General features: G+C 38.5%; 3 protein-coding genes and 1 long non-coding RNA gene across 5 annotated transcripts; 2 read left to right on the top strand and 2 right to left on the bottom strand.

Moving 5' to 3' along the window:
• Window positions 1–406: 406 nt before the first annotated feature.
• cx23 (connexin 23) lies at window positions 407–8,685 on the bottom strand. 2 transcript variants are annotated; one of them, XM_035421108.1, is made up of 4 exons: window positions 8,601–8,685; window positions 4,790–4,883; window positions 3,146–3,328; window positions 407–2,354 (listed from the first exon to the last, which is right to left on the bottom strand). In XM_035421108.1, exons 2-4 carry the CDS (start codon window positions 4,826–4,828, stop codon window positions 1,959–1,961), a joined length of 618 nt encoding a protein of 205 aa, XP_035276999.1. In that variant the 5' UTR covers window positions 4,829–4,883; window positions 8,601–8,685; the 3' UTR covers window positions 407–1,958. The 2 variants fall into 2 exon arrangements, with proteins under 2 accessions (XP_035276999.1, XP_035276997.1); XM_035421106.1 differs by lacking the exon at window positions 8,601–8,685 and adding an exon at window positions 5,035–5,260.
• nmbr (neuromedin B receptor) lies at window positions 6,542–23,852 on the top strand. Its single transcript, XM_035421105.1, has 3 exons — window positions 6,542–7,662; window positions 10,380–10,725; window positions 19,197–23,852. The coding sequence occupies exons 1-3, from the start codon at window positions 7,232–7,234 to the stop codon at window positions 19,575–19,577; spliced, it is 1,158 nt and encodes a 385-aa protein (XP_035276996.1). The 5' UTR covers window positions 6,542–7,231; the 3' UTR covers window positions 19,578–23,852.
• A 74,042-nt stretch (window positions 23,853–97,894) lies between these two features.
• LOC118230543 lies at window positions 97,895–223,109 on the bottom strand. Its single transcript, XR_004765869.1, has 4 exons — window positions 222,972–223,109; window positions 209,801–209,915; window positions 139,679–139,792; window positions 97,895–97,933 (listed from the first exon to the last, which is right to left on the bottom strand). It is a non-coding gene; the product is annotated as an uncharacterized LOC118230543 (long non-coding RNA).
• A 47,167-nt stretch (window positions 223,110–270,276) lies between these two features.
• On the top strand, window positions 270,277–272,780 carry cited2 (Cbp/p300-interacting transactivator, with Glu/Asp-rich carboxy-terminal domain, 2). Its single transcript, XM_035424224.1, has 2 exons — window positions 270,277–270,501; window positions 270,882–272,780. Exon 2 carries the CDS (start codon window positions 270,890–270,892, stop codon window positions 271,604–271,606), a length of 717 nt encoding a protein of 238 aa, XP_035280115.1. The 5' UTR covers window positions 270,277–270,501; window positions 270,882–270,889; the 3' UTR covers window positions 271,607–272,780.
• The last annotated feature ends 15,578 nt before the right edge of the window (window positions 272,781–288,358 follow it).

Below are 288,358 nucleotides of genomic sequence, written 5' to 3'. Positions count from 1 at the left end.
CATATTTATGCTAACTAATCCAACTAATCCAATTGAGCATGTTTGAGCATTTTGCTTTATTAGTTAAAGTTAAATATTTGTGATCCCTCCTCCATTTGTGATCCCTCCTCCAAAGTTGGTTGGTTTAGAATATTAATACTTGCGATCATCCATGGTGTTTACTATATACTACCTTACATTAGGTAATAGTAAGAAGGCTGATGAATTGGATAAGCTATTAAATCTGATGCGATGCATCCCTAAAACTAACAATTACAATGAACAGAGCTTGGCCACATGACATAATATAAGTGTATTCTGTTAAATAAGGCTCCTCCAAATGTATAAGAAAATAAAGGGACACCTATATAAACAATTGGCACACCATTTCTAATAAACATTTTTTAATTTATGAATTTGCAGACACTTTAATGACATAAGAAAATGAATGTTACCTTAAAAGCTGAATGAACAGACATGAAAGTTACACTGGAATTAGTATTTAAAAACTACACAGAACAAACAGTCTGAACGTACCCGGTGGTCATAAAGTTTTCCCCTTTAAGGCATGTTTTAAGCATACTATTATACATTAGTAAAGTCTGGGGACAATGACAAAGACTGGCGATCATTATAAATGTAACAAAGACTGGACTAACAGACATAATTTGAATTTGGTTTTGCCTGACAGTTACCTAGTGATCTAACAACATCACCTAAAACAATACAATCACTAAAGCACAAAAAAAAAGGTCCAGCAAAAACTTTTGGGGAGTGTGATTCAGGTTTGCAACATAATACCCAGATTAATGCTACTGATTAAAATGTACTTTAGCCTTAGTAGCAAAAGCTAAGGGGACAAACTTTAAAACAAACCATTACAAATACCAGTGCACAGTATGCCGTATTGTACCTGAGATGATACATTTAGCTGAAAATAATAACAAAAGTTGGATGGATGCCTGATAATTACTTACATATACCAAGAAACAAAATTCAATGAGTAATCATTTTCATGCCGATCACTACACATGGATCAATTCAAAGGCACCATGCATAAAATACAGTCTATGAGTTGGGCCAGGAAATATAACACAGTCAAAACTCCAGGTATCCAAGCACACTGTGACCAGCACTTTTTTGAGTAAACTGAAACCCAGGTTCCCAGACATATCATAAAATTAAGCAGCACCATATGAAAAAGTCCTAATGTACCTGGCAGCATGGATGACCATGCATTTGACTGTTTTGGTTCATCTTATTTCCCAACAGAAATAATTTCTGATGACTAAAAAATCAACTTGGGTGTATTTGAATTTTAAACTGAGTGGGAAATTTGATGGTGGGAAGTACTAAATTGTTTAAAAGAAACTACCACTTCCACTCTTTTCAATGACTTCTTCAGAAAATCAAATAGTTATTATCATTTTAAAATAGATATTTTTTTGCATTTTATTCGCTTCAGCAATAGCTAATTTCTTTAAAACTATTGTACATTATTGTACACGTCAGAGAATAAACAAATTTACTTGCATTTCAGATAGGTATTGACTAAGATCTGATCATGATTTGATTATAATAATGGACACACTATATGACATATTGTCTGCATCACTGAATGAACCCTCAACAAAGACTCACAATTTCCGTTTGAAAAAACTAATATCACATACAACAACATGCTTCCTAAACATATTCTGGGATTTTTTGGAGTTTAAAAGCTGCACAGTTTTAAAAAAAAAAGGTAATATATCTGCAAATGTAATTTTTTGTTTTCCTGTAAAACCTCCAGAGTTTTAAATAAGTTTCAATTTCAAAATTATTTCTACAAAAATTGTAGAATTTTGTAGAAATAAACAGCAGAGGTATGCAGTTTGCGGTCTTTGTTTCCATGCAGAGACCTGGATTAGGGACATGGAAAAGCAAGGAAGAGAGCATTTATTATTTGACCTATAACTCTGTAGTGAATAACATGCAGGTCATTGACTGGTCAAATAGCCCAATCTTCTACAGAGTATCTCAAAAATCTCAGCTACGCACAGCACCACTGTGATTACAGTAAAGGTGTACATTGCACTGAGGAAGATGGTCTTTTCAAAGTGTTCAGGCACCATGCACTTGGTAACGTTGAACATTTTCTCCAGGGCGCTAGCGTCACACATGTAAAGTGGGTGCACCTGGAACCCGAAAAGATGACTCTGCAGCCAAAATGCTATGATCTCAAGAATGATTCTTAACAGGACAGAGATAATGTAAAAGACAGTGTATTTGGGCCGTTGGAGGATTTCTTCCTGGTCAATATTTTTACAGGCTGCATACAGGTGAAAGACAGCTCCAGGCACCAAAACAGTCACTAGCTGCAATGCCCAGAATACCTGCAAAAAGAAAAATACGTTCTGCTTACATCAACAAAGATTCAAAAACTTATTACGTACATCTTAAGAGTATCACACAATTATAGCAGGAGTGTTATGAGTTGATGTGAGCACACCTTTCAACCAACACCTGTATTTTACAGAATACAATGAATGGGAAATAAATTATCATTTTAAATTCTAAATTTACTTATATTTATCGTGGGGAAGGTCTGCCGTGAGCCAGCATATGAAATGACGTAATACTGAACATTGATAATGACAGATAAAAAGGTTTCGTCTTGACATTTCTGTTACAATAATTCATATTTTGTAATAAAATGTAATATTTACGTACAGCCTTTTGTTGTTTAAAAAGTACTCACACAGTAGCACTGTGTAGTTGCACAGCGCACCAAGAATAAAGATTCATTACGCACTAGGAACAGAATATTCAAGCCTTATAATATTTTGCCTATATCTAAAGTATTTAACAAAGTGAAAACTCATAATTGTATTTTTGACTGCATATGGGCATGTCATTAAATATTCACCATAACCACATACTGCACTGCTTTATGCCTTGGTTGAAGTGTTCTTGGAGGTAAGATGCTAAACAGCAGTAATACTTGCCACGTGACATTTCCATTAACCCTCTGTGAAGACGTTGCAATCTCAAAATACATTTTAGCATTTAAAATGTATGTGTTTCAGCAGGTATTATAAATTATAGCATAGCCTCACGGATGTTGTATTTTTTGGCTTTTGTACGTTGCTGCACACGACACCCGGCACGAAGGTACTTGATTTACCTGAGGTGTAATTGGCCTGAATTGGTTATAACAGTAGAGGTTTAGCTCCCGCCTATCGGGGTCGCAGCTGAAATGTAGAGCCTCATTGCCATAAACAGCAAAGCCCAGGACCCCAAGAAAGAACATGCGCACGGAGCCAAAGAACAGAGTGTGGAACTGGCCAATCACAGTTGGAGGCCGGAGCTAAAGCACAGAAAAAAAGGGAAAAAAAGAACACTTTGACAGACAGGTCGTATAATGGCAGCACAACCCATCGACATGATTTATATGATACCCGTGCCCACACGGACAGCATAACATAGCCTACGTATGGCTCAATAGGGAAAGCGACTTTATACAGTTGTGTCGTACTGCTAATGCCGGTATTATACTGTATCTTCATGTTAGGTTTCACTTAAAGCAAGGGGTTCCATTATTTTCAGTTTTACACAGCCGCTTCCTTTCATGTAAATCAACAAAGGTGCTAATTTCAACAATTCCCTGTCAATTAAACGATTACAGGTTAATTGTTACCGGTAGGCTATTTCAGTAATATTTTAGATATATGTGACACAATTATAGTCTCTCAAATAGGAAGATGATGAACATCATTCAGCCATTCAAACTTGGGATACCTAACGTGAATAATGGTAATATTTCTTTATCGTCTTCATAAGAAAAAAAAAATTAAATAACATATAGCATATTACCTTTCATTCTACGCCACACCTGAAAATATGTAACACCTTCCGCATCATCTCCCGCAGGTTTACTTATTTGTTGATCGCATACTTACACATCCTTCATAAAAGTTCTTGATATAATTTAAAGACATGGCTTGGCCGCTGTTCTCCCAGTTAAATTATATGGTGGCGCTTTCCCTTCATTGCCAATATGCTGGCATCAGGGAACTCGTGCTATAATTCTGTAGCTCCTAATGACCTTTTGCTGTAGAAAGCCCTTGTCAATGCATATTTCTCTTTTATCCGCGGTGCCTTCATCAATTTACTCACTCAGTACAAAAAAGAAAACAAAAAGGAACAACAAAAGCGTGGGACATGTGGTCCAGTCATAATCCCCGTTGAACTCTGTCAGCGAAAAACAACTCTTGCACAACACAATGGGCAGCGAGAAAACATGCAACAAAATACAAAGCAACTGTAGAGTACATTATTGGAAAGCCATATATACTCCGACATTTTATAATGAATTAAATCCTAGTGTGTTAAACACCACTTCAACATTTGACTATATGAATCACCATTAAGTGGTACGTCCCTTATTTAAAATACTATTTAGGTAAAATGTGATCTATTTTAAAGCACGTATAACTTGAATTACCATCTTATTTCTTTAAAATATTGAAAAGACTATAAATAAAAAATAAAATAAAAACTTCGAAACCATTCGTTAAAGAAAAAAAAAACCCCCGTTATAATCGTTTATTCAAAATACTGCACAGTTGCAGAGTTGAGCCAGCGTAAAAGAAACCTATAACAAGATATCCCAGTTAAATCAACGCTGTACACACCCTGAAATGTAAGTACTTGTGGAATAGCCCATGATTCACGAAGTTGTCGCCGGATCTCCCGCCTCGGCAAACTACAGGAGTCACCATGTTAGAGCAAGAAACGTTCATGTAAAATTAAAATTAAGTCCACACACCAACCGTAATCCAGGCGGAGTGTTGTTTATTCCCCCCATTCAATCAGAGTTTGGGTCCCGTCCTCATGCCACTCTTGCGCTCCGAGGGAGAGACCTGGTGAGAGAGTACCATTGTGGAACCGCTTCTTTTATTATGATAAGTGCTACTATGACACGAATAAAAGCACAGACCAATTAGCAAAGCATCAATCTCATCTGGCATTTGGCGTGGTATTTAGAGAATTATAGACAGAAGCACTAATTACCTAAATAAAGATAACAAGGTCCTGCAAGCATTCAGTCAGAGGGCACGTGGTCCATGTGACGCAAGCGCTCATCTCCCGTTGTGCTCATCACTTGACATAAAAGCCACTGCATTTTGGGGATTCTGGAGCATGTCTGTGTTTGAAGAGATTTCCCCCTACCACCGTATTTTTTGGCGAGTCCAGCCATCCCCCACTCCCCCTTTTTCTCTCAGTCTGAAACCGCCAGTTGTGCATCTTGAGACACCAAGGTGCAAAATTGGTGCATCTCTCAAAGCTGACAAGTAGTAACCTTTAGGCACTTCGTGCGTCACGGGGAGGAGCTAATCCTGCAAAGGAAGCAGATTTAAACCCACTCTGTCCTCCCGTTTGCTGCTGTGGGTTTTCGTCGCCAGCAGTGTCTGGGCTTGAGCACCCATTGACTGGTCGTCTCGGGAGACTAGCCCTTCCAGCATTTAACGATTTATTGCAAAAGCAGAATCAACACACTTGAATGTTGTTCCCGGAAAGCTGGATTGTCCAAAATAACAGTGACGGCAACACTTTGTCAGATATTGTTTTTCAGTATAAAATCATGATTGTGATCATCCATCAACCAAACATAAGTTATGTTTGTACCCGTACAAGACTAAATGAATACACTACAGTGTAGCTTATAGATATTTGCATTTCATTCACCCTATTAGGCCTATATGTTGTTTGAGTGGTATTTTAGTTAGAATGAGCAGTCAAATGCCCAAATAATGACAGACTGCGTGACCGGAGTTTGGGTAACAGAAGTTGTAATACATTATTTAATTTGTACAACTGGCAGTGTATGTGTCTGTACACATACAGGGGCATACATACAGGCACAACGTCTGTTTAACCCCTGATATGCTGCATTTAACCTACCTGTAGATGTCAGTAAACTATGAGAATGTAAACACTATACGTTGCACAGTAATCAAACATTTTAAACATGCATGGTCTGATTTCTGAACGATGTATTTGTCTTCTAACAGGAGGTGACTGAACATTTGATGAAGATAACCTCCATTCTGATTAAGAGAAAACAATACATTTCTTTGTTTGTCTACAAAAATTTTGAATTGTACATATTTGTAACTGATTACGACAGATCTTTCAAGATGTCAGTATTAATGTTTTCATTAATAGCGATGGTGCGTTATGATTTGCCAAAAGGATTTTCACAACTTTTTTGTTGTTAATTTAAAACTAAATACAATGGAACTTGCAATTGAGTTGCCTTCCATCTATCGTTGTTCAAACAGCCCGAGAGATAAGGATGGAGCACCAGAAAACAATATCGGTGCTTGGGATCAATAAAGCATGTCCTTGGGTAAATTGGACTAATTTCAGCAATCATGCTACGTTTTATAGCCTAACTCCGCTGAATTAGTGTTCAAGAATGTGAGGCAAGCAGAGGTTGTCGCCAGGCAATAAAATATGTTACATCTATTTAGGCAGTGCTCTTCAATTTCGTCTTATTCTCCGTGGAAGTCGGCTCCTCCTGGCACTGTTTGTTGCTACCCTCTCCTGCTGCGTGTTTTTTCTTCCTTCACCAGTTTTCCGTGATGACCAAAAGAATAAGCCGGGGTTTACACTGTTTGTTGCCAGAGACATTGAGAGGGAATGTCAAAATACCTCAACTAACGTCGTTCATGGAATCAGGCAAGCAATTGGAATAAAGACGAAGCTAAACAAATTTATTCGTCATAAGTAGACTTTCAGAGCAATTTAAAGTAAAATAACATACATGCCACTGGCTGGATAGCTCAAGTGCTTTAAAAATGTCCCTCTTGAGTCGTGGAATCCATGGCAATTTAAGGAGGACAATGACCGTTTATTAATACAGGGCAACTCGAATATACTACAGCCTACCTAATTTCTACACAAAGTAACACGTGTGAAATCGGTTTTTATAGCATCACCCTTGCGCGTTCTTAAGTGGTTCCTCCTTCTCCGCTATCTCATTCAGTAAAAGTCAGCTGCGCTCAAGAGACGTCGCCGAGGTGGGAGAACATTTCAGTACTTTCTTAAAAGGACAGCGCCGGAGCCTCAGAACTGTTATGCAGATCACCAGAACGAGAATAAACTAGTCTCTCAGCAAGTCACTCGCTTATGAAACATATGTCTTTCGTTTGACAACAGTTACGTGCAGTGTATTTGAAATATTGTATTGCCATTCACGGCATAAATGGACATATTAGAGCACTTGACCATGGATAACATTTTAAAAAACTTATCTTCGCTGTCTGGAGATTCATCTTTCTTTTTTAACTTTACCGACGATGTGATACACGACGACAGGGAAACTATAGATTTTATTATTAGATATGTGATACCCTCCGTGTACATTCTCATCATAACGGTCGGATTGCTGGGGAATATCACTTTGGTGAAAATATTCATCACTAATAGTGCGATGAGGAGCGTTCCAAATATTTTCATTTCCAGTTTGGCTGCCGGAGATCTTTTACTTTTGGTTACTTGTGTTCCAATAGACGCCTTCAGGTACTTCTTCGAGGAATGGATCTTCGGCACCGTGGCGTGTAAGCTTATTCCTGTGATTCAGCTGACTTCTGTCGGAGTATCAGTGTTCACACTAACCGCGCTAAGCGCTGACAGGTAGGTGCAATATTTCTGAAAACTGGACAGGAACGACACACCTGCCATTACTGAGAAGCAGATCTTGGCTACATTTTATAGAATTCTCACTCTGTGCAAAACTTGGGCAAACGATAGAGGGACTGAATAAAAGGCTACATATTTCTGTAAGCAAAACGGTAACATATTTTGCAGAAAAGTACTGTGTGGAACTGCACTGTGTTTGGTCAGTTAACTATACAGAACGGTCAATGCAGATTAGGCATGGTGCTGTGCAGTTGATGAAGCGGTGCAAAAGATGAAGAGGGTCGGGAACCCGGGACGCCCTTTGCACCACATCACATTTCATCAGCAATCCGATAAGGTAGCCTACTATGGACCAAAATTCGGCGCATCACGGCACGATTAATAATTCAACCGTTTTATTTCCACAACCATTCAACCGATATAAAGAAATTAAGCTATAGGCTTGTACACAGAAAAATGCCCAGTGTTAATTCTATTATAACATAGTAGGCTACATATGAGTCCAATAGGGATTATATGTAGGCTACTCTGTAAGAGTTGATTCAACACTGAACATTTTACTGTCTATCGGTGCATTAGCTAAAAGGCGGGCTACTTAACGACCGATATAAATATACCAAATCCTTACCACAGTTGCTCTAGACATAGGCCTAAGCCCATACGAAAAGAGTTTATATAGAGTCCCACAAACTGCCACAATATAGCCAGCCACCAGCTAAGCAACGCTCGCTCGCTATGATGCGTCACATAAATGACAAGTATGCTCCCTCTTTCAGTTGATGCGTTAGAAGATTGACTGAAGACAGCTAAGAATCACCAGGATCTCTGTTAGAAATCTAAATGTTAGAACATGGATTTATGCATTTATAGCATGTGTTCTGCTAATAATACTAGAATAATTCAACTGTGTGATGAACTGCAGCCATACCCACCTGGGGAATCTCAGAGCATTCAGAACTGTGTGTACTTGCTAGAATGCAGCTCCATCATTTCAAGCATCATTATGGTTGTGTGTGCTACATTCCCACTGAAAAAAAAAAACCCCCAAACAAAACACACAAACAAAACTATCAAGGCTTTCAGGCATCACAAGTCTTCACAGATACTGCTTCCCCTTTAACCTTATAGTAGCTCTTGAGAAGATCTCAGGAAGCAGAGAAGCACCTAGTGACAGATGGCACCGGTGTGATTCCAGCTCTGCCGTGAAGACTTTCCAAAACCCTCTTCGCCGCTGCATTAACGGCTCCAGCAAAAAACAGATGAGCAGATCGATGTAGTGTCATTGAAAGTGTGTGCGTTCGAAAAAACCTTCGCCCCCCCTGGAATGTCTGCCCTTGAGTCATGCACTTGAGCCCCGGCCGTAAGAAAATGACCTTTTCTAGAGTCTGTGTACTTCCTGGAAGCCTGTCTCATGTCATTACTCACCCCTTGCATCCCTAAGTGTTGGCAGGCTGTATGAAGCCGCATGTGGCAGGGCTAAGTGAGATCGGGAACGTTCACAGACGACGGGACTCTGACTATGTGGGTTTCCACTGGCAACAGTGAGCTTAATTCCTCTTGACACACAGCACATGCATTCTGACATGTATTTTATCAGATGCTCTTTTTTTTGTACCCCCCCCCCCCCCCATCATATAAATATGTTGTCAGGTCAGGATAAGGTACCTGAGAGAGAACTGGAGGTTGCAGAAGAGAGACACAAACTGATAATACTCCCGCACAGATTTTCAGTCCGAGGGGAAGGCTGTGTTGACAGCCAGATAAAATAATAAATTGCACAGTCGTTCTTATTCTTCACACCATTTTAGCATATAATCACATGCTGTAGAGTTGTGGAAATTAGCAATTTGTATGCTGACCCATCTGTCTGTTTTAAGCATTTAATCTTATTAGCAACTCACTTGGCCATTGCTCTCGAGCATGAAGCAAAAGCATGTGAACCCAAATGTAATAATTGCATATGTAAGGCATAATTTTGCATTTGGGCATCGAGTAGCCGCGGTGGAGTCTTTAGTGCTTAGCCATATGCACCACAGGCAGTGTAGACTGTGACCTTCAAAGACTATAGGCACAGAAGAAAGAACTACCTGGTGGTAATGTACAGCCAAGGTGGATGCAAATGTCCTACTGCCATTGTGAATATCTGTCCAGAATGCATAGCATGAACGCTCAGAAAGAAAAGAAAGAAATGTCAGAAGACTATTTTTCCATTGATGTTTAAAAGCATTTTATGACCCATTTCTGTTTCCACGGAACTATAATGAATTAACTTAAGTTCAGTCTTAGCTACTCCTGTACACAAAGAGGAGGGTCCTTACAGTATGTTACATCTATACCATATAGTTTATGATGGTTCATTAGCCAGATAATACAGTTAACTGATAACTACATTGCGTAGACCAAATAAATTGGTAGTTTATGTAATGGTAGGTAATGTATTTGTGCAGTAACGCGCCAAAGGGAATCCACTGAAGTCTTCAGTGATGAAAATAATATTATTGGCAAATGGGCATGCACAAGTGCAATATTAAGCTATTTTACATGTCTGAGAATTACATGGGAACTGTACAGTATGTACCATAGGGGAAATTGCATTGCGTTTTTTTCTGTCTTGGACAGAATGCCATGCAATGCATTCAGTTTGCCATTGCTGGTACATATTGAATTCACTAATCAATTTCAGATTTTTTTCTCCCTTTCTTTTTAAACAGGTATAAAGCAATTGTGAACCCCATGGACATCCAGACTTCGAGCGCTGTTTTCTGGACCTGCTTGAAGGCCGTGTCCATATGGCTAATCTCCGTGCTGCTGGCTGTCCCGGAGGCTGTCTTCTCCCAGGTAGTCCACATCCAGGACAAGAATGTCACCTTTACCGCCTGCGTGCCCTATCCGCTCTCCAACGAGATGCACCCCAAGATCCACTCCGTCATGATATTCCTGGTCTACTTCCTCATCCCCCTGGGCATCATATCCATCTACTACTATCACATCGCCCGGACGCTGATCAAAAGTGCCCACGACATGCCGGGGGAAATCAGCGAGCACACAAAAAGACAGGTAATGCCACGCCACCACTTGTTTCGTGCCAGCTTCAATTTGGCCTTGGTCCAGGAAATGCCCTCTGGCCCTCTAATAAGGGCCAGGAAACACATGGCATAGATATCCTAAATGTCAAGTGTTTGTTATAATAAGGTGTGCACTTTTAATAAGAGCTGCAGAAATGCAGAAAAGGAAATTCTGAGTGGTATGCTTTCTCAGGAATGAATGTGTCTAAAGGGCTGATATTTGAATGTACCAGCTTTTTTGCCACAAAGATTTTTCATTTATTAATTTTTGACAAAGATCCTTCAACTAGATTGAAGGTTTCAGGTGGACAAAGCAGATACACTTTGTCATCAAAAATGTCTAACTTAATTTTAATTTAGAATTTTGCCTGAAACGTAAAACTTTGTGGGGCATTGTTAAAGCGCAATAAATAAATTAATAAATAAAATAAAAATACTGTAAATTTCATTTTATCAGCCTTATTTCAAAGCCTCTCTACCAAGCGGAGCTAACAGGTAATAGCTAGCTACAACAGCACAGCGTTTTAGATGTTAAATTAAGAAGTTATGCTAAAAGAAAATGTTAATATTTTCAAGAAAGAATAAATATAGCTTGCTAAGATATGTTTACTGTGGTGTACAAATGGAATAACCTGAAATTCTGACAAGACTACCTCTAACTGCTTATGGTATCTTGTTTTCATTATTATCTGGAGTCTGGAGGAGTCAGGGGCAGTATATGGTTAGGTATGTGCTTTTTTGTGCGGTGCCACACATTTTGCTGTGTGCTCCACCTTATTTTTGGAAGCAAATGGATTTATTTCAGGCATTTAAAAATGAGATCAGTCAAATGACAGACAAAATTAAAAATTAGGATTCATGTTTGAGCTTAAACTGGCATAGCTCAATTTTTAAAATTCAGATGTTTCAGGTGGTTTTGGAGTATCCCCCCTCCAAAAAGATAAAGATGAGACAATGAAACTAGGTATGACAGAATATTTAAAAGCAAACCATAAGTCCTGCTATCTTTGACATAAGGTGCAACTACTGCAGAAGAAAACAAAAACCACCAAAAACATTGGTAAAAGTCATTGAAGAGGCAGTTAGTCCAAAATAAACCAAAAAGCATCCTCTTTTAAAATTTTAGTTTCTGAGAATTTAAACTGGCAAAGCTTCAAGGCTTATTAACTGGGAAGGAAATATATGTTGCTTATTACTGATGACCTTAGTGGCAGCCATGTCTTTGGAATATTACTGGTCCCATTGGAGTATGTTTCATTTCAGCTTTGGGGGAGACACACTGCTGGGCCACCTAGTCTCAGATAGTCAAATGTCAAGTCTCACAGATGTACTAGTCAGTCTAGAAATGAATTCATATGAAAATATTAGAGGTGGCATGTCTCCCTGTATCCACCAAAACCTATGAATATGGCCAGTACTATCTGGTTTATCTGTTTGGTTCTGGGTCTTGTTTCCTGATAACAATGGAACCTGAATGAAAGGTTCTCCTGATTGCTCATGGTTGTGTACTTTAGATTTTTTTTTGCTTCCTCAAACTTTCCTTTCACAGATGATCCCCACAATGGATGTCTTGTCAAGGCTACTGCTGTTCAGTCCTCTCATATTGTAAAGAATGGCAAGTCAATGAAAAAAGAAGTTATCATTTATTGGATCATATTATTATTAGTGCATGGGAGAGATTGCAATTGTATGTCAGATTTTCAGAGAAACACCAATGCTAATAATTAAATGCATCAATGTTAATGCATTTCAACAACAGCCAGTCAACATATTTACATTATTTCATATTACCATTGGCATGTGACCAACTAAAATTCTTGTTTTTGCCAGACATTTTTGAAGTTTGTGAAAAGGAATGTGAACTCCGCGCTAGTTTTTCCCTTGAATGGACATTACCGATACGTAAAATAATAACTGTCATTGACACCAGAAGGTCATGTGACCTTTTTCTCTAAGAACCCATGCTGTGAAAAATCCAGTAAAACTGGGACCAGAACAACCCTGACGGTGACAGCATCTGTGAGAACGAACTGTGTCATCACAAATTATCATTCTCTCTCATCTCGTTCTCACTCAGAACATATAGATCATTTCTTTCCACATTCCCCTTTATGGTTAAACGTGGATTATTAGCATCCTTATCCTTATGTAATTAGATAATTAACTTCAATCCCGTGTGAGTCATCAAATCGGTGCCATTTGCATGCAATCTGGACAGTGAAACATTATCAGCCAAAAGCATGATATTTACATTGATCTTCTGATTCCGGCTGTCTCACATCAACTGCATAGCAAGGCTTTGGATGGCTGCACACTCCTAAGAGGAAGGGCAGACAGCATTAATCTTCTTTGCACAGCTGAGACGTATTTAAATGAATGAAATTGTGCAGTGCCTGCATCTGCCACCATCCATTATAATGGAAAGGCTGTGGGTAAATACTATATGCACTTTTCATTAAGGAATCGAATGCGGAGCATGAACGATTCGCATGCCCAGGCCTTGCCCACACAGTCAAGCACAAAGATGTGAAATGGCGAACATCTTACAGCAAAGACATTGTGATTTTTTTCATGAGGTGGCCAGGGGGATCACAGACTCATTAATGGTGGGAGAGCGGGGTGCGGCGGGGGTTCACACACACACTATCGTTATATTAGCCAAGGATAATGTGCTATTTTAGGTGGAAAAATAGGGGTGGCATCTGGGGTGGCCAATCAAATTACACTGCTGTGAAAAAGTACTGTATTTGTCTCCTTCCTGATTTCCTTTATTATTGCATATTTGCCACACGTTTATCTAATGAAAAAAAGTTATCAAACACCCAAATCATCCATGTGAATAAGGAATTGTCCTTTAGTTACTTGATCAACCAGTTAACCAAATTTAGATTCAGCCGATTGAACACAGCTGTGTGGTCATCTATCCATGAGCTGAAGCTAAAGCATAATTGGGTCACACAGCAAGACAATGATCCAGAACATAAAAGCGAGTCCACATCTGAATGGCTGAAAATAAACAAAATTACATTTTTGAATGGCCTAGACAAAGCCCTGACTTGAACCCAACATAGATGCTGTGGCAGGACCTGTGCAGTTCATGCTCAAAAACCCACTCACCTACCTTTTGGATTTAATGCAGTTCTGCAAAGAAGAGTGGGTTAAAATTCTTCCAAAGCAGTGTGGAAGACTGATGTCAAATTATAGGAAGTGTTTGGTTGCAGATGTTGGTGCTAAAGGTGGTTAGACTGACTATTAAGTGTATTAGGGGGCTATTACTTTTTCACATGGGTGATATGGGTGTTTGGTAACTTTTTTTTTTCATTAAATAAATGAAATAATGATATTAAAAAAGTGTTTTGTGTTTACTCAGGTTTCCTTCATCAAATATTACATTTTGCCTGACAAATATGCACTAATAGAGGAAATCTGGAAGGGGCAAAATGCTTTTTCACAGCACTGTAATACATATATTAAGGTATATAAAATGTGTGGCCAACCCTAGTCCTGGAGTATTTTGGTTTTCATTTTAACTCAGTACTTCACTGGCTAAGCAAACTGTTTAGTTACAAAATTGCTTCACTATGGTTCTCATTTGTGAGACTTGGTGAAATTTTCATTTACGATTTTGGCAATCAAAGGAAAATTTGTATTTCTAAAAGTTACATGCATCACACGTGCAGTTCTGTGATAAATCATGTATCCCAAAAATCCATTCTCAGGCTTGAGTTCAAGATCCTCAACCCTAACTACCCTTATGTGATGGACTGTTTATCATGTGCAAAGAAGTGCACTAGATGGTGAAACATACTAGCATGCTAAAGGACACATTTTGTCACATCCCCCAAGCTGGTGGAGTCATTTATGGTACAGAACAGCAAAAAAAAACAGTTTTTATATGAAAATTATACAATCATTTCATTGCTTATACCAACATTGCATAATATGCAGGTTAGGGTACTCATTTGATGAATTTATGTCTGCATGTCTAATTAATTTTATGTGTCAGCTGAATCTGTGCATAAGCCTTCCATATTATCACATTATGTTTATGAATATGTGCTTATGAATTTTTTATGACCTACAGTATATTATATTCTTTCATGATGTATGAACATACACCCTCACTGCAATGGTTAATTTGCATAGGCTTCTGTAAGTAATAGGTAGTAGTCATTTACTCTATATGGATGATTGTATAACATTAACAGCATGCTTGCTGGGAGATTACTCTTTGCCTGCTGCCTGTTAAAACAACATGATACTGTAAAATCATTTGAATAACTGCTGCATGCTTGCCACATTTCATATCTGATTTAGCAAAAGATTGAAACATGTTTCTGACGTGCAAGACAAATTTTCACTCGTTAGAAGGTCTGTCGAGACCTTTCCATATCAAGGTAAAATGAATAGGTTGAATACACAGGTTAGTGTAGAACTGAGCACACACACACACACACACACACACACACTCACATCTGTACATATGCATAGTCGATGAAAAATACTTGAGTTCCTTGGGTCTAAACTGGTTAAGACTCTCCAGGACCAGCAATGGCTGCCGCTGGCATGTTGTATCGAGCAAAAAAAGACACTTGCACGTCTTGTTTAAGCCGATTGCGAACCACGTGTAACCAAGTAAAGGGGATACAGATGAGGAGAAAAGCCAGGTGTTATCAAAATTATATTTTGTACCCGAAGCTCTCAAATCCATTTGAAACGTCAGACGGATGTTTAAACATCTGTTCATCCGTGGCTTTGTTATTATACATTAGACTGTATAAATTCTTCATTATCCTTAGTGACAGATTTACTGTTTATTTTCATATATATTTTGACCACGGCCATTTTATGCCTCAACATCAAACAAGAGCTAAATGAATAAAAACACAGCTCTTGCAATGTCAGTTTCCCAAGCATGCTGAGAGTGTATAATCAGATCATTAACTCTTCGTGTGCCGGCCCAGTCTCTGAGTGGCTGCGGCAAAGTAATTAAGATCTGTCACAATTTTGTTTCGTCTTAATAACCAGCAATTTATGTAGAAGATGAGAGACAATGAATAAAGCTTACTGGCTGTTAGTCTTGGAAAAAAAAAAAAATTCAAACTCATACAAATGTATCATGTGCAGCTTGATTTGAAACACAGGGATTCTTCCAGTTTCCAGAGCAAAAGTTTCTATACCTTTGCTGTGCATTTGAATAAAAGGAGCTGTGTCAACTCCATATACCTGTGAATCATAGCACCCATTTACAGCCTGACTTCACTGCGAAACTAGCTGTAAATAGCACATTAATTTGTTGAAATTAAAATGATAGTTTGCGGCAACGCTGCATTTGCATAATTACATTCAGTTAATACTCACTTAACCTGAGAACAAGAGTGCCTGAAACTTTACACAAGATGCGTCTTATGCTGCTCCCATAGAATATTCATACATTGGGGCCATATTATAAGTATACAAATAGCTGGAGAATCAAAAAATGCAAATCAAAAGAGGCGTTTGCTCAAATCCAGTGGGCGTGTAAGTATCAGTTCCAGTTATTTAGTGGCTCTAATGCAAGAAAGTGTAAAGAAAAAAATAAAAAGAGCATGACTGTGTAATTGAGGTTGTGGCTGTGTAGAAGCTAATTAGGACACTTTTTGCTTTTGTATGAGCGGTTGCATCACGATGTTATTTTCCTACGTGTGTTGCTGACGTGTGTTCTCGGTGTCTCTTTCGCATAAGTAGCTGTCCATTACGAGAGCAGCAGATGCTTTGTTTGATATTGCAAGACCTCTGAAGTGTTTTGCTCATTACTTACTAACTAGAGATATGTGAAGGCATAATGATGAGATAAGGAACCATTCAGCAAGCCATTTTGCGTAGGCAATATTTAATATATTCCTAAGCCTACCTTACTTAGTTGTGCAACTTCTGAGACCTATTGATGTGAACAGAATTTTAACAGGACTGAAAGTGTTGAATTCCACTCTGCATTTTATACTCTGACCTGATCTTTGCTCTAACACACACTGCTTGGCATGTATATGTTCAAATGCACTATTGACCTAAATTCATAGGGTTCGTACAATGTATTCAGAGGTGTCCATTTACACAATGTTTAAACTTGAAAAGTGCAGCGAAAAGATACAGTAGCATCAAAATATTTGGATAAGGAACCGCCATGAAGACGTCAACACCAAGAGAAAATAATTATGTTGACACCAAATACCATACCAGGAAAAAGCACTCCGTGGATATAGAAACAGGATAAATCGTGAGTTTGGCAAAAAAAATAAAAAATAAAATAAAAAAACTGTACAGGTTTAATTCACGATTGTTTGTGATATTTAAAATGGCTATGTTAAGAAACTGAATATGTAGTTGATATCAATGCTTATGCTGTATTTGCTGGAATCAGAATAGTGAGGTTCATCATTAAATTATCTGTCCGGCCCATATACTTCCTTGCTCAAGTCAACACTTATTCTACTTTAACACATTTGATATACCATTTTTTAAATGCTTTTTTCCACTCAATTTGCTCTGAGCTCCTGGCAAACACTTAAATGTAATAGTGGATGAAGGCAAGGAAAGCTTATCTTCAAGTGCACACTTAAAGCATATTGATGAAGGATGGTCTGAAATGGGTGATTCGCTCAGTAAGTGAATCCATAAAGTGTATAAAAATAAAAGTCACGCTTAACTGACAGTGCATAACTGAAACTGAGGAAATACATGTGATTAGAGGCTTGATTGTGTAATGAATGATAAAATAAGTTATATCCTAGTGTACATCTTATCACACATACACACACAAAAAAACTCACACACACACACACGCACGCACAAACACACACACACACACCTTGTCAATATACATGGAATGAAACAGCAATTTATTTATTTATTTATTTATTTATTTATTCATTATTTTACTGACAACATGATAGTTCAATCACATTGTATTTTCAGCCACCTTCATCAGATACTGAATTATGACATATCTGCAGTATACTGAGCAACTGAACAATCATTTTCCCAGCTGCAAATCCATCATCTTATTTGTATTCTCTAACCTAGTGTATGAATTCAACACTACCGTGTGAAATGCAATTAAGTGAAATTGAATGATCTATCAGTGGGTGCAGATTATGCAGCTAATGGGTATGCCTCTTAATCAAGTAAAACAAATGAAACCCCCAAGAGAGCAATGAATAGTCTAAAGTAAGATCCCCTAATTTCAGCTCTGGAGCCACAACTGTTTGGTTTTAACCTTTTTAGAAGTAATCAGACCCCATTGCATACACAAAACAATTTATAATTCCATTGCCAGAAGGGTGAAAGTTAATTTACAAAATAATCATTCAGGTTTGAGAAGGGCATACTTGATGATTCTGTTTTCTCAATTACAACTAAACTATGGCCTGGTATAATATTATTTTATTTTATTTAAAAAAAGAGGATTTGAGGACCTGAAGTCCTGTGCTTAAAAATAAGTTGGGGTCAAATGATATGATTTGCCACAGGGGAACCTCCTCTTGTAAATTTATGTTTAATTACAAATTTTATTCAGTTAAACTGAAATGTGTGCACTTGAGTTTACAGTAATTACATGCAATGCATAATGTGTTAAAAATACCGTTTTTAAGCTCAGTATTTTTGTTGCCATGCCATATCAGATATGGACCAGTAACCTTCAGCTTCATACATTATACAGCGTCCTGTATGATTGTGCTTCCTGACACGTTTCCCAGCAAGGAAGAATGGAATGATGTGCATGCAGTCCGGAGAGGATTAGCAACATCTTCAATGAACTGGGATTAATGTTGCACTTAATGAACGCACAGAATGTTAATGTAATCATATCCTGGCTGGTGCTATAAATGAACACTGAGACTCATAATAATATGCACTGATGAATCGTGCAAATGGCACCTATCCAGTTAACGTGAAAGGTGTTGCAAACCCATGGTGAACTTTCTATATATGTCCATTCAACTGTGAGATACTGTATCTGTGTCGCAAGAATGCTCCCCAAACATCTTAAAATGCATTTATTGATCCAAACACTTAAAGTCACAATAAATATTTCCAGGTGTGTCACATACAATGTTATGGGTAACATACAATCGTTTAGTCATGTAAAAAGCTTTTTAATGCATGCAATCTGTCATTTTATAAATGTTCCAAATGCAAGTATTGAAATGCCAGATTCATTTCAAATTGCTTTGTGCTATAAAACTAACATTGATATCATTTACATTTCAAAGGGTTTGGAATAACAGGAACAATAAAAACACCTGAATACTGTGTTCCTTGTGATTTAAAAATATCTGAAAGACATACTGTACACTTTGGACATTTTTACCTTAAATACCTGTAACTGTTGCAGACACCGAATGCTTTATACTTACAACACACACACAAATCTTACTTATTTAATGATTTATTTAACGTTTTATGTTCCTTTTCCCTCCCCAGATGGAAACGAGGAAACGGCTGGCGAAGATCGTCCTGGTTTTCGTGGGCCTCTTCGCGCTGTGCTGGTTCCCCAACCACGTGCTCTACCTGTACCGTTCCTTCAACTACCGCCGGATCGACTCCTCCCTCTCGCACCTCATCATCACCCTCCTGGCCCGCGTGCTCAGCTTCTCCAGCTCCTGCGTCAACCCCTTCGCCCTGTACCTGCTGAGCGAGAGCTTCCGCCGGCACTTCAACAGCCACCTGCACTGCCGGCGCAAGCGCTACCCGGAGCGCACCATGAGCTACGTGCAGAGCACGTCGGCCGTCCGCATGACCTCCATCAAGAAGAACGCAACCCCCCCCGCCGCCAACGGACACAAGCAGGAGGTCTCGCTCTAGGCGGTTTCGCTGACGGACTGGGCCGAGATTCCGAGAGCGAGGATACGCTGAGGCCGTAGCGAGCGCCACCCTCCCGTTTGCTTTGGTATTTCAACCAATGCAGAGCGGAGTGTGCGCATCGATGGAGAGGACTACCTTCTGGACAGTGGCTGCTGAAATTTCGTGTTTGTCTAAAAAATTAACGACTCGGCTTAGCCTAGTTAAATGTAAATTTCGAGTTACCACATGTCAAATCAATACAAAGCACATCGATATGTTCCCCGGTGCAAATTGCTGCTTGTTTCCAGCTTGGTGTTAAGCCGTTCCAGCTGGGTTTGAAGATCGTCATGCTGGGAACAAGATGGTTGAGATAGCAACCATACTAGCAAGACCATGACCAGCTTGGTACAGAAAACAGACCATCATCAAATTCCAGATGGTACTCAGTAGGAGCAGAAGCTGGTTCCAGCTAGAATCCATCTTAGGCCGGTAGCTGGAATTTCCACCAGGATTATACAGACATCATATTGCTAACATCAAGAGAGGAGGTAAATACAACATTTTCTTTGGACACTTCCAAAAGCTTTCAGTCAGTACCTTTTTTGAATGTCTAAGTCAGTCAGGTTTACATAGCCATCTTCGGCCAGCTTAGAAATTGGTGGAAGACTATAATTAATCAAGGAATCATAGCAATGACAAAGCTATTGAGTATCTTGCTCCTTGACATAAGCCATTCTGAAAGTCCATTTCCAGGAAATCTATGTCACTGTTTTGAGCTTGTAAGCATGAAAATGCTGCAAATGTATTTATATATATTCGGAATGACGAGAAAAGGTTAACAATAATAGCAGGATGTGTTTGGCAGTGATGATATTTGCTTACAAATTTTTGAAGTGAAATGTATCTGTTAAAGGAACATCAATGAATTAGAATAAATAGTATTCACTGAATGTCAACCAATCTTAAATAGGCCTTTAATTTTATGAGCTGTTTTATGTGTTTATAGTTAAAATGTCACATTACAGCCTTTATATTCTTAATAATTAATTTATCATGCACATAATATATGGATGTATAAAAGAGGTTCCACAGCTGCAGAAGAAGCAGTCACATTTTCATTCAAAATGATTTTTCTCCTTCTTAATAACCTGCGTATGTAATTAGAGGCCAGGGCCACATCATCAAGTGTTTATGGGATTCAATTATCTAATTATCCAATTACAGTACTCTAGGGTGCATCGAGTCGACGGCATAGCATAATAGGATGTACACAACGAGCAGTCCTTGGATGTTTCTTGTGGACAAATAAGACTGATGCTGTCTTTTGAGAAATGTGCATTTTCAGTCTCCTGGTACATATGTGCCAAAGAAAAATGAAAGCATATCTAATTTCCCTGTGTTATCTTCTGTGACCTTTTCAATTTATGTGAGCCATTTCAGCACTCCATTACCATCAGCACCTCAAACTGGACAGATAATTGACGGTATGTTGTATTAACATTATCATGAAAGCAACAACTATGAAATTGCAAAAAAAAAATAAAAAATTATAGTACTTGTTGGTTCTGAGAGTTGGTTCTCATCACAGTGATTTACACTTATTTGTTTTAGTCTGAGATGTACATTCATTGACACAAAAAGAGTATATAGTGGACTTGCATGCTTATATGCATGTTGCTCAAAGTAATTTTACTAGGGTACCATCTAGAGTGATCTAGGGTATTTTACAAACATTCACACAACAAACACAGTACACAAACATGCAGGCACACTAAAATGTCAATATTGTGTTTGATACAATTTACACATGCACGCACGCACACGCACGTGTGCGCACCCACACACACGCACACACACACACAAACACCCATATTCCTTGTTCAGTTTTTTTATTTTTTTGCAGTACTTGAATGTGAATGTCATGTTTATGTTTTAAGTACCCAGAGTTTGAATCACAATGCTCCAGCCTCTGCATGTTTGTTAAGTTAATGATATGTCTTTATAGCATACCTATAGGGCACTGTGGAATTATAAAATATATATATATATATGAAAAAAAAACTTACATAAAATTTTCAATGTTATGTTGCTGAAGCTAAACAACTGTCATCTTCACATGTCTATACAGAAAATGTACTTGCTTGTACAGTTTATTGTTCATACCTGGTTTATGTTTAGTGATGTAATGTGTCATCCGAGGTACTGTTGTTATGTGCAGCCATTGAAATGTCACATCATAATGAGAAAAAAAAGGCACATATCAAATGAAACCACACACGCTTATTGTTCCATTGAATTTAAATAGATTTGTGATATTGTGTATGGATAATTTCATATGCCAGCTTACTGTTATTTACAGTATTATTCAGGCTGCAGTTGTTTAGTGATAGATACTATTTTTGTAACTGAGGAAAGTCTATTGTACTACGAGCCAGGTATGGATTGCCACTATTTAGTTTTGTGGCAACAATGGCTTTCCCTGCATGTATTGTAAAAAAAGGGCTCAAAACTGGTTTTAGATTTCTGTCATGCATATGTTACTGGCAATGAGCAACAGCACACTGTGCAACTCTAAGAGGTTTTAAGAGTCCAACACAGAACATATAGTGCCCTCTAGAATTATTCCCTCCCTTCATAAACTTGAGTGAACAAAGCTACATTAAATAAATAGTACAGATAATAATACAGTTTAGGTATTACAGAATAATAGGGAGATTTTATTATTTTATACTAATACAATTGCTCTGAGGAAAAAAAAAAACATATATATATGGCTACTGGTGGGTCTGGTCAAAATGCTAAATTTTGGTTTCATCTGGCCATACCACTTGGTTCCAAAGGAAGCTCAAAACCTAGAGCTATTTTCATTAAATGCTATATTTATATATACATGTGAATACATCATTTCTTAAAATGAATTAATAAAGAAATTGATTCTACACATAGAAAAATACATATCAGTTCTATAATTCAAAGGATATGTATACCACAAAGATTTGCTATGATGACTGCTTTACATTACTGGTTGACATTAGGAAGGTAAGGGCTGGATCTATTCACATGTTATTATAGTATGACAACGATGTTGGCCTGTATGAAATTATTACATTGTATAAACACATAATCTTTCATTGTCTTAAACAATAAGTATCATAGCTAAAGGCATACTACGCAGGATTTTTACCTTGAAAATATTATAAAATATCCATGCGAAAGCATACCTATGATGCACTGCCAATCTCTGTCTTTATTCACTTTCACTGGATTCATGCACCTTCACCTGTATTTGTTATTGTAAAATGTGTCCAGGATATTTCTGGGCAAGGCACCCTTTGCTGTGTGGGGAGGGGTGAGTGTGGCAACAGAGTCTGTGGTGTGGGATCAAATCTCAGTGAAGTGTTTGTTGCAAGCTAGCTAGCCACTGCCCAGATACAGCAAGGCAATAGACAAGCCGACAGGGATTCTTCAAAAACTAGAGTTAACCTTGGAATTGCTTTTCCTCGATGGCGTCAGGTGAAGTTCACCAAGGGGATGAAAACTAACATGGAGTTGGCTTGTTTTCTGTTGGACATGTAAGCAATGTTACCTCTAGCTATCAAGCTAGACCTGCCAGACATCCAGGTTTTGACCGGAACGTCCAGTTCTGAAATTATTTCCAGTTCATGTTCCTGCGTAATTCATGAGAGACATTTACCAGTAGTTTCTAATGAATTTGTGTGTCAGTGACTCAATCAGGTATCCTACTCGGTGGGCGGGGTTGTAGACGGAGGAGGAGACGTCTTTGGTTGTAAACAGAGAACCACGGAAAGGCTATAAAATCCTGCATAGTATGCCTTTAATATGTTTCAACATCATATTTAAAAAAATTCCTGTAATGATAGCTGTGTCATCACAATGGTATCACAGCAGCATTAAGTCATCATTGGTTAGATGAATATAAATGTTCATTTTAAATTCCATCGATTGGTTGTTTTTGCTTTTGTACAGTTGTGTTATATGCCTTAATTCAGCAGACTTTGTACATTTGTTATAGTGCAAGCACTGTTTTATGGTACTGCAGCATGTGTTGACAATTGATATTTTTGTTGATGCTAAAGATGTTAAATGGATTAAGTCACACCCACGCTAAATGACATATTCCTATGTAAAAGATTAAAATAAATATTGATTTAATACAGCTTTGAATATCTGAATTCATTTTTATATGTATATTCTGTAACTAAATGACAGGTATATATTCCCAGCGCACTTTGTAATTCTGTATTTATTCAGTTCCACAGATATGCTAAATCAAACTGTCCTCATTTTATTCATTTCAATGCACGTCTAGTTAAACCTGAGAAGCACTGGAGATAATGAGGATCCAGTAAATTAAACAAAATAAATCTTATCTCTATCTCCCAGCTGGGGTTAGGGGATTCTTTACATTGTGTGGTTTTCATTTCCACATGCATGTGAACTACCAATGGTATAATGAATCTAATCTTTAAGCAAAATGATCTTGGCTTAATTTTCAACATGGATTTCAATGTAGGTCTACTTTCTGTTACTTGCATAATAATATTGTAGATTTATTTCATTTTTTCCATCCATTGTACTATTTATGAAATGATAAACGCTATGAAAACAAACTTAAGATGAATGACTAAAGCCAGATATGCAAATGTTTACTTTTCAGGTAACCAATTATGTTAGCCTGCTATTGAGTGGAAAATGTGTATATTCTATATACTGACACAAAATCTAGACCAGGGGTGCCAATTCCGTTCCTGCAGGGCAGGTGTGCATGCAATGCAAATTTTTGCTATCACCAGTTACACTGGCCAGATAATCTAACGAGCTGAACGTGAGCCAAAGTAGCTAATCTACAGGGGCTAAATGAGCTAATTAGCAGAATATATCTGACTTAACCGTAGATGAGACCACAATAAGATGTCTCATACAGGGACACACAACAGGCTTCAGCTGTCATTCATGAACTTATCAAGAAATGTAGATGAAATATTGATGACTAAATCAATCCATCTGTTATCTATACCCACTTATGCACTTATCCTGGTCAGGGTTCGGGGGGGGGGGGGGGGGCAGGGGGGTTGGCGGGGGGCAGCACATCATTCACACAGGCACTGACACACTCATACCAAACTGGACTTTCCCAAATTTTGCCCTTTTTATTTATGAAGGCATTGCCTAAATGGCCCCATTCTGCAGCAGCAGTAGCATATTTCTACCCCACTGCGGCACGTGTACATTCATGTTTTGTGGATTCCTGTAACTTTGCCATTTTGACATTTCCCCTGCTGTTTGTGGAAATTTTGTTTGCGTGGTTGCCCATAAATTAGCACTATGGATAATATCTGCATTCTAGCAGCCTTCTCATCAGATTCATGAATCCTTATAATATCTTTGAGGTGGAATAGAGTCAGGTCATATTTTCACTGCTGATTACATAATACAGTGGAATTATATGTTTAAATTCCTGCTTTTTTTGTTGCCATTTTTAACATCAATATTTGTTCTATACACTAACTAACTAGGTAGCCAGCATTACCAGTATCCCAAGAAATAGCAGGTCTACGAAATTGGATTGCTGCACTAACCCAGTGGTTTGAGTTGTAATATCACAGAATCTTGCATGTAAATTAATATTGCAATGTAACAGTGCTATGCATCAATGGCCATTCATAATATAATTTATAAAACTGTTTTCGACAAATCATCTGATGGTGAACTGATCTGATCTTTGCTTATGCATGACAACTGCTTTTTATCCTACAATATCCTTTAACTTGGCAGGTGGTATACCTCCCATCTGTGTGAAACAAAAACCACCCATCTCAAAAAATGTAGCTAGCTTGCTAGCCAACTAGCTCAAGCTAGACGTGAAGTTAGTCATAGCTAGCCATTAACCATAGCTAGCTATGTTACTGAGACCTGGGCAGTTAATATGCTAAAAAGATTATTGTGAGTAGCTGTTATTAAATGTTGATGACTTGAGAATAGTATTGCCATTTATCGTAGCTAAACACATTAATTAAATAATAGACTACAACTTAAATTGTTGATTGAACAGTGCCCATTATGTATTCCCTGCTTATCCTGTTGCCTGTGTTACATCTAAGAGACGTGTAAAAAGCAACAGATGTACGGATTTTTAATTGCTGAAAAGGTATAAATACCACATCCCGCATATAAAGAAGAATGGATCATAATGTGACAATGTAAACAACATATAAACATATAAACATGTTGTTGCCTTAAATTTCAAGAACTGATGTTTCATTCGTTTACCTGTTGTAATTTGAAAATGTTTATATTGCAGGCCATTTGTAAAGAATAACAGAAGGGCCCTATGTGTAAACGAAATGTCAGAACTCAATTTCATTTAAGGGGGTTTACCTTACCTGTACACAAAGTGATAATAAATTATCTCAGTACGCCCACCATTCTCCTATTAAATTAATACAAACTAATTATTTCTCTGTTGTTGGTCTTCATCAATTAATCTGAAGACTTCATGAATAACATTACACTTTACAGATGAAATAATGAATAAAAGCTAAGCATGGCTAGATTGAAAACAGACCTTCAAAGGAGACAGTTGCAAAGTGCTGCATCTCACTAAGGAAAAGAGGCTTTTTCACTGATGAACAAAGGTCACTAAAATGTATGCAGTCTGGAAAATGATACAATGCTTGCTATTTGAGGCTTGCAAGAATGAAAAACCTCATTTTTCTCCCTTTTGTGTTTCCTTGCACCTTTGTCATACTTCAGAAATAAAAGCTGTTGAGCTGTTGATTAAATCTTCTGATTGTGAGACGTTATTCGACTGTCTTTTCATATGTATGTCATGAATCCCCTTTTCATCTGTGCCCAAAAAAAAAAAATATTTGGAGCAAAGGTCTCGGGTTTAAGACAAATCATCATCAGGGCAAATCCTGTATGCTTCCTGTGCTGTAATTAAACTCCTGTTCACAGCAGAAATAAAAATCTAAATCCAATTAATTCCAATTTACCTTTTAATTAAGACTGACCACTTTCTGTGTTTGCTTTGGAAATAATTCCACTTCTATCTACATGTATCTCATTTATATTCTATAAAGGCCCTTACAGGTTGTGATTAATTTCCCTTTAATCATTAGTGGAGAGCATTGCTTGGTGTAATCCTTCTGTGGCCTTCCCCACAACAAACTCTCCATTTTAACTAGAAAATTTTAGAAACTACAGCTTCCCGTTGGCAGCAGCCACTATTTACATTTTTTTTACCAGTATACTTATTATCTTGCTTATGAAAAATGGCTTGAAGCTTCACTCGAGGGGCCTTATCTGAGCTGGACAGAACCTTGACATTTATGTTTGAAAGCTGCGTGAACACAGAAAGCAGTTAATAACCAGACCCCCCTCCAACCTCCCTCCCCCACCAAAAAAGAAAGACCATTAGTACCTGAATCACTTTTTAACCATCCATTTTAAATTTTCATTATCATTATCCACTCCATGAACATTGTTGATGAGCAGTGGGCCCCATGCCTCGTCCGAGACAAGGAGAATTTTCTTACCTCAGAACGCAATGGCGGAAGATGGGGCTTCAAGGTGATCTAGCATGACAGTTCTGTATGTAACCTGCTCTTCTTTATGTCTGTTATAGATAACTATAAAAGAATACACATTATAACTTTTCAACTGGAAATCTTCCACCAGTATGAAACAAGAAACAAGGTATGAGGCAAACTTTTTTTTGTAATGAGACTGTAACTGCAATGGCATTCACTGTAAAGAAATCCACATTCAGAGAGTTCAGGGCTTTGTCTCATTGCACATTGAAACTGAATATGTATTCTATTTCATTCTTTGATGAAATTAACATAAATAGTAAATTACACACTGACAATGCCTGCATTTTGTGTACCTCAGAAGGAACCTTTTCTAATTTTGGAATCTGTATAAAAACAATTTTCCAAGCAGGAATACTGATATTAGAAAATTAAATTTAAATAATTTAATTAATGACGTGCACGTTTGACTTCATTTTGGTTTTCAATATCACCATTGAGCTTATGAATGTACTCTATTATGTGTTCAATTTACAATGACACATCCATTGGATTTTAATAGGATGGAAATAGCATGGTGCATCTATAGTAATGAAATAAGCTTTCATATAAATTCAAATTAAATTATGAAAATGTCTTTTGAAATCTTTGCAAGCGATTTGACAGAACAAATGTTCAATTACTACTAAACTATCACATTAGAACACTTTTTTTACTCTCTGGCTGAAGCAGCTGAATTTGTTCTCCCGGACAGGCCACTTCACTAATTCATTTTGCTTACTTGCAAATGGATCGCATTCACCGCAAATTAATTAGAAGTGATCGAGGTAACGACAGGCTATGATACATGGATAACCAAATGCACTCTGCAAAGGCTTACATTTAAGTAGAAAAGTCCCTTAGCCAAAACGCACCAGAGCACATTCGCAGTTGTCACTGTGAATGTGTTTGTCCTCCTCTGACATTTCCTGTGAAAACTATTGAGGCGTCTCTCATTATTCATGGGTTACTGCGTTGTCCCCTCTTCAGGCACTGGAGAAGTACACAAAACACCCAGCCCTCAATAACCCCCCTCGTCTATGTCCGTTCAGTGCTAATGTCTACTGACTGAAATTCATTGTTTGTGCCCCTGCGTATCAATGTAAAACACTCTTCTTTTTTTAGACATATATTCAAGCCTATATTCAAATTAAATATCTTAGGAAACAAAAAACAAAAATTCAAATACTGTATAAGGTTTTATTTTCAAGGGACTGTTAGTACTCTACAAAGGGCAAACAGCTCAGCTAGCCTATACATGACTACACTGCATTGCTGTATGGAAGTATGTAAAATAACAGTATAACAAGCAGTTTCCTCTAGTGCTTTTCCGTTTATTTTTTTTCCACACAACCTTATATACACTTTCATACTGGCATTTGTCAAAATTACACTCCCAGTAATGAGTGCAGGGAGAAGAGTGGAGGTTCTCTTATGTTTTACCAACTATGACAAGTAATGCAGTTTAAACTGTTCCTCTTAGACTGTGGATATGTAGACCTAGATCAGTGTGTTTTTGGATATTTTCCACCATAAAACCTAGGAGAAGGAGTCATTTGACAGCCTTTTTGCAAAAACAATTCTCCCTGGGAGGCATAGCCCTGACCCCCCCAAGAGGGACATTCACCTGAACACCTCCAATGACCCAGCAACCAAAATACAGCCTTGTGTCCCTGTTTGTAAATAGGATGTTCTAGAGAGCTTTGTTCAGGCAAATATGTCACATACTAAACCACAGACTACTATTGTCAGGCTGTTATCAATTAGCTGGTTGGTGCAAATGAGCTTTGAAAGTTGTGAGTCAGGTGACTTGCTGCTATGTGCCAATGCATTCAGTGTGTCTTTCTTTACTTTCTTTACATTATGATAATCTTTTGCCTGTCAGTCACTGTGCATATAAAGATATTGGTTCTATCAGTATTATTATGCAGGATTGTAAGGAATGAGGAACAACCTACTGCTTGGAGGTGCTGGACAATTCGCAGCATTGCAAAAGAGAAAGCCTCAAGTATTCTCTTCTATTTGCAGGTTCTGACTTCCAGTGGCCATTCATTAATGATGCTCTGGTCCCACAATATCGATGACTATCAAACGCAGTGGGAAAGGTTATCCTGTGGGTGGCCTCCCCCATCAACCGGACCAGTTTCTCACTCCAGGGTGGTTCAACTCCGCTCCGACTGGTCATTAGGGAAGCGCCTCCTAATAACCCCGTGGTTAATTACAGCTTCTGATGAATTACGATTTGATTTGACGTAGGGAGAACTTCGAGGCCTCAAGCTCTGATCTCACAAAGACGATGCACAGTGTAAAATGGCGGCCTAAAATACAGTCGACAATACATGTAGGTCAATGTGCAGCTGATAAAGGACAGTTAAAGAGGGATCAATGAAGGTTAATTAAAATAGAATTAGGTCAACTTGCATGCAGAGATTGATGTCAATCGTCTCTTGATCAAGCGATGTACCAGTGCACAGCGAGTGAAATTATAAACTCCCATTTAACCAAATCCAGCATCCAAAATATACGGGCACCATGAGACTGTCTGAACCCTAGGCCAGAATACTATATCCAGACACTCTACAACTGATCGAGCATCTGGAGTTGCGACTGTCCAGTGACGGATCAGAAAATGGTCGGTGTGATTCACACTCATTGAGCACACCGTGCGTTCACGTTGGGTTTCATCTGGCAACGCATTACCGCCTAATTGGCAGATTTAGCCATATAAATCTTTGGCAGTTCACTTCAATAGCTCCCCCTTTTGTGGTTCTGTCAGAACAAGAAGGGCAACCTGCCCAAAGCCTGACAGAACCCCACAGCACGGCCAATCATTTCCACCAAGCTGTTGACATAATCAGGAGGTTGTATCCGGCAACAGACTGGTCATTAGTGAATGAAATGGATGGAGGTTAATACAATGAGTGGGGAAAAGAGTGTACACACTTCCTGCAAATAGAACAAACATAGATAATGGGATCCACTGAGTATCATGTCATGTCCAATTCATCCAGTTTAATTGGGATAAGCAACAGGGTTGGGGTGATTTCCATTTTAATTCAGCAAATTCTGGAAACTAATTGAAATTGAATAACTGAAAAATATGTACACAGACCAGCTTCAAGCATTCTGTTATTCGATCCTACTGTTAAATAAATAATTTGCTTTGAAATCATTTGCTCAAAACACAAAAGATATGCATTTCAGCAATCCTTCAGAGTAAAAAGAAAGTCTGCACACTGTATATGCTCCCGAGTGATGTGAATTTATTAACACCAGACTATAACGTTTCAAGCCTTACAAACAGCTAAGAACCACACTCTTAAATACCCATACCTGTCAGATGATCTCTGTCGCACACATAGTGGACCACTGGAAAGACAGCCATCTTAGAAGTACAGAATTGACACAGAGAAGTAACAGAGGTACTTACACAAATATTTACAAAGCCACAATTTATTCAAAAAGAGACCATTGAATTTGAGAGAGAAGTTGGTGAGATCTGATTTACTTCAACCCTCTCAGTTTCATTTCCTAAATTCTGTTCGTCATGGCAATTATAGGAGTTTTGAGTTGTGCACAGTGCCCTTTTACTCTCACAAATATCAATAAATGAAAAGGTCTAACAAAAACAAATCCTGTCTCTCTGACTCTGAAATCAGCCACTCCAAATTTCACGACGCCTGAATCTTAACAGCCAATCAGGACATCGCTCTGCCCTGCCTGCCTGTCAAACCAGTTGTGGGTTCACAGCACTGCCACAGCAGACAAGGTGGGTGGAGCACAGATAAGAGCAGAGTGGAGGTAACGCTACTACACTACTGGGCAAAAGAAAATGGGCCATGCCCAAAATGGCAAAATCTTAAGCTAATGGTCTTAACAACAAATCATTGGTCAGAAAATTAGCAAGAATTAAATAAATGCACTCCTGAGACCTCCTGTGCCACCATTTGCTTGTTTACTTTTGCTGCAGTGAACTGTTTGGGGAAAAGCTAGAAACAGGGAAATTCACTTATGCAGTAGACAAATTAACATAATGTCAAATAAAAGAGTCATGTTTTGTATCTGGTTGCATTTCATTTGCATGCCATGACTTCCTGATGTCTGTGACCTATCAACATCATCAGAATCTGGATATCTTATTTTCAGGTTGTCCTACAAGCGATACAAAAACTCTTTGCATTTGAATGGATCTCTATGGGAATTGGGGGGTGGGACTAGATTCAGCTGTAAATTATGCTGATACAGTATGGAACACATTTGTTGACTAAATGGCTTTAAGTCATCAAGGGTCCAAGGTATCAAATGAGCCTCAAACCACTGTGCTGCTGCCAAATATGCAGTAGATACTACAAGCAACATTTGGTTTGAAACCATAAGAAGCATCATAGACTCATGTGTAACCATTATTTTTACATTAAGAATAAAAAGTATTACAACACATCCCTGAGGTGTACCAGCATCCAAGGTTATGGGTTTTGACGCTTTTGGATTTTGACACTTTTTACAGGCTATGTTCAGAAAGTCCCATATCCAAAGGCACAAAGGACTGCTTATGTCTAACTCCATGTCTATGGACGAACAGTTCCTGGGAAATGGTCTTGTTGGAAGCTGAACTGAATTAGACTGAAATGTGTTTGTGTAAGAGTATTCAATAAGAAACTTTAGCCCAAAGCCATAGCAACATCAACTAACCCCATTTCTGCCATATAATATAGGGAAATATGTACTGAAAATGATCTAAACTTGTGACACAATGCACACTGGGACTTTGTCTCAAAATCATCTTACAGGTATCTGATAGAACTGCATTCCACACCAGTGCTGTGTGATTTCACCTGTCACATAGAGAATATTAAGGGTTGCTGTGAGTTGCAATAAACTACAGTGGGGCATCATTAACAACAGCTCAGAGATATAAATGTGGTAAAGTACCATGAACAGAGTAAATTTGAATGACAAATTGAGAGTCTTTGCTACTCAGTTTATATAAAATTATCTTCAGCAGATGATGAATATTTATAAAAAGCTCAATTCTTTGCTCAATTATAGTTACTGTTTATGATTATGGCCCACGAAAGACAGCTTTAGAATAAATGGAAAATTTCTCTTCCTACGTATTATGATGTGCGCGAGCACACACACACACGCATAAACACGCACATGTTCATGCACACCTGCACACACACACACACACAAACACCGCCAGCACTAGAGTTGGGAAAATCCACACTCAGGTGTGCGCTACCATCAGGGGGCATGTCTCATACTGAACAAATTCCGAAAATAAATGTCAAATGTGCACACAGTTTGCACATAACAAAATAAATAAAGTTAACAAAAATAAATGTTTAAAAAAAAAAAACCATAATCAACTATATTGGACTTTTAAAATACACTAGATAAAGTCCAGTAATACTTTGCTGTTCTGAAAAGAACATCAATTGTGGCCTTGCACCTTGCATTCATTGAAAAACCCAAGAGGCCTACATAGAATTTAATCACAGAGTGAACATTCTCAGAAAATGAATGTGTAGACCATTCCAAAAGCAAACAAACATAATCATATCAAATTTGTTTTTCATGGTAATTTATGTAATGATAATGGAACATAAAGTCATCACTGAGCAAGAACAACAAATATTGAATCAATTTTATTTTTGCAGTGCCCAATAATCCCTTTAATCTGGCGACTCTGTGTCTTTCTCAGCCATTAAATAGGAAGCCAAGTCCCATCTAGGAAGGTGACTTAGTCATTTGATTACCAATTGCACTGCACTACACCACAGATTCACACAGCAGCCATTATGCTAAATGTTTAATGGAAGGCATATGACAGAAAGATGCAGCCAGAGTCTGTGTTAATGGAGAGACACACAGGATGAAATCCATTTCTCTTTGTGCCTTTCAACAATGTTCAGTTTTTCAGTATCAAAACAGATATAATGCAAAAAACAAAAACCCCACTGACATCAAAATGACTAAATTTCTGAGTGTTAATAGTTGACCGCCTTATGGATTGAAGGATGGGAAGTCTCCCAGAAGTGCACAATATGAAAAACTAAGCTTACTTTACTGACCTCGAACAGATTCTCCGCAGGTCAAGAGGATAAAAATATAAGCATAAAGACAAAGGAGCATTGGTTGTTATTTTAATGGAGCGCAAGAAAATTATAATTGAAACCCCTGGCTTAGCCTATTAAAAGAGGAGCAGCCTGTGATCGCTTGAAAACTTCAAAAAGCTGACAGTTGTGGCAGCTTAATACGAACGTTAAATTTAGCCATCTGCACAAATGGATTCCCAATCACTGCTGGGAATATCAAAGGGCTTAAAAGGCTAAGTGCTTCGAAGGAAAGACATGACTCACTTTTTTGTACTTACAGTTTCAAATTGTGTCTGTCTGGCGTGGAGGCATTTGTCACAGTGCTTCTAATGCTAATCAAAATATTGACATAAAAAGCAGCTCTGTATAAATAAAGAATTTAGTCGGCCATTCAGGAAATGTAAAACAGCAATCAATGGTGCCCTGTCCAAATAAAATCAGAGTCAATCTGAGCAGAACTTTTCACAGTGTTGATATCTGCTGTAGAAATTTGTCCTGAATACACCTTAAGAGAAGCTCTTGTTTTCAGCACAGCCGAAATACCTTGAATGGATAAATGAATGAATGAATGCATAACACGGTAAAAAAATTACATGTCTTCATGTTGCAGGCCGCCATAGCAAACAATGCCAAATCAGGGCTCCCTGCAGGAAAACCATTTGTTCCCATGATAGCTCATACTGTCTCACTGCGTTTGACTTCATGGAACAACATTTACTAATTTTGTAGTCCAGATGGGCTGTTTCTTGGTGGGCACCAATGATAAATATAACAGTGGGAAACCCTGCTAAATGTAAATGACAAAAATACTTTCTCCCAACATGGTTTGGTGAGACCGAACAGAAAGACTCAAAAGGTCCACATAAAAAAAATGACAACGCCCATACTTTGTTATGGTACGGCCATGTCTTACAAGCTATCTTTGCTCATAAATTCCTGAGCATTTTAGCATGATTGTAGTTCTCTGTGAGACCATTAATTCTGTGACATGACTTCAGCACAAGCACCACTGATTACAGTTACCAATGTTGTTGACACCGCTGATTGCTATTTAGAATTACAAATGATCAGTTTTATCAGCGTATGTGCTTATATATTCCAAAACCTTGAGGATTGTTTAAATCTTTTTTTAGTAATTCTGCATTCAGATTCAGCTCCCAGCCTTGAACAAATCAAAGCTTAGAATCTTTCAGTCTGATACGTTCAACAAATGCCAGTTATTAACATAGAAATGCTTTTTGTTTAAACACTTGAGTTACCTTTTCAAAAACTTGCATGAATACAATTCAAAGCAATTCTATAATATGGGACTCAAAAGTTCTAAAGCTTAACATCTCAAAATGATACTGGTTGCAGATAGCAACATACTGTAATTTTATGCTTTCCAAATATATGCAGTTTGGCTGTCACTTTATACCAGAGGAGACCCTGAGTAGGCCCTTTTGTTTATTGATGTTGACAGAAAGAAGAAAGTTGTTGCCAGTGTCCTAATGGTGTGGTCAAAAGTGAACAACTCAGCAGGTTGCACAAATTAGACGGCAGATTAATAAAAGTTCTTTCCGCACATGAATTTTTGGAACATATCTCTTTTTAATATGCAGCTTCCCCTCTTTTTGGAGTCACAGTAAATGTGATGTGAATTAGATCCGATTTCTTCTTCAAATCCTAACATGCCTCCATGTCGAATTAAGGACAACATGTTCAGTTTTACTTTAAAAAAGTCTCCCTTTGTATCATAATTGTACATTTGTAACACGAAAGTACAAACGTTGACACAAAATATGATGAAAACATTACAAAAGTAGTACCACAAAAAGTGGTATTAACAGATCCTTACTCAGAATGTAGTAATATACTTTTGCTAAACTGTACAAATACATTTTTCTCCCTTCCCTAAGCTGCAGATAACAGAGGAAAAAAAAACTTATCCACAGCTCCGTTTTTCAAATGCAAATTGCAGAGAAAATGGGAGATTTCAATCCCTATAATTAGCACAAAAAGCTTTTAGCCCTCATCCAAATGATCACACTAACGATTCAGTTCAGTATGGTATTTAGTATAGCAAGTAAATAGGGTACTTCACCCCTATGTACACCAATAGAAAAGGCATGGTATTAGGCACAAAGTTTTCTGCAATTGTCGTATTTATAAGGAGAGACCTACTAAGAAAAGTCCATTTTATGTGTCAAAATAGTTCAATTTCCATGCATTCCAGATGAAAATATGTATTCAATTCATCCACATCCTTGCATATCATTAAAAAAATCTGTAACTACAACACACTCTAAAACACCTGATGCGCGCAACATGCACACATCCAATTGCTGTTGTGTGTTGTCTTCCAGACTAGCCATAACGTAGCACTGAGTGAAAAAAGAAAAAATGTTCCTTGGATTCCATATGTATGAACTCAGCAGAAGAGTTCATGACCAGATCATGAGACCTTCTGAGAGTATATTTTCTACCTGTGAAGTACTGTATCAAATACAGTGTGTTGCAGGGCTATGGGTGGCTAATGATCGCATGGTGAACGGACAGAAAAAACAACAAAAACATTTGGCTTTCTGCCATTAATTGCCAATAAAAAGCCAACACAATGGAAACCTCCACCAAATAAGGAAAAGGCAACTAAATGCTTCTCTGGCAAAGTAATAACAAACACTTACATCCACAGACAGCACTTGTCCATCACACCAGTTCTCTCTTTTAGGCCTGAGCACAAGGCCTTTTATTAGGTCCAAAGATTAGGCAACAGACCACAGCTGTATTGTCAACAATGCAGCACAGCTGTGGCCATACCTGTGTGTAGGACTGGTGCTGCCCCCTAGTGGACAGCACCCAACATTCCTTCCTGACACCACAACAGGAAATACAGATGGAAGCAAATAAATGGTTGTGGTTTGGAAGCACTTACAGAAAGAAACCAACCCATTTCTTTATTCAGTTTAAATACAACCTATCAAATTTACATAATTTAGAATGGATTATGAATGTAGAATTTGGAGAATGTTAGTTATCCTGTGAGCCTTTTGTATTTGTAATTTGCTTTAACAGTTAATAAATACTTAATAAATAATCTACTGAGATTATTTGATTCAAAGATATTGACTTGAACATGACTTGTTTCTTTTCACTATACAGTATGTGAATACGTGTCTGCTTTGATGTTTCGTGTTTTACTCATGACTTTGTGTCTTCACTAAATACAGCCTACAGGATTTACACTTTCTCCATGTCACATGACTGCAGGCAATGCCCACTTCTACCACTTTAAGAAACGTGGCATCTGGACTCTAAACCAGTTAATGTATGCGGTTCAATTTCCTTGTCCTGGCAAAGTTCCCAATCTCCCCCAGTCAGCACACTTCATCATCTTTCAGTTTAAATGGCTAAACTAATTCTTGCCTCTCCATCTCATTGGATGCGAGTTGGGCATGACAGGGAATTGTCATGCATCATCCTGGAGACTTCTAGCAAGACTGGGGATTAGGGGGAAAAACCCCATGCAAATAATATCCTATTTACCATAAATGTAATTTACATCCAGGACAGGAACTTGACAGGAACTACATTTCATATGCTTTTTATTTCTTAATTTTGATTTCGGACAAAATGAAGATTCATTTTTTTCTTCACAAACACTGTAAATTTTGGTGATCACTGAAGTTCCAAAACTGTCATTGTATGTGCAGTTTGAAGGCGACATGAATGGCATAATAGTGTATTAGTACCTTTTTGAAAGGTACTAATACACTATCACTGTAAAAATAGGTGATCATTAAATTGTTCACCGTATCTGTGTTGCTAAGGTAACCCTGGTACTCAGAGTACTGCATATGAGGTGCTTTTGTAAGAGTCTGAAAAATACGTTTTGCTTTTTGTTGCACATGAGAAACATGACAGACAAATATGGACATATAGCCTGTCCCCGAATAATAATTTTCAAACACATCATACAGGAAGCGTAGGGGTAAGTAATTACTTATCATTGTTGGGCATATGGTAGTCTAGAGTAGTATCTACTCAAAGGTATAAACATTACGAGTCTAACGTTTAATCAACGTCAACAAAATGTTCAGTAGAATCAGTGGTGAAAGGTATGCAAAAATCCATTTGCAAACCAGGGCCCTTCTGACTGCGAGGCATTAGCTGAAAATGGCTGGCAAATTGGATGTTTAGGCGGGGAATCAATTCAAAGATTATTATGTTAATTATGCTTTAAAATAAACCAAGTTGATTATACCTGATATAATGGGATTGCAATTCGAAGACCACAATATTATTAAAGACTTGGGTACATTTATGTTACATGCTATTGGGGTGCGTACACAAGAATAACTAACAAAAAATAACAAACTAATAATTCTCCCTCTCAGGTCGAAAGTTGTCAGAGTGAGAGGTGATATGTGCAACCACATTACACTGCAAACCATGCCTTGAGAATCTGACCACTGCATAAACTGGTGTGTTCCCAGGGAGCTTTATCACAGCTATAGAAAGTGCTGTTCCCAGCCAGTCGGGTGCGAGGCTCTTCAGACCTCTAAAGATGTGGCCCTCTGTGTTCTCTGGCTAGCTACCCATCTAAAACACATGAACATTGAACATTGATGTGGAGATACTGGAGTTTTCTTACGTCTGGCTAGCAAGCTAACTAGCTAAAAAAAAAAAACTATGCAACTACACCAAGTCTTTGGGTATTTGTAGCTGAAAAGACAGAAGCAGGAGGATGTGACTCGCTAACTTGATTGCTGGACATATTTCTGTGCAAGAAAGTTTCACTCCTGAAATCCTCTAATGTAGACAACCCCTGACAAACAAGCTCTCTACAAAGGCCTTCTCACTGCAGGCGTTGTTTTTCGTTTCCACGGTGCAGTAGATAAGCTGGACTGTGCTGCAAAGAGTTCTATGAAATAGCTGTTTTGAATGTCCAGTTGACCCAGCATGTCTATAAATATGAGAGCAGGCATATATACCACATACAGGCTTCAGCAAATTGCCATGTGGTATACATGATATGCACGGCCATCTGCCTGTCAGAATAGAATATTTATCCAAGGTCTGGTACCAATGTATTTAACATTTACAAAATAATTTTCTTTCATAAATGGCCAGATCTTTTCTGGGTATAAATCACCAGATTTATCCACCACATCTTTGAGGGTATTATTCTGTAATCTTAAATTACAACTGTAAGGTATTATAACTAATCTTCTCTCGACTTTGTATCAGATAAATGTAATCACATACCCTCACCCCTAGATAAAAAATAAAAAATAAAAATTATTCCACCAACTCCAAAATGTTTGCGTCTTTTATTTTCTTATCTAAAGTTAATTACTGGTGTCAATCTGCATGTAATTCAATAACACTTGCTACACTAACAACAGCTGGCTGTTCTCTCACATATAAAATGAAGATATATTTGCTATAGATATCTCTCCACTAAAAGCAAAAGCACTTAAAATGTAGGCATTTTAATCTAGGAAATACGCCCCTGTAAGATTGGATTTTCTAAGTGGATTTTCTAGTTAATAAATATAGCGTGTTTCGTACATTATTTTAAATCTAAATGAGTATTTGAAGGAAGAGTGATTTACTCCATGTTCATTAGAAGGCTCACATTCTGTGTAATCCTTCATAATTTCAACACTTCGGTTAAACACAAATTATGCGGGCATTAAAGCCATGTCTTTACAGCTTTATAATGAACTCTTAATATAATTAGTTATCTAGGCAGAGTTTCCATGGAGTTTGTAAGGCCCACATACTGTATATTGTCCTGAAAGATTAATGTGAATGCTATAACAGAACAGGAACTGCAACAATTTTGGCTTATGCTTGCCATAACTGGTGATTTTAGGTTTTATAAGATCCTTAGGAACACCATTGTCATACATCAAAATGTTTATGACACAAATGTGATATTATATCCTTAAATCTGACATTAAAAGGTGATAGGTGAAAGGTGATGGCATCACCATCAAAACTTTCATTACCTTATATCTTAGATATTTATTATAAGACGTTTATTCATGTTTACCAGCTGTTCAAATGTGCATTGTTTGTCTGTTATTAAAGAGAAGTAAATCAGAAACATTTGCAAACACAAACATCTCCTGTTCACACATGCTGATTGTGAAAAGGTTCATGCAGCTATAGTGTGAAAAGCATTTGTCAGCAGGTCTCTTGTAAATATTCTCAGTCAATTTACTCGACCGTGGTAAGCCAACAACATAAGAAACAGTATCTTACAATTACAGAACAACAGAGAACGTTTATTCAAATAAAAAATTACACGAATAAAGTCAACTGAATAAATTGAGTCCAATCCCTGCCACATACAATTCTGAAGACATGTGCTAAGTGTCTATTTATACAGAGATTCTTATCAGATTCTTATTAGTAGCAAGTGAATAAAATATCTGTTAAAGTCAAAGGCCCAAGAGCCCTTCCATTGTATTGCCATAAAAGTGGGTCTAGGTCCCTTACACGACAATTCATGAATTTTTATTAAAATGAATACAAAAGCAGTGCTCTGTTTCATAAAAATATTCATTTTCATATCAGGGGGAAAGGGAAAGACATTCCTGATCTATTTTTTTGTGTTTTTGTTTAACTAAAAAAAAAAACTGTCCATGGGTTTAGATTAAAAGTGACACAAAATGTTTTCCTGATTCTTATCTGGAATCCCATTAATTTTCAGGTTTCAGGGTGAAGGTCAAAGAGGCACTTTATGTTTCTTTTCCTCAGCTTTTTGCTAAATTATTCTGCACCTGAGTCTCTCCACCAATCCCATCGCACAAATGAGCGCACTGAATGTGCAGAGCAAGTTTGGTCAGGAAACTCTTGATTCTGCCGACCAAAGGTCAGCCTCAGCAATCACATACTCCCGCGTTTCCATAATCAACCAATCACATACGCACAACCCATTTTCTCATACACACCCAATCACATGCACTCATCTCCAATGGAGTGCCTTTTCATAAACCAGCAGTCAGACCTCTCCAGTGCTGCTGATTGCCTGTTCTACTTTTGCATGCTTTCTTACTACTGCACAGAAATGCGCTTACCCTCCACCACCCCAGCTACCACCTGTTGTTTTGATGTGCTTCTAGGAACGAGTGGGAAAGGTGGGGGTTGGGGGGGGGGGGGGGTCGATTTGGTTATGTGGCTATTTGTAAGCCAACAAGAAAATGAAACATTTAAAATTAAATGATTGCTAATGAACATATGATATGTAATGATCATTACCACATTGAAAGCTGGTGTGGCCATGGAAGCCCAACATACCAGTTCTTGGAAGATCTCTACAACATCCAAACTTCTGGAAATACTCTAAACTTCCTGCTTCAGGAGAGGAACATTTCTGTATGCTAGAGCAGGGATTTCCCCAGTGGTGCTCATCCAGTTTGGCTGTGGAGCTCCTAGAAGAAAATAGGAAAACAACCCGCACAAGCCCTGAAAGTCAATGAAATGCGCTTTTCCTGACGCCCACCTGAAAATGCATCAGTTTCACCCTCACTGACACAGTTCCAAAATTCATTACCCTTAATATGACTGGGCATTGCTTCAGGCAGTGAAAGCAATGAGAAACAAGCAACGTGCTGCTATGCAATCTCCATTCAGCATTGCAGCCTGTCAAGCAACCCACAATATGGGACTTATAATACATAGGAATGCTAAAAAAAAAAGTGTACTAAATTTGTGATGTCGATAGCATCTTAGCCTCTTATCAGGAGCAACAATGTCTTTTGCATTCTCTCTCCTTTCATTATTTTCAGGGCCAGAAAAAGCATATGAATGAAATCAAAACAAATGTCTACCACATTTTGTTTCAGTAATTGGTAACACAGATCAACAACTTATCCCCAAAGTTGGTGATTTTAGCATAAAGGGACAAGACTATTTTGAGTAGCTGCAGTACTAATTCATGTGATCTCTTGGACAGAAAAAAAAACAGTTTGAAGAGAAGCAGGGGCTGTTTGAGATTATAATATTCATAACCATGATACATTCTTACTGCACAATATAACATTACCGTAAGAGTATGTTGATCACCCACAAGCCTTCAGTATGACTATAAATTTGGTATCGCACAATTCTACATGTTATCTTGTAAAGTCCTTCTTGTGTTAATTTGTGTGTCCATCTGATAGTCCTGTTTTATTTGCTTCACAATAGTTACATTATATTACATATTACATTTTAGGCATTTGGGATTAGATCTTATTCTGAGCATTTTACACAGCTTCCATTCTGTTTAAATCTACTTAAACAGTTGAATCTTCACTTCTCAAGTTTTTCACCTTCTCTATTTTCATGTTTATTGATTTAATTTTCTGTGACCCTGTATCACACAGTACAGTATATGTTATTGGCAGGTAATTAAAAAAAAAATCTTACTTGTCAAAAAGGATAAAGAACATATGCATCTTGTTTTTACTTCATTTTCATATTTTGGGTAGATTAGTGCATATGGCAGCATTGGTTTGACATCCAGCTGAAATCTGAGCTAAAATAAACCCTTGCCTTTGGGGAACATATGTCCCTCTGTTCAATATTAACATGCGAGGGCACATAACCGCTTTGGTTGTCATCAAAGGTAGGAGTGTGGATTAACGGATTCACTCATGCACATTAAAATGTATCTCCTCTGACATCTTGTAAGGTCATTTTCCGTGTTCTGAGAAGAAGAACCACCGGTACTTACAAAACATTTTTGCAAAACAGTCATTCACAACAACAGAAAACAGAAATTAGCAGATTTAACAGGCCGGAATTCTGTTACACCTGGGTTTAAACAAAAATTGCAAACCCAATTTCAAGTTAAGAGTGAAATACAATGAGCATAATATTCTGAATACATTGTCCTCACATTTTAATCAACAAACTCACTGTTCAGGCCTACAAGGAATCCAGAATAATCAGCAGGTGTATAGCATTCCCGAATTGCCATATTGCTGAACATTTGTGATTCATGATTCATAACTGAAGCACAATAGCTCAAATTTAGGCAAACGTATGGAGAGGATCTGTTAGTATGAACATGTGCAAATTCATGGTCACTACAAGCAAATACAAAACAATTTCATCACATCTCCAAAGTCAGTGCCTGTTTCTATTTGCATTCATAACGTAGCAAGCAAGAACACACAAAGGTTCATTCATTCTTGTGTTTACGTCCTGATTTCCTGGGGCAGAAAAGATGATTTCCTGGAAAGTTCAATTACGTGTCTTTGTAATGAGCTAAAGACTCGCGGCACAATGACAGTTCGGGGATTCTCTATCTTTCATATACGCTACCCAGTTCCTCATTCTCTCAAATATATCATTCTGCGGTAAAGATGAGGTCCAGATAAGAGAGATGGGAGGGAGGCATTTTGGGTGACAAACTAGCACAAAGAATCTGTGTGCTGCGCACGGTGTTAATGAAAATCCTTGAAGGAAGTGATTGCTGCGTCTCCAATTCATCCTTCCGCTTTCATTCGGCCCTCTGTTGGGCATTCTGTGGGGTGTCAGGTTTCAAAAGAAATGATTCGCCCACAAGCCTACAAAAAGTCACTTTCAATTATTTATTCTCTTATAGTGACAGGGGATCAGAATACGCGAACATTTCAGCAAAATTCCTTCTTCAGAGTATGCCAGGCTTCAAGATAGTGTAAATTAAAATAAAAACATCAATGGTCAAGAACAAAAGATTTCTGAGTTCTAACTGCGCTCTTGCGGTTTTTATATCTTGTACCATTCCACCAGGAGGACATTTTATTCAAGATGAGAAAACAAAATTACTAAATCAAAAGCATACAAAAGCCAGACCAAATACGCATTTCTAGATATGTTCTAGCAAAATGGTTATCGGGTCATGAACCAAGTATATTTGTACACAGTCAAAATACCCAGAGGCAGATGTAATGACACTGTCTCTTCCTTTGTTTATTGATAAAAAAATAATTTAAAAAAATGTAAGAGAAGTAAATAAAGTAAAGTACCCTGCTTTGGAGCATGCTTGAGACTTGCAGTCAGAGGCCAGGGACAGTAGCTGTAATCAAAGTTTTTTGAGAGTGAGGACTGTAATTTGATTTTAAATGATCAGAGATAACTTGGGTATTTTCTAAATACATTTCTATACATTCAATCAGCAAAAACAGGAGGTAGAAATTATTTTCTGAAGCAGAGTAACATGAACAAAGTGTGACAAGCAAAAAAATAAAAAGTGAGAAGAACACGGATGAGGTGTCATTTGTGCCCACTGTATGGGGAAGGAGGGGCCTGTCCATCACGCAGAAAAGAAACAAGTATAAAAGGAATGTTCGTGATGTCACTGCTTTCCCCAAAACATCAAAGAAGACCAAAGTGAGCGGGGATCGGGCTCTGATGTGTCATCTGTCGGTAGAACACCACATTCCGCATGCTGAACCATTTCAGAAAAAATCTGTCTGTCCCTTCCAGACTCACAGAATGGGTAGGACTATTATGATGCACAAATGCGAATGGATCATGTCATTTATCCATAAATAGAAAATACTACAGCCTACTGTCTGTCACTTGCAATCTACAGCTACATTGCATATCACAAGAACAACATCGCCAGAGCCATTTGGAAAATCGAGAGAAGCCTTTATGAGTCAACTCTTTATATGAATTTATATGCTTTTCCCTCTGGTTTGAATGGAGCAACAAACTTTAAAATTGCAGGTCATTACAAAGTTATATAAAAATATCTGGGGTAACCTTTGCCTCACATAAATGAGTGGGATTAAACACGCATTTTGTCTTCATTTTAATATGCAGTGGCTTCACTAATGGGATTCAACCATAAGATAATAATAAGAATAACACAAGCAGACAATTCATTTGTGCATGAAATATGCAGCTAATAGCTTTAATGCAACTTTGCATTTCATAAAAGCCTCAGAGGTTAGTGAACATTCATACGAACCAAGACTGTTGTTTCAATTTCAGTCAGTGTTCATTTGAAGTATTTTTTAATGTTTTGTATGAATGTAACATGACAGTTTATGCTTTATTAGCCTCATCTTGAAAATCCCACACTGAGACACAGCAATCACTCATTTTAATGGGATTTTAATGTAAGTTTAACATTAACTTCTGGTTCTTTTTGTGTGGTATTTAATGGCACAACACAAGAGAAATAATCATTACATTAGATAAATATGACGTCCTTTTCTCGTTGGAGAAGGTCTTTAAACTTTGGGGATTGTGCCAACAAACAGTATAACACCCCTGCTTTATCTTTAAAGTATACAATGGCATTTCTAATGGAAACAAAAATGACTTGACATTCTGTCATCAATACAGTACTGATGCTGTTACACAGACCACGAGAATGTTCACCATAGAAACGAGTGGACGTCTGGTAGAGACTTTTGACCATGATATACATAAATGGATGATTCAATGAAATACCTTATTTATGCACCATTTTTATGCATTATTGACATGGTTCATTAGGGTGAAATATCTTGCAGATATTTTACACCCAATCAATTTTTACAGTTGGTTATTATGCTTATGAAGTTCAACAGGACAATGTACTTCAAAGGCGCAACTTCAATGTCCAAGGACAAACTGACTGTATCGTGTTGACTGCAAACTTCTTTCACCACCATTGCACACCAGCAAACCAGTGAATAATTAAATGCGCCAATATACATTGAACAAGGGTAAAATGTGAACTATGGGGTAACTGATTTATCAAATGCAAAGCCATAGCCTCAGTCAATCAGTTATTGCAGACAAGGGACACAACCGACTGGAGGCTCCCCCATCACTGAAGGATTAGTTTGGCAAAGAGTGGCATTCTAACAATAGCACTCTGTTGATTGGAACATTTTTTTCTCTCACTAGAATGTTCCAGAATGTTCCGTCAACATTTAATTCACAGGTATGTCAGTGCACATCTCACACACAATTTTTTTTTGCATTTTTCTTGCACTTGACTTCCGTGTCACAAATCTCCTTGTCGCCCCTCATTCATCTGGATTAACAAAACCGGCAAGGACAAAATTATATTCACGATTTACAACAGCTGAAGCCCACTATTGTAATTCACACTGTCTCAGGTGTCAGTAAAATAATGGTAAGCTACTGCAGAGGTTTATTTATTTCTTTATGCACACCTTCCCAAAATCATAACGATACAGAAAGTTCAGCAGGTGTCCCAAAACAGCTCTAAAATGAGTTCATAAAAAAACAAATTGTGCAATCAAACTGCACCGCACATGTTGAATCAATTTGTTTGTTTGTTTTAGATGATTAAATATTATTTTTGGAAAAATACTAATAATTCCCTTACATCTGTAGAATGGATCAGATAGTACATTTATGTAAAAAAAACTAGTGTCTGTGTTTTTAGTAAGGGACATTGGAAAAGGCATTCATTATATATAAAAAGTCAGTTTGTGAATATGTATGTCTCAGGGAAGTATGGATGCCAATTAATCTTGGGTTATACATTTTACATTTTACAAGTTAGAGATGCATAAATGAAAAGTGAACATAGGTATTTGCAAATCAGTAAGCTTTCTGTAACTAGTTTTGCAACATGAATAATACACTACTAATTCTTCATGTAAAATGAATTCACCTAATTTTAAGGCAATTGTCTTGAATAATATTTCTTATGAATAAGTGCATGAGCAACAACTCCACACCATGCAAAAGAAACACTGAAAACTTTTCCTCAGTCAGATTCATATTTCTGAACTGAACTATTTCTGGAAAAAAAAAAAAAAAAAAAAAAAAAAAAACTACTGTGGTATAGCAAAAAGCTTGGGGCTCCCAGGGACAGGAAATAGTGCCCCTGGCAACGTGCCCTCTAGGAAGCAGAAAATAATTTTTTACTGCACTGAGTCTCATTATTAAATATCTTTTCTTGAGGTCCTCTGCTCACAAGCAAAACAAATACGAAATGGACTAACTCCTAGCAAAACATAAAGTATGTGCATACCGTAGAAAACTTTGAAACTTTGTTTTAGTTTGTAACCTCATCCACTGGAGTTTACTTTCTTGCCCAATAAAAAGGTGAGCTACCTTATAAATTGTATGTTTCGTATGCCACCCTGGATAAGTGCATTTGATAAATAACTATAATATAATATGAAGACAGAAAGCCCAAGCTGTTTGAATAATTGAATAATTATAATTGGTCAGGTGACTTACGATGCACTGGAGTGGAAGTACCATGCATTAACGAAAGGTGCAATTTAGAGTTGTCACAACAGCTACCAAAATAATGAGTTGAAACATCTTCTTTCACTTTTATATCTTAGTAATGTCTTTGAGGACCCATTACAATGATATCCCATCAGTGAGATGTCATTTATCCCTCTGGAAAAAGCTTCCACTCCCTTAAAACAAGAGCATCAGTCGTGTCCTTATCCTTTGGTGGGGGGGGGGGGGAGGGAGCAGAATAATTCCTAGCTTCAACTTCAGTTGATGTGGCCAAGTGTTCACTGACTGGCAGCTAGCCTCTCCATACATCCAGTCGTTTTTATAAATATGTTCTCTCTATAAATCCATAAATGGGATAATGTATTTGTCACATTAAACTTTTCGCTGGAAATTCATAATTGATCTCATTTATTATCCATGTATGACATGACAGGGAATTCATGTAGTCTCTCTTTCTCTCTATCTCAGTCTCTCTCCCTCTCTATATCTCTTTCTTTCACTCCCTCGCTCGCACACAGACACACGCACACACACACACACACACACACAAACACATGCACACACACACACACACAAACACATGCACACCCCCAGACACCCACCCACACACACACACACACACAAAGATGCAGTCCAGTCCAGGTGGTGAGTGGGGAAGTGTGAGGAATCATTGGATATGTTGATTTTTTCATTGAAAATTAATTATTCAGTAATAAATAAGAGAAGAAATACAGTAGAGTCACCATCTTTTGACTCTGGCTCTTGGCTCAACTGAACCAAGTTAGTTGCGCTAGGTTACTATATACTCTTATCCAGAGGAACTTGCACATTACACATACCCTGCTCAAGGTTATAACAGTAGCATCCTGACTGAGGATCAAACCGCTTGAATTTAAAGCTGAGTTTCCCAACCGTCATACTACACCACCTGCCTAGATAAGAGCAGCTACCAAACAGCCCTTGTGCAAATTTAATGAAGGCTGCTGTGATACAAAGTTTAGGCCACTGAAATTTAACTCAAGGCCAAAATGTGGGGATGTGAAACTGCATCACACGCTCAGGATTAACTGAATAAGAAAACCCCAGTGCAACCGGCTCAACACAAGTCGGGTAGTGACAACGAGGGAAGAGAGTGAATTTCATTTGCGTTAGACATTTGCATTTGACATGGCAGAGGGAACAGATGCCCCGACATAGTCCTCTATCGCGTCATGGCTGGACACCTTCTGCGCATTTAAATTAACCTCTGGAAGCTAAAGTGGATTCAAGTGGAAAAGACGGTACCGTGTAGCATAATGGATAATGTTATACAGTCCTTTCGCTCATAGCAGACAATGCAGGGCAATTTCTTTTCATAAGAGGGCTAAAAGAATCTTAAGTACATGCATATGATGCAATCTGAAGTGTCTTCAGATAGTCCTGTATCTTCAAGCATAAGAATCTGTAAGTACTTCATTTATCCATCCCTCTGGTCTTGAGGGCTTTGCAAGGCTACGGTGGCGATGGTACAGGAACTAAAGAACAAGTAGAGCGACAGAAAGAAACTTTTACAGAACCCTGGATATCGTTACAAAAAAAACGCGGACGTAAATGTCACACCGCTTCAAATGGAAAGTACAAGATCAATCTAATAAAGTGGAACTATTCAGATTCAAGAATTTGCTTTCAAACATTGCTGAAGTGGGCAAAGTCAGCAGCACTGTTTTCATTAAACTACTGGCTTTTGTTTATTTGTAACATGAGATTGATTTGTCCTCAGGGACCTTCAGCATAGGGCTGAAAACCAAATATAAGAATATACTGCACATAAAGATAGCAGTGAGTGTACAGCAAGCTGAATTTATATTCCTGAACTTTAAAAAGCAGAAATTTTCATCCCATTGCTAAATTACTCTCAAATAGGGGTCACCGTCTCAGTAATGCTGTGATGTGTGTGTGTGTGTGTGTGCGTGTGCGGATGCGTGCCTGTGTGTGTGCATGCTTGCGTGCGTTTTTGTGTGCGTGCATGCAAGGCAATCATGTGTGTGTGTGTGTGTGTGTGTGTGTGTAAATTCTGGTCTTTGGAATAAACTCCCTGGGAGTTACAATCAACTCAATCTGAGTGTACATGTGCAATCATCAAATAGGTTCTGGCCCAGAGTTGAAGCTGACCTCTTGCGGAAGTTAAAATATCACTTCCATACAGACCTTCGTCACACACTCATATCTACAATTCAGAGTATTCAGTTAGCCTGACCTGTATGTCTTTGGGCTATGGGAGGAAAACGGAGTACCCAGACGAAACCCACATAGACACGGGGAGACCATGCAAACTCCTCACAGAAAAGCCTTGGCCTGGGACCTTTGTGCTGTAAGGCTGTGCTATCCACTGCACCATGGTGCCACCACGCCTGTCATTCCCTCGACTTGTCATTGGTCTGGAGTCAATAATGCTATCCATCTCCCGAAATAATACGCCACAAAGAATGAACCCTGAACACAAGCTGGAGTACATGTCCAAAAATAAACTCCAAAAATCGAACACTCTCACACTTTTTTGTTTTTTTGTCTAACTCCAGATTTTGTCAGTTCGGCGACACCATTTTTTGTTGTTTTGGCTCTGTACTCCAGCACATTGGATTTGAAATGAAACATTGAATATGAGGTGAAGTGCAGACTATCAGAGCTTTAATCTAAGGGTATTTACACCCACATCCAGCAATCCAAGGTCAGAATTACAGCCTTTCACATCTGTTTGACATGTATAAATGCTCTTGAACTGAGTGTATTCAAAGGGATGCATTGAAAAGGATATGTCATGCTTTTTTCCCATTCAGTCAAAAAGGACAGTGGCCAAGGATGTTTCAGCTTTCACATGATGTGAAGGCCACTGACGAGTGAGAAAAAGAGCTGAATCTGTTTCATTGACAGAAATCAAAAAGCTCCTATAAAAAAAGCTGAAGCTTCAAAAAGAACGAAGCTCAAAGCATGGTTCTCCGTAGTATGGTTAAATGCAGCCTTGTTTTTGTTGTGAATTTCACCTTTTCTTTTTTGAAATAGTTCATAGCATTAGAACTCACTTCTGTGCATTCCTCCTTTATTAGATGTTTTCAGTTATCAAGAAAAAAAACATGGCCGGGAGCATCTCTTCACAGAAAATAAAAACCTGATATTGTACTATAAATCTGATTATGCAAATAGATATATTATCTATTGCTCTGCATTTTGGCATTAATGACAATGTATAACAGCAATCGCATCCAGTCTGATTTAGGTCATGCTAAACATGGTGTTGTGTGCCGGAATGAATGCAGGCAGAGCACAGCAATGGTGCACTGTGCATTTTAATGCAACATTAACTTTTACATTTGCAAAAAGCGAGAAATACCAAGAGAACTCCGCATTTAACATTGAAATGAACTGTATGACCTCAAGGTGCATAAGAATTGAAGATAATGATTCAGGAATATCTAGATAAAATCTTTTAGCTTTTAAAATATTTTTCATGCAAACTCCACATTACCTGGGAATGCAAATAGTTTTCATCGAGTGGGTCTCAACAAAAAAAGAGATACATTTTTACTTCTGATTTTATTTGATTTAGTCATTTTTAGAATGCTGGGCCCCATAACTAGGAGTTTCTAAGTTTAGTTTCAGTTTCATTCAGTTAATCCTAGCCATTAAAACTAGTGAGCTGCAATGTGTCAACATCTAAAGTTCAGTCAAAGCAGGCTGCAACCTGCTTATAATTCTCCAGTCCCTGCTGCCTTTTTCTAATCATGCCTATTGGTTACTCAAAGGCAGGGTAAAACTAAATCGCAAGCAAGCTTATTTCACAGGAAAAGGATAAATCGCATAGACCCAATAGATCATTCATTCGCTCATCCATACATTGATTTTATGATTTTTAGATAGCTAGGCTAACGTGAAGTTAATGTAAACAGTCACCTCCATAATCGGACACAAACACTCCAGCTACAAAGCCTTACAAATAAAGACTATAGCTACCTCAGTTACAAGATTTAAAAATATAGCTATATATACAGTATATAGTTTTATACATTACAGTCATAAAGGGAAAGGTACTATTACAGTATCCGAGCACTGAAATAAACTTAATATTGCTTAATACTGGCTGTATCTGTCTGGTAGTTGATTCAGAGCAGTAGACTCGTCTTCTATTTTCTATTCGAAACAGGTGATTTTAGTAAGCCTATGGTCTTTCGGTCCATTTCTCTGACTGTTTTTCTTTTTTCTCAGCCTCATAATGGATTCACTGGCACAGCTCTGGTCCTCATGTTGACGAACACCACTAGCAGATTCCAAAGGCAATCAAAAGTCTAGATTCAAGGTTAGACACAGAAACTTCTCTTATACCTGCACCAAGGAAGCAACTGAACACACTTGACTCATCAGAAACACCTGTGAAACCATCTGTCCCAAACATTATAGTGCCCTGAAACAAGGGGCACTTGTATGTATGCATATATAATTCTTGCTTTATTTATTTATTTATTTATTTATTTATTTATTTATTTATTACCGAAGGTATACACTTAAAAACTCATGTCACGATGCCCTACCAAGATGCACTTCAACCAATCGTATCGTGTGTTATTTCATTCTGAGTGGCTCCAAATGAAAACCAATCAGATATTGCCCTGCAAATGAGCCAGTAAACAATTTACAGAACAGCTCATTTCTCCAGCAAGTAGTGATTGTGTAATTCTGTAATAAAAGCTGCTTTGTATGTTATACACTGTATGCATGCAGTCATTCCAGGAAATTTACTGCGTAGATGTCAGGCCGATAACAATTCTCATTTTTAAATGTTACTCAATTTTACATCAGTCCCCTTAGCATATTCATTTACATGCCTATCAGCACACAGGTGATCAAGGTGAAATTGATTTACTGAGCATCTGAGCCATTACAAAGACTATGACCCTATGACCAACTGACAACAATGACAAAGGCTTCACAAAGGGAGTCTTAAGTATTGTACAATGATTGTGTTTGAAATTCCAATTAATTTCAATGTCTTTAGGGACTGGACTGCTGATTAGTTCCTTTGTTTTGTGTTACATATTCTATCAAGGCCAACATCGTGTGCTCCCTAATAGCAGTGCTTTTAAAAGAGGTTAAAAATGAAACCTTTTCAAGGCAGCCAACTTTACTCACTGAAGGCAATTAATGGGAAAGAATTACACTGTAAGTAAACAGAGTCATTCACTTTAATTTTGAAATTATAGAACACCGTTCAAATGAAACCAAATGCACAATGTGGAAAATGGGACGTTTCACAAATATTTAAATCCTACAGTACACCTCTGAAAGAGTTGCATTTAACAGGGAACATTTATCTGTTTATCTTTGTCTTTCATCAAGGATTGGGGAATCCTGGATTTATATTCATATCACTTGGTAAATTACAATGAGAAAAATGAGAAATATCTCCACTACCTATATGTCCTTATACTCAAAGGGCAAGCACAGTATAGTGCAATAATAACTATATGCAGCTATTATTCATTCACATATCTATCAAACATTGACCATTAGTGAGTCCAAAATAATGTATTGTACAATAAAAAGGGTGTATGTATTGTATGTGGATGTATTTGGATATATCTGGGGAATTTGGCCACCAGACATATCCAAACATATTCCACATCTCTGCTATGTTTTATCTAAGGAAAAATAACATTAGTGTATATATTCCGGTATATATTCCTGTAATATATTATGATCTTGTCTAGGGAGGCACAAAGGCTAGATCTATTTGCATTCTGTGTTTTTGTGAGATCGTTTTCCAGAACCAGCAAAGAGAATTAAATAATTTTACATCTTGGTGTGAGTTGATGAATGCTGTCTGCTGAAAAGGCAAAGCAGCAGGTGAGAAGATATAATATATCAACCCAAAGTATTCTCAAAGTGTCACAGTGAATTGCCTGTCCTTCCTTGAATCAACATTCCTCGTACTTAATATTTAGAATATGTGAGCTAAACCAACCGAGAGTAAACAGACTAAGCAAAGGGACAGGCCAAAGGTATTGCAATCATTTAAACTAAAACACATACATCCAGGTGCAACTGTACACTCAGAGCCTAATTATCTTGAAAATACAAGAAAATATTAGCACACAAGACTATTTTATGCTCAAAAAAAGAATAAATTAACTGTTTTTCTTTTGTTCGCAGAACAACCGCAACCACCTATTACAGACTCTTCACACTGTTTAATTGTACCTCAGTCTCTGAGCCAAAATTTTGTCACTTGATGCCGATAGGTAAAAGCAGTAATACGTTAAGACATACATGGCCATACCAAACAAAGCAGCCTAGGGGTACGAGGAATAACTGCAGTTCACTCCACTGTGAAGGAGTAAAGGAGCCTACATCAGACAAAAAAGCAGAACGGAACATAAAAATACAGCAAAAAGACAGCAGTGAGATGCTGAGATTAATTCGGCTCGCTAAGAGCTTTGTCGCACACTGCCAAAAATCAACCCAACGCTGCTGGCAAGTTGATGTCACAAGATGTGGCAGGTGCGATGGTAGGACAGTGTAAGCCTGCTCGTTAATTTTCTAAAAAAAAAGATTTCCCCTGCTTGTTTTCATTGGTACAGAAAAAAGGCATGCTTTTATCACTATATTATCACCTAAACGCAACACACTATCTTATGTAGGGCATGGACCTGCATGCAGACACATATGCATGGTTTCTATGAGCAACAAGAGCGGCACAATTTCAGACAAGTGTCATCCAAAAAAAATATGGCATCAAATATAAAATAAAGTGGCATCAGAAAAAATGTATTGACAAACTGACATGAAAAATATAATATACATTTTCAATATTCTGCCAATTTGATGCTTACAAAAATCTCTCACGCACATACATGTGAACAAGTACACACTTTTTGAAATCACACAACTGCCGGTACAGTAACATTTACAGTATATTATGTGTGATATTGTGTAATTGTGACAAAAACGGTAATTGTTCCATCCCAAAAGCCTGAATCAGACGTCTAGAGGGGTGGGAATCTATGTTGGGAGATGTTTTAATATAAACGGACTAGGTTAGCTCAGTTTAGCGCCAATATAGCTCAGGTTTCACCTGGATATAGCCTGGCTAGGCCCTAGTTGGCTAGAAAACCTTCACTTTTTAACCACATGTAGGTGAGGTTTCACCTGAACACCTAGGTGGTGTTTCATCGGCTTCTCACCGCAAAAATGTTCACTGGGATATGACATCTTTCCATCTTGTTCTCCAGTTGCTCAGGGCAGCTATAATAATGCTAACGCCTTCCACTTGTCGATCAATACAATTTCTATCATCCCGAGACCTGGCAGTTCATTTTTTCTCTCCTGTAGGGTGTCTCAGGTCTTAATATCAAGGACCATATATTCTTCTATGCTGAAAACTACACTACCGGGGACATTCAATAAAAAAAATAAATAAATAATATTTTTGGAAACATTTTCACTGCAACACGTTTTTTGCCATCCAAGGCACTATTTTTTTTTTTTTTTAATTAAATACTTTCTTTTCTGTTGGGCCTTGGGAGGAAATGCAGTTGTATTCTACAGTGTTTTTCTGCAGCCATATTCACATTCAGTAACCTAAACCTGCTGTCGGACACGTGGAGAATCTGGTATTGTGAGATTTCTCGAGCCGACCGAAATCCTCTCTTAGAGAGCGCGGCCATTCGCTTTGTAGCGGCTTTCGTTCACGGCGCGGTTTGTGGGTCTTTGTGCTGCAGCCGTTGCCGCGTGTTTGAATTTTCAGCTCCGAGAGCAACACAGTGTTCCGAAGAAAGAGGTGGGGGGAAAAAAGAGAGAGGGGGGAGAGAAATCAGACGTGTGAGCAGGCACGAGGACAGGAAGAGGCTCAATAAATCTGTAACATGTCTCCCTGCCTCCCTGTGCTCTGACTGATAGCTTTCATTGCAGTGCTGTGCTTCTGTCCAAAGGAAATTCACACGCTCAAACTGCCAACAGGCACATTACTTGTTGTGACTCTGTGGTGGCTTTTATTGCTATCCCACTGCATTTATTTTTTGCCATGTTTTCCTTTTAATGCGAAACGATCAGTCGCTATTCATAATTCGCAACTTCTTACAGCACTAATTCATTTAAAATTGAATTCTCCAGTCATCCATTTAGAGAATGTTTTGTTATTTTTCTTTTTGTCCTTTTTGCTGATAAATATTTCATGTGGACTGCCCGGATTCAAAAGTCTCTCTCTCTCTCTCTCTCTCTCTCTCTCTCTCTCTCTATTATACCACACTGGCGCTTGAGGAGAAGAGGTGACACATGCTTAGCAGACCAAGTTTTTAATTGTGAAATCTGTGGAAAAGATCTTGCAGTCACGAGCTAAAGGGGAAAACCATTTTCAGAAGCGTGAATTTAAAGTACATTCGCCTCCTTCTGACTCTAATTATATACTGTCATTCATATCTACAGATATTCTATGATAGTACGTCTAAAATACTGAAAAATACGTAACTAAATGTCAGTGAGTACATCTTATGAGAATATACAGCACCTCATAAAAATGAACTGCACCACAGACAACCAGAATTATTTAAACCTCATCGAAACTGAATAGCTGATACCTGATATATGGAGGACTGTTAACACTTTAATGAAGGTGGTTATTGATGTTATACATTTGTTTTGGTGATAAATAATGATAAAATGAAAGCTCTAATGCAGCTCATGCAATCTCACCCGAATGTGGTGAATATTTTTTCCCCTTCGAACGGAATTCAATGAAACAACCACAACTGTGTTTTAATTTGTCAATGTAATATGAAAGAATTAGTTTGCTGTTTATTCTTTTGAAAGACAGTTGCAGATGAGAGAAATATTTGCAGTGAGATCAAAATAAGACCAAATATTTCATAGCAACAAGCAGCATATGGATTATATATAGTCAACAGATAAATTTGTATATTGTGTGTGTGTATACTGTATATATATAGGACAGACACCAGTGATCTCATTTTAATTATATTGTATTGTTTTTAGAGATTGATTTTCCAACTTCTGCTCATATTATTTAAGATGTTTTCATAATTATTTTTTTCTATTTTGTTTTGTTCTATTTTCTACAAAATTTGCAATCTCTAATTTTTGCCCTAAAGTTGGTGCGCTGTGTCACCCATGCATTTGCAGTAATCACTGCACGCATGTGTACCACCCTGATTCGCTCACCCAAAAGGCAATGCAGACTTACAGGAGAGAACTGGTGAAAATGGAAAAACTGTTAGCAGAGCTAGTGAAAATGGAAAAAAAACTGTTAGCCTGGGTGCACCTGGCATGTGGTTGGGAGGAGCTAATGCAGTGTAACCAGAGGAACCCAGGCAGACTTAAACCCTCCCTACCGCTGGCACTATCCAAATCATAGAAGTCCGATTGCATATCTGAGGCTCAAACCTGCGACCATAGGATCCAGCCTGCTTGTGCAACATGATAACGTTTCGCCTTGCAACTGATTATTTTGTTTATCAAACTAATAACTGTTAGATCACACCTTGTTTTGTGTTCAACTACAGGTGGCCATGGAGACAGGGGAGATTCTAATTGGAATTACGAGCTACAGCCAGTCACTGAAAATGCAAGGCCTGTTTCAGTTTATCCTTTTAATTAGCATTGCTTAATAAGTGAGCAGAAATAAACTGATTCACAATTTATTACACACGCGTTATCAAAAAGAATTCCCATTTTTACCAATTAACTTTCAGTTCTGAAAACTGCCAAAAGTAAATACATTTCCAGGGAAAAATTCAGGATTGCAATACCCCTGTGGCCTTAACTTTTTTGCATCATCACTCATTCATTAAAACAAGTTTTTGTCTTCATCTACAGTCTTGGCACATGCTAATTTTGTCATACTAATATTGCAATCATATAGCATTAACAGATAAGTAATGACAGACCATCACACATTTGGGTTACTTAATTTTGTAATACGCATCATCATCCCATTGTATCTCGTCTTATTATTGAGGTGACTGGAAAACAAGGTGATTAAATGATTAAATAAGTTTCATCAAGACAATATGTAAACATTTTCTAACAATTACAAAATATAATAATTATTTTTTATGCTTTTGGGATGAAAATACACTATATTATGTACTCAGTTTCTTGTACAGTTCAACTTTATAAATGACAGGATGTTTTATACACAACGGATAGCAAGCACTAAAACACTTAGTAGTTCAGGAGTTGAGGAAATGGCTTTTACCAATAAAACATTCTTTTTCTTTTTCTCTGGCTCTCTGTCGATTTCTCTTTTGCCTGGCCACAGGACTGTAAGATCTTTAACCTTTAAAAAGAGCACTGTGATACACATTCAGGCACACCAAATTATAAACATTGAGCTCTAGAAGAAATGTAAACAGGGAAATCAAGGGGTGATATTGACTGGTCTTCTCCACGCCAGTTGAAGAGCCAGGGAGTTGTAAACATCTTCAGAATGCCCTAGCATTATTGTTATGTTAAACGTGTTAGAAATACAGCTTGTATGAAATACGGCAGCCATACCACCACAATTCCTGATCCTGCCAAATGGCTGAAGATAAGTAGGTGTGCATGGCAAGAACCTCCATAGGAGACTTCATAACAAAACATTAGGCTCATTCCAATCGCTTATTTTCACTACATTTATTTTTTCCTCTTGTCCTTTCCTCACACCTTAGCTGTACCCCATGGAGGAAGCAAGGTAAGAATGCGAGGAAGAGATACGAGGACTGAGGAATCGAGGAAACGTGTATGAGACAAATGGAATGTCTTTGTTCAGTCAGGCATCAGTTTTGAGTCAATTCAGTTACAGACATGGCAGATGTGGAGAGGTGGATCTGCAGGTCAATCATTTATATGTCAAGCCAGCGTTCCAAAAAAAATACTTGCACTTGTGTATCCTCACTGGAATATCCTTCGGGAGCCTCCTTGCTCCCCCAAAGAGCATTTAATGGATTGGAACGTCCTTACAGATGACGGACCTCAATCGATTTCTGGGTCAGGCGAGGACTGAGGAGATGAGGACGGATAAAAGAAGTGACTGGTATGATCCCAGTGGTTCTGTTGTTGGTTCAAGTAGTGTTCTGATTCACCTTTGCATAGCTGGGAGAGGCAGGAAATGGGGATAAAGGATATGGAGAAATGTGGAGGTAGACAGAGGAGTACAGGTAGATGGAGGTTGATTCACCATTTTGTAAGCATCAAATGAAGCCTTCAAACCTGAACAATACATCTGTAAATCATCATCATCACAGAGTACTGAACTTAGTTCCCAGGAAATACCATGATCAGGATATCATAATCTCCAGAGAGGTCTGAAACAGAGATGTCTTTGGCATACACAATTAGTTTGGATGTTATTTTAGATTAGAAGTAGAAAAACGTTTGCCATTTTGACCCAAGCAGTTGCATACACACAGCCCATAACACACTTGTATTAAATTACTGTGCCCCGAAGACACACACTGTACACATCGCACGGCATGAGAGACTGCCAGACCTCACAAAAACCCCAGCTGGTGCACAGAGGTCATTTAAAAACGAAAACAATGATTTTTACACTGCAAATTTATCCAAAACAGCCACAGATCTTGTACAGTGTGGCAGAACGAAGGTCAAGGAGGTCAACCTTGCTCACAGTGTAGTGCTCAGACTGGGCTCTTGTGATTGACAAGTAAGCACTCCACAAAGACCGAATTCCCTTTTCTTTTCCTCCATTTATATCTCCTGGACTCCAGGCTGTGCACGCTGAATGTAATAAATGATAGATGAGAAAAAAAGACAAAAAAATACAGAGCGCTATCCGCAATTTCACAAGATTATGGCATCATTCTCTTTCTATTGGAAAACCGGAGAATTGTTAAAATCTCAGAATTTTTTACTACCCAAACAGACAACTGGGAAGCTACAGAATGCATAGGGTTTATGTGTTTTTGATAATCATTCCAGTCTGTTTTGGGTTGCTTTGCCTGATGAACAAGGTTGCCAAGTGTGCCACCATTAGCGAATGATACCATTTTGCTTGATTGTATTTAAAATCGAGGCTCTCTCTTTGTGTTCACATGAAATCAATATGGTTATGATGATGAAAGCTGGTGCAAGTGCAATGTAATAAATTAAAAAACTATTAATAAAAATAAAAACTTCAGTATCTGCTGAGAATAAGGGCACAAAGCACATGCTAGCGCATGGTTACACATTTCACAGCTCACTTCATGCAGAAAACAGCATCTATGCATGAGCATCAGCATAGTAAAACAGCCTTGTTTTCGTTTGGACTTGACTGAGTGTTTATGTTCTTAAAATAGCATCCTAAATCTGTGTTATAATGGCAAATAATCGTTGTGACCTGCAAAAAGCATAATGCTATGGCTCTGGATGCATTTAAGTTAAAAAGGAGTCCACTTTAGTGGGGTAATTCTTGATAAAATGTCAAGTGACATTTCTGTGACAAAGTCTCAGGGCCATTTTGAGTCTGAAGGCAAATTATGCGCCTGTGATTTGTAGCTCACTGACCACAATTCAATTGGCAATCATTGTGAGAGCCAGGGCAGAATGGGCCTATTTCGCATTCAGTTGGTTTTGCTTGTAAGTTTTCAGTGTAAGTGCGTGGAGATTATTGAATATACAAGATCACGTCAGCAGCTACTGAGCCTTCAGGACCGCAAGAGAAGATATGGACAGGGTTTCATACTGGTAAATTAGACAAGCATGCAAATAACCCTTTTTTCCTGATAAAAGTTTTCATATCTGGCCTCCAAAAATATAGTATCTTTTAGGGTAGATTTTTGAAGTAAAGCAAGAAATGAGAAAATAAATATTGTCCTTTTTTACCACGTCATCAAACTCATCCAAAGGGCTGAAACATGACTTAATGTTGAAAAATTAATTTAAAAATGCATTAATTTAGTTTTGTAAACAGTTCACTAACTCTTTAGATAAGCAGATAACTCATGTATTTCTGGAAATAAAAATAAAACATTTTGTCTTCAGTTTAACCCTAACATAACATATTGAAGACAATAATCTTAATGTGAGAGCCTACTGACTTTTTTATAACTTATAACTCGCATTTTAACAGCATTGCGTCAATGATAAGAGTAGGACCTTGACAGCAAGGAAAACCAACCGACAAACGCACCAGATTGATAAAACCTCACTAACAGGTGGGTTTGTAATGCAGAGATGTACGAGTCATACTGTGGTAAATTAGTTATAATCACAATTCAATTACACCACACAGGAGCACATCACTCTTACTCTTTGTACTATTTGTACTTTATACTATTTGTTTGTTCCACTCTCCTTTAGTGTACGTGGGCGCATATGTACAGTATGCATATGTAAGTATTTGGAAGGTCATTCTACTCTGATGTCCAGCCTAGTTATACCCCTGTTGTAGGGGGGTTAATTGGGGGTTACAACCAGGTGTTGTATTCCTCTGGGGGAAGGTGCCTATGGTAGATCTGTCTGAGAGCATCAGCAAAGTCTTTTGGGTCCTCATTAAACCCCTGTTTCCTGTCCATTGCAACTCTCACCCTTGCAAAAGTTCCAGTGGGAGTCTGGAGTTTCTTTTTTAGCTGCTCAGAAAAGGTTGGGTCGTAAAGGTCCACATAATTATAAGTCCATTCTTTCTGGCTTGAGCCCAGGGTTATCCTCACAAAGTTTGTGAGTTTGCTCTCATCAGTCTGAAGGCCTATGTCCTTAATACGATTCTGGACCTCCTTACGGTAATATTGCACATGCCTCTCGGGGTTGGTGGGGTCAAAGGGTGAGATCATGCTGGTTGCCATAAACATCAGGAGGGTAGTGGCCTTGTCTTCAGGTTAGCTTCACCGAATGGTAGCTGGAGGTACCTGGTCAAGTGGATCTTGATCCCTGACTCTACACGTCTTGAGTTAGGACTGGCCGGTCAAAGAGGGCTCCAAGGTCTCTAGGGGGGCATAGCTATGTGTCACTCCTGGAGATCTCTGAAGTCCTCTCTAAGGTACACCCTCATCCAGGCTTGCAGATCCTGATTCTCTTTCTGAACTGCCTTGACTCGGTCTCGTAGGTTGTCTGTCAGCCGGTTCTTGTTTCGCAGATCCCCATCCAGGTCGTTGACAGCTATTTGAACCCTTTCCATTTGGGTGCCCATTTGTCTTTGTCTCCGACAGTCATAGGTTGAGTCATTCCAACCATGAGGTGTAGGTCGTACCTCTGGTTCTGCTATTTACTGCTTGGTCCCAGAGTGTTCCATTTTCGGCCTCCAGTTCGGAAAACTGGAGTTCTAAATTTTCCCTGAACTTTTTCTCCCTCTTGAGTTCCTCCAGAGTTTCTTGAAATATCTCTGCTGTGTCAGGCTAAGGTTTTAAAGTATTCCCTTTGCTGTTCACTATCTTCCAACCTAGGGTTGAGTATTTGCACTTTCTTTTGCTCTGCCCCACTGAATTCTTTCATGTGCGCGTAGGCATCCGCAGCCTCGTCCCTCTGCTGTTCAAGTTCCTTTTGTTAACTTTTCTGTGCCATTCCACATTCTCTGGGCCATGTGTACGAAGGTGAGCCCAATCCCAGCAACACAGGACCGATCTTTGCTTTGAATTTCTTGAAGAGTCCAGGTTCTCCAGGAGTTGGTTTTGTAATCCAATACGGTTTGGGACATCGCCCTCTCATCACTTGGCAGCAGCCAATGAAGGGCCTTTATTTGTAATACCCAAGAGAAGTTCAGAAAACTTCTGCAGGTGCTCACTCACCGGGATGGTCATGTTGTAATCCACAAACGGAAGGATGGTGGTCCCCTTGGGTGTGGGTGTGATGTGAACATGCCTAGCGTGTGGTGTGAAGAGAGTAACACTCATGCCTCCTTAGGGGTTTTATCCCTCCAGGGACAGTTGCACTAGTTGGACTGGTAGGGAGAAGAGTTTTCTGCCTGCTAGTTGTTAGCAGTTGGCCCGTTGATTTTAAGATATTCATGAATGTAGATGTAAGAGGATCATCTGCATTTTCAAAGTACAAATTTAAATTCACCTAACATCACCACTTTGTCATAGCTTAAAGCTAAACTAATCATGAATAAAGCCAGAGTATGGGTCAGGAGGTCCGTAGACAGTCACCATGGCAATAGGCTGGGGAAAAGGCCGTTTCTACCATCATCAAGCAGAGAGGTTCATGACTACACTTCTTTGCTGCACCGAAAAGGATAGAAACTGGAGTACTTTACTGACTGAGAGATCGTCTTTTCCATCAAGCGCACAGACTCAAAATTACTTTTCGTGACCTTCAATTGCCTCACACAGATGTTCTTAATGCCGGCATAAATAACAATTTGGGAAAATTTATGTTTGCCCTTAGCCAGCACTTTCAGATTTCACTTTATGTGGGTCACTCTAGCACCAGGAATATAACTGATTTTAGTCACTGGTTTAAACGCTCTCGCATCTCAGACTATGGAGTCGCCAATTAGTAACATTTTCTCAGGTTTCCGTTCTTCGACCGGTGTGTCATTGAGTGAGGTGAACAAGTTAGAAAGTTCCGGAAGAGGGGGTTGAGTGTGTACCATAGACTTCTTGCCACTACACTTCCTTATGCTGACCTATTTCACTTTTTGTATCTGGGTGTCGGTTAGTTCAGTAAAGGACCCCTCTAGACGTTTAGATTCGGGCTTCTGATTCAGATGTTCTTAAAATTTCTGCCTACCTGTGGCACTTTTTTTAAAGTACAGATGTTTGGCCTCAAATCTCATACACTACTGAGCTCTGGGGAGCACCATACTCCAGAATCAAGCAAGGATAGTCAAGTAGTATTAAGTGTACCTTTGGTACAAATGCATCAGGAAAAAGACCTTTCAAATCTGTTAAATTGAGGTAATTAACAGATCTTAATTCGTCAACCAATTGACACTTATTGATGGTGTAAGAATTATTTCTCCAGTTTCTCTAAGATAAAAAGCTGCCACATCTTCCTAAAGTGTCAACTTTTCTGCTGCCTTCCCAGCTATGAGCCTCTCAGAAATTGGTTTGCTTGCAGGGTCATTCTCTCCAAAAGCAAAATGTGCTAAAACATTACTAACCTCCTGCACACTTACTGTTTTTTTCCTTGTAAAGGGCCCTTAAAACCAATTTCAAGATATGAGGAATAAGCCCTTCAAGAAAACCATGCATAGAATCTGATGGAAATGCTTGTGACACTTAAGTTATGTAACTTACTAAAATCACAGGAGCTTGTTACTCCACACAGAGAGCTGGTGCCTGGATCTTCTGTGACACACTGTAGATAATAGCTGTGTCTGGTGTCTGTAAGACACTATCCTCTCCTTTTGTGTTTCAGACACATCATTAAAATGGAATAAGCAATACCTGTAGACTCGTCCGTTGCTAAGAGAATCACTGAAACCTGCAGATTGTGCAGATACTCTTATAAGAATTCCCTTGACACAGAGCTGTCTGTCTTCCCACAACAGTTTGATACCTTCACTTTGTAATTTATGAAGATCTAAAATAAGCGGTTCCAGAATTTTGTCTACTCTATATTGTTTCAAAATTCTTCACAAGCAAGAGCAGATTAATGTGCTTCAATTTAGCTCTTTACTTTGGGGTAAATATTGAGAAGAAAAAAGGAGAGACTTTGTGAAATAATCTTCTTGAACCATGAGGATTTGCAGCCTCAAACTCATTGTTGTATAAATTAATTCTGAAAAAGAACAAATTTCTCCACAATTACAAATTAAATTCTTGCAAATTGGACCATTGTCAAAGTCTGTTAAGGCAGGTGCAGTCCCTATAAAAATGTCCTCTAAAGTTGAGTGGTCTTGAACAATCAATTTTAATATGCCTAATAATGGAATATACGGGAAAGAGTCTTTTATCCCTTGAAAATCAGCTCCCAAGAATGTACTCAACTGCTTCAATCAAATAATAATTTTTTCAGTGCAGTACATATCAGGTTTATAGGTACAACTTAATGCACAAAAACAGGGGTGCCCAATATGTCAATCATGATCGACCAGTTGTTTACAGAGACCATGTTGGTAGATAAGACAAGACAAGAAACACATCATTTAAAATTCAATGACAGAAAAGATACACTTGACTGACAAGAAATGTGGCCCATCTGCTGCTGTTGACAACTTTGTCACATTGAGTTACCAGTCGTTCGCTCTCCTTGTGGTAACTGGACAGCCCACCTAACGATCAGGAGGACTTGCTGGAGTAGTGCTGTGGGAATGCAAGTGAACAATAGGCCAGAAACATGAGTGCGGGACCAAGAAGGCCTACAAAGAAACCAAAACCTTACCACATCCACGTGGAGGGAGAGGAAGATTTTTTTTCACATTCTCATCTAATTTATGTGTTTGCTTGATTGCCAAATCAGCATCGCCACGCCAAAAAAAGGAAATACGGAAAGGTGATTCAGAGCAGATCTCAAAAACAACGCCTTATTTCTCGGCCAAAAGCGAGCTTAGAGAGAAGACAGTCAAAGAACTGAGATCTTCGTTAACTGTTCAACAGTTAATTTTCACACAGCCCTGCTTAAAAGCAGAGGCAGCCACAGGAGCATCATAGCATTTGTCATATTATTATTAAGCACAAAAAATGGATGAACAAATGATTAAAGAGGCCTTAGTCAAGGCAGCAGACTCATTGTTCCAGGATTTAAAAAAAGTGAAATAGTATCCACTATTAAAGCCAGTCAGCAATTAAGAAATACAGTTATGCACATTTCCGAGAGGACACATTTCCCGACTTCCTTAATTATCACTGCATATTATAGTATAACACACCAGCAAGCATTATGCATGATAATGCTAAGTCATGGATGTATGTTAGAAAATAGTTTGTTCAGTTCATGCAAAATCTCTCAAAGGCAGCTGGTTTGTGCTTTCCTGCAGGAAGCTGACTCTAGGCACACAGATCTCTTGCCGTACAAAGATATGAGATGGGCCCTTCAAGCGCCAACTGGAATAGCAAATTCTAAATGATATCTTTCCTCTTTAACTGGATCACTGCCTTCAGGAAACCAACCTGGATTCAAGTACACATTGCAATCAAAATAAATGACAGTGATCATATTTCAGTGACCATCCCCCCCTCCCCTTTTTTTTTTAGACCAACACATTGAAATAAGATTGAGCAGAGCTAGGAAATATATTAGGTTTTCAAATCATACTTACAATGGGATTTGTGTTACAGAGGATTGAACAGCAATGAATTACTTCAAAAATGTCCATGAATTGTAGTAAATGGCTCTCAGACAGTTTTCTTTGGTCTCAATCTGTTGTTCAGAATACGTACAGGCTGAAGCCATGACCATGATGCAGACAACATGTGGTTACTCTTCTTAAAATTTGAGGAGGAATTGATGGCAATTTAGTGTTCTCAGAAGACAGACAAAAGATGTATTGATGCGCTCTGCATTCTCTTGGTATAAAAACCGAAGCACGATTTGTTGATTTATCATATGTTAGGAGGGATATGTCTATGAAGCTATACCGTGTCATCCTGAGCTATCATTTCCATCAAATCATAATAATGATAAAATTTTAAGGCCTTTATCATAAAGAACGGTCTTTAAAGTCTCTGATGGGAATTCATCTATATATTTACATATCACCCACAGTAAACAAAATGTTAACTGTAGTATTCTAAGACTCACAGTATTCTTGATGTCACTTTCAAGAAGTGGCAGCCGTAATATATGAATACAGGAACACATTGGCTAGAAAGATCAATAAGGTAGACTGGAGTGACACAGCTCCGGGCAGCAGCACTGATCACCGAAAAATGTCAGCCAAACCCAACACGAGATACATCGACTTCGACCCAACACTAGATACAAATAAACTATACTGTAGTCTGTACTGTACTCACTGAAGTCATTATTGATATAGCATTATTAATTACATTTGATAGATATTTAAGAATCTAACCCAAAGACTCAAAAAGAGTGTGTGCGTGCGTGTCCGTGTGTGTGTGTGTGTTTTTAGCATATCATCAGTGGATGGGATCAATTTTAAACTTTAAACCTTATCCTTTAAAAACTTTTTTCTCAATAGCAAAGTTTTTTAAAGCACTTCTACTTGATTCGAAAGCCATTCATCCAATCGCTAGCAAACTGGAGAAAGAAAATCTAGGTTTATGGTGTTCAGTTCAGTTTATGTTCATGCTTAAGTTCTACTGAAAAGAAAATGGCACTTTGCTGTAGTGTGACAAATTGCAAGGGGTTAACGTTGGTGAAGGAAATAATTTATTTTTATCGGCAAGATAAGGAAGAGTGGAAACACTGGCTGACTGCAATTGGGAACGGCAAATATCCTCCAGATACACCTGAGACTCTAAAGAATGTGTCACCCATATGATTTTGAAGAAAAAATTTGGGCAAGACAACCAAGAAACCATCAACACCCTCGGTCAACACCCCCTTTGCCTAGTATGGCAGTATCTCCAAAATCAAATAGCCAAATTACCTCAAATTATTTCATTTAAAAAAATGAGAAACAGTAGAGGTGTACATCATCATGACGTATACCTCTACCGATTTCACACCTTTCACCACCAGTATTTCTGTGCAGAGATTGCTTTGGCCAGCTACTAACTAAGAGAGACAGTTACTATGTCTAAATGAGGGTAATGTTGTTTCGCGGTGGAATTCCCCTTTAAACAGCAATAGTTATTTATCTGTTTTATATACAATGAGCCATCCCCTTGCTGAATCCCTAAATGTCAATGTTTTGGCTACTCAGGTAAGTGTTTCAAATGTAACCCACTGTAAACACAAGAAACATGGTGGGAGAAAGGTCAATGCCAGACTAAAACAACCAGATTCATTTTGAAGGTGACATTTTAAATGCTAAAAGCTGTTTCTCTTACTTCAGTAAAAAACAGAATGAAACATGGATATTGTGCACATATACTTGGGTAGAAACAAACAGCATGTGAAATATAGAGCTATAAATGTGAGATACCCATTACTGAGCAGTGAATGATGGAAGAACAAAGAATGTAGAACCATTTGCATGATTGGCAACAAAAATTGCAAACAGGATTAAGGTAATTAAAGAATGATAAGTACATTTGGAAACCGATAATTGAGATGATTGAAATGATTAAGAAAGAATGAAAAAAATAAAAAAACTACTCGACACGAAGCCCAGCGAGGAGGTTTCATTAACAGAAGATAATGAAGTTGACTAAGGGGCCTGTCTGTATGATGTAAAGTCACTGTCAGAGCCAGAGGAACAAATGTGAAGTCAGACACTATGGGAAAGCCTAGTTTAATAAAAACTGGTTTCACATTGCCTCGGGGAAGATCAATACAGGACTATGGGTTCATCAGTCTGGAGTGATGTATACACTCTAAATGCATCCTCCTATATAGGCAAGCCTCGGCACTGTCATTTAACAGTGAGGAAAATTGTATCTACAGCAATTGTACAGTCAGTTCTCCCTCTCTCAGAATAAAAGAGAATATAAATGCCTGTTGAGATCTGTAGCAAGTCATGGTGCAGCACCACTTGGGGTCGTGGGGGGGGGGGAGGGGGCGCGGTAGTGTGCGAGCGAGGTAATGTGGGGGCGGTGGTTTGGGGCTGAGAGAGGGGGGGTGGGGGGTGGGAGAGAGAAAAGAAGCATCAACATCAAGATGCATCAACACTGACCTTTCACTTTCTTTTATAAAATTACACCCCCTGGGGCATAAGTGCCTGCACTCTGGACTTTGCTTCTAGATCTGTATAACCACAAACATTGTTAGACAGTTGGCAATGTTTGAGCTTCTTGTCCATTTCAAATTGCTCATGCTGTTCGTGTTGGGCAGAAAGACCTTTTTGCCTGAACTGCTAATTCTCCCTGCGGGTTTTCAAATGAAATAGCAATATGGTTTGGTACCAAGAAGGCTATGAGCTCAGTTCTATGGCAGGGTCCTGTTTTACCCTATTGTAACAATAAATAACAAACTTCTACATATTTTTGAAAAAGAAAATATAAAAATGATTGCAATTTGTGATTGTACTGTATGTGCATTTATTTATATTGGTTGTAAATGTGTGTGTTATGTGAGGGTCATCTCTCTTGCCTGGTTTGTACATTAAAATGACATACTGTAGCATAAATTTGAAATGCCTTGCTAGATATGTTTATTCCCATAATATTATTCGTATTGCTTTGTGCCACAAAAATAAAATGTGCTCTTCAAATGTCATTTTTGGCTGGTCTTCACTTGGCAGGTTAGCTACATTACTTACTTAAGCCTAGCTGACATGTCCCACAACCTTAGATTTTTACACAGTTTTAAACACTTCCTCGTAACCTCCAGCCTAACTCATGAACCAAAGAGGGATCAATCCCACAAAAGCCCACGCATTGTGCTATTGTGCCTGGCCAGCATGGTAGTATAATAGTTAAGAACCTGGTCTTATAACTCAAAGGTTGTGGAGCTGTGTTTATACTCTTGAGCAAAGTACTTAACCCAAATTGCTTCAGTAAATTATCCAGCTGTATAAATGGATTCTGTGATCTGAGCAAGGCGTACAATTCCTCGCTCTAAGAGTGCCTGCTAAATGTTGAAGGATGACAATGGACTGGCTTCCTTAAAAGAAGCCTGTAACTCTTTTCTGACCTTGAAATTAAGGCTATCATGTGCGCATGAGTCCAAGCTTATAAAAGAGAGGGGCTCTCATTATGGGAGTCCTAACCCGTTTGGACAGTTCTTTGCATCCCATTGCATTGATATTTTTTTATGGTAGAACTCATGCACACATACACACACACACGCACACACACACACACACACACCAACAACAACAACAACAACAAATTGTTGTATTGTTAAACAGACAAACAAAAAATATGAATCGTCAACAATGAATCGGTCTCATGTGAAGACTAAATTTAGGTTTGAATTCAATTTGGCACAGCGTCCCATGCTTGTTTGCATGAGGCCATTTTGTATTTGGCAAAAATCCTTACAGATAAAAAATCTGAAATACAATCTTGGCTGGCAAAGTACTAGCATGGAATCACGTTTTGAAACACAAAAAAGACTCAAATAGAATACAATTCTGTGTGCAGTATTGTGACGGCAAGGCAGCAACAAAGTAGTTTGATGCCTGAATCGTCAAAGCAGAAAAATGTAAAAGTTTTATAGGGCTATAAATGCCCATAGCCATGGATGGCTCCATCCTTCTGTGTTTAACTCTAACACATCACAGAATCGATCCAGTCTAGTGTGTATTATGTTGTGTATTTAAATTCCTGCTGGAACATCTAAACTGGCAGCTGGTCTAGTTGGCAGTTTGGTTTTGATCATTTTTCACAGTAGCATTGTGACCATTTGCTTTTGTTTTCGGCTGTGTGGTGTTACTGCTTTGGCTTCACTGGTACAGTAGATAAATGACATTGTGTTGGTTTGGGATTTTAAATGGGATGAGACTAGCATCACTGCCTGGGTTGAAGAGTATTCTCTTAGCCCCAACAGTGAAGCTTCCTGTTCCCCTGATCCTGTGGTTAGTGTTTAGTTTTCTCACCCCTTTCAAAAATGCAGAAACAAAAGACTTTTGCCCTTTTCAGTGTATGAGTTTATCCGTCACTGCCCTGTATGATGGCTGTACCAAACAAATGTATACCTTTGTGGAAATGGATTTGCATGTGGGTTCGAAAATCGAATGCTATTTATTATTATAAATACATGAGGATAATCCTTTTCCGCTGCACTTAGAGATCAATGGAAGTGATTAGGTAATTTACTGTGAAAACCGACATGGCTTCCAAAAACCAAAAATAATTTCATAAAATAAATTCTGCCAAGTTATTGTCATTGTAATGCACATTGATGTTAGTCTATGAAACAGGTTTACAGATGGAGACTCAGAGGCTGCTGGGCTCATCCTTTTATCTCGTTAAGTTCCAGCTCAAGCGTGTAGAGGGGACGCATGCAGGAGGTCCAATCTCACTGCTTTTAACATGTCTGGCCCATTCATCCTGAACATCAGCTTTTCTCCTCCAGCTTAATGTCTGGGAGAAAACAAAATGGTGTCTGACATCGTATGGAGGAGAGCGGACGTTATACAAATGATCTGCGGTACCTCATCAGTGTGCATGTGCAGGTTAAAAAAAAAAAAAGTATTAAATATTTTTTGCTCCTTTCAAACAATCACAATGTTTGATACAAATCGCACTTGCCAAGCTGCGGTTTTGAATACTGGGATTGATCTTTATTAAATGGAATCCGGATTTTTGGATTCATTGGCTTTGAAGTGCATTATTGCATGATTTATGAGACGTGTGGTTGATGCATTCTTGAATCATAAAAAAGTGACAATGATATTCTCGAGATTAAATGATACATCATTGCACAGAATGGAAGCTGGATGCAATATATGCTTTGCATTACACAATGCTAAGCGTGTACACAGTCTACACTGATGTCCATCATCTAGAGCAGCCCATAGTATCCATTATTTATTGATCTCTAATCATTAGCTGATCAGGCATCAGTATTTTCTGCCGTGTCTGAATTGTGCCTCTATGACAGCTGTACTCTCCTAATGGCTGTGTCACGGTGGACTGAAATTCAGTCTGCCAGCAAGGTCCGTGGAGGAGACCTGTCTGTGTTTTCTGACAGAGAACACTGCGGCAATGAGACTGGCCTAGTAATACAGTTCAAAACCAATTTACTGTAGGATTCAGTACTGAATCCTACAGTAAGAAGAAAGGTTTTTCCCCAAGTTGATTCATTTGGTAGATATACATTGTATTTCATGCTTACAAATCTATAAAATGCACCGAACTGACAACACAGAGCTGTAGGATAGATCACAACACAATGGATTAGTGCACAAAGTGAACTAATCAAATTGTGATCGTTAACACTTAAGTTTATGCCTCTGTCACATTTTGACATATTCCTCTTGAGTTCAAACTGAGTGACACTACACAGATTAGTAATATGTTGTGTAGTTGTTTTATAAATGGATGGTAAATGGACTGCATTTATATAGCGCTTTTATCCAAAGCGCTTTACAATTGATGCCTCTCAATATAGAACTCTCTTGTAAGCAACTACTGCATCCCAGGTTTAAAAAAAAAAAATGTATTCACAGATGTGGATTGCATTCTAATGAAAGAAATGTAAAAATATATTCATGTATTTTATTAACAAAATATGAGCAAAGATGTTCTTGATTTTTTTAAACAAAAGTTAAATAAAAATTTGATAAATATAACTCCACAGTGAAAAATCACTTACCTCATTTTATGATTTGGCCACAGTCACATAACAACATTACTTTTTAATACATCTGTCCAATGTTAAAGACAAGTCTTTTTCCCCTTCATTTCCTAGAGAGACACGTTTTGACGCACTCATTCTTGTGAGTTTGCAATCATCCTCTCTCTCTCTCTCTCAATGATAAATTATCTTTGATGACTTTGGAAAGTTTTTACGGGGTGATGTTTCAGGCCCGCAGACTATAATTTCATTCATTTGCCATACGATTCGAGCTGGCGGCAGAACAGTTCCTTTTGCCGGCCAGTGGGAGGGACGGACGGTTTTTTCACGTGGTCCTATTGGGCCCCGTTTGTCGAAAAAAACATTTTTCTTAAGGCTGCAGGATCGCATCTGAAACGTGAACAGCAACAACCTAAAAATACATGTTTTTCATTTTCATTTCAGACGAGGCAGATGGAAGTCAATGGAATGTCATGGCAGGGCTTGTCATTGCCCGCCTGGACCACTGGGGGGGGGGGCACTTATGCAGAGTTCTTTGACATCAGCGGGCTTTCACTGGCCATTGATGTTCGGCATCGCATTAGTAATACTTGGTTGAGAAATGAGGGCAATCAAGACCGCAACCAAATTCTGCACTGTTCCTGCGCTATTTTAAGTCTGGCAATAGCCCGTGGAGTTCTGGATGATCTCCATTAACTACGTGCTCGTACGTCAGAAGCTCTCCAGCCCATCCACGCCAGTGAACCAGCAGAACTGAAATCCACCTCCAACCCTTTTAATTCACTAATGCCGTTTTCTTACTCTGATATTTGTTTTGATTTAAAGTGGCCTGTTCCAGTAATGTTGCTAATCTTTATTTAAGTGTCCGAATAACGAAGACCCAGATGCTTCTGTTGTTCTTGGCATCCTCTGCTGTTTTCACGGTCGAGGCTCGCCTCATTGGTTTTCATGATTTCCCTCCTCTCGATGTGCCTATTCGCCAGACTATTGTCTGTGTTTTTTATTTTTTCATTTTAAGTTTTTTCCTGCTACAACTCTGAACGCCTAAATAAACCCAGTAAGGACTTACAAAACAAGCAATGATGAAAAGGATAAAAGGAAAATGCAGAAAGATATGGGACACCCGCAGCGATGTTATATCCCAGAAATGGCTCTTCTTTAAGTGCATGTCCCTTTTTCCATCAGTGATCTGAAGAACTACCACAATCAGATGACTTTATGGCTTTGATTAGTGAACTTGTGTCTTTGCCTTATATGCAAAGGCTATTAAAGTGCTGATGTGTAATTTTAGAAGAGTGCCAATTTCAATAAATATACCGCTGAACACCTTGCACCAGCTCTAGAAGTGCTCTAGACGTGCTGCTTCAACACAAAGGGGCAAACAGTAAACAACAACTTCAGTGCTGAATAATAAAATTTATTCTGCCTGCACTGTCAAAATTTTAATTTCTGGTTTTTGTTAAGTGCTGCTTTCACATTGTGTAGCATAGTTTCATCTCCTGTTTCTGAGAAGGTACACCTGATAAAATTCTTAATTTATTTTCTGCTAGCTCTCTCCAATTTTTATTAGGATTTTTTAATGAATTTCGTTTCTAATTATTTTATTTCTCTGCCCTGACCAAGATCTTACAGAATAGTGTATAACTGTTTAAAGGTAAGCTTTATCTCAAATTGTTGCAAAATTAATTTTGTTCTTGAATTTTGTTGTTGGTGTTGTTGTTGTTGTTGTGTGTGTGTGTGTGTGTGTGTGCGTCCATGTTTGTGTGTATGCATATGTATGCATGCACATCTGTGCGTGCACAAGGCAGACACGTACTATTGACAAACAACCTATTTAAGCAGGCATTAGAAATCCTTCAAAATAATGTCTGCATTCCCTAGTAACAAAATGTATGTTAACCAAATGTATGTTTACAATTAAGAAAAATAATTATGAATTTATGGGCTGAAGTCTCTGTCGACCCCTAACGTTTGCGATCCACTCTACTTCAACCTGTCACCTCTACTTCAGCCTCTCCTGAATGAGACAAGTCCCATGCCCCAGGTGACATGACAGGTGACAGATGGGCATGGGAGATTCTTGGCACTCGGTATTCCCGAGGCAATGCGGGTTAAAATTCCTTGGCGTGTTTGCCTCCCACCTCTCTCCTCCGCTACAGCAGCTGCCCCAGATTACGGGAGAACGTGCCTCTCAACCCTCAGCGTCACGTATTTCAAACCGAACGCCACTGTCCTTTTCCCACCTGAATTGGGAGGAGTGCCTCATAATTGCTGTGTGTTTACACGGGAGCCCATTTGTCTCCCTAAAAGCTGTTTTACATCCTCAAAGGGGTCGTGCAGGAGCACGTAAACACCCGATTCTATGCCCAGCTGCATTGGTAAGTTGATAAAATATGTCAGACCTGTGCTCCTGCATGTCAGTGCTGTGATCATCTGTGGAGCTTTTTGGCTTCTACATGAAACCGGGTTGGCCCTGAAGGGTCCTTTTCCCTCTGCAGAAATGTCTTTATAATGACATACACAGGTAATAAATATTACTGAAATCATAGATTGATATATAGAGAGTCCAGCCCTCACCATACACCAGTAAAACATATGCTTCATCACACCCATCAGCTTCCACAGTTATTTCAACCAAAACACAAGAAAAGGACACTGGGATAAGACACACAGACAAGAGGACTTGTTAAGTCAAGCCACAGACAAGTTCAGAAACCAGCCAATTGGAACAGGCCATGAAACAGTGTTAATACCGTTAAGAATTCCCCTACCCTGACCACTTCTCCAAAGGGTGAGACTAGCCAAGTGAGAGAATGGAGCTCTGAACATGTAGTGGCTTGCAAGTACAGTAACTTAATGCAAGAGAAATAGGCCAGGGACACATAATTCAGACTGACTTTGGATATGAGTAGAATACAGTAAGTAAGTTGAGAGAGTAAGTGCAGTTAGTATATTGAACTCCGGGTCTATTCTAAGTCTACGATGATTATTTCGTCTAGTTTTAATATGCTGGAAGTGCAATTGCCCCTTGCATATTTTGGTGAGTAGCAGGCCATGGCATGGGTTGAGCAACATCGGTAGCCTGTGGGAAAACACATGGAGGACACAGAGTGGATTCTGAGATAGAGGAGGGTATAATTGGAGGGAATCAAAGGTGACAGACCATTTGGTGCCTTGAAGGATAGAAAGAGCATCTTGTACCCCGTATAAGAACTGGAATATGGAACGTGGGGTACAATTCCTTCCCGTGCTCTGGTGTCTGTAGGCGTGTGTGTACTCTAGTTTATTCAGCAATTTGGTTGAGAGTCCCCACAGAAATGTATTTCAGAGGTCAGGCAAATACGAGGGACAAAACCATTGCAGGGATGACCTTACACTTGCAAAGCTTCTCAAGCACAGATATTGGCAGTTGAGGCTTCAAGTGGAGTTCAGGGTAACCTCTAAACTATGGACTTCTGCTCAAGCCTGGACCACAAAGCCTTTGATTACCGTGCTAAAATGGTCCAGCTTTACGGAATGGACTTGCTTAGCTACCAAAATTTCTTATATGTTACTGTTTAATTAAAGAACAACAGATCTTCAGTTCTTCATACAGTTCATAAAGAGGTATGAAGAACTGAAGATCCGTTGTTCACCTAACTCAAGATTTTAAAGCAGCTAGAGCCACCTTGAAATTTTTTACAGTGATAACTGGTATCCGTCCACAGTTCAGTACTATTGATATACAATTAGTGGTCGGAGATTGGGAGTGACTGAAGTAGCATGTATTTGTATATCATCAGCGCAGCAGATCTACCTGCTCTAATCAATGAATAATCAATGCAAGGGGGAAGAAAGGGAAAGGAACCAGGCAGCTCCATGGTAACACGACACAATGACGTTTGGACATCTGCAAAACGAAATGTTTCAAACTAGCAAACGGTACAGCTCTGAACAGACAGCATTCAGTGCATATGAATACATATAACCTATGTCTCCTTACAGCACTCAGTCTTGTGGTACGCACTATGATTAATTGATATTATGTTTAATCACATATGCTTATGTTTAAAACTACAATTCAGTGACAGAATGACAGAACAGACAAACATCAAGTGGAATTACTTGAAGATGGACATACAAATAAAAAGTATAGTATAGTATGTAGTCCTATAGTATAGTAGATGGTCTCATCAAGGTATGTATATGCTCTGGAACATAGACACATTAAAAAAGTCTATAATAACTGAATAATTATACCTTGCAAGTGGTTAAAACACTTTCAGACTTAGAAATCTATATCTTGCAGATACGCATTTTTATCTGTATTAATTATATGACACCGATTTCACTTGAATGGAAATGTCCAAGTCCAACCCACACCCACACAATGTGTTAAATAACCAATTTAAAGTACAGAAACACTTTCAAATTGAGCCCCATTTCAATATGAAAAGATAGGAGATATTCACAGGAAGGGAATAATGAAGCTATATTAAATCTCACTACTACATGAGAGCTGACAATGCATCATTGTTTTGAACAAACAATGGCTTGCTACCAATGGTAAAATAGCAGTTCCTTCAAATACATAACAGAGGAGGGGGATTTTAAGGACACTGCTCCATCCTGTGGCTGCTGGTTATTTGTGGGAGTCTTGCTACCTCAGGTGAACAATATGGCTGACATCTCCCACTTCATTCATCCTGGCTTGACGTGTACATTTTTAATGAGAGATCTTCAAGCCCATAGAGGCTTATTTTCACCATCCAATCAAATTTATATTTATTTATTTATTTTCATGTAAGTACTATATTTTACACAAATAATTAAGAAATGTTCAACTGTTGTTGTTGTAGCTCATATCAATGTAACAAAAGAGGAATTACTGTGCTTCATTTTGAATACGATTGGCCGATAAGTTCCGGTCAGTCTGAAGAAATCCTTGAACCACTACATCTATTTTACCCATGGATGCCGGATATTTATCCCCAAGTGGAATAATCCCGACTACACTCCACTTACTTAATATCAGCATGATAATGATAATATAGCCGTGACTCCTCGGGAATAAACACACAGCATAGACTGAAACAACAATGCATTGTGTTCCGGATGCTCCATTTCCGACAAATAGCACCATGCTTCAGCAAAGCTGCACTGACCCCATATGGTCACTGTTGAAAATACAGCCTTTAAAAGCCATTTTAATCCACTTGCTTTTGTTTCCTCAGCACTCTCGCTGTTTATTTTTCGCTCCAGTTCACTTCTTTGTTGTTGCAATGCAGTACACCCAGTGTTGGTAAAATGTGAAGTAACTGGAGTCATAAATCAACTATTTATTTTTGTATTTATTTTGTAAAGATTAATCTTTTTGTATCAAGTGGGTGCCTAGTGCACTGGTCCTCACTTCTGATCCCAGAGAGCCCGCTGCCTTGAGTAACAGAGCAATTGATTTGTTAAAACAGTTGATCGCACAGCTAACTCAGGTCATCTGGTTCCTTGGGTCTGAATCGGTTTTCTCATCTTAAGGCAAAAACTAAAACCTGCTCTTTGGCTCTCCGGAACCGGGATTGAGGATCACTGACCACGTGTGAAACTGACACTTGCTAGCAACTTTTTTAAGAGAAAGAACTAAATAGTAAAAGCTAAATGGTTACATTCTGAAATAGTTTATAAAGTCCATGAAAAATACACTGATGAGCTTACAATGATTATTATATAATATAATACCATATAATATAGTTTTGATAATAAAAAAGGACAACTAGGAAGCTTGTTTATTTTGAGTAGACTTTATTTCTTGGGTTGGCTGATGTTTCAGCATAGATTAAGCATGCAATGAAACATCAACCAACTTTAACATCATTTTGCGGTGATGTCAGCCAACTCCAACTTTTTACGGTGAATAGTCTGTGTCAGTTTTCATCTGTAAGTTTTTAATGGTCTGTGGAGTCTGTAGTTGTAGAGCACCCCTCCCATTTGAGTTTGAAAGCAGAAGGCACATAAAGTTTATACAGTCCCTCTGAATCACACAACAGATTAACCTCTAGCGTCCCTTTGTTATCCTCACTTCCCTCAAATGATGTCTGGGAAAGGATCTCTCAACAGAACAGCATTACGGCATTCATCTGCCATTATGTCGGTCAGCCAGCAGAGGGCACACTCCACACTGGATCAAATTCAGGCTCTTGCTAAACAGGTCTATTTGATTGGTGTTCATGTTCTGGCATAAAATGATTTGTTGGGGGAGTTCGATCATTTGTTATCTTTCTAAAAAAAAAAAAGCTTACTGGTTTTTGACATTAAAGGCAAAATATTACATATCACAGCCTGGATTAAATCTTGCTTATAGTGCTGAAAAGCAAATTCAATTACTCATTCTATGTAAAATCACTAAATCTCTGGCTGAGGTTTTGATTTAAAACTTTGAAGTATTCTGCAGTATATATATAGAAAGCAAAACATGAAATACTATATGACAGCAAAAGGTAACATTAATTGATAATTTTGTTGAATCATAATTGCCATTAAGGAAGCAAGTTCGGTTTTGCAGCTACAGCTTGTAGTGTGCCAAAACATTGATGTATTCAATGTACAGTAACTCGTCTTAATAAAAAGAAACCCAGTAAAATGAATTCTGTTATTTTTCTTTCTTTGTCTCTTCTGACTGCTAGGGGGCACTCCAGGTACATTTTAAAAAACCTATCCCTGCCAGAGTGAAATGTGTTTTAAAAAAATACTGCAAGTTCCGTATTAAGTCATTTCAATGCCATTAATCTTTCCAGAAAAAAATAAAAATAAAATCAATATACAGACATGGAACTCATTGACAACCAAGAGTACATTTTACTTTTCTGTATTTGTCCAGGTAGCACCTCCGCTCGAAATGCGATTCAAAGCCTTTAATGCTTTTGTTTCACAGCTTGCCTTCACAGATTGACCATATGTGCCTTGGAGTTCTCACATCTAATCTAATTGACTCATTCTCTCGGCTCATAATGGAATTTAATGTGGGGGAAGCACACACACACGACTCAGAACAAACTTTAATAGGTTGGCTGAAACAGTACACGGTGCGGCTGTCATTTTATGAATGCTGCACTGCCACCAACAATTTAATATGATAAAAGCCTTGAAACACCTAAGGAAATCTTTCTTTGCTTTTTAGAACCATCAGGCTCTGAGTACTGCTTTGACTGACTGGTAAAATCAGGTACTCTAAAAAAGGCTTTTTTCAAAAGGTTGTATATTTCAGGTGAAGGTATAATTTATGGTTTGATGTATATTTCTTCATCTTGTTATGACCTCAGGACAAGTGAGATGTGTTTTCAAATGGCTAAAGCTGAGCACAATTTTACAAGCTTTATTCTTTGTCTCCTTGAACTCTGATTCAGAGGTTGCCTAGCAACAGTGACAGTAACAGCTGGGACAGCCTTGATCTTGTTGTTTAAACCATTAAAAATAGGTGATGGAAGGTGGCACCATGGAAACAATAACAGGGCTCTGAAGCAGGTGTCTATACTGGCACACTTCAAGTCTGAAGATGTCACAGACCCCATCTAATCCTCATTTCCACAAATCATTTCAGTTTCAAGGGAACCGTGTGTTGAAACTAGCTCTGTGAAATATTGCATGCAATTAGGTGTGTTTAGCTGTGAAAATTGTCCAGCGGCATACAACGATGAAGGCATTTTGCACGCACACTTCTAGACTGGGGTGTTTCGAATGAGGCGTGATTTAAAAAATAAATATGTAAATTTAATAAATAAACAAACAAAATCTCATTTGTTACAGAAATCCCACAGTAAACATTTACTTTGGCAGGTACTATGATTGCATTATATCTGACAAAGTAGCAATCACAACAGAATATCTGATTACATGAGCCAGCCAAGCACTCAAAGAAATAACAAGGTATGCAAATATTATGATGTATATATTATAGTGAATTTTATGCTTGATGCTTAGCTGACAACTGCAGTATATCTTGCTGTTGCTGTTGCTGTTTTCTTTACAAGTCATCCCTAGCCATTATTATACTACATACTAGGAGGAAGTTAAAGCACTTTTACTTATCATCCCATATCAAATTTTTCTAAAGGTATCTAAACTCAACAGCGTCCATCAGTCTCCTGAACAGAACACGGTGAGCTCTGTGTGTTCCCTCTCCTCTGCAGCGATGGCCTTGGAGATGCACTTTAGCTCTTTCGCTTAAAACCGCGAGGAGAGGCGGTAAAAAGGCTCGCAGCTGCAGGAAGGCTAATGAGGCGAGCGTCGCGTTAGCGTCGCGGCGCTGAGCCCGATACGGCTATCTGACTCAAAGTGACACGCGCTGCCAAGTGGCTCCTGGGAGCACGACTGTAAAATGCTTCTCGGTGGAAATGACTGTACATTGATCCATCCCTCCCGGTCTCCATGACTCCAGAGGAAAACAATGTGTCTGCACTGATAGGACTGTCACAGGAAGAGGGGTATTTCAGAGTGGTTATAATCCACTGGGGTGGGGACAGGGGGGGCAGCGAAGCCTTGTTTTGAGTAGTGCGGTTCATGGTCAAGATCTGAAAAGTGCTGCCCCAACACACACAGGTGCACACATACGCATGCACACATGCAAGTATGCACACATGCATGCACGCACGCACACACACATGTACATAAACATATACACACACACAAACTATGAGTGTTCGTGTCCAACACAAACACACAAAAAAACACACACACACACACACACACACATGCACACACACACACACAAACTGTGTTTATGCTGATACCAACACAAATCCAACACAAACACACAGAAACAGACACATGCACACACATGCACACACACACCCACACATACACGCACATAAACACACACATACACACACACACAGGTATGTTACCAGTCGTTTTTGGAGAAAGTCCTTCTTTCATACTATATTTTCATAGGTCAGTGACAGTACTTTTATGAGCCAGTTTACCACAGATGGTATGCTGAAATTCCATTTATACTTTAAGTGTAAAAAACATACCCCGAGGTTACTCTTATATTTGAATAAAAGGGATTCAATATTGCAATAGAAGAAGCTGAAAGTTAATTGTCTGTAGTAACAAACAGATGTTGCTAGCAGTCAAATCTTTGGGGACAACATTTCTAAAAAGTAAATGCACCGTTTCAACAGAAACCTTGTTTTGTAAACTTCATTTAATCACATTATGTGAGAGCACACTAACTTTCTTATGCAGGACTGCCAATGGGAACTTCTGTTGCCAATGAATTTTAAGCCTTAAAGAGGACACATATATAAATCAAACATGTCACAGTGTTTCTTTCTCTCTCCTCCATAATTTAAAATCTCCAATTTTGCCCACCACTCTCACAACAACAAATGCAGTTGAAACTCTATTTTTTTAATCAAATGTGCTACTGAAATGTGTCGTTTGGCCCAAGGACGTATAGAGTACGAGAGATTTATAGCTACTTCAGCTAGCCACTTCAGCTCGCTAACAATTTAATTTTTAGCTCATTAAAAGAGCGGCAGTAAATATCACAAGGGCGGGGAAATCCAGGATCGCCCGACTCACGGAGCAGAAGGAGGTAGGAAACCGTCGTCAGACGCCGTTGAGTTAAATGGAGTACATGCGCTCTGAGGTGAGTGCTAGGGGTGTACACACACACATCTGAGAAGTGTAAGTCAAAGGAAGTACTGACATGTATTTTGAGCTGCTTGATCGCCGAGACCATTTTTCATGCGGCTGCAGCCTACAGCTCTCAAACTGAGACGAGTAGAAGCAAAGGGAAACAAGGACACCGAGAACAGCGGAGGAAAGCGATATGTTGACAAACACGCGGGTGCCACTGGAAGGGTGCCATGATCTCCACGGCTCCTCCAACAGAACTCAACTCAATTTATGGCAAACGATATTAGCTTATAACCTTCATCGGTTGGTTGGCAGGCGTAACAGAAGACGTATAAATAAAAAAAGACTCAATAAATCAAAATTTCACATTCTGTTGAACACATGAACATAGTACATGACAGCATCAGGTCAACACTATTGGAACCTGTCCAGTATCTGGCCACAGGAACTACTGGCTTATAAGTAAACTGTTGTTATCATGCTCATCCTGTCATACATTTTCCTTGCATCTAAAAAGCCCAACTGAGTCAACCACAACAACTCTCATTCAAATATAAGCTGACGATTCAAAATCAAAGGGAGCACACGTGTCCTGTACACTTCTATGCTCCAGAATGTATGAACCTGTGTTTTCATCAACCATTTCATGCATCTGGCTTTAACCATCTGCTAGCTGGCTTTGAACCATTTGTCACAATCGGAAGATTTATAGCTAGTTACACTAATACATAAACTGAATCAAATGTTGCCCCTCTGTTTTAACACTAGACCAGTCAGGGCCATCAATTTGACAGCATGACCTTTTAAAATTTAAATTACCCTGGCACTGCAAAAGATATTCAGTTGCCTGTTCATGTCTTTTGGCTAAATATGCATTTAATACCCCCGTGCCTCACTTTATACTAGAACTACCCAGAGCTGTCAAAATGATGGCTATGTGATTCACATTGGATGTCTGTCAAGCCTTTTAAAATTCTACTCATTTATTTTGTGAAATTGCATCTTTTTTGACCACTTGCTCCATTTCACAAGCAACAGTAAACTATATCCATCCAATTTCTCTGATTTGAAGACTAGGAGACCATATTTGAATAAGAATCTTACCTTTCACTCATCAAAAATCGAAGCACAAAAATATTTCAGGCATGTGTAAAGAATTCTGGTTCTAATAATCACAGCAATTGCTAACATTTCACCCATTTTATGAACATAGTTGAATTTGTAAAAAAAAAAAAAAAAAAACAATAAGTCAAAAGACCCAATAGGTGCTCACAGAATTGAATGAAACTACAGCTAGATGTGTAAATGAATGATTGTGGTACCAAGACAACAAAGTGTTCATTAAACCAACCAGTATATGAGGAACCAATGATAGGCAAAACAGAAAACAGAACCACAGGTGTGCGTAGGCATGTAAAATGTCACAGGTACAGAACCTTGTTGAAATACACTACCCACAGGGCAAGGAAAATTACCCAACATAGTCTTTAAATGTATTTCGTAACATATCTAATATGCTACTAGCCTTGAACCTGTTCGGTCTGATGTACGTACGTACAGGTATTTTATTCAACATAATTTAATTACAACCCGATTAAGGAAATGTGTGTTCCCAGGGATGCTGGGATATAAGCACATAGCATCTTTGTCCTTCCGAGTCACACTTTAAATGGCAAATATCCCCCAAGTAACATATTGAAAGTACATATCTGCAATTTCTAAATGACTGAACAAAGATATTACGGCAGCTTTTCAAAAAGACTAATTTCATTTGCTTTAGATTATACAACTACAGTACATGATTTTAAATTTGTCCTACCAAAGGGGACACTGAATACCTTTTTATTTTTTTACTTTTCTCTGTCATCATCCAAAAATATGGGGCTGCTAAATCATATATTTATTTATATCGTCAGCTGCAGGGTTATTTTTATAGCTTTGCGTTTAAACAACAAATACTTCAAATTTGCCGTGGAACTGCGAATGAGAAGTGCAAAATGTAAATTATATTTGACAAGCAGTGACAGTTTATTTAAAAATGAATGAAAAGTAAGTTTGTGTAAGAAAGCATTCTCAACAGTGGATAAACACGTACGCTTGAGTTTAAGACCGAAAACACCATCAAACATTCCAATGAAAAGTATATAAATACCTGTAAACATGTGTGCTGCCAAGTAGCTCATCCTGTTAAGGCACTGTCGCAGTTAATAAATGAGCCCTAATTACAGACCATGCCAGTGCCAGCCAAATATGGCTGGCAGCCACAGGACAATGCACAGTTGGCAGCAGCATCACCCAGGGAAGTGGGGGGGGGGGGGCATGGTCAGTTGCCTAGAATGACAGTGCCACATTGCACACTAGTGACCTGCACTGTTTAATTGGCTCCTGCAATCCGTCTGTCAACCTACACATGACGAGTCTTCCTCTGACTCGAGTCTATGTGAGCCTGAACTGTGACATCACACGCTTCTGAGCATAGCAGCTCATGTGGTCTGAACACTCCTGCATTGATAGTGGAGGTTGCAAAAATGACCTATGCAAGAACAATGCAGCAAGAAGTAATTGCATAATCCTTCACAGCAGCAGAACAATTAAAATGTTAAAAATGCACACCTTAGCTGTTCTAGCGCTAACCCACATGTGCACAACATTGACTACAAGAATGATTGTTAGTACAAAGGAGCAAACATATGCTAAGCGTGTGTAAAGAATTTTAAAGAGATATAACGGGTATAATGCTGTGTTATTGATTGCCGATGTTCTCTTGAATTACAAGCAAATGCACAACACAAGCCTGATGCAGAATGTGCGCAGCATGCTAATGACTGAGCTATCACTGAACTGACAGCAAAATGAGACAACATTTACTGTAGCTAAACAGCTCCGCTCACTTTCTCCAAGTTAAGTAGATTACAGAATAGTGCTCCCACTTACAGGAACTATTCATACGAATGTTTTAACATAAAAAGCAGTATTTAATGAGCACAGTATTTTTTATTTGATATTTATTCATTTATTGTATAGAGAATACATGTTTGAATTCCCATACTATGAGAATTCTGGTAAATATCTTTGAATCAAAATGTGTTTTGTGTCAAAATATATTTTAATTTTTAAAAGGTATTTGACAAAGTATCAAAAGAAAAAGCAATTTTTAAGCAGAAATCAGTTGGAATTAATGCAATACAATTCAATACAATGAACAGCAATAGGAAAGATTATATGTGACCAGATTTGAGGAATAGAGTCCCCCAGGGATCAGAGTTAGGACCTGTGCTCTAATTTACATATTTACTTAAATAACCTTGATAGAAACATTTTTAAAAAGATATTTAAAGAGAATCTGGAGCTGGGCAGAACTCTCATTAGGCTACAAGTTTCAAGGTGTGGACATGAAGGAAAAAAAAGGAGGCTGTATTATGGATAATACATACAGAGGCCATTTCCCAGTTCTAGACATTATAGGAGCATGCATATAGATGATCTTGATAAAGTATGAAAAAGCAGAAGACTTGTTCTAAGAAACATAACATAGTGAAGACAGTTGTGACCTACTTGGGTCTGGATTCACTCAATAGTTGTCCTTCACTTTAACTTTATTTAAAAAGCAAACAAATACACAAACAGGAAAAAATGATAAAATAAGGATTATGCATGAATATGAAATTCAACCAGCCCTGGCCAGGGCCGTATGGTGCACAATTACAACTAGTGATACTGTATAGCCTTCAAAACCACAGTAAAAACCTCATTAAAAAACATGAGCGCGAGCAGTTTGTCTCAAGAAGGGGTGCAAAGAAGAACTAGCCACCTGGACTCTAACATATGCTCATGCATTTTAAAGTGCAATGCATGAAGGTGCACTTGATTTACATTATCGTAAAATTCTGCATGATAAAAGATATGAAAATACACCAAATTTGTCATGTGTAACTTTAGGGTAAGTCCATGCATGAAAAATAATTCTGACAAGGGCAGTCAATTTAATGTGCCCTGTTCCCTTTTCAAACATTTTAAATGACTATGGTACGGTAACTTCAAAAATACCCAATATATTATGCATTTGAGATAATAAATTGACCATATTGATTTACATAATAAATGCCCTTACCCTAGAATTCTACGATTCAGTATTAAATATGCTATTTTATAAAGATCTGTGTTTTCATGAAGCAATTCGGGTTCAAGCTGCTTATCCAAGGACACACCGACAGATTCCCACAGAATCGCCGGTATTGGATTACAACCTGCCACTTAAAACATAAGTGCATCTCCATAGCCACTGTTCCATTTATTCTTCACACGGTGAAGCAAAAGTGAGTAATAATGCATTTCCAGCTGGACCAAGGTGTCCCAGGTCAGCCGGTGCTGGGAATTCTCGTCATTTAAATTCAACGTCCGCTGGGATCCAGTTTACAGTAACCGGTGGGAATAAGCGGTCCTTCGCCACATACAGGAAATGCAGCATTCTGTTTATTTTCTTACCTCCGTGGCCTCTGCTGGTCGATTCGTGCAGTTAGGGAATTACGTCCCATAGCTAGAAATGACCAGGTTCTCAGAGGCAGTCACTGGGCAAGGTAGAATAATTTCAGTAAACAGACAGCGAAATAAGTTGGGAATACGGTATTTAAAATGTAAGCTGTTTATGTAGCCGTGGGAAAGGGCATCTTCTTACGATGCCAGATACTGTTCGGCTCGTTGCGTTTGAGGTTCGACACAATGTCCCAGAAAGAGAAATCCCTGCACCCCAAACTGAAGAATGCAGAAGAATGAATACTCTTTCTCTGCTTGAGTTATTCTCCTCATATTGTCCCCTAGCATGGAGGGATAGGATTTGTCCAGCAGGGGTGGTGATCACAATCTGTCGATCCCTATCAACAGATAACACGTAACATCGGGCATGGTCAGCTGTGGGATTTATCGGGATGATGTCGGGACAGGCGCAGGATGAAATCGCACCATTTTCCCCAGGCTCTCCAGACAGTGATCGACTGAGTGATCAGGATAAATAATTGAAGAGACATTTTCCCAGCAATAGTGTGTAAAACAGGCGGAACGTTTTACTATTTACTTTATTTAAAATATTTCCTCAGATATATCCGATTTTCAGAAGTATTTCTTTCTTTCTTTTCTTTGTACATCAGAATGTTTATACACATTTTCATAAATGGTGTTATTTTCCCTGAAATAATAATAATTATTATTTTTTTATTATGCCAAATAATGCATTATTTGTACTGCAATTATATGATTCTTGTCTTTCTAACTCTGAAATTGATTGCATTTACACAGATAACTCACAAAATGCCATCAGCGTTCTTTCAGATTATAAAAATGACAAAAAAACTGTTGTTTTATCCTTTTCCCACCAGTAGCAATTCAACAGAGATTCCAAACAGTACACTCGGTTAGGCTGAAAGTCAAAGCACATTTCTGAGGAGACAGCAGTAATGTTGATGAGCAAGCACAGTTGGGCCAGGAGACATTGCTGCGCTCATCAGATTTATCCTACCACCAACGACTGTGTGTGTGTGTGTGCGTGTGTGTGTGTGTGTGTGTGTGAGAGAGAGAGAGAGAGAGAGAGAGAGAGAGAGGGTACTGTGCTGCATTTTCAACTGTATTCCAGCATTTATAATTATATAAATAATAAAATGCTCTTCAATATGTAAAATAAAATGCTCAGTTAGGTTTACATTCTTACATGTGTTATATGTGTTCCTCTTTATTTAATATATATTGATTCATAGAGAGCTTTAAGGATACTTCATTGACATTTGACAATTGGCACACCCTCTTACTCTTCACATAGCACCTATTCTTTAGAAATACAACCGGTATGTCTTACTACACTACAAGAAACAATTTTATCACAGAGTTTAGCAGACCATAATTCTGGAACTGAAATAAGCTATCATTTATTGAGTGAGGAAAAAAAAAAGATAAAAAGAAAACTCCCTGATGTGAATTGAACGATGCACGCTAAATTACCTTTACGAGTGGTTAGGAACTGCAGCTTCTTTCCAAGGAGTCAAAGTCAGAACTCACTTCACCACAAACACTTTACGAAAGAAAGTAAAAGTTTATTGCAATCGCACTGGGCCAGCAGGGAGATCCCTGAAACACAACACAAACCACAGCAACCTTCAGTGTACTGGTCATCGGTCCTGGTTTACATAATCTCTAAGGGCCTGACATGATACACATGTCCCATCTTATCAGTTGTTGAGAATCGATCCCAGAGGTACATGCTTTATTTAGATTTTTGCTCCTATTCCTTGAACAGATCCCCATATTCTATTGGTGGTTTGCTGTTAAAGGAACCCATCAGTAGGACCAATCAGACGTTTCTTGCACTTAGGTCCAACAGAAGCTGAAATTGACTTTGAAGCCATTTATATACACAGCTCCCATAGTTGTGAATGCCAGCTTGCTGACGTGATGAAATGAAATCTGTCCTTATTTAGTCTATTGAGATTTCACTGCCTTGCGAAGTGAAGCAGCACTTGATTGAAGCTGAACACTGTAGGCTTTATTCTCCTGTGAAGTGCTTAGCATTCTTTCTAACTGACACTGGCATGCAGAATATTCGTCCTTTGTAATGCCATCTTTTTTCTTTTCTGTTCGACCCGGGGAATGTTTTTAGCTCTTGGCTTTGAAGTGATTCTCGGCGTTGTGATCTCAAGGTTATTCTTCTGGCTCGCCATTAATCCTGTCATATGGCACCTCCTGCTTCAAGCCTGTGACTCCCTGAAACATTAGCAGGAGAACGGGCCACAACAATAGCAGCTACTCTTCCTCTGCATTGTTCACCAGAAACAAAATAGCTGTTTTTCCCAGCAGATCTTTCTAGTTTCTCATCGGTAAAGCATGTACACACCTGCCCCCAGTGCGGGAGAGCTAAGCGTGTTCACGAGGTGTTGTTCTTTGATTGAGTGTGTTTCATTGTTTTTGGAATTGACACCAGACCTGCACCTTCCCCCTGATTGGATGAATTAAACGAATCAGTATCAATGATTCACAGCTACACACGGAATACATGCTTTGTAATAATTTTGCATATATCCGTACACATTTCCAAGTGAGCTTTTGATTCTTTATATAATGATTCATTAAATGGTAGCTTGAGAAGTTCTTTGAAAATTTGCCCATGGGTTTCTCTGTAATTATCATTTAACATGTACGGCTGATTGGAACTTAAAATTAATATAGAGCCTTCAGGGGGGAAAACTTAAAAAATTAACTCCAGAGAAAGTGGTTTGTTGGACTTCCTGAGAACACATCAAGGCTTCCGAGGGCTCATTTATAAGCCTGTGTGGCAGGTCAGACTAAATACTTTCTACGGGGTATTGTTTTCCCATAGCCACCCCCGGTGCCTTTTAAAGCAAATAAAATTAAACCAGCGTACACAGAGCCCAGAAATAAATAACCTAGTTTGCCTGGGCACAGTTCTCTCTCTCTCTCTCTCTCTCTCTCTGAGTCTGGAATGATTTCCCTCTAAGAGAGAGAGAGAACAGATTGAAATATCCCCCCTGTTCGCTCTTCAGGCAAAATACGAAAACCAACACAGCCACCCAAACCGAATCTAAAAGTGTCTCCTGCCAAGCATGTCTAGCGTTTCAAAGCCAAGTTGAATTTAGAAGCAATTATGTACTCTGGTAAATGCAATGGAATACTTAGTAACTTAATTAAATGTCCATGCCTTATACCTCTGGAAGACTAGTCTGTGGCTTGGCATCGATTTAGCATGAAAAATGATACTGGTGTCACCCAGCTTCCCAACCCACATTTTCAGATAAAAGCAACCCTCACAGTCAGCCACTTAGAGCTGATAGTCAGGATAGACACAAATGACAGAATTTCATTTTGGATTACAGTAACAGCTGGCAATGGAGAGGGAGAAGCAATATTTTGAAGTAAATATTCATAAGACCTACTGTAAGGTGCGCATTGATTATTGACAAGACATTTTTTGTGCTTTAAGTTGGAGCAATATGAATTACTCACAGAAGGCGAGTTTATCCCAAGCAAACACTGGTTTCATCCTGGATAAGTCCTGAGGTTGTATTCGATCCCTCATTTCGACAGAGAGAGAGAAGCGGCTCACTTCTCAACTCAAATTAAAAGTTATTTTAAAAGCAATGTTTTTTTTTTTTAATGAAATGGCAGGGGTATTTTAATCTATTAGGAGAGATAAAATTGCGAGGCATCAACAGCTCGCGGTGGCATGCGGAGTCTGAATTTCGCGCACACGTGCGGGTTAAGTGGGGACTGCGGAATTCTGCGGCGCATCATGGATTCTGCTGTATCTCCGCAGCGTTCCCTGACCTTTAAATGGAATTATAGCTGGAAGCTCAGCGCTGTATAAACAGTAGCTGCGCGGAGACAAAACACTATTCGGGTTGGGCATGACTCAGTCTGTCCTTCCGCTGAAGGCCTCGCGACGTCACTCACGCCGGCTTTGAGGAGAATATTTAGCAGGCATTGTTTCGAGAATCCGCTAATGTATTAACAAAAAAATGGGATGTGCAGGTTGTCCCTCCAGGGACACTTTAGAAAAAAAAATGCATAATGACAGATTTTATTCATTTATTCATGAACTCATTTTTCCCCTTTTTTTTCCCTGGAAGGACAGCATTTTTAGTTTTGTGGCAAACCTACGTCCTTTGCTATCACTGAATAAAAGCACGTATTTAGTTAGATTTATTTAAAATGCGCTGCAGGCAATGATGCCATCGGAAGAAGTCTGAGTTTGCATCCAATCTCTATTTAACATGCCTTCTGCAGTTAGCCACATTTACCCAAGCTAACTCAGTCAGTCCTTTCTGTTGAGGGAGTAATGGTAGTAACCTCCTAACAGTGTTCTTTAGCCACACGTTTGCCACTTACAAGACACGAGTCTTGATCCATGTGCTGAGTACTAGAAGAATGAAGATGTCAACACAGAATTATTAAAAAGGGTTTTCACAAAAGCCATAAAGCATCAGCAATGACAAACCAAATAACACATGCATATCTGTAGCCATTGGGAATGTTGATTAGCACTGACTACAGATCTGTGGCCCCCCCAGAGATAAACATTTATTGTGAAAAATCAGAAGGCATACACAAGGTGTGTTTTCCTGTTTGCAGATCAACAAGAGCCAAATGTGTTTTCCAAGAGAGCTTGACAGTCTCATTCATGTTTGAATATGCACCGGGAGTGTGAAGTCAATGACTGGTAGGCACAGTGGAGTATCATTAGAGATGTGAGCGCAAGCTGTGCCTAATAATGTTTTGTAGGTGCTGCGTAGCATACAAAGAGAAGCTCAGCCTTATGGAAAAAGATGTAGTGAATGCATCAGTCTGTTATTCTTAAAAGAAAATGCGTCTTGGAAGTAGAGCTGCCTGCCACACAGATTGATAACCGCACACCAACGTTTGCAGATGGGCCCACTGCCAAACCAGCTCTGTGAGGGGCTTATCGCTCCCTCAGTCAGTTGAAAAGCCAATATGAAAACATAATTAAAAATCACTCGTTTATCAGAAGAGCCTGAACATTTGCAGGCGAATTCCCCGGTCATAAATAATTATAGTTCAGAAACAACCTCGATATATGAAAAGGCCCTGATACATACATTGCATCTATCTTTATTGACGTGGACCAAGCACTGATGCCACACCGATGCCTGGAATTCTTGATAACTGACTCGGCACTGACCCAAATTAAGTCTTAAGTATTGGGCATATGCCAAACGTCAAAGAACACTGTTGATAGGTTCGAAAAGTTATCCATGGAAACCTAACCCTTAAATATGGAGAAGAGTACAAACCAATCCTGAATAGCTTGTTTCTATCAAGCCTCAGTAGCACAGCTTCAATATCTCCAATAACCTTTTGAAAATTAAAATTGAAATTCATATCTGCTGCCAGCACGCAGATTACTGCACCAGCAATATTATTTGATCAAAGTTTGCTTTCATCTTGGTTTTTTAATATGGTAATTTATATGCTGTTCAATAAAACAGCTGTATTGTAAATACGTGTGCAATTATTTGGAATTTCTGGATGTCCTGTGTAATGAGTGTACTGTGTAATTTTGGATGTTATGTGTTACAAGGTACCTGTTTGACCTGATTTCTATACATATTGCAATGAACTTGCTTCAAGATCAGTCTTTTTCTAATGACTTCATTTCCTGCCACTAAACTCCACTTTTAAACTTCATTCACCTCCTTTGCAGCCATTGAGTTGTGCCTCTACTTGGCACTTCCACGTATCTCTATGCCTCGATGGAGCACCGACTTGCTCCCTTGAGCAAGGCACTTAACTTGAATTGCTTCAGTAAATATTCAGCTGTATAAATGGATTGCATGAAAAGCTAAGCTGTGTAAGTTGCCCTGGATAACAGCGCCTGCTAAATGCTTAAAATGTAGACCATGCCACACCTCGATCCTGATTCCCGTGAGACCTGATCTCTTAAGCAAACACTGAATGTTAAATGCATGAACTGTACAAGGCTGATTTGCACAGAACCTGATGTGATGGGCCTAAACATTAATCTAATACACTGTTATATTTAATATTCATAAAATTAAAGCTTATTCTGGCTGCTGTATAGGTAATATGACAATATTGCACATTATCATTTTTGAGAAATACTTCTGGAAAAAAAAAAACTTGATTCAAGCAAAATAAAATATATTTTCCACCATTAGTATAAACATTTTTACAAGAAAATCCTCAAAATAGAAACAATTCCGGAATCATCCAGTATTACTGGAAAGTTAGTGTCTGAACACTGATTCATCCAGTAATAAAGAGCATTTAGGCATTACATGTTTGCCAACCACGGGTGCCTCCACACAATCCAACTACACAAAGCAGGAGCACAGAGTGACATTCCGGTTCTCATTAGCCAAACGGATTTTGTGAATATAGCACTGTCCATTTTAATTGCCGCACACCAAAGTCCTCGTGACCCTCAGTGTGTTTGGAGATCGTCGTGGCACCGAAGAAAGGAGAGGAGAGGAGAAGCAAGCATTGTTCCACAAAAGAGATCAATGCATTCCTCGCGCACTGTTGTGAGCTGGTGTGAACGAGGAAAGCCTTTCCCACCGCCTGTCACACTCTGAAAACTTCTTCATGGGTCAGACATGTGGAAGAGCGAAGCATAATGAACAAATTCAGATCTCTGCCAACTGCAAAATAACTCCCATTGTACTGCTTCTTCATGGCTTTTAGTCTTCACATCGATGACAAGAATTAGACCTTTTATGCGACGGCTCGCACAATGCCGTTATTGAAGAAAGTGCAGACGCAATATATAAGTAGTGACTGATGATGCATCAGCAATCAAAGTTACAGTGTTTGAAATGTCTTCTATGACTCTGCTTGTTTGATAGAAATTATGATGTCATATAACCAGATGATGTTATATTAGTGAAACTTCAACATAAATACATGTTTTTTTTAATAGGATAGCTGCCTTAAAAAATAAGAACACCAACTGGTTCACAGAACTAGACTATATAACTGTAACAAATGCATAACTGTGCTGATTCTGAAGTACTATAAATGTAAAAACACATATTTAACCCATCATTTTTATTTATGGATTATTCAGTCAGAGAAAGCTCAAGGGGAAAAATGAAGAAAAAATGTATTTTCAATTCTTGAATTTCTTGAAATGACAAAACAAAATAGCCTTGAAATATATCATTAAAATGTATTTACAGTGACCCCAATCTGTTACCAGGAGGCATATTCTGCATGTGATGCAGAATGGAATCAGTCATAATAAAGTTATGCTAATGTAATTTCTATATTATAATACTGCCTTGCAAAACAAGTGTGTGTAACAAAATGGAGTTTTATTTATCAAGGAGTATATATAAAAACTCAAGTTAGATATACAACTATTAAACTACTATAATCATGTACACAAGAGTAGGCCAAGCCTCCTTTTGGTTAAGTTTTAGTTCAATTCATCTATTAAAGGCTAATGTAGAAACTGGACTGGAGCCAAAAACTTTGATTAAATTCTTTGGCTTTGTGTGTCTCAGCCAACAGATTGCCAAAGCCTTAACTAGAAATGTTTAATATGCTATACAGACCTGAAATTTCTTATCTACCTCATTTAGAATATTTCTCTACAGATCTCATGGTCTAATGTCTAATATAAAGGATCTGTATGAATGAACAGATATATAGTTACAGAAAATCCAAATCGATGGCTTGTTTTCTTGTGGTCATTGTGAATTTTATGCATTAAATGAGGTGGCAAATGTTGTTAAACTAAACTTGTTTGATTCACTTTCCTTTGCGTCATAAATAAATCAAATGCATGATAGTGGGAAAGAGAGATGTAAGGCACTGATTATTTGACAGTTTCCTGTCTCAGTCATGCACCTATGGAACTTCTGATGCAACATCCTAAAATATTGTTTTATCCCCTCTACAGCACCTACTGTCTATTTCAGGGGTGTGTCATCTCTCAAAGAAAAAAAAAAAAAAACATCTGCTTCTCATTTTCTTATAAGTAGAGGTCTGAACTTATGCGTCAATATCTGTTACAACACTAGGATCTTTTGTCTGTGTGTCTGCCAGCGCACCTACTTGCTGTTTATCTCATAATAGACCATTACATCTTCGGAGACACAAATGAGCCATTACAGGAGCGGGAGATGGAATGGGCCATACATCACAAGGGACAGTAAGAGCTGCCCGATCGGTTCCTGTTGAGCCCCTGCCCTCCTTCTCATCCCATTTGTCCCTTAATGCGTCCGCTGTTTATTTAACCACAATTATCCACCCAATGACCCTGCATGATAGCATACTAGCTCCACTTCAGGGTTGAGGTCCCATTTGATAAAAGCAAGTCCAGTTTCAATTAGGTTACGGATGTCCGTATAATGCAGTCTGGCTTGGCATTCTGAGAGCATCTAAAATGTGATGCCAAATTAGTCTTTTTGTCTTCTTTCGATATTTGTAGTCATAAGAAAATGTTTCTTTTGAAAACTAAGGGAATTCTGAGTTAAGAGGAAACATTGACCAAGTCAATTGAGTCAAAAATGGCCCTCAAGGAATATATATCAGCATAATTTTCATAATTGTTTAATGAGCTGAATGTGTAATCCTCCCAGCTCATTAAGATAGATTTAGTTTTTAAAAATATGTAAGGCCTCCCAATAAAAGGCTTCTGTTTTAAAAATGGAATTGCAGTTTGGTGTCATGTCCAAAAAGGAAGAGCCCTGGGCACAATTACATGTACAGTAAAACAACAAAATTCCAAAAAGACAAGGTTCGGAATTTCCTAGAAAATTCTGTGCAGTTACCCACATTTTACAAGGCATTATCTACTGCAAGTTTTGTTACCTATATACTTTCACGAGTCACGACTGTGTATTAGTGTTATGATAATCTCATTTAAATACTGTGAGGTTTTAGTTTTGTAATTTCCCATTTGGCCCACATATCGTCCCCAGCGATGATGACAAATATCAATAATAACGCTACTGCTATTGAAAACGACAATAAACATCTGCTCTCCAATTATGAAGAGACTGCCACAGAAAGCCCACATTTCTCCATGATGATTCATGAAATGATTCAGTGAATTACACAGTGGTTCATCTCACTCACTAAGGTAACGAGGATTGTTGTCCATTAACAAAACGATGCAGGGACTTTCTGATCTAGTTAAATCAACTGAGCAGCTGAAGTTGAAGGTAATTACACAAGGGGTCAGGCTGCAAAATTAAAAGTTCCCGATCAGCATCATGAAGGTGTTGAATAAAAATGCAGGTTGGGAAAATGGGAGGGGAAGGGGGGGGGGGGGGCATAAAACTTGTTTGAAAGAAACGGATCCATGTCAAGCTAAATGTGCACTTCCAAAGGCTAACTATAAATAAAACTGTACAGCATATACTTGCCTGTTCTCTCTGAATCTCAGAATTCTGAAACCATGGGGTCTTAATTTTACCACATCTGAAGGTCTGCCAGACAAACCTCAATTGAATCAAAGCGGCCCAGCCATGTGTAATTAATATCTGATTAGACAGATGCGGAGGACAGCCAGATCTCCCTGATGTAGGAAGGATGAGGATGGGAGTCGCTGGTTGTCACCCCCCCCCCCCCCCCCCACTCCCACCCCCAAACCCCCCCTTAAACCCCCCCTCCTCTGCTTCTGGGTAGACTCCACTCCACGGCTGACTGATCCCAGGCAGGGAGGAGGGGGGGCGGGGGGGGGGGGGGGGGGGTTCGTGGCGCTTCGATCCCAACCAACCTTTAATTAGCCATCAGGAATGGGGATGACTGGCCCTTTAAGGCCCTCCCCCCCTGCCTGCCTGCCTGTCCTCGTGCTTCACAGCTGCTGTAATATCGATGGGAGGTTAAAACAAGAACTCATCAGCGCGCCTTCCTGATGCCCGTCTATCTGTTATTAGGGAGTGAGCTGGCAGTTTGTCAGGTGGCTTCCTGAAGAGATGAGGTTTCTCCACTCTCTTGTGTGCTGTCATTATTCACAATGGAGCCCCTGCTTGTAAGAGAGTCTCACATTATTGTTGTTATGTTTGCTCTTCATTAGAGGAGCCTCTGAGAAAGAAAAGGGGCCAAATTTTTTTAGGGGTAAAAAATAAAAATAGAAACAATAATTTTATAAGGAAGCATTTTTGGTCGAATCAATAAATAGGTTGTGCAAGGCATTACCAAAAATAAGTCATGACATCGGCTTTTGACAATTTAATTGTATTGCCACTTTTGTGTTGATAATGCTCATTTCAGCTGTATACAGATTCCTCATTTAAACCATCTGAGTTCTGTAATAATAATAGTAATAATAAACATTGCTTCATGTGCTATTGTGAACATCCTGGTTTATGTTTTATTTTTTTAAAGAAGCTGAGGGGCTTTGAAAGGAGGTACGCATTTGGGTGACCTACTTTGACATTTGTTCTGGTTCCGGACTCCAGCGTGTTTACTGTCATCCGAACGGTAGGTCTGAATCTGTCTCCCCCGTAAACGAGCCTATCTTCAGATTACCCACGTTCCCCGGAACAGCGGGCACAGCCAGACAAATTATTTGTGGAGTGTGTGTGCCATTTCAGTTGCCAGGGATGTGGCATCTCTAAGCATTGAGTTAGACCATTATTCCTTCATGCTGTGAGGTGCCTGACAGGAAGAAGCCCACATTTTGCATAAACTCGTCCCCCTCTTGTTCGAGCACGAGGATTTATCGAACTTTACAACCACGATCGTGCATTTCTGTAAATAATTGTGGCTTTGTGGTAAACGTAACAGTTGCCAACACATTAATGTTACGAGCCTGATGCATGGCATTTTACTGTCATAGTCCTAATGAGCGACATCATCAACATAAATGTCATTTATAACCAGAAAACTAGATACATAATAGCCACAGGAAATATTATGCACTTTGACCTATTTTATTTTTCACAGGGAAAACAACATAATTTCCCAGGTTACGGCATGACTTATCATATTTAGTTTCATTCCATTTACATTTTTGATTTTCTATAAAAATCTGTAATTAATTCCTGAATCTAAGCACACAATAATGCATTTCTACTCAAACAGCACAGGAGCAACTTTCTTATTTCCATATGCGTTTGAATAAAGCATGTTTGAGAAATAGAGGATTCATTTATATTGATCGAAACAGGCTAGCCCGCTATCTTGTGCCTTCTGTTAAACATGACGTTTCTCACTCATGCACTGTCAAATACGACTGTTTTAATTTAACAGTTGAGCGTAGCGGTACTTGAGAAAGGTCTATTTATTCTCAGATGATGCAGAACAGCATTGTAACCGCAACTGCAAATGCAATACCCCCTCACCCCGCCCCCCCCCCCCCCCCCCACCCCCAATCTATGATCACACTCTTTAATAGCACTACATGTCTGGGCCTTGATTTGATTCACAATTCTCTACATGGCCCTCTGTATGATTGAGTTTGACATCCCTGCTTTAAATAGAGTGCTGCATTTCTTCATATGCTCAGGGTGAAAATGGTTTTTAATGAACAATTTTTGTAAAAATGGACATTAATGCTTAAAATGATTTTCATGATTGCACTGACTCATATTAGACATTTTACTTTCATCCAGTTTCATCCACTGTAATAAAGACACTATTTTACCTGACTTTCCATTTCATCCAAAAAAAAAAAAACAACAAAAAAAAAACTAAAATTTAAGATTTAAAAAAAAATGCTAGTGCATTATGTTCTTTGAAAACGTGGGGAGCCTCGCTTCTCTTGTAATAGCCTGTATGTGCGTGAAAACAAACACACAGCAGGATAGAAGCCTTTTTTCATGGCTGCTGTCAAGCCAAAAATGGGGTATGTGAACCCCTTAGTCTGATACGTACCACATGATTCCTGACTCGCAGCAGACTCAGTAGCGATTGTCAAGGTGACACACACACACACACACAAACACACACATTACGGCTGGACCGCTGCTGAATTGTGGGAGTTAGATTGACACAGCACGCGCCTTCTGAGGAATTATATTGTATGTCACCACCTCAGGATTCAGCAAGGATTTTGGAGCCATATTGAGTCACCCACAGTCTGACTAGTCACTGATTCTCCCTTATAAAGGAATTAATAGGCTTGGAATGGTTCTATTTATAAGAGAAACACACAAATTGTGTTTCCACAAAACCTGACCAACTACAAAATATCCCTTGAAAAATGTCACAATTTCAATATAAATCGATGCTTAGTTTCATAAAGACAAAGCATTCACCTTTATGAATTTTTGACTGTACTATATTGAAATGTCTCTTCTGATGTGTCACCTTGGCTTGCTTTCAGATGTTGAATTCTGAGCCCATCATACCAAGTAGCCTGCCACTGCTATTAGCCCATCATTACCAAGACCCAGATTATTGTATATTACGTCTAAGAACATATTGTAGATATTAGTGAGACTCATTTTTAAATTACATAAATATGCCTTCATGGCCTAGTTAGTTCAACAGAAATGTTATAAATGGAAATAATTGGAAACAGGAAATTTGCCAATTGACTGCAGTGTGCAGTATTATATTTTTCTGATGGCTGACACTTATAACCACCCACATCACTTTCTAGTATCTATAGGTCTTTCACTTTGGTCTTGTCAATCATCAACACCTGGTATTATGCTGTAAAGTAACATCATTAAGCATCCATTTTAAAGAAAATAAATACTGCAGTATACCCACAGCTGCTTATAAGGGATTTACCTTTAGGCAAATTTGCAAACAGTTTCTTAAATAAATAAAACTTAAACAAGCCTTCATTATAATGCCATAGCCCAATTAATGTTTCATCTTCTGCTTCTGTCTAGCACAGGGAAGGTAAAGTACCTATTTCTGGTTCAGAGATTTTCACCAATAATCAAGGGAAAAGTTGGGAAAACTCGCAAGGTCAAATCAGGCCATAAACTACAGCTCTCAGACTCACAGTGATAGTTTCATTTAATTTGTCTCGCCGTTCCGTATGCCTTTAATATATAGGACAACTCCAGCCTGATCCTTGCCATGAGAGAGTACTGCAGGATCAACAGGTTATACCTGGCACTTCACTGAGCAGTAATGACTGTTCCTCTCAATCAGGTAAGTGCAGCTTGCAGGTCTGAGACGTCTTCTGGCGAAATGGCCGCATATCTCAGCCAGTGTGCTGCAGAGGGAAAATAATCGGTATACGACCGTACACTGCAACAACCTAGCTACTTTCAACGACTGCCATTTCCAGTGCGTACTTTTCAGTGCTCTCCAACCCAGTGAGAGATGTTTCAGAGATGGGTTTACAAATGTAACTGGGCCATTTAATACTTTGTAAGAGGATAAACAGATTACATTACATTACATTTATTTGGCAGATGCTTTTTATCCAAAGTAACGTACAATAAGTGTATACGGAAGGTCATTGGAAAAACTACAAAACTCAGGTCCGATAAGGTACAATACTCATTACTTAACAGTTATTCATAGCCATGAACACATTAAGTCCAGTTCACACAGCATATGTTAGGTCAGAGAGTAATGTTTACTAAGTCAATCTAGGAGCTATGACAATCTACAACATCAAGATAATGATATAAAGTAGAATATACGTTCTGGATGGATCATGGGCAAATCACGAGAAGCAACTGGAGGCAGGACATTGATGTCCCGGGCAAGTTAGGTTAATTTTAAAGTTAGCTTATTAAGTTAATACTTTAATAATTACTAGCTTCTTCTTTTTTATTTTATGCTTAACCTTTATTTAACCAGGGTAGTCACATTGAGATTAATTGCTCTTTTGATAATGAGCTCTGCGGCCTATATGTCCCTGGACTGTGGGAAGAAACCAGAGTGGGAAACCCACACAAGCACTGGGAGAACATTCCAGCTCCACACAGAGAGGATCCAGCCACCTGGGACTCAAACCCAGAAGCTCCTTCTCACAAGGCAACAGTGCTAACCACAGCGCCATCGTGCTGCCCAAACAATTTCCACAAATCTCACGCAACCTCATTAGGGCACCACCTTATTCAGACGTAGTTTCATCATTATACGGGGATTCCAGTAGGGCAACCAACATTGCAGTAGGAGAAATTCTACATTTCCTGCAGGGGAGTAAACTTCTTGCTTGTGTTTAAATAAATTCCAGTTGCATCATACATGTTTACAATTTGCTGTGCAGTCTTGGGGGAAAATGCAAAAACAAAATAAATACATAAATAATAATAACATCTTTTCCCAAATCTCAGTCCAAAAATATTGGAAATTAATGTTATTTATTTAAGCAGACAGAATACTGCTTGTTAATGTGAATGCAATTATAGTGCTGTGTTACATACAATACACTTATTGTCCGTACCTAACATTAATTATCCTCCCCCTGCCAGCCAAATGCTGCTGTACCCCCCTGGTTCATGCTTGCCTTGTTACTATCATTATATTTAGCCCTTTTATGAACAGGTCACATTTTAAAATTGATACATGTGACTGATTTTTGCAGTGGGGGTGGGGGGGGGTTAGGATGAATTTTTCAATTTAATTAGCTGTACTAGTGTGTTTACCAGTAAAACAAAAAATCCATAACAATCAGTTTGGTCATTGGAATAAGAATTTTGCTGTTTTCCTTTCTTGAACTCACTGAGGCAAACACACATTTTATTTGTCTAGAAGCCATTTATAGTTCCCTTTATTCCCTGCAGCCATTGTATGAGCGCACAATTCTGGGTGATGTGACCACACCAGTGGGTAGGCTAAAAATATACACTGCCTATTGTACATTATCCCCCACATTTAGCATAATTTTTAGTACATAAAACAGTTTGCTGTCGGGAAATAATAGCTTTGATTTTATATGAAAGAAAAAATGAAACAGCAGACAAAGTGCAGTGATGACGCAAACAACATTACAGAGTGTAGCCCCTGTGAAGCTGTTCGTTATAATAACAAAAACACTGAAAAGGGCACCAGTAGAAACCGATTTTATACAATGTATAAATTCTCTATCTAAGTTATCTGTGCGGGTTTCTCAACTCTCCTGTCATGTCCATATGTGCATTTTCCAGAAACACATAAAATGAATCTTGAAATGAATCTCAGCACATGTAAACAAGAAACTGTAAGGACTGGGCACCATTTTGGATCAACAGGTCAGACTGATGTCATGATCACATGATCACGGTTGAACAGACTGATCACATGGTGAATGGAGGCAGTATCTCACTTCCTGTCCTATGAAATGGGACCCTCCCATCTCTGTTTCACTCTTTGCCATTCTTCTTTTCTTTTAGTGGCTTTTCTACAGACAGCGCAATGGAGATCCAGAGACAGTGCCCAAGTCACAGTTTGCTTGGACAAGCCAACACCACACGGAACCATCTGCGTAATCATGATTTAATCATTCATTTTATGAGACCGATTAATTATGATATATTTACAGTATATTATTTATATCTGCTGCATTCCTTGGTGCCTATGTGCGAACACATTTTAATTATCTATCCTCACTAATCTACAATTTGTAGAGGTGTTTCCCCTACATTATGGGGCCCTGTGTGAGGATTGTTAAAACAAACACATTTTGATTATCTGTCCTCACTATTCTTCACAAAGGTGTTTTCCCCTACATAGCTAACATGTATGGTATTCTAGAGCCAGAGATGTAACTGAGCTAAGGTCTGTGTCACTGAACCTAGTAACCAGTTAGAAAGAAGAGAGAAACAGTTCTGCCAGTAGACAGCAGGAGGATAATTGACCTAAATCAAATTTATTGTATGTATGTACACTCAATATATACATGGTATTTTTTTTTTATTAAGCAATCAAATATATGTGCTGCAGGTAAAAACTTTTCTTTTCCTGAAAACATCCAGCACTGGGTCTGATAATAAAAACTGAAGCCTCCATTTTAACCAGTTTCCTCAAGTTGCACATAAATTCTTTTAACCATCTGCTTACGTATTAGCTTACTCTTTCCCTCACTCCATGTGCTGGCTGTATATTTTATCATTAGTTTAACCAGTATAACACAGAAATTGTATTGACTACGCCCTTCCTGAAAAACAGCACTACTACAGGTTGCATCTAGAAAACAGCTGTGCCTTATAGTCCAATAGCACAGCCGTGGACTGTTCCAGAATATAATCCTAAAAAAAGGGGAAGGAAATAGCACACTGGGTGTTTAACAGATGGTGGACAAATTTCAGTGAGAAATCACTTCTAATGTTGTATGCAAATAGATAAAACAGATAAACTAAATAAATAATGCCCTGACAGCAAGATCCAACCACATAGGTGTAAACAGAAGGAGTGCTGGGAAATGCTTCATTACATTTTGTCAAGTGTTAAGTTGTTTTGAATCTAATGTAGAGAAAACATTATGGAAGCTTTAAAAAAAATAAAAAAAAGTTATTTCATATATTTGTGTGCACTCTGGTATACCTATTTAACATTTCACATTGTGCTTTTAAAAACTCATTTCGTGCTACATTTTCCAAGATATCTGTTCAATAAATCTGACTGCATCTGTATATTGTCTATTATTCCCTTGTTTATGAATTGTCCTTAGGAACATGTACTGCATCATGCTCGGTGTCTGGAATAAACAAACTCTATTTTCCATAGAGGTTAACCACGAGTGTGTGGGTCTCAATTTTAATGTCAGCTGTAATTAATGTTCTTAGTAGTGGTGGCAGCCATATGTCAGAGCATCTGTCCACTCAGTCATTGAGCCCATTAAAAGTCTCTGAAACAGCCCTCAGAAGCAACTTGTTTGTCCAGTACAGAAGGAGTCAGCACTACCCTCATTTTGTATGGACCACATGCCTTGACTTTATTTAAAACTAGTGGTTTTTGACATCTAATAGTTACAATTACAGACAAGTCCCATTTTCAGAACGGCCATGACAAAATTTGTGTAATGTAGACCACGCCTGGTATGTAAGAAAATAAATCTGTTTATCTTGTTATTTGCTGGCTAATTTATTATTATTTTGACAAAAGCAGTACATCACATTGAGCCACAACTACATCAAAAATCCAAATTGAGGTGCATCAATATTTAAGCAGTAATTACATTTCATTTAAATGAAATATACAGGTCGGTAATCTAGTGTGTTCATTGTACAGACATACTTGGCCATTACAATTCCTGGACATATATTTGCAACTGGTTTTATGACCATCTTGCATTTTCAAAAGATTTGACGGACCATGCAACCTCACCTGCACCCAAAAACCTCAACTGAGCCACTCACTGAGATGAGTCTTTTCATCAAGAATCAAGAACAAATGAATAGACAAGAATATAAAAAATAAATTATTACATGACAGCCAGTGTGCACATCCACTTTGTGGAATTTTCAGCACAAATACACTCTAAAAATAAAGCGTTTCCCTTTCCTTAAGAAACACCCCCTGTCAAATTCTCAGGGATTACGAGCACTGCGCTGTGCTGTGATGCCAACCAGCTGTCTCCTCAGCAGAGTCTCCAGTGTTTGAAAGGTTATTGCATCAGGTTGAAAATAATACCACTCTGCATACTTACAACCATGCCTGAAACCCGTAAACCACACTCCATCTCCCGCCATTCCAGAATGTAGTTCGGGAAGTATGAAAATGGCATTTTCAACAGAAAAAAAATGGCTCAGTAAATGTAAACTCCTTCACAGAGTGATTTAACATGCACATTCTCACAGGTTAAGATACAGTGAAGTCAATCCCCTTTACCTTCAGGGAAACAGGTTTAGAAACGTTGTCCACAGAGGCATCTAGCTTTAAAAAAAATAACCACCGAGACCATTATAACCATTATGTTCAGTCATTCCTGGAAGCAGTACAGCTCTACATTTTTCTCTCAAGCAGGGAATTGGGAAGGAACCCCAGACATAATTTTGGCAGCCGCCTGTTTGGCTGTGACAGCACAGCTCATTGCCTTCTCCTGCATATCTCATCAAATGCTGTTAGACTTTTCTACTGTTTCTAATTAGCCCATGTCAGTCTTGAGTCCCTGCAAATTTTTTTTGAATCAAGACATGGAACGCTGTGCCTAAACTAAAGGGGTCTCCATAGAAAAACATCTCTCATGTATCATTTTTCTTATAAATTGGATATGGCAGGATAATGCAGCCCTTCTTGAAGTCATCACTGGACTTCCTCCTCCACGCTGACACGGTTTCTTGGTGCAGGTTATAGGTGGTGAAACGGCGCAGTTTTTATGGAGCGTTATGCCTTTCAAAACAGGCATCAATTATGCAGCTGCATCATATATTTACTGTTCAGGAATGCCAAAATAAGAGAGCTCTTTTTACATTTTAGTCATGATTAACATTTTAAAAAAAAGATATGCGCATTGTCTGATTTTGTCAAATGATACACTGGAAACAGATTTTTATCTCAATCACAAGAACATTTGTGTGTGTGCGTGTACGTGTGTGTGTGTGCGTGCGCGCGTGTGTGTGTGCGTGTGTGTGTGTGAAGAAACCCGTTTGTTTTGTATTGTCAAGCCATGATTAATCACTGCAGCACAACAAAGACAAACATTTACCTTACATGTCAGATAATTTCATTGATGCTACTTGTCTATTTTTTAAAGGTTACATTTAAATAAATGCCGCTTTGTAGGCTTTCTAAGCAGCAAAGTGCGAATCCCCCATGAGCCATAAACAACTATGACGAGGGGACGGTGTGCTTAAACCCAACCAGCGCATAATTCACAGGAGATCTATCCAAGTGTATCAGGCACATACTGTAAGGGCAAACGCGAGCTACTGACTGTTGGCTGAGCGCTGCATTAAAACGTGTTCTGTCAGAAATGGAAGGGGGGGGGAGTGGGGGGAGGGGGGGGGGCTGGCTCACATGGGAGCCATTCCCAGGGCATGCTGGTATAGCTGGAGTAAAACAGATTCAATGTCAGTTCAGGGATAGACAGCGCCGTGTTACAAAGGAAAGCTGCCTCTAATCAAACACAGAACTCTCAGATTCAGCTGGGATTTCAGCATTTGCTTGCCTGGTTGTACTCAGAGGTCAAATGGTAAAGATATTATGTTTGAATGTTTGAAATCCGAAGACAGACAGAATTAATCATTCTTAAAAAAATATTACAACAAAAAATAACAGTTCACCGACATCATTATAATACCTGCTGTTACCTTTACTAAAGGCATTGTAAAGCCTTAACATGCCAGAATTATTTTTTCAGAATGGTTAAAACAAACAAACGAAACACTGATGAAGCATAATGAATCTCAACTGTTGTGCCAATACTTCCGCTATTACAATTCATGCTTAAATCATTTTTTATGTTTACAAGACCTGACAGACTAAGTCAATTCACAATACCTCGAGACATCTCATGTGAGTGCGCATTCATCTCGCATGAATGTGTAACTGCTTCCAGCAAACCTTCCCACACTATATGTGTATTATACTAAAAATGTGTCGACACATTGCCTGTTTCCCAGCCTTTGCCTGAAATTTTACATCGATACTCATTACGTTCTGATGGCTTAATAGCCTCCTGTGCTGCTGTCCTTTATATGACTGCTTGTCGGGAAATGCATTTTGGCTTCGGCATTGTGACTGAGAGACAAATCAAGTATTCAAGTGCGTCGCTGCAATGTAACCCAGGGAGTTGTAGTATCGTCTCTGTCATAATAATCAACTTGGCTTAATTCAGTGGCTGTTATAGTTTACATTTTATTACACTGTGAGGCTTGTTTTGCCCTTGTACATTTCATAACCTAATTATGGTTCCAGAACATATGCTTACCAACAGTCCAATTCATTAAAGGGTCTACCACATACCAACTGATTTCATATAATTATTTTAAGAATGTTGAAACAGATACAACAGGGCTGGCTCAATTTGAACCGGTAATAATGCTGATGTCTCCTCATATGTTAACATCACGTTCCCAGTCATCCCAGCATTATTTTAATAGGCTCTGTTTCTTCCAAAAACAAAAAGGAACCATTAGCTGGCCAAGACACCTGCTATTGGTTTTTGAAAAGCTTAGAGGTACAATATCCATATGCTCAACCCTGGCAACACCACAGACATACCCCTTTCCCCTCTATTTTTAAACAGAGTTCAAGTCAGATGTGGAGACGCAAACTCAACACAGCTGTAATTGTGCACTTGTCATGCTAACGTGCTAACGGTAGCATCAAACGATCACGAGATCGTTCTCCTTCCCCTGACAAGACAAGCAGCTGAGGTTTATGAAATGCAAATCACAGAAACAAGTCGATAGGCTTCGCCGCGGCTGATAAGCAAAGAGGTTCACTGCAAAGGCATTGCTGGAAATTCATTAGCTTACGTTGGGGGAAACCAATGTCATCAGTGTGGGCTGCTGTTGATTGAACCGATAATATGTTGTCGGATAGAATTACCAAGGAAGTCAGAGGGCTGTAATTTCCATATTCCTATATAAATAAACAGGATGTCCATTACAAGTCTGGTAATGAAATGCAGTAGCCTACATCCACATGAATTTCCCCCGAACAGGACAGCATTTATTACTGCAACGGAAATTAATATCAGAACTAATATGATGTGCATTTTATATGCACTGGACTGTTTGAATTGTATTTTAAAGAGTACTGCAGACAGAAGTACAATAACCTTGAAAACAGTTGCCAGTATCATCACTATGAATAATTTGAGCTTCATTAGGAAGGGAAGCAATTGCTGTTTGAAGACATTGCATCTTGGAGTATAAATATGTCTTGTGGTTATACCATTAGCATGATTTGTTTTTCATAGAATATTTCTGTTCTTATGACCGCTGACTGAAATCGTGAAACTGTAACAATAGCAAAGTAGGACAACACAACAGCCAGTAACACTTCCATGAAAGTGGTCATAATGACAGTAACATTACCATGACCTCTCATGAAGTGTCATGTCCATTCATAACTATGACATGCGATTGTTATTACACAATCTGCAGTTTGTGTTATGACAGAACTAACATTACCTGCATAGAAGGCTCACTGTGGCAATGGGTGTCATGACACTGATTCACCATAGCATGTGAAAATGACTTTTCAATAATTAGTTGAAAGCTATGCCACTGTCTGCCAGCTTGCCAAATAGTGTCATGCTGTAGCAAGGGTATGTCATAGTTATAAATGGAGATGGCATTTCATGACACATATTTTTCCATGGTAATGACAGTCATTTCCATGTCATAACGACCACTGTCAAATAAGGTGTTACCCAAAAGTCTATTTTAAGAGATACCTAATAGATATCGTTCCTTTGACTGGATTAGCCATTTATATGTGACAATGGAGTCCAATATGGAATATTACAGAATTACAGCCCTTTTAATACATAGTCCCCACATTTTAGGCAGCTAAAAGTAATTGCACAAATTAACATAATCTTAAATAAAGTGATTATATTTAGTACTTGGCTCCAAATCCTTTGTATTCAATGACTGTCTGGCACCCATAGACTGAATTATGGAACCCATAGACATCACCAGATGCTGGGCATCTTCCCTGGTGATGCTCTGCTAGGCTTGTACTGCTACTGCAGCCATCTCAAGTTCCTGTTTGTTTCGGGGGATTTTTGCCTTCAGCTAGTGAAAAGCATGTTCATTTGGATTCAGGTCACATGACTGACATAGTCAAGAACATTCCACTTTTCGCCCCTAAAAAACTCCTTAGTTGTTTTAGCAGTACCAGGTCATTGACTTGCTGCAATGCACCTTTGAGGATTTTGAGGCATTTGGTTAGATCTCAGCAGATAAGATGTTTCCGTACACTTCAGAATTCATCCTGCTGCTGTTGTCTGCTGTCACATTATCAATAAAGACAAGTGAGTCGGTTGCAGTGGCAGCCATACATGCCCAAGCCACAACACTACCTATACCATGTTTAATAGATAAGGCACGCTTTGGATCATGAGGACTTCCTCTCTTCCTCCACACAATTTTCATTCCATCACTTCAGTACAAGGTATCACACATGTCATTAGTCTATAAGTGTTTGTTCTATATAGTTTTTTTCAAATGTACATTTTTCAGCGAACTCTAACCTGGCTGTTGGGTTCTTAAGGCTTGCCAGTGGTGTGCATCTTGCAGTGAACCTTCTGAGGTTTTGCTTGTGCAGTCTTTGTTTTAGTCTTTGACACAGCTATGCCACCACCCTGGAGAGTGTCCTTGATCTGTTCTGCAGTTGAAAATGGGTTCTTGCTTCATAACTGAACGTATTCTTTGGTCATTCACTGCGATGGTCTACCACATTGCATGCTAATTCTGAGCTCACCAGTGCATTCCTGGTTTATAACAATGTAACAAACAGTTGATTTTGAAAGACCCAATGTTTTGGCTATGTTTTGGATTGATTGATTCAGATTTTTCCACCCCATGATGGCCTGCTTTACAGGCATTGACACTACTTTGGTCCTCATGTTAAGGGACATGAAAAACAAACTCCAAATGCAAATTCCACACCTAGAATCAGCTCGAGCCTCTGCCTGAACTAATGATGCAACACTACACACCTGGCTGAGAAACAGCCGAGCAGCCAATTGTCCACTTGCTTTTGGTAAAAATGGGGGGACTATATATAAAAAGGGCTACAATTTTGATATGGTTCATCTGATATGGGTGTAAATACCTGCAAATTAGAGCTGGCTGATTGTGCTGCTATCCAAATACTTATGGGCTGCACTTAAAGGAATAAACAGGCCCCCAGTACACTCTGTTACTGGAAAGTTCTTTCCAGAAACTACTATAATACACCCATTTTGGCAGACCTATTTTCTGCCAAATCCTTTTAATAATTTTATATGTCATATGCCATAAAATATTTACACCGGTGTTGACACTGGGTTGAAAGAACGGTGGGGGGTAGATTGTATAGCAGAATGCATCCCTCTGGGATTTCAGGACAGCACGGCTGTCAATCATTCCAGAGTGACATTTGGCTCATTCAGCATGTGGTAAACTGCACTATAGGTATTTGTTTCCCTTGGAGAGAGATCTACAGAAAGAACAATTAGCAAGCAAATGAGGGAGTACAATATGCATATTAAGTATTGATGATGGGGGAGTGTGCATTTAATCTGGTTTAAAAAACGGAATGCAAATAAGACAAGTGATCAACAGTCTGATCACTAGAGACTACCTCTGTTATGTTTGTCCATAAATTTGTAACACTGTTGACTCGCTGTCATTTAGAATTACATTTTTTTTTCTTTTTTTCATTTTATTAGTTTTTTTTTCCCTCCCCCTTTCACAAATTTAATCTCAGGAACAAATCTATTTTGAATGTAATTGTCCGGATATCCCCTGTCAAAGATGGAACAACCCACTTCAGCCTTTTCAGTGTCTCAAAACAAATGAACGGACATCACGGGCATGCAACCATTTTGAGGAGACAGCGACTGAGATCAAGGCATAAGCAAGCGCTGGCCGACGCACGAAATACTTACACACATGAATGTTCGCCCACCGGTCACACCTGTTACTATACTAAATTAGAATAAACACCCTATGACGGACAGGCAGCCTCTCCAGGTTGCTGTCCTACAGCGCCTTTCCCTCTGCTTTGTCCAGGTTGGCACCGGCTCACCATATCCTTGCCAGCACCGTCTGTGGCTGCATAACCCTGATGGACAGTGCATAATTGACCTCAGTGTTATTAGTGTGGTTGCCTTTGGCAATCACGCTACTATTATCTCACATATTATTATTCTTTATTCTACCCATTTTTTGGACCTCTACTCCTCCCAGAGTTTTCGCACCACATACACATGCGATATGTCAAATCGAGCAGCTTCATCGGGAATGGTGTGCTATTACTTTGTGCTATTACATTGTAACCCTAACCTTAGCGGTAACCCTAACGCTAACCTAGCTGTGACACTAACCCTAACCCTAGCTATAACGCAAAACCTAACGCTAACTGTAACCCTAACCCTAAATCTAGCTGTAACCCTAACCCTAAGCCTAGCTGTAACCCTTACCCTAGCTGTAACCCTAACCCTAACCCTAGGTGTAACCCTAACACTAACTCTAGCTGTAACCCTAACCCTAAACCTAGATGTAACCCTAACCCTAGCTGTAAACCCAACCCTAACCCTAACCCTAACCCAAGCTGTAACCCTAACCCTAACCATAGCTGTAACCCTAACCCTAGCTGTAACCCCAACCCTAGCTGTAACCCTAACCCTAACCCTAGCTGTAACCCAAACCCTAACCCTAGCTGTAACCCCAACCCTAGCTGTAACTCTAACCGTAACCCTAGCTGTAACCGAAACCCTAACCCTAGCTGTAACCCTAACCCTAACCCTAGCTGTAACCCTAACCCTAACCCTAGACGTAACCCTAACCCTAACCCTAGCTGTAACCCCAACCCTAAACCGAGCTGTAACCCTAACCCTAGCTGAAAACCAAACCCTAACCCTAGCTCTAACCCTAACACTAAGCCTAGCTGTAACCTAAACCCTAACCTTAACCCGAGCTGTAACCCCAACCCTAACGCAGAGGTCACATGCTAAATGGACAACCACTCTACATCCTTTATAGTTCCTGATTGATCATTGTTCCGTAATCCTCTGAAGAAGCCTTAAGGGGCGAAAAAAAAAAAAAAGCTTATTGTCCCCTAGCATAACCCTAACCCTAGATGTAACCCTAAGCCTAACCATAACTGTAACCCCAACCCTAACCCTAGCTGTAACTCTAACCCTAACCCTAGCTGTAACCCAAACCCTAACCCTAGCTGGAACCCTAACCCTAACTGTAACCCCAACCCTAACCCTAGCTGTAACCCTAACCCTAACCCTAGCTGTAACCCCAACCCTAACCCTAGCTGTAACCCTAACCCTAACCCTAGATGTAACCCTAACCCTAGCTGTAACACAAACCCTAACCCTAGCTGGAACCCTAACCCTAACCCTAGCTGTAACCCCAACCCTAACCCTAGCTGTAACCCTAACCCTAACTGTAACCCTAAACCTAACCCTAGCTGTAACCCCAACCCTAACCCTAGCTGTAACCCTAACCCTAACCCTACCCTTACTCTAGCTGTAACCCTAACCCTAAGCCTAACCCTAGCTGTAACCCGAACCCTAACCCTAGCTGTAACACTAACCCTAACTGGAACCCTAACCCTAACCCTAGCTGTAACCCCAACCCTAACCCTAGCTGTAACCCTAACCCTAACTGTAACCCCAACCCTAACCCTAGCTGTAACCCTAACCCGAACCCTAGCTGTAACCCCAACCCTAACTGTAACCCTAACCCTAACCCTAGATGTAACCCTAACCCTAACCCTAGCTGTAACCAAAACCCTTTCCTTAGCAGTCACCCTAACCCTAGCTGGAACCCTAACCCTAACCCTAGATGTAACCCTAACCCTAACCCTAGCTGTAACCCTAACCCTAACCCTAGCTGGAACCCTAACCCTAACCCTAGCTGTAACCCCAACCCTAAACCTAGCTGTAACCTTAACCTGCTGAACACAGCCGTGAACTTGCCTCGACCCTCAGACTTATCGTTTTCATAACCCTAACCCTAAGTTGAGCCCTAAAACGTAATTGAAGCCATAGGAACTTCTGAAAACATGTGATTACTCATTTAAAATTGTGGAAAAACTAAGTCAAGACTGTGAATTCCATAGTACCAATGCTAAAAAATATATTTGAGGCCTTAAAAAAAAAAATGTTTTCCCAGAAAAAATATGTATATATTCCATAGCTTGTTATGGTCATAGGTACCTATACTAGTATATACAAAATTTTTGGCTCGTCCAAAATCGAAAAAGAACCAATGTCCCAACCATTCTTTAACCTGCTGAACACAGCCGTGAACTTGCCTCGAACCTCAGACTTATCGTTTTCATAACCCTAACCCTAAGTTGAGCCCTAAAACGTAATTGAAGCCATAGGAACTTCTGAAAACATGTGATTACTCATTTAAAATTGTGGAAAAACTAAGTCAAGACTGTGAATTCCATAGTACAAATGCAAAAAAATATATTTGAGGCCTTAAAAAAAAATGTTTTCCCTGAAAAAAAATGTATATATTCCATAGCTTGTTATGGTCATAGGTACCTATACTAGTATATACAAAATTTTTGGCTCGTCCAAAATCGAAAAAGAACCAATGTCCCAAACTTTCTTTAACCTGCTGAACACAGCCGTGAACTTGCCTCGACCCTCAGACTTATCGTTTTCATAACCCTAACCCTAAGTTGAGCCCTAAAACGTAATTGAAGCCATAGGAACTTCTGAAAACATGTGATTACTCATTTAAAATTGTGGAAAAACTAAGTCAAGACTGTGAATTCCATAGTACCAATGCTAAAAAATATATTTGAGGCCTTAAAAAAAAAAATGTTTTCCCAGAAAAAATATGTATATATTCCATAGCTTGTTATGGTCATAGGTACCTATACTAGTATATACAAAATTTTTGGCTCGTCCAAAATCGAAAAAGAACCAATGTCCCAACCTTTCTTTAACCTGCTGAACACAGCCGTGAACTTACCTCGACCCTCAGACTTATCGTTTTCATAACCCTAACCCTAAGTTGAGCCCTAAAACGTAATTGAAGCCATAGGAACTTCTGAAAACATGTGATTACTCATTTAAAATAGTGGAAAAACTAAGTCAAGACTGTGAATTCCATAGTACCAATGCTAAAAAATATATTTGAGGCCTTAAAAAAAAAAATGTTTTCCCAGAAAAAATATGTATACATTCCATAGCTTGTTATGGTCATAGGTACCTATACTAGTATATACAAAATTTTTGGCTCGTCCAAAATCGAAAAAGAACCAATGTCCCAAACTTTCTTTAACCTGCTGAACACAGCCGTGAACTTGCCTCGACCCTCAGACTTATCGTTTTCATAATGCTAACCCTAAGTTGAGCCCTAAAACGTAATTGAAGCCATAGGAACTTCTGAAAACATGTGATTACTCATTTAAAATTGTGGAAAAACTAAGTCAAGACTGTGAATTCCATAGTACCAATGCTAAAAAATATATTTGAGGCCTTAAAAAAAAAAATGTTTTCCCAGAAAAAATATGTATATATTCCATAGCTTGTTATGGTCATAGGTACCTATACTAGTATATACAAAATTTTTGGCTCGTCCAAAATCGAAAAAGAACCAATGTCCCAACCTTTCTTTAACCTGCTGAACACAGCCGTGAACTTGCCTCGACCCTCAGACTTATCGTTTTCATAACGCTAACCCTAAGTTGAGCCCTAAAACGTAATTGAAGCCATAGGAACTTCTGAAAACATGTGATTACTCATTTAAAATTGTGGAAAAACTAAGTCAAGACTGTGAATTCCATAGTACCAATGCTAAAAAATATATTTGAGGCCTTAAAAAAAAAAATGTTTTCCCAGAAAAAATATGTATATATTCCATAGCTTGTTATGGTCATAGGTACCTATACTAGTATATACAAAATTTTTGGCTCGTCCAAAATCGAAAAAGAACCAATGTCCCAAACTTTCTTTAACCTGCTGAACACAGCCGTGAACTTGCCTCGACCCTCAGACTTATCGTTTTCATAACCCTAACCCTAAGTTGAGCCCTAAAACGTAATTGAAGCCATAGGAACTTCTGAAAACATGTGATTACTCATTTAAAATTGTGGAAAAACTAAGTCAAGACTGTGAATTCCATAGTACCAATGCTAAAAAATATATTTGAGGCCTTAAAAAAAAAAATGTTTTCCCAGAAAAAATATGTATATATTCCATAGCTTGTTATGGTCATAGGTACATATACTAGTATATACAAAATTTTTGGCTCGTCCAAAATCGAAAAAGAACCAATGTCCCAACCTTTCTTTAACCTGCTGAACACAGCCGTGAACTTACCTCGACCCTCAGACTTATCGTTTTCATAACCCTAACCCTAAGTTGAGCCCTAAAACGTAATTGAAGCCATAGGAACTTCTGAAAACATGTGATTACTCATTTAAAATTGTGGAAAAACTAAGTCAAGACTGTGAATTCCATAGTACAAATGCAAAAAAATATATTTGAGGCCTTAAAAAAAAATGTTTTCCCTGAAAAAAAATGTATATATTCCATAGCTTGTTATGGTCATAGGTACCTATACTAGTATATACAAAATTTTTGGCTCGTCCAAAATCGAAAAAGAACCAATGTCCCAACCTTTCTTTAACCTGCTGAACACAGCCGTGAACTTGCCTCGACCCTCAGACTTATCGTTTTCATAACCCTAACCCTAAGTTGAGCCCTAAAACGTAATTGAAGCCATAGGAACTTCTGAAAACATGTGATTACTCATTTAAAATTGTGGAAAAACTAAGTCAAGACTGTGAATTCCATAGTACCAATGCTAAAAAATATATTTGAGGCCTTAAAAAAAAAAATGTTTTCCCAGAAAAAATATGTATATATTCCATAGCTTGTTATGGTCATAGGTACCTATACTAGTATATACAAAATTTTTGGCTCGTCCAAAATCGAAAAAGAACCAATGTCCCAACCTTTCTTTAACCTGCTGAACACAGCCGTGAACTTGCCTCGACCCTCAGACTTATCGTTTTCATAACCCTAACCCTAAGTTGAGCCCTAAAACGTAATTGAAGCCATAGGAACTTCTGAAAACATGTGATTACTCATTTAAAATTGTGGAAAAACTAAGTCAAGAATGTGAATTCCATAGTACCAATGCTAAAAAATATATTTGAGGCCTTAAAAAAAAAAATGTTTTCCCAGAAAAAATATGTATATATTCCATAGCTTGTTATGGTCATAGGTACCTATACTAGTATATACAAAATTTTTGGCTCGTCCAAAATCGAAAAAGAACCAATGTCCCAACCATTCTTTAACCTGCTGAACACAGCCGTGAACTTGCCTCGAACCTCAGACTTATCGATTTCATAACCCTAACCCTAAGTTGAGCCCTAAAACGTAATTGAAGCCATAGGAACTTCTGAAAACATGTGATTACTCATTTAAAATTGTGGAAAAACTAAGTCAAGACTGTGAATTCCATAGTACAAATGCAAAAAAATATATTTGAGGCCTTAAAAAAAAATGTTTTCCCTGAAAAAAAATGTATATATTCCATAGCTTGTTATGGTCATAGGTACCTATACTAGTATATACAAAATTTTTGGCTCGTCCAAAATCGAAAAAGAACCAATGTCCCAACCTTTCTTTAACCTGCTGAACACAGCCGTGAACTTGCCTCGACCCTCAGACTTATCGTTTTCATAACCCTAACCCTAAGTTGAGCCCTAAAACGTAATTGAAGCCATAGGAACTTCTGAAAACATGTGATTACTCATTTAAAATTGTGGAAAAACTAAGTCAAGACTGTGAATTCCATAGTACCAATGCTAAAAAATATATTTGAGGCCTTAAAAAAAAAAATGTTTTCCCAGAAAAAATATGTATATATTCCATAGCTTGTTATGGTCATAGGTACCTATACTAGTATATACAAAATTTTTGGCTCGTCCAAAATCGAAAAAGAACCAATGTCCCAACCTTTCTTTAACCTGCTGAACACAGCCGTGAACTTGCCTCGACCCTCAGACTTATCGTTTTCATAACCCTAACCCTAAGTTGAGCCCTAAAACGTAATTGAAGCCATAGGAACTTCTGAAAACATGTGATTACTCATTTAAAATTGTGGAAAAACTAAGTCAAGACTGTGAATTCCATAGTACCAATGCTAAAAAATATATTTGAGGCCTTAAAAAAAAAAATGTTTTCCCAGAAAAAATATGTATATATTCCATAGCTTGTTATGGTCATAGGTACCTATACTAGTATATACAAAATTTTTGGCTCGTCCAAAATCGAAAAAGAACCAATGTCCCAACCATTCTTTAACCTGCTGAACACAGCCGTGAACTTGCCTCGAACCTCAGACTTATCGTTTTCATAACCCTAACCCTAAGTTGAGCCCTAAAACGTAATTGAAGCCATAGGAACTTCTGAAAACATGTGATTACTCATTTAAAATTGTGGAAAAACTAAGTCAAGACTGTGAATTCCATAGTACAAATGCAAAAAAATATATTTGAGGCCTTAAAAAAAAATGTTTTCCCTGAAAAAAAATGTATATATTCCATAGCTTGTTATGGTCATAGGTACCTATACTAGTATATACAAAATTTTTGGCTCGTCCAAAATCGAAAAAGAACCAATGTCCCAACCTTTCTTTAACCTGCTGAACACAGCCGTGAACTTGCCTCGAACCTCAGACTTATCGTTTTCATAACCCTAACCCTAAGTTGAGCCCTAAAACGTAATTGAAGCCATAGGAACTTCTGAAAACATGTGATTACTCATTTAAAATTGTGGAAAAACTAAGTCAAGACTGTGAATTCCATAGTACAAATGCAAAAAAATATATTTGAGGCCTTAAAAAAAAATGTTTTCCCTGAAAAAAAATGTATATATTCCATAGCTTGTTATGGTCATAGGTACCTATACTAGTATATACAAAATTTTTGGCTCGTCCAAAATCGAAAAAGAACCAATGTCCCAAACTTTCTTTAACCTGCTGAACACAGCCGTGAACTTGCCTCGACCCTCAGACTTATCGTTTTCATAACCCTAACCCTAAGTTGAGCCCTAAAACGTAATTGAAGCCATAGGAACTTCTGAAAACATGTGATTACTCATTTAAAATTGTGGAAAAACTAAGTCAAGACTGTGAATTCCATAGTACCAATGCTAAAAAATATATTTGAGGCCTTAAAAAAAAAAATGTTTTCCCAGAAAAAATATGTATATATTCCATAGCTTGTTATGGTCATAGGTACCTATACTAGTATATACAAAATTTTTGGCTCGTCCAAAATCGAAAAAGAACCAATGTCCCAACCTTTCTTTAACCTGCTGAACACAGCCGTGAACTTACCTCGACCCTCAGACTTATCGTTTTCATAACCCTAACCCTAAGTTGAGCCCTAAAACGTAATTGAAGCCATAGGAACTTCTGAAAACATGTGATTACTCATTTAAAATAGTGGAAAAACTAAGTCAAGACTGTGAATTCCATAGTACCAATGCTAAAAAATATATTTGAGGCCTTAAAAAAAAAAATGTTTTCCCAGAAAAAATATGTATACATTCCATAGCTTGTTATGGTCATAGGTACCTATACTAGTATATACAAAATTTTTGGCTCGTCCAAAATCGAAAAAGAACCAATGTCCCAAACTTTCTTTAACCTGCTGAACACAGCCGTGAACTTGCCTCGACCCTCAGACTTATCGTTTTCATAATGCTAACCCTAAGTTGAGCCCTAAAACGTAATTGAAGCCATAGGAACTTCTGAAAACATGTGATTACTCATTTAAAATTGTGGAAAAACTAAGTCAAGACTGTGAATTCCATAGTACCAATGCTAAAAAATATATTTGAGGCCTTAAAAAAAAAAATGTTTTCCCAGAAAAAATATGTATATATTCCATAGCTTGTTATGGTCATAGGTACCTATACTAGTATATACAAAATTTTTGGCTCGTCCAAAATCGAAAAAGAACCAATGTCCCAACCTTTCTTTAACCTGCTGAACACAGCCGTGAACTTGCCTCGACCCTCAGACTTATCGTTTTCATAACCCTAACCCTAAGTTGAGCCCTAAAACGTAATTGTAGCCATAGGAACTTCTGAAAACATGTGATTACTCATTTAAAATTGTGGAAAAACTAAGTCAAGACTGTGAATTCCATAGTACCAATGCTAAAAAATATATTTGAGGCCTTAAAAAAAAAAATGTTTTCCCAGAAAAAATATGTATATATTCCATAGCTTGTTATGGTCATAGGTACCTATACTAGTATATACAAAATTTTTGGCTCGTCCAAAATCGAAAAAGAACCAATGTCCCAAACTTTCTTTAACCTGCTGAACACAGCCGTGAACTTGCCTCGACCCTCAGACTTATCGTTTTCATAACCCTAACCCTAAGTTGAGCCCTAAAACGTAATTGAAGCCATAGGAACTTCTGAAAACATGTGATTACTCATTTAAAATTGTGGAAAAACTAAGTCAAGACTGTGAATTCCATAGTACCAATGCTAAAAAATATATTTGAGGCCTTAAAAAAAAAAATGTTTTCCCAGAAAAAATATGTATATATTCCATAGCTTGTTATGGTCATAGGTACATATACTAGTATATACAAAATTTTTGGCTCGTCCAAAATCGAAAAAGAACCAATGTCCCAACCTTTCTTTAACCTGCTGAACACAGCCGTGAACTTACCTCGACCCTCAGACTTATCGTTTTCATAACCCTAACCCTAAGTTGAGCCCTAAAACGTAATTGAAGCCATAGGAACTTCTGAAAACATGTGATTACTCATTTAAAATTGTGGAAAAACTAAGTCAAGACTGTGAATTCCATAGTACAAATGCAAAAAAATATATTTGAGGCCTTAAAAAAAAATGTTTTCCCTGAAAAAAAATGTATATATTCCATAGCTTGTTATGGTCATAGGTACCTATACTAGTATATACAAAATTTTTGGCTCGTCCAAAATCGAAAAAGAACCAATGTCCCAACCTTTCTTTAACCTGCTGAACACAGCCGTGAACTTGCCTCGACCCTCAGACTTATCGTTTTCATAACCCTAACCCTAAGTTGAGCCCTAAAACGTAATTGAAGCCATAGGAACTTCTGAAAACATGTGATTACTCATTTAAAATTGTGGAAAAACTAAGTCAAGACTGTGAATTCCATAGTACCAATGCTAAAAAATATATTTGAGGCCTTAAAAAAAAAAATGTTTTCCCAGAAAAAATATGTATATATTCCATAGCTTGTTATGGTCATAGGTACCTATACTAGTATATACAAAATTTTTGGCTCGTCCAAAATCGAAAAAGAACCAATGTCCCAACCTTTCTTTAACCTGCTGAACACAGCCGTGAACTTGCCTCGACCCTCAGACTTATCGTTTTCATAACCCTAACCCTAAGTTGAGCCCTAAAACGTAATTGAAGCCATAGGAACTTCTGAAAACATGTGATTACTCATTTAAAATTGTGGAAAAACTAAGTCAAGAATGTGAATTCCATAGTACCAATGCTAAAAAATATATTTGAGGCCTTAAAAAAAAAAATGTTTTCCCAGAAAAAATATGTATATATTCCATAGCTTGTTATGGTCATAGGTACCTATACTAGTATATACAAAATTTTTGGCTCGTCCAAAATCGAAAAAGAACCAATGTCCCAACCATTCTTTAACCTGCTGAACACAGCCGTGAACTTGCCTCGAACCTCAGACTTATCGTTTTCATAATGCTAACCCTAAGTTGAGCCCTAAAACGTAATTGAAGCCATAGGAACTTCTGAAAACATGTGATTACTCATTTAAAATTGTGGAAAAACTAAGTCAAGACTGTGAATTCCATAGTACCAATGCTAAAAAATATATTTGAGGCCTTAAAAAAAAAAATGTTTTCCCAGAAAAAATATGTATATATTCCATAGCTTGTTATGGTCATAGGTACCTATACTAGTATATACAAAATTTTTGGCTCGTCCAAAATCGAAAAAGAACCAATGTCCCAAACTTTCTTTAACCTGCTGAACACAGCCGTGAACTTGCCTCGACCCTCAGACTTATCGTTTTCATAACCCTAACCCTAAGTTGAGCCCTAAAACGTAATTGAAGCCATAGGAACTTCTGAAAACATGTGATTACTCATTTAAAATTGTGGAAAAACTAAGTCAAGACTGTGAATTCCATAGTACCAATGCTAAAAAATATATTTGAGGCCTTAAAAAAAAAAATGTTTTCCCAGAAAAAATATGTATATATTCCATAGCTTGTTATGGTCATAGGTACATATACTAGTATATACAAAATTTTTGGCTCGTCCAAAATCGAAAAAGAACCAATGTCCCAACCTTTCTTTAACCTGCTGAACACAGCCGTGAACTTACCTCGACCCTCAGACTTATCGTTTTCATAACCCTAACCCTAAGTTGAGCCCTAAAACGTAATTGAAGCCATAGGAACTTCTGAAAACATGTGATTACTCATTTAAAATTGTGGAAAAACTAAGTCAAGACTGTGAATTCCATAGTACAAATGCAAAAAAATATATTTGAGGCCTTAAAAAAAAATGTTTTCCCTGAAAAAAAATGTATATATTCCATAGCTTGTTATGGTCATAGGTACCTATACTAGTATATACAAAATTTTTGGCTCGTCCAAAATCGAAAAAGAACCAATGTCCCAACCTTTCTTTAACCTGCTGAACACAGCCGTGAACTTGCCTCGACCCTCAGACTTATCGTTTTCATAACCCTAACCCTAAGTTGAGCCCTAAAACGTAATTGAAGCCATAGGAACTTCTGAAAACATGTGATTACTCATTTAAAATTGTGGAAAAACTAAGTCAAGACTGTGAATTCCATAGTACCAATGCTAAAAAATATATTTGAGGCCTTAAAAAAAAAAATGTTTTCCCAGAAAAAATATGTATATATTCCATAGCTTGTTATGGTCATAGGTACCTATACTAGTATATACAAAATTTTTGGCTCGTCCAAAATCGAAAAAGAACCAATGTCCCAACCTTTCTTTAACCTGCTGAACACAGCCGTGAACTTGCCTCGACCCTCAGACTTATCGTTTTCATAACCCTAACCCTAAGTTGAGCCCTAAAACGTAATTGAAGCCATAGGAACTTCTGAAAACATGTGATTACTCATTTAAAATTGTGGAAAAACTAAGTCAAGAATGTGAATTCCATAGTACCAATGCTAAAAAATATATTTGAGGCCTTAAAAAAAAAAATGTTTTCCCAGAAAAAATATGTATATATTCCATAGCTTGTTATGGTCATAGGTACCTATACTAGTATATACAAAATTTTTGGCTCGTCCAAAATCGAAAAAGAACCAATGTCCCAACCATTCTTTAACCTGCTGAACACAGCCGTGAACTTGCCTCGAACCTCAGACTTATCGTTTTCATAATGCTAACCCTAAGTTGAGCCCTAAAACGTAATTGAAGCCATAGGAACTTCTGAAAACATGTGATTACTCATTTAAAATTGTGGAAAAACTAAGTCAAGACTGTGAATTCCATAGTACCAATGCTAAAAAATATATTTGAGGCCTTAAAAAAAAAAATGTTTTCCCAGAAAAAATATGTATATATTCCATAGCTTGTTATGGTCATAGGTACCTATACTAGTATATACAAAATTTTTGGCTCGTCCAAAATCGAAAAAGAACCAATGTCCCAACCTTTCTTTAACCTGCTGAACACAGCCGTGAACTTGCCTCGACCCTCAGACTTATCGTTTTCATAACCCTAACCCTAAGTTGAGCCCTAAAACGTAATTGAAGCCATAGGAACTTCTGAAAACATGTGATTACTCATTTAAAATTGTGGAAAAACTAAGTCAAGACTGTGAATTCCATAGTACCAATGCTAAAAAATATATTTGAGGCCTTAAAAAAAAAAATGTTTTCCCAGAAAAAATATGTATATATTCCATAGCTTGTTATGGTCATAGGTACCTATACTAGTATATACAAAATTTTTGGCTCGTCCAAAATCGAAAAAGAACCAATGTCCCAAACTTTCTTTAACCTGCTGAACACAGCCGTGAACTTGCCTCGACCCTCAGACTTATCGTTTTCATAACCCTAACCCTAAGTTGAGCCCTAAAACGTAATTGAAGCCATAGGAACTTCTGAAAACATGTGATTACTCATTTAAAATTGTGGAAAAACTAAGTCAAGACTGTGAATTCCATAGTACCAATGCTAAAAAATATATTTGAGGCCTTAAAAAAAAAAATGTTTTCCCAGAAAAAATATGTATATATTCCATAGCTTGTTATGGTCATAGGTACATATACTAGTATATACAAAATTTTTGGCTCGTCCAAAATCGAAAAAGAACCAATGTCCCAACCTTTCTTTAACCTGCTGAACACAGCCGTGAACTTACCTCGACCCTCAGACTTATCGATTTCATAACCCTAACCCTAAGTTGAGCCCTAAAACGTAATTGAAGCCATAGGAACTTCTGAAAACATGTGATTACTCATTTAAAATTGTGGAAAAACTAAGTCAAGACTGTGAATTCCATAGTACAAATGCAAAAAAATATATTTGAGGCCTTAAAAAAAAATGTTTTCCCTGAAAAAAAATGTATATATTCCATAGCTTGTTATGGTCATAGGTACCTATACTAGTATATACAAAATTTTTGGCTCGTCCAAAATCGAAAAAGAACCAATGTCCCAACCTTTCTTTAACCTGCTGAACACAGCCGTGAACTTGCCTCGACCCTCAGACTTATCGTTTTCATAACCCTAACCCTAAGTTGAGCCCTAAAACGTAATTGAAGCCATAGGAACTTCTGAAAACATGTGATTACTCATTTAAAATTGTGGAAAAACTAAGTCAAGACTGTGAATTCCATAGTACCAATGCTAAAAAATATATTTGAGGCCTTAAAAAAAAAAATGTTTTCCCAGAAAAAATATGTATATATTCCATAGCTTGTTATGGTCATAGGTACCTATACTAGTATATACAAAATTTTTGGCTCGTCCAAAATCGAAAAAGAACCAATGTCCCAACCATTCTTTAACCTGCTGAACACAGCCGTGAACTTGCCTCGAACCTCAGACTTATCGTTTTCATAACCCTAACCCTAAGTTGAGCCCTAAAACGTAATTGAAGCCATATGAACTTCTGAAAACATGTGATTACTCATTTAAAATTGTGGAAAAACTAAGTCAAGACTGTGAATTCCATAGTACCAATGCTAAAAAATATATTTGAGGCCTTAAAAAAAAAAATGTTTTCCCAGAAAAAATATGTATATATTCCATAGCTTGTTATGGTCATAGGTACCTATACTAGTATATACGAAATTTTTGGCTCGTCCAAAATCGAAAAAGAACCAATGTCCCAACCTTTCTTTAACCTGCTGAACACAGCCGTGAACTTGCCTCGACCCTCAGACTTATCGTTTTCATAACCCTAACCCTAAGTTGAGCCCTAAAACGTAATTGAAGCCATAGGAACTTCTGAAAACATGTGATTACTCATTTAAAATTGTGGAAAAACTAAGTCAAGACTGTGAATTCCATAGTACCAATGCTAAAAAATATATTTGAGGCCTTAAAAAAAAAAATGTTTTCCCAGAAAAAATATGTATATATACCATAGCTTGTTATGGTCATAGGTACCTATACTAGTATATACAAAATTTTTGGCTCGTCCAAAATCGAAAAAGAACCAATGTCCCAACCATTCTTTAACCTGCTGAACACAGCCGTGAACTTGCCTCGAACCTCAGACTTATCGTTTTCATAATGCTAACCCTAAGTTGAGCCCTAAAACGTAATTGAAGCCATAGGAACTTCTGAAAACATGTGATTACTCATTTAAAATTGTGGAAAAACTAAGTCAAGACTGTGAATTCCATAGTACCAATGCTAAAAAATATATTTGAGGCCTTAAAAAAAAAAATGTTTTCCCAGAAAAAATATGTATATATTCCATAGCTTGTTATGGTCATAGGTACCTATACTAGTATATACAAAATTTTTGGCTCGTCCAAAATCGAAAAAGAACCAATGTCCCAACCTTTCTTTAACCTGCTGAACACAGCCGTGAACTTGCCTCGACCCTCAGACTTATCGTTTTCATAACCCTAACCCTAAGTTGAGCCCTAAAACGTAATTGAAGCCATAGGAACTTCTGAAAACATGTGATTACTCATTTAAAATTGTGGAAAAACTAAGTCAAGACTGTGAATTCCATAGTACCAATGCTAAAAAATATATTTGAGGCCTTAAAAAAAAAAATGTTTTCCCAGAAAAAATATGTATATATTCCATAGCTTGTTATGGTCATAGGTACCTATACTAGTATATACAAAATTTTTGGCTCGTCCAAAATCGAAAAAGAACCAATGTCCCAAACTTTCTTTAACCTGCTGAACACAGCCGTGAACTTGCCTCGACCCTCAGACTTATCGTTTTCATAACCCTAACCCTAAGTTGAGCCCTAAAACGTAATTGAAGCCATAGGAACTTCTGAAAACATGTGATTACTCATTTAAAATTGTGGAAAAACTAAGTCAAGACTGTGAATTCCATAGTACCAATGCTAAAAAATATATTTGAGGCCTTAAAAAAAAAAATGTTTTCCCAGAAAAAATATGTATATATTCCATAGCTTGTTATGGTCATAGGTACCTATACTAGTATATACAAAATTTTTGGCTCGTCCAAAATCGAAAAAGAACCAATGTCCCAACCTTTCTTTAACCTGCTGAACACAGCCGTGAACTTGCCTCGACCCTCAGACTTATCGTTTTCATAACCCTAACCCTAAGTTGAGCCCTAAAACGTAATTGAAGCCATAGGAACTTCTGAAAACATGTGATTACTCATTTAAAATTGTGGAAAAACTAAGTCAAGACTGTGAATTCCATAGTACCAATGCTAAAAAATATATTTGAGGCCTTAAAAAAAAAAATGTTTTCCCAGAAAAAATATGTATATATTCCATAGCTTGTTATGGTCATAGGTACCTATACTAGTATATACAAAATTTTTGGCTCGTCCAAAATCGAAAAAGAACCAATGTCCCAACCATTCTTTAACCTGCTGAACACAGCCGTGAACTTGCCTCGAACCTCAGACTTATCGTTTTCATAACCCTAACCCTAAGTTGAGCCCTAAAACGTAATTGAAGCCATAGGAACTTCTGAAAACATGTGATTACTCATTTAAAATTGTGGAAAAACTAAGTCAAGACTGTGAATTCCATAGTACAAATGCAAAAAAATATATTTGAGGCCTTAAAAAAAAATGTTTTCCCTGAAAAAAAATGTATATATTCCATAGCTTGTTATGGTCATAGGTACCTATACTAGTATATACAAAATTTTTGGCTCGTCCAAAATCGAAAAAGAACCAATGTCCCAACCTTTCTTTAACCTGCTGAACACAGCCGTGAACTTGCCTCGAACCTCAGACTTATCGTTTTCATAACCCTAACCCTAAGTTGAGCCCTAAAACGTAATTGAAGCCATAGGAACTTCTGAAAACATGTGATTACTCATTTAAAATTGTGGAAAAACTAAGTCAAGACTGTGAATTCCATAGTACAAATGCAAAAAAATATATTTGAGGCCTTAAAAAAAAATGTTTTCCCTGAAAAAAAATGTATATATTCCATAGCTTGTTATGGTCATAGGTACCTATACTAGTATATACAAAATTTTTGGCTCGTCCAAAATCGAAAAAGAACCAATGTCCCAACCTTTCTTTAACCTGCTGAACACAGCCGTGAACTTGCCTCGACCCTCAGACTTATCGTTTTCATAACCCTAACCCTAAGTTGAGCCCTAAAACGTAATTGAAGCCATAGGAACTTCTGAAAACATGTGATTACTCATTTAAAATTGTGGAAAAACTAAGTCAAGACTGTGAATTCCATAGTACGAATGCTAAAAAATATATTTGAGGCCTTAAAAAAAAAAATGTTTTCCCAGAAAAAATATGTATATATTCCATAGCTTGTTATGGTCATAGGTACCTATACTAGTATATACAAAATTTTTGGCTCGTCCAAAATCGAAAAAGAACCAATGTCCCAACCATTCTTTAACCTGCTGAACACAGCCGTGAACTTGCCTCGAACCTCAGACTTATCGTTTTCATAACCCTAACCCTAAGTTGAGCCCTAAAACGTAATTGAAGCCATAGGAACTTCTGAAAACATGTGATTACTCATTTAAAATTGTGGAAAAACTAAGTCAAGACTGTGAATTCCATAGTACCAATGCTAAAAAATATATTTGAGGCCTTAAAAAAAAAATGTTTTCCCAGAAAAAATATGTATATATTCCATAGCTTGTTATGGTCATAGGTACCTATACTAGTATATACAAAATTTTTGGCTCGTCCAAAATCGAAAAAGAACCAATGTCCCAACCATTCTTTAACCTGCTGAACACAGCCGTGAACTTGCCTCGAACCTCAGACTTATCGTTTTCATAACCCTAACCCTAAGTTGAGCCCTAAAACGTAATTGAAGCCATAGGAACTTCTGAAAACATGTGATTACTCATTTAAAATTGTGGAAAAACTAAGTCAAGACTGTGAATTCCATAGTACCAATGCTAAAAAATATATTTGAGGCCTTAAAAAAAAAATGTTTTCCCAGAAAAAATATGTATATATTCCATAGCTTGTTATGGTCATAGGTACCTATACTAGTATATACAAAATTTTTGGCTCGTCCAAAATCGAAAAAGAACCAATGTCCCAACCTTTCTTTAACCTGCTGAACACAGCCGTGAACTTGCCTCGACCCTCAGACTTATCGTTTTCATAACCCTAACCCTAAGTTGAGCCCTAAAACGTAATTGAAGCCATAGGAACTTCTGAAAACATGTGATTACTCATTTAAAATTGTGGAAAAACTAAGTCAAGACTGTGAATTCCATAGTACAAATGCAAAAAAATATATTTGAGGCCTTAAAAAAAAATGTTTTCCCTGAAAAAAAATGTATATATTCCATAGCTTGTTATGGTCATAGGTACCTATACTAGTATATACAAAATTTTTGGCTCGTCCAAAATCGAAAAAGAACCAATGTCCCAACCTTTCTTTAACCTGCTGAACACAGCCGTGAACTTGCCTCGAACCTCAGACTTATCGTTTTCATAACCCTAACCCTAAGTTGAGCCCTAAAACGTAATTGAAGCCATAGGAACTTCTGAAAACATGTGATTACTCATTTAAAATTGTGGAAAAACTAAGTCAAGACTGTGAATTCCATAGTACAAATGCAAAAAAATATATTTGAGGCATTAAAAAAAAATGTTTTCCCTCATAAAAAATGTATATATTCCATAGCTTGTTATGGTCATAGGTACCTATACTAGTATATACAAAATTTTTGGCTCGTCCAAAATCGAAAAAGAACCAATGTCCCAACCTTTCTTTAACCTGCTGAACACAGCCGTGAACTTGCCTCGACCCTCAGACTTATCGTTTTCATAACCCTAACTTTAAGTTGAGCCCTAAAACGTAATTGAAGCCATAGGAACTTCTGAAAACATGTGATTACTCATTTAAAATTGTGGAAAAACTAAGTCAAGACTGTGAATTCCATAGTACCAATGCTAAAAAATATATTTGAGGCCTTAAAAAAAAAAATGTTTTCCCTGAAAAAAAATGTATATATTCCATAGCTTGTTATGGTCATAGGTACCTATACTAGTATATACAAAATTTTTGGCTCGTCCAAAATCGAAAAAGAACCAATGTCCCAACCTTTCTTTAACCTGCTGAACACAGCCGTGAACTTGCCTCGACCCTCAGACTTATCGTTTTCATAACCCTAACCCTAAGTTGAGCCCTAAAACGTAATTGAAGCCATAGGAACTTCTGAAAACATGTGATTACTCATTTAAAATTGTGGAAAAACTAAGTCAAGACTGTGAATTCCATAGTACCAATGCTAAAAAATATATTTGAGGCCTTAAAAAAAAAAATGTTTTCCCAGAAAAAATATGTATATATTCCATAGCTTGTTATGGTCATAGGTACCTATACTAGTATATACAAAATTTTTGGCTCGTCCAAAATCGAAAAAGAACCAATGTCCCAACCATTCTTTAACCTGCTGAACACAGCCGTGAACTTGCCTCGAACCTCAGACTTATCGTTTTCATAACCCTAACCCTAAGTTGAGCCCTAAAACGTAATTGAAGCCATAGGAACTTCTGAAAACATGTGATTACTCATTTAAAATTGTGGAAAAACTAAGTCAAGACTGTGAATTCCATAGTACAAATGCAAAAAAATATATTTGAGGCCTTAAAAAAAAATGTTTTCCCTGAAAAAAAATGTACATATTCCATAGCTTGTTATGGTCATAGGTACCTATACTAGTATATACAAAATTTTTGGCTCGTCCAAAATCGAAAAAGAACCAATGTCCCAACCTTTCTTTAACCTGCTGAACACAGCCGTGAACTTGCCTCGACCCTCAGACTTATCGTTTTCATAACCCTAACCCTAAGTTGAGCCCTAAAACGTAATTGAAGCCATAGGAACTTCTGAAAACATGTGATTACTCATTTAAAATTGTGGAAAAACTAAGTCAAGACTGTGAATTCCATAGTACCAATGCTAAAAAATATATTTGAGGCCTTAAAAAAAAAAATGTTTTCCCAGAAAAAATATGTATATATTCCATAGCTTGTTATGGTCATAGGTACCTATACTAGTATATACAAAATTTTTGGCTCGTCCAAAATCGAAAAAGAACCAATGTCCCAACCATTCTTTAACCTGCTGAACACAGCCGTGAACTTGCCTCGAACCTCAGACTTATCGTTTTCATAACCCTAACCCTAAGTTGAGCCCTAAAACGTAATTGAAGCCATAGGAACTTCTGAAAACATGTGATTACTCATTTAAAATTGTGGAAAAACTAAGTCAAGACTGTGAATTCCATAGTACAAATGCAAAAAAATATATTTGAGGCCTTAAAAAAAAATGTTTTCCCTGAAAAAAAATGTATATATTCCATAGCTTGTTATGGTCATAGGTACCTATACTAGTATATACAAAATTTTTGGCTCGTCCAAAATCGAAAAAGAACCAATGCCCCAACCTTTCTTTAACCTGCTGAACACAGCCGTGAACTTGCCTCGACCCTCAGACTTATCGTTTTCATAACCCTAACCCTAAGTTGAGCCCTAAAACGTAATTGAAGCCATAGGAACTTCTGAAAACATGTGATTACTCATTTAAAATTGTGGAAAAACTAAGTCAAGACTGTGAATTCCATAGTACAAATGCAAAAAAATATATTTGAGGCCTTAAAAAAAAATGTTTTCCCTGAAAAAAAATGTATATATTCCATAGCTTGTTATGGTCATAGGTACCTATACTAGTATATACAAAATTTTTGGCTCGTCCAAAATCGAAAAAGAACCAATGTCCCAACCTTTCTTTAACCTGCTGAACACAGCCGTGAACTTGCCTCGACCCTCAGACTTATCGTTTTCATAACCCTAACCCTAAGTTGAGCCCTAAAACGTAATTGAAGCCATAGGAACTTCTGAAAACATGTGATTACTCATTTAAAATTGTGGAAAAACTAAGTCAAGACTGTGAATTCCATAGTACCAATGCTAAAAAATATATTTGAGGCCTTAAAAAAAAAAATGTTTTCCCAGAAAAAAATATGTATATATTCCATAGCTTGTTATGGTCATAGGTACCTATACTAGTATATACAAAATTTTTGGCTCGTCCAAAATCGAAAAAGAACCAATGTCCCAACCTTTCTTTAACCTGCTGAACACAGCCGTGAACTTGCCTCGACCCTCAGACTTATCGTTTTCATAACCCTAACCCTAAGTTGAGCCCTAAAACGTAATTGAAGCCATAGGAATTTCTGAAAACATGTGATTACTCATTTAAAATTGTGGAAAAACTAAGTCAAGACTGTGAATTCCATAGTACAAATGCAAAAAAATATATTTGAGGCCTTAAAAAAAAATGTTTTCCCTGAAAAAAAATGTATATATTCCATAGCTTGTTATGGTCATAGGTACCTATACTAGTATATACAAAATTTTTGGCTCGTCCAAAATCGAAAAAGAACCAATGTCCCAACCTTTCTTTAACCTGCTGAACACAGCCGTGAACTTGCCTCGACCCTCAGACTTATCGTTTTCATAACCCTAACCCTAAGTTGAGCCCTAAAACGTAATTGAAGCCATAGGGACTTCTGAAAACATGTGATTACTCATTTAAAATTGTGGAAAAACTAAGTCAAGACTGTGAATTCCATAGTACCAATGCTAAAAAATATATTTGAGGCCTTAAAAAAAAAAAGTTTTCCCAGAAAAAATATGTATATATTCCATAGCTTGTTATGGTCATAGGTACCTATACTAGTATATACAAAATTTTTGGCTCGTCCAAAATCGAAAAAGAACCAATGTCCCAACCTTTCTTTAACCTGCTGAACACAGCCGTGAACTTGCCTCGACCCTCAGACTTATCGTTTTCATAACCCTAACCCTAAGTTGAGCCCTAAAACGTAATTGAAGCCATAGGAACTTCTGAAAACATGTGATTACTCATTTAAAATTGTGGAAAAACTAAGTCAAGACTGTGAATTCCATAGTACAAATGCAAAAAAATATATTTGAGGCCTTAAAAAAAAATGTTTTCCCTGAAAAAAAATGTATATATTCCATAGCTTGTTATGGTCATAGGTACCTATACTAGTATATACAAAATTTTTGGCTCGTCCAAAATCGAAAAAGAACCAATGTCCCAACCTTTCTTTAACCTGCTGAACACAGCCGTGAACTTGCCTCGACCCTCAGACTTATCGTTTTCATAACCCTAACCCTAAGTTGAGCCCTAAAACGTAATTGAAGCCATAGGAACTTCTGAAAACATGTGATTACTCATTTAAAATTGTGGAAAAACTAAGTCAAGACTGTGAATTCCATAGTACCAATGCTAAAAAATATATTTGAGGCCTTAAAAAAAAAAATGTTTTCCCAGAAAAAATATGTATATATTCCATAGCTTGTTATGGTCATAGGTACCTATACTAGTATATACAAAATTTTTGGCTCGTCCAAAATCGAAAAAGAACCAATGTCCCAACCATTCTTTAACCTGCTGAACACAGCCGTGAACTTGCCTCGAACCTCAGACTTATCGTTTTCATAACCCTAACCCTAAGTTGAGCCCTAAAACGTAATTGAAGCCATAGGAACTTCTGAAAACATGTGATTACTCATTTAAAATTGTGGAAAAACTAAGTCAAGACTGTGAATTCCATAGTACCAATGCTAAAAAATATATTTGAGGCCTTAAAAAAAAAAATGTTTTCCCAGAAAAAATATGTATATATTCCATAGCTTGTTATGGTCATAGGTACCTATACTAGTATATACAAAATTTTTGGCTCGTCCAAAATCGAAAAAGAACCAATGTCCCAACCTTTCTTTAACCTGCTGAACACAGCCGTGAACTTGCCTCGACCCTCAGACTTATCGTTTTCATAACCCTAACCCTAAGTTGAGCCCTAAAACGTAATTGAAGCCATATGAACTTCTGAAAACATGTGATTACTCATTTAAAATTGTGGAAAAACTAAGTCAAGACTGTGAATTCCATAGTACCAATGCTAAAAAATATATTTGAGGCCTTAAAAAAAAAATGTTTTCCCAGAAAAAATATGTATATATACCATAGCTTGTTATGGTCATAGGTACCTATACTAGTATATACAAAATTTTTGGCTCGTCCAAAATCGAAAAAGAACCAATGTCCCAACCATTCTTTAACCTGCTGAACACAGCCGTGAACTTGCCTCGAACCTCAGACTTATCGTTTTCATAACCCTAACCCTAAGTTGAGCCCTAAAACGTAATTGAAGCCATAGGAACTTCTGAAAACATGTGATTACTCATTTAAAATTGTGGAAAAACTAAGTCAAGACTGTGAATTCCATAGTACCAATGCTAAAAAATATATTTGAGGCCTTAAAAAAAAAAATGTTTTCCCAGAAAAAATATGTATATATTCCATAGCTTGTTATGGTCATAGGTACCTATACTAGTATATACGAAATTTTTGGCTCGTCCAAAATCGAAAAAGAACCAATGTCCCAACCTTTCTTTAACCTGCTGAACACAGCCGTGAACTTGCCTCGACCCTCAGACTTATCGTTTTCATAACCCTAACCCTAAGTTGAGCCCTAAAACGTAATTGAAGCCATAGGAACTTCTGAAAACATGTGATTACTCATTTAAAATTGTGGAAAAACTAAGTCAAGACTGTGAATTCCATAGTACCAATGCTAAAAAATATATTTGAGGCCTTAAAAAAAAAATGTTTTCCCAGAAAAAATATGTATATATACCATAGCTTGTTATGGTCATAGGTACCTATACTAGTATATACAAAATTTTTGGCTCGTCCAAAATCGAAAAAGAACCAATGTCCCAACCATTCTTTAACCTGCTGAACACAGCCGTGAACTTGCCTCGAACCTCAGACTTATCGTTTTCATAACCCTAACCCTAAGTTGAGCCCTAAAACGTAATTGAAGCCATAGGAACTTCTGAAAACATGTGATTACTCATTTAAAATTGTGGAAAAACTAAGTCAAGACTGTGAATTCCATAGTACAAATGCAAAAAAATATATTTGAGGCCTTAAAAAAAAATGTTTTCCCTGAAAAAAAAATGTATATATTCCATAGCTTGTTATGGTCATAGGTACCTATACTAGTATATACAAAATTTTTGGCTCGTCCAAAATCGAAAAAGAACCAATGTCCCAACCTTTCTTTAACCTGCTGAACACAGCCGTGAACTTGCCTCGACCCTCAGACTTATCGTTTTCATAACCCTAACCCTAAGTTGAGCCCTAAAACGTAATTGAAGCCATAGGAACTTCTGAAAACATGTGATTACTCATTTAAAATTGTGGAAAAACTAAGTCAAGACTGTGAATTCCATAGTACCAATGCAAAAAAATATATTTGAGGCCTTAAAAAAAAATGTTTTCCCTGAAAAAAAATGTATATATTCCATAGCTTGTTATGGTCATAGGTACCTATACTAGTATATACAAAATTTTTGGCTCGTCCAAAATCGAAAAAGAACCAATGTCCCAACCTTTCTTTAACCTGCTGAACACAGCCGTGAACTTGCCTCGACCCTCAGACTTATCGTTTTCATAACCCTAACCCTAAGTTGAGCCCTAAAACGTAATTGAAGCCATAGGAACTTCTGAAAACATGTGATTACTCATTTAAAATTGTGGAAAAACTAAGTCAAGACTGTGAATTCCATAGTACCAATGCTAAAAAATATATTTGAGGCCTTAAAAAAAAAAATGTTTTCCCAGAAAAAATATGTATATATTCCATAGCTTGTTATGGTCATAGGTACCTATACTAGTATATACAAAATTTTTGGCTCGTCCAAAATCGAAAAAGAACCAATGTCCCAACCATTCTTTAACCTGCTGAACACAGCCGTGAACTTGCCTCGAACCTCAGACTTATCGTTTTCATAACCCTAACCCTAAGTTGAGCCCTAAAACGTAATTGAAGCCATAGGAACTTCTGAAAACATGTGATTACTCATTTAAAATTGTGGAAAAACTAAGTCAAGACTGTGAATTCCATAGTACAAATGCAAAAATATATATTTGAGGCCTTAAAAAAAAATGTTTTCCCTGAAAAAAAATGTATATATTCCATAGCTTGTTATGGTCATAGGTACCTATACTAGTATATACAAAATTTTTGGCTCGTCCAAAATCGAAAAAGAACCAATGTCCCAACCTTTCTTTAACCGAAACCCTGGCTATAAACCTAACCCTAACCCTAGCTGTAACCCTAACCCTTGCTGTAACCCTAACGCTAACCCTAGCTGTAGATCTAACCCTAACCATAGCTCTAACCCTAACCCTAACCATACCTGTAACCCTTAGCCTAGCTGTAACTGTAACCCTACCCCTAACCCTAGCTGTAACCGAAACCCTAACCCTAACCCTAACCCGAGCTGTAACCCTAACTAACCCTAACCCTAGCTGTAACCCTTACCCTTACTCTAGCTGTAACCCTAACCCTAACCCTAGCTGTAACCCTAACTGTAACCCTAATGGTATCTGTAAACCTAACCTTAACCCTAGCTGTAAACCTAGTCCTAACCCTAGCCATAACCCAAGCCCTAACCCTAGCTGTAACCCTAACCCTAAACCTAGCTGTAACCGTAACCCTAGCCACCTAGAACACCCTAGCAACCGCATACAACACCCTAGCAACACCCTAGCAACTGCCTAGATCTCCATATCAACTACCTAGCAACACCCTAGCAACCGCCTACAACTCCATAGCAACCACCTAGCTACACCCTAGCAACAACCAAGAACTCCATAGCAACCATCTAGCAACACCCTAGCAACCACCTAGAACTCCATAGCAACCACCTAGCAACACCCTAGCAACCACCTAGAATACCCTAGGAACCACCTAGAACACCTTAGCAACCGCCTAGAACTCCATAGCAACCACCTAGCAACGCCCTAGCTGCCACCTAGGATACCATAGCAACCACGTAAAACACCTTAGCAACTATATGCATCGCAAATTGCCTCGTTGCCATGATATTATAGCACATACACAATACTCTGTTTCTGCTCATACTACAGACACTGCTCACTCTGTTCAGCACAAAGTCAACTTTGCATTGGCGGCAACCACACTTCACAATATCTGCAGGAATTGTCTAGTTGCCATGAATTGTTTGTTATAGGTTTAGATTAGCTGCTCGGTCATTTATTTTAGTAATCGTTTATCTTACGTTGTGAATTTTCTTAATTGTATATTATAATCATGTTTGTTCGGGCACATCTGGCCGCACAGTGTTAAAAGAATTCAACCACCCCCTTTCTCACTAGAGGAATTAAATAAATCACAGTTGTAGGGTTCTCCATGCTGACATTCAACGAGTAAGGAAACCGATATTTCAAAAGCACTCAGCTGAAATGACAAGGTAGACTTGCGTAAGCCAGCTTCATTGCAAACAAATGCCCCTTTTTTATGTTTTTACCATTAGTCACAATAACTTCTCCATTCTCGTGATATACATATTTCAAATAAACTTATTCCAATTTTTTACCCCGATTGCAAGTCATTGGTCATTGCTAAGTCACTTGCTGTAACACCACAGGGGCCAAGCAGCTAGAGTGTATGCAATCATCTATGGCAGTCAGTGGTGAGCTAGGCCTTGTTTTACCCAACAGGGACCACCCAGTTCAACAGTAGATCAAGCGCTGTCTGAAGGAGAGTCTAAAGAAAATTGAGTAGCCTGTGGAACATTTGGATGCATTGGGCACTATAACAACATTCTTTGTGCAAAGGCATCAACACTGGTATTTAAATGGTCTGTACTCTAAAATTCAATTGATAAAAAAAATATTATGTAACATGTAACATGTACAGTGCATAAATAGCACCCCTGGGGGTTCTATCATAAATAACCCTTTAAAATGGCTTTATATCAAAGCCTTAGAAATGCTGCATATGACGCACGCAACCAAACTCTGTTTCTGTCCAAGTTAATTTGCAGCACATCATAGACCATTATTATTTGCATCATAGTGCACAGGAGCCAAAGCTCATACAAATGATCAACCTTAGACTTAATAGTGCTGTATACATAAACATTTGTTATCATTTGAAATGAGTCTCATTACTTCAGTATGTTCAATTTGAATCCATCGTGTGGTTTGACATCCCAAGAAGACATCCCAGTACAGTGGTAATGTATCTGGCATGGTATCTGGTAATTGTATGTGGCTGGTTTAATCGCAAATGCGGAATGTACACAGAGAGTAATGTGCCTGGAAATAAAATGTACAAGCTTTACTCAGAAAATGAATTAAACAGCATCTGTCTTTCTTTGGTTTACAGGTTATGCTGAGATGGCTAACACAGATGGCTGAAGAGTCATGGTTGAGCATTTAGGTTACAGGGGGATTACACTAACTATTTGTAAATTTGTTGGATACCCATATGAGTCTTCTGCAGTAACTTCATCCCTTGGTTACTTGGATCCTGGGATTAGCATACCAGATTATGGTTTGGAAATCTGATCACGCTTAAAATGGTGTTTGCTGCCATTTGAGAGCATTGAACTGTACAGTTAAACCATAAATGTGGTATTACAGCAATGCTATATTTCCTGTTAAACTAATGAATGAGGTTGATTAGTATTTCCTGAATAGCCATGAGAATGCCTTATATTACTAGTTAAGCATATGTTTGTCCCTTCGAAGAAAGCTTGAGCCTGAAGACATGATTTAAGGAAGAGGGTAGCAGCATGCGTATGTTTTCTTAAGATAATTGCCTCATTTGGATTTGTTGCCACATTTATATGGTTATTGCCCAGTAATTAGAAGGCAGTAATTAAAAATAATTAAGCTTAAACTATAAAGGATTTGATCTAGCCATTACTAAATATTCTTGAAATAGCCCACCAAAATTGACAGATGACCCCCACACATTGCAATAAATTAAATTATGCAAAAGTTATTGTCATAAATCCGGGGCATAAATCATTCAGGCCCCAATGGGATTTAAGTAAATATGAAATGCAGTGTGCATTCCATTTAAACATGCACTGTATGTGACCCCCCTCTGACAGTGAGAAACTTTTACACATTAAGAAACTACAGAACTTTCATATTTTTCACTTCTGACCACCATGTGCTTGAATTGACATGAAACAGTAATGCATTTAATATTCAGCAGAGCCACAGTGTCCACTGCCACGTGAATCATGAGCTCTTTCATGGTACCGTTTCTGTAAGTGTGTTAATAGCCAGAGCTGCATCATCATCTGTTGCTGTGCGGCTAAAACGGTTCTGTTTAGTCCCAGAAACCCTGCATAACTGTTTCCTTACAGCGCCAGGGTTTAGAAGAGTGCAAGAGGTGTGAATATCATGTGACCCAGAGGTGGATGGGGGGGAGGTGGGGGTGGGGGGGGATTGCTGAAATACACTTTGGGACTGAGTCTGTTTAAGATTGACTTCCCTTTTAAATATCCTGTCAAATACTACAGAACGTTTTTTTTTTTTTTTTGACGAGGGTGCGGCATGACGAGACTAAGAATGCATACTGCCAGCATCCATTAATAATCTGAGTAATTATTTGAAATGTATATCTTTAATAACATGGCTGTGCGCCCTGACAGGAACGCTAGCTAACATTCCCCCGCGGAGGTCGCTAGCACCGAGCACACATTCGACATGTTGCCCTTAATTAAAAACTTCATACGATCAACAGTGTCCCAGGAGGCCTGCTGCTCCTGCTTTCATTTCCATCGAAAATGCATTGAAAGTAGATTATAACAAAGCCATTAGCCAGTTTGCAGCTGATACAGCCTCCGTCGAGATTGAATAATGCAGGAGATAATTAATTTATATTATAGCCTGTTGACTGCAAGGTTTCGACGTCCGTAGACGCTGGCATGGGGCTGCTCAAACAGTGGATTTCCATATGTTTTAAAGAGAAAATAGTGCATTCAGGTTTCAGTGTTTATCAGTGCCATTGTTTATATGGCATGCAGTTGTATGACGAGTGGGAATTGGTCCCACAAATTCAAATCTTCTATGAAATTATTTTGAGTGTGATCTGCCATGTAGTGGCATTGTTCGAACACTGATAACCCATTCCAGTAACATTGTGAGAACATTTGGTTCGCTGGTTTCTATTTATCAAGTAGCAGAATCTTCTCCATTCCTGATAAATTGTTCAGTCTTTTTCCAATCTTTTTTTGCGCAACAGCCAAAGTTCAAGCTGAGTGTAGGCTTCAACATCAATTTACCGAAGAGGATGATTAATCGTTCTGTACGTAAGAATCATTGTTAGAATTACAGGGCCGATGGTCACATGGATCTGTGTGGTATTTTGGTAAGGGAGACCATATATTGAACTTCAAAAAAAAGAAGACGCAGGTGGGTGGGCTTCAGGAACAGAATACTACTCTATCTGTCTATATACAGTCTATGGAATCCACATAGCATATCTTTACATTTTTTGGAATTTCAGAAATCCCACCGGCATGGATTTTCTTTGGTTCCAAAAAGAAGAAATGTCTGGGAAAAAGAGGACGTGTGGTCAGCCTAGATTTGGCCAATCACAAGTCTTTCCACCCATGCCAGCAACACCCTTAAGCCATCCCTGGTTTCTAATTCTGTGTTTCTTTTTAACCCTGACAGACTGACCGCATGTTGGCTGGCAAAAGAGAGTTCTGGACATCCCCTGCGGGATCATACAGTGTGTTTACCTTTGTTATGTAGCCCAAAGGCACACTCTATACTATAAAGAATGCAAGGTTTGCTAATTAACCTGGTTCCCTGAACGAATGACAGGCTTTTCAATCCAAATTTGCACGTTTGAAGAAATTTGCAGATCTGTGAGTGCAGTCCTTTGCGGAATGGACAATTACACATGTGCACTCAAGGTTACATAGAACAAGGGCCAGGCTATTTAGAGAAGTAACAAACAAGCATCGTTCTTGGTATTTACCTGATGGAGTGAAATTGAGATCAAAAGATGAATATGAAACAAAAGTACAGACAATCAGCTTTTATTTCATGGTATTTGCTTGAGTATGTTTTATCATTTCCATCAAGCATGATACATTTCTGTGCTGAGCAAACATGACCACACTGGGCATAAACAGGAAAGCAATATGAAGGAATAAACTGACAATGGAACAAATTATATCGAGTGGGTGATAAAATATTTTAGTGTACTGTCGATTGAATGACTGTAGCTGTTATTATTTTTCAAAAACTGTCTGGTCTATAAGCATACACACACGCACACAGACGTGCATGGAGTAATAACTAATTATTTTTTATTTTAAATCCTAAATTAAAAGCTTTTACGATTGTAAAATCAAGTAAATCCAAGTTTGTCTTTTTGTTAAAATCCTTTCATGAGAACGCTGCAGGGGGACTGACTGGGACATCAAAGCACGCACCGGATGTTGTAAAAACGGACGACTCTGTTCCCTGCACCGGCTTGGTTAGTTAATTCATGAAAATGAAAGGGGGATCATTGAATGGGCCTCGGCATAAACGGAACAGCAATAAAGAGCGTCCAATAAGCATTTTCAGCAGATCAGCATGTGCCTGGGCTAGCAGAGCGTCCCCCCCCCCCCCTCCCCTCCCCTCCCCGCCATCTGAGCAGGAGCTGCCGCAGGAGTTCTGGACCGATATCATCAACGTAACCACGGCAGCCAAGCCAAGCCGAGCCGAGCCGAAGAGCGGAGCCACGAGGTGGCCGTCAGACCAGCGGGGCGGCTACAGAGATTATAGCGTTCGCATCGAGCGAAGGGACACCGACGCCACTCCATTTCACGGGATCAACTGCATTAGGACATCAGGCTCACGTACGCTTTATGGACTAAACTATATGATTACGCTGTCTTCTGGGCTGCAATTATATACACTGTGATTAAAACACTAATGTATAAATATGATCAAAATATCACAGTGATAATATATATATATATATATATATATATATATATATATGCATATATTTATTTTCCTTTGCTATTCTGCCAGTGAATTAATTCAAGTGATACATATCTGAAACTGCAGTGTAAGCACCTTTATCCCACTAGATTAAGGCAATTAAAAGGATGACTGATTATGGATGGTTTTTTTCCTCTCTCTCATTGTTTTAATTTACGTTGTTTCACCAGCCTATCCATTTCACATGAACGCTCTCCTTTTAAGCAGACCAGGCCAGGAAGGATACGTAATCACGTTCGCTTCTGTCTATAGAACACAAATTAAAAATGACAAGTTTGGCCTTTCTCAGCACTGCCAAATCACACACAGGTTTTCATACAGTATTTCTAATGAGATGAAGGCATAATTCCTGTCCTTAAATATGTGCATAGTATTAATATGATTATATCTTGATCATTAAATTTGCATTAAATAATGTCTTGTGAGGGCTGCTTCCTCCATTCAATTTGTATTCAGCGGACCTTTTGAGGAAAAATACTGGAATTAATTAGAAGGGAGTGCCATTGCTGCAAGAAAGTTTGTGGGCATGAAATAAATCTTTAAACCTACTCGGTTCTTTTCGAAGTCCTTGATTTAGTATGCTCATGAGATCACCACGAATGGTTATTATGCTGTGTGTTAATTCTACATGACGTTCTAGGAAACCATGTTTGAATATTTAGAGCATTTTTAAAAAAAAATGCCATGGCAGTATGTTTACACAAAATGGTTTGAGAAATATCCTTTATCTTACGATCAAGGCAAAAAACAAAACAACACAGGAAACTGAAAAGCCAACATCCAACCCCTTACCTCCTTCAGTTTTGCCAGCTGTCCTCTTTAGAATGGGAAAGTGCTGATTGCATCGGAAGGTGACCTTGAGCCAAGAGAATCACTTCAGCTTCATGTATTATAAAAACTGATTTATTATTATTTTTTAAATTATTATAAAAAGTGACTTCATATTTGATTCCGTGCTTTAGCACACACCCTCCACATGTACTGCCGTTCCTTGAATCCACATTTACAATACAGTTGATTATACGCGGCTGAGAGTGTGATGGCGAATTAAGATATAATTTAAATAACTGTACCATGGTGAGTTTGGACGTGGTGAGCATAGCGCAAAGAAGAACATGACTGCGGTGGAGAATCTGTGGAAAGCTTTGAGGACTTGTCGATTTGTTCGTCATTAGGAAGTGCAATTAAGGGGGCAGGAGCAATGAGGCATGTTTCATGGAGGACCCTAGGACAAACGGTGCTAATGTGGGCTTGCCAGTTCAATTCCATGATGCAACTGAGCCAGCAACCCTATACTGCAAATAATCCTTTGCTGCTAACACTGCAGTGGAATCTGACAAAACATTTTATTTTATCAACCAATACATGCCTTTGTAAAATGGCTCATATTTTTTTTAAAAAGCTGCTCTATTTCAATAAAAAAATATGGATTTTCATAACCATGTGGATTGCACACAGTAAAATGTCTTGTCAATTCAACTCTTGAAAGATAACATTTGGTCCCACTCTGGATCTGTTGAGAGTTGAATGAACACTGTTAGAGTTGAATTAACACCAGACATTTCACTGTGAAGGTACAGCCTGAGTCCATATATGGACTCAAGCATCATAAGATATGTTTATTATGTATTTTTTTTTTTTTTTTTACTGAGAAAAGTTTTTACTTTTGAAAAATGCTATATGCGAATGACAGAGTTCTGCATTTACCACAGACACCTCGAACATTTGGCACACACACATGCATTCTGTTTCTGTTACACCTTTTTACCTGGCATCCTGTCCTCTTGCTCTTAACAGACTTTTGCAGTGCCGTCCCTTCCAATGCCCATTTCTCCAGCTTCTGAGTGTTGTTTTTTCGGTTATGTAACCGCCTTTAGTGCCCCTGCAAGAGAAAGGAATTATTTATCTGTTACTATGACAGCTCATATAATACAGTGTTGTAGAACCATCTAATACCACCCAGAATCACAATGAGTGATATACTGTGAAAATATATATGGACAAGTAGATATCACTTATATCAATAAGACGCAATAATGTCATTAGCAGTAAATACTCCCCTCAGGGAACTCTATTGACACTTAGCTTGTATCTCAACAAGCTTTTGCATTTTTAATATGCAAAAATACCAAATTCATTAATTAAAACTTGCTAAATCTAGGCCTGTTGTTAAAAGTATTGATATCAAAATAAGACCAAGTATAAACATATCTTTTCTGAAGTGTCATTTTTCACCAGCAGACAGACTCTAGGTGCTATATAGGTATGGGGCATGCCCAAACAAAGCCTTAACTTGGCGGATGGCATGCCTGCCATCCCAATGGGCCTGAGCACCCCATGATTTAAATGAGAATTTGGAATAGGATGCCATTTGGCACCACACAATTTCTATCCTCTAAAAAAATGTATATATTTTTTAACTAATTATACTGAGAGTGTGCAGATAAAGCTGACTCCTAGACATCACTTCGAAATGTTGTCTGTTTGGACGTTTGCTGCAGCAGTGCTGTTATCTACATGCGGATGTGTCCACATGCCCAGGGCTGTTCCCCTTTGGTTAGGACACCCAAATTCAATTTACCTTACATGAGAGATTATATTATATTACGTTGGCAAGCTCCTAAGAAATCTTGAAGGGCTGGGCAGAGGCTACCATCAGATTACTTATCTTATTTCCTTGATAATTTATTTTGGGAGAGGCTGCCTGTGAGGTTGCACAGAGCAAGCTCTGTCACTATTAATAATTAGTCAGATGCTGTGTACTTACATGACCTTTAGCACCCCTCCCTCCTCCCTCCTTCCCCCTTCCACTCTCTTTCAGCTGCTGCTAAACATGGGTTGAATTATTTTCACAGTCTACTTTCGACACAATTATATTTCGGCCATCAAAAAATAATTGCTATTACTTCAATTACTGTTTCTCAAGACTTGCAAGTACCAAGTAGTAAAGCAGTCGCAATGACCATTGCACAAAGTAAAATGCTCAGTTTTAATTAAGCTCTAACAATGTTAATTCAACTCTTAGCAGAAACATTTGGTCCCGCTCTGGAATGTGGGGCCAAATGCTATCTGTTAAGAGTCGAATTAACACTGTTGGAGTTGAATTAACACTGGACTATTTACTGTGCATCAAGCGAAACCTCGTGTCAAATACATTTTGCAATATTATGCATGACGAATGTACTGTTTTTGAACATACACATAATTGCAGCTCCATGTCAACTTACATTTAGAATCAAATGAAAGAACTGATAAATGGAGTCAACTTATTTATGCATGACAAAAAAGGCCTGACAGGAAGGCAGTTTCCTACAAAAAAAGAGCCAGTAAATCCAGGGAGTTCCCTGCCTTAACCAGCTAATTTGCTCAAAAACATCCTCCACTACTAGTCCTGCTGTGCCGCAAGAATTATACAGAACAAAGTGAAATGGCTCTTTAATGTCTTTATTCCCACTGAATGGTGTGCAAATACATTACATCCCGTTTTTTAAAATTAGGTTCATGCTCATGGGCTACCAAAAGGGATATACTTTGAATGTCCTGTCACTGTGCAGCACTATGAAGTCTTTCATTTTTCACACCAAAGAATAGCAAAGGAAATAAATTGAAAGAAAAATCCTTGTGCAAATAATGGCGACAATTATCCAGTTTAATCAAACACTTTACACTCTGTGGTAATTGATTCATTTATTCAAATCAGCTGTTAGCCTTTCAACCATGAAATTACAAGGCTGAGAAAGTGTCAGGCCTGTGATATATTCACCCAGTTTTCCCATTTACGACAGCAGTATAAACAATGTGATTTGCTTAATTTGGAATAAGTAATAATACTCTGCGATGTTCATGATGTGATGCCATTTCTTTAAATAAAATGGCTATGTGTCAAGGTTACCACATTTTTTGTTGCATGTTTTAAGAAAAACGCACATGGAAGGAGATTGATTTGTAACATATTAAAATATTATTTAGAACTCCCAACAGGGTTCTTTGTACAGTAATTAAGCACTGGAAAATAGTATTATTTAGTATGTTTTATAGCTGCGGAGGTGGGGTGTTGAGGGGGAAGTGGGCATCACAAATTTGCAGGTATTGCAAATTACTATGTCATGCTGACAGGACAGCATGATATTTATTTATTTATTTTGTCAAGAATGATCAGCATTGATCACTGGTAGTGAACCAGAAATAGGCGAGTGAACATTATGACTTATACAAGTTATCTTGTGCACAGCAAGCATAGCCAATAAATTATTTTTAACCCTGTCATCATCAAACAAATAAAACCCCCCTTTTCATTATCACACAAACAACCAAGTGTTGGCAGGGGTGGGGGGGGGGGGTGTTTATGTGAGTACGGGGGTGGGGGGGGCGGGGGCTTATTAACAAAATCAAGAAACACTGCAGGGAGATGCAACATGGCACCATATTTCTTTAATCACAGTTGAATCACAACGCACCTCGTGATTCAGTGGTGGTCACTGCTTCTAAGTGGCTGGCAAAGTGAGTGTCAGGGGAAAAAAAAAAAACAAGTCCAGGAATTAATCATTTACTCATCCAGCACTATGTTTGGAGCACAAATTAGGCAATTTAGCTAATATAACTCCATAATTTACAGCTATAGCACCCTGTAACCTATTGCTCTTAGCATGAACATTTTCGTTTTCTCCTAAATGCTGTTTCATAACCAGTGGTAGAGCCTGTGAGGTTTAAATAGGGCACTAATGAGAACGTTGCCTGCAGATTTACTATCTCCGGCTGACTGGAAAACATGGCCTGTAATTTCTGACGGATTGCATGGAATGGAGCCAGCCAGAAATGCAGTGTTGTACTCATGACTGTTTTTCCTAGCCTTAAACTCAAATTCAAAATCATGGTGGGCTGTGATGCATGTTTTTGCAGTCACTATTCTAATTAGTTAATACACTGATGATGGAAATCTTTGCTATCATGAAAATAACGATAAAAAATATTTTTTTTTATTATATGTTCCAGCTAACCACTTTTTAATTTCAAAGTCACCTCTGTACTCTGTTTTAAAACACTTCAGGCTTTACAGTTCTGCTTCCTCATGCAGAATATCCTTCAGAAATATCAGCAGTGGTGGAAAAATACCATCCAACATTGCACTGGTCCCACAGATCTGAACAAACGAAAATTCAGTTACAGCCCCACCTGCACCCTCCCGTACCTTATATACACAAATCAATGTGTGTGGGTGTGTGTGTCTGTGTGTGTTTTTATGTGGACTTATTTGGTCAGTATTCATTTATATATTTCTGTATGATCACAGACATATTATCCTTATTTACTTTCTTCATCAAATTTTTTTTTTAAGTGATGCAAATACACATGAATCTAACCACAGGGATATGAATGGAATTTTATCTGTTAAAGGATTTTAAAATAACAAACTAAATGGTGCTACTGTTCTCAAATAAAGAGTCTTGCTTGGTAGGTGTCTACTGTTTCAACGGTTGCTGTCGAGCCATCTGTTCCTTGTTGAAGTCTACCTTTGAAGTGTAAAGCACGTGAAACAACCCTAACCTGAATCTTAAAAATTAAATAGTTAATTTGGTGGAAGATACAAATCAACCCTCGTCACTTCAATCTCTCTTAAAACTTAAACAGGAGGATATCTTAACAGATGCTGTGAGAGGTAGAGACAAAGCTGGGATAATTAAACTTTAAATATACCATTATACTGACGTTTTCACTATCAGATTCTGATACAAAAAGACTGCAAGAAAGAACCAGGAACTAGGAGCAGTAAAGCTGGCAGGGTTCCTGGTCCAATTTCAACTGCATTTCCTTTCACAGAGTCATGGCAGCCTGTTTCCTTTGCCTCCCCACCACCAGCAGCCAATTAGGGGAGACAGGTTTCAAATTCCTGCAACATGATGGTCTCCATGAAGATATATCTCTCCTTGAGTAGAAAACAGTGTGAATTATTTATCTTTGATTTGTCCTAAAATAAGGCAGCAAAAAATATGTCCTCATGGCCTGCTAGTACTAGACTGTCTCTAAACAGTGGCAGGCCCCCGTGTTGCGGGTACAAACACAGCTGGCAGACGCGTGGCATAAACAACTCATGCAGGACAAGGAAGGAATGCCCAAATTACATTCGGTAATTTAAGGGTGCCAGTGCACATGGGGCATAACTCACATGCTGGCAATTAAAAACTGCAATGAGACAGATACGTGGCAAAGATGTGGCTATGCACTGGCCAAATAGGAAGCTTTTCACTGTGAATTAATGTTTAGGGCTGTACCAAAGTCTGTTGTTATTTTACCACATATGTTGGTGCAACGCATATTTATTGTTATTAATGTAATAATAATGGGGCGGCAGTGTTGTATAATGGGTAAAGAGCAGGCCTTGTAACTTAAAGATCACAGGTTTGATTCCCAGGTGGGACACTGCCGTTGTACCCTTGAGCAAGGAACTTAACCTGCATTGCTTCAGTACATATCCAACTGTATAAATGGATGCAATGTAAATGCTATTATAAAAATTGCGCAAGTTTCTAAATGTCAGTCATCATCATTACTGGCCTTTCAAATGCTTCAGAATTCCTTAAAGTCAAACTCTGTATTTAAATGTTCAATTGAAAATATATGCTGAATATTATTGATTATAACACAATGTCATTACCTTTTATAAAATGTTAATGTCAGTGATAAGCCTTTCACTGCACTGGGTATGGTTTTTTAATTCAAAAAGGTCCTTAGAATATTGAATGGGTAGCACTGGCAATTACAGACTTTCAATGCAAGAGATCTCTATTGCATGCACCACAAATCTGCCCAAGCATTTAAAACATATTGAGCCTGTTAAATTTCCATTTAATAACACAACATGGCTCTGACTACCGATGATTGAAAGCTTGCTGTTTCACAGTTGTAGGTACATTACATTACATTACTTTACAACCACTTAACAGATGCTCTTACCCAGAGCACCTTATGAAAGTGGAGAACATCAATGCTTGTCTCAGATGAAAAGTGGGTAACTTCAGTGTTATTCTCTTTTCACCGACTGTAATGTATGCTGGCTGCACTGAATCGAAAGCATCACAGACAGCATCAGAGAACTGTGATCTATGCATATAGATCAATGCATCACAGCATCCCGAACATGTTTTTGCAATTGCCTCCTCACAGATACTTATTACACGGTGGTCTCGCCGATAAGCTGTAGAGCGGATGGAGTTCTCAGGAGTTTTACACGCGTTATGATTAAAAATGGCAAACATACGTGTTACGCGGTATTTTACATCAAAACCGCCGGGACGTTTCTATAATGGATCCCCTTAGGGTTCACACAAATGGCACTGCTGAGTGATGCAACTGCCTCAAAGCAACAAGTAACAAGAGAGACGAGGCAGAGAGGCTTCAAGAGTTGCTAAACGCGACAGAAGCGATGGATCTACAAAAACCGCTCGTCCAGGGACGTGGAGCTCGTTCCTTTGTTCGCTCTCTCCGTCCTGCTTAAATACGAGAACTTAAATCACAGATTTATGCATAAATCACAGCCCTCAGATGCTGTCTGATGTTCTTGGTTCTCTACAGCCAACACATATTGCAGACTGAAAAGTGGAAGCGTTTGTAAAACTAAAATAGCTTTGTGTTATTTTTTATGTACTGCACGTAAGGGTCTCAGAATCTACACAAGGGGAATATCTCAGTGTGATTATGAATCCTGATTCTCTATATGAATGTGTAACACTGCATTACACTTGTCTTAGTATTATGTCTACAGGACGGCATAAATTTGATTTAATTATTGGTATCTGAAGACTAGGGAACCCAGAAAATGAACGATTCGGTCCCTATTACACTCAGCACAACCAGTAAGAAAGGATGGAAATAACAGGACACTACTTAATGGTAGTTAGTGAGTGATCTTTCTGCATCTCTCCTTGAAAGACAGCATATGAGACACAAGGAAGGAACTTGGCTGGGTACTTTGAACCTCCACAATGCACTCAGCCTATTCCTCTCTTCCCACATTTTGCCTCAAAATCCTTTTCACTCGTAAAAATTTGATAACTTAACACTGATGTCTGAGTTCATCCCTGACAGTAGAACCACCCAATTTAAACCTCCAATTACCCCTTCCCTCTCAGTAGAGTACAATCAATGCCATGCAATGAAACAAATGCAATTCCCCCATGTGTTGGTAATAAGCCGCGTATTAAATGTGGTATAGAACAAATCAATTTGCTATGCGATTTGACCGGTCCCACAGTGAACCTGGTTATGCTACACAATGTTTGCTGGGGCCTAAAATGAGTCCAGCTGTAAGATGGTCAATTGAAAAACGAAAAGGAAACTGCACTGAGCAACTGTAAGGTATCAATCAAATGTGTGCTAGCTGCCAAATAGGAATTCACTGTACATGCCAAAAGCAATGTTCTCTCATTTGCAGCGGTTGGACTCCTTCTGGGATGGCATTGTGATAAAACACTATATATATATATATATATATATATATATATATATATATATATATATAGCTGTGCTGATTTCTAAGCTGACTTTCCTCAGACATGTGAATTAGTTTTGGTTTGCCTGAGACCCCTGGGAATCTTTATAAAAACCCAGGTCTTAGGAATACAGAACGTCAGAATTGTCAGGGTTATTGCCTTTGGTACATAGGGTAAAGAATCAATGACAATTTTGTATGATGTTTTCTTCTCAAATGCGTTTGTTTTAGCTTTCAAACAAATGTGCTTTTCATCTTTTTCTTTTTCTTCTTCTTCTTTTTATCCTTCTTCTTTGTCTACTCCTAAATAATATTATTATACATGTTTGATTGCATTACACAGAATTACATTAACTTGGTAATAATGTTTCACTTTCGATCACTTGTGTGTGTGCGTGTGTGCGTATGGGTTAAGACACATTAGGTTATAGCAAATGTGACAGGAGTGGAATTGCTTGAATCTAAAGCTGGTACCTCACATTTATTCTATTTATGTACAAATAAGAAGGTCAGTTGGGAGACAATACTTTGTCATACATGACAAAACATGACACCTCACAGAGGATGTTACAGTACGCCTGGTACTGTTTCCCCCCGCAAACATGCTGAGCTCAGGACCGGCTGCAAAGTGTACTGCAAAGACCACGCATGGCATTTTACCTGAGGACGTATTACCATTATAGCATCTGATGTAATCATTATGTAAGACGTGTAATGGCCCATTTTTACGTCTAATCCCAATGCTTCAAGTTATACTATGGTTTCGCGAAGAAAAGGATTAAAAAGCACAATGCCACATAAAAATGAAAAAGAAGGAACAAGCCATGAAAGGAAACCTGGAAAGAAGTAGTCTCTTTAAATAGTATATCCTTTAAATAATTTAAGTGTTAGCGATGGTAGCTTGCCCTCAGGGCCTGAAAGGTATGTGGAGCATGCTCTGAGACCAGACGAGAGGAAGAGGAAAAAAACGTTTTTTTTTCCAAAGATTTTATTCATAGTTCATGTCTACACTTTCACGGCCAATGACCCTGTTCAAGATGGAAACAAAAATTATGCAAAAAAGTAAGCTTCTTGGTGTGGTTATAGACTGTACTATACTGAAAATCAGTGATCATACCTTTGCTTTGTGGTAAAGCCACATGTTACCCGCAATGGATGCAACTATAATTCTGTTAACTTACAAATAAAATTAAATTATGATAGTCATTCTGTAAGATGTGAATTAAGTATGGTTATTAGTCACATAACATCCCTAGGGAAATTAAGCTGATGATTGAGGCCACTTTCATAACAGATTCATGTGATCTTTGTTATTTAACGACTTTTCCCCAATTTGTTCTTTGTCTTCTCTTGTTTGAAATACCCATTGCGACTGTAGGATCATCCTGTCACCACTACGGTGGCTGTCAGTTCTGGAGGGCATACACCTAAGTGAGCCAAGCCAATTGGCAGTTGTACTTATCTCTGCAGTCCACCCACTGAGCTGTGCAGTTACTGCCATGTACGGCTATGTGACTTCAACAGACAGATCACAGACACCTGATTGGCCGGAGCTGTCCTTACAGGGTGATGATAGGGTGAATGCACTGTCAGTTGAAACCCTCCCTCCCTGGGCAATTATGCAACACCACATGTAACCTCCAGGCCACAGCCAGCACTGGCACAGTCAAAGGCCTGTGTATAATTGCCACGAGCACTTCAACAAAGTATTTAGCTTGTTTGCCACTTGTAACTGCTTTCAAGCAGCAAAGTATTTTCAAAGTCAAACTGTGAACTGTGACTAGTTTTTTTGTTGTTGTTAATGTGCGATATTCTGCATTTCCAACAGTCTGTTGTTCATTTGGATAGATTGAAAACAAATGCAATTTTACTCACTAGGAACTTGATAAATTGATAAGTGTAAGAGTAGTATTTGTGCTCTGGGGCTTGTGCACAGCTAAGAAAGCAAGAATGCATTAGTATGGCCCTCATACAATTTATGATTAGAGAGTGGTGCATAGTTCAGTACTGTGTACCAAGGATCGGGGGAGGGTTTCAATCATCGTGAAGGCTACCTGTATGTGTCATTGTGCACAAGCAAACCCCTCCTGCTAAAATAGCATATTTTATGCTTTATATTGAAACTACTATTATATTACATATATAATTTATATTAATTATAACATCAGTTTAACAATTCAAACATTTGCCTGCAAAAGTTTTACAATATTATGTACATTATGTACAAATTCCCTCTTTCAATGAGAGTCTTTCTATAAATAACTAACTCTGAACTGAAACAAATCCTGACTTCTTCAACTCCACTGAGGATTGAACTTTACTTTCTCTGATCTAAATCCAAACATAGCCTGATATGCAATTTCCTCGCAATTAGGCCACTTGCAGTGCCGTACGTTTCACATGAAAACGGTGATGAAGTTGTATGTCATGCCAGTGCATTTTGGGTATTTTTCTGTAGTTCTGCCTGTTGCTTTGTTGCAATCCATATTTGAAAAATTAGTGGAAACACACATTGACTATGCTTGAGAGGGGTAAAACACAGCAGTTGATAAATTCACAAATTGTATGTGTGACTTGTGAATACATATACATGTACATTATAGAAACAAAAGAAGTCTTTACTTAATCTGCACACTCTTGCCCAGGGTAACATTTATCTCAGATTTTACTGGTGATGGAGAACATAACCTCATGAACTGGAGCTACCATGGCTGGAGTAACCATGTGCCCTAAATCTCTGTTTTTTTTGAAGGAATTAAAAAATAAATAAAATTCACGAGATCTGTATTGCACATAGAGGATACCTAAATGCACTGGCAGTGAGTGCTAGAACATGTGGTTTTTATTTTTCATTAAAATTTTTATTTGCCATGCGAGCGTTGCTTTTTCCAGCCAGAGCACACCCATGTCTGGAGACCCTGGACTTTGATATCCCTGTCCTTAAAATTGCAATGCCCATTTCCATCAACCTTATGGTAATCGCCCCATTGCTTTTCAAGGATAAATATTCCATATTTTTACCCAGCATCGGCTATCCCTGGTATGAGATCCAGAAATATGCAAAATATCCATGATCTCATCCACACTTTCATGTCTGCAAATCCTTACACCATAAATGGGGAGTTACAATTACTCATGTGACTGAGGTGATTTCAAAAAATTTAAGCAATGCATTTTCACAGAATGATGGAAATGAGAACATTCACTTTTTTATGAATAAATAGTTTAGAGGAAACATGGCCAAATATTTGTTGCATAATGAAGGCCTACACTGCAAATTATTTCTGTAGTTTACACATCAAAATGACTGTATAATGATTCAATCCTTACTGTAGAACTTGTATGCAGTGTGCAGCTGAAGATCTGCAAAGCATTCTGGTCAAAATTTGATGGCAAGTGAAATGTACAATAAATAGATTTTTGCTGTAAATCTTAATTCAGTAACAGGCCTGTGTGACTTCCAAAGTTTTCCAGGCACACAAAGGCTATGTAACGTTGCTGTCCTTAAAATTTGGGCTATTTTCAACACTGATTGTGTTTTCCAAAGTTTCTGTCATCAATTCAATCAATATTTAGCAATGTGGCTCACATTTAATTATTGTAATGATAATAAAATAAATAAATAAATAAATAAACTGAATTGCAATTGTTGAAAAAAAGATCATAATTTCACATATAGACCAATGAATCCTAATTCAATAATCCAAATTTGTAGTACATCTAAGTACTATCATAATTATAACAGTAAACATTACAGCAACTTAGAAGGTAATGGCCACCAGAAAGTAACTGTACATCCCAATTTCAGTGTAGTTTTGCTAAATCATTTTTAAAAAATAGTTTGCTTTAGTCCTGGGGGATTAGCTGATAAGGGATCCAGCCAGCCTGCAACATACAGTTACTTCAGTACTATTATGCTTCAGATCTCAATTTTGGCCTCATTGTTACACAAGTCACACATAATACCATAATTACATTGCATGTGATATGCTGTTTAATAAGCAAAGTATCACAGGAAAATGTTCACTAGTTAAATTGCAATAATTTATAACAGCTGCATTTATGCAAAACAATGTACAGTATGGCGATACAGAAAACATGTGTGGCTTTGTCCAAACAACAGAATTAATTTAATTCTGAGATTGACTCAGCATCTTAAATTTGGACTTTTAAGATAATATGACAGTTGAGACTAGGCTTGATACAATCCAATAAATAGTTTACTGCTACCCCGAGATTGTGGCAATAAATAAAATGTTCTGAAGTTTCATCTGACACACGGGCACATTTTTTGACAAATGCCTTCACAAAATGACATCACAGAACAATAATAATTCCCCTATGAACAAATGAATGTGTCCCAGAAATTGAGATGTATAGGAACACTTTACAGAGACCTTCCACTTGAACCAGGAAGCATATGGGCACTGGTAATGACAATTTATCACATCCCTTGTTCTGTGAATACAAACTTTCTTAAAAGCAATTTAATTTTTTTTTTTTGTCGTACTTTTTGTTTGTTTTATTGTACGCTAAAAGAACATAGATGAGATGTCAAGGGAGATGCCACTCCCGTGACATCTCATCCATCACAATCCTTTTAACTGAGGACCTGCCGGATTGTTTATTTAAGCAAAGCATTGTGGGTATTACTTACAAAAAAGGTATCTCCAGTCGGGCATGTTGTAGTGCTTATGCAACAGATGACCTTTACACCAGATGGTAGTTTTAATTAGACACTATTAGCTTGCTGTTTTCTGGAGCTAATTTATATGTGTGTGCTCTCTAATTATTCCTGTCTTCTTCCAACCAGACTTTTATTTTGATTTGGTGCCAAAAGAATGTAGACCTAAACTCACATTGAAGTGATGTCTTTTAAAAGAGAAATGTTGAAGAGGTCATGTTTTTAGTTCGCAATTTCATCAAGAGCATGCATTGCTATGAAAAATTCCAAATAACTAGCCTAATCTTTTTTAAAAAGAAAATGAATATTAGTACGTCAATTTTCTTATATATTAATCCAGAAAATAGTCATTTACATTTGCCATTTTACTCTAATCTATCTATTATACATTTATTTCCATGTATCAAGCACTGGCCAATGACTGTCACCCATACATTATTATTTTTTAAACTCGTATAACTACAGTTTTCATTTCTAATTTAAAATGATAACAATTAGACAGCAAAGAACACGAATGGTGGAAACCCCCCTTAACTGGCTCTGCAAATGTATTCAGATTAAATAAACTTTTTATTTTCTGATTTTAGTAGCTAATCTGTTTGTCCCAAAATAATTTTTTTGGGGGCCAGAACCAAAAAAAAGGGTTAATGTAGATTGATGAATGAAGTTCCATTTCTGCCACATTAAAGCTACCATTAACTGGCTGGCATGCGAGAAGCTAAAATAGAGGGAAAAATACAACTATGAGCACTCAAGTTCATTCTTTACATCATACTGGCTGGCTCACCGGTTTGTCAAGCATAGGCATACCAGAGTACCATGAGAAATGTGTAGTTCGTCCCTCCCCCCAATAATCAATAAATCCTAGAGCCAGATCTCCTCTTTTTGGGTCAGCTGCATTCAGGTCTCACTGAAAGGGTGACCCACCCCAGATTCACATCACTTCATTTTCAATAAAGACTGTCTCTGTTCAGCCAGCTTTTCCAGGTCGCATTTCAGCATACAGCTTTTCTGAGTGAGCAGGTCACAGTGCTACACAATAAAATGTTCAGTGTTAAATGAACTCTTACAGAGTACATAAACTACACGCGGTCCCAATTGGACTCATATGTGCTCTGTTAGAGTTGAATTAACAGGGGCCCATTTACTGTGCAGAAGCCAAACACTCAGTATTTTATTTGATTAAAAATCAAACAAAAAGAATAGTTAATACCATACCATAGTCTGTGGAGACTATGTGGAGTAGAATGCCAAATATATTAATGATATATTTATCATGTGAAAAAGCCACATATGACCAGAAATATGACCAGCACCCCCGCACCAAAAGCCTTTCCCCAACCATTTAAGTACCCACATCCATTATTTTAGTAATGTTGCTGAATTTAATAAATGGTCTGCTACTTGTTGCAAACATGAAATTCTGTCTACAGCCACCAAAATGGTAGATTGGACTGTCTGATTGCATTACATATTATATAAGGAGTATTACAAATTACCTAGAGCTGGAGCTCCAAGGTTTCTACTAGCGTCTGTGGGAGGACACATTCTTTGCTCTGATTCTTCCAGAGTTTTGGATTCCAAACATCGGTCAAGGTAATCACCATGACCTATTTTGTAGTGTACACAGTTGGTGTCTGAAAAAAATGATCTCTTTTTTCAAATATAAGAGCCACGGTGGAGAAGCAAGCAGACATGCAGTACATGCACAAACATATTAGCCTATGAAATGTGTCAAATCAATCAACCTTTCACTAGAGCAGGCTCCCAAAACGTAAGAGCAGCGTAAAGATGTCAGTCCCAAAAAATATTGCACATAAAATTAAAAAAGAAAAGCATTACAAATTAATCTTTAAGACAAACATAAATGAAAACAAAAATCAATATTCAGATGGCATTGCAGACATGACACCTCTTTTTATTGCAGAATCTTTTCTTATCAGCAAGTATCAGCTAGCTGGGGTGGGGGGGATGGGGGGGGGGGGTTGGGTTGTTAGGGGGGAGATGTAGCAGACAGCAGTTCTCTTGTAAATTCTTGGCCTTGACTACAGTCTTGCTAAATTCCAAACATATTAGCACGAGGCCTTGGTGCTGCCTGCTGGTTCACACTGCCGAAGTGTTCCCTGGGTCTTACGCTCCTTTAGGACCTTGTAAGGAATTATGCAAAACGCACCCTGTCTTGACTTGCTCATACCAATAGCGGGGGGTGGGGGGGGGGGGTGCGGGAGAACGTGTGTGGAAAATAGTCTGCTAGTCAATTAGGTGTCACGTTGCCACATTTCGAAAGTATGCTTAACTCCATCTGCCTCAAAGATGCATTAAAATACAATGATTCATTGTTCTTTCCAATAATTGGTGTTACATTGAAGAGACTGATTATAACACTTCAACATTCAAAAACTTTTGTCTTTAAAAATAGCCAGAGCATTCGAGATGCTGTTATGAAGAAATATGTTTGGGGTTTTTATACAATGTTAATATTGCAATGTTATTATTTTGCACTCAGCTGTAGCCAGCATTATATTGCAGAGGAACAGAGGAATAATTAAATTTGATAAAGTAGCAAGTTAAGTGACCTGATTATTGCACTGTAATTCTTGAATAAATATGAAGAGTGTGTTTCTGAAACACTCAGTTATATAAGATAAACACACATTTCTTCCCTTTTAGCTAGTTTGCCTCTCTCCCAGTTATTTGTTCAGGAAAAGGTATGCTGGAACAACAGGAATCACACAGATATTATTAGCCTTTTGCCATGTATGCACATTATTATTAACATTACACACACACACTGTTGTTCTGACATATAATTTTATGAATGTATTCAGTTAAATCAACTGCATTCTAATACCTCTGTACTGTTGCGCTATTCCCTTCCATTTCCTGTGTTGGGCCCTGTTTTAGCCCTCACAGCTGCCTGCACTTCGCATTCTTCAACAAGAAACACCTCCAGACCTGCATACCTCGTCCCACCTGGATCTCTTGTTTCTCATATCTCGACTCCCCTTGACTTATTTCCAAAGCATGAAATATCAGACATCCTCTTTGTATAATAGCTCAGCGATGCTTCTTTTTCCTGTTTATTATTTCATAAATCCATTTGTGGGGTTTGGGGTGATATCCGCCACCTTCCAAGTCATCATTTATTTATTTTCATTTACAGTCTAACCCAACGCCACGGTTACCTTTTGCGCTTCATCTGTGAGATCCAGAACGTATCAGAGCTTTCTCGGTACGATATATATTTAAAGAGCGGGTTAAGCAATCACGTCGCCTCAGAAGAACTATCACGCCCCATTCCCAGTGACTCCAGATCATAATGCACTGAGGAGAATCTCCCTGCTGTCATTTATGGATTCATTACATAAACTTCATTTAATGCGTTATCATCAGGAGACTATGAGAACCGCAATCATTGCGTACGCTGTATCATTACATTTCATTACGCTACATTGCGGGCATTTAGCAGATGCTCTTATCGAGAGTGACTTAGCACAGCTCCCATTCTTTTACATAAAAATCCATTTATATGCAGCTGGACATTTACTGAAGCAATTCAAGTTGAGCATCTTGGCTCAAGGGTACAAAGTGCCCCACCAGGGGCATCAAACCTGAAACCGCAAAGTTGCAAAACCCTATTCCTGCAATGCCACCCGTCAGTTGATGTTGTTTAATGATGGCAATCTAGCTTTATAAAAATACAGAAAGACTGTTGCTTTATCTCAAGGTATATCAGTAAGAACTGTTTCTCTGGTATAGGCAAAAATGAAAAACATCCCTCATACTATATGTATGCTGATTCTAACCAGTTAACCAGCAATAGATTAGACAAATTTGGCTGATTGTGCCTCCAGAAGACTCAATTCATAAAATAATTAGAATAAATAATAATTAAAAAAATTAAAAAAAACCTACAGGTGGCCTAATACTGTACTATATATATATATATATATATATATATATATATATATATAGACCAGGGAACCAATCACAGCAGACACATAACAATGAGCAGCATATAATGGCCGCTGCGCTTCTGAGTTTATTCTATTGCGGCTGAATAGCATGCACATACTACTCTGAAGAACTTAATGTGCATATCATAGCAAACATTATTATAAACAGCAGTTGATTTCACAGTATGTTTATTAATAACACTGTCATCTTTCATTAATCTTAATTCTGGTTCTGTTCAATGTGTTAGTGTCATTATATAAGTGTCATTATATATTTATTAGCCTAATGATTATTATATTACGTTGACTGACATAGAAAGTTTGAATATCTTTCATCTGAAGTAATAAACTGCCTTTAATTGAAAATGGCAATCAGTTTGGAGTCACTTTGTTTCTAAAGACTTGCCAACCATCTGACAGTAATGACTCATTTGTCGTTGAGTAGCTGAACAAAGTATTTCCCCAAATTATTAAATTATTACAAAGACAGTCATTTATGATAAGCTCTGTGCAATGCTGGAACTGTGTCTAAACTTTTGAAATTAATAATAACTGCAAAGCTCATTTAGGAAAAGTTACTAATGAAAAAAGTGGGATTCATAATCCCCTGTAGCTTTAAGAGAGAAGTCATCACGACAAACTGGAAATAATGAGCCATATTTTCCATTGCGTAATTAATGCATGACTTTTTAAATAAGTGAAGCGCAAAATGAATGTTATAATTGGTTTTAGTGTAACCTTGCTCAGGCATTTTCCTTTTTAGCTGAAAGATCCTTAATGCATTATGGTCGGCTTTAGGGTTGAGATGCATTTACTGTAGTTAAAAAAAAAAAAGTGGGAGTTTATTCATTGTCACCCCCCCCCCTTTTTTATGTCTCATTTTCCTGTCAGAATGAAGGTTAATGTGAGTATACAGCATTGCATCACATTTCTAAAGTGAATGGCCTAAAATGAGACAATGCCTAGGCAAGAATACTCAGGACCAGATGAAATATAATAATCTGCCAAAGTCTAAATATTTGGGAGATTAATGTAATCCTTCTTGCGATTATCTTGTATGTTTTTCTCTCTAATCTTCTTTGCAAGTGTATGGACTTCAATGTCTGTGGACTTATAGAGACAATGTTAAGACGACAAATATAAGCAAACAAATATCTATTCAGAAAGCTTTTTTCCCTTTTTCATCTGTATTTTGAGGGAAATAATTCCTCCCTCATGTATGCTAAAACCCTTGCTCCACTCAATAATTTGAAGATGTCACAAACACGTTTAAAGAAGATTAGTACTACTCTTGGAATCAAAGTGTGCTTGTTTTAAGCTAGTATCAATCACTGAAAGACAGTGAAAAAAGGAAATAATCACTTGAGTATACTTGTAAAACATGTACTTAAGTCTAATAATGCTGTTGGATGATATTGGTCCAAAATCTGAAAATATATGTTAAAAGGAACATAGGAATGAGTCATCTAAACATCTGTTTGCTTTTTTTGTTGGTACAAGCACAAGCTAGGAAATGCTTTGCAGGAAACAATCTGTTATAAATAAACAAACTTGCAACACTAAAATGAGCAGAAATTATTTCTGGGTAGAAGTTTCCAGAAAAAAAAAAATTGTGAAAGAACAGATGTTTCAAAATGTTTATTTTTGGTGTACGTGTACTTTTATTTATTAATAAGGCCGACAAGGAAACAGTGAGCTCAGGCAACTTCATCGTGACCGAAAAAAAAAAAAAGAAAAAAAAAAGGAAATTCGTCTTCCTTGTCCTTGGCAGACTTCTGGTTTATTAGCAAAGCTTGTTATGTTCTCTGCTGTTAGGGAGGATTGTTCAGGCTATTTGCATTTCGGCCTGGCTGGCTCTTCCCCCCGGGAGTTAAAATGACCTGATCAACTACCGCTGCTCAAAACAGCGTGGAAGGGCTGAAATACTTACATAAACGCCCCGGTCTGCATTCCTGGTAACAGAATGTTCTCTGCCTCTCTCTCGCACAGCTCGGCACGCTCTGACTAAACTTCACAGGCTTTTAACCTCCTTTGAGCACCGACGAGCTGAGGGGGGAATTCAAATAATAATACCAATTATCTTCCCCCAGGTTTCATATTGATTCTTCACCACCACAGCAAGACCAGCATGAGCATAATGACTGAATGGTCTTTTATTACAGCTATAAAAAATGTCTCTCTATATATGTAGGACTAAATTCATGCACATCTCCACTCCCACTATAATCAACCTTGGAGTGCTTACAGGGGGAAATAAGACAAAGGTTTTTGAATGGTTGTATACAAGGGATCTCAAAAATGACTTGGTTATTCTTCACAGAATTGACAGCAGTGGGAGAATCGAATGTTAGCAGTACTCAGTGATTCAATTTTCACATCAACTGGAAAGAGCATATGCTTGTAATGTATAGTCAAGGGGCATTCAACAACACATGCTCAAACATACAGTGCAGTGCCTAATGATATGGACAGAGACAGACAGGGTATTTGCATCCATATTGAGTGATCTGTGTAGGAATTACAGCCCTACGTATGTCATACGTATTTAGGGTTCGGAAAATGGTAAGTCTTAGGGCTGAGGCAAGTTCAGGGTTACGTTCAACGGTGAGGGAAAGTCTAAGGACAAAGGTTATGGTAGGGCTGGACGATATAGCCTAAATTTTATTTCATATATTATATATATATTTGGAATATTACCATATTTTGTATGGTAACAATATACACTACATGGCCAAAAGTATGTAGACACCAGACATCCAACATCTCATCTACAATTATGGGCATTAATATGGAGTTGGTCCACCCTTTGCTGCTATAACAACGTCCACTCTTCTGGGAAGGCTTTATACTGGATGTTGGAGCATTGCAGCAGGGATTTGCTTTCATTCAGCTAGAAGACCATTAGTGAGATTGGGCACTGATTGGGGCGATTAGGCCTGGCTTTAGGTTGGCTTTCCAACTCATCCCAAAGGTGTTGGATAGGGTTGAGGTCAGGGCTCTGTGCAGGCCAGTCAAGTTCTTCCACACCACAAAATGTTTTGCTCTGTGCTACGTCAGACTTCTGAGACCCATTCTCTACCCGTGTAGATGATATAGCCAAATTCAAATCGTACCACATATTTCTACTGCTATACCATTTATACTATGCACCCGAAGTTACGGTTTAGGGTTAAACTTATGGAAAACAGTTATGGTTAGGGTTAGGAAAATGTGTAAGGTTAGGGTTAATCGTAAAACCAAAACAACAAAAATTGTGTCACTTTTTATACAGATCCTAGCATTGAACTGAATCGATGAATCGTGATCCACAAAACCACATTTACAAGCAATTCTCCAGCTGTTTTGTAAAATATACATGTCATATAATGGCATAACCACGATGGAGATGTGCTACAGCTCAGCCTCATGCAATACATTAGCCACATTTTTCTATTATAGTGCAGGACATATATATTTTTATTGCAGGTGTCCAGAATTTGATGTGCAATGTCTGTAAATCAGCAAGTATGGAGATCCATTATGAAAGCTGGATACTGATTCCTTCATTTAATGATTACACACTTTGCATGCACACATATTTATAAAATTCATGAAATGTGCAATGTGCAAAGGGCAAGGATTTAAAGATTTAAATCCAGTCCAAATGCAAGAGCGGTACAAAATGACAGGTCGATATAATACATTGATAGAATCGCAGTTAATGATGCACAGACAATAATCATCATTGCAGATCTGCGGATGTAAAACAATTCCTCCAGTACAAAACAAATAATAATCCTTCGCCATCATTTGTTGTTTTATTATTATTTTCAAACTGCCTTCGCCATTTATCAGAGGGAAACAAAATTATCCCTAATTCTTTGCATGAATATTTATAAATACACTGCTTAGTTTAAGACAAAGTGAGCTGATTACAACTGATAATGAATGGTAATACCACAGAAAAATTATGTTTTTAAGTGTGATTTAAGTGCATCATAAAAATATTTTTTTTAAACCCAGCAATTTACTAAATTGAAGACTTTTATTTGCACTGTATACAGTCAATGAAATTCGTTTTTTAAAACAGATTCCATAATTCACTCTACACCAGTGAAAACTTTTTGTATTTTTCAACTGATAGCATCCCAGAAATCAATATGATTATTACCCTACTCTTTTCTGAGTCGATTAAGATATCGAACAACCTATACCGCATACTAAACCTTTCAATGATTTAGCATTTTTTTCATACGGTTTAATTATCATGAAAGTGCACTTGGTACCTTAATATCCTTCCCTGTTAGACTAACAAGAATTGGTCCCTTGTTCTCCTTTCAACATCTACAACACAAGCTACCTGATATGAATCTTAATAAGACAAAATACCTTTATTTGTATGGATCTCAACAGCGAAAGTTCATTTACCCCTTTCATCTTTTGATGGGGATGGGAAAAGGAGCAAGATTATAACATGCATAATTCATATTTATTTTGGGAAGTATGTACATTTTCTTACTTACTTTGCATAGAAGAGAATACCAGAGGGACACAACAGTATGCTTATGGTCCTCATGAAAACATTAAAAAGCAAATTTGGTTGTTCAATTGTTTATGCAATCTCTCCAAGGTAATGCCTTAGAATGTTATCAGTTGAAAAATGTTTAAGAAATAAAAACCTTCAACTTTTGTGCAATTACTGTGACAACAGGTCATTTTAAAAAATTGACTGTGGGCATGAGTTTAGGATTGATTAGATTGTTTCCCATTATATAATGTCATTTAATGTTTCACATATTGATTATGAATGGCTTGGCTTATTTCTTTAGCATCATTTGCATATTTTCATGATGCTAGTTTTGAAAGACTTGTGGACCAAACAAATCATGCCCCAAAATGTCTTTGCTTTAATGTGGCCTCAAATCTTGTGCAGACTAAAAAGGCTTTCATGTAACAATAGCCTTAATGCGGGTGAACTTTGATTCAGGAGTTGCAATACATGGACAAATATATTCCTTTCTCTTATTATAAAAACAAAACATTCAAGAACTTAAGAAAGGCACTTTGAACCTCTGTTTCCCGTATTTAACATTACACATGTTTTAGTTTTAATCCCTCTCTACATTAAGTGGTTTTAATACCAGCACCTAATACCCAATTATTGTACCCACTTTGCACACACACAATGTGTATGTAGCACTTGGCCCTTAAAAAATTCCCTTACACGTGTCATTTATTTGAATAAATCAACTGCACAAACCTAATGCAGAGGTATGAAACTGTTCATTTTGATGACAGTTTAACTTTAAAAAAAAAAGCTAATTTAGCATACTACTCACATAAAATATTACGACCGAAAAAAACCATCATGTTAGGCGATAACCCAGGAAGGAAGTTGACCAGTTTCTAGGTATTCTGCCTGTCATTGCCTTTGTGCAGGTATACCATGCATCTCTTTGGTATCTTTGCTACACTACAAGGTAAAATGCATGAAGAAATAAATGCTGGCCCCTTCCCAGTCTCCACTTTATTTAAGTAGATTCAGCCAAAAAAAAAAAAAAAAAAAAACGGACTAGACCTGTTGCTTTTAGGTCAATGTCCGTTTTGCAGTTAAAAAGTTACAACTCATTTCCTTTCATTTTCTCAGATTTCCTTGTGAGGGCTGTTCTTCAATATCTGACATCCTAATGATATCCTGACCATAAAGTAGAGAAATTAATGGTAATTGAACCTCCCCATTTAGTCATGCTGAATGTCCTTATCAAACATGTCTACACCACGAGTACTCCTATTAACAGTTTAACTGTGGCTTAGATAAACCAAAATATTGATACATTTTCCCAGTCATAACAATTACCCCCATTCCATGGATGCAGCTATCTTCATTTTTCAGGTTGTGAATTAGCCACTGATACATGTTGTGAGGCAACCATTGCATTTAAAGATGCTGTCAAGCAGCCATGCAACGGAAGTTGCTACACTGGACCGGACACCAGGGGTGATGTCAGTGCACTTATATGCATCCAATAAACCAGAGGAGCCCTGTTACTTAGCAATAAGGTATTGATTAACCTGAGGACAGAAACCCCCACTCCCTGGGCAGTGATTAGTCATGTGATTGTTGCTCAAAGATAAGCACAAAGTATATTCCTGGTTTGGGCCATCAGTGTCTGTGCATTTGCAGTTCATGGACAATAGAAAAAATGACAGTCTCAGTCCCACAGACTCCAACCTCAGGTGACGCACTGACAGAATAATCAGCATTATTTTCACACAGCAGGAACATCTGCAGACATCACACCGGCCATCTATTAAATTTGGAGGTGGGGAGAAAAAAAAAAACCTCATTTGTCTTGTTTATTCTGTTTCATTGTTATTTGGATTTATGTTCCGAAATGAAAGCCTCAATCCTTCACATATTTTAATAACCTTGCTGACAATGGCAAATGCGCTTCTTGCTAGTCGAGGCAGTCCGGGACCCGCTGAAAATGTTTTCCCCTTTAAATTCTACACCGAGGCAATCTTCCTTTAGAAAAAAAAAAAAAAAAATGTGCTAGGGCTAACAGCATGTGGCCTTCTCTCAGCGATTGCATTCAGTGGGGGATGGGCTGCCCAGCTGCTTCCTGTAGAACCACCACATTAAAAACAGCTTTCGCTGAAAGGAAGAAGAAGAAGAAGTATCAATCACAGATAGACATTCATTAATTTCTCTACTGATGCAGGGAAGGGAACGTTATGCAGTGCACATTTTGGGATGCCGTCTTCTTTCTGACAACGTTAATATATGCACGTGTCCCTTCTCTTACCACACGGAGTCTTCAATGGGAATCTCTAATGCACATTATATCTCAGCGTAGAATAGTGATGAATCGGTGACCTTCTGTCAGTGTGATACATTAATGATGATAAACCGAACTAACCATCGCTGAATGGCGTCGTTTTTATTTATTATTAAGTTATTATTTATGCATACTTGTTAATTTATGAAAACATAAGTTATCTGCATCTTTTTTCTTCAAACAATACAGTGAATGGCATATACTTAATCGACTGCAACTGGTGACGCACAGTGTTCATGAAATAGCCATCTGCAATGTAATCTTTTTTATTGATCTGTTAAAAAAATGTGTCTGGGTGTGTCTAGTTATTGCTCAAACATATAAAAGAGATTTCAAAAATAATTCACACCCCTGTTTTCAGTCATTTGTGCACTCTTCCTTTACAAGAATACTACTAATGAGTAGTCCTCTATGGTATTTTATGAGATGGGTGGGTGGGTGGGGGGGGATCTTTACTCAAAACAGAACCTTTTAAGATCCTTAGGTCTGTGCTTGAGGACTGTTTTTTTCAGGGTCCTTATCTGGAGGCTGAGATGCCCATTGTAAAACAGTCATTTTTTGGTCAGTTAAGCATTTCTTGTTATAATCTGAGATATCGCTGGGATCATTGGCTTGCTGAAAAATCCATTTGTCGCCTGGCATTGGGATATTGCTGTAGGTTTTTGGACCAAAATAACTCGGTGACAAATGCTGAAGATAAAATAAAATATTACTTGTTAAACAAAATATTTTTCGCTTCTTTGCTCATATCTATCAATGGTGTGACTAATTTTGGAGGGCACCATATTCCCATATTGAAAACACGGTCCATATTAATGTGGCTATTTATTGTTCATTTTCAGTGTGGTGTACAGTCATGTAGCTGTAGTGCTGTATGTATTAGCAACTGATAATAATTGCGTAAGAGTGTTATACACAGTGTTAAACAAATCTGAACCTTCAAAGTGGATGTTCATTGGGGAATAATGTGCTGCATGCATAACAGCCAAGGAATCCCTTAGCTCGCTAGGTGTGTGTGCACAATGTGTTTCTGCATGTTTATTTTAAATAGGTCAATGTGTAATTGTACATTTATATAAAATAACTTAATAATAAACAGGGTACTGTATAGCCTGTACCTTACTGCGACTGGATTATTGAATAAGCAATGTATAAATACATTCATACATATCATTATATTCATGGAACATACATACACAGCTGCATACATACGCACATTCATGCATGAAGTAGCATGCAAACTAGAGTGCGCTACACTTTCTGTTCATAAATACATTGTTTGTATTCCACTTGTGGACTAGACACTTGTTTTTCTTCTTTTTTTTTTACTTTCACTCAAGTATTTTCTAGACAGTGGGGGTTTACTTGAATGGATTGAATTAAATGGGCTCTGAAGCAGCCATACTTTCACCTGAGAGGAATTTTGATGTAATTTTACGACCACAGCTTCCAATTAACGTCTAATCCCTAAAGGGAAATGAAACTCATTGCATTTTCACTAAAAACCACCTGAAATTATAAATGTGTGCTGAAGTAGATAAAGAAGTATATATGATAACGGTGTCTGTAATGAAACTGAGTTTTTTATTTTTTTAGCCCAGTTCTTTAAAGGGTATAACAAGACAAGGCAGTGCTTGACATTTGTCCCTGTCATTGCTTTCCTTTGAATGAGTGCTGTTGGTCTTTATCAGCTAGACAACAGGAACAGAGATCAGGGTTAGCTACGACCGAGACATGTGACTAATTATCCTATTTAACTATTAGAACGGGTATGAAGTGTGAAATGAAATATGTAAAGCATGATTATAGTCCTGAAGGGTTCATTTCTATATACTGATCCAAGGTATTGATTAATTAATTAATTAATTAATTAATTAATTTACTGGGTTTATTGCCATTAGCCAGTTATAATGTAGTGTTGTACCTAATGTTAACAAGGTAGCCAGCCGGCTTCTGAAACACACCCAGCATTTGTTAGCTAAATGGAAATGATGACAAGGGGTGGCTAGCATTCAAGCTAAATATGTGAGGGATAATCCAAGACAAGATGGCCAGCTATTGAAAAATAATGACTAACATGGAAACATTTGACCACAGAATGCCTGAAGTGGCCAATCAGAATGGAGAATTCATGAAAGACGTATAATAAAAAAGTATACTAAATATACAGCTAGTCACTGTCCACTTGTTTCTTGTGCCATCTAAAGTTTAGGCAGCTAGTTGGCCCACGTTAACAGGGTTAGCTTCTTTTAACAATGATGTGCCCTTTGTATTTTACTGGCTACTGCATTTTTATGTCTTCCACACTGTCTTAGTTCTGCACATATTAATTTTATTGGCCTGAAGGCCATGCTCCATTTGTTCTTCTTCAAGGCCAGCCTCGTTTTATTCCACAACTGCATTTATCCTTTTTGTCTTTTTTCTTTTTTTTTCAGAGACATTTACAGCTTCAGCTCTAATGGCTGGGTGGTTAATTTGCTCTCGCTCTCGTGTGAATCTTAATGCCGCCTCGCCGAGTCAGGTGACGCCGGCTTTGTGAGTCCCGACGCTGGAACAGTCTGTGCCACTCCCATTAATTACTCGCGCACCCTCAGCCTCAAACTCTCAGCCGAGTTTCAGAAAGGAAGCCAGGGCTCTATCGTTTCAGCTATACGCAAACACAAAGGTCCCTTCGAATGGGCAATATTGTGACATACAGGCCGTCCGTTGGCCTGCATTGGCTATATTTCAACCGGGGCATAGAACAGGGTGGGTGAAATCATGTGTAGAGTATACAAATCACCCACACCAGAGCTGTCTTCAATTGTGAACATAAAATTTCATAGTGAAGTACTTTGAGTTATAATTTCAACCCCAATGTTTATTGTAATATAATAATTATTAAATGTTTTAATCTTCAATTTAATGCAAATCACCATCCTCCAGAACCACTGATTTAAGAAGATCTGAATGGGAACTGACATAAATCACGTTTGAAACTTGTACACAGGCTGAAGATAGTTTTTTGTTCATTTGGAGTTGAGTTGATGTGGTACATATCCTTAGTTCCGATTTGGAAGGGTTCTTTTTTTTTTTTTGGGTGGGCGGAGTGACTGCTCACATTGGGTGACCACACAATTTCTTTACTTTCTCGTTAAGAATCAAAATGCCTCATGGTAATTTGAGGTAATTATTGTTTAATGAGATGAATAATTGAGCAATCAAGTTTAAAATTATAACACAACAGAATGTATCATCTACTCATTTACCTTTTATTAAGGCTATTTATTAGTTCAAGTTTGAAACAAAATGATAATTTCGTTTTTTATGATTGGCGAAGTATTTATAGAGATTGGTGAAGGCACAGCAAGTGAAATTGAACAACATTTGGTGGGCTCTGAGAATTTTTGTTAAAAAATAGAAAAAGAAATTATTTTATTTTTTAGAGATCATACAGATAAATTATGCTTTTCATTGCTCTAGTGCATTGGTGTGGGATGATTTGTTTTGGTCCACATGGGTATAATAATCACGTAGTAAAATGCTAATTCAACCTCCTCAATGATATATGCGCCTTATTGTCGAGCGATGGTTGACCTGTAAATTGCAACAGTAATCTGCCAGGAAAAAAAAAAATAATAACTAATTAATTGCCTGAAACAATTTTATTTCAACAAACAGGTTAACTGGACATTAACATGCATTAGCCTCTCTCGTTCAGCTCAATCCCTGCTCAGCCAAAATTAAATAATGGCTGCTGTCTGCCACTGCAAAGTGATTCAGAAATTATAAGTAATATACATCAGTTTATCCATCAGTGATTTTTAAAACAATATTATCAACTAAAATATCACTTCTTTTCTTGTGGGATATTCTTCTTCTTCTAATATATATTATATATTTTCACATTAAATTGCCATAGCTCTACCACTATATTAAGGGCTAAATTATTTATTAATTATTAAGGTTGCACAATTAATTTCATAGCTGGGACATCCTCAAAGAATATACAATTCATGGCTTACCCTAGAAGCTTCAACCAGGGCTAGTATGCAATACTGTTTACATTTTCCAAGCAGACTTGCAATACAGAATGTAGCTCAATTGGGAGGCAAGTAAGGGTGCAAACCAAATCCAGATATTCCATCTTTAATTGAGCAACAAGGAACTGTAATGTTGCCAAACAAGTGCCATATTAACAGGGCTTCAGCAATACCAAAACAAGTGAACATCCCAATAGGCCTGCAATGTTCCCAAGAGGAATGGACCACACTCCTCGTGGAGTAAGATTTGGAATTTATGAGTCACAGCTAAGCATGAATGTTGATTCAGGTCAGTGAAATGCACTACTGAGAACCCAATGTACATGGATGTGGGTCACGCTTTATAGTCAGATACGCATGCAGGTTCAACTTTTATATGTGTCCTAGTTTTCATTGTTAGGTCTCAGGTACAGCTGATAGACATGCACATTTTATATAAGCATACTCACAAATCCAGTTTTTTTGGCTGGACCGCAACAGCGGGGTCAGCCCTACAAATGCGAATGTCTGTGACTGAGTGACTGAGTGGCTGAGTGATGAAGTGATTGGTCGGCCGAGTTATGAAGTTACACCATTGGTCGGCTGGATCACGTGTGATAGGTCCAGCCATATACTAGGTTTTAACCTGGTCTTGTTTTTTTTGCAAAATTTTTAACCAATAAAAGATATGTAGCTGTCCGCTTATGGTGAAATTCAGAGGTGTATGGAGGATGAGACAATACAGGCAGCATGATATACAATCATTCATTGCCCCACTTAGTGCTCTTAACTGCAACTGTACTCATTTCCTATTGGCTGATAGGGTCGTGACCCGTCCTTGTGATGTGTTGACTGTCATTCAGAGGATTGAGGTCATCTGTATACTGTAACACTTTGATTGTAATTATGTGGTCTTGGAAATGCAAATAGTGCCAAGATGAGCATGATATAAAGCACGCGATGTGCAGCACAGACTAGAAGTGAAGTCTGAGAGTTTTCTCAGGCTGTGTTTACACGTTCACCTAGACTCCGCAGGGTGTACAGATGATGTCATATCCTAAAAACTGTGCACCAGATGTCAGTTTTTGAAAATGAATAGGATCCTTCATTGACACTGATTTAAACCTTCAGCCGTAACTCAGGTTTTCTTTCTGTGGAGCAGGTGGAGGACGTGTTGCCATGGAAATAAGTCTGACTAGACGCAAGATTTGTTTCGCAAAATCAGACAGCCTGAGTAGGCACGCTATATTTTTAAAAGTTAGTGAGATAACTCATTCATCCCGCTTTTGTGAAATACCCTCCCAGGACACTGAGGTTAACATACATAATCAGAGGCAATTACCCAGTATTACTGTAGCTAAATGGAAGTGCTCTTGCTGTTGCTACTGATTGCAATTGAGTTTGCTTTAACATCAGTAATTTTAGCAGGTGGACTCTACTTGGCACAAAGGTCAGGTTGTTTTCCTGTGTATGCAGCTTTTCTGGTTCTTAGATGCAGTATACAGCTCCACACTCAATTTGGACTTCAGTGATCCAAACGCATTCCTAAATATTAATTTGAAGTAAGATGTGAAGAACAGGACTACCATATTTCTTGACAAATATCCTGGAACTGATTAACAAAACTGCTATTATTTTTTTACACTTATAAATACTGACAATGGCAACACTTCCTCGTTTCTGTCATTGAGCTTTGTTAGAGAAATAAGTGACTGGTTTGTGCAGATGCATTAATATAATTCAGTAACAGTTTAGTGATATGAACACTGTGTGTCTCATGCTCCCAAACGCATAAGAAACCATCATATTGATGCATGGCTGAGCACAACAGGAATACCTCATGTTTATATATATTTTAACCATTTTCCCCTCAGACTATCTTGCTTTTCCATAAATATTACAATACCTCCCCTCTTTATCTCTTCTCTGCCAATGCGAATATTATACAGTATGTACATGCAACATTGTGTATATGGTTCTTATACCTCCATTTAAAATGTTGAGACGGCTCTGGGTTCCAATCCATTTTTTTGAAAGGCGGTATAAAACTAACAATGACAATACAAAAGAAATTGACAGTATGACTAAACTACTCGTTATCCTCACGAAACGGTGTGGTCCTGTTGAATATCGCAGGGGTCACGCTGTTGTAAAATAACATCATATAATAAACATACAGCAATCAGTTCCATATTTATATTTGACCTAAATTACAAAGAGGGGGAAACCATTTATGAACATGGTACTGGTGTGTTTCATTCCGTTCTTTACAGGAGACGTAAAATGAAAACGGTCGAAATGCCATCTGACAAAAATCTCATAACCCGACGCCACCACCTTGATATCAGTGACATCTAGATAACAATGTGTCTACCCTCAATTTCAGCCTAATAATATCATTAAGGTGGGTTTTGCAGGAATTGATTGGCCTTGAGCTGGAAAGATTGCTTTCTTTTGTCAGTTATTGTCCAGCCAAGCTTATTGATGACTTTGCTTTTGATTTTGACACTGAGAGACTAACTGTATGTCAGGGTTACTGAGCGTTAGGTGAAGGCATCTATCTGTGTACACCCGCCCCCCCCCCCCCCCCTTCAACGAGATAACCTCTAGATCAGTGAATACATCTTTCAAATGTAATCCTGTAGCAAGAGCAGTTGATAGCTTTTTTTTTCCTTATCTCTGCAGGCAAACCAAATCAATGGTGCTATTTAAACACCACCCATCCTCTTTGCGTTGTACTTCACATAGTCTGGTAAAACCATTTTCAGCAAATAAACGTCATTTATTTATTTCTTTATTTATTCATTCATTTTAGCCAAAAACATATTATGGCCTATGATTGATCATGTATTTTAGGATGATTATTTTTCAACAAAGGATACATTTTCCAGTATATTAAACTGATGAAGACTTAAGACACTGCTAAATTATAGCGTTTCCTGCTATAGTTTTGAAATATCTCGTTGGCACTTTTCCGATAAACCACATGACAGACCAAACCAATATGACATAAACCACAAGAGAGCAGACTCAAATGAGAAGAATGCAGTACTCCTTTAAGGTACTGCCAACAATCTGATATCTGACATAATTTTTTATCGTATGTCTACTTTCCAAAGTTATTAATTCAATTTAAATTATAATGTCTGCGGACTGGTTGACACAGTGCACATAGGTCTTCCATTCTGTATTAAAAACACAGCTGAGATAATCCCTACAATAAATCAAGAGCCTCGTCTGCTTCCTACCGGGGTCTGCTCGGTGAAAACCTCTCCTCCAAGAAACGCATTTTAGTGCTTTCCACAGGTGTCTCAACACTGAGTGGATCAAATTACAAGCCGGCGCTACCCACTGCGCTTCTCCGAGGGAGGCTTCTTTATGTGATATCTGAGCCGTGGCTCACCAAAAGCCCGCATACATGTCAGACGCACCTTGCAGCTCCAGCTCAGAACGCATTGGAAAGAAGATCTCCTCTTCACACAGCTTTCTGAGCCAGATCGAAACCCCTGAATGCGTGAATGCCACGTGAAATGTACTGTTGGCTTTGGCCATAAGCATCTGCCAAATGATCTTCAATGGCCTTTGGCATATCTGCCACCCCTGCTCCTTGTCTTGCTGGTCCCTGGACCCTCACTCTACATCCTCATCGCAGCTCTACTCTTTGAGCGGAATGCCAATCACACATCGCCAAATTAAGGAGGACGCAACGCATCGCCGTGTCACACGCCTCTTAGATACCCCGAGTAAGAGCTGGGCTTGAAACATCAAGGTTGTAGGTTTAATTCACAGGCACAGCACTGTTGTTACACCCCTGAGAAAGGAACTTCACCTGAATTGCTTCAGTAGATACCCGGCCATAAAAGACTGTAAGCTGTGTAAATCACTCTGCTAAACGCCCCTTTAATGTGAAATGCAATGTAAACTGATGCATACGGAGCACTGGACTATGACTTATCTTCGTTCACACCTCATTCAGATTTGGGCTAGAAGCCACAGACACAGTAATCCAAAACCCGAACCGTATTTCAGAAATATTAATGGAACTAATTCAATTCATTTCTATAGTTTGAAAAAAATAAATAAATAAATAAATAACTGGAAATAACAAACTTGCGCAAATAAATATTCCAAACAACCAGCTCCCGGTAATATCTCAGCTGTCAAGGAGTTTGTATAAGCCTGACTGCAGCAGAATGAATTGTGGCAATAATAGTTTGCACAGCCATCAGTGATAAAGTCATTTGCATTGGCGGTGACTCGTACATTGATGGAATGGGAATTTTTCTCAGCTCAGCCTCACTGTTCTTGATGCAATCGCGGGAATGGGGTGCAATCAATAGCGTCAAGTACTTAAGGGAAACCTGCCATTTTTAAAAATCACATTTTTCTTGTATTGCTCTTTGAGATCTGAAAAATGAGATGACCCTGTGAGCCAAAGGATGAATCTAGAAAATCAAAGTTGAGAGATGTTTTGACAGAAACGGACTAAGATAACCCCAACAGAGCTCAGGTTTTACCCAGATATAGCCTGGCTACTTCCTAGTCAGACAGACAACTTTCACTTTTCAACCAATTGTAGCTGGGTTTTCACCCGAACGCCTAGACGCCATTTCACCGACTTTTCACCATAAAAAAATCACTGGGGAACTGTTACACGCAACTGGTTGCAGAGGGGTGGCCCCGCCCTAATCCAAACCAGTGATGTGCGGGAATTCGACTAAGACTTCACCGAGACAAGGGCTTAAGCTCTACCTGCCCTCAAGCTCGTCACAAAGACACAAAATTGTGTCCTTGAGAAATGATTTCTTGGTGCAAAATTGCTTAGCGAGCTAAAGGGATCTTTCAGCAGACCACCCCATTCTGAGTGCACCCCATGGCTACATTTGTAATGTTTGCCATTTTTAGAGTAAACATTGAGCGGGTACTATGGATAATAGTAAACAGCAGAGAAAAAAACAGATGGGATCTCATCTGTTAAACAATAACATCATGTCATCAATAACAATGTAGGCCATAAGCATAATTACAAAGTGTGAATTGAATGTGCCATATTTTAATTATTAACCTCCTTCATGTGTTGTGAAAAATGGAATTCGAAATTTAGTGGCACCCCGTGACATCTTGACAGCGTACTTAATACATTTTCTCGAAGATATTTTCTCGTTTTTATTTCTGAAAATGCAGTAATATTCCCTGCCTGCTTTAACCATCAAAGAAGCGGATAGTATTTTTAAAACTATGGTTTAAGTTCAAGAATCAAGTTCATTGTATGTGAATCAAAAAAGGAAGGTGTATGTACATATTTGAAAAATATCTGTGGACACAAAAACAGTAAAACCGACCCAGTAATCCAATGGTTCTCAACCTCAGTCATGGGGACTTTTGTGCTTGGCTTTCTTTCCAAGCACAATTGCTATCCCAGAATTTTAACAAGCCCTTAATTTTTCTTAATGACATGCTTTTCATGTTTAGAGCATTTTCTTTGAGAGGGTTGATTGACAAGTGAAACCTATTCCACCTATAACCATGATTCCGCACTTTTTGCTGGTGCTCAGAAAAGCAACCACTGCCATTTTGATCCTTTGCTGGGGGAGACTTCTTTGACAATACATGCTGTGTTGATCTACAAATATATCAGACACCTAGTTCTGCTCCATTCAGGCGATATTTGGAAAGAAGTTTGCCAAATCAATACTCAATATAAGGCTTGCATACTACTTCTGAGAGCACATATTGATTCCTTGAGCTATTCCTAGAAGTGAAATATACCCATTCCCAACATCTACATCTGCATTTTTAAAAAATAAAAGTCAGCGACAGTTTGCCTCAAAAAGAACACTGCCACTCACAGAATCCCAACATATTTTTTAAATACGTATTTTATGATACACAATGCTGCAGTGTACTAAAGGGATTAAATCTGTCAATCAAGATTAGCTTTAAAAAGTATTTAGTTTAAGAAGTATCTGAAACAAACAAAAAAAATTGAGCCATAGAAACGAGACAGGTTAAATTAATAAACACTAAACTCACATTTCCATTGTGCTCTTGATGTTAAACTGAAACACATGACTCTTTGGACATTTGTGGCCATGCTTCTGTGGTTTTAAAAAATTTGGCCATGCCAGATTTATATCACCCTTATGTCACCCTCAATCAGAATCTCCATATATGGCAGCTGGGTCTGTACTGGCTATTCTCACATCCAAGTTTACTAGCAGACTGCATCTTATAGAGTTGGACAGTATTGGGAGATGGACTAATTAACACAACTCCATGAAAGTCCCTATGTAATTACATAATTCCACCGACGGATGACTCTTGGGACCGTTATTTCAGTGCCTGTTTTATTATTTGACCTTACTGTCAAATTTGGAGTTATTATTGTCCATGAAAGAGGGTACTATAAAACATTGACACTAATTGAATTTGCATTAGTGTTTTCAACTGAATGGCTAAATCCACAGTTAATACCATACACAGTAAAATTCTCAGGGTTAATTCAACACTGGCAGAATACATATGAGTCCATTAGTGACCACATATGTAAGAGTTGATGCAACACTGAATATTTTACTGTTGGGTTCATCCAAGCAACTTTTCAGTATAGCAGGGATGTTGTGTCTCCCCATAACTATAGACTGGTCCCAGCTCATGTACAGGAGCTTGTCTCCACAAAATACAACTTGGGGAAGTGTGAGTAAGAGCATAATAGCTGTAGATGAATTCCATCCAGGAAAGATTTTAGATATTTTCTTTAATTTATCCAAGCTTATGCAAATCAAACATACAGGTACAGTGGGGCTTCAACAAAGAGAGGGGGGAAAAGTATTAACAAATGAAAAACAACATGTAAGCCTTACAATCTGTAGGTTTTTATTTCATTATAAATGTATAGCACACAGCAGTTCATAATGATTTTGAATTTTAAAAGCATTTTTTTTCAATTTATAATTGACTTCACTGTCCCTCAGGTAGGGGTTGGGGGTGGAGTTCATGCAGTTCATACCATGCAGTTCAGAGTAAAAATGAGAAACTACGTTTTGATTTATAAGAACTTTTTGCCTATGCTTGAAACTTGATTTGACTGTTTGTTTACCTCAGTGTTATTAAAGCCTGAAATGGGTATCTAATATATAGGTCATTGTTTGTTAAATACAGGTTTAAAAAGGAAATTACCTGTTGTTATCGCAACAATTGCAGTGTCAGTGATTATAATCGTTAAAAATCAAGAATCTTTGGCAGTTTATACAGCTTCCAAGTTAAACTCCACCCACTTCTGGTTTACATCGCACCCACATCTGTTTTTATCTGAATACAAATACAAAATAGTTTTGCTGGCTGAACAAATACAGAAACAAATGCAAATAGTGGCACCTCCCTCCATTCCTAATGTACAGCCTTTTACAGCCTACACTTTTTTGACACGTTGCCAGTCAATTTGAAACAATTGCGATAATATTTGACATTTTCTTTTATGTAGGTTTTCCAGTGCAGGTGGACAATATTCAGTTTTTGAGAGCCCATCAGCTGTAATACGGCAAACCGTGTTCGGTTCATTTAAGGTTAAATTTGCAAGCTTTGCTTGGCTGGCTAAATATTTCTTGAAGAGAGGTAACACAGGGACATGCCCCGAAAATCAAAGCAGGCCTGTGCCTTCATCAGCACCTTGCACAGCTTCAACTGGTATCACACGCATCAATATTATTTGTGCATGTCGAATGTGTGAAGTCAGGTGACATAGTGAAGGCACCCTGTGGTTTTTTTTTTCTTCTCCCGTAACGGAAACTATAAAAATTGAAAGGCGCCTGTGTAACCGAGCAGTGTGGCTTTAACTGAGAGCACAATGGCAGGGAAAGACAGAGCGCACTGCAGTCTCTCTTGTCCCAAGGGCGATTGGCTGCAAATATTATATTTATGGGCTGAAAAAAAAATCATTTTCACAATGCAGAAAATCTGCTGTGACAATGAAGGCAAGCGAATAATCACACATACTTTGCTGGATTTTCACAATGCGTTTATTTGTTTACCTTAGACACACGTCGCTGGGATGCTATTTATTTATTTATTTATTTAGTTATTCTCCCTGAAATGAGAGGAACTACATGTTATCACTTACCCTAGTAAACCTGCTGCTCTCAGTGTGAAGGACGCTGTACTGAAATAAAGCCATAGTGAGTCATTCGACAGAAGTAAACATATCCTTGACCCTTGTAATTTCCCTGGCTCTGAACGTTCATTTTCTGGAAAGCAAATTGTAGCAGATGCCTGAGTTTAGCTCCATCTTAGACCAGCTTTGGCAACAGGAAACAATAAAAAAATTAATGAAAATGTTTTACTTGAGACAATGGCTGCTGATGTTCTTCAAGCAATGTGTGCTTCAATACAGTCAAAACATCTATAATCACCTTTCGCAACAATGTCACGTTCTAGCGATGCTTATAAAACAGGTTCTAAAAGTGAAGGGATCTATTGATTATAGGAAATATTGTGCGCTATTGATTATGTGTTATAGCTAATGTGAACCTCATTATGTTCAGCAGTCCTAGAACATGGAGCATAAAAATGATGCATGTAATAAGCAGTAAAAGACTGCTTTCGGTTCATCTTCAATTTCACCAGTTAGAATAGGACAATAATTCTTATTTGATTAAAGTTTTTTTTTTCTATTTCCCAAAATACATGTCATTTCTAACAAAAATGAACATGACCAGAGAGAAGAGAAATATTGTTTATGGGTTTTATTATCAGTGGCGAGGGATCCAAATTAAGATAATTCCGCTGTCGCTGATTGTCATTATGGACAGGCTTTGTACTGACGGCGGGGAAGATTATTAAGTCTTAAACACATAACTGGAACGAACGTACAGTAAAGCCTTTGATGGTGTAATTTAAATGGATATATGGATTTAATAATGAGTTTTATACATGAGAAGACTGCATGTTTTATTAATATCCACACTTTCAATATATGCATGGAGGAATTCTTAGAAAAAAGTGCTAACTGTAGTGGATAATAGAGGGTCTCTTGCTTCTTGGTTTATGTATTTAATCCTCTGTGTAAGGACCAGCTAATTCACATCTGATGGCATGCTCATGGCTACTGGAATACAGCGTCAGTTCGTTTTTGTATTTATTTGTATTCTGACCACTTGCTGAATACTCGGGTAACCCACGCCACGGAGGCGGTTAGTGTAAATGATCACATTATTCCCCAGGCCCAGGGTAAATCTGACATGATGATGTCACTTAGTAACAGTCTCCTGTGGGACCCGTGCCATCATACGCAGGCAAATTTCAAAGCGCTGCAAACTGACCGCGTGAAAATGTCGTTGCTTTCCGAAGGTGCTTTATCGTGACATCCGAACGGAATCTCTGTACGAAGCAATATGTGTATGTGCAATTATCTGGAAATAATAGCACGCATTAATTTAATAAAGGGAATTACAAAAAGGTAAACAGCATTGTCCACTAATGCCACCGCAATCTATGAGTCTATGAGTTGTGACCATTACTTCATTTCCCCGTGGGATTGGCCTGCATGACGTTTCCGCGGTGACAGTGGGCTCTATCCCAGAGCACCATTGGGTTCAAGCTGTAAACTCACTAAATTGCGAGAGGGCACCTTACTGTAGTGACAGAATGTCAATTTAATACTAATTCTATTCCTGTAACACTGATGATATTGAATTTATGCACCTCAGAAAACACACCAAGTGATAGATTTAAAACAAAAGAAAAAAAAAAGAACTTCCCAGGCTCATTCTTTTATGGCTTAAAAACTAGCTGCCATGAACTTACAGTTTAATAACAGTCTGGTTTATTTATTTCTATACATGCAGATGCTCATTAAATCATTTCTTATAAATTCTTACATATGTGATGTTTCCATGAGCATTTGTCCTGTTTTAATGATGGCTACTGTTTGTCCAAAAAAAAAAAGAGAGAGAGAGAGGGATTCTTTTGATTTTTCATTAGGCGTGGAGTAATGCCCCTGATTCACTGCGGATTCGTTTCTGCACAGCTTAAAGGTGAAAGACAGCACACATCAAGGACATTCTCATTTGCTCCTCTGCCTCTCGTAGAATCATCTGTAACACCCGATGCATCACGGGCACTGACTCTGTGTAATTATTTTCACAGGAGACAGGTGCTTTTCCCTGAGAGCAGCATTTCAATGCTAACCCCCTCGGGGGGATTCTCCAGAGCTGCATGACTGCTGGTTTATTCCTAACACTGCGCAAGCAGAGGCTTCTCAGGTTAGGTCTCGCTGATGGGGGAGATTCATCATTAGCCGAGCCTAAGGTCCCCCATGCTTGTATGCAGTGTTTGGTGCACAGGCTATAGGCAGGCTAGCCGAAGCCTAGCCATTGGCTGAAGGGCAGGCGCCACGTTGGGGCAGGGGAGGGGTGGCGGTGATGCCACAACAACTCCTGCAGTCAGGTTGGTTAACTGTGAATTATTGATGTTCGCAATCCCGGTGGCATCATAACCTTCATTAGATGGAGATTCGGCTCCAGACACATGATGGGCATGATTTTATCATGTCTGATATCACGCTGTCAGGAAGATGAGCAAGGTAGGGAGGTTATCACTGGTAAATTAAGAGGGGCCAGAGAAGCAATAGAACCAGAAATGATTCATCTTTGTATAACCCATAGGTGGAAAAATTGCATCAATTCAACTCGGTTACTTCTTTCCTCTGTCTTTTGACAGAGAAACTCTTTCTACCTGAAGAGAATGCGGGTTTGGGGATACTTGATGCACAAATCATGAAATTTTCATGAAGATATTGGAATTCTCTTTGACAACGGGAGTTAAAAGCTTGCATGTTGTTGTTTTTACTCTTAAATTGATGTTAAGATATGAAAATTTTATCTATTAAATTGAATGCAATCTGGATACTGTACTGAGCATAATCACACACACACAGACACACACGCACACACACACACATTTCCCTTGGAATTAGACAATATCTTCCTTGTTTTGTTTTGGACAGAGGTACTGTTGTCATTCCCACTTTAATCAAGATGTTGTAAGAATAAATAATTGCATTTTAAAGCTGTCTTGGTCTCTGGTTAATACCTGCTGTTATTAATGCTTTTGCTGCACCTTTTGTTTATAGCCACTATTGTGTTACAATAGACTGAATTTTGCAAAGCACTGTCAGCTTAACTGACAATTGTTCAGGAGAAGATTTGGCTTCTTCATTATTTGTTGTTATGCTTTGTCAGAATATTTCCACTGACAACAAATACCACACCGCAGGTCATATAGCAATATATTTTCCCTAAAATGCTGAAGGGAGAAGCAAGGCACATTGTTGCTTGATTGCATTTTTTTCGTGCAGAATATGTTTGCTCTAATGTGAATTTAACCGGATTAACCAATTAATAATAATTATGAAATACTTTTTTGTATGTAATAACATAGAGGCAAAATTTTAATGCTGAACCAAAGAACTGATTTTTGCAAGTATGGATTAGTATTCAAGGGGATTATGACACCAGGAAACACATTCATTCATTAAACACCATGAGCACTGAACTATTTGCATTCAAGATGAAAATTGATTATGGAACTCAAATGTACGTTGCCAACACACATTTAATTAGAGCCAGTTCGCTGACCCCATTGTCAGTTTAAATTCCTGGAGGTCGGCAGTCACTGCTCAGCTAACATGTTAATTACCAGCTTGATATTAATGAAACATTAAAGATACAGCTCCAATTTTGAAGTTGTTGCGGTAGCAACTGTCAGACACTCAGCATTTATGTATATTCAGTACTGACACATACGTTCATCATATATTCTGCACAGGAATATTTGGGGTAGTTATCGCAATCACTCATATGCAGACACTGGAAACCATTCCATGTGGTTTTACCACCATGTATAATACAACTCACTATTATTGAGCAAGGATTAATGCCATGTCATAAATATGTTTTACACCTGTACAAAGAGTTTGAATAGCTGAAGAAGTATTCCAGACTACAGTAACCCCTAAATTCAATCTGAACATGTTGAAAAACCCCCTCAGCATCGACAGTTTTGCTCTTCACGTTTTCATATACTTGTCAACAGCTCCGGAGAATAGTTACCATGGAAATAGATCAGACAGGCAGTTCCCACCAAAATTGTTCCGAAGGTCATGCCTGCATACTGTACTTTTATTTACATTTTAATGGATTTAAATCACCAGTGTACATTACACCCGTAGACCTATGCAATTTCCTTAATCATTTTATTAACCTTCATAAATGTGTTAGTCAGCCTACTTTCTTATGCATCGATTTCACGAGCTTCAGCACAAAGCTCCGCAGGGTCAGGCAATGGAAATCAACATACACTTGTAAATTGCCACTGGCTCAGAAAAATTCTGAAACACAATCTAAAAAGACGATTCTGTAAACAGAGCAGAGGGGACTCTGCACCGTTTATGAGCTGTTTCTTTCCAGCCAGACATGCAGACCGTGACAGTAAGCAGCCAGTACCTCACTCGCGATCGAACATAATAGCGTCAGAGCCTGCCGTTAGATTTTGAAGATATTGCTCAACGCTGACAAGGACTCGGTTGTGTTTAGGGCTTCGAATGTCAGCAGCCCTCTGCCCTGAGACACACCGCGAAATATTTTGCTCGTTAGCGTTGCAAAGTTACACCACAATTTTTCGAGCAAGACCAAGCTAATGAAGCAAAGTTATTATGCCTCGGGACAGCATGCTGGATCATCTGCGATATTGCAAAAGAGCCTCAGATTTAATTTTACAATCCAGTGTGGGGCTCGTCCAAGCAATAAAATAAACCAAAGCGTTGTGTGCTATAGTAGGTGAACATTTGACTGTGTAAAATAACTGCAGAAGATGCATTTTTTAAATAACACTATGTTTTGGATGGGGGAATATTTATTTCAAAATATAAGCATATTTTAGTGTTCAATGGTAGTTCCCATCCACCAGGAATGTGCACCATTAAAATTGCCATGAGCAATTAAACATATTATGTTTATTTCATAATATGTCTGAAATGTACACTCAAATGAGTTCTGTTTACAGTTTCAGCCACAATTAATGGATTTTGACACTGTGTTTTGTTTTTTGTTTACCATCCAATATAGAGTGTTCTCGTAGTGAAATCTGGGGTTCTTTCTGCAGCAAATCAAACTGAATTTTGTTCGCCAAAGTGACAGGTAATACAATACAATGTTCTCTGTCCTTCTGTCCACATAATTCATACCAATTTATTTACCAGGCCAAGCTCTTTACAATATGGTTCTACCAGTGCAGATCATATGCTTTGCTCTTTGTTGTGATGAACAACAAACCATTCTGGGGAAAAAAGGTGACAACCAAGGGCAATCTGTATTGGTAAGTGGTGTTGAAAATGTGTGTGTTGAAATGTGTGTGCGTGTGTGTGAGGATAGTGGAAAGCCTGCAAAAGCCAGAGATCTCCATAAACCACTCATTTCAACACTGATATGCATTGTGTGTGTGTGTATATGCATGTGCATGTGTGTCTGTGTGTGTGAGAGCATAGTGGAAAGCCTGAAAAAGCTTGAGAACTCACTAAACCTCACATTTCACCACTGATATACATTGTGCGTGTGTGTGTGTGTGTGTGTGTGTGTGTATGGTAAGATAAGGTAACCTTACCTTTTTTTCCAAACAAAAAGAAAATGCAATGACAAGCCAGTTGAATCCAATACTGTGAAATAGGTTTTTGTAACTTAAGTGCTGACAGAACTGAGAACTATCACCATCCCATCCTAAATACACATATCGCTGCAATAAGATTATAGGGATACTTCAGTTATATGGCCTGCGGTTTGCAATGGCAAGAGATGGCAATTCTGAACAGAAAGGAACTATACAAGGGAATGTGAAAGAATTGGTGCATTTTGCTTTGTTTCCATTTCTTAATATGACTGTTTGTGCACAGCATATAAACTGAAGGGTCCATCTGTTGGATACCAGAAATTCACATCTTAAAACAATCATAAGAATAAATAAAAATAAAAATGGAATATAGTATTGGATATCTTGATCTGTTCGACAGTTGAAAATGGTTTTTCTTCACAACTGAAAGTATTCTATGGTCATCCACTACAACGGTCTTCCGTGGACTGCCAGTTTGTTTGCGATTGTGAAGCTCACCAGAGCGTTCTTGGCTGCTTTCTAACAATGTACCAAACAGTTGATTTTGTCACACCCAAAGCTTTGGCTATGTCTCTGATCGAGCTATTCAAATTTTTAGACCCCATGATGAGCTGCTTTACCGGCATTGAAATTTCTTTGGTGCTCATGTTGAGAGACAACAGCAACAGTCCCTAGATGCAAATCCCATGCCTAGAATCAGCTGTAGACCTCATGTTTTTTTTTGTTTTTTTGTGTGTATGACCTAATGGCAGATGAGTCAAGAGTGGAACTTCTTGGACAACACAGGTCCCATTATGTCTGGCGTCAAGCAAATAAAGCTTCTCACTGTAGGAACAAAACCGACAGCCAAACATGGCCATGGTACGGTGTGGGAATGCATTGCTGCCTCAAGACCTGGATGACTTGCCATTATTTAAGAGGAAAATCCGGTCATCTGTCCACAAGCTGAAGACGAAGTGTAATTGGATTATGCAACAAGACAATGATCCAAAACACAACAGCAAATCCACATCTGAATGGCTATAAAGAAACACAATTAAAGTTTTGGAGTGACCTATAAGTCCTCACTTGAACACAATAGAGATGCTATTGCAGGACCTGAAAATATCAGTTCATGCTCAAAAACCTACCGATTTGATAAATACACAATAATAGAGGAAATCAGGAATGGCGCAAATTATTTTTCATGGCACTATATCATTCAGTATCATTTTTTCTGCTATCAAAATATTTGAACAACAGCAAAAGTAAGTGAAAAAAATCTTGAAATCTGTTAAAATTCTAAGTAATGCCTAAGTAAGTCTAGAGAAATTTGGGGCTTTGGTGGTAAAATAAAATGTGAGCATAAATCTTAAGTAAATTAATGAGGCACTATACAAGGATGGTTGAGCAATACTGCAATCATGCTTCAATACTTATCATGCATTATTGAATGACAAGTACTTTAATAGCTGTTTTGGGATGCAAAATCTAATGACAATGATTTTTAATGGGATATTATGCAGTAGGGAGTGAGAATGTAATAGCAAGTTGACTGTGAAACTGTTACAGTAGACATTTTTTTAATGAGGAATGAATATATTATTGGCTTCCTCTGAGACTTAAATCTAGGGTAGTTCTCCAATGGGCACCTATGACTCTCATTTCAATTATAACTGGTGTCATCAATACAGCATAAGGGTAGGTACCTGAAACAAGCTCAGAATCAGATCACCCATCCAAGTGAGGGGTGATCGCATCCCTCTGTTAAAATGACTGTTAGCTTATTAACCCTTAGAGGACTGCTGATCATTCAAAACCGTTAAAAAATATAACGAACAATGCAACTGAAATGGGCATGATAATCTTTAATTTTGCACCCGTTTAGCTACTCTTATTTCTTTTAATCTGGTTTGTCTCATAATAAAAATACCATATGGATTTATTTAGAATATATACAAATTTGATATGATTTTAGATAAATATTTGAGGTCAAAACATTACTGTGGAAGACTGACAATGGATTGAGTGTTAATGTAACTTCATAACAGCACTAATTCATAGTTTGACAACAGTAAAAAAAGAAATAATAAAAAAAACATTTACATCATAAGTATATTATATTTTACATGCCCCATAGCTGCATACTCATCTTTTTGCTTGGCAACTGAATTAGATGGACTGTTAACACTGCCTCTTAAATTTTATTATCAACTGTTGTTAGCTTCTTCGTCACACAGTCTGGTGAGCTTAGCTTTAACCAAAATAAATTCTGTATCTAAAAAAAACCTTGTTGGCAATTCAAAGATAAATAAAATAACAAAGAAAGTTTTCTACATGTAGAATGTACACGGCCGAACCTCAAGCGTGTCAATGAAGGTAGGTGAAAGTTAAAACAAATTTTGATTACGTACGAGTTATTTTCTCTCAAGTCGGTCAGGTGGTGTATGGGAACATTTTGTCCATTTTGTTCTAGTTTTATTTGTATCCGCTCAGAGGATTCTTCCGTAATGCTGGAAGAATTTTAATGGACATTCTTGTCAGCCCGACCTGCTTTTCATTTGCTAATTAACACAGATGACGACTGTTAATGTTTCCTAAATTAGATGTGGAAGCTACGATTCCAAACTGTGTCTTTTTCGTAGAAGGATACAATTACATTTTCACTCATGCGCTAACATACGGAGAACATGGAGTGTAGGTATCAAGTGAAGCAGTGAAGCTTTAATTATGCTTTTAATTAAAACAAACATATACATATTCTTGCCATCTATAAAGTGAAGGTGTATTTTATGTGTTTGGGTACTCCAGGCCTATTCTTACTACACGGGTATTCCTAACTGACCCCCAGTTTTAAAAATCATCTTCGGGTTCATATGATGCTGGAAAGGAAAAATGAGCTCATCTGATGGAGATCAGTTGCTTGCATGGGTTGGGAATGAAGCAGTGTGAAAGTTAAATGTTTTAATTGGCCTTAGTTTAAAGAAATCCTTAAGACATTTATAATGAAATAACTATTCAATGGCTAGTTACTAGTTATTGGGAAACCTTGTACAGCAAATCTAAACCCAAGCATGAATGTCAACCTGCAAAAAAAACATTGTTGAAAAACAGGCTTTCTGTAATAGAATAATTTTAACAAAACAGTTACATTTTATGCATTTAAATTTTTATATGTAAAATTTCAGCTTTAAAGCTATTCATTTTTAATTTTGATAATCCATTGAAATTTTTTTTTTTTTGAATTAACTGCTCTTGCTTTCTTTCAGTATTTAGACGTATTACACTGGAGAATATTTGCAATATGTGACCCCCCCCCCCCCAATTACTGAATTAGAAAAAAAAAAAAGGGGGGGGGGGTGAGACATTATATCTGGCTCAAAGCTCATGCCTATTTCTCTTGCTCACTAATTTCCCAGCAACTGCAGCTTGCTGGCACTCTCTCCTAAGTCACCTTGAGAAAGATGTCGGGTTTGTTAGCTCTCCGCGGCGCCCTGTGTCATGGTTTCTTAATAAATCATTAACGGCTCATGAACGAAGGAAAACTTCCTCCAGGCCACAGAAGCCGCGCTCTTCTCTCTGAAAATACATGGCAACCAGCCAGCCAACCTGCTCTATTCTCTGTCACGAGAAATTAAATAGAGAGGGTTCCCAGAAAAGGACAATCTATTAAATTCTATTCAAATGGAACACAATGGAGAGTCCTTTCCTGAAGACCCCGCACAACCTGTGATAAAGTGCATCTTTTACTTACACTTTGCTTTTCTTTTTTTTAAAAGCCCCAGGTTTGGAAGGGCTTTTGCTATTGTGCTGTAGTTTACAATGTGGTTTTAGAATTATATAGTTAGCCAAAGGCTATCTGCAGTACCACAAGATGAGCTCTAATGGTGGAATGAAAGGGGTATATGACTGTCAAGGAAATATATCCACATGATATACAGGAGTCCTAGGCTTAATAACTGCACAACATAACATTTATTGGAAGTAGACCCTCGAAATGTCTCAACAATTATAAAGTTACGTTTCACACATACACACACACGCACACAATTTTTACTAACTTCATCTATTGCTGGAAGGCTGAAAAATTCAGCGATGAATGTCACAACTCTCTGATTTGACTAATGTCATAACAATGGCTGACTTGAATTGAATTCAACTGAAATTGACCCGACACTGTCAGGTGGCTCGGACTATGAAAAAAGTATCTGTATCTATCTGTCATTGGTTAATTAAATCAAGTTAATCCCTTCTTCACACCTGAGTTTATACACTGGAAGCAAACTTATTATATACCAAAACACACACGCACAAACACACGTAGGCACGCGTGCGCAGACACACATTGTTTTTGACCCAAGACACAACATTTAAATTAAATCATGCTTCCGCAGAGCACTTAAAATAACTTGTCCTCTGTACGCATGATAAAATCAATGATCATTTACCTATTTTGGTTATGCTTTAGAAAAACATGAACAAGGAATAAAGAATATATGAATGCAATTGTTGATTTATACATGTAGCTAAAACATTTCTAACAAATATGACCACCAAGTAATAACTTGTTTGTGCTTATCTCAGTTCACTTCATGTAAATCTTCTATTTTTACCATTAATGCAATGACAAAGTAGAACACGTGCATAGTCCTCTTGCATGTGGTTCTCTTGCATTGTTCAGAGAATATATAGTGAATTATTGGTTGAATGATGAAAAGTATTGTTTATTAGGAATGCAGTTGTGTAGGATTTTTTCCTCTTCTGTGAAGTGTCTTCAATCTTGTACACTCAAGGGTTCACTGTTTGCTTTCCAAGCAAATAGTAATACATTATTTAGCAGTTTACCATAATTTATTTAAAAATGTAAGCCCATGCAAGAGATTAGTTTTCTTTTTCTTGCTGTGAAAAATTATTACCCTTGATGTTTCACCAAATTATTTGGATTCTTCCCCAGACCAGCATGTCCCACTGGAAAGATACCAAATTAAAAAGATTTTTTTTCTTTAGGTACTAAATGTTCCTAATGCCGTCCATTCCTACAATGTCCTACTGCATTTATTGCTTCATGCAAAAGAATAACAGCTGGAACACAGGACTTAGTTGGCGTTCACTCTCTCCATAAAGCACATAATAAGGAAAGCCACAATTTAAGTGACCTTTGCCGCATTTAAGTGCAACAAATGGAGTTCCTCCAGAAAAGTGAAATTTTTCCAACGGTGAGCTTGGTTCAAGCTGCTTAGTTAAATCGACTCATATCAAAGCCCTTTACAGTTAGTGGGGGAATTTAATGAGAGCCAAATGTAAATTATAATTTGCTCTACTTAGCAGTTATTCAAACTCACTTTCACCGGGTTACCTTAAAAAGGGCATTGAAGTGCACATATGGGATATACCTTCTGGTTATTATGAGGATCTGGTGGTTGTGGTAGGGAAGAGCAAGATATGATAATATGAAGCAAACAAAATTGATTAAAACCTGTTAAGTAAGTATGTGAACAGCTGAACAGGGTGATAAAAATAATTGGCTCATTCTATAACTAATCAACTAGTGCTTCCCACCTAACTGCATATATTTTTATTTTTTATGTTGCACATTAACTATAATGAACATCAAGAAGCTTTATAATATTGAGGGTCCAAATATGAATACATTCACTGTTACGCATGTTTGAACACCCAGAAGGGACCAGGTGGAAAAAATAGATTTTATATGTAATAGCCCATTAGTCGTTATAACTAATGAGGCATTTTAATTGCTAAGATATGTTGATGTAGTGTGGAACATGTTAATATTTTCTGATCATTTTTGTATGTGTAAACTAATACACTCAAAATGTGCAAGTTCCGCAGTGTTCTGTTAAATGAAAAACGAGTACCTCACATTAAATCACAACAGTGCGTTTATCACTTCCTTGAACAGAAAATATTCAGAATTAAACATGGGCATATCTTGCAGTCATATCGTACCATACCATAAACAATATATAACTTAAGTAAGACTATAAATCATTGTATAAATCACGTAGGTCCATGCACGGTTTGAGTAAACATCTGTGGTTAACCTTTTCACAAAACCAAATTAGTTCAACAGCGTTCAAAAAGCATGCTAAATTTGAATTTTCCATTAATGCTGTTCTATCCTAAGGATGTTTATTAGTAAACAGCAGATGTCCTTGTTTTCTTAACAAATTTACATAACATGCTGGGTGGAATTTCTTCCTTTTGCCACCTCTGTTTATCCACATGAATTCCCTGGAGATAGAGGTTTCATTTCCAAGAGATTATTGGCTTGGGCGATGGGCTTGAAGACAATTATGTGACAGAATGAATATTATCTTGCAATGCAGCTGCACAAAACTCTTTATTATGACTTTATTTCACTAGTTATATAACTTTTGTCTTGATTCTCTTCAACAAAATGAACACATCCTTCTGTTTTTCTCTCCACTTTATGATTCCCCTTCATATTATATTTTTAGTGCACATATTCTTAGCGTCCTCGTTATCATCTGTTCTTCAAAGTCTTCTAACTTAAAGTTATTTACCGTTGGTGACATCACATTGTAACAGTGCAACAAAGCAATATCCTACAGTAGGTATGATTACAATTATCACAAAGGCATTCAGGAAGCATCCATCATCATGCAATATTTCACCCAAATGTTTTAACAATATAATGCAGTAGCTTTCATCTTACATTAAAAATCAAAGAAATATGTACAGTTAGCTCCATAATGTTTTGGACAAAGGCATATTGTTCTTTATTTTGCTCTGTACTCCATGATTTTAGATTTGTAATCAAATAATTCACATGCGGCAAAAGTGCACTCCACAATGCTTGGAATATATTAATGTTATTTAAATGAAAGCAGTCATGTTTAGTACTTTGTTGCATAGTCTTTGCTTTCAATAACTGCTTGAACTCTGTGGCCCATAAAGATCACAGGGTGCCAAGAATCTTCTCTGATTATGCTCTGCCAGGCCTGTACTGCAGCCATCTTCAAGCTTGTTTCGGGGGCTAGTTCCCTGAATTGTTCTCATCAGCTTGTGGAATACTTGTTCAATTGGATTCAGATCTGGTGACTGGCCAGTCAAGAATTTTAGCGTTGAAAAACTCTTTTGTATGTGTGGGATCGTTGGGCCTCATTCACAAAACATGTGAACGATCATACCTGATCGAAAAATTGCACGTAAGTATGTTTCCAAGAACAGGGTGAGGCTTGCTTGTGCTTTCTGAACCAGTTCTGTGGTATCGCTCAGTGGGGACACACAAGCGTGGTGTTTACGGTTTATGCACTGTTGGGTGAATAATCATATTTTGACCACTAACGTTCCTTTACTACAAATGATTAATTGGTGAGGGCAGTTTAAGTAGTGAAACAGTACATCAGTGTGTTTGAAATAAAAACTCTTGCATTTAACTGAGTCAAACCTTCAGGCAGGTATTGATTGAATCGATACCTCGGTCACAATGTCATCAGTCATCAGCTCGCCGAAAACGGAGCAGAAATGCAGTTTCTCCCGCTTGATGCACATTGTAATTCCAGTAAAGTTCCTCGGTGCACATCATAATAGCGCAGAGATATGAAATATAGTCATTCTGATTGTGTGTATTTTTTTCATCGTATGTGGCCAAGCTTTGGTAGTGTCACCACATTTTTCTCTATAGCACAAAATGGTTTTTATGCCATTTTAGTGCAGTTTAGTTTTTTTTTTTTTTTTTTTTTTTTTTTGAAATACAGTCCGGTCAATTTAAAACTGAGTCCTGTGGCAGACGCTTACAGATGAATGAGCTCACAAAAATGCATTTCACAATAAAGTGCATCTTCAATTGTGCATTTCACGATGGTTAGTGAACACGCCATTAGATGCTACACTTCTGCTCTCCAGTTTAAAATCATCCACGACTACATGTAGTTCTTACATACCGGGTAGTTGTTTGTTACATAAATGTTTTGAATTGGCCTGATTTACCTCTTGCGATTAGAAAGGTTACTGTTAATGAAATCCATCCAAAATTTTAACAGACTCAACACACTGCTTGTACTTGGAATTGTAATAGTAAGAGGAGATGGCATTCTTACTTCTGTCTAATTTCACTATTGGTTTGATCAGTTACATCTGGCATTTGCAGTGATTGGGTTGTGGAATGAGGCTAAATTAAATGCACCAAAGTACAGCTACAGAGCAAGATAATGGCAAATTCATGGTCCACTGGTCCCTGGAGACAGCCCACTGTGTCCTGGGTGGTGTTCTAAGCGCACCCAGTTTTGGTACAACCAAAAATCAGAGGTTTGACCGCCCAAGCCACAGTCCCCCCCCCAGTCCACCCACCAATACTGTATTTTGGGACACACAGGATAGGAACTCTGGTTCTGTCACTGGCACTGGTTATGGTACAGTACGAGTATTAAGAACAAAACATACAACTATAGATGGATAAAAACAAAAAAAAGTTATCACTCTGATATAAAGGCAGCTAAACCTAAAATAATATTGCCAATAAAGTTGGAAGTTATCTTCCAAAGAATTTAAAGTAACTCAACTAAAGTAAGCTCGAAGTAAGTCAACCTGTCCTCAAATTCTAAAGATTTTTTTTATTTATTTGAAATTAATGGCACCCTTCAATTGAGATCTTAGTATAATTAAAGCCTGCCAATAAAAGTTGCCTTTTGTGCAAGTTTAATTTAATGTGGGTGTCATCATCTAAAGCAAACAAAAGCCACATTCTTGTGTTGGTACAGACTGCAGTATAACGGGAACAATTTGACAGACTTAGAGCTGCGTCCTTTAAAATCTGTGAAGCAAGGGAGTCCATAAAGAAAGAAAAGAATAGCTCAACTTCTCTTCAGAAGAAAAAGGACATGGTGCTGGTGATCATGAATAGTCTCCAGTTTCACTGGAGGCATGAGATGATGATAAACTCCAGGCTCTCTTCAATAAAATGAAAATCTTTGCAGACATCACCAGGCCGCAGACTGGAAAGAAACGCTGCAGGAGTGGAAGAGCAACCAGGGCCACACTCATGACCATCAAATTCCAATTCAAAAAAATATTTTGGGGTTGTGTGTTCAATCGCAAGCCATCTGTCTGCAAATGCAGAATTTTAAGCGGGAATTTGTCAAAGTCCTTTCAAGGCTGATCCTCAACGGGAATAATCAAACATGAATCTTTTTAAGGTGCCTTATTTCAGCTAAACTGAAAGTCAGTATTTAATGTATCCATCATCAAGGAAGAAATCCCATAAATTAGCAACAATCTTGAGAATGTTCCTTTCCATTAAAAAAAGGTGATCAGGCAGTGACGCCAGAGATGTGTGCACGCGTGTGTTTTCTTTTTCTGCCATACCAGAGAATAATATTTGCACTATATTTATTTATTTATTTATTTATTGATTTACGTGTTTTACCTTCATTGTTTCCCAGCCACAGAGAAGGGGCGAAGCTTTTTTAGCTCAAGTCAAGTTAATAGCATACTGTGAGTCATACAGTGGCATTACTGAAACATGCATCTGTTTCAGTAATCAACGTTCACAATTAATTTGCAATGTAATTTGCAGCATTAACCCCACCAAAGTTAAAATACATCTCCCTGATCTTTCACATATTTTTTGTACAGACTCCAACTGAAACCAATATTTGGGATACTACACTAAAGCTCCCACATGTACTTCTACTGATATATCCAAACAAATCCACTACAAAGACGCCCTGAGGGAAATGCTGCGTAAAACTGTGTGTGAGAGACTGCAAGCTATTTTGAAGTTATTTATCAAAGTGTGTAAACCACAGTGGGGGGGCGAAGACAAATATTAGACCATATGCCAGAAAGTTCTTGTCAGGCAAATCCAAACACTCACATTTAAAGTGCAGGATGGCATTTTATGTTAGATTTACAGAAGAACTGACATGAACCTGTGGCAGGTATGCCATGGCTAATGTAGAAATGCCTCATTGAGATTCTATGGGCAGGTTGCTTTGTAATGAACAAGGGTGCCGCAGGACAAACGAGTGAACACAGCTATATAAACTACGATGGAAGGAACAGCCCAGAGAGGGTAAGATTCCCATTATGAGCACATCTACCACCAATGCCCTAAGACAGGGCTGCCCAACCCTGTTTCTGGCGATCTACTGTCCCGTAGGTTTTTATTTCAACCCTAATTTAGCACACCTGATTCAACTAGACAGCAGGTCAACGAGATCTCTGGCTGTTGTATGAGGCGTGCTTTCTTAGGGTTGGAGTGAAAACCTACAGGACAGTAGATCTCCAAAAAACACGTTAGGGCAGCCCTTCCCTAAGAACATGACCCACAAGACCAGAATGATTCTGTTAGGCAATTAGCATTGCAAATTAAAGCTTGTCGTTGGTCTTCTAGACCATTTATATGGCTACCAAAATGGCTGCACAATTTTGTTTCAGAGGCGGGGAGAAACCGCATGCCTTAAAGCCTCGAGTTCATAAATAACTGGCTGTCGGACAGGCTGAGTCATCTCTGGAGCAGAGAACAACCATCTGATCCAACTGAGTGTTTATTGAGAGCAAGCCAAAAATATTTCCAATATAATGGAGGCAATATATCAGAATAAAGGCAACCCTCTGTACTGAAATGAATTAATTACAAAACAAATTAATTTTGGCTCCCATATTTTCCCACAAGTACACACTTGCAAAGAAATAGGGAAAATAAATTAATTCCTATTATTCTCAGAAATTCATTGCTTAAACTTTTAAGCTTAAAATTGATTGCTTAATCATCTTAGCTATGTGCATATTTGCGGCTTGCCATATTTCATACAAATGCTTGCAGATGCAGAAAACATGGCCTCTGCCATATAAATGTTAGCATGTTTCCACACCTCTGACTATGGGTCTTCAAGACTGGATAAAGTATGAATTAGTTATGGTTGAAAAGATGATCAGCACGGAGGGGAGAAACCCATTTCCAATGTGATACAGCGAAGTTTCAATATCCAGGGTCCGTAAAGGGTATAAACTGCCTGACTATATCACATCTGCACTCAAGATAAAATAAAAAATAAATAAAACTGTCCGTCAGCTGTCGTTGATGCTAATACACGATGACTCCCATGCACAACACTGACTGTGGCACCTCCTGGGCCTTTATGTCCCTGCATCCAAAACAGTTGAAAAAGAACCACTTTCCCATTGCCAGATAATAGTCCAAGGAGCACAAGAAAGCCTCCACATTCTGTTCTGAAAGCATGCTGTATATGTAGATCAGGTGCTTGTGCACTACGCACTGCATTATACCTAGACACTAAAATGTTCCAATAGAAGCTTTATTACTAATGGCACTAGAAGTACAAACCCAAGTTTCTACCCCTATGACTATGAATTATCATTCATTTCTGTTGGGCTGGTTCGTCCTGTTAAGGCGTTGCTCTAGTGCATGGATGGCCTCTATGGTATTGTATTGAATCCAGACTGCCGACTGTGGTTGGAAGCTCCAACGCACAATTAGCACATGTCGAACCCATATGTATGTGAAGCAAACCAGTATACAATACGTGACAACGAAACCAATAGAAGCATCAATGACAAACCAATGTGTGCATTAATGACAAGCCAATAGATGTGTCAGTGACAAGTCAATATGGTATGTACAAATGACAAACCATAGATGTGTCAATGACAAGCCAATATGTTTATATATACAAAATTGATTTTTTTTTCCTAAGTGGTACCACATAGTATCTCTCTATCTAAAGATCTCTTTCAGTAGGATTCAAGTTAGAGCAATTGATGTGCTATGAATAGCTAGGTGCTTAATCCATTCAAATTTATGGTTGAGAGGCATGGACCGAATGACTTCTGATGGGTTGGGGGAAGAAGAAGGGTTGAAAAATATTTGTGACCTTGTCAAATCCATGAGCACAAGATGAGCTGCTCAACCAAGAAAACGACAAAATGGCAGAATGATCCCTTCAGTCAGAAACATCAAACCTATCATTTCTGTGCCAGTGAGCTTCACGCGGCCTTGACTGACAGGTTATTTGAAATGGCCACCAAAACCACCAGTTAATCCTATAACCGGGTTAGCAGATAAAAATGCTTAAACAAAACAATCCATCTAAACGAATGATATGCATGTTGATACCGCGCAGTTAAACTAGACCCATTCACACCATAGCTTCAGAGCTGCAGACCAGTGATTCAGTCCATAACATTCCTCTCGTGACAGTGAAATAGCTGTGTAATCACTGTGATCGATTGGAATCCAGCTAACCATTTCATGAGCATTGTCAAGCACAGCAAAATGTACTTGTATCTACACAGTGGCAACGGGGGGGGGGGGGGGGGGGGGGGGGGGTGGAAATGCAGCATTACTGTGAGTGATTGATTGCTGAAGTACTCCTGGCTGCCGAGCGTGTGTTTGTATTGGATTTTATTAACAATTGGGACTCCTTGGAGGGATGGATTCAGGTTGTGTTGAGATCAGGTATTTTGGAACTGTAGCGCTGGGGTAGTTCAGTGGGAATCAAGATAAAAATGTGCTATTTCTATTTGCATGTATTTTTGCAGCGGGCAATTATACCGCTGCCAAGCACAATCAATATTCTTTATAAACACTGAGTGGGCTTGTTTAAACTTTTAATGAGAAAAACTGCCATTTTGACTTGTTTCGAACGATCTACATTATTGAAACCACCGTGAACTAAAATCAATTCAACATAATGAAAATATTATTCCAGTTAGGCTACGTATAATCGGGCCTATGTGTTAAAATATGTTAGCATTTCTACAGCAGCCATTTTCAGAATGCAATGAGCTGCTGAGCATCAGGTGATTTATTTTACTAATCCCCAAGCACACGAAAAAAAGAAACCGGGCACTTGTTTGTGCTTTTACTTTTAATTGCCTTTCATTGAGATGGAAAACATTATTTCCAGCCCTTTGTTTGGTTAATTTCCACCTCTCTGTCGTGTTGGTCTTTCCGTTCCTGTTTTCCGCTCTTCCGCAGTGTCTTCTGACTCAGACGAGACTGTTTACATGAATGCTCAAACTCAAGACATTTGATTATCGAGGATTATGTATTTAGCACATTTTGTCAACACAAACTTTTCTCTCCAGTAATTATTTGCGTCTGTTTGCATTTCAGTTAGTTAATTATGTATGACAAAATGGATGCATTTTAGAAATAAAAGTTGTACTCAATGCAAATTTGAAGAAAATTGAAGCAAGCTGAATGAAAAATAACAAGTTTCACCATTAACTGCTTTAAAATAATATATCAAACAAATTATCATCCATAATCATGTGCCATATCTTCATAACTGTTGTTTGCTCATGGTGCTTGATCTAAATTTCATCAGTAAATTTGTAATTGTACAGATTGATAATAATGTCTAAAATGGAGTGCTTGAATATTCCTGCTTTACAGTATAAATGGCTGCAATGTATCAGCAATGCAGTGCATTTTAATACTGCATTGCTCAAACCTGTCAGAAACTGATCTAATTTCATGTGTCTGATCTCGTTGTCCTTTTCAATTCTCCCAATAGAGAACTTTGACCAAGAGGCTAACATTGCACCTCTGCAGAATCTACCCATCCAGCGCTGGGTATTAACATTCAGATTGACTTCCCTTAGACAGGGGGGCATCTAATACCTGTCATATCATAAATGGAGTCAAAGAAACTGCCGCAGTGAGGACTCATTTTTTCATTCTCTCCCCTATCAATCACACTAGACATACGTGGAGTTTCAGGGTCAAGAGAAAGGAAGGGGTTATCAGTCATTAACATAGCTGCGCGAGTACGATGCATTGCTGTCCACACCCAATGGCAACAGTATCTGAAAGGACTCAGATAACCGCTGCTTTGATTTGGAGAAATAGTATGCGTAGGCAGAGTGGTTCTTTTGGATAAAGGCTATATTACATAATGATCGTCAATGTCAAAATAGGTTCTGTGTTGCCTATGCATATCCAGTACCGAATCAAATAATAATCATATATACATCCATATTCTATAAAATCCTATACAAGCTAATAATATGTTTTCCCTGGTATTCAGGTGGAATAAATAAAATATAGATGTATCTGATAACATCTTATGATGCTTGAACACTGCTTTTAGTCTATCTTCAAATGAGGCCAAGCGTAGAAAACAAAAAAAAAACATCCAAGAAACACGTTTCAACTCATCATGGACATGCCTGCGTTTTACTTAGTGTACTGGGGGCCTATTTCAGTTCATAAGGAGGAAAATAAAATTGACGGCTTGCGGCAGGAGAACGTAAGAACCAAACGGGAGGAAATTGCAGCAGTCGATGTGAAACCACGGCCATCAGACAATCACTCAGCGCTGCACCAGCGTCGAGACTCGACTCGCATTGTTATGTCGGCTGCAATAAAAACCATTTACGCTGACTATTTTTACATGCTGGCCAAGCGTTCTGAATAAATGAATTCGAGATGCAGATTCCACGCAACTTGTGGACAGGCATGTACGTTATATAAAAGCAGGTATACTGTATACTCAAAATCAATATCCGTCCATATTTGCGTTTTGTATAAATTTGAGATTTGTGAAATTGGCAGAAATTAGCAGGACCAAAATCTGTCTCTATTCAGAAGCATTTGATTGATTCTCTGTGTTTGATTTGATCGGTTTAAACTATCACCAGCACTTTTGTGAATTACACAATCAGTAACTATAACATTCACATCATGAGCAATCTGAATTGAAGGTTATACACCTGAAATTACCTTTTTGACTGCTTATGAATGTATTATGAATGCATTATGTGTGTCATTCAAAGGCCTATAAACCTCAGGCCAGATTTAGGCCACACAAGTGGTGGTACTTTACAATACAGTAGTCAATGTAGCTGTCTCATTATGTACCATTTTAGAAGTGTTAATTGGAGGAATAAATTAAACTTATATTAGTCTTTTGAATGGGTACAGCATATTTTTACAGAATTATGATGATAGGTGAGTAAATTCAAAAGGGTAGGGGTGTATGCTCATTGCACCACAGAGGTATGAACCCCTACAAAAAGCAAACAGCCCATGTTGGGTGAAACAAACATGCCATATGTTTAATATTAGGTAGCGCGGTTCGCGCTCTATATAAGGCGACAATGAAGGGAAGTTTTTGTTATGCCTCATGCTGCCTAATAATAAGCAGACAGCATACTTGCTGAACATGATATTTATAACGTAATGCCTTTGGAATGCTCATGAATGCATAATGAGTGCTTTATGAAGATAGACTTAATGCAAATCCTCCAAAATAATATAATGCCAGAATATTGCTGGTTTTATATAATATGGCCACTTATTCAGCATTTCAGTGCTGTTAGAAAACAAGTTCTGTACGTCAAAACTCTGCAGTGAAAAAAATATAATCCTGTTTTGCTTCAGTGGTTCTGATAAAACTGTGTGCCAGAATTTCTTGCCGGGGAGTACATGGGACTTTAGAAACAGTTATGTTATGCCTCAGTCTCCTAAACCACAGAAATTGCACAAGAAACTTAACATACCAGGTAGCATTCAATATTAATAGGGTGTCTATAACTAATGCCATTAAGAAACAATTTCACTCGTGGGATGTAATGCTACATTTACCACTACATTACCCCTCTCCCCAAGTCTGACATGTTTGTTGATTGCAATCCAAGCTATTCATATGTTGCTCCTGGTGATCTCCTAATTTCTCTTTCATATGGAAGTAATGGGTGAAGACTTTTGATCACATGGGAAAACTGCTACCGTGCCTACGGAGGCATTTATGGGATGGGTGTTTCAAATTCACACTGCAACTAACAGTCAACGGACAAAACTGTTATTTAAAAGGAGCCCGCAATGCTGTCTCGTTCCAAACATTTATGAGCTGCGTCTGCTTGCATGATGGTTATTGCATTCATTTTTGTCCTGTTCTAGATGTTTTTGTTCACGCACACACAAACACACACACACACACACACACGCACAAACACACACTCCCTCTCCATCTCTCTTTGTATGCACTCACTCCATCATATAACAACATAACAACACCAAACTAATTCTTACTCAGTGTATATCTTTTAAAATGTTCAATAAAACTACCTGAATTGTCCAAATGTGGATTCAGAGGTTCAGATATGGATGTGATAGTCTGCCAAGGTTATTTTTTTTCTGCAGCTCTGACTGTGGGTACACACGACCAGCAGAAACTTGCAGCAGTTACACCTACGGCTGAAAAAGGCGCGCCCCCACCTTCCTCGAGGAACCGGGGGAGAGGGCGGCCGACGGACGCGAAGGGTAGGAATGCAAATGCCCGAGGTCTGCAAACATTTCGCTGTGGCCCAGTCAACAGCATCGCGTCTGCGGTGAAATGTATTCACACTGCTGACCGATAACGGCCAGGGCAGCTATACGCATCACCAGCCCCCGACAGAATTGCCACATGCAATCCAGGCCTCTCCTGGACCGTCATTTCCCTGCATCTCAAAGTATTACATCCCCCCGTAGATTCCCCTGCGACCGAATGAGATCCCACAGGAGCTGCCACACAAACTGGCTTGGTTCTGAATAACTATCCCATTGGCATTATGGCTGAAACTGGCCAATCATAACTTACTGAGACATGGCACGGGGCAATCTGTTACAGCATGACAAGCAGAGAGCGTATTGCTAACATGGGGGGCGCGGGGGGGGGGGGGGGGGGGTGGCATCCATGTTGTGCTGCACAATCAGATCAGTTTGAGAAGCGATGCTGAAGGCAGCAGTACAGATGGTGATCACAGTAAGTCTTGATTGATGGTCCTTCACTGAGAAAACTACAGAGCTGTTGTTTTCCCGTTGCACCACACGTTAGGTAAAATAATGCCTTAACGTTCATTTAAGGCACACGTGGACAGCGTTGGAAAAGTTAAATTAATCCTGAAAACATCTCTGTTTTTGTTCCAGCTTGTTAATACAGTACATCTTAATTTTTCAGTTACCATTTACCAATTCTCGAATTTATAATGTGTGGTTATGCTAAGGGAGTTGTAGCTTGTTCCTACATTTAGTCACTGTCAGGTTAATTAAGAGAGATGTTGCTTGTTGTGTTCTGGGACGTTGTATTCCACTGAACTATAAAAAAGCCATAAAACCATAAAAATGGTTTTATTAAACTCAAAAAAAACTGACAGTATGCTATACTGGATGTGTGGCCATATAGTTTCAAATATAATATTAAACACTAAGAATTGTTATTATGACATTATGATTACTGTTCTACAAATGTGTTGTATTGTTGTATTGTATGATAGTGTTACTGAAATATGTTTTTGTATGAATACCTCTCCAACATAATCATGGCAATTTTATCTTTATATAATCGGCACATCCGGTGTTCTGTGCACCCAACACATTGTGCACTACTAACACGGCAGACAACTGGAAGTAGCTACAGTGCCTCATGACAATCCATCCTCCAGAAAAGTGATACAACCCCTCCCAACACTCACTTGATGCGAAGTGGTAAGTAATGAGGAAAATGACATTTTTATAGCCTGCTTGATTCAAAATACCAATGTTGCCCTAATCAACTCCATTATGACGAGTGCAATGTCTAATTAAAATTAGAGTCCTAAGTGTTTCCCAGCCTGCAAGCTGGCACATAGGGGGCACAGCTTCTCTTTGGTGGTCACAGCCACCTCCCCCCCTTTCCACCCCTCAAATAGTCTCAAAGTTACAGAGCAAAGTATAATGAGCTGGTTTTGTGAGTCCGCTCAGTTACCCACTCAAAGAATGTCTTGGAAGTGAGAGGAGAGCAAAGTAATCAAAGGAATGTTTGGGCCGTGGAGAAAAGTGTGCCAGACTCTACATGAACAACAGTTATCACTGGAGGGGGGTGGGGGGTGGGGGGGGGGCATTCCCTAAGGAAATCCCATGGCAGCACAATAGAAAAAAGCTGAGAGCTCGAATTGCCATGGGCTGCCGTTTCGTGAGACAGATAACAAAAGACAACAGAATCGAAAAGAAAAGGCAGCATTTTCCACCTTAAAATGCAGAAGTATTAAATAATTAGATTCTGCACCAGTTGCACTGGGCACATACATTTTATTCATCTGTGAACAGATGTTGCTAGGGGATTACTCAAACATTAAAGGAAGTTCAGCATATTTCTCACCCACTTAAGATTATTTAGTCATCGCAGCAAGTTCACAAGTCCAATGTAGTAGAATCCAACACCAGCAGCCTCTGGGCTATTTTTTTTTTTTTTTAGGAAGGTAGTAGTACATCTTTTTTACTCACTAACTATTCAGTAGGGGGGGGGGGTTAAAATCCAACCATAAAACTGCTAACAAATGATTTAATATTGTAGGTGTACACAGAAGAAAATGCACAGTGGTAACTCTAGAGTTTATGAGTCCAAAATTATGTAGGCCCTCTGTATCAGAGTAAGATATGCATTATTAGAGTTTATTCTGCACTGAACAGTGTATTGATGATCAAATTTAATGTGTGTCCAACAACTTAATTTGAATATATAAATGTGCATTTATATATAACCACCACCATTTACAGGAAGGATCTCATATCATATCCATGAAGTTAAATAACCTATCCAGTATGATAATATTTCAGAAATATCAGTACTGTACCATTGCATGTTGCATGTTTACAAATTATGCAGAGTATTTTTATGGCCACTCACAACCGTGAATAAAATGACTTGTTTTCAAATAATTGCTTTATAGCAGATGCAATATAACGCATGTTCAGTGGTAAACATGTGACTCATAAATTTGAATAAAATACAGCGAACAGAAAAGGCTGCATAATTGGCGCCTTGTTATAATACAAAACGCAAATAAATACACATTCTTTGCTGCCTTCAGTTCGTGCAGTATTTCAGACACTGTGGACCAGCCACCGGATAACAATGGAAGCTATGTAACGCTTGTATTTCTCGTCTGAATAAAGTTCCTATTTTATGGGTTAAAACCTATATTTTTTACTACAGCCAGAACCAAACAGTGGGTGGTACATATGGTTAGCATTCATGAGGCAGTCTCAGTTGATATGTAGCAATATGGCTACCTGTTATTAATGAGTCATTTGCATATTTGCTGAAAACAGTTCATTACCTTTTCATGCACACTTTAGTTTGGCTTCTGTTAATGAAGGACTGACAAAAATATAATTTAATTGAGCTACTATCATTCCATCTTCCATGTATAAACATTCTATCAACATTATTAGTGGTGTAGTCATAGAAACAGTAGCAGTACCAATTTTTAAAAGGGCTGAGATTAATATATTTTTAAAAATTGTAAAGCTGCATTGCTGTCGTTTTCACAGCAATACAATTTTTCTTTCTTTTTTTATAAAGGATCTCACATTGTACAGGTTTAAACATGGTTGAGTCCTGTTCATTTTGTGGTTTAAACACAACAGGGATATGTAACACCTTTTCGCAGAATATGTGTCAAATTATCTTTGTATTTGTGTATGCCACGTTTGATACCGAAATGAAATGAAACCTGCTAAACTCCCAACGAGACTGTATAATTGTGACACCTGCAGAAAAAACACCAGCGCCCTGGGGACAAAAATAAGAATTTCTACCCCCCAAGGTGAGGAGTTGAGATCGTCTTGGCTCTGTTCTTTAAGTAGTCAAAGTTGTAATAACCTCCAGAGAGGTTACAGTTGTATAATTCTGGTTTTTCTACCTCTCAGATTGTTTAACCCCCCCCTTCTCTCTCCCTCTCTCTCGCTTTCTCCCTCCCTCCCTCCCTCCCTCTCCCTCTCTCTCTCTCCCTCCCTCCCTCCCTCTCTCTCCCTCCTTCTCTCCCTCCCTCTCACTCTCTCTCCCTCTCCCTCTCTCCTCCTCCTCCTCACGGGAGTCTCCACTTTAATTTTTCTCCATGAGTGCACTAGATTTATTGCTCCAGTAAATTTCTGCGAAAGAGAAGAAGGCGCTCCGGAGCCCGGGGGACCCTCGGCAGGAGATCACCTGACCGCGTTGTGGCCACAACTGCAACAAAAACACATTCCTCAGGAGCCATTTGTTATTCCAATTCTAATCCCAGGCCTAAAGGGGGAGGGGGGAGGGGGACAGGGAGGGGGACGGGGGGACGGGGGGGGGGGGGGGGGGGAGAATGCTGGGAAAGGCAGAACACCAACACCAGCTACAGAGAATGTGCACAAGGACATTCGCCTGAGAGCTCTGCGGATAGGGAAAGCAGTGATTCTACAGTAGATCCTACAGCCAGGGATCTGCCTGTAGATCAGTTATACAATGATTTATATTTTTTTTTTTAAATGACTGGCTTTTATTTTATACCACAAAATGTTGGTGTTGGTTCACTGCTTGCAGAATTCTCTTTATTTAGCTAGCTCTTCTTCTCACATGAATTAAACTAGGAATTAATTAAACATTGCATGCGGCATCCTTGGCTCCAGCAGAGAGAACACAGGGCTCGAATTGATGGTTGGACCTGAGTAGGGGAGACCCAGCCAGCCTTGGTGCATTATGGGTAGATGTGTCATTATGCAAAGAGGATATTAAGCAGTATCAAAAATTAAGCAGTATCAACATCTTTGCTTATAATACTTGAACCTTATATTGTTTGCAATGGTAATATTATTTTGTCAATTGTGACTCATGTATATTTAATGTTAGCTTTCCCAGAAGATTTTCAATATGAAGGCTTAAAGAATCACAAAAAAGCACAATTTTCTAGGCTTCACAAACTCAGAATATACAACCTAACAATTATAATCAATCCACTTAAGATGCAAAAACCCCAAAGACATTGTTGTTGCCACTGAATTACACAAATAGGTTACATAAATGTAATTACATTTTTGAAGCTTCATTTCTTTTGTTTTGTTTGTTTTTTCTGTAATTTCTTTTTTTGATAACAGTCCCAAAGGTTTCGTTACCCCCTCCCCCAAGGTATATTCTGTCATCTGACAAGCATAATCATCAGATTAATTCAACACACATTTTCATATTGACTAAGCCTTTTTGGTATTCCATCTTAAGAAATTATTTAAAAAGTATTTTCCAAGATAACCTTTTGAAATAGGGTGAAGAGAACTGCCATGAATTTGACTCAAACAGACACTTTCTTTGTGCAAATGCATTTGTATGATATGTTTTGATCTGAATCACAACTTCTTGAGGTTACATTTTCTAGAGGTGATAATCCATGTGATTTATTAATTTGATGTCTATCAGTGCTTTCTGGAAAAAACAAGCCTGAAAAGAAAAATGGAGGCTTTCAAAGGATTCAAAATCAAAGCTGCACTCTTACCTTTGTGTTACTGAAAACAAGCACATAAATGTAACTCTGAGTATATTAAATGTATAGCGCACATGCCAGTAAAAACATAATTCGGGAGATGTTCATAACTATATTAACAAATTTTCAATTTCACATTAGTTCACAATACATATACTCCAAGCTAATTATGAAGTATATCACATGGTTTGTGTGCTTACAGTGCTTTATTGAACATGTTATACAAAATAGCACTGAAAAGTTTTGACAACAATATTTAAACAAATAATACAGCTTATGATACAGAATCAGGCAGCAATAATTGACTATTCAGTTCCCTTTACAGTCTGAAACAAGGTTCAGATGATGCTGAAGTTAGGAAATGCATCAATACTGCAGGCACTGCAGGGTTGAGGGTGGGGATTGAGGAGGTGGGGAGGCAGCTGGATTTACATGGTACTAGACATGCCAACAAGATTAGGAGATGTGCCTTTCCTGGGCCTTGAGGCATATCAAGAAGAACAAATACTTCCACATCACTGGAAATGAGGCGCTTGTGGCCTACAGCAACAGGAAGTAATTTGTACCTGCTATTTTTGGCTGTCACACTTCGATGGCAAAAAAAATCCCGAAGCAGATGGGGTGAAATAATGACACTTTGTTATATTATCCAGCTAAATAACCATGTGTTCATATATTGTTGATGGTACAGATTGCGCATTGTTCTATTCAAACCAAAATATGCAGCAACAATGGAGTTTCAAGCAAATATTCGCATGCTCACAGTCACATTTTCTTCTTTCTTCAGTGCAATGCACATTTTAGAGTAGGTCTCTCAAATTGCAAAAACACTCTATAGTGTCTATTGATTAAAATACTGTTGATGTCTCGCCAACCCACACAATAGCACATTACCCCCCAAAAAAGAGAAAAAATACCCTTGACATGCCTTGTAGGTTTATATGTCAAGATGATTCATTATGCTCCAGTGTTCAGTATTCTACCAAACTCCCTGTAGCTAAACAGTTTCACATATTGAGAATGCCAGTGGCTCAGAAACATATTGTACACATTTCAGGTTCTTTCTCAATTAAGCTACCTCTGCTTGTGCAAGGGTTCAGATTGGTATCAAATGTTGGTGAAAGTAAAAGTGAGAAAGGGAGCTAAAGACCTAATTTAGCTAAGTTTCACACCAAATTGGATCCCAGTTTTTTTTTCTTACTGCTAGTATTTAATACCCAGTTATGTAACACAATCTTGTTCAAAATACAATGGTCTGTTGTCAATGAGAAAAATGTTTCCTTTTGCAAAGCTGTAGAACAATGAATATAACTTCATTCACAGGTTAATACATTGTCCTGGTGTCATTTTGCATTGACAATAGAAGGCTACTTTGAAGTTATGTTTTAGAGTAATGTTTCATACAGCATTTCTATTTACAGTAAAGTAATGGTTACCGTATTTGACATTACAGTAGTGCCACTGTAATTCAATCTACAGTAACTTTTACTGGCAATGTGACTGTAATTTCCACAGCAACATTATTCGAGATATCAACAAAAAATTCAGAAATACCGGACATTGCAAACAAACTTCAAAATCAGCATACTCTCTGTGAAACACCTGAATGTTGGTCTGCCTATATTAACTACTGGGTGGGAAATCATGCTATATTAAGACAACATAATTATAAAAATTATACAAATTGGACTTCAAGTGGGCAGGAAAATGGAATTGATGTGTGGGCTGCCTGCTCCCACGTGTTTCAGTTCAATTAATTTAGCTTTAAATCCTGCCTTTTTCAGTTAAAAATGCACATATTGAGCACTTCACCTTGGCTACCACAGAAAATGACTAAGACTATGACAAAGTGCCCTCCAACAGCTGGGAAGGAGGCAGGGTCTGTCTCTCTTACCCACAAGGCACAGAGCTGAAGCCATTAAACATGGCAGACATTTTTTTCAGTTAGCGAAACTTCAAACAGTTCTCGCTACTGATTTAAAGATGAAAAGAGCTTTCGATTTCCTGAGCTCCTATCCCATTACCGTCCAGTCTACTATGGTTTCCTACAGTCAATATACTGTACTGTTTCACTTAAGAAGTCAGTTGAAGAAGAAGAGTACTGGAGAATATGTTCTGCATTTACCAAAAAAAATGGAGGGAAATTCCAACCAAAAGAAGAAGAGCTAGAGACAGAATCTTGTAATCTCTCCCAGACTCAAATCAGCATAACTTTATTCTTGGAGGTCATTTTAACGTCTGCTTGCATCCTGTATTGGATCCCCATCCAATAGCCCATGGTATGTAGCAAACCTACAGCACAATTGCAGTCCTTCCTTTTGAATATGGGATTTCAGATCCTTGGAGATTCTGCTATGGTGTGAGGTAGGGGTGTGGTAAGGGGACTGTCTAACATCCTGTTTGAATCAGGTTTTTTTTTTTTAAACTAGGCAAGGCAAATAAGCAAGAGTTGGAAGGTTTGTCTGCGGCATCAATAAGAATAAGATCCTGTACTACATGCTGAACACCCAACACGCTTCATGCTGAATGGCCAGCCAAGGGTAACACATTGGAAACTGATCGCGACAGGGAGAAGGTACATGTAGACATGTAGAGTTATCATCAAGACTGTGCTGTGCACAACACAAATGGCACTCAAACTGGTACATAAAACTAGATTCATGTAAGGAATTTAGTGTACAACTGTATAAACCCCACAAAAAAAAAAACATTATACTGTATATCCTCAGGAAACATACACCCCATTCCCCTGAAAAAGGAGCCAGGAAAGGCAACATTACATCCACGGCAGCACCTGGTCAGATGTACACTGCAAACGCACGCTTATCATGGCGGTCACGAAAAAAAAAAGGAGATAAATTTTTACAATCTCTCTGCTGTTGCGAGCTATTTCTGGACGCGCTCCAAATTGCGGCTCGGTCTGAATGTCTGTTGGATCTCGGACCGGCAGACATCACGGGTGAGTACCCCGTGACCAGCCCTCTCAGCTGCCAGCTGGCTGAGGACGAGGAGGAAGGGTGGGCGGCTCGGGCTGTCTGAGCCACGCATTTGTTTCATCTTTGCAGCCCACGATCGACAAATAATGTACTACAGAACATAACAAACTGTTAACCTTGTTTAAAAAAGCGCAAATAAAAAATAAATAAAAAAAGGAGACGGAGACGGTTAATGCTTTGGATCGGAGTGATCTCTTAAGTGCCTCTAGCACTGGGTCATAAGCCAGCCTCTTAGGAAGATGAGGATGAAATAGCCGTGTTAGAATTCACTGATCGATAGGCCACATAGCGTGCATCCTTAAATTATGTGGGGTTATTGTAATTAACAGATGATGAACATAAAAACAGTTGAGATTTTTGTTTCAGGAAAGTTGAATACCATTAGCATGTAACCATAGCATCTTATTTGAATATATTGAATATAAATGAAATTGAATATAAATGTTTGTACTTTGGTCTGCTATCCAATAAATGTGCTTAAATTAATTGAACTCTTCTCTACCTGAAATTAAAATAATAAAAAAAAACCACAGGTGGCCTAACCACAGGCACCCTTTACACCTGCACTGCATCTCAATCTGATCAGGCGTATATTTGGGCATCCCATTGGGTCTTTATTGAGACATAATTAGTGCAATTCACATGATTTTTTTAATTGGATTGGGACCAAAAATTATATTACTATACTTTCTTAAGAATTTTGATGGTAATATAACCACTGGGACAGTCAAATCTAGGCACCTGATTTAAGTACATTTTTGGTTCGCTTTTTATTAGTGATGTACAAATCCAGTCAGTTCTTCAAATCCCACGAAATGACCCCTATTTTGTATAATGGAACGCCTATATTTAATCTGTGAACATCACAAGCCCAGTGCCAGAAAGTCATAAGGGGCATTTGAAAAAAAACTGGAGGCGGCACCACATAAGATGAAATTTAAATGTTTATAAACAGTTGCGCATCTAGCTCTTCCGGATTCTTCTCCACAGCCAAGATTCACAGTAGCCTACTCAGTTTATGTTACCTTGTCACAAAAACATGGCAAAAACGTTGGGGTGTAAAGAGAATTTTCCAAGAAGATTTCCGATTTTTTAGGTCTCCAGCTGGGATCGAGAACACGCTTTCTGTAACCTTACCTTTTACCTTCTGTTTACTTTGCCTGATTAAAACAGACAATTGATTCACTGAATAACTGATGAAGGCCAATTTATTTTGAGGTAGCACGATTGTTCTTTGCTTCATAAACTTGTACAGTAGGTATTTCCTATATTCACATTTGCGATGACATAAAATGACAAAATGTCAATATATCATATGGATATTCTGCCCATAAAACAGCACAGATTTTCATAAATTGGTTTTCTAGCCTGAGTTATGCGTTGCACTCAACACTGGTTTAAGACACTTAGAGGTTTTCATTTGTAAATGATTTCTAATGTATAAATCATTTTGACAAAGTACTGTTATAAAATAAATTACATTCTGTAACATAATGAGAAGAAAACACGAGAACATGAGATACAATTCAGAGAAAGCTTTGGAGTATTTTTGCTCATTATTCAGATTATTGTCACCTCTTTGTAATTTCTGAGCTCACCGGTGCTCTCTTTCTTCTTAATGATGTTCCAAACAGTTGATTTTGGTTAGGCTACGGTTTGGCCTGTGTCTCTAACTGGCTTCCTTGACTTTCGTTAGAACTCTGGTCCTCATGTTGACAAACGCCAATAACAGACTCCAGCGGCAATCAAAAGGCTAGAATCAAAACTAGACACTGAAAGCTCTCGTTTAACTGCACTACGGAAACAATTCAACACACCTGACTAGTCAGAAACACCTGTGAGGCCATTCGTCCCAAACACTGTGATGCCCTGAAATGAGGGTACTATATTTAAAAAGTACTTTCTACATGGTGAAACCAATATGTATAAAAAAATCCCTTAAATAAAAGCTGAGAATGTGAATTGTTTGATGACAAATCTATGAACATGATGGCACTCACTGCATATATATATATATATATATATATATATATATATATATATGACACATGCATTACATTGGTATGAGTCATGCAAATTGTAGTAAACAAGTTTAGTGAATAACATTTTGTGTGCTGTTTTATGTCGATAACGCAGATAAACATAAGACTGTAGGGTCAAACTCATTTTTAGAACGGAGCATAAAGCAAATGAGCAATGCCTCGGGGAAGCTGCTCATGTTCATTTACATCTCACAGCTTATGTGACTCTCATAATTCATGTCGCAGAGGCGATTATTTAGTTTTGTACCTTTCTGTTGTGGTAATTATTTTATTCCATGAGAGTCATTGCCCTGACTTTAATGAAACTGGCTGACGTAAAATACAACATATCCCTGGCAACTGTAATAAATCTGTCAATGTTCACTTCATATTTTTCATATTCTAAAAAAAAGGACACCGTTAGAATTATAGTTATAGCTATTGTTTATTGTTTTTGTTTTAATCATTGAGGAGCATAAACACAGGTCTAAAAACACTGCATCCGTGATGTGCTGCCTGTTTTTGCATTATAAGCTAAATTATATTTATTTTCAGATAGAATAAAAAACTTGCCTCTACAGTTTTTGTTATAACATAAACTCAAAAATAACTGTATCTCATCTACACAGTAATTAAAAAATGATGTGACCACTGTTTTCCTTTTTTTTTTTTAGGTTTTGGGGAACAGTATAGCGTACAGGACATGGCACTTGAGCACGGCTCTTGTTTTTTGGTGACGCCTGACAGATGACAGATAGAGGCTCAGAGTGTGCGGGTCCTGGCATCCGTTACATAGGCAGATGTGAAAGTGTTAATGGCGGCTGAACGCTTTAACAGCGTTCGCCTGGGCAGAGGGCGGCGACCCCCGAGGGGTGTTGCCCTCGACCGCAGGCGCCGATTCCGCAGAGGGAGGAGGGAGGGGGGGGGGGGGGCGGTCCGGAGCCCGACCCATTTCGAGGCGGTCATGCCCGAGAGCAAACGCCGGCGGAAAGCACGCGAGGGGCCGGCTACCCCGCGGCCTCAAAGGCACGTGGCCCTCGCGTGAAGGACGTGCGCATTTTCAACGCGCTCGCAAGATATCGCCTCTCCCCCGCCGTCGAATAAACACACTCACATCCTGCATGTGCTGCTGCGTATACAGAGCGCCGCGACAGATAACGCGCTGACATTTCTTAGGCGACAATCTATTGGGCCGCTGCGAGTCTCAAAATCAATTCATTATGAATGAGAGGCTGGAATTATTCATATTATCAGAGATTTGACTTCAAACCTCCTCTCGACTGATGAAATTTCATGCAACGCAGGGCTCCATTTCGCATTTGAAGCTGTACAATTTGTTTCTGGCCTGAATGGCTCTTCTTCTTAAAAATGCTTTTTCATTTAACCCTTAAACCTTAACCTCTTGGGACAATGACCGGGCAGTGCATATACCATTCAATGAAAAAATGCAGTTCATTCAGAATGCTAACAGGTTTTGAGTACAAAAACAAATGGAAGCAATTAAGCGAGGGGTGGTTAATCTCAGTATCAGGGACGTGACCTGTTCATACCAACGCCTGATTATGAGGTTGAAATCAGGCAACCTTTAAATGGTGGTGTTTTTCCACACATACTGTGAGCTTTCCAGGGCTGGAGGTTTTGTTCCGTCACTTCATTAGGCCGATAATTCTCCCGAGGAGCGCGGTGTGGGCAGGCCGCGCGCCGTTAGCGACTGTCTGGTGCGATTCAATTCTCGGATTTACGCCTTTATTATCTTTTCATTCTCGCTCCTCGGTAATCGGCGCAAACGAGGCACGGGAGCCATTACGCCTCGATCAGATCTCGTCCAGGGCGCCACGCGCAACTTTTCGGCGCCCGCAATTTGAAAATGCAGATCGTCTCGCGGTTTTGCGACCCCCGACTTCACGGAGCTGCCTCGTTAGCGTAGCGTAGCGTGGGAGGAACCGCAGGTCGGGGGGGGGGGGGGGGGGGGGAAGATTCGCGGAGGGAATGCCGCCGAGGGAAGCGCCCCTCGCGGGGAAAATGACTCCCCAGGCAAGCGCGAGGCGGAGAGCCCCCGGGAAGCAGATGCTGAATTGCCGCTCCGCCGTCGGGGGAAAGATGATGCTTTAATGTGTTCATTACCTTCTCTCCGCTCTTCACTCGCCCAAGAAATCTAATACTTGACATGCAAGGGGAGACTCGAAGCCAGGAGAAACAATTACACTGATGCCAGATATTACAGATTATGAATCACTTCATTTGGAGTATTAAACAAGCACAGAATATATAAAGAATAACTTAATTCCAACCATCATCCCATAACATCATTCCAGATATATAATGTGCTAACAGTACTTCCTCTATATTGACACACAGGTACATAAATAGCCACCATTCTTGGACCAAAAATGTCCATTTTAGACTTATTTTCATACATTGTACACCATCCATTATACCTCATATGGATGGAACCTGATGTAGGCCGAGCAAATAATCAATTGCTCAGATGTTCAATGTGCAAATCATTGTGCATGCTTAGTCATTTTCCAGAGGCATTTCCACAGACTGGGTGGCCCTCGGTAGAAAATCCCACGGGACCCTTCTGGCCAACTTCCACTGACATCATGTTACCCAAAACTCCTAAAACTCAGCCCTGGGGGGGTCCTCCAATGCTCAGGGCCCCAAGCTGCTGCCCGCCTTGCCTGTTCATAAGATTAGCCTCTGTAGCTTTCTATATGCTGTTGTATGACAATATGAGCTTATATTCATTATATCTGATATAGAAACTGAATTCCCCTTCGTTGCTTGAACGTGATAGGTAATTCACTGGAAGACTCCCTAGTGATGTCATAACTCTCCATGCAGAACAGATGACTCAGCTGCATTAAACATAGAAGCAGTCCGCAAAAGGTGCCATATTTTTCGACACTAGTGAAAGGAACCCTTGGTCTCCTTACAGAAAAGTCTCTACACATATCTTTTTTTTCTTTCTTATATTTACTCTGAGATGCAAAACATGAGAATAAAAAAGCCAGAGGAAGAGCACTATTGAATTCAGCTGACTCCTCACAACTGCCGCATTCCTAACATATTTATGCACTGCATACTCCCTTCCCCCCACTATGCACGTTTGCACACACACACACACACACACACACACAAAATGTCATTACTGGTCAATTACCGAGTTCAAATATAGCACAGCGGCCAAGTTTTCATGAACAAAGATTACATTTTGCCTCTGAAATTACCATCAAGTGTCCTCTCTTGTGACAGGCAGCTGACGACATTTTACTGGGAATTGGATGCACAGCCATGGAGAAATGTGTACATTTGTTTGCCAGAACATGCATTATATTCTCTCGTATATTCTGCATTATATACAACGCATCATACATTCGCAATTTGCTCCCTCTTTCAATACTCCCTTAAGCCTCCATATGTTTGGGTACTGAAATTTGGAAGTATAATTTTTCCATCTGTAAAGATGTCATCTCGGTTGGTATATAAATACAAAGAAGGATTTACAAAAATGGCTACCTTTCTTCACTGTGGTTGGTTCTCTGTTCAAATGAAAATCAAGGAAATATTCCACTTTCCCCTTCTTTATTAAAATAGAGCTGGAAATTTGTTGGAAATTTGTGTCAAACAGAAATATTTCCAGTCTTTTTCACATCTTTACAGCACCCTGAACTGCCAGTGGTTCACTGCATAAAAATGCACTTATGTCTGGTCCTTGAAAATGTATACATGGCAAGTCTCACCCTCTCAGATTTCTTGTGATTCCACAGAAGAGGCAGTAGATATAACCAGTCATGATGCTATATCTATTTTTTTTTATGATTGTAAAACATACTGGACATTTGCAAGCAAGCAGTATAGATATTTGGACATTTAAAATATCTTTCAAGTTATCCCCAATTTTCCACAACTCCCCCTTCCCACCCACCCCCCCCCCCCCCAAACTACATACACATTTTCATCATTCAGTCTTAGGTTTTCAAAATGCACACCTTCCCAGACAGCAGCACGCTTTATTTCGAGTACTTACGGCTTTTCTTTGATCTTTGAGTTCATGCAGTTCCCTGGAACAGCCCCCATATCGTCACATGTTGTTGTCAAAGGTCTCACCTCCGCTGACTTCACTGGGACCTCATTTCTTCTCCCTATAAAAAATGTATAAATGCTAAAATTATCCATCTTGGTGAGAATTGTTTGAGACTAGCGAGCTCAATTCTTTGCGTCTGAATGCAGATTGGGATGTATTTTTGAAATGATCTTCGTCTTTCATTCTCCAAAGAAAATAGCTCTCAGGCTAAAATAGATTTAAATATGTACACAAGCAGCTTTCTTCTTGCTTTAAATTGAAACTCTGTTCAGACCTATGGAAGTTGCTCTCTGTGTACTTTGGGTACATATAGCTGGACAAGTTCTCAGTACTATTTTAGAAATGTGTTAATGAGGTTCTTCACCATTTGTTGTGCATGTGAATTTACCATATGTTGCTCAATTTAGGGCAAGGCACATAATTTATATTTACACTAAATATGTATTAAACAGACCCTAATTAATAAAGAGTTACATTTTACATAAATTGAATGAATAATTTTGGATAAGCCAATTCACAATATTTTCATTATGTGAAGCAGTGAGGTGGTTCTAGGCCAGTTGTGACACAGTATGTTTGTTGGGGGCAGTACACCTTGCTACATTTTCAGCATGCAGTGTAGCCAGGGCTGTCGCTAGTGGAGTGAAAGCTCTTGATGATTATAGGGGCCCACAGTTTGGGGTGGGGCACAGCTTGGGGGGCCCCACAGCTAAAAACAAATCAATTTTTTTCATTAAAAAAGGGAGGGGCCCAGAGAAATATTCTTTCAGGGGGCTCAGAATTCCTAGCTACACCCCTGGTGCAGTATGTAGAATTTAAACAGGATGTCTTTCTACAGTGATGATTAGTGCTGATCAGGTGGACAGGTCAATATACTAAAACTGGCAGAAATAGCAAGAGTACGAATCAACATTTTGGATGATGAATGGAACCATATTACATTGAATTCATTTAGCAGATGCTGCTATCCAGAGTGACAGTGAGCAGTAGTGCTGGACTTGGCTAACATAATTCTCAGACCAGTGAGTGCGTATGCAACATCGCTAATCCACTAAATGTATGCTAACAGTGCTCACTTTGCACCAGAACACAAATTGCCAACACAAACAGATAACATCTGTCCATAGCAAGCCATAATAAATAAATAAATAAATAAATAAATAACAATACAGCCTGAACTAATTACAAGAGGTAGGAGGGTTAGGTTGGGGTTGGGGAAAGAGGCAAAATACAATCTGAGGCGGGTCGGTCTTTAGTCTGAAGATGGCCACTGTCTCTGCTGTCCAGCCCACAGTGGGAATTGTCCATGTAAGGCATTACAAAAAAAAATTAGATTTGACTAACAATCCATGATACATTAAAATGTAGATTCAAAAGCAAATACCAAAAAGTCTTAATTATATGCAACTGCTTAATTAGTCAAAATATAACTTTTTTTAACTTATATTGTCTGACTGGTCCCTGAATAATTATTCTGAATCAAATACTGTATGAATAGCATAGTTAGCATAGGTAACTTGCCTTAGCCCATAAGCAATGTTATATTATTCACTCGCTGGTCTGGGAATGTTGGTAGCCAGATCTGGCACTGTTGCTTGTGTTACTTAGTTGAATGCACTTACATTCTCTTACACTGTAAATCACTCTGGATAAGAGCATCTGACAAATGAATGTAATGCAATACATGGATTATACTGAAACTTTCTGTTCTGCCATCCATTCCACTAATGTGCTTTTCAAAGCAAAATCTAATGGCCATAATGACATACAGAAGCATGCACAATGTGCTAAACACTGCTTTTATTGATTTAGTCATTTGAGACTGGAAAATTGACTGGGAGAATATGGGCCTGTTTTTTTTGCTAATGTATTTCTACCCCTAAAACATACAATGTAGCTGCTGCATTATTTAAAAGTCCAATTACTTTGTGACCTGTGTGAACAGCAGACAGTATTATTTAAAGTACAGATGTTAGCTAGCAAGTTTTGTTCTCTTCTGAGTAACAAGAACATGAAAATGCATATTAAATCAAAGCGTTTAAACCAGATGGTTAGTCATGCTGAAGATAAATCACAAAGTCATTTTAGAATAATGAATGCTTTACTTCGCAAGGATGCAGTCGAGCGTTCACCCACTGGAAAACCTATTGCACTTCAAATGCCAGAGATTGGTCATCTCACAAAGTGGAAAACATAAATGTGCAAACTGTTCATTGTTTTTTCTCAGGGGAAAAACTGAATGACTCTTCTTAATTGTTTGTTTATAGCATTAAAATCAAATGAAATCAAATGAAATTGATTCAATTCATAAGCATGTCTTTACATGGCCTAGTGTTTTTTCAAAGAACCGTAACTTAATTTGCATTTTCAGGTAAATAACACAGAAAAAATGTTATTTTTCAAGCACATTCAGGCCCATTGAAGCTAATGTGGCCAAATTTCTCAGTTACCGGGTTACTGTTAAGTCAACACTGGGAGAGCGTGTTTAACTTCAACAGAGTAAACATGATCCCTGTTGGACTCATACAAACTGTTTTAGAGCAGGACTAACGCTGAACATTTTATAGTGCGATAGCAACATAACGATATCACATTGCTGAAGTTCCCCAATATATCCAGCAGAGGCGCTATTGAGCACTGGCCGCAGGGCAATCCGGTCACCCCATTATTAGGCACTTTCTCACAGCTCTGACCCTTGGGAAACCTTTGAGGCTTAGTGCTATAGAAAACTGCTGCAGGGATGAAGAAAGGCGTGACAAAGCCTTTTGGGAGGGTTATGTGTTTACCCATCTGGGTTGAGGGTTTGGCAGGGGGCTGCAGCCGTAAAGAACAAACTGACAATATCTTATTGCCAAAGCCAGTTAGTCAGCTCCTCATATTCTTTATTAGACATTTTTTGTTGCCATATCTCCCATAAATCTACTGATCCAAATGAAGCCAAAGCACTGCAGTAATTAAAGGGGTACTCTGGTGACCCTGTGATTTATGGCGTGCGTGGATATATGGATATTTATAAAGTCATTACTCGGATGCAGGAAATGCAACGTTGGCTCCCAGCCCTGACGATGTCACTGCACTCTCTCTCTCTCTCTCTCTGCATTGCTGGAAGTCAGTCGCTCTCTCTGCCAGAAAGCCAAACAACTTATTTTCTCTGCACAAAGGTCTCTGATTGGTTTGGCTTGAAAATGTGAGAAAAATAAATCAGTACCACAATGCCACTGCATATAAGCATTTTGGAATTTGGCCATGGTCTTAAAGATTCATGTTAGAAAAATAATAATAATAATAATAATAAGCAGAGGTATTTACACTTAATGACAGGTGACATAAACTAAAGTAGCATTCATCTTGAAACAATTTTCGAGACATTTACGATAAGAGAACAAATGAATTCTGACTTACCCCAGAATATTATTTTGGAAAATAATAGTGAGGGCCCTGGTGGCTCATTCTGTTAAGCGACTGTTCAAGTGTGTGGATGCTGATCCATAATACATTTAAAATAGATAGTAACAGAACTGCATCTGAGGAAAAACGTGGAAATTGATAGTTCTACAAAATATCGAGAGATATGCATGAGGAGTCTTGGACGAGAATACCCCAGAGTGGGCAGAAACATTGTAAATTATTATTTTAAAATACAGCTAGCAAGAACTGTACAGGGAGATTTCTACCCATTTCCATTTCTTAATGTCAAATATCTAGACGGATTAAAGTTTTTAAATAACCATGCACTTTTGCAGCTTGGTAGACTAATTATTTAACCTTATCCTTTGTTGAGACTATAAACCTATAATAAAACAATAAAGTATATAATAAAGATGAACAAAAATGTAAACTTGGAAATAAAATGATTTTAATGGTTTAAATTGTAACAAAAATAAGAAAATTTAATTGAAATTGCAAAGTCCTAAATATCATTCACTATATGAATCTCTCAACACAGACATTTCTGCAAATGAAAGTTAATAAATTAAAAAGTTTTTAAAAAAAACCAGGAACGTGTTTGTTTAGACATCACAAGCACACACAACAGTATGTGACCCTTTCACTGTTGATTTATACACCTGATATATTCAACTGAAAACATCCAATCATTTCCTCTCAGAAAAAGAAAACCTTCAAGGTGCCTTGTAAAGCTCGACGGCGCCTGGAACCAAGGTTCACAGAGGAGGGAGGGACGCCGTTGCCGCAGTGTTCAAAAATCACTCGCACGGTCGGCTCCATCACGCTATCTTTCGCTGTATACATAGCGATATAACAAATGTGACTGTCTGACGTCTCATTAAAAAACTGAGCCCATTAACTCATCACTGTTTGCACTCTGGATGAACGAGGAGGTAGCCCGCCTCTGAGGAGCGCGGAGAACACAAAGCGCTGGTGACATCTCTTCTTGGGACACCTGCTACGACTCTTGCTTGTTTGAAGTACAATTTCCACAGTAATTGCCGCATTGATAAATAGCGCAATAATTAGTGTCAAGGCGACCAGTGTAATTATGCTGCCGTGAGCGGGAAAGGGCCTTTTCACAGCCAACGCCGGTGGCCATTTTGAGCGTCCTCCTCCCTCCGAACGCCCGATAGGCAGATGATTGCCATGTCATTACCCCCGTGTGCATTTTTTGTCAGCTCCCTCTTCACAGACTATTAAGATTACCAATGCATCTCTGCCATGAGATTAATGTCACTTAATGTAGTCGTGTTCCCTGCGCAAGTTTCAACACAGCTCTACAAAAAAAAAAAAAAAAAAAAAAAAAAAGGCATCACGCGGCATCTCGGGGTGTAGGAAATAAAAGATATGGAGGATGCCATTTTGAAAATGAACACTTCTCACCGATGTAATAGTCCTACCATTTCTGTTATGACAGTCATACATTTCCGGGCTTCTCTGCCATTTGTGGGGTTTGAGACTGGCAGTATAGGTCTTAATGCTTCTGGAAAATGTACTGGATGTTTTAATACTACAGTAGTACCTGCCATTACTGTAGTAGCGCTTCTGAAATGTACACTTATCATGGCTTCTGCTCAACAAATCTGCATCTGGAAGATAAAGAGAACATGACCTGGAAACCAGAAATACTGCAATTGCATACAATAATGAGCAAGTATTTTGGTGCTTGCTGAACAGTTATGGACTACAAGGCATTTGTATTTCTGGGTTAGGTATGGATAGTGACAGATACCTAGAACCATAAGATATATATATATATATTTTTTTTTTTTTCAATTGCATATATGTTCATTGAAATGCATTTTTAAATGTGCACATGCAAAGTATTTCGTATGTGCACATTGCTTGTTGTATTAATGACGGTCTTACTGCAGTGCAGAATGAACACACACACATAAGCTTTATGGTTCTATAAACCTCGGTTTTGTTGAAAGCATTTATTTAAGTTATCAGTAGCGATAAAAGGGGTAGTATATTTCAGGATGAGTAAATTACTAAATTATGACGATAAAGTAGTCCAAAGCATTTAACAAAACCCTTATTAAAACACTACTTACTTATATTTTTTGGCTTATTCTATTAGAATTTTATCTTTTGACTTATTCGCTTTTAAAAACATATTTACGGAAATGGGTGATAATTTAAGTAATCTAAGGATTTATGAGGATGGTCATAAAAACCATAAAATCACTACAATAAAAGCAAACAAGCATTTTAAAAAGTCCTGAGTGAAATCAATGCTGCATTTTATCTTTAAGGCATAAGACTCATACTGGATGATAAGCACATTACAAAAGAGCAGTACTGTTACCTTGTAGTTGAATATCTGCTTTAAAATTGGACGATAACAGGTTATAATTGCATTTTCTCGTGACTCTATGTTAAGGTCACATATTGATTCATTCCAGATCCATATTATATTTGTGGTCACCAGTTTGTTACAACAGTTTGCAGCAGAATTACTGGCAACGGTCACAATAATAAAAAATAAATAAATAAATAAATGTACTGGAGGGACATATCAGATTAAAATCACTGGTCAGAAATCTCATGAACCCCGACCCCTATGTAGTCCTGCAATTCCATTCCTGCCACCTGCCAGTCAGTAATGCCATTAAGGTAGTTGATGTAACCATATTTCTACAGACAAATAATAAAAAAGCTCACTTCAATACCAAACATATGTGACTAAATGTGCTCACCACTGAGCGAATAAGTAAGGTAATAAGTAAATAAAGTAAATAAGTAAATTTTCTCCATTTAGTGCTTTCATTGCAGACAATTTTTCCCATAGATACCTGCTTTTTTGGATTTTGAAGCATTCACTCAGAATCAATGAAAAATAACCGAAATCGATCAGTAGATGAATAGTTTGCATCTTTTCAAAAGATGGATGGATAGATTTATGCATATTCTTTCTTTCTGTAAGCTCACACTCATACTCAATTTCAAGCATAAAGAGTTTTTTTTTGAAAAATGACAAACGAATAAGAAACAGTAGGGCAGAGTATAGTGATACATCGACAAATGGTTAATTAATGTAGTTTATTTGCATTTTAGCTTAATCAGTTGGTCTTTTCGTTGATTAGTTTAATTGATCTGTAGAAATCAATTGGAAGCCTTCCAGTTGTGTGGACGGAGATATCTAGTCTTGACTCATTGCCAAGAAAGGTCACATTGAGATGGTGAGGTATAGGATTGATATAGAGGGTTTTCTTGCAATCATTCCAATAGATTTCTTATCTGATGCGCAATATATTTCTTTGAACAGCAAGCAAGCCTGATTACAAAGTGGAGACATTTGTTTTTTCCTTTTTCCAGTGTACACATTTATTTCAAAGCTTTAAACTGCAGTTCCCCCAGACAGCTGAGATATAACATTTAATTAAGCTGTAAGCATACCTGTAGCCACACTTACAAATGTTCCATGTGCACCGTTTCAGCATTTTTTAAAATTAGAATTTAACTAACAATTGGAAAGTTAATGTTAGCAACAATTTGCAACAATTTCAATGAAAATAAGTAGCTATCATGAGCAGTGAGCTAGCAATCAAAAAGCTAATAATGGGTCAATTGTTTTAACGTGGGTGTGTGTTGCAGGTGTTTTGCAGAACTAAACATTACATTTTATAATATACAGAAAGTACAACTGATTTCCTCCTGATGATTGTAGTCATCAGTAGAAAGTGCCAACAATCACCAACAATTACATTTGCAAATGATTTTATGTATTTAAATTTACATCATGGGCAAACTGTATGAATTATAAATATGTTAATTTGACCACAGCAGGATACTGTAAAGGTTGACATGTTGCGGCAATTGAGGGAGACTTTTCTATTGTCTTACAGTTCATTAACATAATTGTGTCAGCAGGGCCACAAAAATGTTTTCTTAAGTTGGGGACAAATGAACCGAGATCCAGAGGTTAAAAAGCTGAAAAGTAGTCCTTAGAGGAAGAATAGGCTAGTTGAAATTGCATTTCCGAATTACTAGCTTATGGCAACCTTATAAAGCAACAAGCAAACGCAGACTGGATACCAAGAACCCTTTTCTTGCTGCAATCATACCATGTAAAAAAAACTGAGGTCTAGATACATAGAGTCACACAGGATGACAAATGCAAATTAGGATAAACGCTTCCACCACATCTTTAAATAAATTCTCCATTCTGTTTCCCATGATTTTGATCAAACAGGCTAATGGAAAGGTCAGTACTCAATTTTTTTTATTTATTATTTATTCATCTGACATTTCTTTATGCATAAACATTAAATCAAAAATACAATTTATGAAGGTGCCCTCTTTTTCTTTTTACCCAAATGTTTGGGAAACATGCTCCCGCTCAATTTATCCATCTTGGAGTCCCTGCCGTTTCAAAGGCCCCCTTGATCCGCAGTCTTTTTAGAGCCGCATCACAGGCCACTGGTGCCCTTTGAATGTCAAAGATTTGCTGCTATAAGACCATGCACCCCCCTACCCACTAAAAGACATTCTGTTCCTATTCACTTCATTATGTACCATAATAGTGCACTGCATACACCGTTGGGCCACTGGAGCGTGTGATGTAACGCACGCGTGCTTCTCTGTTGACTTGCTTTTTTTTTTCCCCTCACATTTTAAGATAGTCAAACAAAGGCAGTTGTTTTTTTTTCCTTCATGTTCAATGCTGTGTGTACATTTTATATATCCTGTTATGTAACATATGCCAGAGTGAACAGTGCTCTACTGTAGGATACTTGCAAAGCTGTAGGGACAAATAAATATGCTACGATAATATACAAATAATATAGAAATATTATGTTTTATACTCATTGATAAGGTTCACTGTTTTGCATTTTAGCTTTCACTTTCTGTCTCACTATTTCTGTATAGTTCACTCACTCGTCCTATTATTAATCTCTTGCGCTTTGAACTAGATGGATTATCGATAGCAAACATGTACAGACACTTCCAGATTAAACTCAAGAGTGTGACATGTTTCAAATATAGAGGACTGGCTGATAATTGTCTGAGTGTCCCAGAGGAATGCAGTTTAAATGTCCTATCTCTATAAAAGTCTAACATTGAGAGGGTTATCATTTATTTCTGCATCGTGCGTGAGCCAAGAAGGAAAAGACACCCTCCAGCTTTTTAAGGAGGTAGACTGGCAACTATGACATGGTGCATCTGACCAAGTTTTTTATATTGTAAAGAATGTTTGTATTAGACCAGGGCTGCCCAACCCTATTCCTGGGGATCTACTTTCCTGTAGGTGTTCGCTCAAACCATAACAAAGCACACCTCATTCAACACCTAGAGATCTCATTGGCTTGCAAATGAGTAGGTGTGTCAAATTAAGGTCGAAATGAAAACATGGAGGACAGTAGATCTCCAGGACCAGAGTTGGGCAGCCCTGGAGTAAATGATAAAATTCCGTATAAAGCTCAGAGTTTACAGGGAGGTCTGAGCTAAGCCTGGATGATCTACAGACTGTATGCAAGTTCTGAAATATGTCCAGTAGTTTTTAAATTCACAGTAAAATGTCCAGTGTTAATTCAACTCTAACAGAGTTTATGTAAGTCCACTCTGGCCATAGCGGACTCATATGAACTATGTAAGAGTTGATTTAACACTGAACATTTCACTGTGTATACGCACCAACAAGCACAAATTAAGTCCACAAATTATGGCAATATCATTGTAAATGAATATGTATCCTGGAATAGGATACTCAGATTGTGCTGTATGATACTGGAGTTTCACCTTTTTTAAGTCACACTAGTGTCTCTAAATACCTTATAAGTGTCTCTAAATAGAAGCTAAATACCTAAATCTAAAGTGTAAATGGGCTTGAGTAAGGGACTAATTTACTTTTCTTTATCGATGACATCACACACCTACCTATTCTCGTTCTATATTATTTTTTACAGTATGTTAAAATATTTATATATAAATGTAAATATAAATGTTCAATTGTCACAAAATAAAAATGACAATAGACAATAGTTAATAGACACAGAAAGTGTGGTTCTGAGCCAAACCACCTTCTCGCTCCTCACACTGCGTGTCCATTTTTTGAATGCATGCAGTACTCTACATGTACATATATCTCAGGCATGGTTTGCCGTTACCATGGCAGTGTGACATCACGCACCGGGCTCGGCGCTGTTCTTGTGCGTGAGTCATCTCTGAAAAGGGGGGGGGGGGGGGGGGGGAAGGCTCGCAGTAATCAGAACTGCATGCCTCAATAGTCGTGTTACATCTAAGAACTTACGGAATACGGAGCAGGGTGGAGTGCCACAAACCATGCTCTTATGTGGCATATGTCACATGTGTTGTCAGTTACGGCAGCACTTCACAGAGTTTTTCAGCTCGAGGTTCAATGTGACTTGAAGTGGCCTCTCTCCTTGAAGTCGTTGACACAACTGTATTGTTACTGCAGTTTCCTGCAGTAAAACTCTGGGTAGACATCAATATTTTTTTTTTTTTACGTTTATAGCGAGCGCATCACATTTGCTTTTCTTATTATGTGAGCTGGGATCCAAATATCCCTGTGCTTGCCTGAAAATCTGTGCCTTGTGTCATATTTATGACACCAATTCCCAGACAGTTCATGTGGCCATTTATTTATTTATCCATTAATTCACTAATTTGTTTATTTAACAAACATTCCTATTTAAAGTGACTTACAAGGCCCTTCATCCATTTTCATTACATTAAATGGATGTTTCAGGAGGGACAAGACAGAGAATAGCCAGTAAAACAATGATGAAATTAACTCACCACCCCCACCTCTCAATGTATGCCCAGTTTGGTCACTGCACGCAACCCATCATTTTGAATCACTGAATTTGTTATTTGTGACCTGGCAACTTACTGGCTTGGGGATATGTTGTCAAAACTGGATTTACTTCAATCTCCGCAAATGGAGGATATTTTTTTTTTTTTACCTGTACTGTGCTCTGTTCATTAATCTATAAAAGACACTGTCACCACTGTCTTACTGTTAAAACACAACTGGAAGTTCTACAGAGTTGTCAAACATAATATCATTCCTAATGAGCTTACTCAGTTACAATGCTCATCCTGATTATGCTGGTAACCTTCTGGTTAATTGACTTTAAACATTAGTTTCACAGTTGCTGATCATCCTCTCAGGCACATGACTGCCACTTACAGTTAATGTGCTCTTGTGAAAGAAGTCAAACCCAACAATGCAGTCACATGATTTCATTACCCAATAAGGCATCTCAAGACCGGGATGAAGTCTGCTGCATGTTGGAGATCAATAGCAGCAGTTACCCAGCACAACAAGAAACCAAGACTAATTTGGTCCCAGCGCTTTCTCCGAGAGGATTTTCCCGTTGCTGGATCCCCACTATAAATGGATGAGACCACTGGCATGCCACAATTTACCCAGAGGTGTTGAGCCGTGCAGTGTGGAAGGATAGCCCCCCCCCGTCTGTTATCAGGTACTGGCAGATACTGACGTATTGATTACATGTTAGGGGGAGCATCCAACACCGGGGATTACCGTGGTGCGCCAAATGGACCGTTTTTAGCCAGAATGTTTTCTCATTCCATCACCATTTCCATCTTTCCACCCAATCTGCCCTGTGTAGACAAGAGACTATTGGTGGCCCAAAAATCTGATATATATATATATATATATATAAATGGCACAGAATGTCAGATTTAATTAGAAATATTTCTATCCATATTGGGTGAACTGGTTAGGAAAATTTTTTTTTGCCTTTTTATACCTAGGCCCCACGTTTTAGGGGACCAAAAGTCCTTACGGACTGCACTGTATATACAGTGAGAGTAAGTGTTAAATTCAGCTCTTTTGTGCGTGCATGTCAGGGCTCCTGCTTAGATATGCAGCACTGGTTGCAGGAGGAGAGAGTTTTCTCAAAGGATGTGTCTCCAGGCTGTCTCCCCCTCCATGCTAGGGATTTGTCATCCCCAGTTAACAGTTGTTTACGTGGAAAAATGTCAAAGTGGGGCCGTTACACCTCAAATTACAGAGGCTGCTGCAATTACTCACTATTTGACTCTCATCCTGTCACTTCCAATGCCCCGCCCATCACTATAGGGTATATGCATTGAAATGCTTAGTATGACATTTTGACCACATTTTAGCACTGTGTTTTCTATTGAACTGTAGATGTAGAAAGTCAACCCACACACCAATACCTGCATACCCTAGATTTGCCAGGCAAGAAACTTTATCTTGATTCAATTTAAATCAGTCAGTCATTCATCATTATCCTGGAAGCATGACCGGACTGTTCATTTGTTGGATATTGGTGGACCAAGTCCAGCACACTGTTCACTCTGCTCCAGTCAAGCAACTGCTAATTGCTAATCTTTGAGTAGTCAATGTTGTCCCAGTAATGCCACATTGCATTTCCTCAACAATATCTCATCAGTCATTCTTTTTTTTTTTTTTTGCATCAGCAGCAAACCTCGGCTCACCTTGAATGAAGTCAGTTGGCCCTGCGTCAACCATCAGCACAAGCACACAGATGGATATATCTCTTATGACCACATACAATGAGCTCCACAATGTTTTACGCAAAGGCGCATGACAAGTCTCTTCTCTGGTGATGCTCTGCCAGGCCTTTACTGCAGCCATCATCAGCTCCTGCTTGTTTTGGGGGCAATTTTCCTAAAGCTTTCTCTTCAGCATAGTAAATGCATGTTCAATTGGATTAAAATCTGGTGAATGACTTGGCCAGTCAAGAATTAATGATGTTTTAAACAGTTGAATTTGGTAAGCCTAATCTCTCTAACTTTTTTTCTCCTTATTTTTCAGCCTCATAATGGCTTCCTTCACTTTCATTGGCACAACTCTGGTCCTTATGTTGACAGACGGCAATAACAGACTCCAGTGGCATTCAAAAGCCTAGAATCAAGACTAAATTCTGAAAGCTCTCACATACCTGCACTAAGGAAGTCACTGAACGCACCTGACTAATCCAAAACACCTGTGAAGCAATCTGCCCCAAAATTTATGGTGCCCTGAATAAAAAGCACTGTAAATTCTACATGGTGAAACCAAAATGTAGCCTATAAAAATGTACACTTTAACAAAGTGTAAAGAGCTAGCCAGCTAAGTTGGCATTAGTTAGCACAATCTTGAGCTACCATCACATGTCTACTAAACTATAATTAGCGGTTTTACTCAGTCAAAAAACATAATAAAATCGTATAGGTGCTTATGTTCACAAATTCTCCTTCGAATTACAACAGCGAGTGGAGGAGCTAGCTGGCTAAATTAAACAAGTGGTTGCTGCCTTAGATGAGTGGACATGTTGGCAGAGTTGAAAATTGTGAATCCGCCCAGTCTTGAAAAAAAAACAGCCCAATTTTTTAAAAATACAAAAAAAAAAAAAAAACACCATGCATGTACATACATAGCCTACAAACATTTTCTCCCGGTGAACGTGCTCATTATGCAAGATTGGGGACAGCAAACACTAGCTCACACGCTCGCCAAAGTGATGATGACAAACGTAGCCGCTTTTCTTATTTCAAAGGGAACCCCACCTGTTTGTCGGACTTGATACGGTGTAAATGCCCTCAATCCTATAAATATGTGATAGAAACGACTTGAAAGATTTTAGTTATTTAAATACATTTTTAAATCCTTCAACTCGGAGTTCCCCCTTGTTGTTACCTTAGCGATGCTCTCTGGGTAGTGACGTCAAAGGGTTGCTGGGGTCTCCGGTCCATTCTACAGTCTGTGGGTCTGTTGCTGTTGTCTATTGAGCGGCATTGAATGTCTTCTGTTCAGCCTTTTCGATTCGAGCCAGAAGCGGGGCATCAGGAAGAAAGCACCGAGGACAGCCTTCATCAAATAGGCCTAAATCAAAACGATGAAGATCGGAGGAGACGAGAGTAGGGTAGCTATACGACTGGAGATCGTGTCTGTGCGACAACTGCTCGCGTATGCCAACGAAAGATGTCGTAAAGTTGTAAAGATATGCGCTTTCTAGCAACAGCTATTCAAAGTCACTTTACCATATGGGTTAAACTGTAGATTTCGGTGAAACTGAAACGTATCATCATCCCCATTAACGTAACGTTATTATACACAACGTGTATACTTACAATAAATACTGAATGTAAAAGAAGTATTCTACATTCATAGAATACTTCATTATCCCCATGGGGATATTTCCCTCGCAGCATGTAATATTCACATTTACAAATAGACATTTATACCAAGCAACATACAATCATTCACACAACAGAAAGACTGGGCAGCTAAATACATACATAGACATACAAATTGGACATATTGAGGCGTATTAAATCAATCTTGACTCTTACAAACCTATCCACACATTGTTTGCCCTGTTACCATACTGTACGCTTGTACACACAGGGCCAAGTGACTTGAAGCAATTTAGGAAACATTGGGTAGCATTGCTTTGGAATATAGCTTCTTTAATTTAGGTGAGGCAAGATAGCCTACATTGTTTGATCTCAATAATTTTAATGGCAGGCCTAGATTCTGCCAGTTTGAATGAATTACCTATAGGCAGTGCTTTGTATGTGTGAGTAACGTAATGTTTCAACAGTCAGCTGGCAGATATATGCATTCTGTAATTTTCACTGTATGTATGATCATGTATGCACTAGGCAAACTGATAAAAGGCAGTGGTAATGTAGATACACTAAACCTCATGCATGATAACAGCTGGTGTCTCCGTATCAGTCCTGAACATATTGGTCTTGCAAATCTAAACAAACATCTGGATTGAATGTTATTTCCATGAAAAAATAAACATTTTTAGCACTCCACAAAGCAAACTAGAGCTCTCAGTTGTAACCAGCAGCAAGTAATGTTATTTCAGATGCTTTACAATAACACTTGTCACTGATATAACATATACCTATGTTGCAAGGCTTAGAAAGATTTTTCTTCTGAATGAACTATGGGCCTGAAAAGTCTCCAGAGATGTGAAAAGTTTAGTCCAGGCGAGTATGCTTGCATTTCTGCAATTTTGTGATTGTGTTATATAATATTAGGTATAGCATTGGGAACAGACTAAACGGTTCTGCTAAAATGGCCTACTTCCTTATCAAAGTTAATCCTTAAAGGTCACATTGTGTTATACATCCATTTTGCTATAGACTATACTGCATAAACTAAGGACATGCAATGGAACAAATATGTTCTTTCATTTTTAATAACAGATGTAATTTTTTATATATTGCTTTTTCTTGATAGGTTGATAGGTTCTATGTTCTGTAAAAAGTTGCTGCAAAATGAAATGCTGCCTATGTTTGTAAAATACAGTGAAGTGCTGGCGTGAACTAAATCTATTAAAAACTGTGGAATGCCTGAATAATAAGTATTTTGTATATGCTAGTATATATTTTTATCAACACAGAAATAATTTGTTTTACATGTTAACATTTAACATAATTTTGTCAATGGTTTACAGGTGTGGAACAAAATAAGCATTGTACATACTGCATATGTATGATGTCTACCACAATATATGAACATAAGGAAGCCTTACATTTCTAAAATTAAATGTGATGTCATATGCTGTGATAAATAATCTGAAAAGAAACAAGGCTATAACTAAGCAGGGCTCTGCCACATAATGGCCCATGGTAATTCCACAAGGCCTGTAGTAAGGATGCTGGTATACATGTGCATTAACTGAGATAATTTCTCATAACCTCATCTTTCACCCCCTGTCCTTCCTATATGCGGTTTGGCAAACGTCCATTTTGAGCATCTGTTTATAACCTCACAGGGAAGGAACATAGGAATCAGTTTAAAAAACACAATGTTGCATGCTACAGAGCATAGTGGCATGTACTGTAAGGGAGTGTGGGTGGATGGGTGGGCTCCAGGGGAGAACGTCTGCCATTCAAAAAAGAAAAAAAAAACATTTGCCTGTGATGAGAATTAAGCACCCACTGGGAAAAGAAACATGGGAAAAAAGTATTGTTTGAAATCTTAAAATTTCAGAATGACTAGTCTTGTTTCCCTAATGGTCAGGATACTTGCCATTATTATCTTCAGCTTCAAGATCCCTTGCAGAGGATCTTGGATCCAATTTACCTCCTTATCTTTTCTTGTCATAGCAAGTGTGCCAGCGATTACATAACTGAGTGATGTCATTTATGTGAACCATAAGATGGTTTGTTCTATCGGCGCTCGCGTGAACTGTGTCCGCGAATTACACATGCTTTCCAGTTATCCTGGGGTCTGCTTAACTCCTTCTTCATGGTCAGCTTTATCCGTCCAAAAGATTATCAGAGGGATCAGCAGCTGAATGGCTGGCTGGTAGGGGACAACTGCAATGCATTGTACCCATTTCAATTCACAACTGTCGGCGGTGTGTTTTGTTTTTGTCAAAGGCTTTTGTAGTTTTCAGTATTTGTTTCAGAAGTATGGATAGGTCAAGTAGTTATCAAAAGATTTGAGCATTTGAGCATGAGAAAAAGTAGACAGCACTGTTGTCCTCCAACAAACATGAACAAAACAAGGACGTGTCAAACTGCTTGTTTAAAGAAATGGGGAATGTTTCTATTTCATTAGTCAATTAAAAGTCATACCACCATCTCATCACAGAGGTGTCACCTGCCATCTTACATATATTCCATTAAAATACCAAAATTGAGACACACTATTCCTCAATCTGCATTTATACTAAAATTGGGCACATGATATATGTATACTCTCATTTCATTTTCATACTTCATATAGTGATATACTGTTCACAAAAAACATTCTATTATCAAATATCCTAAATCCATGTATTAGCTAAATTATTTTTAAATGTATAACAATGTATTAAGTCTCAAATTAATGAATCTTAAAGTAATTTACACTGGACTGTTATCCATGGGAGAGCACCTTGACTCGGCAATCAGCAGCTGCAGATAAATGCTCATTACTTCCTGTTTCCTGTCTGTAGCACGGAGGTCAGCAGTGAGGAGAGACTCCAGCAGGGGAGGGTGGGGATGCTCAGTGTCAGTTTGCTGAGTTCCACAGGTTCTGCTAATAGGACTGGATACCTAGAGAGATGCCGTCTCCAAGTTTTTGAAGCATATTAACGGACAAGTTGGCTCAACCCCCATGTGATCCAAAGGCACAAGAACCAAGCCTCCCTGGCAGAGCTTATAACCTTTAAACCTACATTGAGTTCAGTTCAGGAAATAACAATAGTCTTTTAGAGTTTTGGGATAATTATTTTCACATAGTGACAACTGCATTTAACTGTAGTGCGCTGAGGCGAAAAAATAAAACCTGAGGATCTATTCATAAATGGTAAATCGCATCTTTTAGCAGAACAGAAAGGACTTGCAAGCAAGTCTACCTCAGAAATTGAAATACAATAGAATGTGCGCATAAAAGGCAATACATTACAAACATAATGGGGAATGAACCAGAGGCAGGAGTTTACAACATCTATGATATTTAGTGGATAACATAGCCGCAACAAAGCACATATCACAGCTATTGAGTCGTATATCATAGGCCAGAGATAAAAATGCAGACATTTTTCACTTGGGGCAGCAGAAGGAGATGGTATAAATGCTTCCCCTTGGTAAAAGATCCTAATAATACTGAGGGAAAAAAACGTGTTTGTCCAGTTCCTCCTTTATTTGTTTTTCCAAATCAAATTGTTCAAATTGGATCTGAGGGAGAGTGTAACTGGAAGGCTAGGAAATGGTTATGGTGGGTATAATCATCATCATCATCATCATTGGCATTATCATTAGTTTATAGCTGTAAAAAAAAAAACAAACATACCAGTGTCATTTTCTTGTTTTTTTATTTATTTATTTTTAAACAGAATAAAGGGTGATTATGCTCTCTACATAACCCTCTTTGCACCTACTTAATATGAAAAACAACAAATATCCTGGTGTATTATGAGAGCTGAATCAGAATCATACTAGGACCTTTTTGGACATATGGGTAATGTCTTGAAAGAGTCTATGTGGAGAATACTCATCAAAAGTGGCTTTTCATGTTATGATGATATATGAGGAGAGGCTCCTGTTGGAGTGTTGTGGATATGGCATTATTATGCTATTGACTGCACCAATTCTGTCTTTGGATGACGTGTTTGCCTTTCACATATGCAGAACAGAAACTCAAAAATTATACTTTTCTTTTTTTTCCACATTTTTTTTCAAGAGTAAACCAACCTCACAAATAGTTTACTTGGTACTTGGTACTCACTTAGTCATGACTAGTCTTAGAGAGCTTTTGTCAGTATCGTATCCAAGAAGACTCTTGAGTCGCATGCAAGGCAGTACGCCTGCACGTATTCGTTCATTTCTTCATTTATTTACTGGCAGCTACTTTTTGTGTGTATATTGAATAGTCACAGACATTACAAATCTGTGAATAACAACAACATAAAAAAGCAAAATGTATATGTGAACTTTTAGAGCGCTTTTCTATCTGTCTGCCAGGCATTATTTTTCTCCCACTGGTGTTTGTTGCCTGAGGTGTGTTCCAGATTCTTCCGTGCATGTGGGCAGTCTTGTTGGATGTGCGAGAGAGCTCCAGGAAAGTGAAGGGAGACCGACCGCCGGGACCAGATTTGAACAGAGCTGTCGCTGAGAGTCCCCAAATGCCTTTTCACCGCGGACGCAGTCGTGGGCCAAGCTCAGACCGCTATGCGAAGCCGCCGCAGAGGGTGACATCATCTCTGTGTCTCAGGAAGGCAGCCAGCCTGGTTCTTCGTTCCTGGGACTTGGATCGTTAGCTTGGCAAGCGAATGGTTGCTTTGTGCTTTTGTGATTACATTGCCTGGGATTCCATTCCCAGCTTGGTGCTTGTGGGATACATCGGAGCCCAAGTTGACTCATGTAATTGAGATTAGTGCAAATAAAATCAAATTATGACAGCATAAATAATAGTAACAGGAATAATGTTGAATAATAGGATTTTAGCAATAACTTAACTGTAATTTATCTTTATCATAATTCAGTTTCAAAGCTATTTACATGAGCTGTAAGCTATAACTGAGAACACAAATGAGAAAATCTTATTTTATATGTGTTTGTAAAAGTTTGTATATGCATTACTTACCAATTCACACAGTTTAATATAGTAGAAATGATCGATATGAATATATTAAACCATTAATAAAAATATCTGCTGAATCATACATTTTATTTAACGTTATAATCTTGCTGTTTCCACTCAGGTGGCATAAAAAGAATCTAGAAGCACAGTGCATTTGGATGTAAGATCAGATATTAGTCCAGTTCTCTATGGCTTAAAGCAATTCACTCTTATGAGCAGAGGGTACATTGTATTCATGCCTTGGAGCAAACTGGTTATGAAACACAGAGATAGGAACCTGAAATTACTGGGAAACATTTAAATGGATCATACTTGATTTGATTACGCATATCTCATTGGGCTAATGTCCTTGGCTCTCCGTCAGACCTTGTTTCTGGGCAAAGCATTATTTATAATAGCTAATCACAGTGCCTCAGTCATTCACTCTATAGTTGCACTAATTGAACAGCCCCTAACCTACAGGAAAAGGGATTGAAACCTGTGAAGAAACATCCAATGATTAATGTTTGCAGTCGAGAGGGGGGGGGATAGCAGAACAGCCGTGTGCATGTATACATGCATGCATTAACATGAGCATGCGCACATGCACTCGTGTGTGTGTGTGTGTGTGTGTGCACATGCCAAAAATAGCTTGTTATTTTAAAGAGGCTGAAAAATATGCATGTGAAAACTAAGCACCCCTGTGTAATGAAACACCGCGAACGGTGACGTCTGTGAGCAAACATACACCCCTGCTGTAAAGTGCTTACGGAGAGCGAGGAAGAATTTTCAATGGGCTTGACCCCCTGCGAGCCTTTTCCTGCTGAACGCTAGGAGTAGCATTTCAATATGATGATAGGGATCACTCATCTCGCTCTTACAAGCACAGAGTGGCCCTGCCATCAGCAATCCATTATTGATGCTGTTTACTCAAGGTCTGATTTTTCTAAGAGTCTAACAAATTAAAGGCAGACAGGCAATGGGCAACCCGTGCCTTTCCATAAACCGAAGCCTTCTGGAGATGCTAGAATGATACACGCCAATAGAAACGAGTGCAGACAAACAGCAGTCATTAATCTAATGTTCTGTGAATAGATGTGTTCTGTAAAAGGTTTTGAGGGACTCTATGAGCATTTTGTTTGAAAGAAGAGCACAGCAGATAATGACAGATGCGCCGGGACTCGTGTCTGCAGACTAAGTGAATTGCAGAATCTGCACCAACACAAGGCTTCCTCAAAAAATAGGACAGGCTTTTGAGGTTTTGAGACTGCCTCCAGTGTTTCTAAAGGTCGGTAATGAACACGAGCTGACAGAACACAGTTATTTAGAAATATGATTTCAAGGTAATCACTGTTAATGATGCTTGATTGCTTTAAAGATAGGGTAGAGTTGTAAAGATCTCTAGCCCTTGACACATTGTGCCCTATTTTTATGGCGACGTAAGCACAAGCTTGCCTGGGAGCTAGTGGAGTTGCTAGTTTTCGTGAATCGAATATTTGTCGCCCGCGCCAGATTTAGTAGTTGAGAGGTCTGCAGTAAACTTTTTTTTGTGCCAACATGGGTCGGGCACTGCAATAGGAGACGTGTCAGTAGAAGAGTTCAGCACTTTGAAAGTTTGGTGGTCAATAATGTGTTTGCATTTTAAACAAAACCAGAACTGCTTTGAATGCAAACGCTGCCAGATTTAGATATTTTGGCGGTGTGATTAATGCGGCACACATATGAATGCATTAACACATAATGGATGGATGGATGGATGGATATTGAGCAAGAACTGATAGTAAAGAAACAGACACACTTTGTATAAATGGAAAATAGATTTTGTTTGAGGGAAATAAATATGAAAATTAAACTACTCAGTCTCACCTTTGTTTTGATATCACGAGTAATGGTTCGTAGAGAGGCTCATAACGGAGCCTCTCATAATGTGCCTGCCCTTCAGCCATGACGAAATTAGCAGTTGGTTGTGGCACTAACACACAGTTTTTAAAGAGGAAGAAATGGGCCGGTCTGACTGGCAATAATGAAACCAAACCCCCATGACACCCACAGCTAATTCATTCCAATTCAACTGGCCCCTTTTACAACTGCACCATAGTTGTGCTAATGCTTGGTATGCCGAAATTACCGAAATTGAATTGGACGCACCATAATTCCCCAGCACCTTGAGTTAAAGCTGGCGTTTGACAGTTTGCCTTGACTGGAGCTCATAGTATGTCATAAATCAGAATATATATATATACATGCCATTGGCTTTAGTGAGGTGGACAGTCAAGTTCTTCAATGCTGATCTCGACAGAACTATTTCTATATGGACGTTGTTGTGTGCCTGGAGGTATTGTCATACTGAAACAGGAAAGGGCCGTTCCCAAACTTTTGCCTCAAAGTTGGAAGCACAAGTCATTGCATTAAGATTCGCCTCCACTAGAACTGAGGGGTCTAGCCCAAACCATGAAAAACAGCCCCAGACCAAGGGGTGTCCAGATACTTTTGATATATATAGTAGAGATATAGTAATTACAGAGTATGTATGGATATTTAAAGAGCAGTAAGTGTAATTATATTTAATGAAACAGCAGTGGATTAAATACCATATTAGAACTGGTCAGAAAAGGTAGTAGTAGAAGTAGTCACAAATGACTGGCATCTACCTAGTGTTCCTCCTCCCATGAGATCTCTGTTTATGTTTTCCACTGAATTTTAATGTATTGCAGACAGTTGCCTGAAGTAAGGAAAAACCTGTATTCCAGACACATAATTATGTGGAAGAAACAATAACACTGTTTAAGTACCAATAAAATAGCACTGCTGCATGGGAAGTATGTGTGAAACATCTGATTTTCGCACATAATCTGTTGATTGAAAAAACAACACTCTGTGTTTGGATACAAATTGTGTTTCCCACTATATAAATACTGTTCCATACATGAATTACAGTATTTTTCATAATATATGAGTCTATTTTTTAAAGTCTGTTTTCTTTCCTAAAGTGGACTGCTTAATATGAAACAGTAGTTCTAATTGGTAATCCTGTATGGTAATTTAAGATGTAAAACTGATGTTTTTGAAGATGTAGCCCACATTCAGCTTTGGAAAGTAAAGTACATTCTCGGAGGGAAAAGCCTTTAATCTACTTTTATGTTAATATGCAGTACATTGTCTAAATGTATTCAATGCTTTCTATTCAATCCTTTTTTTCACCACCCAGCAGCACTTAAATCTTTGGTTTCTTTCAGCAAATGGCAGAGTCTAAATAATATATTCAGAAGTTTTATGTTTGAACATTTTAAGGCTCTATGAAAGCAACCCCTCAAAAAGACAATGGTATAAAAATGCATACACTTGTGTGTTCACACAATCAGTACATAAAAATATACTACTTAAAATATAATCAGTGATATAATCAGTATATATTCACAAAGAAATATGGGTGTATTTGTACTGGTAATATATTTTTTGTGAATATACTGATTATGTTTTTCAGGGGTATAATGTTTGTGAAAACACTGATTCAGTCTGAGATGGACTTAAGATCTAAGAAAAGACTTAAGGACATATAATACACTGACAACAGGACTGAATGACTGGTTTCAGAAGCAGGATGGATGCCTTGCTGTGAACTCATGTAAGGATTTGACTCACTGTGTCTGCTCTCAGAATGCTCATAGCATGGCAGTTCTTGCACATATTGTTGGCCCTGAGCAGTTTTTTTCTTCTTTTTTTTTTCTGCCTCAGCCATATCTGCTCAGAAAATGTTCTGTCTTCCTGCAGATTTTTCAGCAGCGGTGGTCTGAGCTCCTGGGAATCGACTTAACGCAGCCACTGCCACTCTATCAACAGGCAAGGGGGGGTGGGAGAGGTGGGGGGGGGGGGGGATCTTAATATATTCATGTAATGCCTTTAAAAAACAGTCAAGGATAACCAGCCAAGAATCTTTTTTAAACTGGCATGCGATGACCCAGTTTTCAGAAGAGCAACAATAAGGTTGGCCGGAGCATTGTTTATGGAGAGCCTCGCTCCTGGGTTTTTTAAACGCACTGCTGCAAGACTCTGGAATGCTTCTCTTACGCATGAATCAGTCGGTGACTGCGATCAACCCCCAGAGCACCAGGCCAAAGGCGCTGCTATGCTAACTGTCTGCTTCTTGCAGATTCAGTGGTTGGGTTTGCTTATGTATGATGTGTTATTTGTGTGCTTTTTTTCCTTTCCGCGGAAGGACACTTTGAAGTGGCAATGAACACTGTGTTGCCTGACAACACAGTAAAAGGTTGCTTGTTAAAGAAACTCTGACAGAGCTTATGGGAGTTCAATGGGGATCACATGTACTCTATGTGAATAGAATGCGCTCTGTAAAATGTGCTGTGTCAGAGTTGATTCAACTCTGAACCTTTCTTGTGATAAATTGGCAAATTTTTTTCATTCACAGGTGAATTCCTTGTTTAATAGATACTTTCTTCCTGGGTGAATTGTTGAAATGTGTGATGGACAGAAAGGTTTTTTGAATTACTCTCTCTTGAGTGATAATGTCAACTGTACCTGTGATTAATCTTTGGAGAAAGCAGTTTGGATCAGAAACACATTACTGGTATACATTCTTTTCAAAGTGTCTCATATCATATTGTATGTTTACAAGAATCTGAGCCCCTGTCTCAGATCTATAACTCAGAGTTTAACCAATGAAAGGGCCTACTAGGAATACTCAGTGTTCAGAAAAGGTTCTAGTCATGTTTATTCCAGTCAAACATGAACATCCTATTCCCCTGTGTACAGTAGGACTCATTTATGTATTTAAAGAGCCTGCCATCCACACACATACATACACATATATCCACACAAATATACTTCCTTTTAATCCCTTATTCCATTATTATGATAACATATTTATCATAATCACATGTTTTAAAACATCATGTAAAAAAATAACCAAAACTTGTTTACCAAAAATATAAAACGTCTGTCAATGTCTAACTATAAGTGTTCAGATTCACATCAGGCGTACTTGTACCATCAAACAAATGTCTCCGCATCCGCCTACTCCCCCCCCCCCCCCCCCCCCCCCCCATTCCATATCCGACAGTTATGCCTTCTGTAAATTCTGAACATTAAACAACTGCCAGCTTTCGAGATGTATACTTCAGTTTAATGAATGATGCATTCGGAGCAGAGACTGCAATCAGTCAAATCCTGGGCTAGCAATGGCACAGCTAAGAATAGCATTCAGTACTATTTTTTATGACAATATAATCTTAATTCTGCAGCTGACTGATGGTATGGTCCTGCCTCGGTCCTCTGGGGCATTTCTCTGTATCTCTTCCGCTCAGCTCAGCGCTTATATCTGTCAGAAGCCACTTCAGCAAAAGACAAGAGGAAACTAGAAATGGATTATTCCTCACTGGGGTGGCGTGCACATTTGTCAAGCCATCTGTAATGCCCATACAAAGGAACAATTAGCAATTAGCTGTCAATTTATCTCAGCTTTGCCCTTTCTAATTACTCTTGTTGTGTCAGAAGTGGGATGAAATTGATATGTATTTATTTGTTGGTGGCACGATGCCATAGCCTATTGGCCCAGCATGTCTCAGAGATAATTTTTCACTGACTGATGAAGATTGCTGTGTGATATTATTATTCCGCTTTCCGCGAACACTGGGAGGGATGGCGGTTTCTGGTGGGGAGAAGAAGGCGCGAACCTCATTTCTGCCACAATGCCTCCACACAGCTTGACCTTATTCCGCAGCATTGTGGCTCTGATTATTGGATAGACCGTCCCTTGCCCGAGGGAATGAAAATTTCCTCTGGTCTTTTCCGGAGCCAGTCGATCACCTCATTCATTGGCTCGTGGGATGCTTTTCTCCAAGTCAATGGGGCAAAATGTTCTCTTGTTTTCCTGCCATTCTCTCAAACAAAAGGAGCCCGACCATGCCACAACAATACCACACCACAGACACCAACAACAACAACAACAGAAACTACATTCATTCATCCTTGGGTTAAAACAGCAAACTCACCTAATACAGCGACAGAAAACTGACATACCTGTCAATCTTTGTCAGCTGTGAATGCGTACAAAGATAATATTTAATAATGGGGAACATGCACTCTTGCCATTTTGTCAGAAGATAACAAGGCTTCCCTCTTGGGGTGGTTGTCCTCAGCCGTTGCGGTGTACAGTCAAATCTGACAGCATCGGAAAAGGAGTTCAACAGCTTGTTAGAGGCAAGCCTTCTCCACGGTGCACAGAGACTTGAGCGGCTCTGTCTTCCGAATGACATGAAAAGGGAGCGGCGGCTTCAAGACTCGCCACGAGCGGAGAGACACCAATGCACCGGCCCCACGGAGGGCGTCCCAACATCAGCACAGTTGGCGACAGCAGGAAGTACACCTACTCTTGTACGTGTCCATCTATTTATCAGTCCCCTGAACATAATACATATCCTACAGTATACTCACGCAGGAGAAACAAACTGCGAATGTTTAAGTGGGAAGGGGAAGTGGCAAGACGAAAACTTTATTTTTCTTTCACATTGACTTGTCTCTATATCTCAAGACAACGTATCAGTGTGAATTCTAAATTGCTACCTCGGGGTATTGTTTTCTAGTAAAAAGAAACACACATCAAAACAATGTGCAAATATTATTTTTAAATATACTGCGTTATTACAGTTTTCAAACGTGTGATGCATTTTAACACACATTGAACAACTATTCTTGCTGTGGAAATATCATTTTCGAATGTAACATGCTGCCTCAGACATTGAATAGCTCTGATCAAAAGAATTGATTTTGGCATTTCATCAATGCTGAAAGCTGGCCTCTTATGTGACATTGTGTCATTGTATTGCAACTTCTAGAGCAGAGCAAGGTAAATTTTACATTATAAACATTAAAGTATAATAAAATAGTTTTTCTGTTTAGGGTTCATGGGTTTCTGCACTTGTTCTTTACTGGGTTTCTTGTGGGTTATGGCAGTTAATGGGTGTATATGGATACATTGTTTTTTTTGTTTGTTTTTTATTGTAACCTTCTTTCTATATAGTTTTTGGCTTTGAACATCCACTGGGGTCAGCTATAAACAACCAGGGAGAACAAAACATGTTTAGTGACTTCTCAATTGTGTGATATCTGCTCATGTGGATCCAATGCCATAATAAAGTTTTCAGGAAGCCCATCTACTCTTAAACTTAGAGAGGGATTGATTATTGATATTTTTTAATCAACATCCAGATCTTTAAAACATTTTCTTCAACTTTCTGATGGCATCTATATGACTTTGAGACACATTGGTCTCTTTATAAACTGGTTTTGGAGTTGGGTTGGAGCTGGATTGATAGGATCATTGGTCAGATCAGGACTGGGTAGATCTGGTCATGCCTGAAGTCAAATGGCTGACCGTTTGGTGCATCTCATTGAGCTGGTGCAGGCATGGCAGCTACTGAACAAGACAGCGTGAGATGAAAATACTGAAATACTGAACTCATTATGTTGGATTGATAGGCAATATAATGGCTGACAGACATAATGGTAACATTTTCTGGTGCTTTGATTTTTTTTATAACTAGGATTCTATAATTAAATCCAAACTGCTATCTGCACGAGGGCATTATAGCATGTAAATTAAAACAGACTATTGGAGATGTACCCATGGAGGCCAGCAGAATTAAGAAAGCACAGCGATTACTGACGGCATAACTACAAGAGCTTTCATTTTCTTCAGGGTTTGTTTTTTTCTGGAGTACACAAAGCAGCATGACCAAATTTAAATGATAACTATTTCATGTTTATCACATTTTATAAGAAGATATTGCTATTTGCCTCTTCCTTTCTAGATGTGCCAACAAAGCTGCATTATGGGCAGGAAACCAAGGATAAACATAAATCGTTCCCAACTCCCTCTTGTAGTTTTAATTTATTTAATTAATTTATTTTTTTGCAGTGCTGAAAGCATTTTTGATTCATGTACAGATTTCATTGTACAGTGCAGCATTGGCCTTGGAAATCAGGCCTGGTAAGTTTATTTGCACTATTTTTGCAACCACACAACAGGGTTATAAATTGTTATGTGTTACATAATGAGCGACATGGGTAAAGTCAAATTATAGAATGTTATGTTTTTTATATTCAATGTGAGGAGAGGCAGTAGAAAAACCCATCAAAGTTACGGTGTGCTTGAAAAAAGGAGCGCTACAATAAAATCTACTAATATTTTCATATATTTTCATAAAAATTCCAATGATCCATTATTGATAGCACTCCATAAGACTAATAAAATGTGGTCATCAGGTACACATGAAGTTTAGGTTACTTATTTTAATGCAATCATATAACCTACTGAAACCCCTTGAGGCTAATGTTGTTATACGTTTACAAGTGAGCCCTGTATGGTACATCATGCATTAAATGAAATTAGAGGATCAAACATTCAATACATTTATACTATCTTATGGACACAATCTGTTTACTATTTAAGTATATCAGCTACAAAAGCAGTAAGATGAAAGATACATAAAACATGCAAAATAAGATAATATTTTATGATATTTTTGTATCTATGTATCTTCTTATGACAGCACATGCTAGTATACGCGGTATCGCACTTTCTAAGCGATTCGTTTTAGGGAGTACATTTCTGAAGGCCTCATTTCTTTATGTTATAATTGCACAAATTTCTCACTCCACCTGCTAGATCACTGCCAGTCTATAACCTCTATGGGGCGAGGATTTGTAGTGTATCACAAAGGCTCTGCTGTATTGTTTGATTCAGAATCCACAACAGTGCAGGGCATTTTCTTGTCAGTCAGATCTTCTGTGAGTCTTACTGCACAAGGAGATATCAGCCCGGATAAATAGGTTTATGTCATCTTCAGGACTGGATAAGGCTTCTAAAGGACCCCTGTCTGTGAATCTCCTGGGTGCTTCACAGCTACCCTCCCCGGAGTGTCTGCCTTTCATTGAACAAATATTTCACTCTGCCTCTAATTGTCAAGGGCAGCTGCTGTGGCTGTTGTCTTGGCAATTGCTCAGTCATTGGTCCTTTAAGCCTGGAACACGGCACACAATTTTAGCCTCAATTCAGGCAAAACAATAGCTGTTACAAATGAGCAATGTGTTTGCTATGATTGTCGCTGAAACATAACATGCACACGCCTAACACGTTGCACCGCCTTAACAGCACAGATTGTGCTGCTTTTTCAAGTGCTTTTGAGCGAATAGTAATTGCACTTATAATCACCTACAAGCTGCAATGCTCCCCCAAAAAAACCTTTCTCTGGAATGATATTGAACTTCAAGTAACAGCGGTTAGAACAACGACTGCTAACAGCTAATGGAAAATTAACCATTTTTGAGTGAGCTGTAGAACCAAGAAACAACCTAACAGTAAATGGAAAAAAAGACATAGAGACAACAATGCATGAGCACCACACCTTGGACTGATGTGGAAGAGAATCTGATGCGGTCTGTGGTGAGAAACCTCGTTTATTGGAACCTCTTTTGGTCAGCACACCACAATGCTAGGAAATCATGACACATACTATGATATTGATTACAGACGATGACGAACACCAAGACTATGATAGGCTATGTCACTCCCATCTCTGGCAATTCCCATGAGAAATGCATGCATAGTCAAATTGTACTCTGTGGCAGGTATTTGGCTTATTATTTTCAAAAATCACATTGTGTGTTATGAGATTTAACAACTGGCCCTGATTTTGCTTGCTTTGAGAATTTCAAAGACAGATGACGGCCCATAGCTTAGCATTTACAACCAGGTCTTAAAATAAAAAATAAAAAAACTATCATCTCCACATTCCACACATTATTTTTTCTCACCAAACAGCTGGAATTGTCTCAATTACAACAAAGTTTTAACAGTGGACAGCAACATTATTGCAGCTCAGTGGTGCAGTGACTTCCTAACCAAACCAGTAATTGTTTTTTTTTCTTTTTTTTTTTCCAAATAACACATTAGAGGACATTATTTCTGTTATTATGGCTGCTCGTCTAGATCCTTCAAGCACAAGCCTTGCAGAAATTTTACATTCGAGGGAGGGTTTAGAGCGAGGCGGTGTGTTGAACAGTCAAACAGGCATGGCAAACTGCGTTGATATACACCCAATCATAAAATATGCCCGTGTCTCGTGTTATAACGTATGATGGGGTAGATTCTGTCAGGAAGCCTCTGGAGCAAATATCCCTCTTTTTCTGGTGGCGTGGGGGGAGGGGAGACTTCTATTTGCATTTCAAAGGTTGTAACCCTACACAGCTTCTTCCTGCTGACAGAGCTAAATGCCAGGCATTAAAATTGCAACACTATTGTGTCAAACGGCTTCATTCGTACGAGCACTGGAGAACTCCAGGAGAGAAGTAGTAAGCCTCACCTAGAAAAAGTCAGATATATATATCACTGAAATGTGGCAAATAAAGGAACTAATATTAACACACAAAGGAAAATATTAAAAGGTGGTTTATTTTTAGGCATGTGGGAGAGCGGGACAAGCCTGCAGTTATGTAGCACAGCTCTCTTTAGTTTGAAGACTTGCTGTAAACTCTTAGAGGCAAAGTTTCCAACAGGAGCCACTTTTTTTATATATCTGGACACAAACACATCACCATGGTTACAGGCAAGCCGTTTGCCAATTTCCCACAGCAGCGCAGTTAACATACGATGGCTAGATGTCTTATATACATTACTGGTACGGCACAGGCATTTTGATATGAAATTCAAATTAGACGCTATTTCAAGTATCTCAAGGAAAATTCTGGAGAAGTAGCAGCAGGGCTACTTTTGAATATACCCCAAGTGAGTGTGTAATGAGAAAGGCAAAAATGAAAGTTACAAAATATTCCATAGCTCCAGCAACTAAAACAGTATTGAAAGTGAGATACGCAGGTTTTTATGATTGTGGCCTCACAGTGATTCTCCTGATATGTGTAGTTCAATAAGAAGCCCATAGGCTAGCAATACATATTTTCAGTCCTCCTCATCTTTTTCTCACTTTGATCACCCAGTTAAAATTTTGTGCTGCATGACTGTGAATATCTGAAGACCAGCGTTGGTAGTTTCAAAAGCAGGACTTTTATGACATTGTGTAGCTGTGAACAACAAACACTAGAGCGCCAGTCTCCAACAACAGCCGGTCTCCAAGACTCCAGGTTTGCTTGGGCTGCAACCAATTAAATTCTAGGGCCACTAATAGAAGCTTTATGGTATTCAGTATGGTATTCTCGCAGCAGCCTCTCCCAAACCGCACAGAAGCCAAGAATACCTGAAACTCAGAGAAAACATAGCCTTTCACCATCAATGACATGGATTCCGCATCAGTCAGAATGGAGTTATCCCGTTGTTTTCACAGTGAGATCAAATGCAAATCACACACGTTGTCACTGAAAGACCAACACTGTTATTTTTTAATGTTTTTTTTTTTTTTTTTTTTTTTTTTTGAATGAGGAAAATGTTCAATGGAGCAAGACTCCAGAGCCCGTGGCATCCACGGAGGAGCAGCGGCGTGCAAGCAGCGCGTAATGACGGAAAAAATTCCAGAGGAGGACGGGTTTCTTCAGGAAGGACTTCTCTGGGAATCCCAAAGTACGTGCGTCAGACATTTTTTTAGGGGGCACGTTTACTTTAACCATGTGTTTCTACTTTTTTTATGAGGCTTTATTTACTACCATGTATTTCACCCTAACGGCTTTTCCATCGCCGTGCCTCTTAACGGTTCCAGACACTCTCCAGGTGAACTTCGGTGTCCAGATCCGTCTTCACAGCTCCTTCTTCACAGCTGCCTTTGAACAACCCAGAAAGCTCCAGGCATTGTATATTTTTGCTTAAAAAAAAACGGAATAAAAAAGTACATCGAATGCGCTTTTGTGTCCAAGCGCTTTTCACAGTATGGCTCTCTTTCAGGGTCAGCCGTCAAAAGAATGTGAGAAAAACAAAATAAATACATCAGATACACAAAAAAAATATCTCTATGCACTGGTATAATCAACAAAAAGTGACAACACAAGGCTTGCTTAAATTTAAACCCAAAATTTATAACCCAGTCACGACTTTGCTGCGGCACTTATTTTCTGCACTTATATTCAGATATATTCTGCTTAGCCAAGACGGGCTGCATAAGTGCCCCCCTGAGGCACCTCCTCTGGTCCTGCTGCCCAGCACAAGCCTTTCACCCCACGGATCTGACTGAACCAGCCAAGGTTGGATCCAGCACTCAGTCGCCAATACTGCTGGCGCCAGGCTCACCGGCCTTGAAAGTGTAGTCAGTGCTCCAGACGCCCCCGGTAGCTCGTAAGCACGCCGCGGCACCCACTGATGGACAGAAAATTAAACTACGCCTGAATCATTTTTTTTTTTTTATCCGTCCTCAACAATGCAGTCACCTTAACGCAGGACTTCTTTGCACTGAATTATTGGATTTGTTTCATTGCTTAAAGGCCCGGTTTCAGACCCCCCCCTCTCTCTTTCCCTTTCTCTCTCTTCCTGTCATCATGGCAAAGTGTGTATGTGCGCGTGCACCTTCCTTTTCCGTAAGCGAAAGAGCAAAATAGCCGTGTATTTGTTCGATGTGACGCAGCCTGGAAAGCCCTCTCCAATGCGCGCTGTTCTTTTTGAGCAGTCTTTAAATGTGAGAAGGAGTCGATAATTCTCACAAACAGCGCCTCATACACACAAATGAGAAATGAAAATCAATGATGTAACTGAAAACCTGTGGCACATAAGTTATCAGCTGGAGGCAGAGGCATTTTTGATGTTTATCCAATAGTCATGAACGGTACATCTGAGATGGATATACACTACATCTTTTTTTTTTTTAAAGGCAAGTTTGAGCAATGTAATTTTGCTGCTTGTTTAAACACCATCTATGGAACAATTACAAACAGCAATGATTTAAAATGAACAAACAGAACAAGGGAAACACTATTATTTAAAGCTATGCACTATAGCTTACTTAACATGTAGTGATGAAGTGGTAATAATTATGCAACTTTTCTCATCAATTGTGGAGAGACACTCTCTGGAATGAAGCCAGTTTTGTCTGATTTGTAACACTGGTAGCTAATAGCATTCATTGTTCTCTACAATAGCTTTACAAACCACATATAAAATTCATCTGAAAATGATCTTGGTTTAATTTCACAAAGGTGGGGTTTTATGTATATGCTGATGGAATCTGAGGCACAAAAATATAAAATCATAATTTATAGGAATAATCGTCAAAGATTTATGAAACTAGGGAATCTAAATTTATAGGAATGATCATCTACAGCTTATAAGATTGGGGATGCAATGTGTCCCTCTTGGCAAGAATTTCAAAGCCATGTAGTGCTACCAATCTGTCTCTGCTGCAGCCATGTAAGATTTAAAAAAAAAAACAGCAAAACTCAAGGATAGGTCTATAAAGCTCTCCAGGTATTCCTTTCCACTTATCATGTTTCCATTGTTTGGTGGATGGTAGTTTGGTAGATGGGAGATGTTTGCGGACAGATTACATAAAACCTTGTTCTGTTGCTGCCGCTCAATAAATTCTTTGTCTTGTCTTTCTGTGCTTGTGTGTTTTTGGACTGAAGCTATCATCTTTGATGCTTGGAGAGTACAGGATACACTGACAGTTTACAGAAAACCATTTTTTTATTGAATGCCTATTTTATCATTGGCTTTTGTCAGTCCCTCAGTTGTTGTAAAGAAACAGAGCATAGGAACCTTGGAAATTTACAACAACAAAAAAAAAGTCTCATACTGAACTCTCGACCAGCTCTACCAGGGAAAATTCTCCCTATGAGCAGGGCGGGTTTACATCAAACAGGGTTTCTTAGGTTTCCAGGCGACCGGTTGTCATCAGGAGTGGGAGGAACAGCAGTGACTTGAGTGGCATAATTGGCCATTCCAAATCTGGAAGGAAAAAGACCAAATTAATTGGGCTTACAGTTGATTGTATGGGGGTAACAATAATTGTAATGTATGAACAAGCATTCCTCTCCATATTTTAAGGAACAGTCATGCTGAGTTTGTGGTCTCTTTTTTATTTTTCATGAATTTCTTTTGGAACATGCGCCCCCCCTATCTGGTAAGCAAGTGGAAGTTTATTGCAGAGACCAAAGTGAAGTTAGCTCCTGTAGCTTAAAGTTAGATGCTTGACCTACAGTAAGAACCAGATGCCATCTTATTCAAGGTATCACAAATCTCGCACTGACTTAATTTTTTCAAACAGCGTATTTTCACATTACCATTAATATTTCTGTCACTTTTATGTTTAGTTTTTTTATCGATGACTATACTGCTAGAGTACAGACTATACAAAAGGTGAGATTCTGTGTACTTGTACTTTAAATGATGTGCTAGTCAGAATAATATAAAGAAGGTACAGCTCACCTTGATGTCTTGAATCTATTCTTCTGAAGGTCTTTTTTCCAGGTTTACTCAGGAGTGGCCTGCCAGGTGTAATGACTTTCTGAAGGGGAATGTAATTTTGTCTGGAGAAAGAAAACATGAACTTTCACTGTTTTTTTCTTTCTTTTTTTATACTTTTGTTGTTCAGAATTGTATTACATGTTACCATGCAGCTGAGAGATGGGCTCAGATATTTCACACCTCCCCTCTCTCCCAACACATACTGCCCCTCCCCCACCAGCTGCTCTGCTGCAGCTCTGTTTATAACCTCCCCCCACCCCCCACCCCATCCCCACCTCCAATCTAGATAAGGAGACAGCTTGAGCACATGAGGGTGCATCAGGTTACAAAGTGCCTGTAGAAGCAATAATGTGTATGTTTTTGGGCATCTGCAGCTCTAAGAAAATGCTACATCAGGAGATAACACTTGGGCTTAATGCAAAAACAGAGGGAGAAATGAAAATAAAATCAGTAGCATATGGGATGCGGAATACTGTGGAAATGTGTCATTATTAGGCATAAAAATTGATTTGTGAAGATACACAATCTTATACTGGGATAGCATTGCATGCAAACATGTACACAAAACAATGTATTTTTAGATAATGTTACTATTTTATGTTACCATTTGAGTGAAAATTAGCTTGGGAAGCATTTAGTGAAGCTGGCTGGTAACATAGTATATAATAAACCGTATTCACAAAAAATGATAATTGTCTAATGGAGTCACACTGTTGCATCTTGGGTATTTCACCCATGGTATCAGTCGAAAGTGAAGGCCACACATAAGTTACATGAAGGTGAAAAGAAAATTAAAGCTGTATTTCAATGAGCCATGAATTTATGATATCTCACTTCCTTCATAATCGGCTTAATGCTGTAATGGATAGAATATTAATCAAAGGCATAAGGGCAGTTGGAAAGAAATTTGGCGATGTTCTACTTCTAGCTTCCAGACAGTGCTGACGTAATCATCGCCGATGATGTCACGAGCCGAAAGATCCAAATTCAAGGTTTTATTTTCCCTTTGTGTATTTAACAGGGAACAATCAAAAGAGCAAGCATTGTAGTGGAGCGATTCAATTGGTGATTCAGCCCTCCTTTCATTTAAAATCCTGCAGGATTTGTACTTTCGAATGTTTTCCTTTTTGATTTTATGGATTTTATCTCAGCACTCATCATTCCAAACTCCCAGTCTCCAGATAGCAGTCCAGTTGATTTGTTGTGTCGTCAGATGAAATCACTCATCCATGCAGAGGCAAAATCATCTTCCAATAAAGAAATGATAAGAATCATTGCAGTATTCCAGTGGGAGCGTCTCGCTAGTGAGAACCACGGCGGCTATATCAACTGCGCTTTTATGAGGCTTTACTGCAAATCTTTAAGAGCTTTCGGCCAGACGTTCCAGAATGTCAATACTCACCTAATTACCTGTTTTGTTGGGCCTTCATTTTCTCTTTGATGGAGTTTTTTTTTCTTTTCCTTACTTTTTTCTAAAGAATGGTTTTATAAACAAAATAAAGTTTGTACTCAAGGTTACGTAGTTACGATGCTACGTATAGGCAGTTGATGTCGCGATCTGTTGCAACTGTCCTTACCTGCCTATCAAAGTGGCTTCACCCTCTCCCTCAGACTCTATTTTTCACCATGATGCTAAGCCAAAATAGACCTGTACCCAGGCCTAAAAATCTGAGCTCAACAAAGTTGATTGTTCTCATGGACTGTGGTTCTTTGTGCAGTGGTGCAATCCAGGCTCTCCTGTGATGTCCGGATTGTGAGTGCTGTACTACATTTTTAGAGATTGATAAACATAATCATGTGTCGGCTTCACAACAAAAACACCATCTGGTGCTTTGAAATGTTATTCCATATATTTTTGTGATTTGTCTTGGAGGCTGGGCCCCCTAGTGGATAAACATTCAGATGAGAAATTCCAAATTACAAAGCCTGAAATCCAATGTTATATTAGTAAAATACCAGCCTAAAAGTGCACACTCTGCTTGCAAATTGTGTTGGCTGGTACATGTGGATATATATAGACTAGCAGCCAGTCTTGAGTTCTTCCACTTTGTTTGCATTCTGTACAACCTGTCAACATGCTGTAAAGGTGTGAACTTTGGGGAAAAAGGCAACACAAAACAAACAATTTGTGGGTATATGACAAAAAGGTCATAATGGCAGTGTTCAGTTTTGGTCATCTCAAAATGCTTTCCCTGCAGGCTACATTTTGGTTGGCTTCAAGACAGAGGCCCAACACGTGAATTTTTCATATGAAAGAAAGAAATTTGCTGACTTCATGCTTTGCTGACCAACCAAAGCGGCTGAGGTTAGTTTATATGCTGTCATTGACATTCATTTGAAGGAGCAGGCCAGAAGCCAGTAATATTTTCTCTGGCTGGATTTTTATATCTATATATGACTCATCAACAAATTTTAAAAACTGCATCACTCAAAGACATTCTACTCTTCAGCCTTGCTGGCAAATGGACACGCTGACATACAATTGAGGTGTCATTGCACGGGGAATATATGCAATTCATTTAACTGTTGGCACACTTTATTTCTACCATTTTCATGAGGTGTTCAAAGGGTGACTGATTTTGAGTCTGACTGTTGCTTAACCATCATTTTCATAACAGAAGAATATTTGGGGTTGCGCCTCTTGGAAACATCAATGCAGATTTGTTGCGATCCATCTGGTGGCTTTCCAGCGGTGCAGAAAGCCGTCGTTTTGGGGACTGTTGCGACAATCTGAAATCAATGATGTCACGGTACCGTGCCAGCTCTCAACATTATTCTCAGGCGTGATTATTCTCCGCTCACTTCATTCTGGCATCGCATCGGCCCTTCACAAATACGCCATTTGCCTCAGGAAGCCTGGAGTCCTTATGCTGACAAAGTTTTCAAGAAATAATTCAGTCCAGTCTATTTTAAGGAGACGCAAGAAGGTTTGCTGGTGCTTGGCGTGTTCTCATGCATTCATCCTTGTCTGCCCATCTCTCCGGATTCCATTTACCAGCAATAATACAGTGCTTCATTTGGCCCCCCCCGCCCACCCCACTCCCTCCCCCACAATCAATAACACATTGCGCAGATTGTTTGCTTCTGACACTTAATCGAGAGATATCTTTTAGAGAAAAGATAAAAAGTCGATGTTGTGTCAGGAACAAAATGCTTTGGCTTCGGGAGTAAAGTCCAAACACAAATGCCGAGACCAAAAGAGGGATCCATCTGATAAATATAATTGCACGATCTACAGATCGCATACTGTAACTACGAGATGGGAAAAAGTCTACGGTGAGAGCAAATAGGTGCCTGAGAAATCCACTGAAGCATCCAATCTGTAATCAACCATTAGAAACTTGGAACACGGCTTAAAAAAATTAGAACAGGCCCCTTCATCTGTTTCTTTTCCATTGGCTGGTCCGAGAAATCAGATACAAGTGCACCTTCTTGCTATGACCTTCATTGCACCGCTAATTGACTCTCTGTTTCAGACACAAGGCCCGCTCTATTGATACAGCCTCCTTTCGTCTGCCCTCCTTAATTTTGCCTCTTAAGATTTTTGGCACGTTGTGCGGAATTGTGCGTCACAGGGAACCTTGAGTGTGTCCCCACTTCAGCTTCAGTTGCAATAAGTCAATGCTACGAGGAGCCGAAATTAACTATTAATAGGGCCCTTCAGTATGCAAAGAGGCTTAACGAAAGACAGCACAGCACAGTTTATTTTTCATTTCATCGTAGAAATCTTCCCTCGTGACACCCCGCGAGTGTGCACTGTGTGCGTTTCTGAGTGTGTGTACATTGAAGCAGAATGAAATCAAACAAGCTGCACATCATACTTCGTTTCTCCTTCTTTTCCAGTGCAAAAAGAGACATCTCATATTCAGCAGGAGGAAGTGATGAAAAATAAGTTGAGTTTCTTCAAGATCACTCTACTGAGTGCTGAGAAGTGGCCATGGCAGTGCTTTTTCAAGTGCCTACATCTATCGCTTTGCCAACTTTGAAATCATTCTTAAATTGTGTCAATACAGTTTTTTTTTTTTTTTTTTTTTTTACATCGCATTACACTAACCGAGCAACCACTCTTATCAAGAGTGACTTACAATATACATATTGATGATTGTATGTATTTGCAAAGAATGTATTTGTATGTATCTTCAGATCTGGCCATTCCCATGACATTTATAATTTGTTGATATTGCATGAAAGATAAGAGACCATGTTGATAAAATTATTCACATTTTAAATAACTGGTTGTAAGTGGGATTTGAGCTGGTTCAGGCAAATTGCCAAATTGCTGCCTGATGTTTTCATAGACTTTTTAAAAATAAATAAAAAATATTCCCAGTTATACATTTTCTAATACAACTTAACAATAAGTCGAACTTTCATGTCCAAATAATTCCTTACAAATTACCGCATCTGTGTTGATAGTCTGCCTGTTAGCAGTGAGTCATTTCTTCCCTTGATCCCCATCAGATTACCAAAACTCCCAAGAATGCTTTCAGTGAGTTAACAAATCCAAATTTGTGAAGCCTCAGTAGGTCCAGATTCAGTGTCACAGTGTCTCTCAAATACGATTGTAAATTTTCAGTGACCCGCGGTCTTTGGTCTCTCTCTTGCAAACAGCTCCGTTTTGTTCTCCCCCTCAAGCACTGTTGACTTTCCCACATTGTATTCTTCAGCAGTAGTGCAAAAACATGCCCCTTGGTACAATTTGGTGATATTCTGGTCTTATTATTAATGGAAATTGTGCATTTGTTTTTGTTTAATTTGAATTGCACTTTTCCATCAGTGATAATAAAGCGGTTGATAATGCATAATTGTGTGTGCTATTTTTGGTTTTATAGATGGTTCAGTCCATAACTCTTAGGCTCATGGTTATACTGTATTATTTTCAAAAACTGGATGCTGGAAAGAACACATTTCAAATTTAACACATTTCTAACCTAAAGGTGTAGAATATAACCCTTAGCATATGAACTAGGCAAATATCTTTTGATTCTGAACAGGATTTTTACCTGCAAAACAACAGCCCTTACTGAAGTCAGTCAGGCAAACTGTACGAGGAGCTGTGAAATATCTGCAGGTGATCGATCTGTCTCTCTCTACTCAAAAATCACAAAGACAGGCCCCTCCCCCATTTCAGTGTAGTTTAATTTATCAAACAACACGGCTGGGAATTTTATGCTTGCGACAGTGGTCATGTGGCACAAGGAATATTTCATCAGCTGAATTCCACATTGAGACAGAGAACAAGTTCTATCGCCCAATTAAAGCAGGAAGATGTATTGTCGTAGACCAGGATCACTCAAACCCAAACAAAGCACACCTCATTCAACAGCTAGAGATCTCACCGTGCTGCTAATTAGTAGATTCAGGTGTGCCAAATTAGGGTAGAAGTGAAAACCTACCGGATGCTAGATCTCAAGGAACAGGGTTGGGCAGCCCTGTAGTAGAGACTCTCAGTCTCGTGAATTGAAAACACAAGACCTCTGAATGGTCTGCATCACTAGTAAATGAATAATGCTTTATATGCACAACAAAAGTAATGTAAGTACGTAAAGCTATTGGGAAAGGCCTCAGTTGTGATGTCTCAGTAGCACACGTAATGGAAAGTTACATGTCGCACTGCACTGTTCATGGTGTCTTTTGTCAAATGGCATCATGTTTGAGCACATTTGTTAAATTTGCTTAATTTACCCTTATTTCAGTTTTGTTCAAATTGGCAGTAAATGGTAGAAAATGTTCAGAACACAGGGAACAGGAAAAACTAAATTAAGTGGTTTTGTTTGGAATTAAGTGGTAGGAAAACCATGTTTTTCTTCCCTGGTAGGTTTTAACAGGAGATAATTGTTATTGTTTGTTTGAGCTATGATTGTTGAATGCAGCTTTAAAACTGAAGTGCCCTTCAGTCATTGCAGTATGCTTCTGTGTCATTTACTACACCATTGTAGTACATACAGTACTTAATGTTATATTTTAGTGACATCACTGAGTCCATACTTGACTATATTAGGCAGTGAGCATAGGATGATGCATAAAGCATTTAGCCTGGGATATACTCACCAGAATTGTATTCTTGTATTCATCAGGAAGTTCCATTCCATGGATGCTTATGCAAATCATGGAAACAGTTGACGGAATTTTTTATTTTTTTATCATTTAGGCTTGTATATGAAAATCACTTAAATCCCTTAACTTGCAGTGTTCCTTAACCTCCCCAGGGCTTTCCTGCATTAAAATGTCTTAGACGAGCCTCCTAAGTGTTTTTTCAAGCCGCCTAAATCACCAATAGGAGAAAGCGTGCAAAAACAAAACCAAAAGAAAACCTGTAAAAAAACTATAAGAAATGGTCTGTGAATTGGTACAATTAGATCATGTATGATGCTGCATTTCAACTTTTTAAAGTTTTTCATACAGACCTTTTCTCACTGTCTTTTTTTTTCTTCTTTACAAACATTTATGTGGTGAGCTCAGTATGAATTTGTATATAAATGTGTGTGTGTGCGTGTGTGTGTGTGTCTGCATGTATGCGTGTTATTAGTTTATTTTTTATGTGGTTAAATAGATCCAGTTGCACAAGAAACAAATGCAACCCCACGCACGCACACACACACACACACACACACACACAAATGACAAATGGAGAAGCTGTACCAATAATCCAATGGCATTTTAATTTGAAATAATTAACACATATTACTTTTGTTCTCTTGTGGCAGTAGGACTAGTTAGAGGAGAAAAACAAGTGGGAGAGCTAAATTAAATATTTATCACCATATAAAGACCAAACATTCAAAGCATTGGTTAAAACTAGCCTGACATATAAAATAACTATTGTGTTCAAGCACTTGATTAGAATGTCTTATTGTAGAAATGCTACTCCACAATCTCTACAACTATCTGACAATCTTAAGGGAACTTCTTTTGGTTCACAGTGTCATCTGTTATATTAGAAACAAGTATTTTATGTACTTTTTACAGACTCAGTAGCATAGTACAAGTAATGTAATGATACATTGCATTTTTTTACAGACTCAGTTAGAGAGAAAATGGCTGGGAGGGCTGCCATGTCTTCCATTCATCAGAGTGCTGTGGATAAGGTTGCCCACTAAAATGGTACATCCGGCTCCTAAAATCAGTGTAAGACCAGGCAAAGTAACCAAGGGAAAGACAAATGATGGGCTGGGAACTTGGGACACTGACCACTGACTAACTCACTCACTGACCGAGTGGATTCTACGGTAACGAAAGCAATCGCCCGAGTGTAAAAAGGCCAACAAAGCTGTTATAGTCCTTGAGCATTTGTCTGTTCGGTACATTTCATAGCTCAGTGGACAGAATGGCATGTGCAGAAGGAAGGCTTCTTTACCCATTTGTTTTCTCTTACTCAGCTCCAAGCAAATGCTGCAAATTGTATTTATGTGTGTCAGTGTCTTATGTGATCAGTGCTCAGTGACGATACGCATCACTACTGGAGCTTTTGAGCCGCAGCATTGATGTCATTGTTCAGGGCAAACTAAATCATGTTTGATCAATACGTGCTGTGATTCAATGGCTCTCTTCTGTATAAAACGCCTGGAATTATTAGGGTTTGAATTAACTGGCTGTTTCGAATGTCCAAATACGGAAACACAGGCGCACATGTAAGTCTAACTGAAATATGGTAACACAGCCAAATAATATACTTATTAATCAACTGAAATAAATTTATTTTGATCACTCTACAACCTTATATTGATATATGAGCTGGACAGGTGCCCTTATGTTTACATAGCTTGCATTTTAAACGTTGTGTGAAAAGCTGAAATAGTGTATGTAAAGCATTGCAATTATGCAAATTTGTATGTAGTTTCATTCTAATCTGATTCTGTTGGTTTCATCTATTTACAGTTATTCACACGAAAACTCATTTAAATTATACTAGTTTTGCAAATGATGTAAAAAAAAATTTTTTGCTGTAAGGGCAAATTTACTTTCGGCAAATTAATTTGAGCACAGTGAGAGTAAAATAAAAACACAACTGGGAGGCCAAAGGTTGACGATAGAAGAGAATGTTTGCATAAATATGAACACAGCTTAAGACAAATACATACTAAATATTTATTTAACCTTCCAGAAAAGTCTCTTTGAATGTGAATTCAAATTGTATGGATTGTCCAGATTATTGAAGCAGTGCCTTCAAAAGTCACAGTTGATAATGATAGAAGTCAATCCTAGGGATCAAGACCAGTGCTGTCTCACTGATACACAGATGAGCTGCCTTACACTATGCAGTTCTGGGAGGATAGCTATTAATTATTAACTGCCTAAGTACTCCATATTTTGAGGTTTTTTTAAACGCTCATTTGGCATCATAGTTTTATAAATATTTATTAATCACCTCTAATTTGCTCCAGTCTACTTTACAAAAGCCAATTTACAGAAGTAATTTGCTGTCTCTAGCATTTCCAGCAGCTAATCTCCGCTAAGCAGCGGGGTGTTTTTGAATTCTGCAAAAATATTTGTATTGCAGGGTCATGGGTGTGCTAGCGACCGGACATACAGATTCAATATTCAAAATGCGATTAGCGTTTGCAGGACCGAGGGCAGAGATCAGTAAGCCAATCGGAAGAGTGGAAACATTACCAGTTTCATAACAAGGGTGGACCCATCTGCCAAGGATTGGCCTGAGCCAAAGTCTAGAAGCAACTGGGCAGAGTGACCTTTGCTGCGTTGTTCCTCGTGAGACAGACATCCTTTTAGGGTACAAAGGTGATAAACACATCACGTGGGCCTGCATGCAGTTTTTTTTTTGTTTTTTTTTCATGCCGCCAAGTCCCTCCGTGATCTGCGTCTATCTATGGTGGGGGGGGAGTAGTCGTGTTTTTCAATGCTTGTGTTTCTGCTGTTGCTTTTATGAAGAGGAGAGGCTTTTTGCAGAAAAATGTCAAAAAAATGCAGAAGAGAGAAATCCAGGCGAATGAAAAACAAGCCACGGTGAAAACAAGGTTGCGCTATTGGCTGGAGGAGGATCCCCGCCGATCTTCGCCTCGGACGCTGGCATGCGATTGACACGAGGGCAGCCTCCGCCAGAAAAACGCTGGAGCGAGAACCGCAAGAGTCAGCAGAGCTCCCTGCCCCCCCCCCCTTCCTTTTAGCACAGTGCACGGGAGCCAGACAGCTGCCCGGGCCTGGTTAAAGGTGTAGCACCTCTTTTTTTAGGGCTTTGTCTGGGTCCGGGGGTGTAAAATCCTGCCAAATTAACAGCCCTTTCCAAATATGGGTCTGAACAGCAGGAGCACGGGGGGCTATCTTACCCAAACAAAAAAAAAAAAAAGAGCCCCCTTTGAGGACTGTTTTTTCTGCAAGGAGACTGTGAGAATGCCATGCTGAGATGTCAAAATGACTCTGAAAAGAGAAGGGGATGGGGGGGCCTGTTGCCATTTTGAGGAGAAACAGATTTGAGAGGAAGGTATGGTAAAAAGCTGTGACCTCGGTGGTTGCTAGCACTTGACCCCATACCCAACTCTGTTAATAGCCCAAAAGGAGTTAATGTCAGACTCCTTTTAAAGTGTTCAATTACAGTGAAAAGTCACAAAGGTTTATATACCCTGTGAGCTGTATCTAGAACTATGGAACTATCTTTTTCTTGAAGACATAATAGCATCTTATTCAATCAATAGCTTTAATTTAAATTTTTATTGGATTTAATTAGACTAGACCTCATTTTTAAACATGATGGATGACCAGTAGACTCCAATGGTAAATAATTGACTGAAAAGAAGACTTATACCGAGTGCTCATTGCCAGTAGTTGCCTTGTTCAATAAAGTCAATAGATAAATTAATTCTTCATGATTTAGTTTTGTATATAGATGTAAATAAAACAAATTACATTTAAAATGATTCCAAGCAGTGCTGCGTAACCGTATTCAATTACTAATGATGTACAGCAAATAATAATAACGGTGATGTTACCAAAGTAAATAGATGCCGTCCACTTTTATGGTAGTGTTTCCTTTTCAGAATAACACAACCTCTTATATAGGCAGCATTGAATTCAAACCCTTAACTGCTCTCAACTGCCAACTGTATTTTTTAAATGTGAATTCTAAAATGTCTCCATTCAATTTTGACCCCTGATCAACATGAAAGATGGCCATTCATGAATGAGCAAAAAAAAGCACAGTGACAAGCATGCAACTTTTAAAATATTCCCCCAGGCCCTATCCTACATCTGGCAGTTGCAGAATTCCCACCCGCTCATGCTTTACACACGGACTTATCATAAGCCCAAACAACATTGCGAGGGAACACTTCGTGATTGCTACAACAGCGCGACTGAACATCCATTTCACTCATTTGTTTCCTCAAACTACTCCCGATATTTCGACAGAGCATGAAAAAAAAGTTGTTTTGCTGACCTTGCAAATGCGGGCTGACCTTTCAACCCCTGGCACGTGTGCACAGACGATAAAAAAGATATATCTGCGAGAGCTAGGCCTACGTGCCTGCTGGCTTGTACATTTCAGGAGCTGTGTGTTTTTCTATATATAGCCCCTGAGACAGTCAGTAAACATGGCCTGGGTTAGGATGTACAGTGTGACACATTCATCAGATTTAAAGGGCACATAGTACCCCCGTATAAATTGTTTATGTTGCTATTAAAGCAAATGAATCAAAACAGACACTGCTTTCTTTTCTGAACATAATACTATGGGAATAAACATTAGCATTTGCTGAAATTATGCTATTATCTGATTCCACCCTTGCAGTATACATTTTTGTACCCTGCTCTGGACCCTGCTTATATTTAAGCAGTTATATCCAATGGCAGAATGCATGTCTGGTAGCTCGCTTTTTAGTTGCTTGAATGAATTGCATGTCGGATGCAAATTTACTTTTGTGCCTTCTGCATATTTACCTCTACAATAGAAATCCACAGTTATTTACTGCCCCTAAGTAGGAAGGGCATTGTATAAACAACTGGCCAGTGTATAAACAACTCAAGTATCCTAAAGCAATGCCTTTCACCTGTTATTTGATGTGTGTGAGAGAGAGAGAGAGAGAGAGAGAGAGAGAGAGAGAGAGAGAAGTGAGTCATCCCATAAGTTTTGTTGCTGTAAACATTTGTCATGATGTTCTACTGCAGTTGCTTGGCAACGTGTGAGAGACGAGGGGTAAGTATGAGAGGGCAGCCCACACTGCTCTAATCAAGCAGCTGAGATGAAGCTAATTATTGCTCTGGTAAAATTTAAAGCAGAAGAAGTCTTTAATCTCCTTACTCGAGCTTAGCGACACGCATCAAAGTTGCAAAGCACCTACCAGAGACCTGTGCACAGAATGAACTCCATCATAACAAACTGCATGATATATGCTTTCAAAGATTAAATATTAAGAAGTTACAGAAACGTCTCGTGTAGCACATGGTCTCTGCATTTCATTCCAAATGTATACTAACACTGGGCAAAATGGGTAGATATCTATCTAGAACATTCTTTCAGCTTCCCTTGGATATTCTATACGGCCATTTCCTAATATCCAGGGATGTCTCATGGGAATGCAATTAAAACATACAAACTGTTCACTGAGCAACTATATTTTATTTAAAAAAGCAGTATACCGTCACAAAATAATTCAATACATTTTTGCAGCTGACAAACTGGATGTGTGATGCCCTCTTTTAATTGGCATTTAATATTCCAGTCTCTCAACTCTATAGTTCTGGGTATCTTGAGAATCACTAGAAATCAGAGTATATTTGAAAGAGCTTTGGCATAATGCAACTAATTTACTCCTTTGTCAAACTAAATAAATAAATAAAATTATCTAGCTAGAATGTATTTACATACACCATTTCAGACACTGCATGTCTCTGGTTGACATGACCTAATATATAGCATATTTAGCATGATTTAAGACCCAGGAGAGTGATAAGTAATTAATAGGCTTCCACAGGATATGATCCAGTGTGAGCCAGACTATCAAATGTATATGCATATCAAACCAATATATATGCCAAGCAAATATGCATGTACAATATGAATGTGCATTAAATGTATTTTACTTCTAAATGGCACCCTGTAGTTGCCACTGAGCCTTTATTATCTTTCTCATTAATATTGAACATTTGAATACTTGAATAATTTAAAATTAAATATACTCTAGGAATCAGCATCACAATTGTTTGTATTGTCTAGGCTTTACATATTCTTTTTTTCATCTTTTTTTTTTTTTTGTTGGATATAACATGGTGACAATACAATTTTGCCTATTAAACATTATGTGGCATTATGTGAAACCAAAACCACGCTGCAAACCAACTTCAGCACGCGGCTGAGATGGTCCGGAGTCCAAGTTAAGCTGGCTCATGTAATTTGATACCGGGTGGGAAGTGCTCCCCATGAGCTGAACATGCAAAGGATTGTGGGCTTGTCCCTGTGAGAAATAAGCTATATATTTATTTGTGCACTGGAGGGCGAGTTGTCTGAGTGGAGAAAACAAATGGGAAAAACTGATAAAGCAAGCAGGGCACCATCATGCAGGGAAAGAAAAATGGATTGCCTTGTAGCTATTTGGGGAGATGAAAGTATAGAAGTGCAATTGGCATCTAAGTACAGAAATGTTAAGTTTTGAAAGGATCAGTGAGGACTTCAGACGAGTGGCTTGGAAGAGGTCTGGCTGACGCAAAGGGAATTTGCTTCACGTATCCTGTATGAGCATTGTGGCCCAGTTACAGGCTTTCAGCTCTGAAAACAAACCTCACCAGTTTGCCACCTTTGTAATGAATATGGGGTTCCATGCCAAAGCACAGATTATAATGGGAGTTACAGTATATCTCATCTTCTGTTAGACTTGCTGATTGCTCTGCATTTGTTTGTTTGCTGTCGATATTCTGCTATTTTGTTCGGTGGCCGCAAGTTGCCATTGACGCAGTGCCTGCCAACTAAATTAATAAAAACGCAACAAAATTGAATGAAATTTTTTAAACCTACAAATCAACATGACATCTTTACGGCGTTACATGTCAGTTTGAGGTTTGCCTGACAGTGGTCATAAATTTAATCTAAGCACGTCCAATGTTTCATTTATTTATTTAGACATTTGGAATCTGTTTTCGATTGTTAGTTCACTCGATATATTACTTGCCTTGTCCTGTATCCATTTACTCTGCCGTGTCTCATCACTACATTGCCCAAATTCCTTATGCTCTTTTTAGTGTTTGAAGGCATGGAGTGGACTGCAGTCAGTGCTCCGCATGGGATGAGAGAACTTGTTCGTTTTCAGTATCTGAATAATAAAGGCTACCTCCACCCTTTCTCAGCACCACACTTCTCAGATTTTGAACAATATTTTTTTAGAAGCATGTGATGCAAGGCATTAGATTAGTTTTTGATAGCATCAAATGGCAAGGCATTAGATTACATTAGATTTGTTTTGCATAGTTCGACACTGATCCAGTAAGGCAAAGAGATAGCCATTGAGGATCTTTGTAAATCATTTCAAAATTAAGCTCGAATGATTGACTCATGCATTGCTGGTTAGACTGTCAGTTTTCTCGTCAGCTAGGTATCTAAACACTGTGGAAATATCAAAGCTTGTTATCCAAACAGCTTTCTGGCATTTCTGTCTGGTGGTACAACTGATGTAAGCTTTCAAATGCACAGTCGCAGGAAAATTAGTAAGAATATAAATAAATCAATGAATGAATAAATAAATAATGTGTTAGCCTTTTGGCTGAAGCAAATCAAATTGCTAAACGCAAATAGGACTGTGTGTATGTGTAATAGTAGAAAAGAAACGGTGCATGACACGACGACACAAATGTAGTTCGTTGTTTATACGCCACCATGAAGTTGGATCCCTGAATGATTAGCTAGGAACTTTAAATGCAGAGCAGGTGCACAGAATAGTACAACTAATGATCCCATACCATGGCTCCTTGACCTACTTCTGTTAATGGAATTTAAGATTCGCTTGTCAAGTCCATGAAAATAATAATTATTGAAAAAAATCATTCCCCCCCCACCCCCCTCTCTGGTGGCTAATGCAGATTTCTGCATATTGAAATACGGCCACCTAAACCCAAGATAATTCTGGATATTTAGTATGCATGTATGTAGGCTGCTTCTCAGCGATATGTATGCTTCCTGTGATTAAACTTTTAAAAGGTTAACCATGAATACAAAATTAAAGTTATTGTAGGTGTGTGTGTGTGTGTGTGGGGGGGGGGGGGGGTGGTATTTGGGGGGAGTTTTAAAAATGGTTTGAGGAATTATAGTTTTGTACCTCATTTTTTTGTCTGGACACAACATCATTTGCATTTTGGATGTTGTCTAAGAATTTAAAAACCTGCTTCTATATGCTTCTCAAAGTTAGCAACTTAATGCATTGCAGTATGTTAAATTGTTTTTTTGCCTTAGGCTATAAAAATATATTTTTGTGAGTTAAGGGACACAAGGTCAAATGGATGGAGGAGATACTGATAATAAAGTTTTTTTTTTTTTTTGGAACAGACTCTAAACATTTGGAGGACCATATACAGCTTACCCTGATACCTTCAGGCTTGCAATTACATTCAGGATAGCTACCAGGACACTGTCAGTTTCAAAGGCCCAGAATAGAGTATTCATTTTCAATGGCTCTTGTTGCTTGGAGACCAGTGGAAAGTTGTTTTTTTTTTTTTCCTCGTGGATTGCTCTGATGTTTATTTATCATATTGCACTGAGGGAGCACACAGAAAAAGCCTCGTCTAAAGACATACATGAAACCGGTTCTGTGTTTGTTAAAGATAATCAGAGTGGGTGATCTTCTCTCTTGTACTCATTCACGTTTTACAGCATGTGAGATGTGTAAGAGTTCAAGATGGAAATAAGTGCATTGAAATAGAATGACACAGACAGCCACTGATGATGCTTTGTGTGACCCTTCATTGCAGACAATTAGGAGCATGTTCTGTGTGGGACCCACAGGGCTTACAAAATGACATCCGCAGCAAATGCGCAAAGCTCTTGCTCTCCGTGGGTGCACACTACTAACAGGGTTCATAGGCTAGAATAAACATTTATTCAATGTCTTCATTAAGGCCGACAAAGTCTTGTAAAAAAAAAATAAATAAAAAAAATAGATATTTGCGGAAAATAAACTAACCAGTAGTGTTTGCCAAGCAATCACTTTTTAAAGACCATTGACTTTTACTAGATGGTTGCAGATCCCTTGAGCTGGGTACCTTCCCAGAATCAGTTCAGTAAATACACAGCCATTAAAATGAGAAATATGAGTGTTATCTTAAAGTGGGAAGCTTGATTATAATTGCTGTTGTTTTCTTGATGCTTCATTGTGCCACATATTAGGGGTGTCCTGACCTCACTATAGTTATAGTCTTGTCATGTGCATTATTATCCATTATTTGTCTCATGAAATGCATTTATTTCTAGGTGTATTTCTTATGATGTGTTGAGAGGTTTTTTGACCTCTGTCTCTCACTGTTTGCACAGAAACATGGCTAAATTTATTTGGGCTTGACTAGCAATGTAAGGAGCCAAATGCCTTTGAAGTCAAATCCACTGTCACATCACCTTATAAATGACGCTGGAGAAAATTTTGCTCTGAGCAGACTTGGGTGATAGAGTTATTTTACCCTCACTCAAAGTACAAGGGTGTGTGGGGGAGGGATTGTAATTTAGATGCCTATGATAATGTTTGCTATTTGTTATAAAATAGGCAGGTGTTTTGCAAATGTTATTAGCGATGACTGGATAGATAAACAAAGGTGAAAGGTAGCTAGCTGGCTAAAATGAAAAATAGGCTTGATAAATAAAATAAAAATTAGCTTCATTGATGGGCCATCATTCTAAGGTAAGATTTACATCTCTGTCAAAACTATTATTTAGTTTCAGGCTGTTTTGAAGATGACTTAATGTGACGTTAACATTAACTGTCCTGCATTGCTTCGGGTAGACATCTCATCCAGAATGGTCATGTCATATACAAACAGATTTGAAGTGGAATTACTCCATATAGAAGACCTATGCCTGAATGGGGAAAACCACTGCAGACCCGAGATATCTGAACCCAGCAATACTGTGAATTCCATGTGTGAAGGGGTTTAAATTAAATCAACAGTACAACTATTTGCGTGGCAAATAATATACTAGCACTAGCATCTCTGTTTAGCTTAGCTAAATCCCAGCCATCTCTCACTAATACTACTGTTCTTAAGAGACTGAACCAATACAAAAGGACATACAAGACAGGCCTTAGAGACAATAAAAGGATCAGCTGACCAGTGAACCACTGAACTGTGCAAATTGAGAGTCAGAGTGACAGACAGGAGTGGCTCAGAGATTTTAATTTTTTTTTAAATTTTAAATGTAAACTCACAAAATCACTGAATACACGTGTCACTTGATCCGCAAATACAGATTCAACACTTCAAAAGCCAATTTTACATTTGAGAATGGGAAGGGAAAATATGTATGAATACATTTGTGTATCAGTGCACAAATAATTTACAAGGCACAGGTTGTCTCTTGTTTATGGATCATGATGCACGCATCTGTCAATAATCTCTCTTCAGTCTAATTTGGCACACTTCATTCTACTAATTAGCAGGTCAATAATGTCTCAAACAGTTGAATGAGATGTGTTTTGTTAGGGCTGGAGGGAAAACCTACAGGATGGTAGATCTCCAGGAACAGTATTGAGCAGCCATGCTCTACTACATATGAAGTAAGTACCAGATTGGCTGGGTAAGTGTAATAATTATAATAATGATATTAATCTCTTGACTAATCCATTGGCAATTATATCAGTTAGAGTGGGTTTCAGGACTCATGGGGGGAATGTATTTAAGTATTTGTATTTATGGTGGGGGGGGGGCACATGTATGCATGTCTTCTAGTGTCTAAAAAATGTTTCACTCACACAGATTGCTCTGCAATTCTCTCTACCATGTGGCATTCCAGTATTGACCCTACGGTTATGATATACTAGTGTGAATCAAAATGTCAAACCTGAGTATGTAGTGGAATTCCACCATCACAAGGCAAGCTGCATATACTCCAGTCAGTATGACAGCCATTTTGTTCCATAAAAAAATGATCAAACCACCAAAACTAACCAGTTGGTTCAACAACAAACTGAGTGAAAGGTTTCCCCCAAGAACTATCATCCTTCCTAGCCAATGGCAAGTAACAACATTAGTCATGGATGGTGGTTTCACACCAAGTCATAATGTAAACACCTTGACCAAATAAACAGGAACCCTGAGTCTCTGGAGCACCTACAGCTCATTTTAACCCTTCCCTTACCTCATATACTTTTGTCATTTGTACCAAAACAATTTTTGGGCTTCAAATAGGTATTCAAACAGTTTTATTTTATTTTAACCCAGTGGTAAAAACAAACCTTTGTGCACATTTGCAAGTAGCTTGCAGAGAAAATGAAATGGCACAAAGAAAGGTAGAAGAATATTTTTTTCAGAATACCAAGAAAACAATAACATAAATGGCAGCTCAATATTCACTCACACAATTATGTTTTTGTAGCATACTAGAGCAACCAACTGCAAATGAATAAGAGTATGACAATGCTCATTAGAATAAAGAGATGCGATCCAGTTTCCTCAGTTTTGTGATGAGACATGGCATCAAGTGGAAAATGTCATATTTTCCCACAGAATTAATCTGTATGACTCCGCAGCAATGAGGAGGAGAAAAACAAACATTTTGAGCCAACCACTCAAACACAAGACCAAAGTAAATGATTAATGCAATCTGGAGAGCACTGGCACGTTTCTCCCGATTCACCCGTTCCAAACTTCTTCCCTCAACGGCAAGGCTTTTAAAAAAAATAAATAACCCAAAAAAAAACTATATGATTTATTGCTCCTTTTGAGAAAATTGGCTTTCTGGTCTGTAAACATCCTGCCTTTTGCATAATGAAACAAATTAGGAGAGCGGTCTGTAGCAGCGCCCTGCTGAGAGAGGGCCAGTGTTGTGGCCACATGCGCGCATTCCTGCTGCTCCTCACCCTCGTGACCCCGCCTGCCTCTCCTAAGCGCCCGGCTCATGTGGCGGGGGCCAGAGAGACCCGGCTGGGAGGTGCGGGGTGGTGGGGGGTGGGGTGGGGGGGCTCGTCAGAACGAACTTCTCCCCCCGAAATGTAAAACTGCGTTAAAAGATCAACGTAGGAATCGTGATTCCGACGAAGGGCCAAGGTGGTTTCACTCGGTAGTTGATATTTTTGCGGCCTTGGCGCAAAAAAGAGAGAGAGAGAGAGAGAGAGAGAGAGAGAGAGAGAGAGAGAGAGAGAGAGAGAGAGAGAGAGAGAGCTCCTCCAGCTCAAAAATAACATGCTGTGTAAATAACATTGTGTTTTTCTAAAATGTGTCATCTGCTGTCAGATTAGTCAACAGTAAAGTTAATGGAATGAAACATCAATAAACCTGGAGCTCAGATGAGATTTCAGATGAATGTTTGTCCCTTAAGGTTCAACAGTGTACATGTTTATGAAGCAGAGGAGTTTGAATGCAATCCAAAAGAAGAAACAGAAAGACAACATCAATAAGAGCGTTTCCCTGAGAATGCCTCCCGTCTGCGTAAAATTGCTACCAGCATGAAATGCTCTGGGAGGAGGTTAGCATATACAATTTGCATCCATGATGCATATCCTTAACGCTTTCCTCCTGCTTGCTGCTAGCATGTTGGAGATTATAAAATCAGATCATAACCATGGTTTTCAAACAAGAGGGCCTGGGGGACCACAGTGCTATTATTGAATTGCGGGCAGTTCCTCCGGGAGCACACTGAAACTGCTTCACGTCAAACACTGGGTCTAAATCTAAAGCGAGTCACAGATTGTGCTCTCTCCCTGTCACATTGCATGCATTACTTAACCTCTCTTTAAGCATCCAGAACGCATAGCTGTCGGTTTGATAAGTAACAATCATGGTGTTAAAATAATTATTTCCCATGGTTATACTTTTTTTTTTTTTTTAAGCCAGCGGTAATTTCATGTGATTCAAAGTTATCTATGCCGAAACCAATTTAAAAAACCATCGGCAGTCGACTTAATGAACATGGGATCGGTGTAGCTCCTCTGATGAGATGTCAAACAGTCAAAGGCTTTCCACTGGGTTTCCTGTTTCCACTTTGAATGCATAAACAACTAATAATTAGGCTGTGCATGATGTCCTGAACTCAGTGACGGTCATATTATCGCTTGGCTAACGGCTAGCACCATAGGGCATCCGCGAAAGACCCAGAGGAGCACGGTTTCTCTTAATAAAGAATGTCGGTGGTTTCTAGAGATTACTCAATAAATGGACTCAAACAGCTACGTTGTAAAAGGATTGATCACATCTCTGTCACCTCCCTGGCATTGTAGATTGCACCTCGCCGTAGTTTTCTTAGGGACATTTCAGTGATGGGTTGTAACAGAAATAAGACGGGTTTTTTTTTTTAATCCACCGATCCAGGAGCAGATTTTATATGATTGTAAAGTGTTAATATCAAGACACATTTTTATTAGGAAAGTGCAATTGTCAACACTCACACACCTAACATGCTACAAGATCAATAGCTTTTCGCAAAATTTTATTCATTCTTCTTTACAATTTGGGATTACCAGTTGAGCTTCTCAAGTCTTCTGCTGCCCACATTCACACAAGAAACTAAATTTATATACTCTACTGATGCACCTTGAAAGTGACTTCATCATTAAAATTGTTACACTTTCAACAAGTATGACTGACGCTTGATTTAACTGTTAAACACACAGCATCCAGTGTTAACTTTTTTTGTCTCTTGTTCTACTAAAAGACCAGGAGTGGTACTATAACTCTAAGATCTCATAGCTGATCATTAAGTGTGTGATCTCTACTCTGTTGATGAGGACTTGAATGTAACATTGCAGTGATTGACCATCACCTTGATGAATTTTGGTCCTCAGAAGACCTGTACGTACCACCAGAATTTAAAATGGTTATCCTTTCCTGCTGAGAATGCAAGCTAATGCAGAAAAGGGGAATCAGAGGCATTTGTATTCAAGCCCTATCCCCGTGAACAGGATTTGCAAATTAATTCAGAGGTGGAAGCAATGTAGAGTCCAGAGTCTGGTAGTAGGTGATGAGTTGTATTTGAGATCCATCAAGAGATCTATGAATAAAAAAAGGCACAGCTAGGCCTACATGTTGAACACATTTCAGTAGTTTAAATAATGCTGATGTGTTACCATAAAAGATTTGCATTTAATGAAATAAGTCACTGCTGGAGCCTTTAAGCCAAATGATGCTAATAGGCTGTAGACATTTTAAGAATGTTTTTTATTTAATTTATGCTGTTTAGAAAATAAACAAGGATATCTCCAAGTGTGTGCTAATTAGGCTAGCTGCAGTTCCTGACGTTTACTTTTGGTTGCTAGGTGGTTTTATATGGTCGTGCAAGGTTATGCTTGCCCACACATGACAATGAGCCTTCACACAGGCGTGATTTGGGTTGCAGTTTCTCTGTTTTGTGGCTTTGGCTTTCCCATATGTAGGCAAATAAGCTTGTTGGAATTGTATGATGCTGAGCAGCATATGTTGTATGTTGCAACTTTGTTGCAGTCGAACTGTTGAAGAAAATGGCAAGGATTATTTCGCATTTAACCAGTTTGAAACCAGACAAATTATTTGCACCTAGTTTCACACCTAAGTGATGCATCAAGAGGCGATAAAATGGAATTTTAATTCCGCATGTGAAAGAACTTTCATTTATGGTTTGTAGCACTCATCTAAGCAGGATTATTAGGTGTGTTTTCAAGTAAGTGTGTCTCTTTGGAAGTCACAAAAGCTCAAACGCTTCTTTGTGTACATTTTGGTTTAATCACAATGAAAACTCTTTCGCCTCAGGCTCAAAAAGATCTGTCTAACGCTGGAGTTCTCTGTTAAATTGGAGTTGACAGGACATGACTTAAACCAGCTTTTTTTCTTGCTATAACTATTTTGAGATGGGCATGTTTATCTGCGGTCTGACAAAAGCTGGCTGAATGTCCTCACATTTAATTCAAATTGTACTTTTTCCAGAGTGACAAAAGGTGTCTTTTCTTTTTTAAAGTAGTTATTGCTTTTCTTTTCATCTTTCCAAGTACAAAACAGCGGTCCTCCGCATTGAAGGCTACATCTTATATTGTATGTTCTGATTCATATTCCCTTGGTCTAAAGAAAACATTGTACATTTGAGTAGCTTTAGGTAAAATAAATCACACAACCGTGACAATAGATTTCACAGAAACAGAAAAACGAGAATTACAATAATCCTCTCTATTGTGCATGAACTGGATCTTTCAAGTCGAATCAAATATTTGGCTTATAAATGTTAAATTTATAAGCCGGCTGTACTGACACGTGTCAAAAAAAAAAAAATTCAGATAGAGCCACCATTTCAGTAACAAGTGCTGCAGCTTCTGCAAAAACGGGAGAGAGACGGAAAAGGTGAGAGAAAACAAGATAAGTAACACACACACACACAGCCTAAGTGCCATCTGCCTCATTCGCAAAGTTACTGTTTAACCTCAGATTACTGAAGGTACACCGGCAAGGAAAACTGTTTATAGCATTACCGCCTGGATCACTGTTTATTCTGCTGACGCCACTGACCAGGGCCCCATGTGACACAAACACAAACAAGTCCATTCCCATGTTTTTAAGGCCTGTGCTTTGTGGAACATGACTGTTAGGAAAGGGGGGTTGCGGAACAAGATCCTAAACACTGGCGAAAACACTGCTGTGTAAGAGGGACTGTGGCGCAGATATTTATAAGTGGTGCTTCTGCACATGCTTGAAAGCCGGTAGTCTGTAGACTCGTATTTCTGCACTGAAGGTATGTGAGAAGGCACATGTTTTAGCCATGAGTCATCATCGTCATCCTGCTCGTTTGGCCTGTAGCGAGACAGGAGTGTCAAGTGGCTTCGAAAACTATCCGAAGAAACATGGCGTAAACCTGGAGCTACAGGATAATACAGAATGTATGGGATTTGTGGAAAAACCCATGTAGATGGTTAGCAATACTGATTGCACCGATTGACATAGCACTTCAATAACAATGTAAGACAATACTTAATCAATATAAGATGTCTATATGTGTATTGTGTATGTGTGTGTGTGTGTGTGTGTGAGAGAGGGAGAGAGAGGGGGGGGAGAGAGGGAGAGAGACAGTTACATACATTCCATTTTTAAAAATGCATCTCTCTACAGGAAAGTAACCTTTAGAAGTACATTCTCAGCTGAGCTTGTACCCAATTAATGCTCAGAGGTGAGTGTTGCACACAATGCCAAATGACATACATGGATCCTCCTATGTAAACCATACATGAAATTCAGTGGAACATTGTGCCTCCCATAATTAACTATTGTACTACTTCGAACAGATCTGTCAATATGCACTTTTGTCATAATTTCAAAAACATTCCCCAGCTTAGTTGTTCATTATTCTCTTTGGATGTTCAATTGAACATTTCAAACAGCATATGTAATGCTTGTACAACTGCAACATAACTGCGAACTACCTTCAACTGTCGATTAAATTAAATGTATAAGTTGCCTGCAGTTGTTGACCAAATTATGGTTACAGCATAGTGTCTCAACATGATTTGGTGTTATCCCTTGAATTTTGAAAGATAATATCTGCCACGTCTACAAAGCTCACTTCTTATTTCAGGGACTACACTGGCTTTTGATGAAGCAAGTTTAGTGCTGGCTAGGTGCGTAAGTATGCATACACCTTATAGCAAGCAAGCCAAGGAAAGTGATCTTCATTGGCAATGGGGCTTCAAAATGCCACCCATCACTAGTCCACTTCTGTTTTTGCCATATAAACCGCATTTTTATTTATTTATTTTATTTATTTTTTTAGTTTCAGTAATAGGATTGCGAGAGTAAAGCTCCTCACACCCCCTTTCAGTGATTTATTAGAGGGTGGAAAGCGGCACTCTCTGATTCTATGAAACCATAATGGCCCCTCTGGGTTTCCTGCTTGGTTACACCGCTTAGGCAGTAAATATAAACGGAGTCGCTCCGCTCGGAGATTAATACAATTTCACACCACTGTAGATTTAAGAAAGTGTTTTATTTTCACACTTCTTTCTCTCTATTTTTTTTTCCAGCGGAGACAGGGTGTTAAATATGACTTCAAAATCACGAACAATCATTTCTTGTTTAATAAAGCACATTTCTTCTTCTTTCTTTCTTTCTTTTTTTTCCCCTTAAAACAAAGTGACCAAAAGCACAGCATGGTTCTCTGCAACAGAAATGTGTGATAGGCTTCATCCATGGGGCTTAGCAGTTATAGGCTCATTAGTCTGATTCCCTAAGAAGGTTGATTCAAGCTTGACATTGGGATTAAGCAGTCAAGGAACGTCGCTGTCCTATCAAATTCATTTGGCAGCACACTGAAAAAGAAAATAAAGATCCAAGACATACTTCTAAAAAGAGGATTTTTTTATAATTTTAAGATTTTTTTTTAAGAAAATGTTTTGAAGAGCATGGGATCCATGTATATACATAATGTTTAGGACAAAGACATACTTTTTCTTAATTTGGCTCAGTACTCCACAATTTTAGACTTGTAATAAAAAACAATTTATATGTGGCTAAAGTGCACATTTTCAGCTTTTGTTAAAGGGTATTTTATACACTTTGTGTATACATGTAGAATATACAGTACTTTTTTATATATATATACATGGCCCTTGCCCCCATTTTTATACATTTTATACCCATTTCAGGGCACCATAATGTCTGTGACATATACATGTTATGTAAAGGAAAGTAGCCATGTTTAGTACTTTGTTGAATATTCTTTGCAATGACTACTTGCCTGTGACCCATAGACCCATCACCAGGTGCTGAGTATCTTCTCTGGTGATGCTCAGCTATTTGTTTCCGGGGCTAGTTGCCTAAAGTTTTCTCTTTAGCATATGAGCCACATGTTCAATTAGCCAGTCAAGAATTTCCCTGTTTTTAATTTGGAAAAACTCCTTTGTTGCTTCAACAGTACGTTTGGGACCGTTGTCTTGCAGTAGGATGAAGACCCATCCAATGAGTTTGGAAGTATTTGCTTGAGCATGAGCCAATAAGATGAGCACTTAATTCTGCTGCTACTATCAGCAGTTGTTCATCAATGTTGACAAGTGAGCCAGTAGTGGGGGCAGCCATACATGCCTGAACCATAACATCCCCACCACCATGTTTGATAGCTGATGCGAGGCAGCTTTGGATCTTGGCTAGTTCCTTTTGACCTCCATTCTCCAGTCTCAGACCTCCCATAATCAGTAATAAATGAAAATGAATAGTTAAAGTATAACTATTCGCATAGCAGTGCAAAAACATAGGACATAAATAGGCTGAGCTCTCTTCACCACGACTGCGTGTGTCCATTGATGCCACAAAACTGGTTCAATAGCACAAATGAATACCGTGCCATCCCATCTGAACTCGGTTAAGAAAAGCAAGGCCTTAGGACTCATTGAACAGTGCTTCACCTTGCAGCAGGACAATGACCCCAAACATCTAGCTAAAACAGAGAAGGAATTTTTCTGAAAAAAAGTGGAATGCTCTTGACTGGCTCAAACACCCAACCTGAATCGAACTGGACATTGATTTAATTTGCTGAAGACAAGACCGAAGGCAAAAGCCCCTGAAACAAACAGGAAATTAAGATGGCTGCAGTACAGGCCTGACAAAGCATCACCGGGGAAGATACCCAGCATCTGGAGTTGTCTGTGAGTTACAGACTTCAGGCAGTTATTGGATGCAAAGGATTTGCAGCCAAGTACTAAATATGATGTGCTTTATTTTTTTAATACTTTTTTACATTTTCTATTTTTACACATAGACAAGAACAGAAACAGAAAAGGTAAAGAAAAAGTACAATAATAGTTAAAAATAAGACAGAAGAAATATAATACAACATTAATACTAGAATATACAATAGTTACAAAGATACAGAGGTACACTAAGGTGAATGGCAACATTTCTTTTCACATCAGAATCTTGCAGTGCTCAAAGTCAGTCCAGCTTAAAGTCACGGTCTAAGAACACATCAGACAGAATTGCAAGCCAATTAGGAAGAACTATGCAAGCTCTAAATGGACCAATGAAAGGGAGCTATTCAGATGACATCTACTCACAGTCTACAATGGAAAGATTAGATAGACAATTTCATTATTCTAAATCAAGACTTACAATTCCAATTAGTGGTCCAGTGTCATTGCCACTTAGGAACCCAGTGATTCCCTCTGAGTGAATGTTACACATAAAAAACCCAGAACAGCCGACAAGAATAAAGCCTCCCTATAACATAAAAGTCAAAGGGTATGGACAATGCGCTTTCCTCCATTTTAACTCCATGTATATATATATATATATATATATATATATAGAGAGAGAGAGAGAGAGAGAGAGAGAGAGCTCCTCCAGCTCAAAATAGAGAAAGCAACCGCATCCGAAATCTTCCTTGGGTGCATTTCTAAGTATTTATTTCCAAAATCATCAAAGAAGTAATACAGATCGTCTCTACTATTCCCCAAGAAAATAGAAGAGTGATCAGTAAAACTGTGTGATTTACCCTAAAAAGCAAATTTACAACCATCTTCAACCAGTAGCCATGTGACAAATGCATAACCTGGCCTGTCTCAATACATATCTAGCTATATAAATGACATCTCAGATCAAGTTTAAATGGATAAAACTGAGAGACAGCTCACTGCAGGGAAAGTAAAGCAACCACTAAGTGAGGTCAATGGCTGCTTTAGTTTTAGGTTTTGTGAGGAGCAACAACATTCCATTCATTTCCAATCCAAGTCCTTGTTTCCTTTCTTTCAGCAAATCTTCTCCATAAGGACACATTCCAGTTTCACGCCTCTGACGGGGGAAACTGCCTGCAGAGATATCCCAGAATCCACCTCACCGGACTTTTCACACGATGCACCCCCCGCCGCCAGTGACCAGCGCCTCTTTCTCTAAATGAATGGCTCACTTAAAAAAAGTCCATGCATTCCACTGAGACCCACTCCTCATCCTCTGTATTATCCACGGGTGCCCTCACGTAGTTCCCCTTCACTCTCAGTCAACAAGACTGCTGTTTTCAAAATTCTCACAATGCATTCTATTGAGCTCAAGAACTATGTCAAGCTGCATGAGGATCGCTACAAAAACAAATTCTTTGTGAGGGGACAGGAAAAGGTCAGGTTCTGAAAAAAAATTATGCATGCATGAAAATTAAAGTTTATGTATAGATATATTTCAATCAAAGTATAACGTGTATTTATAAACTGCTATATGCAAATATCATATTTTGTGTTGATCCCTTGGAAATCCTGCTCACCAAATTAAAAAACTTAATTGAACTGAAACACTGAAACTGAACTGAAAAACTTAACTGAAACACGTTGACAGTTTTTTCCCCTAATTTATTTAGTAAGAATTTAAAAGCTGCTACCTACGTTTTACCATGCATGTGCCTGATCACATTTTATTCAACTGGAGAACATTTTATAGTTTTCTTGTGCAGATTAAAATACAATAAAACTGGATGGTTGTCAATATGTTGTGACAAATATGGTGGTATATATATTTCAAATTAATGGCAACAAGCCATGGCTGAAAATAATATTAAATGTATTACTTGATATGCTTCATAGATTGTGCTGTATAGCCTACAGGAAAATGATCTTAACATCAACATTAAGGAAATTATTTTATATCCCGGTGTGTACGTGTGTGTTTATAATGTGACTTGAATAATTGGAAGCCTATTTCTGCTTCAGTTAGTCCCTGTTGGGGCTGGTGTGTGGACAATTCAGTGTCAAGGGAAACTGGACTCCTACCCCATAAAAGAGCCGGGGGGCGGGGGTCTGCTTGTTAAGCGCGATGGCCATCCTTTGGGGTGGGGTGAATAGGTTTGTTTACAGAGCAGAGACACCTCTTTGCTTCAGCTTGGATGCCAACCCACCAGTCGCGCGCACTACTCAGAGCGCACGTCTGCAAAGTGGATTGCTGCTGGGCGCGTGCAAAATGTGGAGCTGAGACGCGCTGCAAACCGAGCTGCGGTTGAACTCCGCAGAATGCATATGGAGCAAGTTACAGGGTGCAACACAATTTAAATATAAGCACGAATCATGCATGGTATCAACAGCCATCTATTCAGCTATTGAAAGAGAATTGTGGGGGGAATATAAAATGCAATATCGAAAGAATAAAAAATGTTGCAAATTGTGAGAGCAAATAATTATAGACCAGTGCCCTCGCTTGAACACAAGTAAACGGTATACGTAGTTAAACCAGTGTCAATAAAAAGTGCAATGAATTGAACACCTGTTGTTTTGATATTTAAAAACTTTGGAAAACATTGCACCGTGTTTTCCCACTCGTTCCTTGAGCGGAACAGATTTAGCAGCGATGAGGTAATGCGCTTTGGTGCTGCTCCACATAAGGGACGCTTGGCGCTAGGACTCTGCTCCACATTTCCTACGATCCTGAATCCAGAGTTTTCTCTCCTCCGATTCAAGGTTTGGCTCGCTCCGCCCCTGCATGATTGCATATCAGTACTAGCCGAAAGCGCGATGAGCACTTTTTTATTTTGGGGGCTGAGGTCGAAAGTATACCAGCCTGTTGTTCGTCGTGACCAGTGCTTGGCGATTTGGACAACACATTGCACACTGTAACTGGAATCAATAACGTTACTTTCTTTGTGGTGACAGCGGTACGTCGCAGTCCGGAGATTCAGAAGAGGAGGTAAAGATCTTGTAATCTGTAACTTGTGTGCATTTGTTATGTGAAAGCTTCCAAATTAGTATTATTATTTGCGTATGAGGCACTGACATTGAAAAGCAGATGTTCCTGTATATTTTACGAATGTGCGATTTTCCCTCATCGCCCCAGGGGGAAGTAAGTCTAGTTCTTGGTGTTTTTGGTGCATGCAGTTAACTGTTTAAACATGTTGGTACAATGTAACACACTTGGGAGGCGTACCTGCAAAGTCCACTTTGAAACAACCTCCTTAGGAATCGGTGTCGTGCATTGTTACTATCGTAACCGTGCGTCTGTTCTGTTGAGTTGGGTTCGGCGCGCATTCAAACTATTGAAATGTTGCCGTTTTATTCATTTTGCTGTAGATAGGGGAATGGCAGACCGCATGATGGCTATGAACCATGGACGATTCCCCGAAGCTGTAAATGGTCTTCATCATCACCACCCTGCACGGAGAATGGGAATGGGTCAGTTTTCAAATCCACATCACCATCAGCAGCAGCAGCAGCAACAGCAGCAGCAGCAGCATGGCTACAACGGGTTAATGGCAGATCATTTGCACTACGGCGGGGGCAATGTGAACTCGAATCACGGAATCCGACATTCTATGGGGTCTGGGAATGTAAGCGGGGGGCATCCGAGCGGTAACATGCCTCCCGCCGTGCGCTACAATTCTCAATACGTGGGACCCGCAGTCAACAGTCAAGGACAGCTCGCTGCCAGTATGCAGTTGCAGAAGCTGAACACACAGTATTACACCCACCACACGCATCAATCTCATATTCATTATATGTCCGAGTTGCATCCTGCGAACCATCAGATAAACGGACCAGGACAACAGTTCAGAGACTGCAATCCAAAACACAGCACCTCCAGTTTGCCTCCACCGGCGCACCATGTGCCTGCAGCAATACTGCCCCCCAACGTCATTGACACGGATTTTATTGACGAGGAGGTCTTGATGTCTTTAGTCATAGAAATGGGATTGGACCGCATAAAGGAACTACCAGAACTGTGGTTGGGCCAAAACGAGTTCGATTTCATGACAGACTTTGTTTGTAAGCAGCAGCCAAGCCGAGTGAGTTGTTAATCTCGCCAAGTGGACTTATTTTACATTTTGTTCAAACGGACTACTAAAACATTCCTTCGTTTTGTTTGATTTGCATACAGTGTGTATCAAATGGAATACGTCTGCAGCGCGTTCGTGACGGGATTTAGCTCTCGTGTGTTTAATAACGATTTATTACAGTAAAATGTAGTAGTACTTACTGCACACCACTGGTGACAAGGAGGATGGTGTGTTTGACTTGTTGGGTTGTACTGCCATCGCGGATTACGTTTTGTCAGAAGGATACGTGCTATCAAAGTTTATGCTATGCATTATGAATTAATTTAAGAACATTGTAATATGAAGAAAATAAACAGGGGAGGCCTATAATCAAGTGGCGTTCTTTTCAAAGGAAAAGGAAATGTTGAAATGCTGTGCTAGCTCAAATATTTATTTTCCTGCATCATTTAAACATTGGATTAGAGTGGTTAAGTAATATAAAAATTCAAATAAATGCATCATTCTAAATTATGTAAGTGGATGCTTGTAGGCAAGTACTGTGTTAATTGTTCCGGACAATAATATACTGTAAAATTTAGTGGCCATATATTTACCAGATATCTGTGCTGTTAAATGATTTGTCTGATTACCAAGGAAGAAAACTGCAAGATGGGTGTTGTTGTTTTTTTTCCCCCTCCCTCTGAAACTAGTCTCTGAAATGTATTGTCTGTAATCACTGATGCCCTTGCTCAGAATGAGTCTCTTGGTTTTGGTTCGGTAACATTCATATACGATTCACGGAGGTCACTGGAATTTCTAAGTTCGGAACTCCAGTATGGTGGGAGGAGGGGTGACGTGTTCGCGTTCTTCATGCTCAAATGTGTGCTGTCTCTAAAAGGACAGAATGGTTAGTGGAAATGTATACACATCCCTGAGTGTTTCACACCCTCCCCCACTCTTTTTATGTATTGACAGTAAATGGTGTGGAATGTTGACAGAGCAAGAGAAGATCATGTCACAGGGTTCCTCTTCCTCATTGGTTTTCAGATTTACACCACTGTGCTTATTTAGTTTAATGCGATATATGGCAATACTACTGTGTTGAAGCTTTCTAGGAAAGGTTGACAGTATTTTTGTACATTTTTTAGAAGAAAATGTTAATTTATTATATTTTAATTTGCAAACATAAATAAAGGCTGCTGAAATGCATTATTAATTTGTGTGTGTGTGTGTTCAATTAGTCCTTTATGGTTTACACCTCCTGTCGTGGTTTTGGAATTGATTTGTTTGAGTAACACCACGCTGTAGTGCTTGAGGATTGAGTTTACGACCAGAAGGTTGTAGGTTCAGCTCCCATTTTTGGCCCTGTTACTGCAAGAGTAAGCACAGTAAACAAGCCTGAATCCAGCTGTAAATAAATGTTACAGCATGTGAAACTGTTCACCAAAGGGCGTTAATTACACCACAGCTGAGTTAAGGAAAGTAGGCCTGCGTTCTGTTCTCATGCCATTCACATCTTGGTCCATGGATATGGAATATTGGTTATGGAATATTCATCATGTTAAAATTAATACTTCATCTAATATGAGGCACAAGCCACTCTTGATCTTTCCAGTATCATGTCAATGTACCCTGTGCCATTGGTTGGCTCATGAGTTTGAAATAGAGGCGTCTGAAATCTTCCTTTAAACTCATCATTGGCTTCACCCCTTTTGTTCATTTTTTTACCCAGTTCTCTGAATAAGAAAACCCATCCGCCATCTGCGGGAAATGAAATGCATCTTAATTGTGTCAAGGATGTTGCATGTTCTTCGTTCATGTTTTGTTAGATCGTTCAAAAGATAAAACACAGTTCAATTTATTGAAATTAATGTAAGAATACACTTGCAGTTAACTGAATATCAAACCAGCTTTTTGTGCAGAAAGTAATTAGTTGGCAATAACTAATATCAGTTAATAGCCTGGTGATCTGCCACAAAAGCAGAGCTAATAGCTATAATAATATGTTTTCTGGATGCAAAACCATTGTTCAAATTGTTCGCTACAAGTGAGCAAGAAATGTAAAAGGTTTAACAAGGTCTCCAATAGGAGACTTTGGAAATACTCCTTTGTTCAAGCCTGTATTCCTACAAATTAAAGTTAAGGTTCCCTAAACGATGTACACGTTTAACACAGTCTCTTTCAGGAAAGGAAATATAGACAACTAACAGCCATGTTGAAAAACCTTACTTATTTCCTGACTGTCTGACCTTAGTTTTATTCAGAGAATACTGCAGTTGTTTTAATCATACACCTGGAAACATATCTATTATATGATAATGATTATGTATAAAAGATGTATTCAATGATAAATATGTATTAGGCTATACATCATGTGCACTTGTGTACATTTACATTGTAAAACTGAGGAGATTGTGAATGCCTTGACATTTTGAGGAGTTTGCTTTTTGATACCTGTCGTGCAAATTGGTTGAGACTGGTGTACTGTATTAAATTGGAACTTCTGCTTTTTTTAGGGTAATTATCAGTTAATAATCATATACATGTCAAGTGAACATGATATCTAACCAGGGCTTGGAAGAATATATATTTGTATGAAGTGCTGGGCACATTTCAGTTCAAAGTACAAGGCATACACCTACTAAATGGGCTCCAGAATGAAGATTTAGATTCAGTGATAAACCAACCACTTATCTTGGGTTTCATTCTCCGGTGGAGCGACAGTTAGGGCGTCTTTTACATGCTAACGCAGCGAGGGGGCACAGAACACTTTGCACTACACACACTGTTTACACTCATCAGGCTAGCGCTTACAGCAACAATGCACCTTTCCCTCTAGGCAAGTAGTTAAACTTCAAAAATAAATGCAGTCCATTTACCATTTAGTTGTATTCCTTCTAGAAGTGTTCCAGTCAGCAGAAGCTTGAATCTGGGGGTCTAGAAAGGTGGAAATCTGGGTTGAGAGATGTTATCGCATAAACGGACTAGGTTAGGTCGAGTTTAGCTCCGATTTAGCCTGGCTGTGTCCCAGTCGGCTAGAAAACATTTTCATCTTATACCTTGCATTTTAGGTATAGCGTTTTCATCTTATACCTCAAATGCAATGCCATAAAAATAGCAAGAGGTAGATGGGAAATCAAGGTGGGCATCAAGCAAAGTCCATGGTCTACAAATGTTTTGGTGTACACTGGTTAGCAGTATCATGTCACAATAAAGCGTTTACTGGTTTCAATTATGTATGTGCTCTTGTGCAGCATTTTAACAGAATTTAGTATTACATGGTTATGGTGGCTTTTAAACATCCTTTTTGATGACATTCAGCCCTTATACAACTGTTAAATTCATTATTTTACTGTCTTTCTTAAACTGTCAAATTCACCATCTCAGTCACAAAGGGGAGATTTAAACTGATATGTTAAGCAAAAACATGGGACTGTGCATGAAGTACCATAATGGAAGCTGCACTTGTTTAATGTTGCTCTTGAATGGTACAGTACAGCAACACGCACATGCTCACAGTCTTTATGTTCAAGCTATTGCTGGCCTGGATTGTGGGATTTCCATTTACGCACAGGGACTTCAAAGACAGTTAATGATGAGAAACGATGTTGTTATTGTGTATGAGAAACATATACGTGAACAAAAAAAAACCTGCATAAAAGGGGGGTCTTCATATAAATCACAATTCAAACCGTTGACACTTGTAATAATGTCCCTTGAATATTATCAAATTACTGGTAAATGGATGGAACAGTATTGCTTGCTTTTGGCAGAGGAAGTTGAAACACACTGCCTTAGGGATGTAATGGTCCCTGAGATTATAAAATACTGCCCTGAGGTGAAAAAAAAAACAAAAAACAGGCTTTTGAACCAATCAAGGAAGAGTTTTTTGAGGCAAGGACAAGAGGTATATAACATCAATCCATGGAGGGGATCTAAATCATCTTCAGTACTCCTGTTTTAGCTGTTTAAGTATGTGGAGGAAGCATGCAGGGTATAGATATCTGAATCTGAAAGTTTACAGGTTCAAATGCTTGATGTAGCACTGTTTTAACTTCAGTCAAGGTACACAGGCATAATTGCTTCAGCAAATATCCGGTTGTGAAGATGTGTGTCATTGCTTTAAAATGTGAGTCATGTATATTGCCCTGTACCTCTGCTAAGCCAATACAGTTATGCAATGCTGTGCAAATTCCTATATCCAGTAAAGGTAATTGGAAGATGGTAAAACACCATCTACATCAATAAGTCAAAGAAAATATATAAAAGACTGAATTAAGATAATTTCACAGCATACTTAAAAGTCCTTAAGTATAACATACAGGGATTTCTACTTGTTTGTCCTCGGGGGGTTGTTCCTCTCAAACACAACAGCCTTCCTTTCATAAAAAACCAAATAACTAGGTGTCTAGTAATCATTTTAAATGAAGATACATTTAACAATGCAATTTGCAAAGAGAGAAACGACATATCCAGGGGCCTGATGGTATATCAGTAATTGTAATTATTATTAAATTAGTTATTATTGATGACACCATAAAACAAAAAAGAAAACATCGAATGCTCTTTCACGGAATTGCCCACATGAATTGCACAAACCCTTGGGTTATATTACATTTCTTTTCTCCTATAAATAATTTTAGTCTCAGGGTTCTAAATTAGATTTTTTTTTTTTGTTAAATCTAAAATTGCCTGACTACAGTACATTAATGCCACCCTTGTGATTACAACTATTTCCGTCACTCCACATTGTGCCAGTGGCAACTGCCGCGCCTCCCAAACCGACGTTCGCCTGTCACAATTCGCTGATTGTCTCATTGTGCTTCTCCGCCACGCTTGTGCAATCCAGGCAGTTCTGGAACCCATAGGTTAAGATGTACCGCTACATAATGGACCGCAATTGCATTTAAATTGCTGTACGACAAAAAAAAAGAAAAAGAAAAAAAGATACCACAATGCTAGGAACACAGGAAGTGAAGACATGGTGAGGGGTGGGACAATGGAGAGGGGACTACGGTTTAGTGGCGGGTTGGCGGTGTAGCCTAATGGTTAGGGAACGGGGACTTGTAATGCAAAGGCTGTGGGCTCAATTCCCATCTGGGGCTCCTGTTGTACCCTTGAACAAGGTACTTAACCTGAATTGCTTCAGTACATTACATTACATTGCAGGCATTTAGCAGCTGCCCTCATCCAGAGTGACTTATACAGCTTACATTCCCTTCATGCCATCCATTCATTCAGGTGAATATTTAGTGAAGCAATTCAGGTTAAGTACCTTCTCAAGGGTACAATGACAGTGCCCCACCTGGCAATCAAACATACAATCTTAGAGTTACAAGCCCGGTTCCTTAACCATTATGCTACGCCGGCACCCTCGGTTCGAGCTTGTATAAATGGATTGTCGGTGATGTAATGTAATCTGTGTAAATCACTGGATAAAAGTGCCTGCTAAATGTCAAACTGCAAAAAAAGTGCTAAAACTGAGTGCTTTTTACAACTGCGAATAGTAACCATTAGTATAGGAGACATGTTATGCAATCGGGGGAGTTCACAGTTACCTGTAACAGGTTGCGGAAGCTTCTTTCATTCCTGGAGAAGGCAGTGGGCCCAGGTGCAGGGGACAATCAGAGAGCTTAGAGCATCTCGAGCTTCAGTCACATAGCAGAGCAGCAGTTCACAGCAATGATCCACACCTCATTGAGCAATTCACAGGTCATTAAAGACACAGGAAACAAATGGAATCCCGGCAAATGAATGTTTCTCGTGTTTTGTCCTTAACAAATACCCCAGATTGTGTTACAGGAGAGCCATCTCCTGTGACTAATTCCGATGCTATGCTAGAAATTGGCTGTAACCCCACACATTAAACCTAATTCCATCAGCGCTGTCTGAATGCGAACCATCTTGCAACGTTCGGCACCATTAACCAGTCGTACATATTTTCCTGGGGATATGTGAAATTCAAAAATAAGCTGGTGACCTTACAAAGTTTCCCATATCAACGAGTGTCTACGGAAGCAACGGGAAGGAAATCAACATGTAAGCATTAGATAAGAACACATATCCTGTGTGTGTGAGTGTATGCTTGCATGCACGCAAGTGTGTGCACAAATGTGTATGCATTAAAGATTCTCATTGTCAGCAAAGACAAGAACAGAGATATCTTTCAGGCCGCAGACACAAGTGTATGTCATTAACACACTGACATGCATGTAAATGAGTTTCATATTATCAGCTGACCTGTCAGAAGCACAATGTTATGATTGCAACTTAAGAGCTCTTGAGGGATCTTCGGGGTCTATAGGCAAGTGTTTCAGCCCAGCTTCTGAAGTCCCATACTGCTTGGTGTCAAGAAACTCATTGTAATGGTGCAAACTTAGTTAGACTGCATGTCATGAATGCACAGCTGGGCATTCTGAAGCAATTTGTGTTAAGTTCCATTCATAAGGGCATAACAGCAGTGCTCTGGCTGAGGATCAAGTCCACAATCGTTAAGTTAACTGGAACAGTTCCCTAACGTTATACTAAACCAACGGCACTCTTTTTTCTCAAACAATTCCACATTAAACCAGGATAAAAAATGTTTAAATGATTTCTTACTTGATGTGAGGCGGATAAAAATATTTCATTTGTGTGGGTGAAAAAAACATGAGCATGTTTGTATGAGCACGTTTGTTTTCCTCTTGCTTATTTTTTTTTTCATCAACAAAATTCTCTTTGGCAAATATTTAGAGATCCTTCTTATTATGTAAATGTGAGTAAAATACAAATGGACCGCATTTGTTTTAATGCCTAAATGACACCTGAAATGTGTTTTGATATGGCTGAGCGCGTTGGATTTTTCCAGAGAACACACAGTTCCAGGCTTCGTTCCCTTGTGCCTATTTTTACCATCCCGGCCCTCGCAAATGACAAAGTCATCTTTGAGTGAGAGCACCTGCGGAGATGTCATCTCGGAGAAGGAAGTCTCTGCCTTTCAGGGTGTTTGACACGACCACGAATCTTTAACTGGACTTTAGGCTTTTTACTGCAACAAACTCAAAGCGGGACATAATCACAGGATTTTTTTGTGCCTGATGCACTGCTCTGTAGTAAATTAGCACGAGCTCAGCAGGTGGGGTTCCTGGCTGTTTGCCTAAAATTAATTAACGTTTATATCGAGTGATTTTTTTAGTTCATTTGTTTTATGGGAGAATCGCGCAATTAAATACTGTGGCAATGCAGCTATCTGGGGGGCAGTGCATGAAACAGCCACAGTCATTAGCGCTGACTGGGACTGGAAGAAAAAAGAATGAGTAAGCTATCTGTGTACATATTAATAAAAAATGCATGCATTCAAAGTGCTTTATTGCAAAAATTCATAAAAAAGGGAAAATAATGAAGATAAGTAAAGCAATCACATTTAATGTGCTAATAATGCGAAAATGGTTCCAGGAACAAATTGACCAAAAGCTCAGCCATGCAAATTAGACTTCCTTGTAGACCAGTAAGTAAGGGCCAACTCAAAAGCCAGTGAGTTTTACTGTCTTGCACACGGCGGCCAATCAAGTCCAGTTTATGTATCTGTGGGTAACATACTTGAGATTAAATGCCCATATGACCTCCCATTCACATCTAGTTCTATTAGCCCTGAAGTTTATTTATCTATAAATAAATAAATAATCGGTTGCAATAGTGTGAACTTATTGAAAGTAGTCTCCATTCAGAAAGAAAATGATATGAAGGGCTAAAAAGAAAGGTTATTTAGACCCATACTTATGTATCTTCTTTGATAATGTCCAATAAGAGCTTAGTCAGAAAGATATCCTAACACTGCTGCGTATTTATTTTCTTTGTGTTGAACAGATAAAAATGCAGTCTTTTTGCTCTTTAGGACAGTGAGAGAAAGATGTTTTGGTAATGGAAAATCATACACTCAGAGACACCATAACTACCAAAAAAACGAAAGGAAACAACAGTAGGAAAACAATATGTGGCGTGGAGAACAGGGAAGGTGACATTCCTGCCCAATCACCCACAGAGTGAGTCCACAGAGCCAACCTGGCAACCTAGCGGCAATGTCGACGGTGTGGGTTTGGCCATGCGAGGACACACTGGCGGTGGGGACGAATGCCAGTAAAACAGAAATGGCGGGTCAGGCGCTGTCGCAGGTAGCGCCAAAGGAACAACGACGTGAAGAAGCACGAGCCTCGTCCGTCCGCGATCTCCGCTCTGCTGTCCTCCTCAAAGCTGATTCATTCTGAGGCTGTACACTGCCTGCCTCCCGTGTGAAAAACCCCCCAGAGGTCCATAGCGCGTCGTTCAAAAAACATAAGTCAGGGAGATACAATGTCAAGGCAGGCAGTGAAGTGTGTCTTGTGCGCGTGAAAGAAATCCTACCCTGTTACACAGTATTACAAACACGTTTGATATTTTCTGTTCTGAACATTTTTCTATTCTTTTTTTTCTAGTGACAGGCCTCAAAGACCCCAGATAACCGATGGCATTTTAACCACCATGCTTTACTAATCACTGTGCTGTGTGTCCTTGTTGTTTTAACTAAACTCAATAGCACAGCATAGCAACGATGTAGCTCTTTCCTTCAGCTTTCAGACCACACAGCAAGAAAGTCCCTTTATTCCCATTATCTACAACATAATATTGACAGTATAAACAGTGTTATACATAATGTTCTCTGGGAACATTCATTAGAGTTCCTCTTTCAGAATTGTATTTGTTTTTGACTAGCCTTTTATTGCTTTATATCCAGTTCGGAATGGCCAATCATATTTTTTGGCCTGTTGATATTGTCCTTGGAGATAATGTAGCACGCATGTCCTCTAAGGTGCAAGCCATTTTCTTTTTCATTCCAGAATCCTGCAATGCTCAGCCTTGCTGCCTTTCAGTCAAACTAGAATTCTTACACTGTTAATAAAAGGGGGGAAAAAAGTGAATTTTACAGTAAAATACTTGAAACTGGGTTGCCAGAAATTAACTGTATAAATAACAGTAACGATATGGGCATATGGCAACAGGCTGGATGTCTAACAAGTGTTAAATGTATTACAGAGTTTCAAGCTAAAGATACAATTATTTATTTCAGCTGTCTACAATTTCGTATCTTCGCTATTTTACAGACTTTTACTGTAAAATTCACCGACATTTTTTACAGTGTATGCAAGCTGGCATAGGCAGATTCCCCCCTCCCTGAGCGGTGGTACCCAGCAAGCAGGCACCTATCACACAACATCAGGGCCAACTATCCATCCGGCAATGCCACAGTCCACTACCGGCAGGTCTACCCACCAACTGTTTAGCGTTTTTTTGACTGATAATCGTCTCGACTACCTCACCTCAGCTGCTAACAGTTCGCTGTGGCATAAATTTACAAAGCAGCAGGGGAGCAACAGCTGTGGTGACAGCAAGCCACCTGTGGGCAGAAAGTGGTCGCTACACGTACGCTGGATGGGTGTTTAGGCCAGTTAGGAAGGACTCCTGACCACGATTGGCACAGGTAGAATTCAGTTCTGGAACGCAGAGTGCATAAGTGTTCTGAAATCTGAAGCCTTAGCTTGATTCACCATTCAGAGGCTTCTGAGGAGCTACGTTTTTTTAAATAATAAAAATTCTATCACAGTCAGAATATATTTTCCCCCCAATTCCACATTATAAATAAAGAAAATTTGCGAACATCTGAGCGCAACCGCCTATGGTCTGTGTGAATTCAGAAAAGGTTGCGATTTATAACTACCTGAAGGCTAAGCTTTATTTAATTTGAACCTTGTTTTTTTTTTTCTTTTGTTTTTCCTCCTAATTTGGAATGCCCAATTATATTTGTACGCCTGTCTCATCGCTGCAGCCTCCTCCGCAATTCCGAGAGAGAGGAGAAACGCACGTGCTCTCTTCCCCCATACCCCCCTCCCCCCCAAACCCCCCTCCCCACCCCCCCAGCTGTCATCACTTTTCACTCAGGAGTCCGCCAGCTGAGCTGAGCTGAGCTGTGCGGTCCTTACAGTCCTTGCTTCAGAGGAGTGCACTTCACGCTCAGCTGGAGCCGGCACACCACGTTCGACAAGTCAACCAAAAGTCCTGCGGTCGCACGAGCAGACGGGGAGAGTTCTGCTGACCATAACCCTCCCTCCCTGGTTGACTCTGCACAGGATTATGTACTGTTCTGTAGGGCTAAATTGTTAAAAGTGTTAAATCAACTGTTCACAGAGTACATATGATCCCTGTTGGACTGATATGCACTCTGTTAGAATTGAATTAACACTGGACATTTTAGTGCGTATTCACAATTAAAGGTTTGATGGCAGACTGTGGGACACATCCACACACGAGAACCCAGTATCTAAGCTGAGCAGCTCATCCAGCAGTCCCCAAGGTTGGGTTTCTATGTAAATATAATGGTCTTACAATTGAGAAGGACACTGGAGTACTCTGCCTTTATCTTTGTACAGTTGTATTGCAGCAGTGTTATTTACTGAGACCTTGACTTTTTGGTCCTTGGCTCTGTATTTTTCATTTTAGAGTCTTCTGAAATGGAAAAGACAGATTGTGTAGTAGTATATAATTAAGTCATACTTCCCCAGAAATACCTCATTATTATTAATAGTTTAACATTATCTTCACATTTGAAAACATGTTTGAATTTTTTTACAAAGAATTTTGTTTGAAGTTTTTTTTAAGTCTTAATGACATCTATATTTCATTACAGCTTTGCAGTTGATTCTTTTCAGATTTTTCCCCCTCTTGAATAACCACTGAGAACTTTAATTAGCGCTATAATTATTTTTTTGCATGACTGAATTTTGTAATAAGCTAAAAATCTACCTGACCATTAAATCTGAAATTTGAGATTCAATAAATTTGATTTAAAGTTCCAGCGCACTTTAAAGGCTGTATTAATCATATAGGCATGTACAATGAATGAGTTAATTACCCAAGATTCATATATGTATGTATATGCATATGTATATACTATGTGTGTGTGCGCGCGCATGCATGTGTGTAATATACATTTAAATAATTTACCCAATATTATATTTTATATAGAATCTGATATGATACTTCATGCAGTTTAGCAGTGTATCTTAAAACCAATAGTTTTGTAGTAAACAATATTATTGTTTCCTCGTGGTGGTCATGGTATTGTGCTCTTTAAATACTTTTATTTTTTATTTATTAATTTTTGTTTTTCATTTTGTTTTAAAATATCTCTAAAGCACTTTGCACTCCTGCAAGAAAAGCACTGAATAAATAAAGCATTGCTATTTGTAATTTGCTAGTAATGTGAATGGGAATGTTTTTTTTTAAGGTTCATTAACATTGTGTGAATATGCCATAGTCTTTCCTATTTTGGAGGCAGAATAGTGTGGATGATATTTTTATGTCTCTAACTATGAACTTGAAATGGTGGATGAAATGCTAGTGACTTGATGTTAACATGCTCAACAATTGAACCAGACTTCCTAAGCACTGCCTCAGCTGGCTTTTTGCATAAATCCGTAGTCCTTTAAAGGGGGTTGGGGAGGCGAGGGGAGGGAGGCGGGGGCGGGTGATAGCTTGGGATGTCTATTATAATGTTGGTTTGTCAGTTTTATTTTTATTTCTGCTCTGTCCTCTCTGACTGCACACTTGCCAATTGCAGAAGGCTTATTCCAGGTTTTTTAAAAGCAAAGATTGTCTGGAAGCCCCTTGTTGTAAACCACTAAACAATCTAAATCTTATTTTCTTTAAACACAGGGGTGTTAAACCAAAAGCTTAATTTATGCAGTTTTAAGAGTCAGGTGAAAATATTTAATCACCCAAAGGTAAGGTTAACATTGATTACAACAGCAATTACACTTGCCCCTCAGCAGTACACACTTATAAACTCACAGGTTGTAATTTACTAGAAAAAGAGAACACTCTGGGCACTCTGAAATTACTTTTAAAAACTGAAACAACTCAAACTCCAGACTCCATATGCGAAAAATACTTTTACTTAGCAGATTTCTATAATTTATCACCGTTCAACCTTCTGCTATGTTTAATGTATTTTCCATGATTTTCTTCGAGAAAACTTTGTTTAGAATTTGAGATACTCATGTAAGGTTGCCATGGAACATTACTTAAGAAAAGTAAAGATTGAAAAAATAAATTAAAAGAAGAGGCAAAACTACCTTTGGGCAAAACTGCATAATTGCCGGTAGCTACACCAAGGGTTAGGGAGGGTTCAGTCAGCTAGGATCTCATCATTCTCACACCACTGGTAAATCAGGTGTGGTCTGCTTGCTAAAGCTACACATGAAGTGGCTTCCTCCACCTCATGTCTGTGCAAGCTTGTCTTGCGGGTTATGGTGCGAAAAGAAGGAACTAGCAACATCCCGCACTTCTAAGAAGAGTGCATGCGTGCCTATATGCTTTCCTGCTGCATACCAGGGCTGTAAATGATTGGCCATTTCAAATTTGGGGGTAAAAAGCATACAATAATACGTACAATAATCCCAAAGGCATAAAGACATAATGCCAGCAATCGAAGAAAATGGCAGTCTATATTAGGCACTGGCATTATTTCACAGGATATTGGAAACACTCTTTGTGCTTTATGTCCTACCTGAGGTGGCCTTGAATCAACGTCAGTGTCGCTTCTCTAAAGTAATTAAACAGGAGCCCAACAAAGGCACAGTCCAGGGAGGAGATTAACAGTAGAAACTCGTATTGTACCCACTAATGCCCTCCCTCTGACTCACTGCCAACGGTATCAATTATCTCCCCCCTCTTTTAATCATGTGAGAATGGACAGGCCCAGCACCCTCCTCATACCCTCTCCCAACTGCCACATGATTTCATTATGACAGTGCACAACAGAAATATGATGGCATTTATGCCTGGGCCCCATTTAGCCGCTGACGCTAGCTCTGCGGATCTGGATGGTGACGGCCTAATCCCTGTTCGGCAGAGCAGAGGGAGGGGGTGGGCGGAGCGGGCCTGTTCTCTTTTTTTTTTCAGCCTGTCACTACGTCTTCATGAAGATGCACTCTGACTTTTAACGTAGCGTGGGTCCACACGAGGTCTGGCACCGTCTACATCAAGGCTTCTGGAGCTTGTGGTGCAGATCATACAGAGGCTTTTGTTTTGTTTTTTGTCTTTAAGATGAGGCTGGGGGGTGTTAAGAGAGTTTATTGAAATGACAGAGCATTTCCAATCAATTACCAAAGTTTAAGAAAGGACCCTCCCCGTTCTATGTCAGATGTGCTAAAGGTTCCTCAGCCGACCCTCCACCATTAAATGCTTGTGTGTACCCCATGTGCAACATACACACAATGTTCAGTTTAGGGTGTTCTCTATATTTCTGTTCTTTCTGCAGGACCTAAATTTCATCATGAGTGACATTCAGTCCCAAATCTGCTTTAGGCTACTCCGTGTGAGTGAACATGGAGCTCAAATATGGTTGCATGCTCCCCTCTCTGCATGTAAAATAGTTTGATTCACACTCAGTATGGTTCCAAATAGAGTTCAGTAGACAACAGCACAAGTGAATAGATATGACAACCTGCCAACTAAATAACACTCAAACATGTTATAATATCTAATATCATAATGGCTAAGATACCATCTTGAATTTGAAAAGTTCAGGGTCAATAAAGTGCCTTTCATTGTCTGATCTGACCTGCTACGCTGAGTTATGGAATTGAGCCACCATGTATTGGTTATGAAAGTACATTTTGGGCATGAAGACAACATCTTCAAATTTTTGAGACCTTGCCAATCCTTTCTTTAATGAGACCACTCAGTATCATTGGTAATGAAAAACAAACTGGAAAACATGCCCTTTGCATTAGTATAACTGTGGCTTCAGCTTAACTCTTTCAGTCCTCTAAAATGCAACCTAGCAATGTTTTGTGGAAACAAGGAGCTCTGTATCAGGTGTATGTAGATTAATGCAAGTGTGCTTCATTACAACCATTTACATGAATGTCGTAGTTCAGTATGAAACCCTATGTGGATCAACCAAAACAGCATGAGACACTGCTGGCAATGTAAAAAATTTCAAGGCAACTATACAGTGTAAAAATATTCGATAGTAAAGATGAATAAACTTGTCAGTATTTTCTATCTGTGTCCATAAAGCCTACTTGGGTGTGATGAATAAAATGAAATAATTAACGCTAATGCTTCACTGAGTGACAGCTGGGCAGTTAATCAGAAACCAAATGCAATGGCAAAATACACTTAGCAGCTGTTAAATGCTCACCACAGAAAGTAATTTGGTTTGCTTTTTAATTAAAAAGAGGACATTCTGATTACTTTGGCGTCGACAGCATTGTTGTTTTGTTTTTTTTTCTCCCTCTCCCTCTCAAAGTCATTTTCGATAACTGTGTCTGCTCCATTAGCTCATGGTGGCGGATGGAGCTTGACTATACACCTCTTAGAATCCGTGTGTCGCTCTCCCAGAGTCAATGGTGGTTTCTTTTTCCCTCCACCAGCTGTAAAAACGTAACTGACGTGTCTCTCCATGTTAAGTGACTGACGATTGTGTGCCAGGTGGCACCTTGCTTTCAAATCGTTGTTTTCAGAATAAGAATGAGGGGGAAAAAAATTTGGCAGAGGAAACAGAACTGAATCACATAATGTTTTCCTGACTGGTTCATACATCACACACCTTACAGCTACCATTTAACATGTACATCTAATCGGAGTTTGAAGTCACATTATGAAGGGCAGTGTTGCGTTGCAGTTTAAGAACTGGGCTTGTAACACGGAGGTTGCAGGTTTGATTCCTGGGGCGGCACTGATGTGGTGCCCATGAGCAAGGTACTCAACCTGAATAGCTTCAGTGAAATATTCAACTGTGTGAATGGATTATATGTAAGCGAATGCAAGTGCTCTGCCTAAGATTACGTTACTCAGTGTCTAAAATGGCAGTTTTTTGGGGGGAAGCAGTTATATATATATATGTACAGGATAGTAACACCTTCCCAGAGTTTTACTTTTGTTTTTATCCTCAGTGCACAAATTGTCTCTTCGCTGTGCATGATCAAGTAACAAACCGACTGACTAAAGCACTAATTTCTGAAAGTACTGCTCACACCCAAAACACTGAGCCATCAATTTAGTCTAACTGCAGTGTTCTTTCTCAGTGAGACTGAGTCAGGCATTTAACCTTGTTATCGTTTTTATTTTTTGAACACAGTTGCATGACTTATTAATTAATGAAAAAGCACTGACAGCAATGTTTATAAAAATGCAAACAAATTGAACCCTACCTTAAGGAAAAAGCTCATGGCAGTCATATTTAATCAGGGCCTTGGAGATTGACTCTGTTCGATCCACCTCACTAACTGACAAGTGCAACACCTTTTACAGTCACAGTCTAAGGCAGGGGTCGACAACCTACAGTATAACACGTGCAAATTCAGAGAAAATGCATAAGGCTCCAACCCCTAAACACAGGAAACAGACAGCATATTTGTAAAGGAGGCTTTCTCGAGCAGTGACAAAGTTTTATTTCATAGCCTGCCAAACAAAGACATAAGTGATATGACGGAAAATGTATGGCACTAGCAAGAAGTAGCGCTGAGAAGATGCACCTGTGTTTAGTATGGCTCTTGATGAGAGTGTGGGCATCAATTACATTCCACTTCTGGCCATTGTTGAACGATACAGCGATGGAAAAGGCACACGCGAAGGAACTTTGTTGCATACCGACAATGCATGGCACCATGAAAGGGGAGGACATGGCAAGAGTCTTTACAGATCACCTTGAGGGGAGAGATGTTGACATCCAGAAGATTTTCACCATCACCACAGACAGTGCCCCCGTGGTGGTAAGGAAACAGAGGGGGCTTGTGAATATTAGTGAAAATCAGATCGCTCACCCTGTCACAAACTTTTCACTGCATAATTTATCAGGAATGTGCAAAGATCTCCAAGTCTGACCTGAACTTTGAGATGGATACAGTTGTTAAAATTGTGAATCTCCTTGTCGCTCGCTCCTCGTTGACACAACGGTAGTTCACATCTCTGCTGGCGGAGCTGGGCGTTCACAAGGACCTACCACTCCACTGCCATGTTAGGTGACTGAATGCCGGGAAGGTTTGGAGCAGTTTGTGAAGTGTATTGACGTGATCTGGGCCTTTTTAGCAAAGAAGAAGTAGCTGACCTACCCTGAACTGGAGGATGAGAAATAACTTGTGAAACTCATGTTTTTCACATCTTAATGCATTCAACCTACAGTTACGAGGTGCCGGTCAAACTGTACTGGATCTGAGTGATGAATGGAAGGCATTTGTGCTGACTCAGAGGATGTTCAAAGTGGAACTTTTCTTCACTTCAAGCATCTGAAGAAGCTGTCAGACCATCACCTATGATGACATCACTACGTACATTGAAGAGCTCGAGATAGAATTCTCTCTTAGTTTTCAAGACCCAGAAAACGCTCAGGAGGAAAGATCTGAGCATCCTCTTATTCGAGTGGATGGGGACTGAGAACTTTGAAATGTGGCAGATTGAGTTCAAGGCGCTGTCACTGTGGACATGTAAATTTACAGTGCTGCGTAAATCACTGGAAACTACTGACATGATTGACTAAGGAGCATCCATTGTGGCCTGTTGGGTGAGCCTACCAGAGAAGTTTGCATGGTTGAAAAAGTAGGCCTTTGCATTGATCCCTGCATTCAGATCTATCTATATGTTTTAACAGATCTTATCGCACATGAAGACTGTAATAAGTACATCTCTCTGCTGGCTGACACCAGACCATTCAGAGGCCGGAGTCCAACTTAATGTCAACCTAAAGGCCGTAGATAGTGAAGCTGAGAAGGGATATTC

Source organism: Anguilla anguilla, chromosome 6, assembly GCF_013347855.1.
Source record: "Anguilla anguilla isolate fAngAng1 chromosome 6, fAngAng1.pri, whole genome shotgun sequence".
Classification (NCBI taxonomy): Eukaryota; Metazoa; Chordata; class Actinopteri; order Anguilliformes; family Anguillidae; genus Anguilla; species Anguilla anguilla.
This window is presented reverse-complemented; position numbering and strand designations above follow the sequence as displayed.

Bases quoted from the DNA above. Each gene is read 5' to 3' on its own strand.
- cx23 (XM_035421108.1), bottom strand. From the start codon at position 4,828: ATGGGGGGAATAAACAACACTCCGCCTGGATTACGGTTG. The intron at 3,329-4,789 runs GTGTGTGGACTT...TCTGTGCTTTAG, and splicing joins CTCCGCCTGGATTACGGTTG to CTCCGGCCTCCAACTGTGAT. The intron at 2,355-3,145 runs GTAAATCAAGTA...TTCTTTTTGCAG, and splicing joins TCAGGCCAATTACACCTCAG to GTATTCTGGGCATTGCAGCT.
- nmbr (XM_035421105.1), top strand. From the start codon at position 7,232: ATGGACATATTAGAGCACTTGACCATGGATAACATTTTAAAAAACTTA. The intron at 7,663-10,379 runs GTAGGTGCAATA...CTTTTTAAACAG, and splicing joins ACCGCGCTAAGCGCTGACAG to GTATAAAGCAATTGTGAACC. The intron at 10,726-19,196 runs GTAATGCCACGC...TTCCCTCCCCAG, and splicing joins GCGAGCACACAAAAAGACAG to ATGGAAACGAGGAAACGGCT.
- cited2 (XM_035424224.1), top strand. From the start codon at position 270,890: ATGGCAGACCGCATGATGGCTATGAACCATGGACGATTCCCCGAAGCT.